General features: G+C 38.3%; 17 protein-coding genes and 3 long non-coding RNA genes across 35 annotated transcripts in view; 13 read left to right on the forward strand and 7 right to left on the reverse strand.

Annotated features, from left to right (window-relative positions):
* The first annotated feature begins 7,986 nt into the window (after positions 1-7,986).
* adamtsl5 (ADAMTS like 5) lies at positions 7,987-44,446 on the forward strand. The gene is made up of 13 exons (XM_077712831.1): positions 7,987-8,480; positions 20,015-20,090; positions 24,844-25,016; positions 25,154-25,214; positions 27,074-27,179; positions 27,925-28,052; positions 31,395-31,518; positions 33,977-34,063; positions 35,495-35,658; positions 41,255-41,453; positions 42,143-42,256; positions 42,374-42,445; positions 42,520-44,446. The coding sequence occupies exons 1-13, from the start codon at positions 8,461-8,463 to the stop codon at positions 42,843-42,845; spliced, it is 1,650 nt and encodes a 549-aa protein (XP_077568957.1). The 5' UTR covers positions 7,987-8,460; the 3' UTR covers positions 42,846-44,446.
* Positions 44,447-48,196: 3,750 nt separating this feature from the next.
* On the reverse strand, positions 48,197-65,208 carry serinc4 (serine incorporator 4). The gene is made up of 12 exons (XM_077712832.1): positions 64,662-65,208; positions 60,716-60,883; positions 58,291-58,469; positions 56,165-56,244; positions 55,264-55,357; positions 53,473-53,684; positions 53,055-53,150; positions 50,934-51,060; positions 50,722-50,834; positions 50,360-50,513; positions 48,894-49,089; positions 48,197-48,834 (listed from the first exon to the last, which is right to left on the reverse strand). Exons 1-12 carry the CDS (start codon positions 64,779-64,781, stop codon positions 48,766-48,768), a joined length of 1,608 nt encoding a protein of 535 aa, XP_077568958.1. The 5' UTR covers positions 64,782-65,208; the 3' UTR covers positions 48,197-48,765.
* A 7,228-nt stretch (positions 65,209-72,436) lies between these two features.
* hypk (huntingtin interacting protein K) lies at positions 72,437-75,809 on the forward strand. Its single transcript, XM_077713622.1, has 4 exons — positions 72,437-72,616; positions 72,982-73,037; positions 74,150-74,201; positions 75,586-75,809. Exons 1-4 carry the CDS (start codon positions 72,455-72,457, stop codon positions 75,679-75,681), a joined length of 366 nt encoding a protein of 121 aa, XP_077569748.1. The 5' UTR covers positions 72,437-72,454; the 3' UTR covers positions 75,682-75,809.
* mfap1 (microfibril associated protein 1) lies at positions 75,535-82,491 on the reverse strand. The gene is made up of 8 exons (XM_077713620.1): positions 82,259-82,491; positions 81,075-81,291; positions 80,859-80,997; positions 79,685-79,872; positions 78,029-78,298; positions 77,764-77,923; positions 76,842-76,931; positions 75,535-76,348 (listed from the first exon to the last, which is right to left on the reverse strand). The coding sequence occupies exons 1-8, from the start codon at positions 82,338-82,340 to the stop codon at positions 76,169-76,171; spliced, it is 1,326 nt and encodes a 441-aa protein (XP_077569746.1). The 5' UTR covers positions 82,341-82,491; the 3' UTR covers positions 75,535-76,168.
* Positions 82,492-82,942: 451 nt separating this feature from the next.
* On the reverse strand, positions 82,943-86,130 carry hddc3 (HD domain containing 3). Its single transcript, XM_077713621.1, has 4 exons — positions 85,873-86,130; positions 84,634-84,689; positions 84,298-84,538; positions 82,943-83,142 (listed from the first exon to the last, which is right to left on the reverse strand). The coding sequence occupies exons 1-4, from the start codon at positions 85,982-85,984 to the stop codon at positions 83,012-83,014; spliced, it is 540 nt and encodes a 179-aa protein (XP_077569747.1). The 5' UTR covers positions 85,985-86,130; the 3' UTR covers positions 82,943-83,011.
* Positions 86,131-87,460: 1,330 nt separating this feature from the next.
* Positions 87,461-97,602, forward strand: vps33b (VPS33B late endosome and lysosome associated). The gene is made up of 24 exons (XM_077713162.1): positions 87,461-87,720; positions 87,811-87,921; positions 89,018-89,098; positions 89,166-89,227; positions 89,314-89,363; positions 91,090-91,157; positions 91,225-91,270; positions 91,360-91,454; positions 91,841-91,945; positions 92,060-92,150; positions 92,225-92,302; positions 92,824-92,897; positions 92,961-93,047; positions 93,117-93,207; positions 93,295-93,369; positions 94,142-94,206; positions 94,290-94,344; positions 94,436-94,482; positions 95,470-95,602; positions 96,174-96,247; positions 96,339-96,440; positions 96,513-96,588; positions 96,727-96,834; positions 97,441-97,602. The coding sequence occupies exons 2-24, from the start codon at positions 87,826-87,828 to the stop codon at positions 97,518-97,520; spliced, it is 1,839 nt and encodes a 612-aa protein (XP_077569288.1). The 5' UTR covers positions 87,461-87,720; positions 87,811-87,825; the 3' UTR covers positions 97,521-97,602.
* A 1,841-nt stretch (positions 97,603-99,443) lies between these two features.
* Positions 99,444-110,549, forward strand: prc1b (protein regulator of cytokinesis 1b). Of its 2 annotated transcripts, none has more exons than XM_077713147.1 (14): positions 99,444-99,588; positions 99,750-99,882; positions 101,543-101,665; positions 102,229-102,462; positions 102,744-102,914; positions 103,529-103,678; positions 103,783-103,930; positions 104,016-104,152; positions 104,443-104,538; positions 104,603-104,749; positions 104,829-104,936; positions 105,038-105,163; positions 106,713-106,874; positions 109,816-110,549. In XM_077713147.1, exons 1-14 carry the CDS (start codon positions 99,578-99,580, stop codon positions 109,885-109,887), a joined length of 1,818 nt encoding a protein of 605 aa, XP_077569273.1. In that variant the 5' UTR covers positions 99,444-99,577; the 3' UTR covers positions 109,888-110,549. The 2 variants fall into 2 exon arrangements, with proteins under 2 accessions (XP_077569273.1, XP_077569274.1); XM_077713148.1 differs by having other exon boundaries at positions 106,713-106,797.
* A 977-nt stretch (positions 110,550-111,526) lies between these two features.
* ptpmt1 (protein tyrosine phosphatase mitochondrial 1) lies at positions 111,527-115,278 on the forward strand. Its single transcript, XM_077713184.1, has 4 exons — positions 111,527-111,771; positions 112,836-112,916; positions 113,234-113,425; positions 114,753-115,278. The coding sequence occupies exons 1-4, from the start codon at positions 111,610-111,612 to the stop codon at positions 114,879-114,881; spliced, it is 564 nt and encodes a 187-aa protein (XP_077569310.1). The 5' UTR covers positions 111,527-111,609; the 3' UTR covers positions 114,882-115,278.
* Positions 115,279-115,547: 269 nt separating this feature from the next.
* On the forward strand, positions 115,548-121,545 carry ndufs3 (NADH:ubiquinone oxidoreductase core subunit S3). The gene is made up of 7 exons (XM_077714151.1): positions 115,548-115,685; positions 116,252-116,317; positions 117,978-118,075; positions 119,211-119,360; positions 119,497-119,622; positions 119,700-119,819; positions 121,262-121,545. The coding sequence occupies exons 1-7, from the start codon at positions 115,631-115,633 to the stop codon at positions 121,430-121,432; spliced, it is 786 nt and encodes a 261-aa protein (XP_077570277.1). The 5' UTR covers positions 115,548-115,630; the 3' UTR covers positions 121,433-121,545.
* Positions 121,546-122,556: 1,011 nt separating this feature from the next.
* slc67a1 (solute carrier family 67 member 1) lies at positions 122,557-131,868 on the reverse strand. Its single transcript, XM_077713958.1, has 10 exons — positions 131,375-131,868; positions 130,269-130,366; positions 130,029-130,174; positions 128,470-128,602; positions 127,454-127,560; positions 126,157-126,267; positions 125,640-125,740; positions 124,411-124,512; positions 124,127-124,247; positions 122,557-123,316 (listed from the first exon to the last, which is right to left on the reverse strand). Exons 1-10 carry the CDS (start codon positions 131,528-131,530, stop codon positions 123,129-123,131), a joined length of 1,263 nt encoding a protein of 420 aa, XP_077570084.1. The 5' UTR covers positions 131,531-131,868; the 3' UTR covers positions 122,557-123,128.
* A 379-nt stretch (positions 131,869-132,247) lies between these two features.
* LOC144194714 (very-long-chain (3R)-3-hydroxyacyl-CoA dehydratase-like) lies at positions 132,248-141,833 on the forward strand. The gene is made up of 11 exons (XM_077713940.1): positions 132,248-132,496; positions 134,465-134,507; positions 135,004-135,077; positions 135,453-135,617; positions 135,745-135,796; positions 135,879-135,989; positions 137,506-137,633; positions 137,724-137,836; positions 137,901-138,007; positions 139,773-139,904; positions 140,648-141,833. Exons 1-11 carry the CDS (start codon positions 132,416-132,418, stop codon positions 140,722-140,724), a joined length of 1,083 nt encoding a protein of 360 aa, XP_077570066.1. The 5' UTR covers positions 132,248-132,415; the 3' UTR covers positions 140,725-141,833.
* A 1,542-nt stretch (positions 141,834-143,375) lies between these two features.
* LOC144194132 (sodium/potassium/calcium exchanger 1-like) lies at positions 143,376-157,041 on the forward strand. The gene is made up of 10 exons (XM_077712983.1): positions 143,376-143,634; positions 145,549-146,569; positions 150,866-150,974; positions 152,134-152,184; positions 152,388-152,426; positions 154,633-154,739; positions 154,836-155,054; positions 156,309-156,398; positions 156,474-156,640; positions 156,725-157,041. The coding sequence occupies exons 2-10, from the start codon at positions 145,598-145,600 to the stop codon at positions 156,972-156,974; spliced, it is 2,004 nt and encodes a 667-aa protein (XP_077569109.1). The 5' UTR covers positions 143,376-143,634; positions 145,549-145,597; the 3' UTR covers positions 156,975-157,041.
* Positions 157,042-159,177: 2,136 nt separating this feature from the next.
* LOC144194004 (C-myc promoter-binding protein-like) lies at positions 159,178-194,757 on the reverse strand. Of its 10 annotated transcripts, XM_077712728.1 has the most exons (37): positions 194,468-194,756; positions 193,710-193,800; positions 193,259-193,306; positions 186,400-186,730; positions 185,558-185,804; positions 185,255-185,324; positions 183,807-183,976; positions 182,400-182,683; positions 181,789-181,855; positions 181,212-181,270; positions 180,922-181,066; positions 180,254-180,429; positions 179,698-179,798; positions 179,270-179,485; positions 178,244-178,389; positions 177,846-177,884; positions 176,406-176,539; positions 175,980-176,112; positions 175,264-175,470; positions 175,023-175,151; positions 174,373-174,514; positions 174,085-174,216; positions 173,772-173,855; positions 172,511-172,630; positions 172,258-172,407; positions 170,330-171,471; positions 169,351-169,588; positions 168,964-169,064; positions 167,454-167,629; positions 166,206-166,364; positions 165,943-166,123; positions 165,118-165,372; positions 164,924-165,041; positions 163,823-163,849; positions 163,203-163,365; positions 162,658-162,722; positions 159,178-162,462 (listed from the first exon to the last, which is right to left on the reverse strand). In XM_077712728.1, exons 4-37 carry the CDS (start codon positions 186,708-186,710, stop codon positions 162,326-162,328), a joined length of 6,024 nt encoding a protein of 2,007 aa, XP_077568854.1. In that variant the 5' UTR covers positions 186,711-186,730; positions 193,259-193,306; positions 193,710-193,800; positions 194,468-194,756; the 3' UTR covers positions 159,178-162,325. The 10 variants fall into 10 exon arrangements, with proteins under 10 accessions (XP_077568854.1, XP_077568855.1, XP_077568858.1 ...); XM_077712729.1 differs by lacking the exon at positions 193,259-193,306 and having other exon boundaries at positions 194,468-194,755; XM_077712732.1 differs by lacking the exon at positions 177,846-177,884 and having other exon boundaries at positions 194,468-194,755.
* On the forward strand, positions 184,472-189,226 carry LOC144194006 (uncharacterized). Its single transcript, XR_013325805.1, has 4 exons — positions 184,472-184,642; positions 185,592-185,686; positions 188,640-188,788; positions 188,850-189,226. It is a non-coding gene; the product is annotated as an uncharacterized LOC144194006 (long non-coding RNA).
* Positions 193,870-199,258, forward strand: LOC144194007 (uncharacterized). Its single transcript, XR_013325806.1, has 3 exons — positions 193,870-193,952; positions 198,847-199,004; positions 199,072-199,258. It is a non-coding gene; the product is annotated as an uncharacterized LOC144194007 (long non-coding RNA).
* A 6,300-nt stretch (positions 199,259-205,558) lies between these two features.
* On the forward strand, positions 205,559-208,692 carry socs4 (suppressor of cytokine signaling 4). The gene is made up of 2 exons (XM_077713553.1): positions 205,559-205,688; positions 207,509-208,692. The coding sequence occupies exon 2, from the start codon at positions 207,529-207,531 to the stop codon at positions 208,690-208,692; it is 1,164 nt and encodes a 387-aa protein (XP_077569679.1). The 5' UTR covers positions 205,559-205,688; positions 207,509-207,528.
* Positions 208,693-213,860: 5,168 nt separating this feature from the next.
* On the forward strand, positions 213,861-232,034 carry wdhd1 (WD repeat and HMG-box DNA binding protein 1). The gene is made up of 26 exons (XM_077713630.1): positions 213,861-214,003; positions 214,198-214,293; positions 215,193-215,301; positions 215,680-215,831; positions 217,768-217,879; positions 218,529-218,579; positions 218,665-218,760; positions 218,845-218,937; positions 219,230-219,336; positions 219,454-219,595; positions 221,089-221,305; positions 222,774-222,958; positions 223,064-223,248; positions 224,457-224,698; positions 224,901-225,038; positions 225,238-225,394; positions 225,822-225,936; positions 226,247-226,378; positions 226,452-226,678; positions 226,829-226,959; positions 227,039-227,095; positions 227,395-227,426; positions 227,515-227,679; positions 227,813-227,952; positions 228,753-228,891; positions 231,749-232,034. The coding sequence occupies exons 2-26, from the start codon at positions 214,217-214,219 to the stop codon at positions 231,935-231,937; spliced, it is 3,390 nt and encodes a 1,129-aa protein (XP_077569756.1). The 5' UTR covers positions 213,861-214,003; positions 214,198-214,216; the 3' UTR covers positions 231,938-232,034.
* LOC144194514 (uncharacterized) lies at positions 223,586-232,039 on the reverse strand. 3 transcript variants are annotated; one of them, XR_013325906.1, is made up of 5 exons: positions 228,316-229,342; positions 228,149-228,176; positions 227,766-227,945; positions 227,508-227,617; positions 223,586-224,704 (listed from the first exon to the last, which is right to left on the reverse strand). It is a non-coding gene; the product is annotated as an uncharacterized LOC144194514 (long non-coding RNA). The 3 variants fall into 3 exon arrangements; XR_013325907.1 differs by lacking the exons at positions 228,149-228,176; positions 228,316-229,342 and adding an exon at positions 229,349-232,039; XR_013325905.1 differs by having other exon boundaries at positions 228,149-229,342.
* Positions 232,040-237,178: 5,139 nt separating this feature from the next.
* Positions 237,179-253,686, forward strand: gch1 (GTP cyclohydrolase 1). The gene is made up of 6 exons (XM_077713846.1): positions 237,179-237,665; positions 246,259-246,368; positions 250,571-250,626; positions 251,602-251,633; positions 251,696-251,780; positions 251,852-253,686. Exons 1-6 carry the CDS (start codon positions 237,302-237,304, stop codon positions 251,976-251,978), a joined length of 774 nt encoding a protein of 257 aa, XP_077569972.1. The 5' UTR covers positions 237,179-237,301; the 3' UTR covers positions 251,979-253,686.
* A 2,222-nt stretch (positions 253,687-255,908) lies between these two features.
* The window catches only part of samd4a (sterile alpha motif domain containing 4A), a 63,776-nt gene continuing 31,326 nt past the window's right edge, over positions 255,909-288,358 (reverse strand). For 3 of the 4 annotated variants that reach the window (XM_077714041.1, XM_077714042.1, XM_077714043.1), the window contains 11 exons: positions 286,194-286,772; positions 282,189-282,473; positions 279,265-279,374; positions 278,598-278,684; positions 276,929-277,172; positions 276,771-276,856; positions 276,425-276,543; positions 276,085-276,292; positions 271,634-271,760; positions 268,613-268,696; positions 255,909-262,849 (listed from right to left, as the gene is read on the reverse strand). In XM_077714041.1, the coding sequence (XP_077570167.1) occupies positions 262,821-262,849; positions 268,613-268,696; positions 271,634-271,760; positions 276,085-276,292; positions 276,425-276,543; positions 276,771-276,856; positions 276,929-277,172; positions 278,598-278,684; positions 279,265-279,374; positions 282,189-282,473; positions 286,194-286,772 (1,958 nt within the window). In that variant the 3' untranslated portion in view covers positions 255,909-262,820. The remainder of the gene's footprint in view (positions 262,850-268,612; positions 268,697-271,633; positions 271,761-276,084; positions 276,293-276,424; positions 276,544-276,770; positions 276,857-276,928; positions 277,173-278,597; positions 278,685-279,264; positions 279,375-282,188; positions 282,474-286,193; positions 286,773-288,358) is intronic. The other variant, XM_077714044.1, reaches the window with a different exon arrangement.

Consider the following 288,358-nt stretch of genomic DNA (forward strand, 5'->3'; position numbering starts at 1 on the left):
TGGAACCTGGGAGGAAACTGGAGTACCTGGAGAAAACCCACGCAGAACAGGCAAACTCCATACAATGAGGACCGACCTGGATTTGAACCCACAACCCCCCATGTGAGACCGACGCGCTAACCAGGCCGCCCTTATATTTGTATATGTACTGTACAAAATGAATGAATGTAAGGTAAATTGCAGTGGTTGGCTTTATTAATTTGTTAAGGAAAAATAGTAAAACGTTAATTGCCAAATGAACTCAAAAATAGGTGCATTTTGAAGCTATTATTTATTATGTTGAATTTGTATATTCATCTGCAGTATATAAGTGACTGAACTGACTGTACTGAATTAATATTATCCGCGTTAAATTCCTAGCAGAACGGCCCGGCTGCATGGGTCACAATACACCACTAGTTGGTGGTGTTGTCTCGCATTTAACATTTAACTCAGCGCAACATTTTAATACAGCGTAAATGTGACATCATTGTTTTTTTGTTCTATATTCCGGGCTATAAACTCCTATTTAATCAATTCTATTAAAGAAATGTCAACTTTAATATGGGTTGTTTTATGTCTAACCTATGCTGATTGAAAATTTAGTTTTAGATCCCTTTTAATTCATGACACACGACTTGTATTATACATTCCAAGTTGAGTAGAGTTGGTCCAAACAAGGAGTCTGGATAAGAAACAGCTGCTGCTTCTGTCCTCAACACATTGACATTTATTTCCTCAGGGTCTTTCCTTTGCGTGTGAAGTCGAGTAAACCTCAAACTGTGCACAGTGTCATGGATGTACTCGCATGCATGTAAATTAAACAAATAGGTGTTTTGGAGTATCTGAAATTTGCGTTTTTTTCCCTCAATGGTGCAGTCGTCTTGATATACAAACAGTTATGCAACAAGCAAATGTGCATGCATGTAAAAATACTAACTTAAGACCGTAACAAAATTGTCCAAGTAGTTATATGAGATGCTCATTGGAGGCAGATGTTGTTGTTGTGGTGTCCTGATGCTGATCTGAATGGCTCAAAACAACACACAACCATGTAAACAAAGAACATGAGTCGATTCAGCACATTGAATCTTTCATTCATGGATCACAAGCTGCCTCCTTGCCTTGTAGTCATTATTTTTGGCTTGAGTGAGTGTTTGGTAATGTCAGGGGTAGGAAACCTATGGCTAGGGAGCCACGTAGCGCTTTGGATGGGTGCTTCTGGCTCTGTGTGAGCTAAAATATGGAGACCGCTGGTGACAGAGCTGAGATACTACGTCTAGAGATGCTGTAATCTTTTTTTTCTTTCTTTATTTTGCATTAGACTCTTCTGGAATGCATAACCATTGATTAGCAACTGCATAAGAATGTTGTCGAAAATATCCACTATAAAGAGTGGTGAAATTACTAAAAAGAAGACACCCATTTACATGTATTGCTCTCAAGGAATAACATTGGAAATTATGAATTGTTTATGACTCACTTTGTCAAAAAGTTCTCTCGACCCTTGGGTTATGTGAACAACAGCAGCAGCAGTGTGACTTATCCTAAAATCCTTCAATTGCAATCATTGAAGGTTTTCCATGATTTTTTACCATAACAAATGATACTTAGATAGTGAACTTTAATCTGAGAGGATACATTGCTTCTTGGATTCAAGGTGCTCCATCAGTACTTTTCTTTCCAAACAATTATAAGGTTTGATAAGAAACAGGGCGGATGAGTAGTAAGCTCGTCGGCCTCACAGTGGGGGATCTAGGTTCAAATCCAGGTCTGTCCACCTTTGTGGAGTTTGCATGTTCTCCCCGGGCCTGCGTGGGTTTTCTCCAGGCATTCTAGTTTCCTCCCCCATTCCAAAGACATGCATGTTCGACTGATTGGACACTCTAAATTGCCCCTAGGTATGAGAGCGAGCATGAATGGCTGTTTGTTTCCGTGTGGCCTGCGATTGGCTGGCCACCAATTCAGGGTGTCCCCCGCCTCTGGCCTGAAGTCAGCTGGAATATGCTCCAGCACCTATGTGATCCTAGTGAGAATAAACCAGTTCAGAAAATGAGCATACGTAACAGTGAATTCCTTGCAAAATTAGCATGTACAGTAAAAACGTGTTTAGTGTGGTTTAATAGCTCACTTGCTCGGTGGGTAACCTACCAAGTTTCCTGATACAACAACCTACAGATGTCAATAAAACACTCATGGGAATGATTATTTTTCCCTCTCAACAAATCTGACTTTTTAGCAGTAGTTGGTTCAACCATTCACACAGGTGGTAGTTTTATTGGTATTTGAAACTTTGACCAAACATCACGAACAACTATGTCGTCACACTGGCAGAGCGCCATCTTGGTACAAGATGAAAAAGGAGAAAAAGGGGAGGTTGGTTGGGGTGGAGAACGCCCCTTTAATGTCCTGTTGATGCACTCAAGTGGCCCCCTGTGCTCTGCAGCCTCTGATTACAGGAGAACACGACTGCCAAATACACCTAATGAAAAAGATAGCATGCTTGTGTATGAATACTATGATTACTCTAAACATGCGTATGTATGACTGTTGCTGAAAAGCTCGGTACTTAAAATGTGAAACAGTTGAACACTTATCTAGCCGAAACTATGAGGAACATCTTTGTACAAGCAAGGACAAGGAGAGAGCTGACGCATCCCATCACGCAGCTCACAAAATCATTACAAACGCTCCCCTACTTACAAACGAGTTAGGTTCCGAGCGCTTGTTCATAAGTTGAAAGGGTTCATAAGTTGAAATTGTTCAAATTGAAGTTGATTTAGTGCTATATTTTGTATCATAATGTATGTTTAAGGCCTATATAAATATATTGAAGGTTTATATAAGTGAATTTGTATGTGTAAGAAACCAGCATTGGTTTGTACTGAAAGAAAAACATTTGATAAAATGGAGAGAATACATATAGTACTGTATACATACATTAGAGAGATGGAGAGAGAGATTTACGAGAAACTGACCGAAAGAAGCTATCTAATGACAGTTGTAAAGTTTTCTTCCTTTTTTCATCATAAATTATGCATGTTGTACATACATAGTATGTTTTTCCATTGTGAAGCACTCACCTGGCAACCCAAAGTGGAGGCTTTCGACTTAAATATTTAATTGCCAGCCAATCTATGGGCAGAAGGAGACCCTATAAACCCTTAAATTGACCCTTGTGACAATTTAAAGTGTTCAATCAACATACAATATATTAAATTATTCATTCATTTTCTGAACTACTTTATCCTCACAAGGGTCACGGAGGATGATGGAGCCTAGCCCAGCTGACTTTTGGCCGTAGGTGAGTGTCCAGAGGGAGGAAAACGGAGTACCCATAGAAAACCCACGCAGGCTTGGGGGGAATATGCAACTTCCACACAGGTGGACTGACCTGGATTCGAACTTGGGGACCCCAAAGGTGGGCAAACCAGTCCTCGAGGGCCGCTGTGGGTGCAGGTTCTTGTTCCGACCGATCCAGCAGAGACAATTTAGCCAACAAGATTCCTGCAGAAAACAAGAAGCACCTGACTGCTGTCCACTGATTGGTATCATCTTTATAGGTTGGAATGAAAACCCGCAACCACTACGCCCTTTTGTTGAATAGTTTGCTCACCCCTGTGCTAACCACTCTCCACCAGGGCTGTCACAGACAATATATGTTTATTTTCTCCTTTAAACACTAAAATGGGTGTATAGCTTTGTAAGACCCTCAAGAATTCCCATAGATAGATAGTAAAGAAAAAAATCCTAACGGTGATGAGGTTGGAAAGGTCTCATTATTATTCGAGTCGCAGGCAAAAGCAACGGTGTAATTGTAAACAAATGGAAAATTGCTCTCAGCTGCCCGCCACAATGATGTCTTGCCAATTATCTCAAGAGCAAGTCTTCTAACCCAAAACCTATTCCCATACTTGATGTTTATTGAGGGTAGCAATGGATAATTGGGGCCTCACTGAAGTATATACATTATGACATTAATCAAAGCCATGAAATCTGCTGTCATATTTCTGACCAAATAAAGGTTTGTCTCCCATCTTACAGTCTGTTTTTGTTCGTCTATCAAGTCTTTCCTTGAGCTTAAGTGAGATGTCTCAGCGAGACAAGAGCTTGGCATAACCAAACGTGTACCCTATTTTCACAACTATAAGGCGCACTGCATTATAAGGGGCACCCTCAATGAATGACATTTTACCCATATATAAGGCGCACTGGATTATAAGGCGCCCTGTCTATTTTGGAGAAAAATATCAGACTTAAGTGCACCTTATAGTTGTGAAAATACAGTATATTTTTTTTAGGATTTTTTTATTTTATTCCGCGTGGAGGCCACTATTGGTTGAAGTACTATTGTTTATTCAATATATTTTTTGCATTTATCAGTGTCAGTACAGATTTTGTTGTTTTCCAGCTTTATTCTATTTCAAATTTGACTGTAGAAGCTAAATACCATATTTTCCATATATAAGGCGCACTACATTATAAGGTGCACCCTCAATGAATGGCACATTTTATTTTTTCCCATATATAAGGCGCACTGGATTATAAGGCGCCCTCCATTTTGGAGAAAATTTAAGACTTAAGTGCACCTTATAGTCGTGAAAATACAGTATGGTTTTTTTTAGGATTTTTTTTATTTTATTCTGCGTGGAGGCCACTATTGGTTGAAGTACTATTGTTTATTCAATATATTTTTTGTATTTATCAGTGTCAGTACAGATTTTGTTGTTTTCCAGCTTTATTCTATTTCAAATTTTACTGTAGAAGCTAAATACCATATTTTCCATATATAAGGCGCACTACATTATAAGGTGCACCCTCAATGAATGGCACATTTTATTTTTTCCCATATATAAGGCGCACTGGATTATAAGGCGCCCTGTCTATTTTGGAGAAAAATATCAGACTTAAGTGCACCTTATAGTCGTGAAAATACAGTATGTTTTTTTTTAGGATTTTTTTTATTTTATTCTGCGTGGAGGCCACTAATGGTTGAAGTACTATTGTTTATTCAATATATTTTTTGCATTTATCAGTGTCAGTAGAGATTTTGTGGTTTTCCAGCCTTATTCTATTTCAAACTTGACTGTAGAAGCTAAATACCGTATTTTCCATATTTAAGGCGCACCACATTATACGGCGCACCCTCAATGAATGGCACATTTTATTTTTTCCCATATATAAGGCGCACTGGATTATAAGGCGCCCTCTATTTTGGAGAAAATTTAAGACTTTTAAGTGCGCCTTATAGTCGTGAAAATACGGTAATAAAGAAAGGTGACAAGAAAATTAGAATACTAACAGTGACTGAAAGGAAGCAGTGTGGAACACATGAACTGCCATTGACAGAGCTAGACGTCCAATCCATTTCAATTAAGAGGGACAAAGTTGCCCATTCGTGCTTCCTAGTTGAAATAGATTGCACGGCTAGCTAAAAAACGAACATTTTCGACAGGTTTTTTCGTGAATTGGGCCCCTACCACACATTTCCAAACCAGGAAAGAGCAACAGGAGCAACATAAGTGGTGTATCTGTAGCTTTAAGCAACTCCCTTCCAGCACTTTATTGTTACGTCTGCGAGGATCGGAAGGAAAGTTCAAGGCCGCGGATTAAAACTGTTGCATGAGACTGATAAGACATCCCAATCGCAGTGCGCTAAAAGGCTTTTGAAGTACTAAGCTGGATTGAATTTTACATGTCATAATTCTACAAAGGTGAGGTCTCTGATTGATTTACCATCACTGAGGTTTTCCACTGGTACGCCAGCTAAATGGGTGTAATTCAGAACCTGCGCTTCTCTCACATAATAAACAAAAGAGACATCATAAATTAAATCATCTTGTCAAGTCAAGGTCGAGCAAAAGTTCACTGTCATTTGTGAAGCAGCTCTTTTGGAGACAAAGATTAGAAGAAAATAACAGTCATGTTGTGACATGAAACTGCCAGAGTCAAATTGCACAGTGATTAGAAAAATTACAATTCTTTTTAAGTCAACTTTTTTGTGCTTAAAATAAAATTGCTTTGCTTTTTTTCGGTCCTATATCGTTTTTTATCTTTTCTTAACTGAGATAATAGTGACTTTAAACCAACACATGATGTGGGTATATATAGCCAATATAATCAAACCTTGAGTGGCCATATTTTAGCAGCTATCGTATAGGTTGGGTAGATTGAAAGAGGTTTTGTCGATCATAGGTGAGACTCAATTCAACAAAAGTCTAAAGCAGTGGTTTCCAAACCAAATCCGAGCAAGTAAATCTATGGCACACTGCAAATTATGAAAATTTTATGTAGTATGGCCCGCACAATAATCTTGAGCTCAGCCTCCACTCTGTTCCACTTCTCAGCTTCCACACTAGAAAGAGTGGCATTGCATTTTGCTGCTAAAACAGCCACACGGTCGGACATCTATCCAATATTTTGAATTGTTTTATGCACAACATTGGTTGAAATATAAATATATACATACAGTTGATGTTTACATACAATTGTGAAGAACATAATGTCATGGCTTTCTTGAGTTTACAGTTATTTGTACAACTCTGATTTTTTTCTGATAGTGATTTGAACAGATACTTCTTTGTCACAAAAATGATGAAGTTTGCTTCTTTTATGACTTTATTATGGGTGGACAGAAAAAAGTGATCAAATCAGCTCGGTCCAAAATATACAGCAGCGTTAATATTTGGTAACATGTCAATTGGCCATTTTCGCTTCAATTAGGTGCTTTTGGTAGCCATCCACAAGCTTCTGGCAAGCTTCTGGTTGAATCTTTGACCCCTCTTGACAGAATTGGTGAAGTCCAGTTAAATTTGATGGCTTTCTGACATAGACTTGTTTCTTCAGCATTGTCCACAAGTTCTCGATGGGCTTTAAGTCAGGACTTTGGGAAGGCCATTTAAAAACCTTAATTCTAGCCTGATTTATCAATTCCATTACCACTTTTGATGTGTGTTTGGAGTCATTGTCCTGTTGGAACACCCAACAGCGCCCTATACCCAATCTTCGCATTTTTTCCATTATTGCGGCCATTTCTGGTCCACATTCACTGCGATATTTATGGGATTACTGTATATTTTTACTGGGTCTATGGAGTTATCAATTTGGCATTCCGGGTTAAAAAACATGATCAGATAAAATGTCTTAAACATTACATTCTTGGTACTTTTGATGCAAATTGTTGTACAAAACCACTAATATGGCTAGGAACATACTATATAGATTCAAAATATAGACTTAAACCATGTCTTATAGGAGTCAAGACATAATGTGCAAGTGTGTCAGAGGACAGACGACTGAGCTATGGTCAGGAATGTAGTACAGGTAGAGTGAGAGAGGGAGTGGGGGAGAGAAAGAGAGAGGAAGAGAAAGTTAGAGAGGGGGAGAGAAAGAGAGAAAGATTGGAAGAGGGAGAGGGGGAGAAAAAAGAGAGATAGAGATAGAGCGAGATAGAGATAGAGCGAGAGAGAGAGAGAGAGAGAGAGAGAGAGAGAGAGAGAGAGAGAGAGAGAGAGAGAGAGAGAGAGAGAGAGAGAGAGAGAGTGGGAGAGAGAGAGGGGGAGAGAGAGAGAGAGAGAGAGAGAGAGAGAGAGAGAGAGAGAGAGAGAGGAGAGAGAGAGAGAGAGAGAGAGAGAGAGAGAGAGAGAGAGAGAGAGAGAGAGAGAGAGAGAGAGAGAGAGAGAGAGAAGGAGAGAGAGAGACAGAGAGAGACAGAGAGAGAGGGAGAGAGAAGGAGAGAGAAAGACAGAGAGAGACAGAGAGAGAGGGAGAGAGAAGGAGAGAGGGAGGAGAGAAGGTGAGGGAGAGAGGGGGTGAGAGAGGGGGTGAGAGAGGCAGGGAGGCAGAGAGGAGAGAGGGAGGAGAGAAGGTGAGGGAGAGAGGGGGTGAGAGAGGCAGGGAGGCAGAGAGAAGGAGAAAGAGACTAGAAGAAAGAGAGAGAGTGGTAAAGAGAGAGGCAGGGAGAGAGAGGGAGAGAGAGAGTGCGAGAGGGAAAGAGAGAGAGAGACGCACACTCCCACAGACTAAATGTCTCCTCCAGGCGAACTTATTGCTGTCGGAGTGTGTGAGCTCGTCGCAAGCTTTTCGTGGAGCGCGACAGACTTGTTTAGACTAATCGTTGTGGAAAAGACAGGAAGATAAGTTCATTCAGAGTACCTTTTTAGTTCAGTCCACTTTTGAGTTGAGTGAGAGAGCCATTTACCTGGTACTACAATTCCAAATGCAAGTTCCCACGTCGGCGCTCACGCTTTTTTTGCTAAACAAGAGTGTTTTAATGGGATTTTGACACCTGAAAGTGGAAGGTGTGGTGAAAAAAAAGTTGGAACGCCTTGCTGGATGAAGATAGATGGCTGCCATGGAAGGCTGTGAAGTTCCTTTGTGGACTCATTCAGTCTGGATGCAAAGTGCACCTGAGCCGCATCGTTTGACACCATGAGAAGACAACCAAACAGCACGTGACTGCTACCTTGAGTGCCCACCATCATGTCTTACTATTCTCCAAGGTAAGACAACATTAGTCATGCTATTTTCCCCCTCTTGTTTGCTAATTTGACTCTAATGGGACATTTTAAAGAACAACATGATGACCAAATGCAAATATTTACCTTCAGCCCCCTTTTTGCAAGGGGCTGCAAAGCAATGAACATCTGATGGACAGGAGGTGATAAATTCCAGGGACTCTTGAAATTTCTCCCCCTCCTTTGGAGACTGTTTGTTTTGAGTTGTCACTTCGACAAAGGATCATATGAAAAGTCTTTTGTCACGCCCTGCGGAATATTGAAAAGGTCTTATGACTTTAGGTACTTGCTTGTAATGATTTGGTGTGAGTTCCCAATCTATAATTATCCAAATTGGAGAAAAATGTCATAGAAAATGCATAAACAGGTTAGTTCCCATCTGCATTTACCATATTTTCTCACATATAAGCCACCACGAGTATAAGCTGTACCCTTAAAATTGCCTTAAAATCATTGACTTTTACAATTTCTCGCATATAAGCCACCCCGAGTATAAGCTGTACCCTTAAAATTTCCTTAAAATCATTGAATTTTACAATTTCTCGCATATAAGCCACTACAAGTATAAGCTGTACCCTTAAAATTGCCTTAAAATCATTGAATTTTACAATTTCTCGCATATAAGCCACCCCCTGATTCACAATTTTCACCTCCATATTCATAGTTTTAATAGAGAGTAATAGGTTGTACTTTGAGTGGAAAATCTTAAGAAAATCATCACATGTGGTATTTCTGAGATACTGTATGAATCAAAAGCACATAATTATGGTCAATATCTTAAGGAATTTAGTAATTCATCCAGTAATAGTTGTTTTCATACTGCAAAACAGAAAATAACCAACAAATAGTAAATGTAATTTGCCAACATCTACTGGTGAAAAAGACTATGGCAACGTTGCACGCATATAAGCTGTACCGTTGATCCAGTCATCACTTTTTTTGTCACAAATACGCCTTATATGAAAGAAAATACGGTTTGGTTTCTAATGAATTCAGAGTGCCATGAGTGAGGTAACTTTTCATTCCCCTTTGTGGTATTGCAACTCCCGCCTCACAACATTGATCTCCTAAATATTACTAGCTAAAAATAGCGTGTTCATTTTTATCTAATCCCTACAACAGTGGACATCCAGCCAAAGTCAAATCCCCTGGTCCAACTGTGCATACGAACGGAATTTATCCTTAATCTGAGTTTAAAAATCATGACCTTAAATCCACCTTGACTGCATTGTGTCCTCTTCCACTTCACCACAAAATGTTATTGGCTTAAATGTTAGTGGAAACTAAACAGGAATATCCCAGTACTTTAAGCTTGTAAGGTGTTATATACAACGTGATGTGTCAAGAGGAGTTATTGGGGGTGTCTGTTGGAGGGACAGCCATATGTCAAAGTGATTGGTCTACAGAGTGAAGTCGATGAGGCGGTAGAGTAGGATTTGGCTCAAGGCAAAGTTTCCATCTGTGATAACTCTAAGCAAGAATGCTTGTTTGAGAAACATCCACCGAACCCTTGAGCACGTATAATCAACTTAGCATGGCACAAATTAATTCATTCTGTATGTAATTTTAAAATAAGGACCCATAGGGACCTTTGGCAGAGTGTCAAACAAAAAGGGGAAATACAATCCAAAATAATATTTCTCCTTTTTGAGTGAGGGGGATTGGTTCTCCGTCTCCTTGTGCCCTGCAATTGGCTGGCCACGGATTCAGAGTGGCTCATACACGTAGTTTTCTAAGGAGGGACCAGCATCCCTGTGACCCCTGTGAGGATAAGTGGGTCAGAAAATGAATGAAATATCAGTGACTGGGTTGGTTGGTATGGATGTTAGGATTAGCACCGTATTTTCTCGCAAATAGGCCGCCTTTGCGTATAACACGTACCTTTAAAATTGCCTTAAAATTGTTGAATTTTACAACTTCTCGCGTATAAGCCGCCCCCTGATTCCCAATTTCACCTCCATATTCATGGTTTTAATAGGGAGTACAAATGTGTTACTTTGAAGGGGAAATATTAAGAAAAATAATCCTACGTGGTATTTCTAAGATACCATATGAATCAAAAGGATCGCCTGCTGGATTTTATATTATTTGTGTCAAGGAAGTTAGTTCGACTGTCTTTGTAAATGCTAAATACCAAATTATTCAATCTAGTCTATCTTGACAAGAACCTGATTTTTAATGACAGAAATGACAATTTTCTTCTTAAAAGTTAAATTGTTGCGGCGGTCAAATAGCTTTTAATGGTGAAACATCTAGATTCTTTCAAATGGTTCATAATACGGCAATAGTTGTCACTTTTCAACAAGAAATAAAAAGAAAAAAATCTAAGTGGAATTTTACATATCGGAAATGTACAATCATTTCCTTTCTGTGATCTGAAAGGGTGTTGCCTGCACGTAGACAAATTCAAAAATAAAGTAACGTGAGCAGTGCAACCAGGAAGTGTGACCGTAGCTGTCTAGTGTTCACCGAGCCTTTGGGTGCAATTATAGCATGAGATACACATTATGCAAGTATCAAGGCTGATATTTTAATAATCGACCGCAAAACCTTCAATCAGCCTTAACAACTGTTGGGATGTGCTCACCTGGTAAACACTATCAAGGCTACTCTTGTCCACTACATTAAGATGGCGACGCCCTGAGCGAGTAGTGGCAGGTAAAAGTGAGTGAGTTTTTTCAACACATTTTTTTCTTCTTAAATTTCATTCATAAATATCAAATATAATTTTGTTTAGCATTTTATCTGTTTCTTTTTTCTCTATTTTGAAATGAATAACCGTATAGGCTGCATTGTCTTGCGTTACGGCATGTTGTCTTTGACACCTTCTAGTTTTATGGAAATCAAGTCTATTTTATGCACATATAAGCCGTACCCCGGATTCAGTCATAATAATTTTTAGGAATAAATGCGGCTTATATGCGAGAAAATAGGGTAGTACATAAAATAAATGTATGATATTTAAAAAGTCAATTACACAAAACATTGAAATGCTGTACTTGTTGACACAGACATGAACTTTTACTCATTGCCTGCCCCAGCCAATGAGTAAAAGTTATCTTTGAGGCAGGAACAAATGAACTAATATTTATTCATTCATTCCTAATCTGAACCACTTATCCTCACAAGAGTCCCAGGTCTCTCCTCACTGTGTGGAGTTTGCATGTTCTCCCCAAACATGCCTGGGTTTTCTCCGGGTGCTTGTGTTTAGTCCCACATCCCAGAAACATGCAGGGTAGGCTGGTCGAACACTAAAACTTTTACCTAGGTATGAGTTTGAGCGTTTATGGTAGTCTGTCTCCTTGTAATTGGCTGGCCACCGATTTAGGGTGTCCATTGTCTAGTGCCCTTAGTTAGCCTGGATAGGCTCCACACCCCGCCACCCTTGGTCTCAGAGTTCTGGGGTCCTGGGTTCAAATCCAGGTTGGTCTTCATTGTGTGGAGTTTAAATGTTGTCCACGGGCTGCGTGGGTCTTCTCTGTGTACCCCAGTTTACTCATACATTCCAAAAACATACATAGTAGGTTTGTTGAACACTCAAAATTCCCTCTAGGTAGCAGTATGAGCGTGAATGGTTGTCCATCTCTTTGTGCCCTGCGATTGGCTGGTTGTCCAGGACTTACTGCTCTTAGTTCACTGGAAAAAGCTCCAGCACCCCCACAACCCTTTTAAGGATGAGCTGTAGGGTGAATTAATGAATATATATATTATGTGTGTATGTGAACATTCAATCATTTTCCTCACAAGGGTCACGGGGTTGCTGGAGCCCATCCCAGCCAATTGCAGGGCACAAGGAGAAGGACATGTATGCACATTCACACCCATACATAGGGGCAATTTAGAGTGTCCAATCAGCCTACCATGCATGTTTTTTAGAAATGTGGGAGGAAACCAGAGTACTCGGAGAGTTCCCACGCAGGTCTGGAGAACATGCAAACTCCACACAGGTGGACCGACATGGATTTGAACCCAGACCTGTGAGGCCGACACGCTAGCCACTCATCCGCAGGGCCAACTGTGTGTGGACAAAAATTCAATTTAGATATTAAATTCATTCATACTTACACATACACACACACACACACATATGGCACATCTGCATTAATTCTGCCTGACAAACCATGTGTTAGGAATATGTGCAAGCAGATCTACTTGTTTTTCGACTTCTTTGGAGGCATTCCAATCTCTGAAGTTTAGTCATATAGTCCAAAGTAAAACAAGAACTCTTTGATTTTACATCCAATCGTTGATGAACATTTTTTTTGAACTAGTGAACGTCTCTTTCGGAACTCATCTTGTCTTCCAGCCAATTTATTATACGTGTTAGTTCGAAAAAGATATGGTACTTGGCTCACTCATTGACGTGTAATCACTCTTTGCTGAAAATGAAAATGACTTGTTTCAAGGGTCAATCTGATAAGTGTTATTGCTTTGTTGGCCTTGTTTTATCAAGGGTAGCCTTCTTAGCCACTTTTTTGTTATGTTTGAGGATGGCTACTATGTTTCGGCCTAATGAAATAAAGTCCATTGTTTTAGATAAAGCCAATTTTCTTTGACTTTTTTTACGTTGGTGTTCAAATGTGTCTGGCGTGATTGTTAACTCTTTAAACTAGTGTTTTCCCTAACAGCAAATGTAGCAACTGTCAAGTCTTCATTCTGATGAGAATTAATTTAAAGCCCAAGCCTTTGTATGTGCTTTTACAGGTTTGTTTATTTTGAAGTTTGATTTCAAGGTTGAAATGTTTAATAACACTTTAGGTGACGCCTTTAGTGCCTGAATCACATTGTTTGTTACGGCCTGCAGATGACTCTTGGCAGTCTTTCTTAGGGGTTGTAAAAAGATAATCTTATAATCCGCCTGGTATGACGGTGTACCAACTTTGTTCTCTCTCTGTCGTGGAAGCAGCCAGGGAAGTGAAATGAAGCCAAAGGGACGAGAACGTCACTGTGCAAGAGTTTGAAGTAAAACGGCGTGATTGTTTGACTTCAATCATCTCTTGGGATTAACCAGTGAATGGTTAGCAGAGATACTGGAAGAACATGGTCAATATTATAGTTGAAAATATTGGAAATTATTTAAATGTAGAAAGAGAAAATAAAGGACAAAGATAAGAAAAAAGACATGTTACAGTTCTATGAAGTGTCCCTGAAGGTGATGTAGACGACGGTGTTGTTTGGTCATCTACAATGTAGATTAAAATACAAGTGTAGGTGTATTTTATATTTTATAATGACAGCTAGTTAAAATGTCCTTCAAAAGGAGCAGCTGCCAAAGCACAAAGCACTTCTATTCCAACTCAAAGAAGCTCATTTCATGAATGCATACAGAGTTGGGCCACAGAATGCTCGATTGTTGTTCCTTCATTCATAGTCAACACACATTCAGGGGTCAGAGTTGACCAAAGGCCATCCGACTGAACATCTGTTAAAGGTTGTGTTAGTCTATTCAGTGGCAAGTTCCTTCTAACGATCAGACCCTCCACCCAGCCTTCTCAAACAATGCTTGTCCTTTGGCTCCATTTTACTGTGAGGAGGTCAAAGGTTAAGATCAGTAATATATACTTGGAAGGTCACCATACTGAAACACCTAAGGAAATGCAGTCTGGTGTTCGGCAAGAGCGTCTACTGTGACTATCTACAATGTGTGGTTTCACTTTCACCTTTGAAGGATGACGTCAAATGTAAATAAGGCATTCACATTTGTGAATGGCAATATCATTAAGGAATCTGTTCTGGATTGTGTTAATAATCTTTTGTCAGTGCGGCCGTTTTTCATTTAAAGGATCAAGAGAGTAGAAAATAAAAGTTATGTTCAAGTTAAACATACCGTATTTTCACGACTATAAGGCGCACCGCATTATAAGGCGCACCCTCAATAAATGACATTTTTTCCATATATAAGGCGCACTGTATTATAAGGCACACTGTATTATAAGGCGCACTGTCTGTTTTGGAGAAAATTTAAGACTTTTAAGTGCGCCTTAGAGTCGTGAAAATACGGTAACAGCTATTGACTTCCAGGTCACCTCTAGACCCAGCCATTGTTGATGTTGATTTTTTTGTATACAATCTTGCAGTAGGGGAGGAGCTATATGATGGAAGATTTTGTAAACTAAGATGGTGTCTGCATATTTAACAGTATTGTTTCAGTTCAGGCGTTTTTGTTTTTTTAATATCCGACAGTGGTGGTTTTTCGTTTTTGGTTTTCTGTTTTTCCATATATAAGGCGCACTGGATTATAAGGCGCACTGTCTATTTTGGAGAAAATTTAAGACTTTTAAGTGTGCCTTATAGTCGTGAAAATACGGTAAGTTGATTTCTCATGCAAGGGGATGTGGAAGCTGATCTCTCAAATTAGCGTTATTGGGATTGCATGTGCCAAATGTGCAGGATTGCGTTTGTGTGTTCCGGTAAATGCAAATGGACATGTAAAGTCATTTATCAAACCCAGTGAAAAAAATAAAATAAAAAAAACAGGTGTGTGTCTTGTGTGGAACGTAGAGTAGGACCCAAATACAGGGAAGCAATCAGGGGAGTGTGTGAAGTACTCTAACAAAAACTTTAATGATTGAAGCAGGATGGGAATTAAGGAAATAACAAGGACTTATATGTAAACAACAAAAAAACAAACCTGACATGGAAGTAAGGGGGCAAACCAGGAACATGAAACATGGCCTGGCAACATAGCATGATGCAAACAAAGCAGATGATCCGACAAGGACTCATAAACACACAGGGTTTAAATAGACAGACAGAGGTTGATTACAAAATACACGCACCTGCTCACAGGTGGGAAGAGAATCCATGAGGGGCACAATAGCAAAACGCATACAATAATCACACGGCCAAAAACCCATTACACATAACAGTGTGTCAGCAAGGTGAGGTAAGAAATGCCGTTAAAACGTTTTGCTCTCTGAAGTACTGCTACACTTGTAGCAGTGCAATCTCTTTAAAGCAGTGGTTTTTGACCTTGTTTGGTACTTAACTCCATGAAGTTCACATGCATTCACCGAACCCTTCAGAGTTAGTTAAGAAAGCCGATAATACAATACATATTCATTTTACGTCTAGGAAGTTGTGCATGCCTGGGATGCGATTCGCCCAAAAATGTGCAAACTAAATAAAATGATCTCATCTGATTTTCTGAACCGCTTTATCTTCACTGGGGTCGCGGGGGGTGCAGGAGGCTAGCTGACTTCGGGACAGAGGCAGGGGACACCCTGAATTGGTAGGCAGCCAATCGCAGGGCACAAGGAGACAAACCACCATTCATGCTCACACTCACACCCAGGGGCAATTTAGTGTCCAATCAGCCTACCATGCATGTCTTTTGAATGTGGGAGGAAACCCACGCAGGCCTGGGGAGAACATGCAAACTCCACACAGGTGGACCGACCTGGATTTGAACCCAGGACCCCCACTGTGAGGCCTTACAGTCATATTATAGGGTAAACTAAAATGTCCAGCTTATAATTTTTAATTAGAAATAACTAAAATGTGTAAAAAAAATAATTTAGTTTCAGTTTGTTATCTGAAAGCAGGGGAAATAACTTTGTCCTTTGCAGTTGGAATTTTCAGACCTTCATTTTGTAGCTACATTATCAATATCCCTTTTTTCTTTATCAGAGTACTCTATTATTTTGGTTGAAAAAAAGCACTAAGGTTAACTTCTTTTTCATCCAACTTCAGCGACGTTTTCAACGGCATATTTTCGTCCATTCACCATCATAACAACAGTGTCATGTCTTAAAAGTATAATCATTTGATCACAGTCAGATGTTGCCTTTTTTTAGCAGAAACTTGATGGTTAAACAACGCTAGATCAGTAGTCAAATAAAAACTGAACTCTACACAGGCTACATGTAGAATAGTTTGGACACTCCTTAGCTAAATGAATTCCCATTCAAATATCTTCTCGTTTTGTTAGCCTGTTTTGAAACAGAATAAAATATAATGTTCTTATCTTCTTTGCGGATATTAGAGAGGCACGAAGCATTTATTTACCAAAAACTGTAACAAGAGCATTTAGGTCAATCTTTTATTGCAAATAATGAAAAAGGAAAATAGCATCATATTTGGGATTTAAAATCATATAGTTCCTGTAATTTACATGTCAGGCACACTCAACACCAAACTTTATCGGCCTCCTTGAAATCAAATGTGTTTTATTGGCTTTAATCTGGTGAATGTCTTGGCTAAAACGTTTGTTTTCCTTATGAACTCTTTTGTATTTTGTCGAAGGAGCTCCATAACATTTTGCTTACAATTTTCATTATGACTTTAAATTCATTCATTCATTCATCTTCCATGCCGCCCATCCTCAGAAGGGTTGCTGGCGCCTAACCCAGCTATCGTCGGGCGAAAGGTAGACTACACCCTAGACTGGTCGCCAGTCAGTCGAAGGGCATCTCTTTAGATTGCATATGTAATTTAGAGGTTTGAAGACCTCCAACCCGTTTCATCTTTTCCACTACCTTCGACTCAAGTTACTCTTTTTCCAGAATTTTAGAATTTTGTCTCTACTTTTTGGAAAATTGCAGTGATTGACTAAATTCAACACAGATTTGTTTGGAGTAATCACCAACTCCAAATGAGGAAAGGAAGTGTTGTAAATAACCAGTAATTCTATTTTTCCGCTGACTATTTTAAAGCATAATTGGGTGTCATTTGGCTGGGTGTTTCCTTATGCCGCTCATGTCACGTGTACGACGCATGTCATTTAAAATAAACAACTGGTCTTGGACTGATTAAAGCCAGTTCCCTCTCTCTCTTGCCTGGAGCTATGCACTAATGTGCTCCTATAGGCTTAATGAGAGCAAAAAGAGGCAGGCTGACCCCTTTCACCTCTTCAAGGGCCCCTGCAGTTAGCAGGGCAATCAGTCAGTGTCCACCACTGTTAGCTTTTAACGTTCAAATGCCACCACAAGAGAAAGTCTAACCCAGAAAATAGATCATCTTTACAATTTATGCATGCCCAGATGTATAAACAATTTAACACTTTATTTGAAAGCCATTTAACTCATTTTTAGATTTGATTAGATAACTTTATCCATCCCATACTCGGAAAATTCACTGTCGCTGTAGCAAGAAGGTGACAACACAGACACAGGAAAATACATTTTAGACATAAATAAATACGTTTTTTTAAAAAGCTTGTTCTATATATATATATATATATATATATATATATATATATATATATATATATATATATATATATATATATATATATATATATATATATATATATATATATATATATATATATATATATATATATATATATATATATATATATATATATATATATATATATATATATATATATATATATATATATATATATATATATATATATATATATATATATATATATATATATGCACATACACATGTACATATATATATGTATATATGTATGTGCACATACATATATACACATAGGGTTGTTTTTAACATTCAGACATTTCTTTTGTTGATTTATTTCCCATTGTTATCCCATTGATGAATGAATTACCTAAACCGATGTTTAGATAGCAGGGAAAACTATGATTAAAATACATTAATACATTTATTGGAACAAGGCAGTGCCTGAATAGTGAGATAAGGAATTACATTCTATCCACGATGATGATTTGTTCTGAATGTTGTTTTGGTTAACATGACCTCCTTCCTCTGATATGAGTTCCCAAGTGAATCTAAGATGGAAGCTGAAGGCTCTGAAGGGAGGGCCCGCTCAGCCATGTGTGAGCGAGATGTTTATCGTTTAATTGGACAGGCCAACTACCGACCTGGGTAAGAGCCAAAAAACATCTTCCCAAGCTTTAGATTCGCACCCTGTTTATGGCGTGAGGCGAGATAAAAGAGTCCGTGATCGACGATTGATGGCACTTCAAAAGGATGTGCTAGACAAAGAGAAGATGAAGTGGGCAGCTTTCCAAACATCTTACAGCAACACTTTGTCCAAAGAGTGTGATCGTGACATGGCAAAGAGGATACACTGTGCCTGACAGCAGAGTATTGCCAGGAAGTGTTTAAAAATGGGGTGAGGGCAGTACTTTCCAGTATCACTTCTCAGAAAATACACTTGTCTTTAGATTAGTCACACGGAGGCGTGTTTGCCCGCTGGTAAAGTGCAGCTAAACTTCAAGCATGCCATTAAAAACAGCATAAGGGGAGGTCTTACTTGTAAAAACCAAAAGAATTCTCTCAATCTCTCATTGTTCCTGGTTCTTGAATGCTTACATAAATCAAAAGAAATTATTAAAGCACACACAACATGTCTTGGATAACTTTTTTTTAAAATTGGGTAATCTCCCTTTATTCTGGATTCATCCCAAATCCCACCCGGGACATTGTTTCTACAAAGATTCTATAGTAGTAACTGACTGTTTATGTGTTTCCTGATGTTGACTCGTTAAAACTTCAGATTGGAACTCAATAAGGACACAGAACACCATCACATTAAAAATTTCTAAACAATGAAATACAATAGAAATCAAATATTAAAAGATTTTAAATGTGCTTGTTGCCTGCCTCTGGAAAATGCAGGCTGTTAATTGACAATGTTGTGTCATGAAATGTTTTTACTTAAACAGACTCATCATTTAAAAAATTAATAAGATCGCCTTTATTTCAAAAGTTTCACTACTGCATTTACATTACCCTGTGTAATTGGCAAAGTTAACTTTCATTAAATTTTTCCTCTGCTAAACTTCACAATGGTCGCGAGGGGTGCTGGAGCCTATGCCAGCAGACTTCGGGCCAGAGGCTGAGGACACCCTGAATTGATGGCCAGCAAATCGCAGGGGACAAAGAGACAAACAACAATTCATTCAACTATCCAAGCATGTTTTTTGGGACGTGTGAGGTAACCGGATTACCCATAGAATTTCCATAAAGGTCCGGGGAGAACATACAAACTCCACACAGCAAGGTCTGAACTCACCGGGGATTGAACCCTCGACCTCGGAACTGTGAAGCCGATGTGTTACCCACTCTACAGCGGGCCACCGATAAATGCCGTAATTTGTAAAATAATTCAAATATACTTATATTTTACAATACTGTCTTTTTGTGTCCTGCAATTGGTCAGCCACCAATTCAGGGTGTCCCCCGGTGGGTGGAGTCAGCTGGGTACCCTTGTGAGGATAAGCAATACAGAAAATGTATGAAACAATATTATAATATATATAAAAAAAAATAAGAGAATGTGCTCATGACCAAGTACATAACACACAATTGAAGGAACAATTCAAAAGAAGTTTAACATTGCATATTTTTTAAAATGATGATAATAGATGGCATTTGTTGGCTGCATCACATTGTGAATTCAAAGCATTTCTTTAATATGAATAAGTGAGGGTTGCTTGCTTTGGCAAGACTTCTGAAGCCAAAACTTATGATAAACTAAAATTTTGTTTTACCGATGCACGTCACCTGTTGTTGCACCTTAACCTACATGTTTACCTAACATTGGTCAACATCCATTGTTGTTGGTGTCTATGTGTCTGCAGGAAGCTGACTCTGTATGACGCCCTGAACTTTGTCCTGCTGCTTGTCACTCCCGCCTGCGTGTCCTCGCTGCACAGTGTAAGTCAAGACAAGTCAGTGCATGGCAACATCTGAAAGAACTGCTCATTTTCGGTGCCTCCCAGGGACTGACTTTAAAATGATGTAATCCTGCAAATACTGGAACAGCGGTAACTCAAAGTTACGGGCAGTACTACACACACATAAAAGAAATAAAAAAATAAATTCCCTTTCATGTTGTACAATAACATACACATAGGAATAGTAACCCTTCGAATATTGCGGTTAATGTAGACTGGACAGCGCCACGATAAAATCATCCTTAGTGTAACTTTATTTTTAAAAAAGTATTCAGTGCTGAGTCCTAGTAGCAAGCGGAAGACAGGGGAGTGGCTTCTATTTACAAGTTTCAGCGTGAATTTGCCCATTTTTATGAGCTTTAAAAATTTTTTTTTTTAAATTGTAATAATTAAGAAAAAATCTCTTTGAAGTGAATTCACAATAAGTGAAGTCACTACTAGTTTCTGGTTACCATCAGCGGTAATCTATATATTCATTGGTTTGGTTCACCTCTAGAAATTATCGGACATTTCATCCGGGCGTTCATCCTGAAATTTCATTCATAAATTAGCTCTGTGATTGGCTGGCCCCGCCTCTGGCCCAGAGTCAGCTGGGATAGGCTCCAGCACCCTGCCCCCATGACCTTAATGAGGATAAAGCGGTTCAGAAAATGACTGAATAATGGCTGCTGCTTCCTTTGCCTTCACGTGTTCTTTCCCCAAAAGTTTGACAGGACAAAATGCTGCAATTTTGGTAATTGGCCTCTCGGTTTCCATGCGAGACAATCCGGTTCAATTTGATAATGACCTATTCACCGTCTATTTTCCCAGATTTAGATGTGGCAGGTCTCAGAGGTCGTTAAGTGTGCTGATTAGATTGTTTTTGTAACGTATTTGTGGGCTAATGGTTTGTTGCTTTTAGTAGCAGGCTTTTGGTTTGGCATCAACTGCTTGTTTTTGCAGTATGTACGTTTCTTTCACTGCTGTTTGCCTTTCTGTTAATCAAGCACAGACAGCCCCTTTACTGATCCCGCCCACCCACTGGGTGTGGTGGCAATGATCAGACACCGAAAATATATACTATAATCTCAGCATTAAAGTTTACAGATTGTACAATACATTATAAGGAATGCAGTAGGGTGGCTCAGTGAATGAGTGGTTCGAGTGTCGGCTTCAAAGTTCTGGGCTCAAGGGTTCAATCCCAGGTCAGTCCTAACTGAGTTGAGTTTGCATTTTCTTACGGAGCTTGCGTGAGGTTTCTCTGGGTAGTCCCAGTTTCTCCAAAAACATGCACGGTATCCTGGTTGACAACTCTAAATTGCCCCTATGTATGACATTTAGTGTGAATGGTTGTCAGTCTCCTTGTGCCCTGCAATTGACTGGCCACCATTTCAGAGTGTCGGTGGGGTCACCAAGCCTTAAATTCAATTCCTAGTTTTTGCCTCATCACTCTTTGACCTTTGGAGCTACTTTTTTTTAGGAAAATATGTGTGAATTCCAAATTGTGCAGACTTCTAGATGTTTACTACAGTCTTCCCTCGATTATCGAAACTTCACTTATTGCAAATTCACTTCTTCGTAATTTTTTCTGCTGTTAATTTGTATTTCTTTTATTAATGTGAAAATCCAGGCTGAAACTCATTAGTGGAAGCCACTCTCTTGTCTTCCGCTTGCTACTAGGAAACAGCAGTGAAGAAGAAAAAAAATAGATAGTTAAAATAGGGGTACCCTTCCTCGCAATTTTTCGATTATGGCGGCCATGTCTGGTCTACATTAACCATGATATTCGATAGATTACTGTATAAACTATTTATTAATATGGATTTATTAAAATAATGTTGTACATAAATGTATTCCTCATGGAAATAAAATCAAAACCTCTCACATCTGCCCAAATGTAAGCTAATACTGGAAAACTATTTGCTTTCAAACAAAAAAGCATGATGTGATCTTGAGTTAAATTGTACTTCACTCATGTTTCCGTTTTATTTGGACCATATTTTCCTTCACAAGCTCATAATGTCATTTCAAATTGGCATCAACCCTCATTTGTCTGTTTGTAACTCTAATGAGGGCAACCATAAGTATCCTCGTCATGGAGAATGATGAAGTTGAAGTCACCATGATTTGTCTGTCTGTTCAGTCAAATTGTGTTGGCAAATTTCATGCTAGATATGTGAAACTTTAACATTGACAAATATTCAGGGGGAGGGTGTGTGTTTATTAAGGTGTGTTACCTCTATGCATACAATATGCAACTTACAAATACTACTGGATCCTGTAGTAAGTTTGTTGCATCTATCAAATTAACGTTGGTTTAAACCAGGGGTGGTAAAACTATTCCAGAAAGGGCCGCAGTGGGTGTGCGTTTTCATTACAACCCAAACAAGTACAATCAGTGGATTGCACTCAGGTGCTTCTTGTTTTCTGCAGAAATCTCATTGGTCAAAGTGTCTGTGCTGGATCGGTTGGAACAAAAAACCTGCACCCACAGCGGCCCTCGAGGACCAGTTTGCCCATTCTTGGTTTAAAAGATGTTCATTCATTTTATGAACCGATTATCCGCTCAAGGGTTGTGGGCTGTGGAAAACAAGATCCAAGTTATTAAATCCCCAAAAACATACATGCAATTCCTGAATCTGTTATTTTATCTGTTTTTTATCCTTTACTTCCACGTGGAGCCTCTCAACTCTCTTTTACCGTCACAGAGTTCTTTATTTAAAATTATTGGTGTGAATGAAATGATTAAGCGGGCCTTGTTATCATCGAAAAACAGAAGATAAGAAATTGGCTTGCAGTTGACTGATATTGCAAGGCAATACGACCAGCCGTAACCCATCTACCTCCTAACAAAAAGAAGAAGGAAACATTAAAAGTGACGACTCTTTGGCCTCTTTGTACTGAACGACAAGATGGAAAGACTGTTCATAATTTGAAGATGTGCGGCCTGGCAGAGTGGTTAGCGCGTCTGCCTCACAGTTCTGGGGTACCAGTTTCAATCCCAGTCAGTGTGTAGTTTGCATGTTGTCCCCGGATTTGCGTGGGTTTTCTCCAGGTACTCCAGTTTCCTCCCACATTCCAAAAACATGCATGGTAGGATGATTGGACACTCTATATTGCCCCTTGGTATGAGTGTGAGCGTGAATGGTTACCTGTCTCCACGTGCCCTGCGATTGGCTGGCTACCAATTCAAGGTGTACCCCGCCTCGTGCAGTCAGCTGAAGTTGTTTAGATGTGTGTTCATGTGCACGTGTTCATGTGCTAACGTTAGCTTTGTCCTTACTGGACTGTACCACTGAACAAATAGAACATGTGTTTGCCTGCTTGTAATTCATTTTAATGAATTAATAAATACTTTTTTTATTATTTTCTTTTATTTTTGTCTGCTTCTCGGATCTTTCATATAAAGGTGGGACACTTTGATCATGTTTATAAGGTCTAATTGGTAGTTTTTTTTAGGACCGTGGAATAAATTAAAGAATTTACAAACAAACCGCTTTGCTTACGAAAAATCAAAGTTGCGAAAAAAAGTTCTGAAACCAGTAAAATTTGTGAGTAGAGGGACTACTATATATTTTTCTTAAGTAATATATAAGTAATATATTTCTTTATATAAATAATTGCCATTCTTTCTCAAACAGTTTCTTTAAGGGAGTACAAGTTATATTAATGCAGCATGGCTTAACTTCAAAATACAAATTCTGGAAAAATGCATTCCTGCTGCTTGGGAAACACCCATATCTTAGTTCTTCGTTGATTATCCAACATTTATAGGCTACATTTTATTATTGGTTTTGAGTTAATTCTGTGTAACTTCCTGATTATTTTAGGTTAATCTCTGTCGGTCTTTGGATGACATCTTGTTGAGTTTAGGGCGTATGACTTTGAATTTGCTTGAAATAGTTTGTGAAAAGGAAAAGATATCCGGTGAGTTATTTACGATTCCTTAGGGTAAGTATTTTGAAGCCAAGAAAACACCCGTTTGCACAAGACTTTTTGCCTGTTGGATAGAGACCATCACAGCCACACAATAAAAGTGATTAAAGAAATCTCAAAGGTGCTACCCAAACACATTCCTAAGTTTGTGCCCTGGAGAAGTAGTGAAACTGGCAAGGTTCCCAGCAGTTTCTCATTGAGGAATTGACTCACACCTACTTAACTCTTCCTTTGCACACACTCAACAGCTGCATGGCAAACAGCGTATACTGCGATGTATAGGATTAAGATGATGTGCAAGCTGAAAATGCGTGAATGAAATGAGCACGTGTCTCGAGATTCTAGTAAATGATTGAGACCAATGTTCCCTCTAATTGAATTGAATTGAATTGAATGCGGGTGCCCCGATGTAGCGAGTGGTTAGCGTGTCAGCCTCACAGCTCTGAGTTCAAATCAATGGTCGGTCCACCTGTGTGGAGTTTGCATGTTCTCCTCGGGCCTGTGTGGGTTTCCTACGGGTATTACGGTTTCCTCCCACATTCCAAAAACATTCATGGTAGGCTGAATGGACACTCTAAATTGCCCCAGGTATGGGTGTGAGCGTGAATGGTTGTTTGTGCCCTGCGATTGGCTGGCCACCGATTCAGGTTCGTAACCTGAAAATTTCGTACATATGGGGTAGGACTTTATATAGTTTCTAGATTACCTAAAGTCACCAAAAAAAGAGTCTAGCCTACTAGTGAATGTCATGGGGTGAGTGGCAGGGAAATGGTTGAATGGATGTTAACAAAGAATCTTCCTTTTTTTCTCCATTTCAGGCTTCCTGGGATTCCGCAAGGGATCCTTACAGTGAAGGCTTGTCGGCCCGTTCAACTCGAACCCGGCGCCAGCTGTACTTTCGAAATGAATGGGCAAGCTGGAGCGGCTGGTCAGTGTGTTCACGAAGTTGTGGTTCCGGTGCCTCCGTCCGCACACGAACCTGCATTACCAGGCTAGTTATGGATATGGGAATAGGCAACAGTAGTATTTCATATTAGGAGAAAAAAATTCACAATCATAATCATTTGACCCCTTATCACACTCTATAATACGATGTAAAATAACTTAACATGTGTTTGTGTGTGGCAGAAACCCAGTTGGCGGGCCATGTGGAGGTGATCCCAGACAATACAGGATCTGCAATACCAAAGTAATTAAGCCAGTTTCCACACTGTACAAAATCGCCACTCAATTTGGACACCTTTGTAGCCGAAAAAATGGCCGATTTTTGCTGTTGAAGTTGAGCACGTAGGCGTGTTCCGGGACTATGTTGCAGTTAAAACCATCCAGGGTGTGAACTGGAATTCCACAGACATATTAGTTAACCTTTGTCTTCACTGTTCCACCTTGAGATTTCATGTAATTGTGCTGGAGTAGCGAGTTCAGGGTGCTACTGGTAAGATGGCCCATACTTGTATGGGGACAATTGTACAGATGAGTTGAAGCTTGTGTTAGGATCAAAGTGAGTGCACGTTGCACTTTGTACTTAGTGATACAGTTCATGCCCCTGTTAACAGCTACAATTCCCAGACATTTTTTTTTCTACACTGATGTGAGCAATGTGTTATGGCATGCATTGACGCTACTCATCAAATAAATTGAGACGGACAGAACTCTGTGGAATAAATTAATAAATGTTGGAGGAAACGGCTTAGGTTACACAAGCACATTGGAACAAGGCTGAAGCACTTTTTTAGACTTGTTAACTCTTGTATATGTAAATCTGACGTCAGTACTGTCAGCCTTTACAACTTCGAGGCATCAACATTCACGGCTTTGGTCCATCGCGGTTTTTTACATTAAGTACAAAAAAAGTTCATAAAAATGTCAAAATTCATGCTGAAACTCGCAAGTGGAAGATACTTCCGACTAAGAAAATGGCGAGACTGTCACTCAACTCAATACTAAAAAAGAAAAATGGTGGGCAGCGTGCGGTGGCCATCACTTTTATTCAAAAACTGGGATTTCTGAGCAGACTTGATGGCCGGGAGCCTCGGTGAGGGTTGGATTTTTTTCTATACGCACCCCGAGCGACCTTACGGCGGATGCTGTCTCACTTATTTGAAAATAGAGTTCGCTCACCAAACTGAATGGCTGGAAGCCTCTGGGTCATAGAGCTGATGGTGGAATTTCCCAGAAATGTTTCAAAATTCAAGCTCCGGGGCGACGTTACTGCAGACGCTGTCGGCCTTGTCTGAAAATTAAGCCCTTTGGGCGGCTAAGATGTCTGGACGCTGCGGAGGAGCAAAGTGGGAGTTAAGTTTCCGATTAAATTTGGGTAGCGGGTTGACGCCATTGCTCTTATCTGGAAATAGAGCTTTCTACACTGGTAATTGACGGTTGGACAATGACGGCAATAAAGATGAATAACTTGGTGTTAGTACTTTGAGAAATCTGAAGAAATGTTCACTATGGGATGCAGTTTGCAACAACGGGTCTTTGACATTGATGACAACATGGTCATAGACATGGAATATGGCATTCGTCTTGACAGTTTTAATGTTCTTGACAAAAGCACATTTGAACCAAAGAAAGAAACAGCGGTCACAACTCCCCATCAACATCTTTGTGCGCCAAAAACCTCCCGCGAAAGCTCCTCCTATTTTCCCTGTTAGTACATTATTTAAAGTATTCATTTTTTTAATATATAGATTATATCTAGATAATAATAGATTACAGTCCGTACATATGCTTATAGCTGTAATATTTAAGAAATACATTTCTTGATAATTGTACTTGCGTACTTCTGTATAGGCACGAAAACATGTAGTATGGTAGTAATAATAGGGGGGTCCTACTTGGTGGTCTACATTAGCCGCAATATTCGAGGGATTACTGTAGTGTCACAGATGCAAAGAAACCGAGGGAACGTTGGGTGGTGCTAACGCAAAATGTTTAATCAAAGTGACCAACATACAAAGTTTCAAACAAATGCAGGTGTTAAAAATACAAAGGTAAGCCAAGTGCTAGAGCATTAATGTTAATGTCAACTTGCACACTTGTGTGCAGGAGTGCCCTCCTGGCTCTGGAGATTTCCGAGAGATGCAGTGTGCGGCTTTCAATGGCAGACAGCTGGTGACAGGAAACACGTTCAAATGGACTACCTTTCATGGAGGTCAGTGAAACACATACCTGTCAACTTGTACGTTTTATACATATTTTATACGTTTTTTTTACCATTTCAAATCATGTACGCCGTACACCGACTTTTGTACGGGGATTTTTTTTTTTTTTAAATCGCCAATATTTATGAAAACCGATCTCAACAAGACCGTTTTGGCTAAAATCCAGATAGTCTCGTAGGCTGGTAGCCAACGACGCTACTGTCATCGATCGTTACTATTGTCATGGTATACCAGCAAAAATTATCCTCCATTTTTTTAGCGGTGCATACGGCAATATCGATAAAGGATGACATGCGCATGCGTAGATATACATAGAGTAAATATCGTGGAAGCAAGTATGGAGGAGCCACCTAGTAAGAAACGAGTTACCGGGTTAGTAAACAGTGCGTCGTACGATGTTTGTACGTTTTTTGGGGGGTTTGTACGGGGAATCATAATCATTTATAAGGGCAGTTATCGGCAGAGGTTGACAGGTATGAAAACAAGTCATGTCCAGGTTTTTACGATAACTTGAAAAAGAATTGAAAGTAAATTCCATTTTTTACAATGGATACCAAAACATTGTACCTAGATACTCTTAAAAAATGAAACAGCTTGGCCTGGCCAGTGTAGTTGTGTTAAAAGAATAATAACAGTGACAATGGGCCTTGATAATCTGTAAAGCATCCTTCAGTTTTTGTCTCTGGTTTTCTAAAACAAACCAGCGATCCACTAACTGAACATCTGCCTTAACAGGTTCCAACCCCTGTGAGCTCAACTGCCTGGCTTCGGATCATAACTTCTACTACAACTTTGGCCGTGTGCTTGATGGCACAGCCTGTGACAAAGTACCAGGCTCTGTCTGCGTCAACGGCCGCTGTCTGGTGAGAGCAAGCTGCATGGTTCTCTGCTGAACAAGGACAAATTACTAAACAGAATACAGTCATACCTCTACTTACGAATGCCTCTAGGTATGAAATTTTCAGGTTACAATTTTTTTTATATGCAAATGGGTGACTCAAGACACAAAAAAAGATCCTAGTTACGAAATGCTCCAAAGAGTAAATCCTTATCCGTTATTTTTTAAAAAAAATATTGTCACAGATGCATTGATTCTCCCTCGCTACCCTCTACTGGGCTCCCATTGGCTGTCTCACAACAACCACTATTCATATTTGAAGATTCTCTCCTGCATACCTGTCCACCCCGACTTAATGTTCTCCTTATGAACGATTGAAATTCGCCTTATTAAGCGATTAAAAAACATACAAATGGAACGCGGCACATATTTTCACACACACACACGCATAGACACACACACAGACCACACGTAAAATTCTAAAATGTACTACAAAGTGGACGGCATTCGGCCCGGGTAGAACGGGATCTTGCCGCCATCTGGCGGATGAATACGAATATTACGTCTTCCACAGAGGGAACTATTTCAACGGCGCAGTGCACATTTTCACCGGGATTTTTGGCCATTATATCCATTTTAAGACAGTAATTATTCATTTTCTTATCATTTTCTCTCATTTTTGTTTCTTACATCTTTCATACAAAACTTGGACACTGGACTAGTTTAAAGGTACTTGTGTGAGGACCGTGGAACGAATTAGAGAATTTACATATAAAGTACTGCTCTACTTATGAAATTTTCAAGTTCCAAAAAAAGTTCTGGAAGTAATTATGTAGGAGTAGAAAGAGGTATGAATTAGATTTTTGCCATGACCATTAAAAGAAAAACCACAAAGTTCCCTGTTATTTCTATCATACGTACATATTTTTGCGTCCATACAATATGAAGTGTAGATTTTAAACATTACACAATTATATGCATACAGTATTGTACCTATATTTATAAATCGAATCTATATATGATAATTGTTTAAATACTTTAATTACTGTAATCTCCTCTGACAGTGGCTCTTCTCTAGTTGATCTTACTTCAAAATATTAACAATGAGAGACCATTCGCTTTAAGGTCGCCCAGAGCTGACACACCCTCACGAGGCACCCTGCCATCCATTCCGCTCAGAAAACTCCACATGCCCGCCATATTTCTTCTTTGGCGCTGAATTGAGTGGCAGTCCCCTTTCTTCTGCTTGCGAGTTCCAGCGTGAATTTGAACATTTTTATGAACATTTTTCATTTGGATATTTATTCAGTCATTCATTTTCTGAACCACTTATCCTCACAAGGGTCACCGAAGCCTATCCCAGCTGACTTTTGGCCAGAGGCGGGTACCACTCGGTGGCCAGCCTATCGAGGGGCAAAAGGAGACGGACAGCCATTCACACTCACACTCATACCCAGGGGTGATTTGGAGTGTTCTATCCGCTTACCATGTATGTTTTTGGAATGTGGGGGGAAACTAGACTACCCAGAAAAAAACCCACACAGGCCCAGGTGGACTGACTTTGATTTGGACCCAGGACCCTAGAACTGTGAGACTGACGTGCTAAATATATAGCCGCTGAGCTGCCTTGATAGATTGAAACCACAAAGTGGTGAAGGAGGAGCGTATTCACTTTTTCACCACTACTGCACATCAGAGAAATTAGAAATTATTTTTTAAAATGTCCTAAACATAGTTCCTTCCACTTGGTGGCCCAATGGAAGTGTGGTTACCGCATTGGCATTATGGTTGTGAGATCGAGGGTTTGATTCAAGACAAGATTATTCACCATACTGTGTGGATTTTCCTTGAGCTCATTTGTGGGTTTTCTCTGGGTACTCCAGTTTCCTCCCACTTCCAAGAAACATACATGGGAGGCTGGTTGAACGCTCAAAATTTCCCCTAAATATGAATGTTTGTCATTCTGAACAACACACTTGTGTGTCTTAGAAAAAAAAAACCTTCGACCAGAGACTGAGCAGGGAAAGTGTTTCTCTCCAGTGTGTGTTCTCGTGTGACCTATTTATTATTATTGCCTTTTGAGAGAGAAATTTGGACCACAAACTGAGCAGGAAAAGTGTTTCACTCCAGCATATGTTATGTGACATGTTAAAGGTCAGTTTTGAAAGAAATTTTAAGATCAAACCTAGCAAGAAAAGATTTTCTTTGTGTGTTCTTGACATTTTAATGTTCCGTTTTCCTTTTCTGAAAAGCTTTCAAAACAAATTGAGCAGCAAAAGGGTTTCTCTACTGTGTGTCTTCCTGCCAGAGGTAAATGACCCTTTCTGAAGAACCTTTGCATCGAATTGGAAGTTTCCCCCTGGCAGGCCGCTACCCTGCATGAGGCATAGGTTGACACTAGCCTATGCTATCAGTTCCAGCATCATGGAGACACAGCTTCCTTCTAGCAAATGGCAGGCCAGCGACGTGTTGGGAGATACCCAATGTGAACCAACATTACCACGACAATTAAAAAACAAAAATAATAACACCTTCATAATTTGGATTGTTTTCCTATCACGTGACAAAACCCAATGAAACTTTTTGTAACCTGAATGTTTGGCATTGAGAAGCATTTGGAAGTAGAGGTATCACTGCAGTCGTTAGATATTGTTTTGTCGTTGTTGTTGTTGTTGTTGTTGCACTACAAGCGCCTGAGGATTGCCCTCAGATAGCGCTAGAGCTGCCACTGGAACGCGGATTATTTCATCCGGGGGGTAGTCGGAGGTGAGGGGCAGTCAAATGTCTCCGGCTGGATGAAAAACGTAGGGTGCCACGGTCCTTGTTGGCAGCTCTGAGTGGTATTTGTTGGAATTCGCAGGCCGCAGCGAGCGGCCTCTCAGGAGACACCACGTGAAGGTTTCCAACTTTGTCTCCCCGTTGTTGTTGTTTTCCGTGCTATGTTACATGGCAATGTTCACTTCTTGTGTACTATTTACCTTTCTACCAGGGATTTAGTTCCTGTTAAGCAATTGCATGCTCAGAGGGTTTTCATGTTTTTAAGACAATATAAGGGGCTGATGATAGGTTTCCTAAATGGTTGTGCTGGGTATGACGCCTATAGTAAAAGGTGTTCACTGTAATCTATGTAGCAACAACGTTATCCATGCAACTATTATCTTTTGGAATTTGCAAAGGCCCTATTATGTTCCTTCACTGGGCCCCTTGCGCCAAGTAAATGTTTCAAAGACAAGAAAATGACAGAGAAAAGCAACAGAGAGTGCTTCTATTATCCTAAGTAGAAATTCTTGCCATATCATATGTACCAACATAAGATTGTCATCTTTAAAGTGCAGTAAACATGTCTATGATTGTCTGCTTTATTCAGAAGCCTGGTTGTGATTCAATCTTGGGTTCAAAGGAGAAAGAGGATGCCTGCATGGTCTGCGGAGGGAAAAACACCACCTGCCTTCACCACAGGAGTGTTTACCAGAGCAACGGCCTGCAGGCAGGTAGGATGCACATGCTCACTCACAGACACACATACACACACAAACACACACGCATACATGCAATAATCACCATGAGGAATCACTTTCCGACCTGCTTTAAGTCAAGGTAATGCAAGCCTTTTGGCTTGTTTAGTCTCAAGGGTTTGGTGATTCGTTTGTTGAAAAAAAGTTTATGCCTAACAATTCCAGTATCTAATTCAACTAACAACCGGAAGTTTAAAGTTGCAATGATTACACATTCTTTGAATGAAGATTTATATGCCAAGTCCAGAATTGAATCCAATAGAGCAGTCGTGATGGCCCAGGGGACGAGTGGTTAGCGCATCAGCCTCACAGTTCTAAAGTCGAAGGGTTTCATCTCAGATAGGTTTTGAGTGAGTGGATTTTGCATGGTGTACCTGGGCTGGTGTGAGTTTTCACTGGGTATTCCGATTTTCTCACCATCACTCATCTTCTCTACCACGGATCCTTGTAAGGGTTGCGGGGTTTGGTGGACCCTACTTCAGACAACTGACTTCTGGCAAAAGGCAGACGACACCCTAGACTGGTCGCCAGTCAGCCGGAGGGCACTCAAAGAAACAGACGACCATTCGCACCCACAATAGTGCTGCCACCAGTGGAAATCGAGCTCACGACTGCCCCTTTTGATAGTTTGATCCCAGTTTTCTCCAGGTACTCCGGTTTCCTCCCACATCTCAAAAACATGGATTCTAGGCTGGTTGAACTCTCTAAATTTCCCCTAGGTATGAACGTGAGAATGTATAGTTGTCCGTCTCCTAGTGCCCTGCAGTTGTTTGGCCACCAAATCATGATGTTCACCCGCCTGGTGCCCATACTTAGCTGGAATAGTCTCCAACACGAGCCTTGGTAGGAAATGCAGTTCGGAAAATTAATGAATGAATTTCCTATAAGAAATAATAACTAAAGTTGTAAAACATTATTTTTGACCTAGTTCAACAAGGTCTTGTGTGTCTGTCTCGCTACTGCAACCAAGGAAATTTCCCGAATACGAGATGAAATAAAGTTCTAATTTAATCTACGTAGTCTATGGATTTGACCCATTTTAATTGACATATCCAGGCGCATTAAGAAGAAACATAAAAAGATGTTGTTGGCACTGGAAGAGGCATATTAGTTAAACATTGACTCAAATTGCGACTGGTTAGCACCACAGTGGTCAATGATGGGGTGCCTGTCCGAGCAGGTCAGCCAGAATGGATCAACGTGAGCTTGGAGAAAACAAGCTGATAGTGTCTGCTTTGTTCGGGGAACTCTGAGTTGTGGGAGGTTTTCTGCCCACACGCAGCTGTGCTTTCTAACGGAGCGAGCATTGACGGAGGGTGGCGACACAAAAAGCTCCCACACAAGATCAGACACTTTGGAGTTTATCAGGGCCTGTCTGACGTTGGAACCTTGCTGAACGTTGTGCATAGTTTCCACTGAAACTGGTAAGCAATAGCAACCAGAGCAAAAGCTTGCTTAAAGCATGTAATAAATGACCCTCATAAGGCAGCAGCTTTTCACTCTGGAACAGCGGGAAAACCATAGAGGTGTCTTTGTCCTTTTTGTTGGCACTCCGGGAGAGAATATTACCATTTATTAAATTGCAACAAGTTCAACTCATTCATAAAATGTGTGAGACGTGGCTTGAATGCAGCCTTTAAAACAGTGTTACTTATCAAATTAAATTTAAACTGCCATGACAATCTAGAGACCATTTCGGTGAGGACTTTGAGGCCGAGGGTGGAGACCCTCATATGAATATTTACTTTGCAATTCGATTTGCTTAAATGTCCCACTTGCCCCCCTAAATTTTTGAGTTTGAGCAAACTGTAAAATAAGAGATTCTGTTACGTCTTTCGGGAGAAGTCGAGGCAACGTTACGAAGAATAGGACCCAATCGCAGGGAATCAGGCGAGGACGAGGGAAATAGTGCTCATACCAAAACTTTGATATTTTAGGCTGGACCTTAGAAAATAACCAAAACTTATAAATCAATTCACAAATCCAAACCTGACTAGGCAAAAAACGGGGAATCGAGGAACCAGGTAACGCAGACACATGGCAAGGGAAGTAAGACAGACGATCTGACCAATGACATAATCATCAGTGGAGTTTAATTAGACAAAACAGGAACTAATTTTGATTGACGCGCATCTCACGAACGCAACGCAAGGCAGGAGGGACAAACAAGAGTAGGGAAACGAACATCAAAACACAGGGAGAAAGCAATGGAAAAACAATAACAAGCTAGTCCTAACAGATCCTGACAATAAAATAAATTTGTATCTCCTGTGCCGTTGTGTTTTCACCAAAACACGGCTCTATTCGTCTGGTCAATGGAATTCCGCCAATCACCTAGGATTAAATAACATTCCACTCAATTGCATATTTTATTCCCATGTTAGTACATGATTAGATTCGAGTCTCTAATGAAGTGTGTTGTTTTGTTGGCTAGGAGGACCTTTTGGATACAACGAAGTGGCCAAGATACCAGCTGGAGCCACTCACATCCGAGTTACGGATAACAGTGGGAATTATCTCGGTAAGATCACGGACACGCAAATGCCACCTGCTTGTTTACGTGTATCTATTTCAACCTCCTGCTATGTCACTGACTCCATGGCAACACTTGTGAAATCAATGTGTCAAATGATTTCCTGTCCTTGCTGTTACTTCCTCTCTCTCAGAGACAGTCAGGGCTAAGCATTCCATGTCTGCTTGGGTTTTCCAGGCAACATAACTACAACTTCTATTTTTATCTTGTGAATGAGGCTAAAATAGAAGCGGCCAAGTAATGGCCACACAGTAGTTTGTAATGGACACCTCTGAGAGCTTTACCTGGCCACTCGGGCAGAGCAGTTAAATGTGCTCGTTTCCATTTAATGTCATGGAAAATCCCTTTGAGCGCTTGGTCGCGTCAACTGCCTTATAAGGACATGTGGTTAATGTCATTCTTGAACGTGCCCCTAAATCCCCTCTTCTCCCAATTTCATTGTGATCCACTGATACAGAACGCTAACTTGGATTGGATTGGATAACTTTATTCATCACATATTTGGGAAATTTCATTGTGACAGTAGCAAGAATGGGGGAATGCAGATACAGACAAAAAAAAACACAGTTACAAGTTAGACAGTATAGTCGCAAAGGTCGCAGAACAACAAAGCAAAAGCACAAAGTACAGAGCAAAGTAAATGGGATCATTAAGAATTACCAAATCATTAAGACAGAAAAGCAGCAAAAACACAAAACGAACAGCAGTGGACGGAGCTACCGCCACCGACTGCCACTTGAACGGCGCCTTCTTGGTTTGCGATAGCAAAAATGGATACAGACTCAAGAAAAAGACGTTGTAAAGTCTGATAAAAGTGGAACCACACACAGGAAGTCTTCCACAAGATGGGGAACTTCTGCAGACAGGGACCGAGGTAGAGAATATGCAGAGTCACCCTTCCAAATTTATCCGCACAGTTCCTCAGTAGACCTGAAGACAACAGTAGCAGAGGAGAAACCCTCGTTTCCGGCCTGGTAAGCGCTGACAGCTCTTCCATCCTATCCCGGGTTGGTCTGAAGCGTTGCTTTATCTCCCGGCACTTTTGTCCAGCTCTGAATTTCCATTGGTATTGAGGTGTTGCACCTTCTGCTTCGGATTGTAACAGCTGGTCCCACGTATATGACAGCGTAGGCATGGCTAAATGGTTCCAAAAAAGAAGTAGCAGAAAGCAGAAAGAGGCCAGGCTAACAGAACAAAGAAAGTTGTAAAAACATTAAAGGATAAGTACAAAGTAAAGTAAAAAGGAATGTATTAAGAAATATTAAAATGTAATTAAAAAAGGATAGAAGGGTTGTAAAACTGGAAAAAGAAATAAGAGTGGACAGAGCTACTGCCACTGGCCTCTTCGTGACGGCGCCATCTTGGCTCACTTGTGTCATATTAAACGAGAAAAATTCTTCTTCTTCTTCCCTCTTAAAGCTCTCCAGAATGGCCACTCACAGTTCGTGATTAATGGTAACTGGAAGATCAGTGTCCCAGGTGAGTACCCTATAGCTGGGACCAAACTTTTATATCGGCGCTCAGCGGACACTTGGGAGAGCTTTGAAGTCCCAGGACCGACGCAGGAAGACTTGCATCTAATGGTGAGATGCCGCAAAGTGCTTCTCTGGTAACACATTTACATCTTAAATCGCATGACTGCCCTACACTTCCACTGCTACAGATACAGTTTGTACATGATTACAAACTGAGAATTACTCACTAAATCAAGGGTGACTGAACCGGTCCTCAAGGGCCCCTGGTTTTTGTTCAAACCGATCCAGCAAAGACAGTTTAACAAGTGAGGTTTCTGCTGAAACAAGCAGCACCCAACCACAATCAACGGATTACACTTGTAATACTCCAGATTGGGAAAAGAAAGGTGCCCTTTGCATTGGTTGGAATTAAAACCTGCACCCTTTTTGTGGGATACCGTATTTTCTCGCCTATACGCCATATTTGTCACTACAAAAAAAGATTACCTAATTAATGGTACGGCTAATATGCACACAAATAAGACTTGATATGCACGAAACAGAAGGCGACAATGACAGAACCCCATAACACAAGACAGTGGGGCCGATACAGTCAATTATTTCAAAATAGAGAAAAGACAAACAGAAAAAACGCTAAACGAAATTTATTTGGATGTCTATGAATGAAATTCAAGAAAAAAAACAGATATAGCATAATATGTGAAAAAAATCACTTGTGGCTGCCATTGCTTGATCAGGGCACACCCATCTTACCACAGTTAAATGTGTTCTGACTGGGCAGACGCGCATAGCCTTGATACTTGTTTGTAGTGTTTACCTTGTCAGCACATTCCAATATTATGTTAAGGCTGATCAAAAGTCTTGCAGTCGATAATTAAAATATCTGCTTTGATAACTGTGCAATGTGTATCTCGGGCTATTATTGCACCCAGAGACTTGGTGAACACTAGACCGCTATAGACACACTTCCTGGTTGTGGGTTTTGAATTTGTCTACATGCAGGCAACACTCTTTCGGAATGTGCAATCCAGCAGACAATCCTTTCGATTCATACCACATGCTTTGATTTTCTTAAGCTTTTCCCTTCAAAGTAACCATAAATATGGAGGTGAAAATTGTGAATCGGGGTGCGTCTTAAATGATAGAAATTGTAAAATTCAACGATTTTAAGGCAATGTTAAGGTTACGGCTTATACGCGGAGGGGGCTACCATGCGAGAAAATACGGTAATTCAGACAACCATACTGTCAGGAGTGGTTGGATTGCCTTTCCTGGCATGACGTCACGATAACTATCAGCTGTCACTAATTACGTGATTAGATTATTTTTGGTATTTAAGCATTATGATTTTCTGTGGACGCTGTTGGATCGTCTGGTTTAGTTCTGGTTTCGTTGCCTGTTAATCCTCGTAGTCATTGCTGTTTCCATTGACGCCACGCCGCATGTACTTTTCGTTTGTAATGAGTGGTCAAGCCAAAGTATTGAAGTTATGTTACCCCGTTTATTAAATCAACCTACAAGAGCTACAGAACTGCCTCACCTTTCCATTTACTTCGGCGACTCTGCATCTGGGTTCAACTTACCCTACGATCGCGTCGCACTACGCGGCGAGATCGTAACAGCACGATCCGATCAACATGGACCCAGCGGAGCGCCACCCACGCTCGCGCCGACGCACTCGGCGACGCAATCCATCCCCCTCGAAGACACCGGACTGCTTGGAATGTATAAGAAACCCCTCAGAATCGTTTAGGAATTTTGTAATGAACACACCGTGGTGCGGGGCTCTCAGGCACATCATTGCTAGAGATGAGCCACAGCTGGTCGGAGAGTTAGAGCCGCAGCGTACTCATACGCCCCACCACTGCTATGCACGTCGCCCTGGGAAGCCTTTACCGTTTCATCATGATGCCCAGGTGCGTACAACCACCAGAGAGCGCCCAAGTTATCTTATGCCTATGCCCAGAGGAATTGATTCACCATGGAGGGAGCCTGAAGATTCTGGTGAGGAGGACATCGTTGAGGAAATTGATTTTTTCGCTGGCGTTTCGGAATCCGATGATGAATTCTTTGACCAATTCGGACCCCGAGACCTTCCACTGGAGGAGGATTATCCCGATTGTTCCCCCGATAATTCCTATTACAAATACCCCGACCAGCAATTACAGAGTGGGCTAACCACCAATTATGGGGCACGACGTGATGGCAGGGGTGCTGTGCAATCCTCCCAGAGGAGGCGCCGAGCGCCACGCCGTAGAGCGAAGCGAAAGCAATGCCTGGACACACTAACCACTGTCCAAGTTACGCGCCCGACCACGTCCGTCCAAGCTCCTTTTCCGACCACGTCCCTCCAAGCTCCTTTTCCGACCACCACCACGCTTTTCCAAGTGCCCGAAGTTACTCGGCCGACCACGCCTTTCCAAGTGCCCGAAGTCACTCGGCCGACCACGCCTTTCCAAGTGCCCGAAGTCACTCGGCCGACCACGCCTTTCCAAGTGCCCGAAGCTACTCGGCCGACCACGCTGTACCAGCAGCTCCTAAGGACTATGCAGCCCTCCCCGTTCCAAGTGGCCGAAGTCACTCGGCCGACCACGCTTGTCCAAGTGGCCGAAGTCACTCGGCCGACCACGCTTGTCCAAGTGGCCGAAGTCACTCGGCCGACCACGCTTGTCCAAGTGGCCGAAGTCACTCGGCCGACGACGCCTGTCCAAGTGGCCGAAGTTACTCGGCCGACCACGCCTGTCCAAGTGGCCGAAGTTACTCGGCCCAGCGCGCCGTTTCAAGTGCCCCAAGCTCCTGTGCCAAGGCCACGCAAATTACTCCCGTTGCCTTTGGGGTCGCCGGTCGCACCCGTACCAAAGCCACGGATCAGGTTTCTGGTGACGGACGGCCATTCTAGCACCGCTTCCCCAAGCACCGCTCTACCAAGCACCGCTCTACCAAGCACCGCTCTACCAAGCACCGCTCTACCAAGCACCGCTCTACCGAACACCGCTCTCCCAAGCACCGCTCTCCCAAGCACCGCTCTCCCAAGCACCGCTCTCCCAAGCGCCTGCCCGTCCAGCGCCTGCCCGCCCAGAAGTGGCGACGATGCTCCGGCGCTCGAGGAAGACGGGGCCGGCGACGTCGAGAGTGGTATTTCGCCGGAGTCCCTGGAAGATGGGACTGGCAATGTCGAGAGAGGCAATTCGCCGGAGTCCCTGGAGGAAGGGGCTGGCGACGTCGAGAGTGCCAATTCGCCGGTGCCCCTGGAGGAAGAAGCCGGTGACGTCGAGAGTGGCAACTCGCCGGAGTCCCTGGATGAAGGGGCTGGCGACGTCGAGAGTGCCAATTTGCCGTTGCCCCTGGAGGATGGGGCCGGTGACGTCAAGAGTGGTAATTCGCCGGTGCCCCTGGAGGAAGAAGCCGGTGACGTCGAGAGTGGCAATGCGCCAGAGTCCCTGGAAGAAGGGGTGGGCGACGTCGAGAGTGCCAATTTGCCGTTGCCCCTAGAGGATGGGGCCGGTGACGTCAAGAGTGGTAATTCGCCGGTGCTCCTGGAGGAAGAAGCCGGTGACGTCGAGAGTGGCAATTCGCCGGAGTCCCTGGAGGAAGGGGCTGGCGACATCGAGAGAGGCAATTCGCCGGAGTCCCTGGAAGAAGGGGCTGGCGACGTCGAGAGTGCCAATTCGCCGGTGCCCCTGGAGGAAGAAGCCGGTGACGTCGAGAGTGGAAATGCGCCGGAGTCCCTGGAGGAAGGGTCTGGCGACGTCGAGAGTGCCAATTCGCCGGTGCCCCTGGAGGAAGAAGCCGGTGACGTCGAGAGTGGCAATTCGCCGGAGTCCCTGGATGAAGGGGCTGGCGACGTCAAGAGTGCCAATTTGCCGTTGCCCCTGGAGGATGGGGCCGGTGACGTCAAGAGTGGTAATTCGCTGGTGCCCCTTGAGGAGGAAGCCGGTGACGTCGAGAGTGGCAATGCGCCAGAGTCCCTGGAAGAAGGGGCGGGCGACGTCGAGAGTGCCAATTTGCCGTTGCCCCTAGAGGATGGGGCCGGCGACGTCAAGAGTGGTAATTCGCCGGAGTCCCTGGAGGAAGGGACTGGCGACGTCAAAAGTGGCAATTCGCCGGAGTCCCTGGAAGAAGGGGCTGGCGACGTCAAGAGTGGTAATTCGCCGGAGTCCCTGGAGGAAGGGACTGGCGACGTCAAGAGTGGTAATTCGCCGGAGTCCCTGGATGAAGAAGCCGGCGACGTCCAGAGTGGCAATTCGCCGGTGCCCCTGGAGGACGGGGCCGGCGACGTCCAGAGAAGCAATGATCCGGGTTCCTGGGAGAAGAGGGTTGTCCACCCCCCGAGCAAACAGGGTAAGGTGCCCGACCGTACTAAACTTCTAATATTTCCTGAAAGCAGGCAGTTTGGCAAAGACTTAAGGGACCAGCTGGGATGCCTGCCGGACCGACCACTGCCTCGTCTCGTTTCTGGCCGGCGCGGACGCCCGCCGGATCGACCTCAGCCTCGTCTCGTTTCTGGCCGACGCGGACGCCCGCCGGACCGACCACTGCCTCGTCTCGTTTCTGGCCGGCGCGGACGCCCGCCGGATCGACCACAGCCTCGTCTCGTTTCTGGCCGGCGCGGAGGCCCGCCGGATCGACCTCAGCCTCGTCTCGTTTCTGGCCGACGCGGACGCCCGCCGGACCGACCACTGCCTCGTCTCGTTTCTGGCCGGCGCGGACGCCCGCCGGATCGACCACTGCCTCGTCTCGTTTCTGGCCGGCGCGGACGCCCGCCGGACCGACCACAACCTCGTCTTGTTTCTGGCCGGCGCGGACGCCCGCCGGATCGACCACAGCCTCGTCTCGTTTCTGGCCGGCGCGGACGCCCGCCGGATCGACCTCAGCCTCGTCTCGTTTCTGGCCGGCGCGGACGGCCGCCAGATCTGCCACTGACTCGTCTCGTTTCTGGCCGGCGCGGACGCCCACCGGATCGACCACAGCCTCGTCTTGTTTCTGGCCGACACGGACGCCCGCCAGACTTGCCTCTGCCCCGTCTTTTTTCTGACCGGCACGGACGCCCGCCAGACCTGCCACTGACTTGTCTCGTTTCTGGCTGGCGCGGACGCCCGCCGGAGCGACCTCTCCGTCTGTTCTTGGGTTGGTGTGGAAGACCACCGGACAATTGTAGATCTCCAACCCACCCTCCCTGCTTGTTCCCGTTTCTCATATTGTAATTGACCTTGGGACGTCTAGAATCCGTCCCTTAGAGGGGATGTACTGTCAGGAGTGGTTGGATTGCCTTTCCTGGCATGACGTCACGATAACTATCAGCTGTCACTAATTACGTGATTAGATTATTTTTGGTATTTAAGCATTATGATTTTCTGTGGACGCTGTTGGATCGTCTGGTTTAGTTCTGGTTTCGTTGCCTGTTAATCCTCGTAGTCATTGCTGTTTCCATTGACGCCACGCCGCATGTACTTTTCGTTTGTAATGAGTGGTCAAGCCAAAGTATTGAAGTTATGTTACCCCGTTTATTAAATCAACCTACAAGAGCTACAGAACTGCCTCACCTTTCCATTTACTTCGGCGACTCTGCATCTGGGTTCAACTTACCCTACGATCGCGTCGCACTACGCGGCGAGATCGTAACACATACACTTGGTGATACCACTTTGTCGTATGCAAGACTGAAGATGCAAACAGATAATATATTTTTTCTTTCTACATACAGGTTCTGGCCACAGGCAGAAACCCAGGAATTGAGTATGAGTACTGGTTACCACCTGACCAGTACGACCTTCATCATGGGAGAAGTCCACTGCGTCAGGCTCACCAAAGCGGCAACTACATTCCCCGGCAACAACCAACCATTCCAACCACCACGGCCACCACAACACGATCTCCAGCAGTGATCACCCATCCCCACCGGTGTAGGTTTTATTCCTTTTGCCTCGTATTTAACAGACTTAAAACTTTTTACTTTCTCCATCGATCTTTGACCACATCTCAAGTCAGAACATTAACTAACTAATTCAATCAATCATTTTTTGAACTACTTACCCTCACAAGGGTTGTAGGGGGTGCTGGAATCCTATCCCAACTAACTACAGACACCACCCGGTGGACGCACTAAATTCATATACAGTTGTGGTCAAAAGTTTAAATACAGTTGTGAATGATTAAAGTTTAAAGTACATCCCAACAGTTGTTTAAGGCGCATTTTTCTGTTTAGAAATCTAGGACAAACATACTTTAAAGTTCAAAGTATGTTCTAGATTTCTGATAAAATAAAAAAAAGGCAATGTATACTCCAGTTTGACTTACATCTACTTTTTCCTCCTCGACATTGTGCATTATTTATCTGGTGCATCTTATATTCCGCTGTGACTTAAAGTCCGAAAAATCTAAATTTAGACTAGCGACAGTCTGCACCAGGAAAAGCTGTGTTTTAGACCAGAATTGTGTAATTTTGTGGACTGCTGGATATTGGAGTGAACATCACCAACTCGTTCAGACCCAATATAAATTAATTTTTTTGCGGATGCAATCCAATCGTAATTTAAAATGTGATGACATTTGTACCGACCGCTTTAAAAAACTTTGTGTATTTTTTCCCAAGCTGTCGTTAGGCCGCAGAAGCCGGCACGGCACCCTCCGAGCAATCCCATTTTGCCTCCTCGTCAAGAACGAGAGGAGAATCACAGAAACCTGCTGCCTCAACCCTCGCCAGGAAGTAAGTTGATGGCATCCACATCACAGCTGAACAAACTTTAAGACCTTAGTTGAGATTACAGATTTGGACTAAAATTACCTTTTTCTTTCAATCATCTCTGGTTTATTTGAACTGCAGGGCATTGTGGGAAATGTCGCCGAGTCAAAGGTCGAAGAGAACGGCACAGGCAGTATTGCCAAAAAGACTTTAGTAAGTTGGAACTTTTTATCTTTGCTATAACAAAGTGATTTTAATACTTAAAAGATGCTTTTTTGACCAATTAGTTTTTCGAGCCAGAGTTTTGGGGAAGCTGTATAGAGGAGAAGAGACACGTTACGATGTCCAAATCCTCCACACTTATCGAAATGGCTTCCGCCTGGAGCACCGCGAGTTCCTTTGGGTCCCAAATGTGTGTGACTGTCCTAACCTGGAAAGAGGCAAGCAGTACATACTAATGGTGCGCCGACACATTAACTACGAGCATACGCTGAACCGCATTCTACTGGAAGAGGACAGCTATGTAGTACCCTACAGACCAAGAGAGGATGAGCTTGTGCAGCAACTCCAAAGTCTGTGTGACAACAGAGGACATAAATATCCTGCGGCATGACCCGTCTGAAAAACGGAATGCGGCTTATCTTTAGCTTTTCTGGACGTTGCAAACATTCATCCATCCAAGGCCTGATGAACATCAGAGCATTGTTACTGAGGAGAAATGTCACCCAAAGTCTCCACACTAAGACACCAAAGAGTTATTTAAAAGCCTGTATGGCTTTCTATTCTACAGAGCACTTTAGGTGGACAGCTCAAGCCACCTGTAAACACAAAGCAAAAATTATTGACTGAAAAAAATGTATCATCTGCTTTGAGGTCTAGTTAACTTTATATATAATCCTTATAAAGCGTGATTTATGGGTGTGTGTGTGTGTGTGTGTGTGTATTTTAAGATTCTCTCGCTACGTTTGTCCAAACCGTGCAACGTAGAGAGTTGAATTTTTTTGTACACAATATAACATACTCTATTTCAATTTTAAGGAAAAATCCACCTCTTAACATTAAGATTGTTCTAATAAATTGATGCATAGGTTAGTAATTATACCATTGTAAGTATGGATATATGAATTAAATAACCTTTTTTTATCAGTCGTTCGAGAAATTACCCTACTCTGTTGTCTAGTATTATGTATTTTTAGCCTTTGCTCGTTATGGGCATCTGCCAGTATTTTAATGTGTAATAAATACAATGTAATCACTATTGTTTTGCAGCTTGGACAAGGACATTAGGCTTTTTTTTAACTGCCAAGATGAAAATATATGCAATGGACAAAATTAGTAATATATTAATTATATGTTTGGTGTTGGCATGGTGGGAGAGATTATTATATCTGCCTCACAGTTCTGAAATCAAAGGTTCTAGCATTGGCTAGCATTGGAGTTTCAATGGCTGCCCTGTGTATGTGTGGGTTTTTTCCGGTTACTCGGGTTTCCTCTCGCAACCCAAAAATCATGCATAGAATTGGCTGACTAAATTATCCAGAGATATGGGTGTCCGCATAAATGGTTGTCTAATCCTGCCCTGCCATTGGCTGGCAACCAATATACCCTGCCTACTGCCCGTATTTGGTTGGGATAGGCTCCAGCACCCCACAACCGTTTTGAGGATGACCAGAATGAAAAACGAATGAATTAATGTTTGGTGTTTCACCTGCCATGTAATTTCAGTAGATGTCATACTAGATTTGACATTTTTATGTATATGTTGTGCAATTACAGAAAATAAGTGAAGTTTGGTGCAAGCAATTTCTTTAGTGTCTTTAGCTGACTACTGCTTAGCCATTCATCTTCTCTACCACTTTTCCATACAACGGGCACAGGGGTGTTGGAGCCTATCCCAGCCAAACGTGGCCAGCGATAATTGCACCACTGTGGCACCTTAACAATAAATTTAATTAGAATTTTGTGAGGTGGATTTTTCTTTAAAAAGTCACATACTATGTTGTACTTTTATTTTTCATTTTCTTTGCTTTACAATGCCTATATTTATGAATGTTAGAAGCATCAACCAAATTTGGCTTTGTGGTCCAGTTGTGTGATCACTTCAGTGTCTTTTTTTGTGCTAAATGAGATTGGTGTTGCTATATTTTGTTATGTGGCATTGACATGCTTAAAAAATCTTGTATGTATCAATGAACTTCACTAATTTGAACTGGATGCTCAATTGTTTCAATTGGCTAGTCTTTTCAGCAGTATTTTATTCATTCAATTTCTGAAACACCTTCTCACAAGGTTCGCGGGGGGCGCCGGAGCCTATCCTAGCTGACTTTGGGCACAAGGAGGGGGACACCCTGAATCGGTGGCCAGCCAATCACAGGGCACGAGGAAATGGACAAAACTGAAATACACAATTACTGCTCTGTACATTATTTGTGATTCGTGATCATGCAATACATTTTTTATACTCTCCTCTTCTCCAACCACACCCTCTTAGCCCCTCAGCCCCCCTCCACTAATTTGCTCTCCTGATTCACTGCTCTTAATTAATTAATTAATTTGGCACAGAGGAACAAACCAGAAAGAACACCATTACTGTAAACAAGACAACATAATATTTATAAAATAATGCCAGACAGAAAGAAGAAAAATATAGCATCAAAATTACAACGGTGAATTATACTGAACTACACAGTTAGACTGAACCATTGCTTTTAATCAACTGTAAGCAAGTCAGCACAGTAGCAAGAAGGGTGACATGCGTAACACCAATCCACCTGAATAGGAATGTTTGTTCAGGTCAATTCTTATTTCACTATATACTTCACTTAAGTACTTAATGTGTGTAAAGCGTTCCCACTAGAATTCAGTTGCAAATGTTTGAAAATGAAGCACATTGCTACATTCAAACTTTACTATGAATGTGTGTAAGTAACCTAGAACAAGTACCGTATTTTCTCACATATAAGTCGCCTCCACGTATGACATGTAACTTTAAAATTGCCTTAAAATCAATGAATGTTACCATTTTTCTCTTAAGAGACAGCCCCGATACACAATTTTAACCTCTATATTCATGATATTCATAGCGAGTACAGATGTGTTTCTTTGAAGGGAAAATCTTCATCATCTCACGTGGTATTTCTGAGATCAATTGACAGGAATGTCTGCTGATAAATGCACAATCCGATAGGGTATTTCCTGCACATAGAAAAACTCAAAAGGAATTCACGTAAGCAGTACAACCAGGAAGTGTGGCCGTAGCGGTCTAGTGTTAACCAATTAGATGGTGTGCACTAATAGCATGAGATACACATTACACAGGTATCAAGGCTGATATTTTAATAATCGACCGCAAGGCCTTCGATCAGCCTTAACAAATATTGGGTTGTGCTGACATGGTAAACACTATGAACACATGTATCAAACTCGCATCTGTCCAGTCAGAGCACATTTAACTACGGTAAGATGGCGGCGCCCTGGGGGGGCAGTTTTTTCAAGTTTTATGCAAGATTTCAAGTTAACAAGTTAACAATAAATTTTGTTTAGCGTTTTATATGTTTATCTTTTCTCTATTTTGAAATAAATGGCCGTATCGCCCACATTATCTTGCGTTATACCGTTTCGTCTTTGTCACGTTGCATTTTCAAGCAAATTTGTGCCAATATAAACCGTACCCTTTATTCAGTCATAATTTCTCTAACGACAAATACTATGTATATGCGAGAAAATCTGGTAACTATTCTTTTTCCAACATATTCAAAATGGAAAAACAAGTTTTTGTTTTTTTAAATAGACATTGTTAATTCAGAGTGCTTTTCATTGAAAGAGGCAGAAAGTTTCAATCCTTTCTGATACAGGTTCATTGGTATTGGTTTGTGAATTGTGAAATGAATGTAGCAAAGTCATGGATAGTATAGTATAGCAGCGGCGGTCCGTGCATTTTCTAGCGACGCCTTCAGCGAATCAATCCAACTCTCAAAAACCATTTTATGGCTCTACTGCACCTACAGCTGCGACACATAAAAAATCATCAATAATAACCTCATACAATTGAAATATTATTTTGGAATATAGCCATCTTTAACTCACTAAAAATCATTTTTAACTATACACAATATCCATTGTCCTTCTTTCTTCCTTCTTTTCTATCGCCATCGAAGCTAATGCTGAGAGTCGAGCCTTTCCTGTCGTTTTTTTGGCATACGTTTTCATTCGATTTAGTGCTGAAAATGTTTGTTCCCGGTTGTGATAGATTTGCTTGCTTTGGAATTGTTCGAACTTTCTTAATGATGTCCAGCTTTTTTTTCTTGAAAAGTCCGTTTTGAAAATGGCTTTAAATCAACACAACAATATATTTGCTTGTGCAGCTTGTTCCAGACACAGTTTGGTAGCTCTGGCTAATCCACTCTATCATATTCTAATCATAGTTGGTGAAAACGATGACGTATCCCTACGCCTGCGACAAGGCATTGTGGTGTTGCCAAATCGAAATCTGATTGGTTAAAGCAACAGTCTTATTGACGCTTGTTTGATGCAGCAGAGCCTGCAGTACTGATTGTGAAGGCCTTGAGGCAGATTTCTGACCCTGGCAACATATAATGGCTGAAATGTGATTGCTTAAATGCTTCAATATGAAAACACACATCTGGAAGCAGTGTAACCAGGGGGGAAAGCAATGAAAGGAAGCTAACAGACAATTTGGAATGATTTAATAAGTATTGATGGGCAAAATATAATATATGATTCAATATTTCTTAGGCCAGCAAAGAAGGCCTTGAAAGCCCTGACGGCCCGCCACTGTAGTGCAGTATAGTATAGCAGAGTGGCCGAAACACACTTAACAAAGCAGCAGTCATTCAAAGTACATGAGAAATATCCTTTTTGCAGGCGATGAAAACAAATTCCTCTTGATTGCATGTAATTATATTTTCCAACATGAATTCTTTTTGATGTCTTGTTATTAAGAAATACTTGGTAAATATGCACAATTTAGATGTCTATTCAGAATTATTCCTTTGGCTTATAGCCAGACAAAATAGAGTTCATTCATTCATTCAATTTATAAACCACTTATCCTCAAAAGGGTCGCGGGGGTGCTGGAGCGCATCCCGGCTAGCTACGAGCACCAGGCAGGGGACAGCCTGAATTGGTGGCCCGCCAATCACAGGACACAAGGGGCTAGGGGCAATTTAGAGTGTCCAATCGGCTTACCTTGCATGTTATGAGGAAGTGGGAGGAAACCGGAGTACCCGGAAAAGACCCACTCAAGCCCGGGAGAACATGCAAACTTCACACATTCAGGACCGACCTGGGATCAAACCCACAACCGGAGAACTTTGAGGCCGACGCCCTAACCACTCGACTGCCAAGCCGCCCATTTATGTTATTTTATTTGTATTTTTTTTTTTTAATGATTCAAATATTGCTTATTTATGTCCCATTTAGTATAGTGTAAATTATGTGTTATAGTCCAAGTTAAGGTTATATTTGGGGGGGGGGGGGTTATATCATTATATAGGCAGTAATGACAATAATAAAAAGTGAGAAAAGCGACAGTTTCCTGTTTTATGAATTGACTAAGCAGGTTTTGCAATCTACACAACTACGCAAAGGGAACCCATTTGGCACACATCGCCTACATTTGCTTTAAAAAGCTTCTGTCTTCATTTTGAACGGAACGTTGTGTCATGGAAAGGCAGATATTTACGCATCAGAACCAATCTGATTACACTAGGTGTTTTTATTAATAGGTTTTCAATAACAATGGCTAAAGTATATATGGTCAGACATGAGCTGCGAAAGAAATAATGTGCGGGTGTGTAACATGACAGTATAAAGTGTATTTTGCTGGTGGTCCCTATAAATTAAAATAAAAATAGCTGGTGAAACATTCATCCATTTTCGTAGGGCATACAAAGACAGAAAACCATTTGTTCTTACAAACGCACCGCCACTAAGCAAGAATCGATCCCAAAATCATGCAAGTGAACCACTAAATTATTAGGTGGCTTGTGTGCAAAATCACATTAATAATGCCAATTAGTATGTTAGTTCAAATTATTAACCCTGTTTTACAATGTAAAAAAAAAGATTGGAATGTGTATATCTTCCTTGATTCAGCAGTGCATATAAGTGAGCAGATTCAGCGTGCCCATTTAACAATGTTAAAAAAAGTGCAATAACCTTTTGACCTCAAATATTATTCCCATTTGTCTTAAAAGATAAAAGCACTCGTAAACAGTTGTACATACTGTACATCGTGTAACAGCAAATTATTGCCAACATCACACCTGAAATGGCAAATTTCTGTCTGGAAATGAAAATGCAATAAAACTATCTACCAAAAAATGACAAAAGAAGACAAGTAATTCCACCGTAGCCAAGCTCGCATGTTTTTTCAGTCAACGGATTTTGAAGTGTCCAAATTCCCTGTCTTCCAAACAAAGACTGTTCTGTTCACTTTGGCAATTCCCAGTCAAGTCTTCACCAATTTCATGACATTAGGTTCACCATGATTTGTATCGGCCCATTGTTTCTCAGCAATGTGTGTCTTTGACCTTTGAACCACGCGACCTCCATCCAAGACACCTCTCAATTGGGTGTCCCTGAAGAAGAAGAATGTCACGTCACCGCCCGGCCTCCACGCTGTACGTCAGACGCTTACAGTGACGTGACGGGAAGACGGCGAGCGTCGTTTGATGCGGGAGCGTCGTGGTCTGGAATCGTTTTGACAGCTGCACAAGGGGGCCAGCAACAGCCAAAGGTAGAGGATCACACAGGCCCAGCACGAAGACATCTTCACCCAGAATGTAGACCAGCTTCCGTGGGTGAAGGTGGTTTCCAGCACTGCAGACTCATAACTGGAGAAGGAAGCACGGGATGAAACTTTGCTACAAAACAAACTGTTTAAAAAATATTTTCTCTCTTATCACAGTAGTAGGAATTTTGTGATTTCCATGTTGACATTCTTTAGGCGACCATTTTTATCAACATAAAGTTTATTTATTTACCAATTTCGTCATACGCAGTTTTTGGGTATGATGACAATTAGCCTTTTGTTGAGTCAATGATGATGACAAAGCCTATGTCCGATTATTATTATTATTTGTGCCCTGGCCTGGTTTGTTTGATTCTCCAGCTTTTGGGTCACCTCTGTATTTTTGGATTTACTGCTCTTCTTTTTGGTGTCTTTAAGCCTTTGCAATTAAGTCCTGGCCTCAGCAATTGGGTCCATCCCCTTTTCCATAATCGTGCTATGTGAGATTGTTTTCCCATTAAATAAAGAAAAGCAAATGTACAGTAGTACTTCCATTTGATCTTTTTTTTTTTGGTCAACAGTGTCAATTTGGGACACTTCTGGACTTTTTAACATACGATGGATGGCATTAGGTATCTTTAAAGAGGGTGCTGAGACAGAGCAAGATGAATAAATGAAATTTTATACAGTCATACCTTTACTTACGAATGCCTCTGGTACGAAAGTTTCAGATTATGAAATGTTTCATATGCAAATGAGTGACTCGAGATACGAATAAAATCCAAGTTACAAAATCCCTCAAAAAGTAAATGCATTTCCTTATCTCTAATTTTATTTTGAATTCCCCTTAATAAGTGATTAAAATTGTACAAAAGCAACATGGCACATATTTACACATAGAGCACACGTAAAAGTTCAAAATGTACCGTATTTTCATGACTATAAAGCCACTAAAAAGCTTTGTTTATTTTAAGACATTAATAACTCATTTCCTAATAATTTTCTCTCATTTTTCCTCACATCTTTCATACAAAATTGGGACACTTTGACCAATTTTAAAGGGTTCAGTTGGTAGTTATGTGAAGAACGTGGAATCAATTATGAATTAATTAGAGAATTTTCATATAAGGTACACCTCTACTTACCTCTAAGTTACGAAAAAATTCTTGGAACCAATTAATTTCGTAAGTAGAGGTACGACTGTATATACAGACATTGGTCTATCTCATTTTGGAAGTTTTAAAGAACAGGAAATTGTCCAAAAAAAGTCCAGTGTGCCAAAATACAGTGTATTTTTGTGGATATAAGAACTGTTGCATCCATATTCTGTTGTCTTTGTACTGTTTTATATTGTATTTGTATTCAATACAAACCTAAACCAGTTGGTGAGGGTCATCATAACATAAAGTGAAGCCAAGAAGAAGACAAAATGGAAGAAAAAGTAGCTGTATGCCACTCGTTGTGTCTCGTTGTGGATGACCTTCTGACAACCCTTGTTGTCATCATCGATCACAAACTCTTCCTCGACTGAAAAACAACCAAGTGAAGCACACAGTTAAACGGGGCAAGTCACAAAGCAGAAAACAACAAAACATAATGTTTTGATCAATACATTTTATCCCAAAACATGTGGATTTCTCCACAACATCACCTTCTTTAAATGTACTTAACCAGATTGTACTGGTAATGATGCGGGAAGGGGAAGCTAACGCATGATTACTGCCCCTGTACAAACCTTCCTCCTCCTCGGGGCAGCAGAAACAGCATGTGGCTTTCTGGAACTCATAGCGGTAAACTTTGATCATCCAAAATGGACCAAATACCTCTGCAAGGTAGGACGCTTCATTGCTGAGGAAACATAGAACACATTTATTCCCACAAAATGCTTTCTTAATAAATTGTTCTCAATGGTAATCAATTTTTTCTGTTAATGAATTGTGAGTTTACCATGCAAAAAGAACGCAGCAGTACATGATTGCGGCTCCAATGATGGCCACAGCATTGCCCTCGTTCTGGATCCCATCTTGCCCCACGCTAGGGTAACATACTGTCATGTTCATGCCCTGATAAACAACTAACAGATGAGAAAACACAAGGTATAAATGTTTTAGATTTGTCTTTCAGTGTTTTTTTTTTATCTTCTCACATTTCATTTAAGGAGTACCCTTGGTAGCTTTATGACATCCATCATTCTTGGTCAAAATTCCCAAACTATATGATGGCATTTTCATACTCTGTGTACTTTTTTTTCTCTCACCTCATCCCATTTTCTGAACCGCTTTATCCTCATTAAGGTTGCAGGGGATGCTGGAGCCTTTGGCCTACATTTTTATATTTCTTAATACATTCGTTGTACTTTACTTTCTAATTTAAACGTTTTACTTTACTGATGAGTGATGATTATGTTAATACTTTATTCCTTTTTTCTGTTTATGTTTCATATGTACTCTTAACAGATGCACTTTTTTATGTATCGTATCTTGTGCTGACCCGGCCCGTCTGTCAAATTTTTAAAGTCAATGTGTTTTTTTTTTTTTCGTTTTCGCTTGTTAGGTCACAGGATACATTCCACCAAATTTTATAATTTCATTTTATGTTAACAAGTCGGCTTAGCCATTGCATTTCATGATTTGTTCATACAAATGTTTATCTTTTTATGTGGCTGGGCCAGGGTGGTCTGTGTGCTTATGTGTATATCTCAATTCTGACTGCATGCGTGCGTCTCACGTATCCGCACGGCAACATAAATATTTGGTACATTGTGGTCACTCCTTTAGGTTAGGGGACAAAAAAATAAGTCCATATAAGGCCATTGCAGACTGCTTAAGGTTGTGTGTGTGTGTGTGTGTGTGTGTGTGTGTGTGTGTGTGTGTGTGTGTGTGTGTGTGTGTGTGTGTGTGTGTGTGTGTGTGTGTGTGTGTGTGTGTGTGTGTGTGTGTGTGTGTGTGTGTGTGTGTGTGTGTGTGTGTGTGTGTGTGTGTGTGTGTGTGTGTCCAAATGCAGACAGGCAATGTATTAAAGACCACTATCGTTCATGTATGTATACAATACAATATAAAACCTCACACATTCTCAAACTTCTATAGACACACAAGTGCACACACAAAATTTAGTAAATATCAAGAAGTTAATGAACACTGACAATGAAGCTAAATGTTGTCTATCTTTAAAAAGTAAAATATGATTTTTCCCCACACAGCTTTCCTCTCCAGTTTAAAGCCAACTAATTACTGTTTTTATATTGCATGTAATGGGTTTTATGCCACTGTTATTATATTGTCAATGGACTCAAGTGGAATGTGAAACAAATATCCGTCAGTCTTGTCTCGCCACATGCCCAGCATGCATGTCAGGGCACATTTCATCTCAGATGATCTGCATGTTTGTGTAGAAGTATTTTGTCGTGTGTGCGTGAACAGTCCAGTAGTGTGCCGTCAGGGCCTTCAAGGCCTTCTCTGCTGACCTAAGAAATGTCTTAATCACAGACTGATGTTAATTATATTTTGTCCATGAATACTTGACATATCCCTACGCCTGCGGGAAGGCCTGGGTTCACCAAATTGAATTCTGAATGGTTAAAGCCACAGTATTATTGACACTTGTTTAATGCAGCAGAGCCCGTAGAACTGATTGTAAAAGCCTTGAGGCAGATTTCTGACCCTCGCAACAAATAATGACTGAAATGTGATTGGTTAAATTCTTCAATATGGAAGCACCCATCTGGAAGCAGTGCAACCAGGGGGAAAGCAATAAAAGGAAGCTAACAGAAAATTTTAAAAAATTAAAAAATAATAATTAAAAAAAAAAATATATATATATATATATATATATATATATATGTATATGTATATGTATATATATATATATATATATATATATATATATATATATATATATATATATATATATATATATATATATATATATATATATATATATATATATATATATATATATATATATATATATATATATATATATATATATATATATATATATATATATATATATATATATATATATATATATATATATATATATATATATATACATAACATTTGAGCTCACTTTTTTCAGGAGGTCGACTTGACAATGCAGAAAAGGTTAGATACATGACATAACAGCTAATGATGGAAGCCTGGAGAAGACCTGATCGAGGTTGCTCTGTAAAACAAAACACAAAACAATAAACTCAGTCAAGATTGAAACATTTCAAAGGAAAATAAATAAATGAATAAAGCTAAAGTAGGAAATGTAATAAGACGATGCCCCAAAATGTCAAAAGTCAGAATATGGTAGCTAGATGTTTAAACCAGGCACAACAGACCTGCTGTGTTTTTCATTGGAGAACACTTCATTTAATTATTATGATCTGCAGCGGTAGTCGTTTCAGTGGGGGGCATGTTCACATAGCTGGAGTTGGCCAAAGTGTTATTTAGCGACTGGAAGTCGCTGACAGGCTTACGAGTGTGTTTGATGAACTCACTCTGCTTGACGCATGGCGTGATAGCAATGAAAGACATGAGGCAGCAGAGTCCCAAGTTGATCCACAGCAGGGCCTTATTGAATTGGCAGGCGATGGGGTGTGTGTAATATTTATACATGAAGGTGAAGGCCATTGTGGCGATGGTGTAAAAGAAAAGCGTGGCACACATCACCGCCAGATACCAACGTTTATTTTCTGCTGCTCCTGTAAGCCTGAAAGTAGGACAGTGAAAGGGCAAATTAGGGCTTTACAATACATGTGCATCCCTTTTTCCCTCAGCTACATGGTCAACATTTTGGGATTTAATCACTGATGTAAGCACATACATTTGCTATTGCTGGGACTGCCTTACTCTTTAGGGACGGCTTTCCCCGTTCAAGCCTCTCCATTCCTTATATGTGTAGTCATTTTAATGTTTTTAAATGTTGTTTTTTTTCCACATCTGTCATTCTCCTTTCTTTGAAGATGAGCAAAAGGCCACATTTTTATTTACCCTTACCCAAACTTTAACCCGAAGACTTAAATTTAACGTAAATGATCTTAGATTCCTATACACATACTTTAAAAAGTTTTAATCTTCCGTTACACTCAATTTAAATCTTCTTGTGCAATAACCAAGGCAAAGAGTTTAATGTATTTCACCATGGCTTTCAAGACGAACTTCCTGCATCTCTATACGTATTGGCGAGCCAGCTCAGTGACGCATACACTACTCATGTTTTTTGACTATTTCGTGGTTAAAATCAATTGTCATCATACGCCTTTTCTTCGCACTACTCTTCATTGCACCGGCTTGCTTTTGACCCATTGTCTTTTCTTTAATTCTACATTGTTTAAGGCAAATAAACACGGACAAAAATGTATATGGAGCGAGCTGCACAAGCAAATATATTGTTGTGTTGATTTAAAGACATTTTCAAGACAGACTTTTCAAGAAAAAAAAAAGCTGGCCATAATTAAGACAGGTCAGACAACTCCAAAGCAAGCAGCCTGTCACAACCTGGAACGAACATTTTCAGGACTAAATCGAATAAAAATGTATGCCAGAATTACAACAGTACAGGCTCGACTTTCAGCATTAGCTTCGATGGCGATAGAAAAGAAGGAAGAAAGAAAGGAGGATGGATATTGTCTATAGTTAAAAAGGATTTTTGGTGAGTAAAAGATGGCTATATTCCTAAATAATATTTCAATTGTATGAGGTTATTATTGATGATGTCGCGGCTGTAGTTGCAGTAGAGCCATAAAGTAGTTTAACCCAGTACCCCAGAGCTGTGACACACTCGCCCCACCGGGCCGCCCTATTTATTTGTTTCAAGAGTAAACTTGTATGGAATTTGAAGGGAACAATTTATGACAACTATGAAGAGGCAGAAGATTTTGTGGAAAACTACTGAGCTACTGTTTTAAACCTTGCTTTTTCATTCATTCATTTTCCAAACCGCTTATCATTAGAAGAGCCACGGCGGGTGATGGAGCCTATCCCAGCCAACTATGGGCACAAGAGGGGGACACCCTGAATCGGTGGCCAGCCAATCGCAGGGCACGATGAGACGGAAAACCATTCAGGCTCACACCCATACCTAGGAGCAATTTAGAGTGTTCAATCAGCCCATTGAATCAAAATACTCCAAAAAAATCATTCAATCAATTGTGTCCACTGCGATTGGCTGACAACCAGTTCAGGGTGAACTCTGCCTCCTCCCCATTGTTAGCAAGCATAGGCTCCAACATAAATGAGACGGAATATAAATTCACAGCCCAGAATTTGACAACGTACTCCACACTCACCAGTTTTTGTTCCAGGTGTGTGCAAAAGCAGTGATGAGGATAAGTTGAATGAGAATGAAGGCAAATCCTCCCACCACACCAACGTAATGCCATGCTGAGGAGCAAGGAATAAAAGAGAGCCATCCATGAGTGACATGTCAGCTGAGACAATAGAAGTCGACACTTCACAGTACAGTAATACCTTGACATACGAGTGTCCCAACACCCGAAATTTTTGAGATGCGAGGAAAATTCCAACTAAATTTTTACCTAAACATACGAGACAAATTTGAGATACGACCATACAAGACGGTTCCCAATGTGGCCGCCAAGTGCCCGAGTATTTTCGTCTTTCTCGCCACCACTCCATCGTGTAAATTTATTTACGAGCACCACCCGTACAGGTTGTATTTTTTTACATTAATCAGTGCAAAATTAAGGGGAAAAACAATGGGTCCAAAGCAAGCCAGTTCAATGAAGGGCTACTCATCATTTCCAAGATGCACAGTGACATTCATAACGAGATGGAGAGCCTTCGTTTAATATCGCTCACCGTGAGTGACCGTCTGACTGTACTGAATGAAGTCACATTTTAGTATTGAAATTCATAACCACTAGAAATCTATTCTTTACTTTTTGAGTAGGTGGTGAATTAGAACATACACAAAAGATTATCCTTTGAATTATCTTGTTGTTGGTGTTTTTTTCAGAGGGTGGGAACAGATAAATTTGGATTTAGCTCATCTGCATGGGAAAAATTGATTTCAGATACTTGTAAATTCATATATGAACTCAGTCCCGGAACGCATTAAGCTTGTATCTCAAAGTATTACTGTACATGCATTTCAATTTAAGGAAACTACTTTGGCTATACATTGCTGCCCTCTAGCAGGTTTAGATACGAGTTACACAAAGTTCTTACCGTGGAGGAATGACTCTGTTGGAATGAAGAAGGCAGCGGCACACATCCCAAGCAAGGTGATCAGCTTCAGGAACCAGAAACTGTTTGGGGCAAATGTTATAAGGAGTGAGTCTGGGTTAGTAAAATTACTAACAAAAAAGTTAACCTATATATATTTTATAAGATGGGCAGTCCAGTGTGTGAGTGGTTAGTGTGTCGGCCTCACATTTATGAGATCCTGGTTCAAATCCAGGCGGGTCTACCTGTGTGGATTTTGCATGTTCTACCTGCGCCTGCGTGGGTTTCCTCCGGGTACACCGGTTTCCTCCCATATTCCGAAAACATGCATGGTAGGCTGATTGGACACTAAATTGCCCCTAGGTATGAGTGTGAGCCTGAATGGTTGTCCGTCTCATCGTGCCCTCTGATTGGCTGGCCCGAAGTCAACTGGGATATGCTCCAGCACTAATTCGGATAAAGTGGTTCAGAAAAATGAATGAATGAATTAATTTTTGACAAGATTTGACAAGATATGCTAAAAACAGCCTTTGGTGCTTTTCTAATTATTAATTAATTCATTTATTTTCTGTACCGCTTAACCAATAAGCAGTGAAGCCCCTCCCCAGTTTGTTTTCCATATCTCCCTCTTCAACCACACCTGAGTCAAATAATACACTCATCAGGAAAATATCCAGAAGCTTGAGAACAATCATGATTATTTGATTATGCTGTGTAGGTAGAGGGATACATGGAAAACAGACTGGATAGGGTGACTCATTGTTTATCCTATCCCAGCTTCTTGTAAATATTGTGATTCTCATTTATTTTTATACTATTGAGTTGTTAACATTACAAAAGTATTGCCAAACTTAATAGTATCAAATTGATAACATACAATGGTGCAACTCTGACTTTTCAAATAAATAAATTGTTATTATTTACTATTCAAACGGTTTATACACTGTAAACTCTTGTAAAAGCTTGATGCGAATTTTGAATACATTAAACCAACACAGTTAATGATAAATAAATTACTCATATCCTAAAACTGGGTCCAATAAATGCAGATTAAACCTGTATTGTATGGAAAACTCTGTGATGAAACCTGTAATCGCTGTTAAAAAGATACCGTCAGGGCACTAGGTCATGAGTCCCTGCAGACCATTAAGACATCCATAACCTTTGCCAAAGAACCTGAAATCTTTCATACGACCCAGATAAAACTACTACTGTGAGCAGATTAACCCCAGAGACAGTCTGCAATCCAGCATGTCAAAACCTAATCCCAAACACGTCACAGCTTTAATCGACCGGGCCTGCGCAGAAAGCGTAGCAACAAAGGGCTTAAAATAGACCAGCTGGAGGTCAGGTAAACAGAAGGGACAAACACTTTCCCCTTAAATTCTGTCGAGGTTGCATATAATGAATAATAACAATAATCATATATTGACATTGCAGTCAAAGTAACTGATTTTATTATTACTGTCAATAAAAATATTTACTTTTTCTTTTTGACACTACCCATTTTTCTGATTTATGAACAAATATTAGCATGCTGTGTATAGCTTTGACTTGAATTTAAAAAAATTAAATAGCTGTTGTATTGTTGATTTGGATATGAGACAACCTGTTATAAACTAGTACCGTACTTATACATTTGTGGATATCCTGCCTTTATTTGAGGTTCTTCCAAACATTATTAATTCATGATTGATTCAAATATTCTGGATAGCTTTTTCAATGTGGAAACAATTTGTCCACTGTGAATTTGCATTTTAATACACGAATAAGATATGAGGTGGTTAGTGCATCGGTGTGGGACCTGGGTTCAAATCCTGGTCGGGCCTGCTGTGTGGAGTTTGCATGTTTTCCTGCGTGGGTTTTCTCCGGGTACTCCGGTTTCCTCCCACTTTCCAAAGACATGCATGGTAGGCTGATTGGACACTCTAAATTGCCCCTAGTTATGAGGGTGAATATTTGTTTGCCTACTTGTGCCCTGCGATTGGCTGGCTACCGATTCAGGGTGTCCCCTACCTCTGGCCCGAAATCAGCTGGAATAGGCTCCAGCACCCTCCCACGACCCTAGTGAGGATAAAGCGAGGATAAAGAAAATGAGAATAAGATATGAAATGAACAGCATCACTAACCCGTTGTGGATGAGTGCTCTAAAGTCCTGACTAGACTTGACGTCCACAAGGAAGATGGCCATCATTAAGTAGAAACAGGACGTGCCAAAGCATACTCTGTAGACTGCTGAGTAACCTACAAGCATCTCACAGTGACCACCACCATGTGCCTGATCACACACTACGTTGAAGAAAGGCACCTGAAACAAACACAAACAATGCCCTCCACATAAGCAACTCGCTACAGTCTTACATGATGTGGTTGCTAATTCAAAAATAAAGTCAGTGCTTTTTTTCTGCTGAAAGACTCAACTGCAATTAACATTCTGTACCACAGCCTGTTTCTTGCCCTCCTTTCTCTTTAGGCTGACGTCAGTCTGACAAAAAAACAAGTAGGGATATCCCCCAAAACGTTCTTTTTTAGACATTCCAAAAACACATATCATTCCAAATGTTAAAAACAACTGTAGTGAGTGGTTATTTCTAATATCAGACTCATTATATGAGTAATTTATTTGATTCTATACACTGTTACAATAATGTCTATTGTTGCTTTATGTGGAGATCTGAATGGTAGAAATTGCAGTATTTTAAACCCTGTCTATGAGTGGCAAAGAGGAATACTAAAAAATACTACAGGATATTTGAAACAGAGCAACTATTCACATGAAAACACCACTAAGAAGCACATTCAATAAAATCTCTCCCCTATTCAATTTGATTAAAAACTGCATGATTTTAGAAAATGAACTACTAATTGTGATTTTTTTTCTAGTCGATCCTCCAATGTCTATTTCATTTATGATTTTCTTCAAATCATTGCAAAATTCGTGATTAAAAGGATATTTAAGTAACTGTGACACAGTGCTTGGGCTTTTCAGAAATTGGTCGCAAAATGTATTCAATCTTGCTGTCATAAATATGTTTTGCGTTGGTTTTAGAACATTTCTGCTTTACAGGTTCTTTTACATTCTAAATAAATAGGGAGTTTTGGTGGAATTGTATAATGTAAAAATGTATCTAACCCTTGTGCACCTTGATATCCTGATTTATTTCCGTTTTTTACGTTGAATACAAGTATGAAAAGCCTTAGAATTTGATCTATTTTGGAGTTTAAAATGTTTTTGCCATTGGAAATGAAATAATTGATTTAATTTAAAAATACACAAATTTTTAACACCACCGTGAATGTTCGGGACAGAAAAATTAGTCTGTCACATGAATTTTAGAATTGTTTGGAAGTTGTAATTGTGCCAATCGGTCAAAGACCAATGGGCTGTAAATCTTGTGTACTCTTACACTCTGTGCCTGAGCATGTTTTTTTCCAAGAAGCCTTTTATAATCTCATTATACTTGTATAATGACAATAAAAGCATTCAATTCAATAACATTTCTTGCATTTCATCTTATACCTGCATATGAAAACTGGACAGAGTATTAAAAAATGCAAACTGCACATTCTATGCCCTCTTTTTGTTAGCTTGAACCAATCTTTTTTTCTAGATTTTTGTGTCTGGCCGAAATATAAAAGCCACTCACTAACTTTCAGTTTTCAGTGATCTGGGCGACACCAATAGACAATAGCGGTAGGTTTTACTAAAGAAAAACCCAATTTCTGATTGCGGGCCTGGCACGGTTCCACCACCATTTATAATTATAGTCATACCTCTACTTACGAAATTAGTTGGTTCCAACACCTTTTTCGTAACTTGAAGTATAGGTGTACTTTATAGGTTAATTATCTAATTCGTTCCACGGTCCTCACACAACTACCAACTAAACCCTTTAAAATTGGTCAAAGTGTCCCAATTTAGTTTGAAAGATGTAAGGAAACACACAAAAACGAGAGAAAATGATTAGGAAATGATTTGATAATGTATTAAAATAAATAAAGCATAATAGTAGTCGGTTCTACAAGGGCCAAAACCCATCCACTTTGTAGTACATTTTAGATTTTTACATTTACGTGTGCCCTTTGTGTCTCTGTGTGAAAATATGTGCCACATTGCATTTGTAGTTTTAAAAGCTTAATAGGGGGAATTCAAAATAATAAAACGGATAAGGAAATGCATTTACTTTTCGGGGGATTTCGTAATATTTTTATTATATTTTTCGTATTCCGATTCAATTTCAGACCTAGAGACATTCGTAAGTAGAGGTATGACTGTAAATATATTGAATACTTTAGCTACCTACCACAAAAATATTTGCTTTTCCAATCCGTTTCTCCACATTTAGTGTAATCGAGCGAATTTTTATATCCGAAGCAGCTATTTTCCCAAATGTTGTAGACCCGTGTTATGAGGTTATTTTTAGTTCTTTTAATCAGTTGAAGTGGTAATATAAACTCATCAGTTTTCTCTGTGGATCACTCATGCGTGGTTGAACTTAATGAGAGGTCACATTGTTGAGAAAGATGCACACACACAAAAAGGACAGTACTCACATTTTCTCTGACAAGCTCAGAGACAGTGCGCGACAACATGAGGCAGGAGACAGCGCAGCTCATAATGTGGAAGAGGGTATACATGACCCGCGTGCTATTGGATGATTTGACTGGAGGACAGAAGGCACAGCAGAACGAGCAGGGAGCAGGCCCACAGCAGCAGCATATCTGCCGAGGAAAGAATAAACAAGAGTAGATTTGATTAAATTAGATTAGATTAGAACTTTATTTCACCCCTCATTCGGGAAATTTTTTGGTTGCAGTAGCAAGACAGACACAAGACGTTGCAGACCTAGGTGAGAAATACCCTTCCATAAAAAAGACTAAAAATAAAATAACAAAAATGTTATTTATGTCCAAATAAGCATACGCCATTTTACATTTTTCCACTTCTGCTCAAATTCCGATTCTGAATCACGATATCAGTCCATATCAAAGAATTGCGAGTTCAGGTGACTTACCCCTTTAATACTGTTCAGGTCTCGCTATTTGAACAAGCCCAAATGTGCTATACAGGCTGAAGGCTTCCTTCTACTCCAAATTTTATTAAATAAGGAAGGCTGACTATTACTGGCTAACTTTAACTAGTTTAATGCGTTCCTGGACCGAGCTCGTATGTCAAATCAAATTTTCCCATAGAAGATAACAAAATACAAATTAATCCGTTGCTACCCTCTGAAAAAAAAACACAAAAAACAGGATATTACAATGGAAAAACCTCTTTTTATCAGTTCTAATTCACCACCTAATCACAAAGTAAAAAATACCTATCTAGTGGTTGCGATCTTCAATACTATGTGACATTACTTCGTAAAAACTTACTGCGGAGTGCACAGACGAGAGAGAGACAGAGAGAAAGAGGACAGGAGAGAATATTGGCGGACGGCAAAACGCTTGTAACAACATACACTTTAAATTTAACTTAAATGAACTTAGATTATACTATACACACTTCAAAATCTGTTTGAATCTTATATTACACTACATGTAAACCTTTTTGTGGAATAACCGAGGTTAATATGATAATGTAGTCCACCGTGGCTTTCAAGTTGGAACTTCCTGCTTCTCCATACCTCAGGACTGAGTTAATCCCAGTTCGTTTATTAAAATTAACGAACAAGCCACGACTCGCTTTTTTCAGTCGCTTACGTTGCTTTCAATTCTATGTAGATTACCCTGTCTTTTTCACAGATTATCCACTCGGTCACGTTATCTCCAGACAAAAATTTGCTCGGAGATTTCCTCGTATCTTAAATATCTTGTATGTTGGGACACTCGTATGTCAAAGTATTACTGTATTGCAATTCCACAATCAATAAATCAATTCTGCTACAATAATCTTATTCTGAGGATCAGTAAATGCAGACTCTCAAGTTTCAAGACAAAATGTTCATGAATGATGGAGGAGTAGGAAGTAAACAAGAACAACAACTACTAAAAGGCCTTTAGCCTGTAAAAATCAGGGGAAAACCATAGTACTGCAAAGCTGCTCCTCAAATCAAAACTTGAACTGCGAACACATTTGTGCATATTAATTGACAAGCCCTCCATTATGGCTCCTAGATCAGAGATCTTCACAGGTTGAGCCAATCGGATTTATGAATTTAAAATGTATCTGATACTGGATCTCTATTTCCAAATGATTCCTTTTCTGGCAAACTTTTAATTGCTTGCCTTTGCTTCTCATATGAGAAATAATGTCACATGCAGGCCTTTTCTTTATCACTGTAATATGTAGTATGTCAGGTGTATTATACGTATATAACATATATATTTTTAGAAGACACCATTTTACTTCAAATGTCCTTTTTGGGTTTTGGCTCTAGCTATCAAATGAGAAAGTATGCAAACAAATATAAGCAATTTCATCAATGATTGTGGGATGCATGCTTCTATTATATTTACTAAGTACAATAACCATATTTTTAATAAGTCCATACAAGTGAGTTTATTTCAGATTACAGTGTGAAAGGTTTGAGAGAAAATTGCACCAATGCCAACCTTGGACAAGGGCATAGCCTGCACAAGAGTTTAGAATCAATAAAGGGCTGTTGGTTGGTACAGTCGATCTGAACACACATATCACGTGTCAGTTATAATCTAATGGATAAGGCAGGGAAGATTATCCATTACCTTATCACGGAAAGGAAGGCTGATTAAGAATAGAATTCTAATTGAGTGTATAATGTATTTTCTATGACTAACAATTATGGTAGGTGTGCACATTTTAGAGGATAAGTTTTACGAAACCACATGCTGATTTCTTTGCATTTGACCAAGCAAAAAAAAAAATCAACCCCAATATTGATTATTGGGTGGCCCGGTGGCGCGAGTAGTTAACGCACAGGCCTCAAAAGCCTGGGGTCCTAGGTTCAAATCCAGGTCACGACCACTTGTGTGGAGTTTGCATGTTCTCCCTGGGCCTGGGTGGGTTTCTTCCAGGAACTCTGATTTCCTCCCACATTCTAAAGACATGCATGGTAGGCTGATTGGACACTCTAAATTGCCCCTAGGTATCACTGTGAGCCTGAATGATTGTCCTTCTCCATGTACCCGGCTGGCCACTGATTAAGGATGTCCCCCGACCTGGTGCCCGTAGTTAGATGGCTCCAGCACCCCCTGCAATCCTTGTGAGGATAAGTAATAAGTAACGACTCCAGTTAACGTGCTAACCATTTCCACTGGGCTGCCAGATTCTTGAAGCAAAATCATTAATGTCAATATATCACTGCTTTGGCCCTAAGATGCCAGGATTTATTGTCGATTCAAGGTTCTTAATCCAATTTTATCTTATAGTATATATACATTTATATATACAATTGGTCACATTTCACCAAACCTAAAAATTAGAAGCAATTTTGATGATTTTAACCATTTGGTGGCTCAGACATTTGAATGAAAACAACTCTTCGCCACACCAAAAACACAATGATATTTGTTTTATGCCTCTTAAAAATTAACCATTGCATAACAATTCATTTCAGGGTGCACCTCACTTCCAACCCATAGCCCCCTGGGGTCGGCTGTAACACCCCCCATGATGAATACTATATGGGTTACCAGTTCAGTCACTATCTTTCCTCAGTATCAAATTATATCTTTGACAGTACTAGCAATGTTGGCGACAGTACTAGCAATGTTGGCTGTGGATTTACCTAATAAATCATAGTATTGCTTTCCAAACAACAGGAGACCATGAAGCTCCATGTGCAGGTGCATCTAACTGCCATATTTCCGCAAAACTGTTTATTGTGAACAAATTCAGAGCTCAGGGGTCAGGGTCCGTTTCCAAAACCCGATCATATCTGACCATCTGTGCATATCTGTTGCCTACGTCTGTCTAGCACAAGAATATTTTGCCACTAAATCAAATGTCCAAGATAAGCCCTCAGTACATCATTTTTTTTCTTCCGCAATCTGCAATAATCGCTCACTGCAGCAGTGTTCTGGTCAACCCATTGCATAAGCAAAAGTAAAAGTTAGGACAGCAATCAAGAACATTAAAAAGCCTGCATTTTGAAAAAATGTTGCAAAAGATTTACAAATCATTCAAACCAAACGTTTTGCTAGTCAAAAACAATACATCACTAGTCAGTGTTTCAAATATCGATTGAACTCAATGATTATCTCTGAATATTGTTAATAATGAGCAAACAAAAGCATGTCTTTTTTTAAATACAAAGAAACATTTTATCATTGACTTATACAATATAAACCTTTAGAGTACTTCAAATGAAATACGGTTACAAACCAGACTACCTCTAGTGGTTTATGTTACGTCACAAAAAAAAATTATATTTTCGTATTACTACTTAGAGTACTAGTTTCATACTTCACTGAAAAGTTTTTCCTGCATATAATTCATTTCAAATTACTATCCAAAATCTGACCTTAATCAAACTTTGAAGAAAAACTACATCAGTTCCTGCTTCTCTCCAGTGCTCACCTGATAGGCCACCATGTTGAGAAAGTAATTGTAGACACCGCGACGGGTTATCCCCTGGTTGGCCGACATCGTGCCTCCTAAATGCTTTTGGTCAGCCACTACGACTCTGCATTTGGCCATCAATTTCCACCAATTTTTCTCAGACTCTCTCCAAAATGTCTTCTTTCACATCCTTAAAGAGGTCCAAAGTTATACCAGGCCTCAAACTATTGATAGAAATACATTAGAAAATTTCTAATTTGATTTAAAAAAATAAAATTAAAAAATTAACATCCAGCTAACTCCTGCAGCAGGTTGTTACGGCACTCGCTTTATGGTAGATTAACCATAAATCTAGTTGGGTTGCAATCTCTGCAATTGAAAAACTCAGCATGAATTCCACTTGAGCTCACGTCAACTCCACCGGGCAATCCTCACTGGGGAAGAAGTCCTCTTTTTTCCCGGCATCCTGCGTGCTTTGGCCCTGCTGCTCTGCTGGGTGCTGCCAGAAAAGAGAGAGAGCTGGTGCCGAATTCCCAGTGCCCTCCCTCATCCTCTCACCCGATTCTACCCGCTCAGATTAGACAGTCTGTGAGGGGAGGGAGGGTGATATGAGCCTGACAGGGACCATGTGTCACTCCCATCTGTCCCTCGCTTCCCATCCCCCAGTGTTCACCACCCTTCGATGCACAAACGCAACAAGAGAAAGCGAAATACAGTAATCCCTCGATTATCGTAGTTAATGTAGACCAGACATGGCCGCGATAAATGAAAAAATGCAAATTAGGGTGTCACTTATTTAAAAAAAAAAGTATTTATTTATTTTTACTTCAGTACTGAGTCCTAACAGAGGAGTGGCTTCCACTTGCAAATTTTAGCGTGGATTTTCACTTTTTAATGAGCTTAAGAAAATAAAATTTTAAAAAATTGTTTCTTTACTGCTGAGTATTAGTAGCAAACGCACAAAAAAAATACTGTATTACCATATTACCTATAAGGTGCACTTAAAAGTCTAACATTTTATCGAAAATGGTTGATGCGCCCAATCGGTCGGTGCGTTTTGTCTGTGCACTAAATTCTATTTATCGACACGCTACTTATTGCGATCAACCCAGCTGACTTTCACCCTAAAAAAAGCCTGCCTGTGCATTCCAAGCGTTACGGTAAATCCTTTCAAAACATCCCACGGTATATAGTGGCAAGGCATTTGATTTCCATGTGCTTGCAGCGCTTTTAACCCTCAAAACACTCTTAATTCTCAAAGAAACAGCATAGTAGAGGTATACAGAGGAAATGCCTGATGTGAATGACAACACAATAAAACACGCTGGTGCCTAGCCTAAAATATGCTAGCAGCTAGCATAACATATGTTAGCGGATTGCATAACATATGCTAGCGGATAGCATAACATACGCTAGCCTAGTGTCACGCTAGCCTAGTGTCATGCTAGCGCCTTATCGGAAGAAGCGTCCAATATATTGACAAAAAACATATACCCGTAAATGAGACTGTGCCATATCACACAATGTGTTTTGTAGGTCTGAAAATGGGGTAATTAACCCCAAAAAAATCTTACTGTACTTCACCTTTTGTCACAATGAACTGACCCTGTCTTCTTTTTAAATGATAAAGAGTAGCAGCCTACAGTCGAAACTAAACCACAACACATAATAGAATGTCACTTAGATAAAGAGGGAATATCCATAATCCTAAAAATGATCAGCTGCTAATAACAAAAACAGCATGGCAGATTCTGCGTAATGGAATGAAGAGTGAAGGACTTGCATTAGTCAAAGTGCTTGCAAAATAGGCCAATGATAATGATGTGGGATTATATTACTTGCTAATATCTGCTTGATTATCATCCTTTTTCTTAGGAGAAGGAATAAGATTGAATTCAACTTTTTCCAAGAGCATTTTTATATACTTCAAATATGGCACAATTACCCATTATGTGCTCTATTTTCGGAAGGCAGCGCAATTGCATTCAAGCATAAAACAGCGCACAAGGAATTTTACCTTGGTGCCAAACTCGCTGCATGTGTTTTTGGAATTTGGTAGCCCACCCGTTGTGTTTCGGAGGACACACATTGCGGATGCTCAATTTGTTCAAGGTGGTAAGCTGTTGATCTCAACTAGGGACTTTAATGGCCAGTGGAAGAAATACTTAGTGGATATCCTCAATCTGATTGTCTGTTGGTTTTATTCAATTCTATGTTCTGCACTTTGGTCTATATCTGAGATGACTGATTTTTATCCATGCAATATGTCATTGGTGTATAGCAAATTTAACAGTAAAGTTGGCTTGCCATATTCCAATGGAGGAAGACATGCATGGGTGATTATTTAGTTTTAAGACGGCTCCCTCAAAACATAAACTACAAATAAGCTTGTTGGTGATAATTAAGCGTTGCTTGTGCTAGTGTGACAAGGCCATAAGCCCTTATGCATTGTTTGGAGCAAACCATGCAACTGCAATATTTACTGTATAAGAATTTGCCGCACCCATTTATTGGATATGTTTCTTTCTAGAAATAGGGATGGCACATTGATTTCTGTGCGGAATATGACCTGGTGTCCATGTGTGGACATCAAATTTTTGGTTGTCACTAGACTGCAATGTTAAATTTTGGACTACAAGGGCCTGGCGTCCACTTATGATGTGTATATAATTACTGCCAGAAACTACATAATGTAAAAATATAATTTGTTTTTATATTCATTAGGTCCCAATTAGCCTAAATACCAAAGAGACGATAAAAATACATGCTTTGCAAGAGTTTGGGTCTTAGGAGGTTAAAATGGTGTGTCTGCTAGATATTATAAAGCACTCAGCGCATAAGGAGAGAGTCAGATTAGATTTAGGTTAGTGTGCAGGGTCGAGTGCCTGGATAATCCTGTTGCTAGTATTCAGTCCAGTCAGGATAACCTTCATCATTGCACACAGGACTATTGGTACACTGTTACACTTTTTGAATCCTCAAATAACCAGGTTATGTTTTATAGCCACATCATTGAGGTGAAAGAGTTCAAGCATGCAAACTCTACACAGTGAAACCCACTATGGATCAAACCCTCGACACCAGAACGGTGAGCCCAACACACTAACCACTACTACTTTTTAATTAGTATTCAAATTATTATTCAATTAACAAATTGAATACTAGTAAAAATTATTACTAGTATGGTGCCTTTTTAAGTAATGTCAGAAAAGGTACAGAACCAGTGTTCATCCTTTGCCAACAATTGCTTTCTAGGAATTGTGTAACATAGAGGTAAAACCCAGCTAACAAGATTAAGATAGCACAACAACAACAACAACGTAGAAACGCCTCCTCTTTTCACAAAATTGGCTGCAGTATCATCTTAAAAATAAATGGACGCCTCCTTCAGCAGATGAAGGAGCTGAATGAACTCAAGAAATATGATTTGTGATGAACTGTTTCTTTAGAAGGAATTAGCCTATCCCAACTAACTTTGGGCGAAAGGCAGACTAGTTGCCACTCACAGACACCCATTGCATCCCATGCTTGCCCATACTGAAGTCGGGCGAGTGAACCCCTACACCAGGGATCGCGAACCTTTTTGATAGAGCGAGCCATAAATAATTTATATTTTCTACTGTTATTTCTTGAGAGCCATTCTCAGAATTCAAAAGTAAAAATACATGAAAATGTGTGATTTTTTTTGTCATTTCACAACTTTTAAAGTATGAAAAACCTTTGAATTCTTTTGACAACACTGTTATGCTGTTGCTTATAAATCATTATAAATGATATCATGCATGCAGAAGAGTCATAAAAAAAACAAGTAGGTAGTGTCAACGCCACTGTGACGCTCTTATTAGTGCGTCCAGGACTCAACTCTCTCACCCTGATTTCCATATTTTACCTCACAGGTTCGTGGACTGGAAAGCAGTGGTGGACTGTCAGGGCCTGCAAGGCCTTCTCTGCTGGCCTAAAAAATATCTGAATCACAGACATTTTAATTATGTTTTGCCCATGAATATTTATTAAGTAATTCCATATTTTCTGTCAGCTTCCTTTTATTACTTTTCCCCTGGTCGCCCCGTCTCCAGATGTCATTTCATATTTAAGCATCCAACCAATCACATTTCAACCATTATTTGTTGGCCTTAAGGCCTCCACAATCAATTCTGCGGGCTCTGCTGCATATCACAAGCGTCGATAAAACTGTTGCTTTCGCCAATCAGATTTCGAGTTGGCGACACCATAGGCGTAGGGATACGTCATCGCTTTCACCAACTATGATTGGCTAGTGATTGAGTGGACTGGCCAGAGCTACCAAACTGTATTTGGATCGAGGTACATGACGGGACAGGCTCGACTTTCGGCATTAGCTTCGATGGCGATAGAAAAGGAGGAAAGAGGAGAAGATGGATTTTGTGTAGAGATAAATAGGATTTTTTTGTGAGTAAAATATGGCTATATTCCTAAATAATATTTCAATTGTATGCTTTTATATGTGTCGCAGTTGTAGCTGCAGTAAAGGTGTTACGACTCCCCCTGGTAGCAAGATGTACCATGGAGTCGCAACTTTCACAGCAGAAAAATTCAGTCAATGAGGAGCCAGACACACACTGCAAATAGCATTCAATGATAATTTATTTACAACAAAACAACAACACAACCTCCTACAGAATGTATACTCAGGCTGACAGTCGTAACAAAAGGTTTTATAGGCATAACATCGTTTTTGAGGTTTGTATTGATTCAGACATAGCACTGAAGGCGTCGTATTGAAATTCACGGCCCGCCGCTTGTTAGTTTAGAATGAGTTAATCCAGGAAAGAAAAGATGGCTTTGGAATTTACTGATGATGTAGTTACTGATTATTTATTATTTGCTTGTGACAAGAATATGTGGTGTTGAAACTGAATGGATATTCATACACTATGTAATACTACAGTCTGCCAATTTTTGTTTTGTCATGTTATAAAAAAACACTTCCATTTCATCAAAGTGCATATAAATAACATACCTTTTAAATAAATTAGACAAAACAATACATCACTTAATTCCTAGCAGGTTCATTGTAAATATGAACTATTTTGTCCCAGTCACAAAAAGAAAGAAAGAAACATCCAATCACTCCACTCGGCCATGGCCCAGCATTCCTGGGGGCCCCGTTCACTGTCAGATAATTACTGCTGCCTTGTGGGAGTGGGGGAGGTGCCAGAATGGACAAAAAAAAAAGCAAATTAGAGGCAGCAAATTGTGGCTCCAATGTTTGATCTATGGTTTCAATACAATTGGGGAAATAACAATCGACTTAAATCCCATCTTTGACCAGGAAAAAACAAACCATTCACTCACCAAGTGTCCACCAGAGTATACATACAACCACAATGTTAATATACATATTATATTATACTGCAGTAGCCCTTTTGTCACAATGTCTTCTCTTCCTCTTTTGTTGAGAAGAGAGCAGAAAAAAGTTTTTGAGTTTGAATCAAAATTAATTAATTCATTTTATTCAGGGGTATGCTGGAGCCTATCACAGCCAACTATGGACAGTAGGCGGGGCATACCCTGTATCGCAGCCCATCGCAGGGCACAAAGAGATGAACAACCCTTCATGCTAATACTCATAACTAGGGGCAATTTAGAGTTTTCTACGAGGCTATATATATATATATATATATATATATATATATATATATATATATATATATATATATATATATATATATATATATATATATATATATATATATATATATATATATATATATATATATATATATATATATATATATATATATATATATATATATATATATATATATATATATATATATATATATATATATATATATATATATATATATATATATATATATATATATATATATATATATATATATATACACATTATATTTTATTATTATCATTATTATTTTTACATTTTGCCAAAGTCTTGGCAGAAGCACCACTAACCACCCCTACCTGTGCCCGTATGATGTGACCTGACATGGCGTCACTCACACCTGATATGAGAGGCGCCAGTGCCATCCCAACAACATCCCCTCAAGGATCAAGCATTGGATCCTGAAAGCAGCGATGTATCTTTGAGTCATCCTCCGAAGCCGTTTATTCTTTCTGAATCTGATTAGGATTAGTGCATTGAAAAGTGTGCACTCGCGAAACAGCGGGAAATGTCTGGAGAAAGCAAATGTGCCACATTGGTTTAAGGGTCATTTCTATTAAAAGTCTACTAAACCTCTTATTATAGACAGAAAAAGAACAGGCGTGAAGTGAATGGGTAATCTGGACTATGGAAAATCTGCATAATCCAATTGTTGTTTTACACGAAACTACTTTTGTTGCATAACAATTGAATTTAATTATTTGCTGTTGCAAACCTGAAGGAAAACAAAATAATTATATGTAACGTTACAAGGCAGTGGTTCTTATCCTGGGATAGATTGAAGGGTTTTATCAATGTATGCAAGGGTTTCAGCAAAGGTGAATAAAATAATGCATGATGTAATGGTGTGCCATGGCAGCAAAAATAGTAGAAAGAGAGAAGGTAGTTATGAAAATGGTGTAAGAAAAAAAATAAATAAATAAATATATAAGTAAATATATATATATATATATATATATATATATATATATATATATATATATATATATATATATATATATATATATATATATATATATATATATATATATATATATATATATATATATATATATATATATATATATATATATATATATATATATATATATATATATATATATATATATATATATATATATATATATATATATATATATATATATATATATATATATATATATATATATATATATATATATATATATATATATATATATATATATATATATATATATATATATATATATATATATATATATATATATATATATATATATATATATATATATATATATATATATATATATATATATATATATATATATATATATATATATATATATATATATATATATATATATATATATATATATATATATATATATATATATATATATATATATATATATATATATATATATATATATATATATATATATATATATATATATATATATATATATATATATATATATATATATATATATATATATATATATATATATATATATATATATATATATATATATATATATATATATATCACTTGGCAATCTCTCCCAGTTAAAATTGTTGTGATGTATGTCGCAATCAATGGAAACATATGAGTTGGATTTTTTAGTTCAGCAGAATTTTTTATGTATAGGGCGTGAGGATACAATAATCCATAACCAGCGCTAGAGGACAATAATGCTCCAAAGAGCAGTTTACTTTGCCACTACTCGGCCGGTGAAGAAGACCTTGCCCAATCGCCGATTCCCCGTCAGTGTTGCCAGATTGGTAGGACTCCTGCGCAATTGAGCCATTTTCAAAGATTCGGGAAGAGAGGAAACTGCACTGGGCGGGCAACTACATCACTATACAGCAGTATATAATTGTCAATGTTGTATTATTAATAATAGATTTTTAGTTTTTCATTAGTTGTTTTATTGAAACATTAAAATGTTTCTCGGCAAAAAAATATTCCGTCAGAATGTATCCACCACTATTGATTAATTAGTTTCTGGTTATAAAATGAAAATAGAAACAGAATTGTAAAAATGATACATGTTGAATGATTGGATCTTTTTGTATTGAACTGGGCGGGGTTTCACTGTGTGAGGTGGCTGGATTCTATTTTTCCATCTGGCAACACTTCCGTCAGCTCTTCATTGTTGCAAACATGGCGACTGAGGGTGATGTCGATTTGGACCTGGAAGCTGACGAAAACTGTACTGGAAAACCGGCAGAAAAGCCTCGTAAACATGACAGCGGTGCTGCCGATTTGGAGAGGGTCACAGACTATGCCGAGGAGAAAGAAATATCCAGTTCGGACTTACAAACGGTAAGAGAATCAGCTTCACTTTAGAAACACATGCGGCCGGCCACTGCTGACATCACAATTGTGGGCGCAAAGCTAAATGTGAAATCTCATAATATTTTATCTAAGTACAAAACTACTACTAACCCTAGGCTAAATTCTTCATGTATATTGAACAAGAAAATATTAATAAATTTAACGAGGTTGCGTCTTTAAACCTGAACTGCACCTTTGATATTGGTCAAAATAAAGTATGTTCTAAAATGTGCCTTTTTAAAGTCGTGTTGATATTTAACCCACATGTGGTCCTTGTTTCTGCGTATAAAAACTGACCTTCATCATGCATATTTTTTTGCTGAATATATACTTTTTTTCCTCCCTCTCCAAAGGCCATGTCAGTAATTGGAGATAGAAGATCTCGAGAACAAAAAGCCAAACAAGAGAGGTAAGCAAATGAATATAATACATTGCTTCAAATTTTATTATATACATTTCAAGGTCACAAAATATTTTTGCAGGTCGATGGATAGTTGTAGTTAAATTCTGGTTCAAAGGAATTGGATATCTATTGCCATTCAGTGAAACATAATCAGAGCTGCCAATTTCTTCGGGAAATTACCAAATTTCCAATTTAAATTTCTCAAAATCCACACCATCGCGATGAATTCGGTAACACAAGTGCATTGTGAATCCTCCAGGTTACAAGTTCTGACTAATGATTTGTCTTGTGCGACTTCAGTGTGGCAATTGCTTCGTAATCGATAGGTAGCGTCTATCACTTATTTTTCATAAGGGAATTAAGTATTATTAAGGCTGACTAAACCCCCAGTCTTTTGTTTTGAAACGAATCCTATCATTTCCGGTGAGGTTTTAAAAGAAGTAGGAGTACACAGCACTGGTAAGTCTTATGAATATATCAGCTCGGATTAAGTGCAAAATGTATGGAAATTTGGATGGAATTTATAATAAGGAACCTAGACACTCGCAGAAGTTGATTGGTTCGTATTCGCCGAAATATCCCATGTTGAAGCCGTCTCCACAGAACCGACATGTGCACATGCAAATGTGACACATTGGAATTAATGACTGTAAAATGCATGTGGAAGGACCTAAACACAAAGACTTTCACAATGCTGTACTTTTTCAATAGTTTGCTTAAACACAATATTTCAATAAATGTAAAAACATGATAATAACAGTTTGATTTAAATTGCTCTACATAATCACATTTACTCCGGAAATGAGACAAGGATACTCCTGAAATGGGTTCGACAGAGGTTGGCAGCTCTGCATAATCATTTGATTTTGTGTTTTTGACCAAAATCCCCCCCCCCCCCCCCAAAAAAAAAAAGATAATCCACATGGAAACCCTCTCATCGTCAGTTGGCGTTAAAGGAAGCAAATAAATTAATCTCCACCATATCCATTGCACAAGCACTTTCATATTATTTTATGTTATGTGATAATAAATAGGATCAGTTTACACCAACACAAATGTTGCTGTATTTTTTAATGAGTAAACTACATCAACACAATTTGCATCTTGTTTCATTTCAGAGAAAAAGAGTTGGCCAAAGTCACTATCAAGAAGGAGGATGTCGAGTTAATTGTAAGTTTGGCACTATTTCTACAATTTTAAATATGGTTTGAATTTACTATGTCTTAATTAATGTACACAAGTGTCATCCATTTCAGCATGTGCCCTGATTTCCTCATGATTTAATGCTCTGGTGTAACATATGGCCCAAAATCAAACCCCCGAAAACATTTTTTCCCCTCTGTACTCGTGTATTTTACCACAGTATAGTATTATCTCATCTCATTTTCTGAACCGCTTTATCCTCACTAGGGTTGCGGGGGTTGCTGGAGCCTATTCCAGCTGGCTTCTGGCCAGGGGCGGGGATACCCCGAATTGGTGGCCAGCCAATCGCAGGGCACAAGGAGACGGACAACCATTCACTCACACTCATACCTAGGCGCAATTTAGTGTCCAATCAGCCTATCGTGCATGTTTTTTGGAATGTGGGGGGAAACCGGAGTACCCAGCAAAAACCCACAGAGGCCTAGGGAGAACATGCAAACTCCACACAGGTGGACCGACCTGGATTTGAACCCAGGCTCTAGAGCTGTGAGGATGACGTGCTAATCACTCAAAGCCGCAAGGCTTATATACCGCAATGTTGGCATAATCATTTACTTTTATTATTTTTAGGAAAGAAACTTTCATTTTCCGTTATGCTTATCCTCACAGGGTCTTTTCCTTTTTTTTATTTATGCACATTTACATATTCTTTGAAACTTGTATTTCAACCTCACAAAACAGACATTTGGCAAGCAAAAATGTAATATGCCCACAATGTCTGATATTTGATTGTAGTTGTTTTGATATACAGTGGTACCTCGAGATACCAGCTTAATTTGTTCCGAGCCTTAGTTCATATGTCGATATTCTCGTAACCCGAACGAACGTTTCCCAGTGAAATAAATTCAATCTAACCTTACACTAAACTTAATTCGAATTTTGATTTACATTTTTATACCTTTCTTCTCCCGGGTTGGCTCTATTTGGCCCGCCTCCACTTTGGCTTTCAGACGCAAGCATCAATGGTTGTCTGCTTTGGTCTTCCCTTCAAAATATTTTGAAATTGATGCACACAAATTTCCTCACAATAGGATAACACAATCACTTGCTAACTCTCCCTATTAGCGTACAAGCGCCGCAATTCGCACTGAATAACGGAAAAACTGAAAAAATGCTCCGCCCAGTGCTCGTTGAGACATTACACGAGGGACAGTTCCCATGATGTTATGAGCAGCCTCTCGCGTTCGCTGTATGCACGTATATCAACATTTTTCTCGTATCCCAAGATAAATATATATTTCAAAATTTTACTCATATCTTAAATTGCTCGTATGTCGAGTAATTACTGTGCTTAGGAAAATAACAGCAACCAAGTGTTTATTGGTGATCAGGTGTTCATTTTGTACTGCAGATGTCAGAGATGGAAATTTCCAGATTTGCAGCAGAGCGAAGTCTAAGAGAACACATGGGCAATGTGGTGGAAGCTCTGGTGGCTCTGACTAACTGAGCAAACAAGATTCTTTGATCAGTTTTCTTCACCTTCAGTAACATTGAACTTTTCAAATTATGCTGTATGATGTCATTTTTTTCCCTTGAAGCAAGGCTTTTCACAATAAATATATTTTAAAAAAAGAATACTATTGTGTGCTTGTTTCCATTAAATCTACACTATAACTGAAAATACAGGTTTTATTTTTTTTTAAAAACTCATGTACAACAATAAAAAATGAACAGATTATTTAATTCAAAATCATACTTTGGTGACCAAATGTACAAATGTATTAGACATCTTAAGCCATTAACCTAGCTCTCAAAGAGCATTGGATCAAAAAATATTGAGCACTGTTGAGGCCTGTCTTTCACTTGGGACAAAACACATGAATATTGGTCAAAATACAGTGAAAACTAAACTCACACCAGTTTTCAGTCTTTTAAGATGGCTCCAAACAGAAACTGTCTTTAAAAAAATCAAGTCCTGGCAATGCAAGTAAATTTTAAGTCTTCTTCCTCTTCACAGTAGGCCTGTCAAAGACGTCTCTTACTCCTGCTGCCTTCTGTTTAAAGAACTTGTTGTTCTGAGCACTTTCTTGAGCCCACGCAGACTCAAACGATGTGGTGTCCTGATCCACCAGATGGGTATACTTGGTACGTCCCGACCGGCCAAAGTTTTTAACCTTAGAGGGAGAAGGAAAATGAGTCAGAATCAGAGAGAGCATTGGACCACATACCATATTTTCTCACATGTAAGCTGCCCCCCGATAGTCAATTTTCACATCCATATTCATGGTGTTAATAGGGAATATAAATGTTACTATTTACTTTTTAAGAAAAAGAATCACACGTGGTATTTCTATGATACTGTATGAATTACATGTACAATATTAGAGTCAATATCATAAGGAAATTCATTCAGTAATGGTTATTTTCTTACTGCAAAACAGAAAATTACTAACAAATGGTAAATGTTAATTTGTCAACATCTACTGGTGAAAATGAGTGAAGCAACAGTGTAAGTCTTGCGCATCTAAGCCGTACCCTTGATTCAGTCATCATTTTTTTTTTAGTTACAAATACGATTTATAGGCGAGAAAATGCGGTATTTAAAAACTGGACATTTGCAATGGATCGAGGAAGTATGTCTTGCCACTGCGACAGACGAGAGCTGACCTGCATGACTTTGGGCAAGATGGTTTTGTTGAAATGATCCTCCAGAGTGGGCGCACTGAAGTCTCTCTTGTAAACATCGTCCTCCTCATCCTGCAACACATAATAGGTTTACTTGTAAAAAGACATGGACAAATCAACACCATATGTTCCCACCTCTACTTCGAAAAAGTAGAATGCATCCCTGGACACCCTGGAAAATAGTGGCTATATAGTATATAGCTTTCCTATATAGTATATACACAGCATCTCCCACAATGCACCTCGGTACCAACGCTTAAAGTAGACTGATAATGGGATTTTCACAAGCCAATACTGTTGAAAAAATGTTTGGCCAATGTCAAATGTTGATCTTGGAAGATCATTTCCTTTTACAATTTATTTTAGCACAATGATTGTGAAAGGAAATTACAGTGATCCCTCGGATATCGAGGTTAATGTAGACCAGACATGGCTACAATAATCGAAAAATTGCAAAGGTCACCCCTCTTATAGACAGGGGAGTGGCTTCCGCTTGCGAGTTTCGGCGTGGATTTTCACATTTTTATGATTATTTTTTCTCAAATTCAACAATTAAAAACAGAAAAAAATAGCAACAAAGTGATTTTGTGATAATCGAGGATAACATTTTTTTTTCCTTCAGCTACTTTCATTTGTGACACATGCCTTTAGGTAGTGCAAAACCATAATAATAATAAAAAAATAAATTAATTAAAAAAAAACAACCCGAAAAAGAAAAACTAAATGATCCTCTTATGCTGAACACCTATCTGCTGATACTGGCCTATTTTGATAAAAGACCATCATGAGAAACAGCATCACACAAAGAGTGACCATAACAGTTATCCTGTTATGTTGGCTATCTGTCGGACTAAAACTGTACATATATTGTGGCGATGTATTGTCTGCCAGAAGACTCACTCACCAAAAAGAAAGCTCCTCTGTGGTAGTACTTCTGAAGGAACTTGTATTTGCCTTTGGACGCTTTGTTTGTGATGACTTTACCGTTGTTGCGGAGCTCGGCCCTGCGCTCCTCATCTTTCATGCCACGGAATCGTTCAATTTCTGTCTTTTCTTTCTCCATCCTGCCAACACACACAAAACATAAACCAAGTCGATTAGGTTTGCATGATTGTTAAATAAAAAATGTTTCCCAGTGGAATCATTTGATAACATCAGCTTCTACTCACACTTCTCTGGCTTCTCGGTCCTTCTTAATTCGTTTCAGTTCGCGAATTTTCCAGGCTTCGTACTCCTCTTCCTCGTTTTCGCCATCTGTGTCCAGAGCTTCCAGAGCGGCCAGACTACGCCTGTTCTCCTCAAACTCTTTCTTGGCTTCCTCTTCGACGATCTTCAGTGTGTATCGTCGCCGCTCTTCCTGCTGCCTCTTGGCCTCGGCTTCCAGCTCTCTCTGCTTTAGCTGCTCAGCTTCCCGCTCTGCCACTGTCACTCTGTCCTTTCTGGAAGGCAAAACCACTGAATTACTCTTGGCAATGTAAAAAAAATACGGCCCACCGGCCGGACAGAAGTGGCCTATCAGGCCCTTAGTAGCTCACTCACACTGTACATGCAGAATCAAATGTTTTTTTCTTCACTTGGGCGCCATAAAATCAGACATTTTTGACTTGTGTGATCAAGTTCGCACATTTTGCTCCATTTCCTCACCTTAGTTTTTTCGCCTTTTGACGAAACTAAAAATTGCTCCGTCAATGGCAGCCAATGAGTTAACAAGAAACCTTATGCCTCAAAACAACAGGAAAAAAAAAACCCCAAAAAAATCAGCATAAAGTGAACGATGAACAGCAAGTGGCCCGGAAATTCCCCCAAAAATCAATAGGAAATGAGCCAAAATTTACAGCAAGTACCCTAAATTGATAGGTGATGTAAAATTAATTCATTCTCTACCATTAACAACAATATATGTCTAATCCACTTAAACTGGCGGTGGTGCTAATTTTTCACTGCCATTGACAATGCCAGACATCCAAACAATTTTGACTGTGAGAACCGACTCAACTACCGGAATGTTCGTTCGCCCTTCTCAGTCAAAATGAATTGGATGTTTTTCCGCGTCAATGGTGGCCAGTAAGTTACCGTATTTTCTGGTATATAAGCCGGACCCTTAAAATTGCCCTAAAATTTCTTGCGTATAAGCCACCCCCAATTCACAAATTTTACCTTCATAATCATGGTTTTAATAGGGAGTACAAATGTGTTACTTTGAAGGGGAAAATCTTAAGAAAAATCAGCGCATGGGGTTTCTCTGAGATACAATATCATAAATTAGTCATTCATTCAGTAATGTTTTTTCTACTGCAAAACAGAAAATAACCAACAAATAGGAAATGTTAATTTGCCTACATCTACTGGTGAAAAAGAGTATAGCAACGCCGTGAGTCTTGTGCGCATATCAGTCATACCCTTGATTCAGTCATGATTTTTTAGTTACAAATACAGCTTATATGCGAGAAAATATGGTAACCTTTTTAGGCAAGAATAAACAAGTCTGGCCCACATTAAATCTTTTTGGCATGAATTTGCCCCACCAAGAACACTGAGTCTGCTTTAAATAATTGCTGTAGCAGTGGTCTCAAACCGGTTCCACATAGGGTCGCAGTGGGTCCTGGTTTTTGTTCCAACCGATCCAGTGCCGACATTTTAACCAATCAGGTGTCTTTAAAATAAGTAGCACCTGACTCTAATTAACTGATTGCACTTGCAAAAGGTATCCTTGTTGAGTTGGAATGAAAACCTGCACCCACTGCGGCCCTTTGAGGACTGGTTTGAGACCACTGCGTGTAAAGAATGTTGCATAGAATTGTTCACATGATGAAAGGAGCACTCACTTTCGGATGAAGACTGGTTTAAGTCTGGGCTCTGCGTCATCTTCACTGTCTGTATATTCTTCATATTCAGACTCAGACTCTGATTCCTCCCCAGATTTGCCTTCCTCCTCCAACTCCATGACTTCCATCTCTTCAGTCTTGCGTTCAATTGCTCGTAGCCGCATTGTCGCTCGACGCCTCTCAATTTCCTGCAAAAAGATTGAGGTGTTTCCGTCTTCAATGTACTTTTTTTTTCTTTCGAGGCCAGTATTGTAATTTTTGTACAAAAAGGTGCACCTGACTATCAGCTAAACCCATATAATTTGACAAGAAAACTATATCATATTCATATAAGACAAACTGGACTGACTATAAACCGCAGGGATAATCAAATCTTTTCAATTCAATATTGGTTCTACATTTTTTTTTTTTAAAAGAACGCTTGATAACATTTTTGATACTACATAAGAGTAACAAAATCTTATTTGTTATTAATGAACTCTTAGTATCATTGACATTTAATCACGTGCCTCTCAAAAACTAAATATAAACTCCGGGATGGATAAAGTTACCCAATCCAATCCAATTACAAAATGTAATCACTAGTCCAATCCATGTGAAGTAGATTGGACCTATAACACTGTCACTTAAATTTGTTCTTCCTCTGGCCAATATGCGATTTATTTTTAGTAGACGTTCAATCCATTTGAAGTGGGATGGCAGCCAACCCTCCCACTTAAAATGAATTGCACAGCCAAGACCGTCAGTCGGAACGAAAAAAATGAATACTTGTGCAAACCAATATCGTATCCGAACAAATCTAGTAATAATACTTAGATACATTCGACAACCCTATTAGACCGCTGGCCTGTAAAAATCCATTTGTGTCACAACGCCTCATAACCCGCAGGATTCAAAGCGGAGGAAAAAAGTGGCAGCCTATAGTCCGGATATCACAGTAGTTTTTGTCATGCTTTTGCTACCAAATTTTCATGGGTGGGTGTTTAAGGTCTCTTAACTCCTATTGTGTTAGACCTGAACAATGTCAAATCAAAGGCTATCTGTATTTTTAAAAATGCGATTGTATCTTAAAAGCTATCAAATGATTGACACATTTTTACTCAGCAGTGAAGCGATATTACCGACCAAACAGTAAACATGCATGAAACACATCAAAGACATTATTGACAACAACCTCATCGTCAACTTCTTCCTCTTCCTCCTCTTCATCCTCACTGCTTTCCTCCCGTTGTGGATGCCAGGTACCTTCATCAGAGTCTTCGCTGCTCTCTGCAACAACTTCTGGCTCCACTATCTGCCGATGTCTCGCCAGCCTGAATGAAGATGCAGACGAGGGGTTAACTATTCATGCATAATCTCATGACTTCAAACTTCAGGAGAGATGCTATACCTCTCCTCTACGTCCTCCGAGACACGGTTGAGCAAACGCTTTAGACGGGGGTCCGATACATCCTCTTCCTCTTGTTCCACCTCAGGTTCAATTTCCTTTCCCTTTTTAACAAACTGGAAATCCTCCTCTTCCTCGTCTGATGACTCCATCGGTGCATAGTCTGGACGTTTGCCTGACACGTATCGTTTCACCTTCACCTTCTCCATTGAGATCTCACCTATGTAAAAAAAAAAAAAAAAAAAAAACAACAACACACGTATTACAAACAATGTTGACATTTTTTCAAAAAATACATCTTGACACTAAGTATTGAGTGATATTAATGGTTATTGAAAATATCGCACCTCAATGATAGTCTTTTAGATATACACTGCAAAATAAAAGTAATTAAAGAAAAATCTTAAGTTTAATTGCCAACTGTGCATGTTGTTTGATAATGTGAACATGTTTTCAACTGTCGTGTAGGTATAGCATGTCTCTCACTTGTAAAAACGTATACTGACATTTTGGATTTACTTGGTCAAATAGACAAGAATGTCAATGGACCATAATTTTGAGTACAACCAGACACTTACAAAGAGAAACAATGATATTAATTAAATTAAATAAATGGTGGTTAGCGAGTTGGCTTCATAGTTCTGAGATCAAGGGTTCCATCCCAAATCCAGTTCTTGTTGCGTGGAATTGGCATTTTACCCCGTGGATTATACTCCGGTTTCCTCCTACATCCACATCTAAATTGCCCCCATGTATCAATGTGAACATGAATGGTTATTTGTCTCCTTGTGCCCAGCGATTGGCTGGCCACCAATTCAGGGTGTACCCTGCCTCTGGCCCGAAGGCAGCTGGGATAGGCTCCAGCACCCCCCGCGACCCTAGTGAGGATAAAGCGGTTCAGAAAATGATACGTACATAATATGGAATACTATATGAATATATTGGGTGGGGAAAATTGATGAATTACAGTAAGGAATAATTATAAAAATACTAAAAACTATTAAAGACCTCGAAAATACATTTTAACTTAATGAACAATAAATTGTCTTATCATTAAGGTCCAAGATGAACATCAGCCTTGTCTTAACTACATTCTAGGTCTAAGACGAGGGGCTGATGTTTAGGGTTAGCATTGGCCTGGTATGCTAGCAGGCTTTTAGCTAAGAGTGTACAGTACAATGTCTCACCTTTCTCATTCCGGACGGGTACGGCTCCAGCCGTGGATTGTATAGCTGGGAGCTTCATGTTGACGGGATCGTGGTTAGACATGGCTGCGTGTTGGTCAAACCAAATTCAGTCGTATTTTCCTGGCAAAGGAACGTGCCAGTGCTCCAAATTTTGAGTGGCTATCCGTGCACCACCACTATGGTGTATACAGTGGGCGGAGCCAAAGTCTTCTTCGGCTGTTCCTTCTTTTTCTTCTCCACCTACTGGTCTGGAGCGAAGGTGGCTCATAGTATATGTACGCACTACATGTAGTAGTAGTACTTCACAAAACTGACAATACAGCACTAAAATAGAATAACTTAAAAATCCATAATTATTAGATTGGATTAAACTTTATTCATCCCGTAATTGGGAAATTCACTTTGTTGCAGTAGGAAGAAGCTGAAATCACAGACACAGGAAAATACACTGTGTAGACCAAAATAAAATATCTAATAAATAAATAAGGTTACACTATATATATGTTGAAGAGACTGAACGCTAATGGCAGGATCTGTCCTTCAAATAATAATCATATATCCAATGTTCTTTACTTTCTGTATCAGTGCATATTATCCATTTGACAACTTGATGGCTGCATGACACAATATATATTTTTGTATAAAAGGTGAGACTTTCAGAAAAATGCAATACGAACGAACATATGCAAAGCAAATTATTTTATTGAATATTTTTTTAATGGAAACCATGAATTTCTTAGTATTGCTGATATGTTAGAGCTGAACTCCTCTCTGTCTGAATAGCTCTTCAAGCTTCTTCTCCAGAGCTGAGTTGGTACCTTTCAGGCCTTTGACAACGTCAGAGGCCCACACAAAATATTGCTGGACCCGCTCAGCGTCCCAGCCTGAAAAAGATGCACAACAGTGGGTCAAGTTGGATATATAATTGTATTTGAATAGCATTTGTTTAATGTTGAGACAAATACATTTTATTTCACTATACATACAATACAAAATTTAGTGAAAGCGATCACAATGGGTGAAGAATGTATTTCATTATTCATTCATTTTCTGAACCGCATACCTGTCAACTGGTACGTTCTCGCCGTAATTGGTACAACTGAAAGCCCATTTTTATATTGGTACGCTGTACACATGAAAATGGTACGCTAAACGGTGATTTTGAGAAAAAAAAATAAATTAAGGCACTTTCTAGCCATTTTTCACCATCCGCCATTGTTTCTTCCCGGAAACGCATGTCTGCCAAGTGATATATGTACCGGCGCCTCTGATTGGCTAAAAAAAAAAGATCATGATAAACATTTCGTTTTGTAACACTTTCACCATGTGATTTCCGTTTCCTGTCAAAAAAGTAAAGTGGTAAGATTTTCCATGTATTTATACATATATGTAAGGGCGAAAACAAAATTTGGTAAGATCACAAATGGTTCGAGGTTGACAGGTATGGAACCGCTTATCTTCAAAAGGCTCACAGTGGTGCTGGAGCTTATTCCAGTTAACTATGAGCAAGTTGGGGACACCCTGAATTGGTTGCCAGGCAATCGCAGGGTGAGTAAAATGAAAACTCCACACAGTGGGAATCCAACCCTTGACCCCAGAAGTTCTGGGTTAGAACTATGAGGCCGAAGTGCTACCCATTCATCTGTTGGGGCCCCTGTATTTCATCTCTCATTTTCTGAACTGCTTTATCCTCACTATGGTTGCGGGGGGTGATGGAGCTGATCCCAGCTGACTTTGTGCCAGAGGCGGGGAGACACTGAATTGGTGACCAGCCAATCCCAGGGTACAACTATCCATGTATTTGGAATTTGGGAGGAACCCGGAGTACCTGGAGAAACCCTATGAAGGCCCGGGGAGAACATTTTTCTCTCTGAATATTACATTGTAGGACTAGCAATTTCCCGTGGGACACCTGACCATTCCTCACATCACATCGGTTGGGAAACACTGACCTAGACTGTTTGCCAGTAAGCCTACATTTTAAAAACTGTTCTGTGTATATTTTCTTTCGGTAAAGAGACAGGCATTAATGTATTTACCGTCAGGTGTGCAGCGGTTCAAATCCCTGAGGTTGTAGAGTTTGTCTGCAAGTTTGACCAATTTGGCCTGGTGGCTACAGTGAGGTGCATGTTCCACCTGTAAGCGTTTCCTCTCCTGTTTGGATAGACTCTTATCATCTGTCACCTCCTGAACAACCCGAGTAACAACCTGTCCAAACTCAGTTTCCAACTCATGGGTCTTGGTGTCTGTATCCTCCAAAGTGTCATGAAGAAGAGCAGCCTTCAAGGAAAAGATCATACAAGCACATACTTTGTTTATTGGATGCAACAAAAGACATATGATAGGAATGTACTATAGACGTATGATAGACATACTTGCAATACCACGACGTCAGTGATACCAGCTTCATGGCTGAGAATCCTTGCTACTCCTTTGCAACAGAGACAGCAAAAAGAATTAGAAGAGCTTCAAGTGCCCAGCAATTTAGTAATCTCTAGCAGGGGTGGGCGAACTATTCCACACAGGGCTGCAGTGTGGATTTTCAGCAAAAATAAATAAAATCTTTAAAAAAATAATAATAATAATAAAAAATATATGTATATGTACATGTATATGTATTTGTATATGTATATGTTGATGTATACGTATACGCATACGCATACACACACACACACACCTATATCTACATCTACATCTACATCTACATCTACATCTACATCTACATCTACATCTACATCTACATCTACATCTACATCTACATCTACATCTACATCTACATCTACATCTACATCTACATCTACATCTACATCTACATCTACATCTACATCTACATCTACATCTACATCTACATCTACATCTACATCTACATCTACATCTACATCTACATCTACATCTACATCTACATCTACATCTACATCTACATCTACATCTACATCTACATCTACATCTACATATACATATACATATACATATACATATACATATACATATACATATACATATACATATACATATACATATACATATACATATATATATATATATATATATATATATATATATATATATATATATATATCAATGTGTGTGTGTGTGTGTGTGTGTGTGCGTGCGCGGGGGTTACGCACGCGCACACACACAAGCGCACGCACGCACGCACAGACACACACACACACACACACACACAGATTTTTTCAAGTTACAAAAACGTATTGTAACCAATTAATTTCGGAAGTAGAGGTACGACTGTATGTATCAGTGATAGAAAGAAAATATCTGTGCAAATGTCACAGGTAACCCTATATTTGATTAAAAATAATAATTTTGAGACCTGTCAGATCATGTAAACCACATTTATGAAAAATTGACCTTATATGACAGGAATGGAGATATAAATACTAATTTCAATATAATCTATCATAGAAAGTTAACTTCTCCTGACTAATTTACATGTATTTCATGTGTTGTTGTTTTTGGCGTGAATCTTTTATTTTACATGCAAAATTTTGAATATAGGGTTCAATTTTTTTTCAGGTTCCAAAATACACAATAGACTTTTTGGCTATTGTATTAGATATTTTACCTGCATCTTATGATTGGATTTAGGAACTCACCGATGGGGTGGTTGATATACGGCGTTTTCTCTGGGTCTTTACGGCGCTGGTTTCGATGCTTTTCAGCGGCGAAATTCACGGTCTCTAACAACAATACGGTTTCTGTGTTCATAATTTAGTCGCAACCATTGAGTTCGTAACCAAAGATAGAGAACGAGTTTTCGATGTGTTATGAATACGTTCAAATAGTTTGAGCATTACGTAGGTGTTCAGATGCAGCGGTATCCGGTAAGAAACATTTCGTTGTTGGCATTTGTTCCAGCACAGGTTGGTACTTGCCATCCTCATAACAACATTACATGATTTACTTTGGGATAGGTAAAAATGCATTTGTACTTTTTACTGTATATAGATGTATATATGTCTATATGTATATATATACATATATATATATATATATATATATATATATATATATATATATATATATATATATATATATATATATATATATATATATATATATATATATATATATATATATATATATATATATATATATATATATATATATATATATATATATATATATATATATATATATATATATATATATATATATATATATATATATATATATATATATATATATATATATATATATATATATATATATATATATATATATATATATATATATATATATATATATATATATATATATATATATATATATATATATATATATATATATATATATATATATATATATATATATATATATATATATATATATATATATATATATATATATATATATATATATATATATATATATATATATATATATATATATATATATATATATATATATATATATATATATATATATATATATATATATATATATATATATATATATATATATATATATATATATATATATATATATATATATATATATATATATATATATATATATATATATATATATATATATATATATATATATATATATATATATATATATATATATATATATATATATATATATATATGTACCATACATGATAATAATTAGTCGATTATGATAATATATACTTTATCTCATGGTCGAAAGCAGTTTTTTTATGGTTGTACCTAGAAAAGAAATGCTATTACTTAATTATTCATTACATATCCCAGGCAGGCCCACATAAAATATTTCTGGAATCCAGTCAGTCTGAAAAAAAATGGAGTATATAAATAAAGTAAATGATTTCAAAAACAAACCCTGAAAATAAATAACCCAGAAAAAAACTAAGTTAAAAAAAATACAAAATTAATTACCCAGAAAAAAAAACAAAGTTGAAAAAAATAAATTAAAAAAAAACTTTAAAATTAATTAATCAGAAACACAGAGTTGTGGAAAGACATAATTCAAAAACAACCCCAGAAAAGGAATTATTTAGAAAGACAGAGTTTTAAAAAATGATTGATTTAAAAAAAAACTGCAAAAATAAATTAATTTGAAAAACCGTCTGTGCATTTTTTATTTTTAAAGTGAATACAGTAGGCTTCCTTACTTCCGTATGTATTCCCCCCTTAATTTAAAAAATGAAAAATAAAATTAGTGTCCAGTAGACGGCAGTATACATACCATTTGCTATCAACAAAACACTGGTGAAGAGGAAGAACCACTTGGCGGCTGTCAACATCCTGCAATTGATCAATTCTGTCATCCCTAACATCATATAGTATTGTATTTTTTTCCCACAAATAATCACTTTACTAAAAATGGTTGAAATCCGCGTTGCTACAACTACACCATGACCCTACTGTCAAGACAGATGTACCAGTTTATTTTATTTTTATATTTTTGCATAAAACAGATTTAGCAGCGGGGGGAAGGAAAATCACTTTCCTGAGGTGAGCCCACTCGAGGTCTTTATTCATATCAAAACACTTTAATGTTTTGAATGCTTATAATACGTTGGTAATCGGTGGATCTGCGTACAGATTTGGTTCGTCAGCATGGCTACTAGTGCCAGGAAAGACTCCCCGGAACTCCCTGACTTCTCTTTGCTCAAGAGACTAGCAAGAGACCAGCTGATCTACCTTCTAGAACAGGTCAGAATGGAGAAACTTTAGCACAGAACTATTGTTTTAAACCATTTATTTGGCTGCCAAGCCCGCCCAGTTAAACTGGATTGGACGTCTGTCGACGTTAATGGCCATTAGTCAAGTGCAGGTTGCTACTGTGCACCCTTTCGTTTTCGATTCATTTAAACTTTTTAATTGCCAAAACGTCGACAATATTCTTTTTATTCTTTCATTCATTTACTGAACTCCTTCATCCTCATTAGGGTCTCAGGGGTGCTGGGGCCTATCCCAGCTGACTTCGGGCACGGGGTGGAGGCCATCCTGAAATGGTGTCCAGCCAATCTTAGGGCACGAGGAGACCAACAACCATTCACGTGCACACTCATAGCTAGGGGCAATTTAGGAAGTCAAATCGCCCTATCATGCATGTCTTTGGAATGTGGGAATACTCGGGGGAAAACCCATGCGTGCCCGGGGTGAACATGCAAACTCCCCTCAAGTGGACCGACCTGGATTTGAACCCACGGCCCCAGAACTGTGAGGTCTAACCACTCATCTGCTGGGCCACTCGTAGACACCATTGTTGATAAATAAATTGAAAGTTTGTTTATTAACCCTTTGCCTATCATTTACAACGTTGACATCCAATTCTTTCAAACTGGTTGGACAAGGTGCCGCCTCGTGGTGTAGAGGTTCACTCGCTGGACTTCGCAGCTTCGCAGTTCACTCACTTGGCAGGCGCGGGCTCAATTTCCGCTGGTGGTCGTATGATTGGGGGTGTTTGTCTCCGTGTGCCCTCTGGCTGAATGGCGACCAGTCTAGGACGTAGTCTGCCTTTCGCCCTAAGACAGCTAGGTTAGGCTCCGGCAACCTTTGCAACCCTTTCGAGGATGGGTGGTATGGAAGATGAATGAAAAAATGGATGGTTGGACAAGCTGTGAACGTTTAGAGCCATTGTCGATGGTTGGCGTCCAATTTATTTTGACTGGGAGGGATTACAGCAACATTCACTGACAGCCTCTCCCAGTCAAAACGGAATTTACGTCTAGCGCCGTCAATAGCAACCAATAAATTAAAAGCCATTTCATTACCAGGTGCTAATTCATCCCATCATTTTATGTAGCTTCCAGGAAGGAAGGACCTTTTTATTGAAGCAGACTTGATGAGCCCTTTGGATCGTATTGCCAACGTTTCCATTCTAAAGGTGACACTTCAGATTTATATTCCCTGCAATGAATCACATTTTAAAACATTCTCTGTTCTTTCAACAGCAACATGATGTTGACAAGTTATACAAAGTAGAATATAGACCCATAATCAGCACATCAGATCAGTGAGTACTCATCATACATATACTTAAAGCCTATGCTAGAATACGTCAACAGTCAGAAGTCAAACAATATGCCTTATTTTTCTTAGGATTTGTTTTCTGATCCGACCAAGAATAAAAACAGTGAAGTGGATATGTGGTAAGTTTGGCCTTATTTTTTTGTTTTGTTTATTGTTTACAGGCATTTCGTGAAGTTTTACAATTAACATCACCAACATACTGTAATACCTTGACATGCGAGGGCCCCAACATACGAGAAATTTGAGATACGAGTAAAATTCCGAGCAAGTATTTGCCTTGAGATACAAGACAATTTTGAAACCCGGGCATAGAAAACAGCCAGGTGGCCGAGAGACGCTGCTTATGATAACAGCGCACTGTCTTTCTCGTCGCATCGCCCTCGTTTAAAGATATCTACGAACACTGGTTGGAGCGTTGTATTTTTTTCATTGTTTTTTTTTGGCGTTAGTCGGTACTGAATTAAGGGAAAAACAATGGGTCCTAAGTAAGCAGGTGCAATGAAGGGTAGTGCGAAAAAAGGCGTATGATTACAATCGATATTGAGCATAAAATTGTCAAAAAATGAGTCGTCTACGCGTGATGGAGCTGGCTCACCAATACGAGATGAGCACCTGGATAATTTGGCAAGTGGTTGTGCGTTATCTTATTGTCAGGACATTTTTGTACGTCATTTTCATTTTTTGAAGGGGAGACTAAAGCAAACAACCCTAGATGAGTTCCTTTGAAAAGCTCTGGCTAAAAGTGAAGGGAGAAGTAAGGCAAAAAGAGCCAAGCCCGAAGAAGTAGAACTAGTAAAAAAAAATTAAAACTAAACTAGAATTAAGTTTAGTATAAAGTAAGATTAAAACTTATTTTTTAAGTGTGTCTGTATCGTAATCTAAGTTCATTTAAATTAAATTTATGTTTATGTTACGAGCGCGTGTAAAAGTTTTCTCTCTTCCTCCCCTCCGAGCACTCCCCATTGTACTGAATAATGTCCCATTTTAGTATTGAATATCATAACCACTAGATATTCATTTGTTACCCTGTTCGTATATGGTGACTTGGAAACAATAAAAATATGATTTTTCATTGTAGTATCCTGTTTTTTTTTTTCAGTGACTTGGAACAAATTAATTTTTATTTAGTTCATTTCTATGAGAATAGTTTATTTGACATAGGAGTAAAGCGACATATGAGCTCTGTCCCAGACCGGAACGCATTAAGCTCGCAAGGCATTACTCTATAACAGTTTTCTAAATTGTTTCATTTTATGTTTATTTATTTAAATCTACTGTGTATATACAGTGTTCCCTCGCTACTTCGCGCTTCAGCTATCGCAGACTCAGCTTTGCGGATTTTTTTCAGGAAAAAAAAATAAATTTAAAGATATTAAGTTAAAATTATAAATGACATCATTTTACAAGAGGTGGAAACAAAATATTCAATAAGAATTAGTAATTGCATAAAAAAAGCCAAAGAAATGGTCAATAACATGGTGAGAGTTCAGGAATCGCATTGATGACGTCATGGCTGTTTACAGGGGCATCTTCACCGCCCAAAAAAACAATGTTCACAACTCCCAATAACGATGTTTCTTACGTGCAAAAAAACTCCGGAAGATCCTCCATACGGACTACAATGATGTTTTTGCTTGGTGGTGCTTTTGTGCACGTGTTAGACGTTTCTTTAAGCACTTTTGAAGGGGCAACCCTACTTCGCGGAAATGCACTTATTGCGGGTGGTCCCGGTCCCCATTAACCGCAATAACCGAGGGAACACTGTACTCGTCATTGCGATGACTCGGTCTTACTATAATGTCAATGATTTCTGCCAAACCTCTGATAGATACATTTTCTGTACAGATGTGGTTAATGCAGACAAATCCGCTGAGAAATGTAGAAGATACAAAATTATATTTACCCCTCAGAAGGTATTTGATATTCTCATGTTTAAACTGAATTAAAGCTATTGCTTATATGCTATCCTTGGTCTTCTAGTTTTATGCATGTGAGACAGTGCTGGAGGAGCAGGGGGTCTTTGGAGGTATATTTTATTGATAACCTATTGTATTTATATTTTATCCTCAAGTCTTTAAAAGTGGTAAAATTCTTATTGGGATTTTTTTTTAACAGATGTGACGATAGATGAATGGTCCTTTTATCTACTTCCTTTGGATGATGACATCATTAGTCTTGAACTCCCAGAGTTTTTTGCAGACAGCTATCTGGTAAACATTACTCACAATGTCAGAGCTAAATAACCAGCTTTCAATTCAAAATGTATATTTTTATAGCAGTCGAGCACAAAGCTAAACAAACATTTTTAAAGTGACAAAATGGTGTTCCAATGCCACTAGCCATAGCTGCATTTCGAATCAATGGCCTGTCAGACAAAGGCAAAACGTCAGATTTAAGTAATAATTTTAACCAATGGTTATTTTATTTTAGACATTCATACAATTTTTTGTCAATTGTATAATGCAATTTAAAAAAAAGAATGTTGCCTGTGTCATAATTACGATTATTTTTCACTGCTTACTCTGATTTTAACATGTTCTGATTTGATTTGATTTTCTGTTTCTGCATTTTCTTTTACTTGATTTTATTCCCCAAGGCTGGAGATTTGCGATGGGTCAGGACAATTGGCAGCGCGCTACATCTTCTTCACTCCATTTATGGACCATTTTCAAATGTTTACGGAATTGGAAGATGTTCAAAGGTATAGTAGGTTCTGTAAGAGATGTTCAGGATTTGAGTTTTATGTTATTGATCATCGCTTGTTTCAAAAAGTATAGGTAGCTGACACTTTTTTTGGTCCTTTTTATTGTATCAGATGGCATGTGAGTCGTGGAGAGAGCAAGCAGAAGAGGGAGATCAAAAGCCTCGGAATTCTGAAATTGGAAATGTTTTTGTAATTGATAGGGGTGAGACAATGTGACTCTTTCTCACTTTGAATTATGCAGACTTTGCTCAATCACGTTGTCTAATGTCGTTACAGACGTGGATTTTGTGACTCCTATGTGTTCACAAGTGGTTTATGAAGGACTTGTGGATGATGTTTTTAAAATCAAATGTGGTGGGTAGAATTTTATTCCATGAAAATATAAGGACAATGTTTGGACATTTACTTTTTGGCTTATCCCCCTCACATTATAGTACACTTTAAAAATAATGGATTGTTGTACATATAATCTTATTTGTTACCATCGTTTGGGGAGCCTATGTTAAAAAAAATCTGAAACAAATATTTCCAAGATGTTTAGAAGGGATGTCTTTTAGTTTACATTTCAGTAAGACTAAAGGTAATTATTTTCACATCAGAAAATGACTTGAACATAGACTCAATATATTTTTCTGGTATGTTCTTTCATTAAAATGTCTCATTGCAACAAGAAGGGAAAATATAATTTTTGTGGCATACTAATTTTCTTCTGATCAGCCAAAGTGTCCCCACAGCTGCAGTCCAAAATCTCTTTGAATCAGCGGTTGTTTCATTTTAGCAAATAATTTTTTAGCAATTGTGATTTGTCAGAGCGTAGGTAGATATTTTCATAGTTTGAAATAACATACGGTAATGACAGAGATCTTTCCCCACAGGTTGTGTTGAATTTGGGCCTGATGTCTCCTCTTCAGACAAAAGTATCAAAGTCATGCTGAACTCTCAAGATAAGGTAAATCTGCCTTTACAGAGTTTCTTAACTCAAACATTATTTTGAAAGTCACTTGTCTTTTAGGTCTTCAATGAAATCAGAAATGAACATTTTTCCAACGTCTTTAGCTTTCTCAGTCAAAAAGCCAGGAACCTCCAGACTGCATATGATGTAAGCCAGTATAATTACAGTCTTCATTTGACTTAACGTAGCTAACAGTTATTTTGAAAATTCCAATAGAAAAGTCAAGGAATGGACATAAAGCAGATGAAAACGTTTGTGTCAGAAGAACTTAAGGGGTTAAAACAAGAACATCGGCTCTTAAGCCTCCGTAGGTGTTGACCCAAAATATTCGGTATCACCTTTTTGTGCTTGATTCGGAGCAAAATGTGTGGCTAACTGACTGTTGTTTCCATAGACATCAGTGCAAGTGAATCCATGATGAAGAAGAAAACCAAACACGATTTCCAGGACCTTTTGAAGACTGAACATTGTGGGTTCATTTTGTTTAATGCTAGTACAGTCATACCTCTACTTTTTTCAGGTTACAACATTTTTTATATGCTAATGAGTGACTCGAGATACGAACAAGATCCAAGTTACAAAATCCCCTAAAAAGTAAATGCATTTCCTTATCCGTTATTTTATTATGAAAATATTGTCACGAATGCATTGATTCTCACTTTAGAGACCCCGCTCCCCTCTACTGGGCTTCTATCTCATAATGACAATAAAAGCATTCTATTCAATTGGCTGTTTCACAACAAACACTATCCGTGTTTCCATGTCCACCTCGGCTAAATTCTCACCTTATTAATGATTGAAATTCCCTTTATAAAGTGATTACAAACTGTACAACTGCAACGCGGCACATGTTTTCACACACACACAGGGCACACGTAAAAATCTATAATGTACTACACACATTTTCATATGCCTTATTCATTTTAATACATTAATCAATATTTTTTCTCATTTTTTTTACACATCCTCACTTCTTTCATACAAAATTCGGACATTTCGACGAATTTTAATGGGTTTAGTTGTGTGAGGACTGTGGAACGAATTAGAGAATTTACATATAAAGTACTGCTCTACTTACAAAATTTTCAAGTTACGAAAAAAGTTCTTGAACCAATTAGTTTTGTAAGCAGTGGTATGACTGTAATGTCTTTATTTTTTGTGTGTTTTCTTTTGTTTTGTTTTCTGGAGGGGGCAATTAAATATTAAGCACGTTGTTCTACTATTTTCTTAATTCCTCACAGCTTTATTGGAAGGTTTTGAAATCCGTGAATGCATATCTTTCATTGAAGAACATATCAACATGCAGGTCGGTTTGTTTAAGTGGTTAGTGTTCCTCAGTGTGTTTCATGTTAATAAAGGCTAACCTAATGAGTTTATTTTCTTCTTTAGGTATCCATGATAGAAAGTCTTCGACTGCTTTGTCTTCTATCCTTAACGGAAAATGGTATGTTTGCTTTTATATGTAGATATGTTTTTTTTTTTTAAAGCTATGCCTGTTTGTGACTCTATTGCACTTTCATTAATGTATACTGCAGGTTTGCTGCCAAAAGACTACCGTTCTTTAAAAACACAGTATTTACAGGTGAGATTTCACATCTGCTGCTGTATCTGGCTTTTGATTATTGTGATAGCAAAGAATAGTACAATGACAAAAATACTATGATAAGTGTTAGGCATTAGACATTCCCAAATAAATCAATAATATTAATCAATAATAATTGTGGAAATACAAGTGAGCAAAGCTTATAATTAAATGCAAGCATGAATGATTATAATAATAATGAACTTAGGGGGCGAGCAAAGCATTTTCTAAGGAAGGCCAGGCTTATTGTTCATCGCAAGCAAATGTATGATAACATGACATAAAAACCCTGACAATAAAAAAAAATGTTTTCTGCTTCATAATTAGCTGAGCTAAACCCGTAGAATCCTCATGGTCTGTAGCTATATTACAGGTGCATCTCAATATGAAGAGTACCTTTGTTGCATTTATTATACACAATTTTATGTCATACGTACTCCATAATATGGCCGGCCCGGCGGATGAGTGGTTATAGCGCATCGGGCTCACGGAGGTTGACCTTGGTTCAAATCCAGGTCGTTCCACCTGTGTGGAGTTTGAATGTTCTCCATGGGCCTGCGTGGGATTTCTCCGGCTACTCCGGTTTCAGCCCACGTTCCAAAGATAGGCTGATTGGACATTCTAAATTTCCCCTAGGTAAAATTAATAATGATCAGTAAAACAGTTATAGCAGTAGTGAGGTTTCCTTGATGCAGAGCTAGTATATGTGATCAATGCGAAAGGAGTTCATATTTTTTGACTGGCTCTGGTTTGTCAATGGTAGCCAGTGATTAATTAAAACTGTTTTTTCAGTGCATTCTGATGACATTGCAGGGGTTTTGTTAGCTTTAAAAAATGTGTCATTACATTTCTTTCCAAAGGTTTGTTTGTTAGATAATTTAAAAATGCTGTTAATCGTTGGTGTTTGGTTACATTCCCAACTGTCTTGTGAATGGTCGAATGTGATATAATGTATTGTTATTTCTTCCCCATTTTTTCCTTCACTAGAGCTATGGGGTGGATCACCTTCTCACATTTGCCAATCTTAAACAGTCTGGCCTGCTTGTGGAGCAACAGCAGGGCGAAACTCTGACTGTAATGGAGAGCAAAATGGGAAAACTGGTCAATGACAAGACGGCAGGTAAAGACAGGTTTTTACATTTAACATGACTTGATGAGACATATGGGTATTCTATTTCTTGCTGGTCACGCCTGCTTGTTTAGAACCAAAAGACAATTATTGTGCTATTAGAAAATATATATCTTTTGCAAAATGGGTGTTAAACAAATACAATATTGAGTTTAAACTCTTAGAAAAGGTTAAGAAATTCAATCACTCGTCTATTGGGATCCAACAATCGTTTTTGGGCACTATAAAAAAATTCTACTCTGTACGTTGTACGGTTTGGACAAACGTAGCCAGAGAATCTTAACATACACACGCACACATCCATCCATAAATCACGCTTTATAAGGATTATAGATGACTGCCGAGGTCAAAGCCTCGCCACCACTTTGGAATGCAGAACATTGTGCTGCCATCTTGGTGCGTTTCAATTGTTTACGCCTTTCCCAACTCGATAAGAAATGAGAACTCTGTTTTTGGCATAATTAGTGAAAAGTGACAGTGCAAATGTATATTAAGTATGCACAAAAGGAATGTGGAATATATACAGAAGCAGGCGTATTTATTTCTAATATTGTTTTATCAGGGAAGCTGACAGATGCCTTTTTCTCTTTGGCGAGAAAAAGCAATTTTAGGGCTCTGAGCAGAAAGCTCAATTTGGTAATATATTAACCTTCTTTCTTTCCTTTCTCATCAAATTTGATTTTAATATTCCAATTCTCATTTGGTCGGATGTTGTTTTTACGATAAGGTACCCAAGTCAGATAACGAGTATGACCTGCGTGTTCCAAAAGACATGGCTTACGTCTTCAGTGGTGCTTATGTTCCATTGAGCTGCAAACTTATTGAACAGGTAATTAGGCAGGATTTCTTTCATCTATTTTCAATCAATGACGAATCAGTCTATTTTGTATACGATTTATAGGTGTTAGAGCGAGGTGGTTGGGCTGGCCTTGAAGAAGTCACCAAATTGCTAAATGGAAATGAGTTTGCTGTCACAGGTGAAATTTTGATTTACTTTGTGCCTTAATGTCCCTTAATAAAACCTTTATCTATTTGGGTGGAGCCACTGTTATGGAAATGTAAATGTGTACTGGCTTTGATTGAAGATGTTCCAAAAGTCTTCTTTTTGGTGCCAGGCAAAAATGGAGCAAAAACTGAGAATCAACGCATTGTCATCGTCATGTTCCTTGGCGGGTGCACCTATTCTGAGATTTCAGCTTTACGCTTTCTTGGTAGAGAAAAAGGTACATTTGTTTGAAATGGCACATCACTCAAATGATATTTACTTTAAAGACAACTTGATGTTTGATTTCCTCTGGAGTTAAACAGTGATTCCGGAATATATTATTCCAAGACCGTGCAATATATTTATACTGAATTTCAAGTATTTTTAATATTAGACAAAAAAATATTTTGACAAAAATGTGCTCATTCTTAGTTATAACTTCAAATTTAATCATAGTTTGTAGTAAACTGAAATAGGGGTTATTCTGGTATTCAACTATTACAATGCATCATACAATTTCTGTAATTACTGTACAATAAAGCGCACCTGACTGTAAACCGTACCGTTGAAATTTTACAAAATGCAGGATAAAACATGTATAAATAGACTCACTTTACTATAACCCAAAGGTGTTCATTTGTTAATTTGGGATATTTACATCAACGGCTGTTACACAGAAATATCTGATCGATCAAAAAATTGTTTATTGACCAAACAAACACATAAACAGGTGGAAAAGTCGTAATATTATAAGATTTAAGTCGTTTTCTAGTTTTTACTTCCCGTTTGGTTTCAATCTTTTGGCAACTTGTATTAATGTTTTGTTGTTGTTTTTTTTAAACAGGATATAAATTTATTGTGGTAACAACTGCAATCACAAGTAGCTCAAGACTCTTGGAAGCTTTGCTGGGCAATCATTTATGACACATCAGCTCACCGTGATGGACATCAGACATTCCTGTTTAATAAAATGTGCAATGACAATAAATATTTTTATTTTACTCGAGGATGAGGTGTGTATGATTGAACTCCCTCTGACAATTGGATTTGCTACATAAGAATTAAATGTACAGTTGCCCCAATATATAGTTTTATTTATCTTTTTAAATGTTTCCATCTTACAAAATGGACTGAATGTTCACAAATCGGCCTATGTCACCTTGTATTGTCATGGAAATAAAAATACAATATTAAAGGGAAATCCAAATATTACAAAAGAAACTAAATGAAACTAGAAACTAATTCTTTTTTAATTATCCTCTGTGATTGGTTGGCCACTGACTCAGGGTCAATGTTCCCTCCAAGCTGTGCGCAATTGCGCACTACTCTCGTCTTCTCTGCGCAGCAGCAATCAAATGGAGCGCACAAAATAAAATCCAAACTTTTTTATTTTTTATTTTTATTTCCCCCTTTTACCCATGATTGTATCTTTGTATATTTTTCAATTTCATTTTATTATTTCTTAATACATTCCTTTTTATCTTACTGTGCAAATAGAAGAACAAGTGGTGAAATCGGGTGAGAACTGTCTAAATCTGCTGTGTGTGTGGTTGTGTGCGTGTGTCAAGTATGTGTGATTGTTTGTCTTCAACCTACACAATGGACTATAAATGGAAATTAGCCCTCGGCTACAATCTTACATATATATGTTCATTAACTTAAATATAAAGATTTTCATTAATATGTCCTATCCCTTATTAAATAAATCAAAGCAATATCATGAAAAAATATCGCATATAAATGGGAACTTGACTATCCCAAGTGACACGTTCAGCAGAAAAGTCATTTGAACGAGAATGAGAAGTGAGAAGGACAATAAGGTAAAATTTAAGTCGGATTTGTGCATATTTTAATGGCATTTGTGAGGATGTTTTATGCATAGATATTTTTCCATTCATTTTCTGAACCACTTTATCCACTTTATCACTCATGGGGCGTGCTGGAGCCTATCCCTGCTGACTTTGGGCCAGGGGCGGGGTACACCCTATATCGGTGGCCAGCCGATCGCAGGGCACAAGAAGACGGACAGCCATGCACTCTCAGACCCATACCTAGGGGCAATTTTAGAGTGTTCAATCAGCCTACAATGCATCTTATTAAGATGTGGGAGGAAACGGAGTACTCAGAGAAAACCCACGCAGGGCAGGGAGAATATGCAAATTCAACACAGGCGGACCGACCTGAATTTGAACCCAGGACCTCAGAGCTGTAAGGCCAACGCGCAAACCACTCATCCACCGGGCCGCCCATTTATAGATATGAATCATTACATTTTATTATTACTAAATATTTTATGTGTAGTAGTCATGCACCTGCTTATGGCAGATGTGATACTGGTGTGTGCCCATAGCGAGCAATGATGATGTCTCTCACACTGGTACTCAGTGTGCTCAGGGAGGTTGTCTTTCTGCCCAGACAAACAGAAAAATTGAGGGAACATTGTTCAGGGTGTACCCGCCACTGGCCCAGAGTCAGCGGGACAAGGCTCCAGCACCCCCTGCGACCCTAATGATGATATAGCGGTTAAGAAAATGAATGAATTAATGATCTCCCTAAACGTATCATCCACCCAGCTCCAGAGACATAAAAAGTACACCCAAAGAGTGTGAATGTCTTCTACTAGCAACAATAAATGCACAATTCCTAATTCGTTCAATTAAGCCTGTGATAAATTACTCCTTAAAAGTTTGTTCGTTTTCCAAGTAATATGTTTGCGGAATAGTCGGGTGTGAGCGGTGCTACGGTTAAAGTGAAAACGGATGTCACCGCCCCGGCGGATGACGTCAAACTGTTCAACAAGCGCTCCTATGCTAAACGAACCAATCAGAATGCAGAATTGTACAGTTTGCGTGTTTTGAACCAAGAAGACAAACGGACAAGCGATTTAGCTGAGTACCAGACGTGAAGACCTCTTGTTTTACGTTTTGATACTTTTAAAATTAATTTTCTTTCAAAACGTGGCAGTCTCAAAAGTGTAAACGATGAGGAGAAGGTACATTTTAATTTTTTAAAATAGTTTTGTATGGGCGTCGATGAAATTAACATGATTAAACAAGTTGGGTGGTTTGCAGGACTGGATATTTTCCCACTGGTTTTGAATAATTGTACTATTTAACTTGTAATGTAGTAAATAATTTGATTTTTTTTTTACAGTGAGGTGCTCGCAGCCGAATCTGTGTCATGCCTCAATAAGGCTCTTTGCCACTTGAAGGACATTTGGGAAGAGATTGGCATTCCAGAGGATCAAAGATTGCAAAGAACCAATGTTGTCAAGAATCATATAAAGGTGAGGCTAATATGTATATTGTCATGCTAAATCGATCGAAACTAGACGCGGTTTTCCTTTAAGATACAAGGTAGAAAATGTAACTCTTGACTGCAACGCAAAATGCCCATGTAAAAACCTAAATACGATGAAAATAGAAGTTCTGATTTTAATTCGTGTTTCAATATAATAGTTTAATTGGATTTTACATTACTGTCTGACTGTTTTGCGACGACTGCGTCAACCAAATGCTTGGAAAATTGCAGGGAGTGTCTCAATGACCCTCACTTGAAAATCTCTTATGCAATGGTGCATTCATTAGGGTGGCTCCTTACCCGGTAACCGGTCAAATAGTCCCAGGGGCTATTTAGCCGGTAACCGGTCAAACAGCCTATATGGCCCAATATGGCTATTTAGCCGGTAAAAATTCTGTGTATGGTAAATAGTAAGAAACTACGGCTATGGAGCCACTGCCTAAATAATAGTTATTAAATCCCTATTCACCTTATGTTAAAATCTATCAATTGGCAATAACACATCAAATTTCAATAAGATTGGTTGAATGGTTTAGAAAATCCCCTATTCACTCAATGTTAAATAATAGGTTACCGGTTAAATAGCCCCTGGGACTATTTGACCGATTACCGGCTAAGGAGCCACTGCTCATTAACAAGGGGTATTTGTTTCCTGATCATGCTCGTAACTCGGATTCTCAAAAACTGGAAAAGGATCACTCATATTATTTCGAATTATACTTTGACAATATCTACCAATTTGTAGTACTTAAAACACAAATGCTTGGTTAATTGTCACTAGAGGTGAGATCTTTAGATCGACCCCGACCTGAAATTCGGGTCGGGTTGGGCCTAAAATGTCAATCATTATGTCGGGACGTGCTTCTCTCTCGCTAAAAATATGTAAACTAAAACTGTCTTGTTTTCGCTGACTTAAAAAAAAAGTTTTTAAAAATGTATACTAAAACATTGTGAGGATACCCAACTAAGGAATAATTTTAATAAAACAAATAATTTGGATAAAACAGAGAAGGCGCTCTAATGTGATTGCACTTGGAAGCACGGAGCCAGAGCATGCTTTGCGTACATCACGTGAACGCCACCCTCTTAATAATTATTCCCTTCGCAAGTCTGCATCTATTTTGACCTGGTATCCCCAATATGGAAGAGCAAGAAATTAAGAATAAACTAAAGACAGGAGAACTAAAAAGACAAACACGCACCGATAAGAAAGAGTAAGGTGTGGAAAAGCTTCAAATTGATTGTTGAATACGCAATAGAAACTGCCTGTGTTAGCCTCGCAGAATGTAGTCAATGTGGCGCTTTACTATCATACGAGAGCAAAAATTTAAACTGTTGAAATTGTCAAACATCTATATTATCATATAAAAGATGTGAACGTCAATACAGTCTTGTTTAACTTAGATTTCGTTACAAAAGACAGCCTTTAATCTGTTATCATAAATCACGCCTCCTCCCGACTCGGGGGTCCTTAGACCTCAAATAAAATATGAAATTTCCGGTTTGCTTCGGGCTCGGTCTTGCAAATCCAGTTATAATTTGCCGGGCTCTGGCTGGATTTTTTCTCGCTCCAATTTGACCTCTAATTGTCTCTAGCGTCGCTACTTGAATTGCACAATAACTATTTTGATTATTCCACCCACCAGGGTTTACTAGATATGATGATCAGAGAAGAGGAATCATTGAGGAATAGAGTTATGACCAGTATCCAAGACAGCAAACAAGAACTGGAAAAGCTCTGTCTTGACCTTCAGATTCCTTTATTTCAGGTAACTGCTCGGAGGTTTTATATTGGGTTTTGTAAAGCTTGTTTCCGTTTATTACTTTGTATCAAATATTGTATACTGTAATGCTTCATTCGAGCAATTTGGTAAACTGCAACAAAATCCATTTCAAGTTGCAGGACTTTTGTTTTGATTTTAAGAATCATAAGTCAGCTAATAAGTACGTAAGGTGAAAGCCAGATGGTGATGATCAGTATAAGCAGTGCATTATATAACTTTTATTTATCTTATGGGCATTGTATTATGTATTTTTTTTTTTCGTTTAAAAAAATTAATTGACAATATTGATCAACAATGAATACAAATTGAATAATCCTCCCTGTATGGAGTTTGCATATCCGGCCGGGTACCTCCCCTACTTTGTCGAAGTATTACTGTAGTTTTCTAGGATTGGCTCCAGCACCCTACACGACCCTTGTGAGGATAAGCTGTATAAAAAATGTTATCTTCACGTTACCTATACAACTTTTGTGACGTGACACACAAAAAAAGGAAAACAAAACTTTGTGGAGTAAATTTGCCGTTTGGATTCATTTTTGTTGATTCAGGAAGAGGTTGGTCTGACCATGCTCCAGCAAGAGAAGAACCTCCGCACGCGAGTTGATAATCTGATAACTGAGAAGACTCAGCGTATGCAGCAGCTGAAGGCTCTGCTAGAGGAGGACCAGGAACTCTGTGACATATTATGCTGTGTTCCATTTGCCATCTCCCCAAATGATGTTCCCTCAGAGGACCAACTGGATAGCTTTAAGCGACATATTGCTAACCAGAATGCTGAGAAGGTTGGTGCGCTTGGCAGTTTGCGAAACGATAAAAATGCATTTCATGTTGAAGCCATATTTGATTTACCTCTTGTTTACATTTTGACATGCACTTTTAGTCCCTGTTTACTCAAACTATAATGATACTACCTGCTAAGTTATGTTACCTCACCCAATACCATTTATTCTGGTTTTAGACCATTGTAACGTAGTCATCTTTAGGATTGATGGGAAGCATTATTGGTATTGATGTGTCCGAATCTAACAGGATATTAATAACATTTTCTTCTTTACCTGGACAGACAAATCGTTACGCTGAGTTCATGGGGCTCAAGAAGCAGATCATCTTGTGCATGAATGACCTGGATCACATTCCAGAGACTACCTTTGAAAAGGATGTTGTCTGTGAGGAGGAAGACACTTTCTGCCTCTCTCAGGACAATATTACTTCACTCAAACAGCTACTTTGTCAGGTGAGATCAATGTTATTCTTATTTGTAAATAACGTCTTCAAATTTAGCCAGTTAGGACAGATTAGACAAGAGATTTGCAACCCTGTTTTGTGGATTATGTTTGTCCATGATTGTTAACATCAAATAAATAATTTAGTAAAACTGTCTTATAAAGCATTTTGTTGTTTTTTCGCTTTTTGAAAAATAAAGGTTAGATTTTGATCATTTTTTGATGGCCAAATGTATTCAATTTTGGGTGTGCCCTAAAAAGATCCCTTTTAGATTGCTCGCTGGCACTAGCAGGCAGAATTAACTAAAGCAAGACATTGCTTTTTCCATAGTGTGTATTTACTTAAACCAAGGGTGGGCTACTAATCCACGAAGGGCTGGAATGGGGACAAGTTTTTAGAGCAACCAAGCAATCAAACAATATGACACTTTTTCACCAACTACAGCTACAGTAATACCTCGCCACTTCGCAGATCCACCAAAAAGTGCCTTGGATCTGCCAAATATACCGTATTTTCACATCTATAGGGCGCACATAAGTCTATAATTTGAACATGAACATGAAAGGGGGTGGGGACAAGTCACAATTGGAGATTTTTTCACTGACTATAATACTTGGGTTTCAGCTGGATCAGCAAAAGGCAGAGAACGAGGCAGAGTGTGAGGCCCTTCGAGAGAAGATCCAGCAGCTGTGGCACAGGCTTCAAGTTCCACAGGAGGAGAGAGAGGCCTTCAATGAACACATGGTCATTTCCAAGAAGAGTAACCTGAAGGCGGTAAGATGACTTGATAATGCTCTCCCCTTTTACACTTCCAACTACATTTTCATTACTGCGCTCATTGGTGGTTTTGTTTTTCCCTCTTGTTTCCCCCTTTTCAGTTGCAAGCAGAGTTGAATCATCTGAAGGAACTTAAACTGCAGAATATTTGCAATGTCATAGATGCCATCCGCACTGAGATTTCTGTGTTTTGGGAAAAGTGCTTCTTCAGCACTGAGCAGCGGCAGGCGTTTTCTCCATATTTTAGTCGTGAGTTTTGCTTTTCCCGATTCAAATGTCGCCATTTGGAGCTCGGTTTTATTCATCTTTTATTGTTGTATGTTTTTATTTTTAGAGGACTTCACAGAGGCGCTACTAAGTTTGCATGATGCTGAGATTCAACGTTTGAAGGAACATTATGAGAATCACAAAGACCTTTTTGTTGGGGTCAACCAGTGGGAACAAAACTGGAGACTCTTTCTTGAGTTAGATGTGAGTACTATTGACAAATAAGACAATTACTGCCGAAACCATACAATTTACAATTAAATGCATTGACTTGAGGATCAAGCTGCTTGCACAACATTTCAACAAGAATCTTAGATCTGGTTATTATTGTTTTTCCAATATGACCCTAAACTTTTGAACATAAGTTTACATGCTATGTTCAGTCCTTTGTTTTAGTTTTAAAACACTTGAACATTTTTGTGACACTGAAAGGTTGCCAGAATATATTAGGCTGTTGCAAGGCTTGAGAAAATACACCTTGTTTTTAATTTCAGAAAAAAGCATCAGATCCATCAAGGTTTGCGAATAGAGGAGGAAATCTTCTCAAAGAGGAGAAGCAGCGGGCTGAACTGCACAAATCTCTGCCAAAAGTAAGACACACGTATTAGATACATGTTAAACACTAATGAATTAATCGTATTTCTTCTATTTAAGCTGGAAAAAAAACTAAAAGGTCAAATAGATGCATGGGAAAATGAGCAGGGACGTGAGTTTTTGGTTAATGGCCAGAAATTCCTTCAGTATGTGGCAGAACAGTGGCAAATTCATCAATCAGAGAAAGAAAGAGAAAAAGTAGAAAGGGTAAGGGTAATCTTGGCTTTCTGCAGAATAGATTTTTTTTACACATTAGTTGACTTTTCTCTATGCAAATGCTTTCTAGCAACTGAAGAAGAGCAAGCAGACAGAAGAAGATATGCTGTATGGAACAGCACAAACCCCCAAACGCAGATTGCTGGGGAACAATACCCCAAACAGATCAAAATGGATGGTAAGCCAGCATAGAGTATGACTTCTTTCCATGTTTATGGTTTAGTATTTACCAGTGGACGTTTGTGTTCATTAATCATTCACTGTGTTTTTGTCTCTCAGAATGCCTCCTCCAGTATTTCTATGGCCACACCCAACAGCTCATTGCGGTCTGGCTACAGTGGGATTGTCTGTCGTTCACCGGTGCCACGCTCACCAATGCGCCGGCCTCCTCTTTCTGCAAACAAGGTTGGTGGCAAAAGTGAGGACAAAATAAAACTAAAAGAAGTGCAGTGTTTAGATGATTCCGTTTTTTTGTCAAGGATAGTTGTCGTATGATCCGTTGTTAAAGGAAAAATAACAAATGTTCTTGAGACACTGCATGCCTGATTTAAAATTTTAAAAAAAATTGTGTCAGTGAGCGAGCAATAAAAATGCTGTTAAAAATAAATAAATAAATAAACAAATGGTAATAAGGGGGCGATTGCCAAATAAGGGCTCTTGCCTAAACAAAGTGTTTGACCAACTCATTGTAATTTGCCCAAATATTACCCACTTTTTAACATCATATTTAAAAACTATCCTGCCAAAACTTATCACCAAGCTTGACAGTACGTATAATTATCATTTCAAGATTACAATAAAAAATTCCAAACACAATCAATAATGTAGTGATGGTGTATGTGTAAATGCTGGGTTAAACAAATAAACTTTTAAAATTAAGAGACTACTAGATTCCAACTTCCTCGTTCATTTTAAAAGTTAGCTCTTTAGAGCTTTATCTTTTTTTGATACTTTATGGGCCAAGTCTGGTCAATTTTTTTAAATAATTTATCAATATTTTTATATCACAGTCTTACCTCCACACACACACACACACACATATGCATATGCAAAAAAAAGAAACAACCTCTCAGTATCGGGGTATGCATAACTATATTTTAACAAGATTTTAGGATTTTGGTTTAATATACCACTAGGCTACAAATGTATAAAAACCCTTAGGTTACACACTTTTTTGAAGTAATTAGCGTGCTCTTCCTGTTGCCTGCAAAATGGAGGCTCTTCTGGAAAGGAGGGCATCTCTGGTAATGTGTCACTTGGCCTACAGCCAACTATTGTAGCTCCAACCTCAATCACGGCCCGTCAATGAGGCGTCGAAAGGAAGCAAGATAATTGGTCAATGATTTTTATGCAGAATTTAGTAGCGTTTGAGCTGACCTATGAGATATTTAGGAATCATGTAATGTATTTTTTTTAAAATGACATTTTCGTTAATCGTTGGCGCTTTATTGTGATGTGTATTATTGTTACTGCTTTGTTATGACATATGGCCAAAGACGCGCCCATTTCCAAACACGCCTGCATCTTGCAGGCAAAAGAGATAAAATTTGATTTTTTAAACTTTTGTTTGTAAGTCATGTTGCAGTGACACAAAAGCATTCTAGCGTACAGCTGTTTGTTGAAATAGACTCAAAATGGCCGACGAGAATGATCCATTCTGAGTGCGTGGAAGGGGCATCCTTTGACTTTTAATACATAGTAGTTATAATTGAAAGGCAAGTTCCGGAATATTAAGTTTGTTATCGCGTATCTGAAGTTTTCGCCTTCGCGAGAGAAAGTCTCGTTGGTGCCGGAAGAATAGTGGCGAAAACAATTCATCTCCCACTTCGTTACGTGAAAAAAAATGTGAGGTTGGGTTGCTGTAACCCGGGGGATTCACACTTGATTTTTAATTAATTAATTATTTTTTACACACCAGTGTTTAGAAGTCTCTCTTTTTCTGCTTCACTTTCAGGGTTCTGCACAAAGGAAACATCAACTAAAACGCAACATATGCAACAAAGAGAATGAGGCCCGGTTAAAAGGAACCCCTCTGAGTGGTGCGTTGTTGACCCCTGCTAGTCCACAGTGTAACGTCAGCCTTAACTCTGTTGCCAGCACGTATTCAGAGTTTGTGGTAATTTAAACTTTTGTCCTATCACTCTCCACCCCTTTCTCTTTCACGTTGAATGAACTTCTATTATTTTTTTTTTTTAAATTAATACCAGGAAAAAAATTGCTAAGTACTATGACAGGGGTGGCCAACCCGCGGCTCGCGAGCCGCATGCGGCTCTTTGCCCGGTTTCATGCGGCTCTTACGTCCATATCAAAGTTTGTATTTGTGTTTTATTTTTTTTTGCGTGTGCGCTTCGCTTGAGTTCAATACGGTATTTTCGTCCAATGCGCATGTGCTTGGGATGAAAATACCTCAAAGTTTCCCAGTAGGAGCAAGGTCATTTGAGTAAACGTTTTTAACAGAGTGGGAGAGCTCCCGTGAACCAGAAGCGACAATGAACGGCGTCGCGCACACAAAAAGTATCCCAAAGATCGAGCGTCGGCTGAAAAAGCCACACCCCCTGCGAGGCAGACCAAGGCGAGAGTGCTCAGCCGGGAGCAGCCAATAGGAGAGCGAGGTGTACACCCACGTGGTGGGCGCGCTAGTTCGCCCACCACGTGGGTGTACACCTCGCTCTCCTATTGGCTGCTCCCGGCTGAGCACTCTCGCCTTGGTCTGCCTCGCATGAACATTGTGTGTGCACTGTCTCACACAGACAAACTCTCAGTTCAACCAAGTCCACAAACAAAAATATAATAATTTACAATAGCGTTTTTCTTTTTCTATGCATGTTACTTAGTGGGACTTCTGTCATAAAATCAGCGCCTATTTTTGCGCAACATTCGCTCCTTGTGAGCTGTCATTTATTATGAATGGCTTTTAACTAGCGAAAAGCCATTCATAATAAATGACAGCTCACAAGGAGCGAATGTTGCGCAAAAATAGGCGCTGATTTTATGACAGAAGTCCCACTAAGTAACATGCATAGAAAAAGAAAAACGCTATTGTAAATTATTATATTTTTGTTTGTGGACTTGGTTGAACTGAGAGTTTGTCTGTGTGAGACAGTGCACACACAATGTTCATTGTTGATAATGACTGGCCTGTGTGCACACACAATGTTCATTGTTGATAATGACTGGCCTGTGCTGTTAGTACTGTAGGAGTCAATTTATGTCATTACTATGCTGGTGTGTGACATTTACAATAAATCTGTGTGATGTGGCTCTTTGCGGTAACACAGTAAAAAATGTGGCTCTTTGCGGTAACACGGTAAAAAATGTGGCTCTTGGTCTCTGACTGGTTGGCCACCCCTGTACTATGAAGAGCCGAATAACAGTAGGCACTGGAATAATAGTAGGGAGTGGAAAATTCCAAATGAATTAATAATAGTAGGCACCGGAATAATAGTACTACTACTACTACTACTACTAATATTCATTATTTTATAAATTTTCCACTGCCTACTATTATTCCGGTGCCTACTATTATTAATTCATTTGGAATTTTCCACTCACTACTATTATTCCAGTGCCTACTATTATTCGGGTCTTCATAGTAGTGAATTCACAATAAGTGAAGACGTGATAATCAAGGGATTACTGTAATCCCTTTGAGTGATTGCATGTCTCTGAGTTAAAGTTTGCTATTTATGCCAAAGGCCCATTCACACCTACCGTATTTATTCGAGTTAGCGCGCAAAATTTTGTAGCAAAAAATCTGAGGCAAAGTTCGGATGCGCGTTATATATGAGATCTTTCATGAGCAAATGGCAAGGCATTCGGAGGATTTGACGTCCGCCATTTTAAATTGTCCTTTCTCGACCCAATTCTCGTCACGCCCGAGTTTTCAGGAAAGAATGAAGGCAAAATGGCAGACTACCGGTCCTAAGTTTGTAAATATTATGAGTTTCTTTCTTGCCGCATCTCCCTCGTGTAAATACATCTGTGAGCACTGGGCAGAGTGTTGCATTATTTTCCCTTTTTAACGCGTTAGTCAGTGCGGAATTGGGGGAAAAACAATGGGTCCAAAGCAAGCCGGTGCAATAAAGAGTAGTGTGAATAAAAGGCGTATGATGACAATCAATATTCAGCGGGACATAATGGAAAAACATGAGTGGTGTACGCGTGATGGAGCTCACTCGCCAATTCGAGAAGAGCACCTGGAGAAATTGGCAAATGGTCGTGCATTATCCTATTGTGTGGGCATGCGTGTTCATTCTTTCGTAATATTTTGTACAGGAGACAAAAGCAAAGAACCCTAGATAGGTTCCTTTTAAATACTCCAGCTGAAAGTGAAGGTGGAAGCGAGGCAAAAAGAGCCAAGCCGGAAGAAGAAAAGTTAAAACGAAATTAGAATTAATTTTAGTGTAATGTAAGATTAAAACATACTATTAGGTGTGCATCATATTTTAAGTTCATTTAAGGTAAATTTGTTTCTTGTTTTACCTTCGCTATCTCCCCTCGCACTCCATGTTGCACTGAATAATGTCTCATTTTAGTATTGAACATCGTAACCACTAGATAGTTATTTGTTGCTATGTTAGTCGATGGTCAATTAGAACCCCCACAAAAAAATTAAATTGTAATATCCTGTTTTTGGGGTGTTTTTTTTTAAAAGGGTTGGAAATAATTCATTTGTATTTAGTTCATTTCTATGGGAAATGTTGATTTTAGCTACGACTAAATTGACTTACAAGCTCGGTCCGGAACCCATTAGGCCGTATTTCAAGGTAATACTGTAATCCTAGCTGTCAAATTTGCCTTCAAAAGCACATTTTTCACTAGTAGGACAATTTGGCAGAACACTGACCCACTCCTCGGTTAGTATCCATTCTCACCCAAGGCGAGAAGAAACAATTCTGCATTTATATTTAAGTTTTAAGCAAAGGGGACATCGCTGTGTGCCCCAAGACATGCATATGAAGTACATTATAGGAGTTGATTTTATGGTTGCACAATATGTTCATAAAAAAAAAAAAATCCTGTCACTAAAATTGTCTTTTTCTTTGCCATTTAAACAGCGAGATCTATCCATGGCCTCTAAACCCAAGATCCAGGAGCAGATCCTGAACTCCACCATCACTAAACATTAACTAGTCACCTTTGAACATAACTGCCTTTTGCTTTCTATATATTTATATTATTTCACATTATAAAACCTGTTAGGGTTATTTGGTTTTAAGCTCAACTATGAAATTGCAAATGTTTTTTTTTCTTTCTGTTTTAAACATAGTTTGCCAATAGATCACACTGTATAATGTGACGATCATGGCAATTAAATTTAAATGAAGGTAAGTACAGTTTGCTATCTCCTGTTTCAGAGTTTTGTATATATAGTCTGCCACATTGAACTAGAAAAACATAAAAATTGAAGTTATACTTTCATTAACTTGGCTTTTATATGTTGCTGTTAGGATTTTTCCATGAGCAAAACTTAAATTTACTGGAATTTTGCAATCTATGGGTTACAGTTCCAATGTAATATTTGCACTTTTTGTAAAATATATTCAATTTTATTGTAGTTTTTCACACTGTATTCCATTTCCCTTGGCTTTCTGAAATGTTCTGTACAAATCTTTTAATTTCTCGACTTAGAATGAGGGTTTTTATTTACATTGGGGAAGGAGTTGATTTAATTTATCTTTCTTGCAACTGTTCTTTTTTAATACCTAAATTGGCAACTGATCTAACGTTATTGTATCCAAACTGTTGCTCTACCAATGTTCAATATATTATGGTTAATGTGTGAGCTTCATTTTTTGTTATTCATTTACTATAAATCATTCATTCTCTCCTTTTCTGAACTGCTTTATCCTCATTAAGGTTGTGGGGGGTGCTGGAGCCTATCTTAGTTGACTTCGGGCCAGAGGCGGGGCATACTCTGCATCGGTGGCCAGCCGATCGCAGGGCACAAGGAGAAGGACACCCATACTTAAGGGCAATTTAGAGTGTCCAATCAGCCAAACGTGCATGTTTTTTTCAATGTGGGTGGAAACTGGAGTACCCGAAGGGAACCCACGAAGGCCTGGGGAGAACATGAAAACTCCACAAAGGGGGATAGTCCTGGATTTGAACCCATGACCCCAGAACTGAGGCCAATGTGCTGATAACTTTTTATTAATGTAATTGAGACTTGGCATGCACATATGTGGCCATCACATTTGGGTCGTGTGAGCCTCCCGTGTGATATCAAATTGTGTTTGAAATGATGCTATTAATACATGTACTAAACGTCACCTGGCCTACAAAGGGTTAATTATGTAACGCTCCGACAGTAATTTAGTTTAATCTTAAATGCAGACTCAATTAAATTAGTTTACAGGTTTTAATCAAACAGTTTCAATTATTAGAAAACGCTTTTTTAGTTTTTAAAAAATAATTATGTTTCAGGTGGCTGATATTCTAAAGAAAAACTCATGTAAAGGCATGTGTTTACATGGATTGAATATTGAAAACTGGGTCGAATTTTAAATTACCGCTTTTAAAGATGCGTCACACTGTCCGAGTCGCTATCAAAATAACGACTACACTGCAACTTTGGACATGTTTACAAGCTATTTTGAAATTTAAAGCCTGTTTAAAAAACTTGAAGAAATTCTAATTCGACGTTCGAGAGGAGTATATACATTTTTGAAATTAAGTAAATACAGTTAAAAGAATCCAGGAAAAGCACGAAAAAAGTTAATTTTGAAGGGTTTACCCGGAAGTTGTTATGACGACCGGAACAAATAAACAGGGGTGGGTCTATTATCCATGCGTATTGAAACGTAGCCGCATTTGTTTTGCCGGCGAGCACCGACAACATCATACTCGTAATGATATCTTCAGCAATGTCCGGAGTTTTAGCGAGGCTGCTTTTCTACCCTACATTAGCCTACAATGTCATCATGGAGAAGGTGTCTTCGCGAAGGTGGTTTGACCGTGTGGACGAAACGGTGCTACTTGGAGCGCTGCCCTTCAGATCCATGACCGAACAGGTCCTGTTTACCTTTTACTCCAGATTAATCAACGTCATTGTAAACTAATTAGTACCTCCCCTGTTGAACAATGGTGATGAATTTGCAGGCCTCCTGATTCAGAAGTTGGTTATTGTTTTCTAATTTTCTTCACATTTGACGATTGGTGAAAATAATCTGTAAAATAAAATCCTAGAAAATCTCTGTGTTTTGGGAAATTGTGGTTATTCACTTTTTTCAACACTTCCCTTCATCTAAATCATTTAGCCGTTAAGAATCATTTGGATTGATCGCTAAATTCTCAGCTGTTGTAATTTTAAGCATAAATGTCAGGCTTATGTTTTATGTGTCAGCGTAAGAAAGTAAATATTGCAGCAAAGAAGACGTTTGTTGTTTTAAACTAAGGTCGTTCAACTCTTGCTGCCATTTAGAGTAATCGGCGATTATTTTTTATGAACTTTTTGGCAACCTTTGATAGAAGCAAAAGCCTGATCCATTTCAACAAGTAAACAAAAGGAATTTGGACTAGTCAATTATGGTCCGTGTCAATTCTCGTATATAAGCCGCAACGTTAAAACTGCCTTAAAATCATTGAATTTTACAATTTCTTGTTTATAAGACGCACCCTGATACACAATTTTCACTTCCATATTCCTAGATTTATTAGGGAGTACAAATGTTACTTTGAAGGTAAAATCATAAGAAAAAAAATCGCACGTGATATTACTGAGGCGGGGGGCACCCTGAATCGTGGCCAAACGATCGCCGTGCACACACAAACCCATACCTTGGGGCAATTTCAGTCATTTTTTAAGCAACAAATACAGGTTATATGCGAGAAAATATGGTAACTTCTTGGTGACCATTAAAATATGAATTGTTTATGACTCTCCGCGAAAAAGGTTCCCGACCCCTGCGATATACGTATAAGGGCAAACAGCGATCATTCACAGCTAGCCTGTTAAAATGAATTTGATGTGGATCGCTGAGTAGTTGGAAGGATTAGGATCAATAATCAGTGCCAATTTAAAAGATTTGAAGAGAAAATACCACCTGAATGAATGTTTTTTCTCTCTTTCTCTCAGCTGGTAGTAGGTGAAAACGTCCGAGGAGTAATCACAATGAATGAGAACTATGAAACCAAGTTCTTCTGCAACTCTGCTGAGGTAAGTTCACGCAACACTTATTTTTATGCACCTTGAAAAACCTGTCTCTCTAAAGGGCTGTTTACTTTAGAACATTTACAAAGTTCACACTAAGGGTTTAATGCCATGTGCATCGATTACTTTGGTGCTTTTGTCACCATCCAGGGATTTTTAAGAAGAATCCCCTTGCAGAGGTTAATGTGAAATTACGTTGATAAGCTTGAATTAATAAATGCAGCCTTTTACATGAAAACATCTCGGTCAACCCTCAAAAACAAGGACGTCACGAAGAGTCAGGATCCTAAAATACTTGTATCGTCATTTCCCTGCAAATTTAGGAGTGGAAGGCTGTTGGAGTGGAGCAACTGAGGCTAAGCACTGTGGACATAACCGGTGTTCCCACTATGGAGAACCTGCACAAAGGAGTTGAATTCGCTATGCATCACCGACAGAATGGGAAGTGTGTTTATGTCCACTGCAAGGCTGGACGATCCCGCAGTGCTACGCTTGCTGCAGCTTACCTCATTCGGGTCAGTTGACATTTTTTTTGTCCCTGCAAGAACATCTTTTCTTAGTTTTTTATTTTTTATTGATTCAGTGAGATATTGCAAAATTAATTTGCACGATTCTTGTATCCATTTGAAATCCATTTGAATCGATCTTTACATTTGTGTTTTTGGTGGAAACAAGTAGAGGGACCCAGCTTTGCCAGTCCCACCTGCTTGGGCGAGGTGTTTTGGTAATCTATTTGCGTATGGAGAAGCACATTGACTAATCCACACATGAGCAAATCAGAATAAGAGATGAAAGTGGAAAATAATGCACATGATGGATGTGGAACAAATGAAGGGAAAAGCAGGTTGGATCAGTGTGGAGTAAACCTAAGCCACGCCAATGTGTGTTAACATCCGAGGAGCAACCAGAAGCCTTTTCGTTTATATAAATAAGGCCTCGCTGGCGGAAATTCTTCCAAAAATGAGGTGGATAGGCGTTCTACTTTACAACTAAATTGGTTCAGTGCGCTCCACACCATTGTGTCTCATCGAGTCTTCCCAACAGAACAGAAAAAGAAAGTGTTTCGGTGGGTACCTGGAAACTCGCCGACCACTCAGCCACGCGGTGCGTTTAGGGACATCATGTAAAAGCAATATTTCATAGATCAACTCTGCTTTCACATTTAACAAATACAAATTAGAGTTTACCCACTTGGGGAAGGTGAAGAAATCACTCGTCTATTAGGATCTGATAGCCGTTTCTGGCCAGCATAAAAAAATGTCAACACTCTACGTTGCTCGGTTTGAACAAATGTAGCGTGAGAAAGTTAACATAAGCACCCACCCACACATCCATCCATAAATCACACTTCATTTGGATTATAGATAGCCAATTGGTGGCTAAACTTTCAATGGATCCTCTAGTCAGCTGTCGAGGTCAGATCTTTAGCCCGAGCCCGACCCGACCTAAAACTCGTGTCCAGTCGTGTCGGGCCAAATATGTCAATCATTACTTTGGGTTGGGCCGAAAGGACTTTCAGAAATAAATTAATCAATTTGATTAGATTTTTTCCAAAGCGGTATACAATAATCACCCATAAGTTTATATTCGTGATTAATCGGGATCAAATTGTGATGCGAATCAAATCGGCAGACATGAGGCTATACACACCCCCTAGTGATTATACATTTGCTTAAATTACTTAACAAAAAGAAAGTCCATGTGATTTACAGAGTAGGAAGGAGTCTTTTTTTCCCTAGAAAAGTAATATTGGGCATGAATTATGTTTTCTGTGATGTTGCAAGTTGGTTGGAGGTGTTTACCGTGGTGTCATTTTGATTCTGAAATTTTACTTTCTGACAGTTGCACTGTTGGACGCCCGAGGAGGCGTGCCAGAAGCTGGCATGTGTCCGGCCTCACATCCTTGTGCATGCTGGCCAGCTAAAGATGCTGAGAAAATTCTATATGCAGGTGTGTGACAAGTCCCAATAGGTCTGCACAGCATGAGATACTCACTGCTAAACCATCGTACCATGTTGTACAGTCTTGTGGAAAGACACAAGGTCTTATTGTGCCTTTTAGGTTTTTAATTAAACATTTTCAAAGTTTTACTGGATTATTCCAATTTTTTTTACATTCAATACATTCTAAACAAGTAATTAAGATTTATTAGAAGAATCTTATAGTGTAGTTATTAGTTTGCCATTTGAATGAATGTATGGTATTTTGTATTGCAATTAATGCAAACCTTTTAAAACAACTGGAGAATTACATTTATATTTGATTTTGGTTTACAAGAATCTCAGTGTGATTATTTTCTTCTCCACACATCTATTGTTTGTCATTTAAGCTTTTTACGGTATAATGTGAATAAACTATTTAAACAGTGCCTGTTTTTTTAAATCAACATTTGCTGCAATATGATGCCAATTATTAGAGGACTACAATTTTACATAAGAATAAAATCATTTTCATTCTTACATATACCATTTACTCTGAGGGGAAAACAGTTGAGTTCAAATGTGGGTATCACTCAGGTAAATACTTAAAAGTATTTACTTAAACTGAGCCAACCGCAGTTATAAACGTACAGATACGAGTAGCCTTGATAGATGTGCTCGTTTACCATTTCAGCACTTTCCAATATACGTAGTACATCTCCAGTCCAGCAGGGGGCGACAGAGTGGATATATCTTAGTTTGCAGTGCAACAATTAAGAAAACGGCACAGACCGAGTCGACATGGCCGCCTCACTTGTACGCTTTGTGCGCGGAGGTCTCGGACGGAGTTACAACAGTAAGATAAATGTTTAAACATTCGTGGGTTGTTAAAGGCAAGTCGCACCTAAATTAATTTTGTTATTGCCTGCCATTTGCCAACAATACGGGAAAAATAATACGGCTGAGTGTCAAAAGGTTTGACCTTCGTGCTAGCTAAATGCTTAGCAACCTACTTTCAGAGGATGTATATGCGGACTTCTTGTTGATAGACTCTTTGGACATGGCTGCAGATTAAGTTGTTTTTTTACTGTTAGAAAATATATACTATAGATGGGTTGACGAATCACCGAGAGAGGGGACCCCGCAGATAAATCGCAATGCATGTCTGTACTGTCACTAGTGACAAATGATTGAGCTTAATGTCTGCAACCAACCTTGTTAAATGACAGTCATAAAGGTAAAATCAGAGTAAAGTAATCAATCAAAATAATCAACATTGGGCATCTTGAATGGAAGGGTTGTCAGCAAATGATCACTGCCCGCATTCCCAGTCAAAACATGCCTTGCTTAAATTTAGATAAAGCAAATCTAGTTGAAAGCGTCATCTAAAAATGTGTTGACTTTGGGCTAAAATGTTTTCAGTTGCAAGAACGGCATGTCTTCTGCAGCAGCAAACCAGATTGCAGAGTTCTACTACTGAGACGAAACGTGAGTACCAGCGGCGTGTATTAGAGTATTTACTCGCCTATGAGCCGCACCATTTAAAATCATTGAATTTTACAATTTCTCGCACATAAGCCATCCCCTGATTCACAATTTTCACCTCCATATTCATGGTTTTAATAGGTAGTACCAATGTGTTACTTTGAAGGGAAAATCTTCAGAAAAGTAATCACGTGGTATTTCTGAGATACTGTATGAATCAAAAGCACATTATTAGGGTCAGCATCACAAGGAACTAATTAATCCAGTAACGGTTGTTTTCTTATTGCAAAACAGAAAATAACCAACTAATAGTAAATGTTACTTTACCGACATCTACTGATGAAAGGGTAAAGCATCTCTTGTGCGCATGTAAGCCCTTGATTCAGTCTTTTTTTTTTTTAGATATCCATACGGCTTCTATGTTAGAAAATACGGTACCTCCTATCTGGTGATATGATTTGTATCATGATTCACGCGTCATGATTTGATTGAAAAATGACATAAAAGTGAATTTAGTTCTGAAACCTTAGAAATTGAGGTAACATGTTTCAACATATGACCTGCATGATAACATTTTCTCAGTTTTTAGTGCAAAACAGCTCTGGTCCAAATTTGCTTAAATGCAGGACTCTAAATATGGGGGCAAAACATCTTGAAGGATGTATAGCATTCAAAAAGGAACAGGTATTCAATTTATTTATTTAAATGGTAAAACATGGGCTTGAGCATTCCAGGCATACCACTCACCACAGGGCCAAAAGGACAAAAATAACTTATTCAGGGAGGGAGAACACTTGTTTTTGTTTATCCAGATATTGGAAAAAATGCAGTACCATATTTGCACACCAATAGGATGCACCGCCTGAATGGGCGCCAGTTGTGGGTGTATTTTCTCATTTTTGTTGATAGAGCAGGCACACCGACTGATTGGACGCCCCGTCCATTTTAGAGAAAATGTTGTACTTTTAAGTGCGCCCTAATGGTGTGAAAATACGGTGCTTAGTAAAATTTGATAAGGAACCATAGCTGGGAAACACCTCCCTTGTGTTTCCAAGTACGATTACTATTTGTCAGCACACTCATGCATGCAGTTCAGCAGATTGCCACAAACTCTGGTGGATGCTGATATCTAGTGGATGGGGGTGGAAGTGCATCAATTCATCTTCTGAACCCGCTTATCCTCACAAGTGTTGCGTGGGGTGCTGGAGCCTATCCCAGCTAACTACGAGCACTAGACAGGGGACACCCTCAATTGGCGGCCTGCAGGACACAAGGAGGGGGACAATCATTCACGCTCACACTCACCTCGGGGCAATTTAGAGTGTCCAATCAACCTACCATTCATGTCTTTGGGACGTGGGAGGAAACATGAGTACCTGATGAAAACCCACGCAAGCCCGGGGAGAACATGCAAACTCCACACAGTGAGGTTTCAGACTAATTTTGAATTCTCCATGAGAACCATGCAACATAAAAGTTTCTTTTTTTAAAACACCATCAGTACCTACACGTTTCAGTGAGAAATGTAGGCTTTAAAATACTTGTTTGGAGACTCTTTCAAAATAGTGCTTTGATGTAACAGTCATCAGATGAATATATTTGTCAAGTGAAGTCAAAAGGTTTAATGTTCAACTAATGCACCGAACAATATCTTTTACTCCAGCCACCGTGCGGCCCAAGGATGCAGTCGCCCACAGCCAGCTGGCAGCGTTTGGGGAGTACGTTGCTGAGATGATGCCCAAGTATATCCAGCAGGTTCAGGTCTGTTCTGTGCACCCTCATCCAAGTGCAAATGCTTTTGAATGAAATAAGACCAATGTGATAGCATAACAACTGTTGTCAGAAGAGTAAATTATTCGTTGTAAAAGAAAACGAAAAGCTCCAAAGGGCAGCCAATGATGTAAACAGAAAAAAGCAAGATAGCCTTTGCTACTGTGACTATTGTGAGTAGCACATACTAAAATTTACCCATAACAATAAAAAAATTAGGGTGGCCCATCGGCTAAGAGGTTAACACAGGGGTTGGGAACCTTTTTGAAAGAGAGAGCCATACAGAATTCCTATTTTCAAATGTTATTCCTTAGCCATACTCGCAATTGAAAAGACCAAATACATGAAATTTTACAATCATTTTATCACTTTTAAAGTACAAAAAATCTCTGAATTCCTTTGACAACATTGTTACGCTTTTGCTAAACAATCAATATCAATGAGTTCAATGTGTATCAATGAAATCAATGACAGTCCCGACATGACGTTCCTATTGGTGCGTTCGGGACTCGGCTCTCTCACCACTGGTTTCCATATTTTAGCTAAGCCATATGCAGCCATCATAAGAGCCACATGTGGCTCCCGAGCCATGGGTTCCTTACCCCTGGGTTAGCGCGTCGGCCTCACAGTGAGGGACCTGGGTTCAAATCCTGGTCGGTCCACCTGTGTGGAGTTTGCATGTTCTCCCCGGACCTGCGTGGGTTTTCCCCAGGTACTCTCACATTCCAAAGACATGCATGGTTGGGTGATTTGACACCCTAAATTGCCCCTAGGTATGAATGTGAGCGTGAATGGTTGTTTGTCTCCTTGTACCTTGTGATTGGCTGGCCACCAATTCTGGGTTTCCCCTGCCTCTGGCCCGAGATCAGCTGGAATAGGCTCCAGCACCTCCCTGCGACCCTAATAATAATAAATAAAGATAATTAGTATATAATATAATTATAATTAGAAAATAAAGCGGTTCAGAAAATGTGATGAGATAAATATCAGGTCAATTGTGTTAATGCAAAAAATAAACAAATAACTGAGTATTGATACTTTTGACAATCCTACTGAGGACTAATGGATTGCTCCACATAGGCGCTCTACATTGTCATTGTACTAATTTACTTGTTTGTCTGTTTAGGTGACATGTTATAATGAGCTAGAGGTGATGATCCATCCCGATGGTGTGGTACCTGTTCTGACATTTCTTAGAGACCACACTAACGCGCAGTTCAGAAACATGATCGACCTAACAGCCGTCGATATTCCCACACGACAGAACCGCTTTGAGGTATGTCACTATTTTTTTTGTGAGCCTTTTTTCCCCACCAATGAAAACAACATTCAGTGGCATATTATGATCAAGAAAAAATTGCAGCACCCGACAAAAGATAATATTTTCAGTGTGCCATGTTTTTTTTCTTAAGATTGTGTACAACTTGCTGTCGTTGCGCTACAACTCGCGTATTCGAATTAAGACATACACGGATGAACTCACACCAGTGGACTCTGTTGTTCCCGTCCACATGGCTGCCAACTGGTATGAGAGGGAGGTAAGTTAAAACCTATATGAATCAATGCAAATTTTTGCCTTGGCAAATAGAAACATTGGTATCGCTTCTTCATAAAGGTTTGGGACATGTATGGTGTGTTTTTTGCCAACCATCCTGATCTCAGGCGCATTCTGACTGACTATGGCTTTGAAGGTCATCCCTTCAGGAAAGACTTTCCTTTATCAGGATATGTTGAGGTAAGATTTAGTTGCTAATTACAGTAATCCCTCGATTATTGCGGTTAAGGTAGACCAGACATGGCCGCGATAAACGAAAAACCGCAAATTCGTCTTTTTTTTACTTCAGTGCTGAGACCTCGTAGCAAGCGGAGGACAGGGGAGTAGCTTCTGCTTGCCAGTTTGAGAGCAGATTTTCAGATTTTTATGTACTTAAAAAAATGGAATTAACAAAAAAAACATTCCTTAGGAAAAGAATGCAGTGTATTGAAGCTGCGATAAATAAGGGATTACTGTAGTCTAATTTGGTCACTCTTTCAATATTTACAGTAATACCTTGACATAAGAGTGCCCTGACATATGAGGAATTTAACATAAGAGTAAAATTCCAAGCAAATAGTTGCCTTGAGATACGAGCATACGAGTCAGCCAGGTGGCCAAGATGGGAGAGGCTGCTTATGGGACCAGCATGGCACATTTCTTTCTTGCCGCAACTCCCTCGTTTAAAGATACCTTCAAACAATGGGCGGAGTGTTGCGGGAGATAAGTAGCAAGGAGGACGTGGAAAAGGGTACTGCCTCACAGCAAAGGAAATCAAATACATGGAGAAGTTTTCTGATTTTATGGAAATGAGGCAACCGAACATGTTGGCAAGTTGTCGTGCGTTATCCTATTGTGACGACATTTGTGTGCGTCATTTTTGCAATATTATGAAGGGAAGACAATAGCAAACAACCCCCGATAGGTTCCTTTTAAAAACTTCGACTGATAGTCAGAGTGTAGCGAGGCAAAAAGAGCCAATGTGGGAGAAGAAATGTAAAAAAAAAAAAAAATAGAATCAAGTTTAGTGTAAGGTTAGATTAAACTAATTTTTGAGTGTGTCTGTATTGTGATCCAAGTTCTTTTAAATTTGTTTGTTACGAGTGTGTTGCCGTGCAAACAGTTTCTCTCCCTACCCGCATTCCGCATTGTACGGAATTATGTCTCTTTTTAGTATTCATCATAACCACTGGCTAGGTAATAGTTACTCTGTTAGTAAATGACAAAATGTTCCCGTGAGCAGCGAAGCGATCACCAATACAAGACTACTTGTCGTTGGCAAGTGGTTGTGCGTTATTTTATTGTGAGGACATTTGTGTACATCATTTTCGGAATATTTTGAAGGGAATACAACTGCCCATAGATAGCAAACGTGAGGGTGGAGGCGTGGCAAATAGCTAACCCTGCCAGAAGGTATAAAAATGTAAAACAGAATTAGAATTTGTGTGAAGTTACATTAAAGGTATGTTTAAGTGTGTCAGTATATATTAATCCAAGTTCATTTAAATTAGTTTGTTCGGTTACGAGGGCATTGTCATTTTGTTAAAAATACATAAAGCACTTTTTTCTTTTTCTCCAGATCAAATTTTCTTTTTGTACACTTCAGGCTAATAAAGTAATAAATGTACTTGTGTTTCTATCAGGTGCGCTACGACGATGAACTGAAGCGCGTAGTAGCTGAGCCCGTGGAGCTATCCCAGGAGTTTAGAAAGTTTGACTTGAACACGCCATGGGAGGTGTTCCCCGCCCACCGAGAGGCTAAGGAGGCTATGCCCACATTGGAAGCTGGAGCTGAGGCTCCTGAGAAGAAGTGAACCTCGTCCAGAAACCATCAGCTTGTGTTTGGGTTAAGCTTAGGTCTTTGGCCCTGCTCAGACCCACTGAAATATTTATGTAAATAAAAGTGGCAATATGTAATGAAAAAGAATGTGTCCTTTTTGAAGGCTATGGTAAACTCTTCTTTTAGGGATAGGGGGACCACAATGGACAGTTATTTAAACGTTGTTAAGACTTTGAACCCTTCCTTTTAAAGCAAGCTTTGATCGCTTAAAAAACTTTGATGAATTTAATTATTATAAATGTATGAGTATTAATACATTACCGAATGTTTAAAAAAAACATGACATTAAAATGAATAAAACACTGATTACTTTTAATGGAATTGATGGTGACAGACTCCCAATTTAAACCTAGTTTTAGACTGTAAATGTGAATTGACGTAAATGAGTGGCTTGCAAGTTAGTATATCTTCTAACCTACATTGCCCTTTCGACCCCGACACTTGTTTTATTTCATTGTCCTTCCGCATCTAGCTTTGATTACGGTGCACATTCGCCGGGACATTTTTTAATAAGATTCTGTTATGTCGCAAATTTTATTTCCAGCGTGCCTTGCATTAAATTTTAACCAAGATCTTGCATTGACGAGAAGGTCATGTGATTTGAGGAGTCCAGTTTTCTCTTGTTATTTGAGTGATGGGTAAGAAGAATGACAGGTGAAATCATGCACCCATTATGCCAAGTTCCTACCTGTCGAGGCAGTGCGATGACATGGAGTTGCTGCAGGAACATTATTTGTTTAAAGAATGAGGCTCAGCAGACAAGCTGGAGAAATTAACAAATTATTTGTTTTAGGGGCTCAAATTCTGAACGACTGTTTGAGTTTCATCAATCTATACATAGGGATTTGCTACCAAAATGTCCAGGCTTAAACCCTACAGAGAATCCAAAGACTCGACATCACAATCTTGGTTAAAAATTAATACAACACGGGATGAAAACAAATCTTGGGACAGGGGAGAGGTTCATCGAAACCAAGTCGACATTATTACTGTCTAGCCAGCACTGCTTATCGGACATACGAAACATTAAAATAAATTGCCATTCTCTACTATTGCCAGTGAATAGCTTTTGGGGGGTGATGCACAAACTAACTTGGATTAATGGACACATAAATCATTTATTTCCTGAACACTCAAGGACACTGCAGTATGTACAAAGCAATTGTAGAGAAATCAGAAAACTTTTCTACAGGAATGGATGCCAACTCCAAATATGATTTAACAAAGTTATTTTAGGTACAATTAAGAGTAAAATAAGCTTATATCAAACATTTCAAACATTTCTTTAGAGTTGACTTAGCCCTTTTTATGTATTATTGGTTAACCATTTGGAAGATTTGATATTATTTACGGTCCTATGAAATGTGACCATGTTAAAAAGAAAATGAAAATGACTACGAATCAAATTTTACATCAAAATTCTTATTTCACTTTCAAATCTCAACTTTCTTTTAACCTTTCATATTTTTTCCATTCCAAGAAATGCACTTTTCTGTCTTTCTGCTGTCCTGCAATCATCCGCAACTCATTCTGGGTGTGACATCATATCTTGCATTTTTTTTTCATTTTTAAGACTTTTCTGTAACTTTGGTAGATTTGTCTAAAAAAAACGTGGTCGGCTATAATTTTAAAGTCACTTATAACATTTCACAACACCTTCAAAAGTATTACTAGTCCTTAAACTCTGCTTTTTTGTTCAATTGACACTGCAGCAAATACAAAAACACAGCACTATTCCCAATGAACTGGAGAAATCCAATCGAAAAAAGACCATAGTTCACATAGAGAACACCGCCAATGGTCGGTCCAACTGTCCGAAGTAGAGATTGAACGGATGCACACAGCCCCAACATTGTGCCTGAAGAAGGAAGCAGAAAAGGTGATTGCTTGATAACCCAAGATGAATTCATAAACAGCATACATCCTTAACATTAACTTTTCTAATCAGTAAGCAAAAATGAGTGTAATGATTGTTCAGTATTGCTTAAAAAAAGACTAACGGTGAAGTGATCATGAGTAAACATTTCAAAGCTATTTTTCATCACCTTTTTTTTCCAAGAACAGCAAGTATTGTTAATTACAACTGTTCCGGCTTTAGAAAACATCATTCACTCGAAACGGCTGTTTGCTTCTTTGTACGAAATAAAACCAAAACTAGATAAAGGCGTAGTCATTAGGGTGGTCTTCATTGATCACAAAAAAGCCATTTGACACCATCAACAACCAGATACTCCTGACTAACCTTTCTAATTTGAATTTCTCACCAAGCATGCTAAAGTTTTTCTTTTCACCCATAATAAAGTCATAAAAGAACCAAACTTCATGAATGTTTTATTGTGTGTCAAAGAAGTATCTGTTCCAATCACTCTATCAGAGAAAAATCTGAGTCGTGGAAATAACTGGAAACTCAAGAGAACCATGACTTTGTGTTCATCACAAGTGTATATAAGTGTTTGACCACAACTGTATATATGTTCATTGACATGAATAGATATGTCCATTGATATGTGTTGTCCCATAGCAAATAATCAATGTATCAATAATTAGCTCAGGTTCAAACATTGAAATTTACTATCAACCATGAAAGGCATTTCTCCATTGTAAAATATGCAGCGCTTTAGTATTTGTACAGTGTGTGTCTCCAATCCATCAGCTTGGGTCTTCTTACCTGTGTCAGAGGAAGGGACACTTTTGGTGAGCAAACTGTCTGTGATAACATTAAACATACTAAGAGAAAACATCATGGGGACCACAGTGAGGCAGAACTGAAACACATTCTGCATGTACGCCTGCAGGAGAGAAAAAAAGACATTTTCAAAAGGCCATTTTGCATCCATTCAGAGTAGTTGAAATGAGCATATAGTTAGTTACCAGTACAAACACAGAAAATTATGAGCACAGTGTGATGTGCATGTTTTTTTTTTTAAATTTTTTTAAAGTGTGATAGTGTACCTGAGCCAGGCCCACTACAGCAGAAATTCCAATTGACACTAGTAGCAAGGAACTCTCCGAGTATCTTGCTGTAAGTCGCCCTAACACTCCTCCCTGGACCACCTGAACAAAGGATAGGATTTAATTACCTTTTTTTCCCCACAGTTGCACTGATTTTGCACTAATTGTCTGCGTTAATTCATGTTCATTCGCCCCTCCATGTCAAAATGTATTGGATGTCTACAACTGTCAATGGTAGCCAATGAGTTACCCTATTTTCTCACATATAAGCCGGCACCGGGTATAAGCCGGACCCTTAAAATTGCCTTAAAATCGTTGAATTTTACAATTTATCCCGTAAAAGCCACCCTTGATTCACAATTGTCACCTCTATATTCATGCTTTTAATCTCTTTGAAGCAAAAATCTCAAGAAAAAGCATTGCATGTGGTATTTCAGAGATACTATATGAAACAAAAGCATATTATTAGGGTCAATGCCATAAGGAAGTTAGTAATTCATCCAGTATGTAATGGTTGTTTTCTTACTGCAAGACAGAAAATAACCAACAAGAGTAAATGTTAAATGCCCGACATTTACTGGTGAAAAAGAGTATAGCACCGGTGTATGTCTTGGGCGCATACAAGCCGTACCCTTGTTTCAGTCATAATTTTTCTTTGTTACAAAAATGGCGTAAATGCGAGAAAATACGGTAATTAGGCCATCGTTTTTTTTTCTTTAATTTTCCCTTTTTCTGCAGAATTTCACAATTTTTGCATTTTTTTATGTTGTAAAACTTTTTCCTAGTTTATGCATTTTTTGAAGTTTGTGTTTTTTGTACCGCTTTCTGTTTTATTTTTCCAATTTTCACAGTTCATGGACAGTTTTTGGTGTGGTAATAAAATTTTAACATTCACAGCCGTTCTTGCAGGCAAAGTGAATTAAACTATCAGTGTCAGCTGCATTCAATGAGCTGAATACTATGAAAATAAAACTAAAAAAATATTTTAAAGTGTAAAACAGTACCGTATTTTCACGACTATATGACGCATCGCATTTAAACCCTCAGTGTCAGTAACTAGTGCTATTTCTGTATTTGACACACACAAAGGACAATCTCATAGTCTTAAGTATAAAAAAAGTGTTTTCTAAGACTCAAATGTCAACTTTTGAATAGCTGTCCCTTAAAGGGTTACCATAACATTCCTAATTTATGTATATGTGATTGCTTGAAAAGAAAAATAGACTCACCATCTGGGATATTCCAAAATATGCCATTATATACCCATTTGTTTCAGGTGTTAACTTAAAAACCTCTAGTGCAATAATAGAGAACATCACTTGGAAAATGCCTGAAAAAAAGACCACAACACATTGCCTAACAAATAGATTTATTCACTTGTATTTATTTGTAAATTAATCTTAAACCCTTCATAGCCAGTATTTATTTTTGTTAACTCATTGGATGCCACTGACAGTGATACACATCCCACCATGTTTTTTATTTAATTAAGTTATTATTAATAGACACATGCATTACTGTAAATAGCAGCCAATTGATTAAGTATAAATTAAGCTAAATACAATTTTGCTTTACATATATACTATGTTGACACACGTCAGATTGGGTTACATTTTTACATGAATTGATTGTTTTCCCATTTTCTATGTGGATTGAGGCATATTTCACATTTCGAAGTCAAGTAAGAAGAAGCATGATATTTGGGAAAAAGTAGCAAACATAACGGAAAAATACATAATTCCTTACCTGATGGTAAACCTGCAACAATCTTCACGACAAATGTTCGTGCCACACCAGGATATTTAATTAGTCTTGCGATGTGGCCCACGCTAAATATGGATTTGCTTTTGGCCTCAGCTGGATTAGATTCAAAACAAAATGTGTGTGTAAGCAGCATCTTTTGAATTGGCAACACTTGATGAATATATCTGATTAGCTCTAATTTAAATCTATTTTTGCAGTACAGACCCAGTTGGAATTGGCGTCAAAAGAGTATGTGACTAGAAATTTAAAAATAAGTTCATCAATGGAAATTAGTAAACAGTTTTTGACTCGTAATGTCAATCTCCAGACTTTGACCCTCTTGACTATGCATTTTATCATACAATGTCAAACCAAAATGTGTACAGTGGTACCTCTAGATACGAGCACCTCTAGATACGAGGAAAATTTTGAGCAAATAATTATCCCTAGATACGAGAAAAAAATTAGAGATGCGAGAAAGCCAGGTGGCCAAGACATGAGAGGCTGTAAATCATTGTAGCGCACTATCTTTTTTGCCTCATCTCTTTCGTGTATAACAGATAGCTACGAGCACTGGGCGGAGCTTGCATTTTCCCCCGTTAGTAAATGCATAATACAAAGTGAACAGCAATGGATCCGAAGCAAACAGGTGGAATGAAGAGTTGTGCAAAGAAAAGGTGAACATTGACAATAAACATTAAGCATGAAATAATTGAAAAATATGAGAGAGGGGTACGTGTCACAATCTAATCGCAAGAGTTTTCTGATTTTGTAGAATAGATGCACCCTGACAAGCTGGAAAGTGGAATAGGGGGAAGAGGAGGGCCAATGGCCACAAAGGATATTAAAGACATGCTAGCGAAGTGGCAAGAATTTTCTGATTTTGTAGAAAAGAGGCACCCTGAAAAGCTGGCAAGTGGTTGGGCGTTATTGTATTGTGAGGACATTTGTGCGTGCCATTTTCAAAATATTTTGAAGGGAAGGCAAAAACAAACCCTTATTGCGTTCATTTTAAAAACTCCCGCTGAACGTCCGGGTTGAGTCAACCAGGAGAACAGAGGTAAAAAAATTAAAACAAAATTAAAATTCAGTTTTGTGTAAAGCTACATTAAGTGTATGTTCGAGTGTGTCTGTATATATCAATTCAAGTTAATAGTAAATTTGTTTGGTCTGTTACGAGTGCGTTCTGGAACCAATTTACTTCGTAAGTAGAGGTATGACTGTATTTTGTAGTACGACAAATTACACTTCTTAAAAAAAATGTTTGTGTGCATGCGTGAGAAACTTAACTGTGTCTTACAATCATTTTTGGCTGTTGGACTTTTGGTGGTTTGAGGAATGAAGCATAATACCAAAAGTAAATTCAATGTACTCCCTGCAGCACCACTGTATGCGGCAAATCTCTCCCTGGGAAATATTAAAGGAAATCAGTGATAGCTGTGAGCAACAAAACAAACTCGCAAACATGCCTTCTAAATTAAAATGACAACATTTACTATTTGTCTACTAAAGCAATGAGATTACACATTCGGGGTGTTAAACTCATTTTTTGTCACCGCATGCCACGGCATGGTTTTGCATTCATCCGGAGGGCCGTTATGTCTTCCAATTAGGCTGCCAAAATTAATCAATTTATGAATTTACAGCTTAAATGATTGTGGAGAGATCATTAAATTTATGTAGTTCAAATCTCTGTGCGCCTCTTAACTGTAACTATTCTGTTGTAATGGATTTTTTAAAAGTGTATTAAAAAAACAAATAATGAGAAAAGAGGGCAAATATTAAATCTATCATATGTTTTAACCTTTTGTTTTTTATTTAAAAAGATAAAAGTGTAAATATTGCATTTTTATAAATCTATTTATTCACAGGGAAAAATAAAAGGGAAAAGAGGAAACATTTTAGATATAATATTTAGATATTTAAAATAAAATCGGATTAAAAGAATTGGATCAAAAGCCCTAAATATTCCGTTTGTTATAGATATAAAACAGATTTTTTTTAAAAATGTTTTTTAAATTAAAAAGAACACCCAAAAATCAAATTTTGCATTAAAAAATTGAATTATTGATTTAAAAATGGGCATAAGCATTAAATATAACTACATCTATAATCTTTTTTTGATCTTTCACATAAAACAGAAAGTTAGCGTTTGTGATTTACTTTCTCAGGCCACAAAAAATGATGCGACGGGCTAGATTTGGCCCCCGGGCCACTACTTTGACACCAGTGAGCTACGTTGATGTTTCTTTGACGAATGCTAATAATCCAGAAAATAGGGGGGGAATCAAATATAAAGGAAAGAATGATACTCACCCATAATTTGTAACAAGATGGCCACCTATAGTGGAGCCAGCTATCATTCCAATGCCGAAACAAAGACCTAATTTGGATAATGCATCGGCCCGCTTTTCTGGTTCAGAAAGGTCCGCTACCACCATCTGAGAAGCTGCACACAAATAATACTTGCTGATTTTTGTCATGAGTTTTATATGCGACTACTGATGATCAACCAGCAGATAGTACTCAAACATTGTACTGCTACATGCTAGAAGAAAATATGTATTTAAAGCTTGTTGTAATTATGACTTAAAAGTATCAAAACCCACATGTTCTGCCTTTTAAGAAATAATGTACGTACAGAATGTATTGGTAGAGTGGGAACATTTACCCCATGTTTGTATTAGATTCAAACAGATGTGAATTTTTGTTCTTGATTTGATACTTAAATTTGAAAACATACTAAGTATTGCTTTTAATCAAAGAAGCAATGTTTAATGAATGGTAGTGCGAAGAAAAGGCGTATGATGACAATCGATATTAAGCACAAAATAATGACTGAGCACAAAATGACTGAGCTGGCTCGCCAAAACGTATGGAGAAGCAGGAAGTTCACCTCAAAAGCCACGTTGGCATTAACCTCTTTGCCTTTGACTGTAACATGAGATTGAAACTTTTTTTTTAAATTTGTGTGTATAGGAATCCAAGTTAATTTAAGTAAATTTTAGATTATGTCTCTCTCCCGTCTGCAAACTCTGCATTGTATTGAATAATGTCTCATTTTATTATTAAACATCATGACCACTAGTTATTTGTTATTAGATAGTGAATTGCAACCAATAAAAATTTTATTTTTCCATTGTAATATCCTGTTTTCGGTGATTTTTCCAGACGGTGGGAACAAATTAATTTGTATTTAATTCATTACTATGGGAAATGTTGATTTGAGATACAGTGGTACCTCGACAGAGGAGCACCCCGACATACGAGCATTTCAAGATAGGAGTATATATATGAGGAGTATATATTACTTCTGGTTGGCAAGTGGTCGTGCGTTATCCTATTTGTGTGTATCATTTTCTGAATATTTGAAGGGAATACAACAGCAAACAGCCCCTTGATAGCGAATGTGGGGTTAGTGCCGGGGCAAACAGACAACCCGGCGGGGAGAAGGTATAAAAATGTAAAACAAAATTGTAAAAGTGTAAAGTTAGATTAAATTTATTTTTGAGTGTATCTGCATCGTAATCCAAGTTAATTTACATTTGTTCATGTTATATTACGATTCACCGGTGCAAACAGTTTCTAAACGTAACCCTTGACATACGAGCTCAGTCCCGGAACGCATTAAACTCGTATATCAAGTTATGACTGTACTTTTAGAAATGTTCCTTATTATCAGATGATTACTTTTGGACACTGTTCTGAGATTTGACAAATTGAAAATGAGCTAAGCCTTCATGCTAATAGTGAATAAAAGTCACTTTAACTTGAAAAACAATGCACTCTCTTAAACAAGTACAAATGGATCATACAGAAGTAACAGCATTTCAATGTGTGACACTGAGATGGATGAGAAGACAAGAAAGTCTCACCTGGCAGGACGTGCATGACAACAGTAGGGATTTTGTGCACAAAAAGCATGGCAGGGGAGTCTGCTACAGCCAGTAGAATGAAGAAAACAATATTTGCCGAACACGCCAATGACAGTGCCGCACGAGCTCCGATCACATCTGCAAAGCTGCCAAACAAAATAGAAAGCACATAAAAATGCATTTAGTTGTTTTCTTTTCAAGATAAAACTCTTCATATAAACTACACTTTCCAGCACTTACCGTCCAAACAAAGGACCGCCAAACAACTGTATGACACCGACCATGGTTTGTAAATAACCAAACCATAACGTGTCAAAGCCCAGTTTTCTTGCCAAAAACTGTCAAAAGCACAAAGCAAACATTTATTCATTCATCCGTTTTTATACCGCTTATGCTCACAAAGGTCATGGGGGTGCTGGGGAGGGGGGTTTGGGATAAATATATATAAGAAATATAAAAAAAAACATTACCGTATTTTCACGACTATAAGGCGCACCGCATTATAAGGCGCACCCTCAACGAATGACATTTTTCCATATATAAGGCGCACTGTATTATAAGGCGCACTGTATTATAAGGCTCACTGTATTATAAGGCGCACTGTATTATGAGGCGCACTGTCTATTTTGGAGAAAATTTAAGACTTTTAAGTGCGCCTTATAATCGTGAAATATGGTAATTGCTATTGACTTCCAGGTATGAAGCACTCACTACACAGTCACCTCTAGAGCCAGCCATTGTTGATGTTTTGGATTTTTTTTGTATAAAATCTTGTAGTGGGGGAGGAGCTATATGATGGAAGATTTTGTAAACTATGAGGGCATTTGCATATTTAACAGTATTGTTTCAGTTCAGGCGTTTTTGTTTTTTTTAATTTCCGACAGTGGTGGTTTTTCGCTTTTGGTTTTCTGATTTCTCCATATATAAGGCGCACTGTCTATTTTGGAGAAAATTTAAGACTTTTAAGTGCGCCTATAGTCGTGAAAATACGGTAATACATATAAATAATATAAATATAAAAAATTTAAAATAATAAAAATAAATACTTGTATATAATATAAATAGAAATAAATAAATGTAAAATATATATAATATATAAAAATATAAGCTATATATATATTTTTATATACGTGTATATATGTGTGTTTGTGTGTTGTATATATTAATTTCTTCTTTTTAAAGGTATCACATATTTAGTTTCAAATGTTAATTTAAACGTGATCTAGTGTAGTGTCTGCAGTGTAGACAAATGCAGCTTTTGGGTCATTACCACTTCCGGAATAGTGTCCGCTTAGGAGGCATCACGGAAATTTTAAGTACTCGTCGAACGAAAACGAGAGACTTACAGGCGTAATGGAGAACTGTAAAAACATCCATGTTATGTCCAAAGCTGCAATTAGATAGACAATGTAAATTGTTGTTTTCCTCTTCATTTGCGTTGCAGGGTTCGATTTTGAGCCAGCCAAAGCCGCTTTGTCGCTGGCTTCAGCTCTCCCGAGCATTTTGCCACGAAAACCAAGTTATATTGGATTATTCAACACAAATGCTTGCTTCAAATTGGAAAGTTAATCTGCGGTGCAAACGACAGCCACTGTTAACTTGTTATGTAGGACATCTTGAACTTTGGAACGGAAACAATGGGGGAACCTTCTACGAAAATAAAAATACTAAAAACATTAAGAAATGATTAAATATTATTGTATTGTTGAGACAAACGAAAAGCAATAGAACTAAAAAAAAATGACTTTTTACCTGACTTAAAAAGTAAACTCATAAACATACATATATCAGGCTAGATGTCTAAGGCGGAGTCGCAATTATGAGTAACGAACGGCCATCTTGCGTGGGGAAACTTCTATCTTCCCCAAGCCAGACTGCCGTTCTCAACTAAATTCTATCAAAGTGGCGCTTTTGAAATGAAGTCATATTAACACAATCACATTGTTTTTTTTATTATACTTTTTTTCTGGAACTAGTATTTTTTTTAAGTTACATAGTAATTACTATGTTTTTAAAAATATAGGAGTCTACCTTAACGTTTTGCACAAACCTGGCTAAACTATCACGTTCTAGAATTCAATAAAATCTAATCACACTGCAAACTACAACATAATGTAGTATACATTCAAAAGTGTCCCTCTAGTATTTTAAAAATTGGCTACATCGCTTGTATACTCCTATTTTATTTTGAAAGTTAATCCACTGGATTGGCCTTTATTTTGTAAATTGAAGATCCGCCTCATCGCGGAACCTTATCCCATCACTGTTTGTTCGGTGCTGATGAATCGTGGTGTTTTGGTTGAGAGTTTTTGCTGTTAAGGGCGTATTTTTGGCCACTTTGTTTTGTCGTAGTGGCATGTGATTTTATTAGAGAGAACCCGGTTCCAATGCAGATCCTCACGCCTCACGTTTACTGGGCTCAGCGGCACGGAGAGATTTATCTCCGCGTGGAGCTAAGCGACGCCAAGGTAAACCAGTCTCTTGCTTCCTGCTATCACTTTACAGGAGACCGAAGCAACAATACGCTATCCTCCAACACCCGTGACACTTAATACTGTCATGTTAATACGCAGCATCTGTTTAACCAATGTGCTGTAAATGATGCATGAGTTCTTTTTAATGAAAGTGCCGGCTTTTGTTCCGGCTTTCCAGTGGAAACCTGGAGTACAGTGACATTAAAAGCCTTTACTTAGTATACTTGAATAATAGGCAATATTTGTTCTCATCTCATTTTCTGAACCTCTTTTCCTCACGAGGGTCGTGGGGGGTGCTGGATCTTATCCCAGCTGACTTCGGACCAGAGGCAGGTGACACCCTGAATCGGTGGCCAGCCAATAGCAGACAACAATTCACGCTCACACTTTTAGCCAGAGGCAATTTAGAGTGTCCAGTCAGCCTACCATGCATGTCTTTGGAGTGTGTGAGGAAACCGGAGCACCCGGAGAAAACCCACGCAGGCCCGGGAAGCACACGCAAACTCCTCACAGGTGGACCGACCTGAACATGAACTTGGGACGCGCAAATCACTCAGACGCCGACCTGCCCCAAAATATGTTACAGTACAAAATTCTATTTTGATTAATACCAAGATAATCTGCATACTGTCATGGCAAAGAAGGCATTGGTTCTAAAGTAGGTGTGCCAAACTCATTTTAGAATGCAGACACCATGAACAATGAATAAAACATTGCTTGGATTGTTTGGATAATATTTAAATCCCTGAATTCATTGCAGTTGGACATTAAGTAACATTGCCCTTAAACTCTCCCACTATTTTCTTAAGCACTTGTGCACAAAGAGGTAGGTCGCATTTGCTTGTGAATACTACATTTAGAGACCAAATAGTGTTCTGTGTGTAAAAATTAACCAAAACATAATTGACGTGCAAAACAACTCCTGTAGGGCAATTTCGATACTCTTGCAGGCCCGTTTTCTAAACAATTAAGAGATGGTCAGTATAGTTGTCAATTAATTTTGAAGGTCCCAGAAGACGTAAATACACAGTGGCATAGGTTTTAAATGATTTAGTATACAGTGGTACCTCGACACACGAGTGGCCCAACATACGAGCAATTTGAGATACAAGTAAAATTTTGGGCGAATATTTATCTTGAGATATGAGACAAAGTTTGTTATACGAGCAGACAGCGGATGTGAGATACTGCTCATAAAAGAACATCATGGGCACTGTCTCTCTCCCTCCACAACTCCTCTTTGTAGTGGCTCTGGTCGCAACTCCCTCTTTGTAATGGCTCTGCGAGCACTGGGCGTTGCATTTTTTCAGTGTTTTTTCCCCCCGTTAGTCAGTCTGAATGGCATATATACAAGTGATAAGTGGTTGTACGTTATCCTATTGTGAGGACATTTGTGTGTGCATTATTTTGGAGAATATATTGATATATTGAACTCAAACAACCCTCGATATTGACTGAAAGTCAGTGTGGAGGGAAAAAAGAGCCAAAGGTATCAAAATGTCAAACATATTAAAATTAAGTTTAGTGTTAGGTTCGATTAATCTTATTTTTGAGTGGCTGCATAGTTATCCAAGTTTAATTTAATTTGTTTATGTTTGGTTACGAGCTTGTTGCCGTGCAAATGCCCCCCCCCCCCCCCCCCCGTCTCTCTCTCTCTCTCTCCCCCTTCGAAATCCTTATAATTTTAGTACTATTATATGTTACTTTGTCAATAGATGGTGAATTAGAACGATTGAAAAAAATTCCAATCAAATAGCCTGTTTTTGTTGTTTTTTCAAAGGGTTGGAACAAATTCATTTGTTTTATTTCATTTCAATGGGAAACGTTTGTTTGAGTTATGAGAAAATCGACTTACGAGCTCAGTCCCGGAACGAATGAAGCTCGTATTTCGAGGTACCACTGTATACAGAGATGGAATTCTTATTGTATTGTGTTCACTTGTGTTTTTATCATGTGTTTCAGAATCTTGAAGTTAATCTGCAAGACAACACAATTCAGTTTAGAGGTTTGTATTCATGTGCACTTAGAGGCTTGTATCTATCTAAAAGGGAACTCAAACCAATGTGGCCTGATAATATTTATATATACAGTAATACCTTGACATGTGAGTGCCTCGGCATACGAGGAATTTGAGATCCGAGTAAAATTTAGAGCAAATATTTACCTTGAGATATGAGACAAATTTTGAGATACGAGCGTACGAGAGGCTGATTATGATTTCAGTGCACTATCTTTTTGTATTTAGTTCATTTCTATGGGAAACGTTGATTTAAGATACGAGTAAATCGACATATGAGCTCGGTCCCAGAAGGCACAAAGCTCGTATTTCAAGGTATTACAATTTGTGAATCAGACAGTGCTGTCTCATTCATCAATTTACCAGCTGTACGCATGTTTTTTTTTTACCTTTATTCTGGCAAAGTAATTGAAAAAAATCGGATTTGCAGTATCCAATATTACTATTTTTTAAAAAGTGTTCATAACATTCTTATATTCCACAGCACAGGGCCATGGAGCTAAAGGAGATAATGAATACAAGTTTAGTTTGGAGTTCTTGGAAACCATCAGACCCGAGGTATTTTTTGAAACATTTTAGTCTGTTATTTACAGTAGTCCTAGGTCGTTGTTCGTGACCATCTTTGTCCTCTGTGTGTCCCTTGACACTCCAGTTCCTCTGGGTTTGTCTCTTTATCGCCTTTATTTCGAAAATTTACATCAGAAATCTGTCTTCGCTTACTGTGTAAACAGATCATTCATAATTTATCCTCATGTCCATATATGTTGACAGAATTCTGACCTTTTCTGCTCTAAGCACAACCACAATGGATTTGAAATAAAAGTTGACCTTGCACACTGCCCTAATTGAAGATTAAAATGCGTCTGTCTGGAGAAAATTTATTGATTCAGACTGATAAATTTGTGTTTTTGTTGATAACTATGTTCCAATCAGATTGAACATAAATCAACACAACGTCAGGTAGACATCAAAATCAAAAAGCAGGAAGAGCGTTGGTGGGACCGTCTGACACTGCAGGAGAAGAAGCCCCTCTTTCTGGCTCCTGACTTTAATCGCTGGCTGGATGAGTCTGATGCTGAGATGGAACTTCAGGCCAAGGTATATTTCCACACTAAGTATTCCCACATGAAATACTGTTTAAAAAAACCCGGACAATAAGACACGTGCATACACTTTTGGAATAATACAACTGTAATGTGTATTGCTTAATTATTTTCCTTTTAAGGAGGAAGCAAAGATAAACAAGATAAACGTGGAGTCAAGAATTCGTAAAGACCGTGAGTTGTGTTAAAAATCAACACACACAAACAAAAACTTAAGTCCTAATCACTTTTCTTTCACTTCTCTCTTTGTGTACAGCCTATCTCGGCCTGAAGAGAGGATACTTATTTATGTACAATTTGGTACAGTTCCTTGGATTTTCCTGGATTTTTGTCAACATGACTGTACGACTCTTCCTTCTTGGTCAAGGTTTGTAGCGCACTGCCGATATGACCCATCTTAACAATGTAAAGCAGGGGTCGGGAACCTTTTTGACGGAGAGAGCCATTAATAATTCATATTTTCAAACATTATTCCTTGAGAGCCATGCTCAGAATTTAAAAGGAAAATATATGAAAATGTGAGAATTTATTATTAATTTCACCACTTTGAAGAAAAAAAAAAGTGAATTCTTTTGAGAACATTATTTCACTGTCTCTAATCAATGAGTATCAATCAGAGTATTCATGCAGAAAAGTCTAATGAAGAAAAATTATAATTTAAAAAGGCGCTAGAGATAGTTTTCAGCACCACAGTGACGCTCTCACCAGCGGTTCCCATATTTTACCACATAGGTTCGCGGAGAGCCATATACACCCATCAAAAGAGCCACATATGGCTCCCGAGCCATAGGTTCCCTACCCCTGATGTATAATCTTGTTTATTCCATGAAGAGAGAAAAAGAAAATTTTAAAAAAAGGACAAAATAATGCATCACACCATTTTATTCATGGCGAGTCGTGTATAAATATCAACCATGTACTCGCTGTAGCCAATAAGAGAATCGTATCTTGGGGTAATATGCATTTCATGTAAATTCCTTTTGGTCAAATGCAAGTCTTATTAATATGGTAATTTTGCATGGCAGTACGATGTTGATATATTTCAGCTATACAGCATGTACCTCTACATAAAAGTAGGGTAATCCCTCGAATATTGCGGATATTGTAAACCAGACATGGCCGTGATAATTGGTCATCCCTATTATCACTACCATACTAAATGAAAAATGGCAAAGTAGGGTCACTCCCACTTTAACTACTTTTTTTTCCCGTGCTGAGTCCTATTAGCAAGCGGAAGACAGGGCAGTGGCTTCTGCTTGCGAGTTACAGCGTGGATTTTCACATTTCTAAGAACTGAATTTTAAAAAAAAATGAATAGAAGAAAAAAATCACAAAGGGAATTCACTATAAGTGAAGTCGCAATAATCAAGGGAAGACTGTATAAGGATATGAAAAGAAAAAAATGTAAATACTTCAAATACTGTACTCACAGTGAAAATAGTTCCTCTCTGCTTGATATAAATAAATAAAAAACAGGTTGAAAGAGAGTCCCTTTTTAGCGAGGTATAGCTTCACATCCAGGAAGAAACAGTTTGTGAAGGTTTTTGTGATCGAGGCTTTCCAGTTGCCCATCTAGTATGCAGGCAGCAATGCTTTGTTCTTACTTGTATTAAGTTCATTTTGTCTTCTTGTGGCCATGTCTGCTCTACATTATCCGCGATATTCGACGGATTACTGAGCGTGCGATCGAACATGTCACAAAACAACCTAAAAAACACCATTGTCTGTTATAAACGAATCAGTCAATACATAGCCTTTATTCTTGGTTTTTGAAGCATCAGGACGATCAAACTTGTTGATTAAAGCTAGCTTTACCTCGAAGCCAGCACAGTGAGGGTTTATTATGATAATGCAAAGTGATCCGGTTCAATGTTTCTCCACAGAATCATTTTATGATACCTTTCAAGCAACTGCTGATGTGATGTACTTCTGTCAAATGATGGCTGTGCTGGAGGTGATCAATCCTTTGTTAGGCTTGGTCAAAACTGGCTTTTTTCCAGCCATGATACAGGTAAAGAACTAATGTGTTTTGACTCACTTTTGTAATCCTCACGTCTCGTTTGTAATTGATTTCCATTCATTGTAAAATGGCTCGCCACAGGTAGCGGGGAGGAATGTCATTTTATTTGTCATCTTTGGCTGCTTAGAAAAGATGCAGAACAAGCCCGTTGTTTTCTTTGTGTTCTACCTGTGGAGCACCATCGAAATCTTCAGGTGAGGTAGCAAGAACTAGATGCCGATAATCCTCTTTTGGATTGATTCTGGTTTTCATTCATAGGTACCCCTTCTACATGTTGGCCTGCATTGGAGCCGAGTGGAAGCTGTTGACGTGGCTCAGATACAGCCTTTGGATCCCACTGTACCCACTTGGGGTGGTCGCTGAAGGTAATTGCGAGTTGTAATAAGCCCATACCTGTCAATCTCTGCCGATAACTGCCCTTATAAATGATTATGATTCCCCGTACAAACCCCCCAAAAAACGTACAAACACCGGACGACGCATGTTTACTCGCGGTAACTTGTTTCTTACTAGGTGGCTCCTCCATGCTTGCTTCCACGATATTTACTCTGTGTATATCTACGCTTGCGCATGTCATCCTTTATCGATATTGCCGTACGCACCGCTAAAAAAATGGAGGATAATTTTTGCTGGTATACCGTGACAATAGTAACGATCGATGACAGTAGCGTCGTTGGCTACCAGCCTACGAGACTATCTGGATTTTTGCCAAAACGGTCTTGTTGGGATCGGTTTTCATAAATATTGGCGATTTTTTTAAATGTATTTTTTCCCCGTACAAAAGTCGGTGTACGGCGTACATGATTTGAAATGGTAAAAAAAACGTATACAATACGTATAAAACGTACAAGTTGACAGGTATTTAAGCCTCAAATTACACTGCTTTTTTTTCACAAGTTTGTTTGCATTCACGACGTCACAGGTATTCTCAAGCATATCAATCAATCTGACAAATTCCAACTCCTGCAAAATGTCTACGAGGGATGTAATCGTAGTTATGATGCACATGTTCACTTTTTCCGAACATTGCGGCTCGACCGCATGAGATTGACACTATTTCTCCGTGCTAGGAAGGAAGTTTAGCTCTGATATGAAATAAATGTTTCGGTTCCTTGTAAAACAATGTAGTGTTATCAACGAGCCTCGCAAAGTCTGTTCATACTTTCATTTTCATGAAGACAAAAGATATTCTGCTTTTATTCATGAACATATAAGATATTCTACTTTTTTTCATGAGCTTGTAATGTCCTCATGCAAAAAAAGGCAAACTGACAACAATATAGATTTTATTTGTTTCATGATATGGGTTGCAATTACAATATTTACTCGCATATAAGCCGCCCCCGCGTATAAACCGCATCCTTAAAATTGCCTTAACATTGTTGAATTTTACAAATTCATGCGCTTATTAGCGAGTACACATGTTACTTTGAAGGGAAATTCTTAAGAAAAATCATCGCACGTGGTATTTTTGAGATTTTGAGAATTTCTGCATGACTCAAAAGCAATTTATTAGGGTCAATATCATAAGGAAGTTAATACCTGTCTTTGTAAATATCAAATTATTCTGTTTTAAAAAAAGAAATAAGTCTATCTTGATGAGAACCTAATGCTTTTTAATGAATTTACAATTTTCTTACCCTAAGTTTAAGGTGTTGTTACGGCCAAATATCTTCTAATATCGAAATATCTCCATTTTTTTCAATGGTTCATATTAATGCAATAGTTGTCACTTTCGAAAAACAGATGCAAAACAAAATGCGGCTAAGATGCGAATAAATACAGTATCCATCATGATAGTCACAAAAGGATTTTGGATTGGATTGGATAACTTTATTCATCCCGTATTCGGGAAGTTTTGTTGTCACAGTAGCAAGAGAGTGCGGATGCAGAAATGGGAAAGGCATTTTAGACATAAATAGATAGGTAATAAGTAAGTTAATAAATAAATACATGAATAAGTATATATATATATATATAAATAAGCGTGTTGCTGAAAAAAAACGAAAAAAACGATGAACTTTGGCCTGAGACACTTTTGTAGTCGTGATGCAGACGCTTCCAGTGTGTTTGCTGGGCAAGAGTGTGTAGCGTGTTGATGACAGCTTGTCTTTCTCCGGATCTGTACAGCTGTGGCTGTGATCCAGTCCCTCCCCATATTTGATGAGACGCGTCTCTTCAGCATCCCTCTGCCGGCGCTCCTGGGACACCATTTGAGCTTTTCATACACTCTGCAGCTCTACTTGGTACTCATGTTCCTCGGTAAGGGGGAAATCACACACTTTCTCACAGAAACTGGTAACCTTAGAGTTCAATCTATTCTCCAAAGGGCTGTAGTGGATGCCGGTTCTAGTTCCAACCCATTAAAAAGACACATTTTCACCAATCAGGTGTCCTACAAGTGCAATCCGTGGATTGCACAGTGGAACAAAATCCTGCACCCACAGCAGCCTTTGAGAACTGCTTCTCAAATAGTGGGGCGCGCCCCCCTGGGGGGGGGGGGGGGGGGGGGGCGTGGTGCGATACCTGGGGGGGCGCGTGTAACCCTGGGGAACAGGATTTTATTTGGCCGTAGTACTAGTATAAAGTGTAATTGCGCATCCACTACAGTAGCTGGCAGTGGCGCTCTCATTTATTTTTTATTTCAGGCATTGATGCACTTAAAATCTTTTCTGTTGCAGACTTAAAACAAGATTTAATAAAGTTATTCTTTGTAAGTTTGACTATATTTCTTTCTTTTTTCCTTTCGTTAATGTTAATAAGGATAAAATGTTGTACTTATAACAATTTTATAAAATGATTTTATTTATAGTCACGGTGGGAAGTAGGGGGGCGCGAATAGTTTTCTTCTTGCTAGGGGGGGCCTAACAGAAAATAATTGAGAAGCACTGCCTTAAATACACGTATGATAGTGATTTGAAGCTACACATTTTTACCATTCATGTCTTTTCTGTGATTATTTTGTGCTTATAGGGTAATTGAGCATTTCTCTTTTTCTTTTCCAGGACTGTTTATCAATTTTCGATATTTATATAAGCAGAGGAGGAGACGTTACCGATCAAGAAAAAGGAAAGTTCACTAATGGAATAGGGTCAAACATACATACTCTGAGTTCCAGCATGGTTGCTTTCTTTTCCTTTCTCTTTTTTAATTTATTTTACTTATTCATTTAGACACCCTTTCCTTGTAATAAATACTAGTGTTGCACTGATACTACTGTTTTACGATTACCAATTCTGATAACTGACTGTCTGGTATCAGGAGATGCCACTGGTGTCCTGATACCATGTTTTTTGACAAAATATCAAAAATAAGATAATTATTGACTTCATACACACATTAATGATAAGTTATTTCAATCATTGCTTGGTCATTGACTACTATTGACGTCCAACCCATCTGAAGTAGGTGAGATTGGCAGCAAATGACGGAAAGCTCTGCTATTGATCAACTTTTTTTTAAGTCATAGCAGAAATTTGATTGAACACCACACAATTGGACACCTGTCATCGTCTTGTATGGGGTGCCGACCGGCTGTTAAAAACTATATCTTTAAGTGTACATGTACATCTGCACAATATATTTTAGTAGTCCCTAATACCGATGACATAATTACAGTGCTGTATCAGTGTAACACTAATACATACTGGTTACTAATGAATGGTTCCTTGGTCTGATTTTAGTTTGCACTTCTATTTAATTTTCTTCTCTACAGATGATTGTTTGACTGGTTCATGTTTTATTGTATTTTATTAGTGTGAACATGTATTTGTAGTGGTGGTCTGCATTAACTTTTGGAAACATTTTCAACTCTGAACCCCTTTACTTTTATTTCAAGATGGCGGTGCGCATGGGTGCAGTGGCTCTATGCTCTCCAGTTTGGTGTCGTTAGGTGTTTATAAAAAAAAAATCCCCAATTTCGTCATACGCAGCTTTGGGTTTGATGACAATTAGGCTTTTGTCGAGTCAATGATGATGACAAAGCCTATGTCTGATTATTATTATTTAGAAAATACACAATACTACTTAGCACCAAGTAGATCATAATTTAGATACAGAAGTCAATGAGGTCCAACTGTTCATCAAGAATTGTTATGTTACTGAAAAAAATATATTTATTGTAACATTTTGGAAAATTCACATAAATGTAGAGAAGTTGTAATCCATTAAACCTGGGTTAAATACAACTGAGCATTACTGGATCTGTGTTTCTTTTTTCTACCATCAATGTGATCCTATGCACTATGTTTGATACCTGTACCAAACTGCTCATTTACAAAATTCAATTAGATACTTTGGGGGTGGGGTGGAGGAATATGGGATTGTGTGAGTGCTGGGAAAAGCCATCTTGTATAAGGAAACGGTTAAGTTGAAGTGCCCTTCACTGGAAAATACTGAGTTTATAATGTTGAGCAAAGTGATAGACTTGCAACCAGAACAGGTTGTGGTTCCTCTTCTGCCCAAGTCATCTTGGATATGCACCACCCTGGTAGAGAAAATCAGACGAATAAATGAGTGGTTAATGCAATTAAACAGTAATCAAATTATTTATTGTGTAACATTTTCATGCTTCTAAAGTTAACTGTGTTCACACCAGCACTATTTCCATGTAACGGCTGCTGTTTGTTAACATGTTTCCTTCGAAATGTTGTATTCCTCATACACACTCATACTTATTTGATCTCTATTCAACCCTCAATCCTTTCTGGCCATTAATTGGTACCACTGATGAAGCTAGTAGAATCAGTATGTAATTAGATCGAATAATTAGATTGAATCTGTTCAACAACATCATAATAAAAAGTGTCAGGGCTCAAAGGAGAAAAAAAAACAATTAAATAGATATGTATATTTTTCCATCTTGGGAAGGGTAACACGTGGTTGTAAACAAAATCTTGAATAGTACATATCAGCATGTTATTTATTAGTACCAGCCAAAAGTGATGCATGCATTTTAATGCCGTATTCCCGTACGAATATCAGCATATGACGGTGAAACTCAACTTTTAAATACAGTCGTACATCTACTTATGAAATCAATTGGTTCCAGAACATTTTTGTAACTTGAAAATTTCGTAAGCAGAGGTGTACTTTATATGTAAATTCTCAATAAGCTCTTTAAAATTGGTCAATGTGTCCCAATTTTGTATGAAAGATGTGAGGAAACACACAAAATGATAGGAAATTATAAAGAAATGATCTTTTAATGTCTTAGAATGAATATAACGGTCAGAATTCTTCTATGAAATGCCCTGCGCTGCTGAAATAGTTCCCTCCGTAGCCGTTATTTTGGAAACCGTACTATTTTTGTTTGTCCCATAGATGGCGGCAAGAACCCGTTCTAACAGGGCCAAGCCATTACTACATACTACTTTGTAATACTACATACATTTTAGACTTTTACGGGTGCCCAATGTGTGTGTGTGAAAATATGTGCCGCATGTTTGATTTTTTTTTTTTTACCGGTTTCCTCCCACATTCCAAAAACATGCATGGTAGGGTGAATGGACACTCTAAATTTCCCCTGGGTATGAGTCTAAGCGTGAATGGTTGTTTGTCTCCTTGTGCCCTCTGATTGGCTGGCCACCAATTCAAGGTGTCCCCTGCGTCTGGCCCGAAGTAAGCTGGGATAGGCTCGAGCAACCACAGCGACCCTAGTGAGGATAAAGCGGTTCAGAAAATGAGATGAGATGAGATCCTTGTCAATGGCAGGAAATTAGCAAATTAGGAGTCCAGGGCACACTTATTAATCTCCACAAGAGTAAATCCAGGGCAGTCAGAAGAAGGTTTGCCTTTTTTATTTTCTATAAATGAATGAAATGAACCCTTAGGTCTGCCTTGAAGTCCTCTTACAGCGCAGAGCCTTGTTCAAGCATTGACACGCCGGAGACAGCAGCATCCTGAAAAGCAGACTGCGTGCGTTTGAGTGGCGACAAGTGAAGCTCACCCAGCGGAGACAAGAGACTAGGGGACCTCTGCTTCTTTTATCAAGGTGGGATATGTTTCATTTTTCCTCCTTCCTTCTTAAATATGAGCCATGCCATTCTATTGTGAGTCGATTTGGGCAAGGTAATGTCTCAATCGGTCTTTTCTTCTTGGCGAGCATCATTAAAACAAGTCCAAACGAGCGTGTTGAAGCAGTGCAAAAAGACGCAGAAACTGTCTTCTTTGTAGTCATAGTAACAGGTGGCTGTTTGCATCTCTCGCTTCTATTAGCTACCTATGCACTTGGAATTGTGGACTGCACTTGTGTTTAGATTAGGGGTACCCCGACCACAATTTTTTGGCCGATTAACGACTGACATATTCATTTAAATTTTTTGAGAATCACATTTTTCATAAATAGCCACCAGGATTAAAAGTATTGAACATTATATAGGTGTGTACTAAAACAGTTTAAAAAAAAGTCAGTCAGTCACTACGGTGGGCAGCTACCATATTTACTCGCATATAAGCCGCCCTGCGTATAAGCCGCATCCTTCAAATTGCTTTAAATAATTTGCATTTTACAATTTCTCGCATATAAGCTTTACTCTGATTCACAAATTTTACCTCCATATTCATGGTTTTAATAGGGAGTACAAAGGTGTTACTTCGAAGGGGAAATCTTAAGAAAAATCATCGCACGTCGTATTTCTGAGATACTGTATGACTCAAAAGCACATTATCAGGGTCAATACCATAAGGAATTAACTCATCCAGTAATGGTTGTTTTCTTACTGCCAAACAGAAAATAACCAACAAAAAGTAAAGGATGCTTTGGCGACTTCTACTGGTGAAAAACAGTACAGCAAGTCTTTTGCGCATGTAAGCCGTAGCCTTGATTCAATCATCATTTTATTTGTTATAAATACGGCTTATAAGCGAGAAAATACAATATAAAAAGTTGACACAAAATCTTTAGCACATCATAGCAAAAGTTACGCGAATAGATTTTTCATAAGTAGAAGTATATTTTACATTTAATTAGCATAATCATTCCACAATCTTTTACACCGCCCACAATAAAAATGATAAAAGTATTCCAATTTTGGATGAAATGTGTAGATATGCACATGTATGTATGTATCCAAAAAGAGCAAAAATATAAAGTTTTTTTTAAATCTATTAAAATGACGCCACAACATAGAACCAAACTGAATCAAAATGACAGCACCTTAGTTCAATAGCGCAATCACTGAAGTGGTTGGTTTCTAGCCCAAATCTCTTGCTCCCACGAGATGCTAATTGTGGTGCATTTGCGGGCACACAGCAACAGCACCCAGATTGTAAAACGTTGGCTATGTAGCATGGGTGTTATTAAAAGGAGTGCAACTTGTGAATATGCCTTGGATGATAGGGGCAGAAAGTGGGATTTATAGTAAGTATTGTAGCTTTCTTTGTTATACTTTGTGCAATATTTTGTAACTTGTTTCTTGAAACAATAATTTACATATCAATGTGTTTCGTAACCTGAAAAATGTGTATCTTGAAACGTTCATAAATAGACGTACTAGTGCAGGGGTCTCAATATGTCGATTGTGTGCTACCAGTTGATCGCTAAGATACTATTTGTAGATCGCATGACAGTAAGATTTGAACCAAGGATTGGATTAGTAGTCAAATTTTATATGGGACTTGAGCTGGGAACCGTGCCATCACAAGTCCAAGCACGATTACTACCTGCCATCACTATTTTGAGTCCTGCACCTGGCGTTAGGTGTATCAGCAGCATACAAAACTGCTGAGCTTTTTCAGGGGCCTAAAAAAGGGTAGATCGTGCAAAGATGGCTCCTTGAAAAGTAGATCTTGGAGCTAAAGGTTTGAGTACCCCTATATGGTTCCATATTCTTTGTGTAGCTTCAAACTGGAAACATTGGTTTGAAATATATATGACTCATACATGTTGTTTTTCCTAACCACACAGAAGTACTGAAACCATGGAGGATTGCATATGACAAGTTTCCTATTTTGACATGAGGACAATAAACGTGGCCCCTCGTCCGAGGAGACTTGGATCCCGGCGTGCACTCTTTTTCATCTCACTTCTACTGTTGTGCATCCTTTATACACTGACACTGAAAGCCAGGCGGCCAGAATTCGGCATTTACACACGGAACATTTTGCAAGAAAAAGCTGGTGACGATGGTATTGGAGAGGCCGGCATTGGAGAAGTTAGTGTAACGCTCGAACAGGCCCAGGTCCCGGTCCAGGTCCAGGCCCAAGTCCAGGTCCAGTCCCTTAGGAGTACCCAACCCACCGTGGCTGTAGTCAACAGGACAGATATTGATCAGTGTATCTATGTAGAGCCCAAACCTCCACCGACCATCGTGGCTCCTTCTCCGGTCCAGCCGCCGCCCAGGAAGGGCGAGTACCCGGAGGACATCTTCTCAGTAGAAGAGCGTCGACAAGGCTGGGTAGTCCTGCACGTCATCGGGATGATTTACATGTTTGTCGCCCTGGCAATCGTTTGCGATGAGTTTTTCGTTCCCGCTCTGGAGGTTATCACCAGCAAGCTGGACATCTCCGACGACGTGGCTGGTGCCACCTTTATGGCCGCTGGAGGCTCTGCCCCGGAGCTTTTTACTTCCCTCATTGGTGTTTTCGTTTCGCACAGCAATGTGGGCATCGGCACCATCGTGGGCTCGGCGGTTTTCAACATCCTTTTCGTCATAGGAATGTGTGCCGTGTTTTCCCGGGAAATGTTGCACTTGACTTGGTGGCCTCTCTTCCGGGATGTGGGTTTCTACATCTTGGACCTCATCATGCTCATCGTCTTCTTTCTGGATAACACAATGTTTTGGTGGGAGAGCGCCATGCTGGTCTTTGGCTACATCAGCTATGTGTCCTTCATGAAGTTCAACAGTCAGATCGAGGGCAGCATCAAAAGGCAGCTCAGCAAACACATGAGTATCGTCCGAGCTCGGACCAATGATGAGCACGACAAGGTCAGTCATGCCATAGCTTATTATTGAGGAAATAAAAGAAAACCCTTGTGTAAAGTGATACCTTGAGATATGTGCTATGTCAATTTACTCATATCTCAAATCATTTTTTTAATAGAAATTAACTATGTACAAATTAATTCATTCCTACCTTCTGAGAAGGCACAAAAAACAGGATATCACAATGGAAAAACATTTTTATTGGTTTTAATTCACCACCTACTGACAAAGTAATAAATATCTATTGGTTATGATCTTCAATACTAAAATTTGACAATACTCAGTAGAGACAGACGGTGCGGACGATAGAGAGAGAGAGAGAGGAAGGACAGGAGAGAGAATTGGCCGACGAGCTCGTACGATAACAACATAACATCAACTTTAAAATTAACTCAAATGAACTTGTGTATATATATATATATATATATATATATATATATATATATATATATATATATATATATATATATATATATATATATATATATATATATATATATATATATATATATATATATATATATATATATATATATATATATATATATATATATATATATATATATATATATATATATATATATATATATATATATATATATATATATATATATATATATATATATATATATATATATATATATATATATATATATATATATATATATATATATATATATATATATATATATACACAAGTTCATTTGAGTTTTATATATACAATTTGAACTTGCGTATAAATGTGAAATTACTTAACAAAAATCCAAATTATGAATGTGAAATTACTTGGTAAAAATCCAAATTATATTAAGTAAAAGAAATGTTAATAAATATAACCTTCCCAGCATACAATTAAAACTATTAAACATTTGCAATCCAAATTATGAATGTGAAATTACTTAGTAAAAATCCAAATTATATTAAGTAAAAGAAATGTTAATAAATATAACCTTCCCAGCATACAATTAAAACTATTAAACATTTGCAATCAAGTAATGTGTTCAATATTCTTTTTTTCTTCTGAAAATGCAGAGCACAAAACAGCAATTAGAAAAACTAGACATCAAGTTTAACACATCACCTCAAAAATATAACAAAAATCTGATTCAAATTATACTTATACATTTCAATTGAAAATATAGCAAATGTAATACCTTAACCTTGTATATACAATGTTTATAATCACAGTTGAATGGTAGTAGCAAAATAAGTACGTAAGCACAAAACTACACGTTCAAAAATAAACTTGTATAAATTAGCATTTTTTTTAATATATATTTCTCATCAGTACATACATATATACACTATAGATATACACATATATACATACATATATATATATATATATATATATATATATATATATATATATATATATATATATATATATATATATATATATATATATATATATATATATATATATATATATATATATATATATATATATATATATATATATATATATATATATATATATATATATATATATATATATATATATATATATATATATATATATATATATATATATATATATATATATATATATATACATACATATATATACACTATATATATATATATATATATATATATATATATATATATATATATATATATATATATATATATATACCTATATACTATAGATACTATAGATATCCATATCTATCTCTCTATCTCTATTTTCATCTTGATATTTTTGTACAGCTTCCAGCATCAACAATAGTTTGCCAACACAGGCATCTAGGTTGGCTTTCTGTCATATAAAGTCCATTTTCCGTGCTTTCATCCGCACCCAAATTGGACAGTGTCCCTTTTCAAATTCAGTGTTAGAAGAAAAGTCATTTGCAAAGGGCCTTTGATGCGGAGCATAAAGGACCGCAGGTGTCCGTCCGCATCCGAAAATACCGGTAGTGGATGCACCAACCTGCGTATGTGAGTTATGGGTTGTTGCTATTTTGGTGTGAGAGAAATTGTTGTTTTGCATACTGCCAAAATAAGAATGACAAGTGGATACATTTATATTCAGAATAGGTTTGAAGTACCACCAGCATATTGTGCTATTAGCATTAAGTACATTCACTGATTGCTTATCCTTCTTCATTCAAGTAAATTTGCTTGCATGTGCACACACGAGTGGGTCATAGTTTCTGAAATGTGTTCCGTTAATGCCTAATTTTCAATTTATTAAATTTCAATAATCCATCTTGAGCTTTCTAAATTAGTTTGATAACATTTGGAAGGGTTCTCAAATTTTTTGCATATATACAACAATATTTAACAAATTCAATATTTAATTCTGAGTAGTAAGTACTAAATCAAAATCATGAATTTAAACGTTAAACCTGGATTTAAAGAGTCGGCCCTGTGGATAGAAGAATTAGCACATTGGCCTCACTTCTCTAGGGTCCTGGGTTCAAATCCAGGTCGGTCCACCTATGAGGGGTGTTCTGTCCGACCTGCATGGGTTTTCTCCGGGTACTCCGGTTTCCTCCCACATTCCAAAAACAAGCATAGCAGGCTGATTAGAATATAAATATAAATGTAAAGTAATACCTTGAGATTGGAGCTTAATGCAGTCCGGGACAAAGCTCTTATGTCAATTTACTCGTATCTCAAATCAATATTTTCCATAGCAATGAACTAAATACAAATTGATCCGTTCCGGTCATCTGAAAAAAGACCAGAAACAGGATATTACGATGTTATTATTTGCTCTAATTCACCACCTACTCACAAAGTAAAAAATACCAATCTAGTGTTTATGATCTTCAATACTAAAATGTGATATTATTCAGTAAAGGCAGTACAGTGGAGTTCAGTTCAGAAAACGAATGAATGATAATAGCAACACGTCAGCCTCAAAGCAAATGTTGTGATACATTTAAAACTGTACGTACATGTCCTTTGACCAATTGGGACAGTCAGCGATCTTGCCCACACCCCTTGTGAGGCTAGAGTGGTTCAGATAGAAATTGCAATTGCATTTTCAAAGATCTTTAAATGATGAAAGGACACTAACAAACTGTCACGGACCTTGCAGGGGAGCGAACCATCTACTCCTTCCCCACCTGCTCCCTATCCTGCTGCATCTATTAAGGGGAATAAATCTAAGCAACAATCAAAACCACCAAGAAATCCTATTCTGAGCAAACCATCAGACCTCCTAGAGGATAAAGCCAAATTAGGGGTACAAAACAACGTAATGTTTTAAACATTTTGGCTTCACTGACGCACTAGAAATAGTGTAATGATTCTCTTGTTAACTTGAGTTCAGTGTTCTTGCTTTGTGGATGGATGCACTTGCTATTTTAGTAGATTAAAAACCAAAACGTGTCCAAGATAATGTTTTTATGTCAAGCCAGATAATAATAAAAAATAGATTGATTTTCTTAAACATGGTCAAATAACATCGCAGATTTAGTCTTTTTGTGGCCTGCAATTGGCTCACAAATACTTTTCTAATGATGCATGTATGCAAATAGTATGAATTCACATACATACACAAATCTAGCTTGAGTTTGATTTAATAAAAAGACAATATATAGACACAGAATAGAAAGCAGCATAGACGATGAGACATTTACAGGCTTTAAATGATTGGCAGAGAGGTTCAGAGACAGAAGTTTGCCTATGGTGATTGGTATTAAGTTCCATATATGTAAGACAGAGATGGGATATTGGCTAAATGCATTCTTTTCTAAAGGGAACTACACAGTCACCTCTAGAACCAGCTCTTGTTGGATTATTTTTTTTACAAATTCTTGTAGTGGAGGAATTCTAGGTAACTTTTGGAGTTTTCCTAGCACATTTAATGCAATTGACACTTTTTTTTGTTTAAATACAAATCGGTTTAACAAGAATTGTCAAGTTTGTAGGCAAATCTTCAATTTCTCGGAACTAAACCGAACGTGAAAGGTTATGTGAACTTGGAATTTTAAGATTTACAACATTGAAATGTTAAGCTGTGTGACCTTAGACCTCGCCTGGCTCCTGATGCTTAAAATAAACTTATACTTGTTCTGTAAAACTTAAAATTGTGACTTTGTGGCATTAAATTGATAGGTTTTTCACCAAAACTTGAGAATTCTTGGTAATAGGTTGACCTGAAATGTTAAGTTCTGCTACATTTAACATTTTTTTACAATGTAAATAATATTTTTCCAAACCTTAACTTAAATAACACTGTCAGGCGGCAGAATTTTCAGAAACTACTAGAATTTCACAATGGAGTATAAGGAATGGTCTGACCTCAACCCCATTGAACATTTAGCTTTGTGTACATGTGGGCAGGTGCGTCCGGCCCAGCTGCGAGGCTATAGGTCAGCATCTCTCCACAACACCTCGCTAAGGAGCACCATCTTTCAGCTAATGATCCACACACTGGACCCTTTGGGGGAAGGTAATGCCAATTAGTTCAATTATTACAAATCTATTGGTGGAATTTCATAGGGTTTTCTTCCAGGGACATTTTGTCAACTCATTTGGCTTCCATGAGCTGTACTAGACGCTCACTTCATTTTGACTTTGCCATCAGTGGATCGCTTCATCCTGAAAAATGGATTGGACGTCTAACACCACATAGTAGGCCTCCCATAATTAACTAACTAACAACTAATCAATTGTTCAATGAATTAACAACAATTTTGGCAGTCAATATATCATTAAACATACTGGCCTCAAAATGATCCAAACAAAAAACATATTGGCCTCAAAATGATCCAAACAACTTATAAATATACACATTTTTCATTTGTATTTATAAAAAAGGACAAACTAAATATTTTTTACAAATTCATTTTTTTTTTAAAATTATAATGGGAAATATTAAATAGCTTTAATATTATTCTCTTTGGGGCAACCCGGCGGGTGAGTGGTTAGCATGTCGGTCTCACAGCTCTGGGGTCCTGGCTTCAAATCCAGGTCGGTCCACCTGTGTGGAGTTTGCATGTTCTCCCCCGACTCCCCCGACCCCCCAATAACCACAATACTCGAGGTATTACTGTAATCCACATGGTCCTTCCTGTGAGTGGGAGGCCCTTGATGAGGCCCGTCGTCAAAATTCTCTTTACTCTCACTCACAGCTGATCCTTAATCAGCTTTCCAACACACACTCATAGAAGTTGCATACAAAGCCAGTGTGCTAGTAAAGCAAGCGCTTTATCTCCACGGCAACCTGCATCATCAGCATCCTGAAGATCATGGCATACTATATGGCTTGTCAATCTTCCCAACTCATCAAATCCCATCAAGCAGGTTAAAAGAAAACAAAAATAGACAAAAAAATGTCTGTATTTCTTGACTGGAAATGTGACTGAGTTTGAATGTAAGTGTGATTTGGTCTTGGTGCCTATGCTGTTATGGGAGGTCTCAACTCAAAATAATTCAGTTTAAAAAACAGAAACAGTTTGTGCTTCTTTGCTACTATTTTCCATCTGCGCTCTCGTTGAGATGTATCAACATCTTAATCCTATGTTTGAAAAATAATCTAAATGTTTTTATATCTATACACAATATTCACATGTGACCGAAGAGTTACATTTTGCTCTTTATTTCTCTAGAAACGTCATTTAATGGCGACGTCAGGGGGGAGGGGTTCATGCAGAAGAAAGGTAACTGGTGCCTTGAGAATTTTTATCTAGTCTTGCTTTAAAATAGTGTCTGTGTGTTGTCTTTACAGTACATCAGCATTTGGCTTGCATGACTTTTAACTTTATTAACAACATTTAATTGCAATGACTGGCTTATTACATTCTTCTTTGTGACAGTTTTCTATGGAGCAATAATTAACAACCTTCATTTTCTTTAACTGCAGCAAGCAACAAAGTAAAGCCACTGAATGTTCCTGAAACAGGTAAGCATAGTGCTTAAAAATATAAAATATTCATATATACATATACCTATAAACACACATCAGTTATGTATATAACTGGACAGTTTTTAATCTCGTTATGATCTTTTTTCGCCTCTTCAATATTACTGTTTGTGTATGTACGCTACATGATTTATATACCCAAAATTTCTGATCTGTATGACAAGTTGTTAAAGAAAAATTATATAAAATTATATAAAATTATATATATATATATATATATATATATATATATATATATATATATATATATATATATATATATATATATATATATATATATATATATATATATATATATATATATATATATATATATATATATATATATATATATATATATATATATATATATATATATATATATATATATATATATATATATATATATATATATATATATATATATATATATATATATATATATATATATATATATATATATATATATATATATATATATATATATATATATATATATATATATATATATATATATATATATATATATATATATATATATATATATATATATATATATATATATATATGTATGTACATATATACACACACATATACATACATACATATACGTACAGTTGTGGTCAAAAGTTTACATACACTTGTGAAGAACATAGTGTCATGGCTTTCTTGAGTTTCCAGTTATTTCTTCAACTCTGATTTTTCTCTGATATAGTGATTGGAACAGATACTTCGTTGTCAAAAAACATTCATGAAGTTTTTTTCTTTTATGACTTTATTATGGGTTAACAGAAAAAGTGATCAAATCTGCTTGGTCAAAAATATACATACAGCAACACGAATTAGTAATTTTGATGATTTAGAAAATTGTGTCAGTGAAATGAGCTTCAGAGCATGGCCTCTTAACTTCTTGTGAGTGATTCTGAGTGACTACAGCTGGTGACTTCTGAGGCCATTTAAATAGGGCTCATTGGATGCAACTGCCCACGAATGCTACAATGGGAAAGTCAAAGGAGCTCAGCATGGATCTGAAAAAGCAAATAATTGACTTGAGCAAGTCAGGAAAGTGACTTGGAGCAATTTCAAAGCAGCTGCAGGTCAAAAGAGCAACAGTGCAAACAATTGTTTGTAACAAAACAGTGCATGGCACTGTTTTGTCACTGCCAAAATCAGGAAGAAAAGGCAAACCATCACCTGCTGCTGAGAGAAAATTGGTCAGGAGGGTGAAGATTCTATCAAGAATCACTAAAAAGCAGATCTGCCAAGAATTAGAAGCTGCTAGAACATAGGTGTCAGTGTCCACGGTCAAGCGTGTTTTGCATCTCCATGGACTGAGAGGCTGCCGTGCAAGAAGGAAGCCCTTGCTCCAAAAGCGGCACCTGAAGGCTCGATTGAAGTTTGCTGCTGATCATATGGACAAAGATAAGACCTTCTGGTGGTCAGACGAAACAAAAATCAAGCAGTTTGGCCACAATGCCCAGCAATGCACCTGCACCAACAGTGGCCCATTGTGGAATAGTTTGCCCACCACTGCATTCTGGTTGTAGATATTTTGGACCATTCTTTGAGATGAAAAAAGACAAAAAACTCCCTTTCTGTCTGTTTTGATGACTTCAAATCACATCACAGGTCTTAAATAATATACATGCCTGATGACTGACATGATTTTTTTTTGCTTTTGGTAGGAACAATTGACAGCAATAAATATTTGAATATAAAACGGCAGTTTAATTTCTGTTCATCTCTATCACAGTTTGGCTTTTGCTGGTGGTCAGCAATCTCTGATTTTATTTTGTTGAAGGCACTCAAGCAGTACTCAGCAATCAGACTTTTGTGTGTCCAGACATAACATATGGACTAATGAGGTGCTTCAGTACCTGAGAGGCAGAGTAAAGTGCTTTTGTGCAGAGGGAGGGAGGGAGGGAGGGAGAGAGAGAGAGAGAGAGAGAGAGAGAGAGAGAGAGAGAGAGAGAGAGAGAGAGAGAGAGAGAGAGAGAGAGAGAGAGCTTGAAGCGAATTCATATCAATCCCACAAAGGATTAACATGATGTCTATGTGCCGAATCTTTTTCATCTTAAGAGGTTTTTCTTTTGTTAAAATAGAAATTCATCAAAAAGTGTTTGAATGTTTAAAACATCACCCGTTTTTTTGTTTGTTGTTAATAGAGGAAATGTTTATTTTTATTTTTTTATTCCATTTTGATTAGATGGACATCACAAGGTCACAGGTGGGACACCCGGTGGTCCAGAGGAGCCCTCAACCTCCCGGCCTCCAGTTGACGCGGACACCGGGGGGAACGTGACAGACAAGCAGGCATGCCGCTCAACGTCATAAATAAAAATGTCCTCCCTGTTAAGATTTTGAAGGTTAATATATTTATTGTCCTATAAAATGGACATTTTCTTGCAGGAAAGCTTAGGTGGACCAAGTAGTGACAAAAGCAGTGAAAGAGATAACAATGGAGCTTGTGAAAATGAGGATGATGATGGAGAAGAGGAGGAAGAGGCGGAGGAGAACGAGCCCTTGTCTCTGGATTGGCCGGCCAGCAGACGCAAGCAACTCACTTACCTTCTGCTGTTGCCCGTAGTGTTCCCCTTGTGGCTCACGCTGCCAGATGTCCGCAACCCGGTGTGTAAAAGACAGAAAAATTAAGCCATAAAATAAATATTATGTAAAAACGGTACACTGAAATAATATCAGGGTGGTCTGGCGGCTGAGTGGTCAGGGTGTCAGCCTCACAGTAGGGGTGTACTTGGGTTCAGATTCACTGTGTGGAGTTTGCATGTTATCCTGCGTGGGTTTTTTCCGGGTACTCTGGTTTTCTCCCAGATTCCAAAAACATGCTTGGTAGGCTGATTGGACACTCCCTAGCTATGAGTGTGAGCACGAATGGATGTTTTGTCTCCGCGTGTCCCCTGCCTCTGGCCAGTTGTCAGCTGGGATGGGCTCCAGCACCCTTCGCGATCCTATTGAGGATAAAGCGGTTCAGAAAATGAGATGAGATTAAATGACCGCATCTCAATTTACTAACAAATATTGAAACACACGTTTTGAGTCTTTTGACCTTTAGCAAAGCTTGGGAAGCTACAGTTTAAGTTAAATAGTAACACTAAATTTTGCAACCTATCATATTGGATAAGTTTCCCAGTGCAGAGTTCATTCACAGCTAAAGCATGAAAAGAGCCCCGATTGAACAATAATTGATTTATTTAATGAAACCTAACAATCTGTATAAGAGCCATTAAAAAGGCATTTTTTAATTATTTGTCACTATTAATTGCGGACACAACAATTTAATCTTTGTGCAAATAGAAATCCTTTTCAACCCACCTAAAATTTAAAAAAAACAACATTAAATTCATGTATACATCACATATTGTGGAACATATTTATTTGATAACAAGCCAAGAAGTTTGTAAAACATTACTTCTCTAAACTGGAGTCGCGGGGGTGCTGGAGCCTATTCCAGCTGACTTTGGGCCAGAGTCTGGGAACACCCTGAATTGGTGGCCAGCCGATCGCAGGGCACAAGGAGCCTGACAACCATGCACACCCACACTCATACCGAGAGGAAATTTAAAGTGTCCAATCAGCGTACCATGCATGGAATGTGGGGGGAAAACTGGAATACCCAGAGGAAACCCACGCAGAACATGCAAACTCCACACAAGGTGGACTGACCTGGATTTGAAACCCAAATTATTATCAAAACTTGAAGTATTCACCTTGAGCACTTCTGAACCTTATCACTTCTGAACAACTGTGTCCACTTTTGTAGTTATGGGCACACTTCTGTCACTCAGTGTGGGGGGAAAAAAGTACTATCTGAATACTATAAGTCACAGGTCCAGTCAAACAAAATGTCCTTTTTATATTTCCCAGACATCCAAGAAATACTTTGCCTTTACCTTCATTGGCACAATTCTATGGATTGCTGTTTTTTCCTACCTGATGGTGTGGTGGGCTCATCAGGTCAGTTTATATTTATCATAGTAGTTCCCACTCTTAGTGTGGAGTGATAAAGTATCGGCATGTTTCTAAGCCCAGGTGGGCGAGACCATAGGCATCACGGAGGAAATTATGGGCCTTACCATCCTGGCCGCTGGTACATCAATCCCCGACCTTATCACCAGTGTTATCGTGGCTCGCAAAGGTCTGGGAGACATGGCTGTGTCCAGCTCAGTGGGTAGTAACATCTTTGACATCACTGTAGGGTAAGTCAGATTTTATTTCATTTTATTTAGTTTGATGCTCTGTCAATACTCCAATTTTGTTTGTTTTTTGTTTCACGCTTGTAGCCTACCGGTTCCATGGCTCTTGTACTCGCTGATGCATAACGGCCAGCCGGTGACCGTCAGCTCCAATGGGCTGTTCTGCGCCATCGTTCTGCTCTTCCTCATGCTCCTCTTTGTCATCATCTCCATTGCAACATGTCACTGGAAAATGAGCCGAATGCTCGGCCTTACTATGTTCACGCTCTATTTTGTGTTTCTCGTGCTAAGTGTCCTGCTAGAGGATCGAATCCTCATCTGCCCTGTCTCCATTTGATGTTTCCGAGCCAAGTTGTGGGGGATGATTTGCTAAAATCATTCTCTTATATTCATCTCAAGTTAATAACAACTCATTTTGACATTAACTTTGGTTACAGTGTACTAGAAAACATGAGATAAAGACACAGTGGAACCTTGACTTATGACATGTTTAAGGTGTGAATTGAGGCACTCCGTCACAAGTTGTAGCAAACCTCAACCTTTCTTTCACCATCAGTTCCTGATTGTTACTTTGCAGTCAAACAACGTGTTCCTACAGTAACACCTTGTTTATCGCGTGTTAATAGGGTCCAAAATCTGCCGCAATAGGTGAATAACCGCAATGTAGGGAATGTGTTTATGGTGTCTATTTACATTACAGTAATACTTCGACATACGAGTGTCTCAACATATGAATAATTTGAGATACAAGTAAAATCCCGAGCAAAAATTTACCTTGAGATACGAAACGAATTTTGATATTCGAGCATACAGCCAGGTGGCCGACACGAGAGGCTGCTTTACGAGTTCACCGCAATCTCTCTCTCGCCACATCTCCCTCGTGCAAAGATCTCTACGAACTGGGCGGTGCGTTGCATTTTTTCAGTTTTATATCTTTTTTGCATTAGTGCAGCGCAGAATTAAGGATAACACAATGGATCCAAAGCAAGCCGGTACAATGAAAGGTACGAGAACAATCAGTATTAAGCACAAAACTATCGAAAAACATTAGTATGCACGTGACTATGCTAGCTCATCAATACGTATGGAGAAATTTGCGGTGGAATACATTAACCTCTTTGCGTTGGTTATTGCACAAGAAGGTTTAAATTTAGTTTAACGTAAGATTAAAACATTTTTAAGTGAGTGTATAGGAATTTAAGTTCATTTAAGTTAAATATGAAGTTTACGAGTACATCCGTCAAGTGACTCTCTCTTTCCCTCTCCCCTATCAATGAATTCCCCATTGTATAAAATAATGCCCCACTGTATATTGTGAATTTTAAAGCTCTATCTGTACTATCATTTAAATCCTGAAGGTAGACACTGCCCCTTAGTGTTCAACAAAATACTCTCCAATTGTGACATGCCTTCTTCTATGTTTGTATTCATATTCCTGCCATTATAAACTTTTCATATTTGGCGGATCCAAGCCGAAATGCGGTGAATCTGCAAAAATCAATTTACGAATTTGCAAGGCATTAGTGTAGTTGGAGCATTGTCCATTTTCTGGTGCAGAAATGTTACCAACTAAAACTAAAATACTCTGCTCTGAGCAGCCTGGGGGACAAATGTTTAGTGTGTCGGCCTCACAGTTCTGGGGTCGAGGGTTCGATTGCAGGTCTCACTGTGTGGAGTTTGAATGTTCTCCTTGTGGGCTTGTGTGGGTTTTCTCCCATATCCCAAAAACATGCACCGTAGGCTGGTTGAACACACTAAAATGCCCCTAAGTATGAGAATGAGCTTGATGCATGGTTGTCAGTTTCGTGCCCTGTGAAAAAGTAAAGGGAAAGCAAAAATTCTTTACATTCTTTGAGGTAAATTTAAAATATGTTGCAAAAGCCTATATTCATCATAACATTGTATTTTGTGCTGTACTCTATTATGACGGGTTAGAAAACTACCAATAGTTTACACAAGCAGAGGGGCCTGGCTTTGCCGGTCCCACATGATTGGGCGACAAAGCAAGTTTCAACATTTTTGATGTGTTGTTATCAATTTTTAGCTCTTGACACTAGGTTTCGCACCCTTTTTTTTAACCGTTTTTTTCATTAGACTGTTCTGCATGCATACTCCCATTGATTAGCCACAACTTTTTTTGCTTTGTGGTGAAATGACAAAAAAATGCTGACATTTTCATGTTTTTTTAGTTTTAAATTGGAATATGGCTCTCAATTGATATTTGAAAATCAACATTTTTTTATGGCTCTCTTTTGTCGCATGTGTGGGAATTCATGTGGTGAATAGAAACAGTTTTGTGTTGTGTGTCAGTTTTGTTTTTTGATGTCTTAAGGTATTGTGTGCCTTGCTGAACTGAAGTGGGTGCAAATGTACATTTAATCACAAGATAAAAGCATTTTCATTTGAAAACGTTCTGTAATAAATTATTTTTTTGTAACAGTGTACTAAAACGAGCCCTCTTATTGTCCTGGCTACCATTTTTTGAAACGATGCTCTAAATTACTTTTCAGCAAAAAAAGACAACAACAACAAAAAAAACCCCAAGGATATTACATTACTTTATTTACATTGAAAGAGCCCTGAATTTTTGGTCCTTGAGAACCATCAGCACACCTGGCATAGGTGTGATAACTCTTATAAAATTGTTTTTTTTCTAAACAAATAATTAAAATGTACAGAAGGTTGTGTTATTCATTTACAAATTTTCCATTTTAAAGATGAAGAATGTCAGCTTTCCCAAGCTGTTCCCATCAAAGTCAGTTCAAGTTAAATCAGCCAGCCCACTATTCTGGGCCAAAGTGCAACAGCCTGATGACCTTCAAATAATTTATTCTTTCATGAAATCACAAATGTTGTTTTTCTTTAACAATCTACCACAAAAATAATCCATGCACAATAACGAAACATATACTAACACATTTTGCAAAACACTGGCGCAACATTTTGAAGTGAATATGATTTCTGTTTTTTTTTTGTAGTTTTATGGTCGATCTCTGGTGGCTCAGTAGAGCAGCTTTTGATAAAACATTCCCTTTTGAGGGATTTGGGGGAGTGATGCAAATGGTTCATAGACCCAGCCTTCACTATATGTGGTATTATTTTGAGTCAATTAAGCAAATTTCATTAAGGCCAAGATTTTTTTGCATTTTTTTTTATTCCAATGATTATAATAATTGAGCCAGTGCCAAATTTACTGTCAACCAATGATTTAATGAGCCTTCCAGAGCTGCCCACTTCGCCTGAATTTCCAGAGTTTACCCAGACAAGACATAGACTTCAGGACGATGGACAACTTCCCTAGACTCCGGAAATTAAAAAAAAATGTCTCTTACATTTTTTTGGAAGCAATCATTTCAGAAAAGTACTAAATTTCCAATTTAAATGCCATGAAATTCACACCATTGCTATGGCTTCTGCCATATTGCAACTGCCAACTGCCCTGTAAACCGTAAGAATTCGTTAACACAAGTGGATTGTGATTCATCTTAGTTACAAGTTCCGACAAATTATTTGTCTTGTGCGACTTCAGCGCGGCAATCGATTCGGAATCGATTGCAAAGGTTGCCTCTGTCGCTTTAACATTTTTGTTTTCATTTTTCAAATAAGGAACGAAGTATTATTAAGGCTGACCGAGCCACCGGTAGTTTTGAAAGAAATCCTATCATTTCTGGGGTTGTTATAAAGGAAGTAGGTGTGCACAGCACTAGTAAGTTTTATCAATACTAATGCCTGCTTGGGTTAAGACCAAAATGAATGGCAATTTGGATGAAACTTCTAATGAGAAACCCGTACACTCGCAGTTTATTAGTTCCTATTCGACAAAATATCCCATGTTGAAGCCGTCTCCAAAAGGACTGACAGTGCACAACATCCATGTGCGACATCAGCATGACACATGTTGGAATTACTGAATGTAAAACGCACATAGACGGACCCAAACATTATTTCAATTAATGTAAAAACATGATAACAGTTTGATTTAAATTGTCCTACGATATTATTATTATTTTTATTATATATCGATTGATGAATCGCATTCAAATGGAACAAGGGTACTCCTGAAATGGGGTCGACAGAGGTTGGCAGCTCTGGCATCCTATGAGTTACTGTGGGGATAATTATTGAAATATTCACATTCGATAGGTAATACAAGTCCTAGAATAGGAGACACGATATGTATTTTTTTCCCACCCAGGGTCACATTTTTAAAATAAAATAAAAAAAGCCATTTCCAAACGTATGAGGCTGTCTTTCATCTGTGTGCATTGTCTTTTTATTATCTTTTGGTAAACGTTTAGCAATATTTCTCATGTATAATCGGACACATTGTGGATCAAATACCAGCCTTACTCCCAAAAAATGATGTAGTAAAGAAATTTGTGCCTAATGACCATGGAAATTAAGTCAGAACTTGATAAATTTCAGCACGATTTCCATTTTCTCACTGCCAATACATGTGTACTACACAATAAACGTTTAAAAAATGCATACTGTTATGGATAACCATATATTATTTGCCACATCCTTTGTTCAGTTTTCTTTCCGTCCACACATACAGTAAACATTCACACCTTTGCTATATTATTATAATCAAACTATAAAATGAATAAATGTGAGTTTATGGTTCCAGTTGTGTTCTCTAGCAACCCTTGTGTCATAAGGTTCATTTGAAAATACACTCTTGAGTGCGTAATGCCACACTTTGGATCATTTAGAACCGCAGAGTTTTGTCGGAATGGAACGGAAAATGTGTTCTCTCATTGCGGAGTTGTAGTGTCTTAATTTCGCATTGACTTATGGATAGAATAGCTTTTAAGCTTTACTTAGTCTTTTTAGCACGCCACAAAATGTGTATATTATACAAGAGAAATATTGACACACTTCTGTCGAGGAGAAAACACTGGGCTTTGTTGAGTTGCCTTAAAAGAAATGTGTAAGCTATTATGGATTTAAAAGGAATTCTGTATGACAAACGGAGTAATACTAAGTTCATTGTTAAAATTTAGAAACACATGCAGTAAGTCAAGTAAAATGATTGTAACAAACAAGTTAAAACAACAATTGATATTAAAATCTCCATCTCTACATTAGATCTCTCATAATTATTGTTATCTGGACAAAAAATTGTGAGACTCATTAAACATTTCATTGCCTCCCCTTGTCAGACATCTACACAAACAAAACCTACTGCCTTCTTGTCCAACAAGAATGCAGAGATGAGTTGTAACAGTTTAAAAAGAAGTAAATATTTCAGATACCATATATAGATTACCCAATGTTGATTTCCCCACCCAAAAAGATCAGAGTTAGATCCCTCGAGTGGTAAATTTTCAGAACAAAGTCATTCCTTTTCAACTCAAACTCTTCAATATGTTGGACGGCGTGCTTTCATCCCGACAGGTAAAAAGTTGCAAAAACCTTCCCACCAATCACATTCGAGCCTCCTGAAATAAACTTGTAAGACACCAGCTACCACAGGACAGTCAACAGATGACATGAAAATAAATAACTAACTTTGTATAGACCTCACATGAAAACCTCAGCGATCGTCTCCATGTAAAATATTGCTTTGAAGAATACTTTTCTGGTGCGAAGTAACAGTCTTTGTTAAGAGGCTGAAACGACGGAGGGCTTCACGATACGCTTTCCAGCCAGACAAACTTGATAGCAGATTACCTGAGCTCATCGTTAGAGGTAGGGCTCCCCGAAGGTCCTGCGGCACTCCATCACGCCTGCGCTAGGGGGACAGTCGCAGTTGTGCGTGAGCTTGGCAAGGCTCGGTGACAGCCGGTTGTAGGCCAGCTTGTACTCGCGATCGAAAGCATCTGCATGAAGAGCATTTATTCAGTCGGACATTAAAGCTATTTTTTTTAAAGGATTGCATAAAAAAGTTAATTTTCATCCATCTGTTCAATAGAGCATAAAAACATCTACTTTAAAGTCACAGGTTCTACTCCAAGTAAGATTATCAACAACAAAACATTTTTTATACCACTTATAAACTCAAGCCAGGGACTCACCAACATCAATGTTATCTTTTCCAAGTGCCACCAGGGAAAGGAAGAGGAGGTCTCTATACAAACTCCTAGTTAGGACAAGTTTAAGGTTAACAACTCATTGAAATGACAAATGGTTGTGCAAATACAATGGCGAAAAATGTTGGATCATTTGAGAATGACAGTGAAAGAAATAAGTGTATAGATGTATATCTATGTATATATGTCAGTGGTGGGCCGTCAGGGCCTTCAAGGCCTTCTCTGCTGACCTAAGAAATATCTGAATCATATATATTTTGTCCATCAACACTTACTAAATAATTCCAAATTGTCTGTTAGTTTCCTTTCATTGCATTTCTTTAAAAAATGAACCATTTTCTTAATTTTGAAACTAAATCAGTAAAGAAAACTTGATAGATAGATACAATTCCATTTGGTTAAGGACATAAACCAATGCAATTCGATGCCTCATGGGGGGAAGCAAGCAATGGAATTTGTATCATAAAGAAGGCAGTTATATAACCCTGGCTAACAAGCTTCATTCAACGTATAACTGACATAAAACTGACCTTTGTCTTCTGAACCCGAGCATCTGATTCTGAAGTTCGAGCAGATGAGCCATCGGTCGTCCCACGTCATTCTTCTGGATGCTCCTCACCACACTATGCAAAAGCTCCTCGGTGAAGGCCTTCTCCTCTTTAGGTACAGTTCGGGTCATAGAGTAGCCCACATCTACCACAACACACACACAAACAGGTAAAACTGGACTGCTCGTTTAGCATCATAGAGTTCATTTGGTGACATTCGCTACAAAATGACGCTTGCTTCTGACCTAGGTCAATTTAAAGGATGGCAATAATGAAACACCTACTGACTACTCAAAATACACAGCTGGTTTTAGAACCTAACTGATGTACACATTCAGAGAATGTGAAGGTGCAGTCAGTGAATGTTCACAAAAGATTATTCCCACATTCAAATACAGAGAAGCGATGTATTAGGGACATAACAACCTTGTACTACTCTCATTAGTGTTTTTTTCTTGCACAAAATGTATTTTCACTAATTGAAAACTAATGACAGGTAAAAAGCTGATATTTCACTGACACAGATGCGAGCACAGAGATCACACAAAAACACCAGTGCATAGACAACCCAAGTAAAAAAGCCGGACTCTGACAACACTCACTTTCTAACAAGAGAGTACAATTAAGCCCTGTAAAAAAAGAGAGCAGACAGAGCCTGTTAGCAAAAGGAGACAACTGGCTAGACAGACAACATAGTCGACGAAATCACTCAGACTAGATAGAACTGACTGTCAAATATCAAGAAAAAAAAATACCAAAAAAACAGGTTACTGTAAAATGCTTATATATTCCATTGTCATTAAAGCTGTTTAATTACATTGTAAAGCTTGAATAAGTTTACTGGCAAAGAAAACATTCATGCAATACTTGGCATATTGAATGTGTCTCATTAAGGGGGAGACTGCAAAAAGTCATTTTTTGGCCAGTTAAATTTCTCTCTAGATTCAAGACTGACTGGGCCATTTCTAAAAGATTGATTAACATGTGACAAGTTTTTTCTCTTGTGGTTTTGGATTGACGCTATGGATTGTTATTGCATAGTTCAGTGATGATTTCTAGCAAATGCTAGACTGATTCATGCCAAATTGAATGGTGTCTTGATAATACCGTTATCCTGGTTACAATGACATCCGCATATTTTTTTTGTACTAGCTGAAGAAAATGTTGGTAACAACGTAGTGTCACTATACTGATGCTGATTTTTAGTTCGGTTTATGACCTCCCACTGCCACAGTATTGCGTATTAAACAGTATGAAGGCACAGAAAAAGAAACAAAAACACCAAGACCTTTAAGGTGCAATTCTAGGTCTTATGATTCTACTTTACACCTAGATTTAGCAGTTTGATAGTCTTCAAAAATGAAAGGATTGAAGCTCATTTAGTTTCATTATATCTCTTGAATCACCTTGAAGTAGTGTAAACGTCACCTACATTTAACCTTGATTCCCCTTTATCATATTCAGAATCTTATTTTTTTTGTAAAAAATATCCCAACATATCATAGCTTTCTTTGAGAATGTATCCAATTTAATCCAGGGAAGCTTGGCAACTTAACCCAAACAAACGGTCTAATAATTAGCTGTGACTCACTGTACGTGTTCCATAAAATTAGCTTTCTTTGAGAATTTATCCAATCTAGTCCGGGGAAGCATGGCAACTTAACCCAAACAAACTGGCTAATAAATAGATAGCTGTGACTCACTGTAAGTGTTCCATAAAATGTAAAACGGCTGCACGGGGTCCTGCTGCAGCTTCAAATTGTCCCACAATATCTGAATCAATACGTGTTTGCTGTCCTCCAACATCCACTCACGAGGGATCTGCAGGAAAAACAAATCCAAGAACTATTCAATTCATGCCTTGCCTTTGATAATGCGTGTGCTCTATGTTTCTCACCTGTGAGTCCCTGTTGCAGTGTTCAGAGGTGAGGATGAGTCCAGGCAGGTTGCTGGGCAGGTCTAGTCGTCTGAAGTACCACACAAGGTTCCAGAAAATAATAGGATGATGGTCCACCATGTCCGCATCAGTAATTACTTGGTCGCCTTCATTCTCCAGGAGGCTCTCCAGCTCCTTCCACAGTACCAGTGGGCTCAGATATGGAACCGTCACTGGCTCAGGATTGTGAAGACTCCAGTCAATATTCAATGGGTCCTGGACAAAATTTTGATGGATAGCTTTTTATGTGAGGTACTTTAATAACCTAAGCAATCATTAATCTTACAAGTTTTTAGTTGTTTGACACTAACAAAACCATTATGTAAAAAAGGGACACGAGGAATTCTGATAAGTTATTTCTGTACATGAAACATGTTTGAACATGAGCGCTCAAATTGTTGATAGACTGAGAACAACTGATGCTGAGCTTTAGTGAGAAACATGTGCCATCTAGGCAGGATTTTTTGGGGCATGCCTTAAAAGATGTGGTGACAAATCATGGCAGCACAGGGAGAACATGTAAACCATACACAGGAAGGTCAGAATTAAACCCTCGATTTCCGAACTGTGCTAACCAAACATAACCGTTGATAGACATCAATTCCCTTAACTGCAATGACTGACTGTGATCACTTTTATTTCAGTGCCATTGACAGCTTTAGAAGTCCAAAGCATTTTTGCCGATACTGGAATTGATAGTTAAAATGAAGGTAAAAATGCCTGTGATAAAAATAACTCCCGTACAATACATAATATTTACTTTGCTATCAGTAGTGTGGAACATACAGTGGTTTCATTTAAGCGGCTGGGTAAACTGCCAGACATTGGCACAAAATGGCCAGATTGGGTCATCTCTCCCACAGGACCAAAGGCACTGATGCTCCGAGCCATGGCCATTCCAGAACAAAGATCCCCATGGGGCCATTCTGAGGGAATGTCGATACCGTGAGATTTGGCAGGACGAGTTCTGTGAAGATATTACCAGCTACTTTAAGCAAAAGAACAGTTGCGAGTCAAGTGTTGTGGTAATATTTTAGGCATTTTCCTACCTTGAGCTCACTGAAGAGTTTTGGATAGAAATCATTGAAGAGAGAGGTGAAATTGGACAGGGGGTGGACAGAGTAGACGTCCCTGTGTCAAAGCCTGTGGAGGCTGAATATGAAGAGCTCATCGCGTCATCCACTGATGTGCTCCCCTTAAGGAACAACCTAAGCACAAAGTAATATAGGTGTAAACTGTGATCATTCTTCACTTCGCGGCTTCAACTTTCACGGCTTCACTACATCATGGATTTTTTTCTGAGGTGCATAAAAAAAATCCCTAAATATGTACTATACTTTACGCTGAAACTCGTAACAGGAAGACAGATGAAAAATGGCATTGAAAAATGGCTTCATCTCTCAGAAGGAATCTACAATTGAGGAGAATGGGTGTGCCAAATATCATATACACAATGACTAAATTAACTTGGGCTATTTCCTGATTTTTGCGAGTGAATTTTGCATCGCGTACATCGCCTGTAGAAAAAGACTTTTTTTTAATGTAGTCGCTTTTCTAACTTAAACTCCTCTGCAAACAAGCAGATTTAAAAACTTTTTATAAAATATTAGCCCACTTTGGTCACCGGGGTTGCCATAGCCTATCCCAGATAACTACGAGGGGCATGCGGAGGACACCCTGAATCGGTGGCCAGCCAATCACAGGGTACAAGGAGACAGGCAACCATGCTTACACTCATACCTAGGGGCAACTTAGAATGTTCAATCAACCTGCCGTGTATGTTTTTGGGATGCGGGAGAAAACCCGAAAACACAGAAAAAACACAGACAAGCTTGGGGAGAACGTGCAAACTCCACACAGTGAGGACCCACGTGGGATCGAACCCTTGGCCCCAGAACTGTGAGGCCGACGCACTAACCCCTCGCCCACAATCATTATTCACATTTGATCTGGTCAATCCAACTGATTGCAGAGGCACGGGAACCTGAACAATTAAAATGGGGAAAAGAAGATTCTGGTCAGTTTCTATGCAAATTATCCTGCAAACCTGATAAATGATATTAAAGGTTATGAACAAAGAGGGAGATCTCAACTTAAATGGACACGGGGAAAGCTTTGCTTCAATAGTGATTCCAAATGTATCACAAAAGAATACACATTTTCACTAAATGTTTGAAAATGGTAAAATCAGATTGTTTGCAGATTTCCTTATTGTACTGAACTGTAAAATAGACCACTATATTCACGTGTTAATGATGGCATCTAGATAAGAATGTGTGAGTGCTTTGTCCCATTACCTGCCGGGTCCTCTTGCGTCCCTAATTTCTACATTGAGGAAAGGCAGGAAGGGGTTTCCACAGAAGGGGCAGGTGGTGTTTAGGTTGGAGTCATCAGCTGTCCAACCAGCCATGATTTCCTCATCGTAAACCAGACAGTCACAGGTCTTACAGCGCGAACAGCTTGATATCAACAGCTGTGGGGGGGTTAGATTCGTAAAGATTTAGCCCCCCAAAAAAAATCACATGACAGATAAAACATGGAAAATGTCGTGAAAAGGTATTTGACCCCATCTTGATTCATATTGTTTGCATATTTACAACACATGAAGGTTTCAGTTCATGAAAACAATTTTAAGATCCTATTGAGACTAAATAAAAGGTTCAATTTACATGGTGTTTCCAAAAGAAGCCTTAGCCATGAATGGTGATAAATCTTTCAAATCACAGGAAACGTATTAGTGCAGCTGTTCTTTCAGAATGATTTGAACTCTGCAATATTGGAGGATGTTCAAGCAAGAAATGCATCTATAAGGTCACGCGATGGGATCTCAATTGGATTTATATCCGCACTTTGTCTTGGCCACTCCAAAACCTTTATTTTGTGTATTTTGAACTATTCCCTCATTAACTTGCTGTGTTTTGGATAGTTGGGTCCAAATATGCTGGACCTTGAGGGCACAAACTGATGACTAGGCAATCTCTCATCTCTTTCACCTTTATAATTTTCTGGTAGACAGCAGAATTAGTAATTCATTTATTCAGAATGACCATTCTTCACTGTTGGTGTGTTATTTCTACCAAATGCTGTGCCCTGTTGACTCACAACGAAATGGGCTGAAAACGCTCAAATAAGTTCTATATTTGTCTGGTAAAGCCACATTGTTTTTTCCAATAGTCTGGAGGATAATTAATCTTCAATTAATTACTTTTTAACATTGAGAATAATAGGTCATTTTCTTCTGCTTTTTGGTAAATAAAATAGTTATTCAGAACTGCATTTCATATTTCTCAGAGTTGTCTCTGTGTTATTAAACTTTATATGAATAACTGAAATCTTTGTGTATGATAAATGTGCAAAAAACACCTAAATTTGTCGTCATTAATTTTCCGAATCGCTTATCCTGAGATGGGTCGCAGATGGTGCTGGAGCATATCTCTGCTGACTTTGGGCACCAGGCGGGGGGAACACTCTGAAACGGTGGCCAGAAAATCCCAAGGCATAAGGAGACAGACAACCATTCACGTTCATACCTAGGGGCAATTTAGAGTGTTCAACCAGGCTAGAATGCATGTTTTTGGGCCGTGGGGGGGAAAACGGAGTGGTGGGAGAAAACCCATCCAAGCTGAGTGAGAACATGCAAATTCCACGCAGTCAGAATCCACCTGTGATCGAACACTTGACCCCAGATCTTTGAAGCCGACATGCTAACCACGTGGGCCGCGATACACGTAAATCATGATGGGGCAAATAATTTCTCACGACAACTTTTCTTTGTGTCCATCTAATTTATGATTTGATTATTTTCACCTCCATTGCATAGTTATTAAAGATGCTGGTGTTGCTAGTGTAGCGTGAAGAGCCCACATCTGACTTGTCTGAAAGGGGGAAGCCAGGAGGTGAGAGGTCACCTGCACGATTATGAAAGATGATCAGGGTATGTGGCAGAATCTACCACACATTCAAAAGAGTATTGATAATGGTGGGGAAAACACTGATACATGTCAGTCAATTTTCAAATGGAATTTTGACTGTGGTTTTGGAAATATTATGAGCATGGAAGCACTGGAGCAAAAGTGAACAGAATAAGTAGGATTAGTCAAGCAAGCTTAGCTGTAAAACCCTATTTGTGAGTGACTCAGTAAAATGGATTTTGTGTATTGTTTAATAATGAAATATTGTTATTATTATTTATACCAGGAATGAGGGATGTTGGTCTTCTGAGGTTTGATGATGCGGTGGGACTATTTAGTCTACTTTGGAAAGGGCTGGGTCTTGGGCTCTTCCGAGATCCCTTTGGGCCAGGAGGAACATTTTTTTGTGGGGAGACAGCATAGCCCCTTGACTCCCTGTAGTGTTCCTCATCTTGCCCAGAAAAGCAATCCGGATGGTCAATATCAAGTGAAGAGACATTGAGACGGTGACTGTGTGTGTCCTGAGTAAGAACAGAAACATTCATGATCAAATTCCAAACAAGGTAAACTACACTAATGGATTACCGTATTTACTCGCATATTAGCCGCACCCTTAAAATTGCCTTAAAATTGTTTAATTTTACAATTTCTCGCATATGAGCCGCCCCTGATTCAGTTTTCACCTCTATATTCAGCGTTCTAATAGGGAGTACAAATGTGTCACTTTGAAGGGAAAATATTAAGAAAAATCATCGCACGTGGTATTTCGGAGACACAGTGGACTGCGACATACGAGTATATCGACGTACGAGTAAAATTTCGAGCAAATAATTATCACCTTTGTCGAAAAGAGGCACCATGACAAACTGGCAAGTGGTCGCGCGTTATCGTATTGTGAGGACACTTGTGCGCGTCCTTTTCAAAATATTTTGAAGGGAAGGCAGAAACAAACAATCCTTCATGCGTTCCTTTTAAAAACTGCTGAGAGTCCGAGTGGACTCCACCCGGAGAACAAAGGTAAAACAAATTAAAGCAATTTCAGAATTACAATTCAGTTTTATGTACATTTAAATTAAACATACGTTTGAGTGTCTCGGGATATATAAATCCAAGTTAATTTGAATCTGTTTGTTCTGTTACGAGTGCGTTGCCATGCAAAGTATTTTGCTTTTGGTCTCTTTAACAAAAAAAATTTGAGTGAACCATTGTCCTGGCTTGCCTCTTTCTGTGCGAGTGTTAAAAAAAAAAATCACAGGATGTACCTTAGTTGGCGTGGTGTATGTGGCCAGACGTGAGTACCAACGGCTGGCCTTTTCTGCCACACCTTTCCCAGCAGAGACCATACTGGTTTTAAAAACATCCAAAGTTGGGGTCAGAAGCGTCTCGAGAGCAAAAGAGGAGGGCGGCGAAGGACTCGCGTCTGTCATCCTGCTTGCATTCTCCCTATGCGGGCTGGGTGTGGTGCTAGCACTGCGACAGGGTGGAGATGACCACAGCCGTTGACGTGACATTGCCTGAGGGGGTGAAGGAGGGTGGAAAGTGCAAGACCGTGGAACCGCTGTAGTTCTAATGGGGGGGTTATGGGGTAAACTAGATCTTCGAGAAGCAGAGCGGGAAGAGGGGTGGAAGATGGAGGAACTAGTTGCATTGTGGAGGTCCGCGCTCGGTGTGCGACTTCTCAGTGGGCTACCCATGTGCTTCATGTACAGCTCGATCTCCTTTGCCAAATGTCTGTTAGCAGTGGACGTGTTGGTGTCCTCTGGGGACGTAGGTTTCTTTTGGTGCTCTGACTTGGACTCCGCAGCGAGCAGGGATAATGGGTCATATCCAGTCTCGATGTCCGTGCGGTTCACAGTTCCGCATGATGTTGCACTGCTCATGCCAGAGTAACTTGGATTACATTCAACAGTGTTTTTAGGAGATCTGCAGGTTTGGGGAGAGGTGATTCCAAGTCCTGGGTTAGCTTTATCTAAATCCTCCAAATTAAAAATCGCCTCCATATTATTTATGTCCTCATCACTGGAATCTTGTCTCCCTGCTTCATCTTCACAGGTTCTACTGACAGCGGTCTCCTCTAAACCACTCTGTGCCAATGATCCAGGCCTCATCTTGTTACCGAGTTCGGTATTACATATAATTTTTGCATCGGCGCCAAGATTTTCTGCAATTTTAACTGGGTCCGTTTCTCCTTGCCTCATACTTAGACCGAGTACGGTAGCACCACGACTGCGGCTGCCTACTTTGTCGACACTCGGATAATGTCGCTTTACTCCCTTCCAGTCAAAAGTCGAGCGACCGCTGACTACTTCTTCCAGAGTGCTCTTATGTCTTTTGATCAAGCTGTTCGATTGGATCTCACCAATTTCTTCCAGAGAGGAGGTGAAGAGAAGACCAGCTACATGACCTAATAAAGGAAGATGACAGAGAATCCCAAAACTGGTTTCATTATATCAATATAGTATATGTTGTCCAGAACATCCTTAACAACAAACAGTTTGTAAATGTGTTTTCCTCTATTGCAACTTTGAGATTTCCATACAGCAATGGTGAAAAGTAATGATGGATTCTTCCCTTGCATCCTTTGAAATGTGGAAGTCACGTGGGACATAATGTTCAGATAAAAGAATTTAAAAATAAATTAATGTAATAATGATAATAGTACCTTAGCTTGCTTGCACATACATATGCAAGCATGGGTTTTAGTCATGCAATTGTAACCAACAGGTTAATTTAAATGCTTTTATCAGACAGAATGCCCATCCTTTTTTTAATTGCTGCACTATGGTTTTACACACTTATCATAATTTTACTTTCTATTTATATTAGTTATTATATTATTATAATACTTCCGTTGTACAAGTCAAACTTTACAGATATGGCGCATTAAATGTACACATTTGAAATAAATAATTTAGATAGGTCTATTTTTTTATTTCATAAAAAAAAAACGGCAATTGTAACAGGGACCCAAAAACTTACCACAGTATTTGACTGGGTATTTTAATGCAAAAACTAGCATATTAGGTAAAATTGAAGAATCTCAAGTGTCAAATGGGACAGCTCCCATCTCAACATCCCTCATATATGATACATAATATACTTTGATTCAAGGAAATGTTGCTCTATTTGAAATAAAAATGTTCAATTGGGAAGAAATTTGAGAACTATTAGCACACAAAGGTCCTCTTACCTGTGCTTGCAGAGGTTTTAGCGGTACTTTTGAAATTATCATATTGACAGCTTCTTCTAACGATGCCCCGTGAGTGCATGGAAGAATTGCCTTCGGTGTCTAGTTGAGGTAGACAATCTTTACTTCCCTTGGTGCTCTCTGTTTCAGATACTACAAATATAGAAAACACTATTTATAATCGTACTACAAATTTCCTTTTCCCCCCCCTGAATTTGACAAAAGATAAAAAGATAAGACCAGAAGGACTACTGACATGAACTGCAGTCACTCTCTTTCTTGTCATCATTGACAGGAACAGAGTCTGGTGTACTGCCGTCTCCTCTACGAACCTCCTCTTTGGACAACGAGTTATAACCCAAATCTGACTGGTCTCCTAGCAAACAGAGAGAAATAACAAAACTAAGTGATGAATTGGAGGGGAATAAAAGATGTTGCCTGATACCAAAGCAAGGAATAGCAAGGAATCATAAGTTTCAAAATACAAAATAAAGTACAAAATGCAAAGGATGACTGTTAGCTACATTTGTTGAACTTACATCCACCAAAGGAGCATTATATAAGGCTGGTGACTAAAAATAATATTGCAAAAAATATTGACACGTACAACATGCCACTGGGACACCGCATTGGAGACTCAGCAGGAAAATAACATTGGTAGCAAGCGGCAAGTCCTTTGCTGAAGGGATATGTTGTTTTAAATTGTCATGCAAGATGTTTTCAATGTAATAATGGTCAATGACAATTAGGCAAATGCAAATGGTAGGTTTTAAAACAGGTTCGTTTTAATATCTGTTAAGATATTAGGACCATTTAATAAATTGAAGTGCAAACGTTAGATAATTCCATTTGAGCAAATCACACGATTAAACTGTGGACACCAATAACCCACACTACTACTTTAACTTTTTAGCTTCATTGACAGCTCCTCTCAACCTTTCAGAGTATTCATTTTTTCATTTTCTGAAGCTGTCCCTGAAGGTACTGGATCACATCCCAGGCAAACTACAGGAACCAGGCGGGGGACACCATGAATCTATGGCCAGCCAATCAGAAGTCACAATGATACGGAGAACAATTCATACTCAATTTAGAGTGTCCAACTGGCCTACCATACATGTTTTTGGGATGTGGGCAGAAACTGGAAGACCCGGAAAAAACATGGAAATTCCACACACTGATCGAAGCCAGAACTGTGAGGCTGATACGCTAACCACTCGAACACTGAGTCGTCCCTTTTTGAGCAGACCAAAAAATAAATAAAAAATACTATTCTTGAAGATAAAAATTCAAAATTAAACAATTAAGCAGTTAGTGAGGGGCTATGAAGAGAATAGCAGTGGAATACAAAACAATACAATGATGCACCACAAGGAAACAATTTAGAAAAGATGAGATTGTGAGAGATTGGGAATGTAAATGTCAAAGATGAGACAATGCAACAAAAAAAAAAAAAATCAATCAACAGTAGTGGGTTAACGTAGAGGAGAGATGGTCAGAAGGAAAGTGAATTTTACCTGGATTGAGGGTGGGTTTTCTGATCTCATAACCCCCACGGCGCGAGTGGGCTCTGGAGCCCACGCTACCACCCACATGGCCGACTGCATGCAAGAAGCCACACAGGCGGGCCAAAGTGAGGGCCAGGGTTAGGGATAGAGCAGAGCAGAAACCACAGCCACAAAACCATGAGGAGACATGAATTGATATGAAGGAAGAAAACAGTGGAGAAAAATGAAGACGTTGCCAGTGCACGAGTTGGACGGGACAAAAGAGGATTGTGTTACATAACGTCTATGTCAAGAAAATATTTAATACTTGGAATATACGTACCTGTGCTGGATCTATCGTCTGTAGGATCTATTTTAATGGTGTCAGTAGTGTAGGAAACTTGCTCGTTCAAATTAGCATCAGTGGCGCTGTCCAAGCTTCCGTGACTAACAGCATCCATCTCACTGCCATCGGCTTTAAATAACAAAAAAAAAAACATTGGCAACCCATTAAATGTTGTGTTTTACAATTCACTGTTTTTTTTTAGTATCATTGATTGCATTTGAACAATATTTATGATTGTCAATGCAACACATCCCAATAAGACTCTTTTTTTCACCATTAATTTACCTGAAAGAGGGCTTTGCGTAAGAGGGACATGTTTCCGCAGTGAACGCTTAAACTGAGCCACACCTAAGACCACGTTTCTCAACTTCATCCATAAGAAGTAGCCTCCTCTGGTGCTGGTTGGCCATGTGCTCTCCAACACTGCCTGCAAATGAAACAGGAGACCTATTTTCACCTCAAAATAGAGCATGATGAGGAGACAAAGGAGATCAACTCCCTTGCCACCAGCGATTTAGTTTTTTGCATTTTCTTTTTGTCTGCTCTTATATAAGGTTATAAAAAACAATAAAAAACGAAAGTACTGACTGATGAAAAAGCATATAAAACTAGCTAAATATATCATCCATTAATTTTCTAAGTTGCATAAACGAACTAGTCATGTCAAATTTTCTTTGTTACAAATTTATTTAACTCTTTCTAGAGGAAGTGACTATTTGGATCATTAGAAAAATCTTAAATTAAACTCATTAAGACTTGGATTCCAAATGCATGGACATCAAATTTTGGGTCAGATAAACAATATGTAAAATACAACCGTGACATTCAAAACCCAAGATTTGATGCCCACATAGGTGGATGCCAGTTTTCAATTGTATATTATTTATTTTAATGAACGTTTTTTAAAATAAAAATACAATTGTATATGTTTCTACCTTATTGTAATAGCCATATGTGATAGCATTGGGTTGGACTCCAGCTTTCTTCATCTCAAAGAGAACCCTGACAGCAAGGACAGGTTGACCATATTGTCCACAAAGCTGCATCAGCACTCTGTAGCACACCTGTAAAAGTGACGAAAACGCTTTCCTACAATGACAACAACTCAAATAAAACCGGTGGAGGTTACATTTTAAAATCTAGAATTCTTATTACTGTTTTCTTCTGGTACATTACCTCATCAGGTGGCTGCAGCTTCTTAGACGGCATCTTCCGGAGGACGTCATAAGCAGTACGAAGTGCCCGTACTTTGGAATGGCAAACCTTCACGTATGCAGGCAGGCAGATGAACCAGAGGCCGTAGCAATGGCGGAGGAGGCACATGGACCACAGCTGAGGGTTCGATGAGTACTTTTTGGCTATTTTCTGAGCTGATTTAATCTCCTGTGGTCAGAATGGGCAGACAATTGGTGTAAAATTGTCAGTTTAATAGATATCGTACATGAAAGCTCTAATATACCGACAGTTTTTTTTTATTAGACCAACTGTTTAAGCTAGGCAAAAAAATATCAAATGTCTTTTGTTCTTATTGCCACCTTACAAACGTAGGGGAGGGGGGGGAAGATAAAATGGCAAAACATTAACCCATTTTTGTGTGAAAAGAAAATCTAAGATGCCATTAAGAGTTGGAAATATAATACATAAACATAGTATCATATCTTGTAATTATCCAATATACAGTGTAATAAATATAATACATGGATGGCATCATCATGATACCATTTTATCATTCATCTTAATTTGAACAATATTTCATGTAAGACAATATTAAGCCACAATAAATCCAGGAGTTTGTTAATGAGATGTTGAAAGAAAGCAATTGAACAACCTTGCATTCTAACAAAGATCAGGAAAGGAAAAAAGACAGTAGGATTGATGGATGTGATGTTCACCTGCTTGCTGCGCCTAAACATTGGTGCAGGGCTGGTTGGACAGCTGTGCCTGGCATTAAGGCGGGAGGCAGGTGTCTGTAGCCCCTCCACTGGGTCAAACAGGTCAAGACTTAACACCGGGAAACCATCGTATCTAATGAACATCATGTGGACAGACATCATTGAAAAATGATTTTTTATTAACAAAGGTTTTTGTAAATGTTGGACACTTACTTATTATTATACCTACACGCTTCCTCAAACATTAATTTTGACACCCTAAACCTGCCCACCCTTGCCCCTTTTCCACCCAATGCCATGAACATGGCTGTTTACACCATCATAGAGTATATACTCAATGAGGAAGGGTTGCAAAACTGTAGGTCTGTTAACAATAAAGCTAAAGCTAAGCAGACCAATTCAATTTAATGCTTATACTAGTTTTACCTGTAGCATAGTGGATGCTCTTCACCCCCAGGCAGAAGAGGCAACTCTGGAGGTGTGATGAACACTGTGTGCTCACTTCGGTGTGATTCATCTGTCTCTATCAGCTTGGTCTCATCTGGCCTGTCACCATCTACCTGCAGAAAACATAATGGTTAAAATAGCACTACTTCACTATAGACAGCCTAGTTCAATTTTTAGGTGGGAACTCAAAATCTAATGGTGCTTTAGTCACTGACTAACAATTTGATTGAGGCTAATACCATGCCACTAATATCTAGTAGTCGGTTAAGTCACCAAGTTGATAACAATACAATACTGATTATTTGGACAACAATACAGTATTTCCCATTATTAAAAAGTTAGTAAAAAGGGGCATCAATTGATTTAAAACAATATCATGACCACATTTCTCACAATCAGTTCCATTTCACCAAAAGCAATTAGAAACTACAATGCGATTTTGAAAATGTTGTTGCTGAAACAATTTGGAGATCGGAATAAAAATTTATTTTAACAAAACTGCATATTAAAATGATAATATTAACATATGTTAACTGTTGCAACCCCAAATATTTAGCTGCTCTTTCTTTTCATAAATTACTATTGATCAATAAAATTCCTTTGGAGCAGAAACTATCTTCTGCTATTGTTCAACTTATACGATTTAACAAGTGTTTTCAAAAGCTAATATTATTAATGTATGTGTATCAATTATGGGGGAGTATGTCTAGTTCAACCTGCAGGAGTCTGATTTTTAAGGCCATGTAATTTTAATCTGGGTCATTTGGTATTATATATTAGTCCACATAAAAATAGCACAGTTGACTCCTCTAGGATGCTTTTATCATACCCCAAAGCCTGTGCTTGGAAATTTGGCTTTTACCACCCTTTTGTATAGTGCAGAGAGCACTGTATGTCATTGAAAAATTCTGCAATTAATCAACGTGTTTGGCTATTCCATTATTGAAAAAATATCATATTTAAAGAGTTTTATTAGGTCTTATACAAACCAAAATCTTGATTTGTTTCACTGGAAATGGCAAACCCAGATCTGTTTCCCTATGGCATTGAATTAAGAGTTTTAGCTTTATAAAGGTACCAACAAATGCAAGCCTCAACGTGGGCCATGTCCAAATCCCAATTTTTTTGCACAAAAGAATCAAATTCAATCCAATGGATCCAAAGTGATTTCTTCCATTTGAAGAAAATAGGCAAAGAAAAGCCGAGTTGATCCGAGGTACAAGGAGAAATAACTTATGTCATGAAAATGAAGGCTAAAACGATGGCTATACCGTTTCAATTCATCAAACTTTTCGTTCCTGTTGGTTCTACAAGTTGCTATCTCAGCGCACAATGTAGTTCAGCACCACAGCCCTGCATTTGATCATTGATGTTATACAAACAATTACTACGAGAAAAAGGACCCAAGATAAATTGTACCTTGACACCCTTCTCAGCACTGCGATCAGAGCTGTAAAGCTGCTCACAGAGGCAAAAAGAATAGATTGGGTAGAAAAACAAGAGAGGGGAAATAACATTCAAGTGTTACACTTTGCATGACATCAAATAACAATATGATCATAGTTGATAAAATATAACGGTGGCTGGGTGACACTGTCACCAACATAGGTAAACGGTACACTACGCCAACAATAATAAAAATGTGAGTAACAGGTTCGTGGTTGATCATTTTAAATAAAGCAATTTGGTTCCAAAACAGCAAAGCAATTTTCTACGAACAATAAAATTGTCACAGACCTGTCTTGGAGATCCTAAATTGCTTTATTTTAAAAACCCATAAAAGCATCATAAAAGTCAGTTGTATTATTGTCACTAACTTTTTCCACACAGTCATCGAAGAAGGCCAGACTAGCATCTTTGTCGCTAACAAAGGAGCACTCCTCAATAAAACGGATGAACATCTGGGTTTTGGTCATCAGCGAGTAGAACTTCTGGTGGGATCGGTCACGGCTTTTCAAAAACCCTGGAGGCAAAAGGTGTTAATATTTTATTGTGAATCGGATACGACTGAGTTCAAATGTGTCAAACAAAACAGATGCTGACCCAGAGTAAACATTTTTTATTCTGCTCTCTAAATATGAAAATATGTTTGTATGAATAATGTGTCTTGATTCTGAAACACCACAAATATGCCCTCAAAGCATGAGAAATTTCTCAGTTGTTCTCTAGCTGTTTTCTTGAATAGTAATGTATTGTAATGTGCATTACATACAATACATTAGAAAACATTCCTACACAGCCTAAACTCAAACCATATTAAATGAGCTAGACTCTCCTGCCTCAATCAATGAATCATCGCACTACAAAACATGTCTGTTACATTTAAAATTGGCAGAAACAATTCTCAAAGGAAGAAAATATGATATCATATCATCCCCAAATGAGTTCAGCTGCAAAATGAACATGTTCTCAGGATAAGCGGCCAAATAGAGGACATCAACAGCTGACGTAAATTGTCAAGCCATTTGATTCACAAAAACATTCTCAATCAAACAAAACATAAAAAAAAAACTATGGCTCATTATGGCTATGGATGCAATGGAGTCTGTCCAATCTAATGTTGGATAAGTCAGTATCCAGTCTTAACTTGTCGGAAGTCAAGTACATGGTACATATGTAGATAAAACTGTTAGGGTGAACAGGCAGAATCTCAGGTGAGTCTGACAGCTATGTTTTTGTCATGTTTTTAGATAAATATAGATTCAGAGGTTCTCTAGTCCTTGGAGAAAAACAACAAATAACCTCAGGATTTTAATTAACTGCTTTGTGAGGTGTACAAGCAGGCTGGTATCTTGGTTGGACCATTAGAAGTTTCTGTGTTTCAATTAAATGATTTCCCATACCTTGCAAGTCAAAAAGTGAGCTGGCATCTGTTGCCTTCTCAGAAGGTGCCTGGGTAATTGGTCGCAGAAAAGAGCGATATCCCTTTAAAATGGCTGCCATGAAGCGCAGAAAGGTTTCCTGAATCTCTAACTCCAAAGTATGGAGACTTTTCCCGCAGCTCAACTCCGATAAATCACTTATGCTCAGCTCGAGCAGGCTATCAGAGCGGTACTGGCCTAAAGACACACAAGAAGTATCATTGATAGTGCTTCAACAACAAATTAATTAGATTTTGTGTGGGAGCCACACATTTAGAACACTTTTAACCCAATAAGTGACATGAGGTTTTCCAGGTCTAATGCAAAACCACTTTCAGGGTGAAGTAAAAAAAAGGCAAACACTATAAAATGAAGCATCCTGATTTGTAATCAGCTCAGTTTGTACTCACCATCATGCAGTTGCTGGTAGAGATTGTTTAGCACATTCATTAGATTTTTACAAGCTTTCTTGGGCAAGCTCTTCCATGTGAGTGTTCGCTTGTCTTCATTACTAGAAAATAAGACAAACTAAGTTCTAGAGAGGCTAAAGGGCCAATAAAAACAGGTGGTGCAATTGAGACAAGGGAGCTCCAAACATACTGTGTCAAGCTAGTAATGAAGTTTAAAAGGAAAAAAAGAAGTGAAACATTGCTGTGTGCCTCAAAAACTAACAGAAAAACCTCTATGAGATAGAAAAAATAATCTGAACTTATGTGGCCAATTATACATTTGTGGAATATTCATGCTTGGGTAGAAATTGCTGGCACTTGTGCTATTCAGTAGTAACTCAAAAAAATATGAAATACATATACAAAGATCAATACAACCATTAAATCAAATGTAAAATGTAAATTAATTTAAGAAGTGGAAATAGTCACAAGATTCCCTGTGTTCAAGATTTTTTTTTTCCAAATTGACTTTTCAAAGGGGATGCACTCATACCTTAATAGTAGAGGTTGCACTTACTGGAATATGGTATTTGTGTCCAGGTCCACACAACTCACATCTGGCGGTGGGTCATAAAGCTCAAAATACCGAGAGTCCACTCCTACAATAAATGGACATGGGGCACTCAACACATCAGCCAAGGCCAGAGGGCAAAGAGGAATATATGGACATTGCCAGTGGAAGGGGAAGATCATCTGAGGACAATGACAATTTCAAATCAAAATTAGTGCAGTTACTTTATTAAAGGTTTGCTATGCATCTAATATTGTTCCAAAGAAAAACAACATTTCATTACATTTCATTTTATCCCCACTAGGGCCGTGGAGGTGGGGTGGTTGGCGGGTTGGGGATGTACTGAAGCCTCTCCCAGCAGCCTTGGGGCACGAGGCGGGGGACACCCTGAAACGGTGGCCAGCCAATCGCAGGGCACGAGGTGACAAACAACCATTTGTGGTCACACTCACACCCAGGGGCAATTTAGGGAGTCCAATCGGCCTTCCATGCATTTCTTTGGAATGTGGGAGGAAACCAGAGTACCTGAAGAAAACCCACGTAGGCAAACTTCACACAGGTGGACCAACCTGGATTTGAACCCAGGACCCCTCACACGCGCTAACCACTAACCCACTGGGTTGCCCATTAAAACGTGACAAAAACAGTATATACATTTAAATGTGGAAACTTACAGACACCAACGCTTCAGTTACACTGGTCAGGACTGCAGGCCGTAACGAGTGAACCAGAATCTTTTGTTCAGTGACAGCAAACACCAGCAGGGTGAGAGCATTCTCTGGGCCCAAGTTATGCAGCAATGTGGAAAATCGACCACCACTAAAGAAAAGGTATAAAAGATTAAGATATTATAATTCATGGCATAATAATACAAGGCCACAGAAAAATATTATTTAGTCAATGTGAAATTAGCTTTTACAAAATGTTAATAGCACAAGAGAATTTGCATTACAGACACTTTTACCTGAGTGGTAATGGAGAAAACACGGGCTGGCTTAACATCAGACTGTCATGGGGAGAAAGCTGCGAAAATGCCCAAATATGTATAGTTATGTAAGGATATAAATGCAATACAGTGTTCCCCCGCTACTTCGCGGTTCAGCTACTGCGGACTCAGAGCTTCGCGGATTTTTTTGGGGAAAAAAAAATACAAATATTACATTGAAAAAACATATTTTAGTTTTTTTGTTATAACATGAATTTCACTCTCTCTACCCGTATTCTATATGGTGTACTGTATACAAGGGGGTAAAAAAAACAATTAAAAAGTGTAAAAAAAAAAATATATATATATATATATTTTTTTGAATTAAATTCAAATTAAGCATTTTTGAAGGGGAATCCCTACTTCGCGGAAATTCACTTATCGCGGGTGGTCCCGGTCCCCATTAACCGCGATAACTGAGGGAACACTAAATTCCAATCTTTCATTAGATGGGTAAAAAAGTGAGAGTATCCCTTTGGTTAATTTCATAACAGTTACAAAAGATATCATAGTTGCACTTTTAGCAACACAGCAGGAAATTCTACTTCAAATTTACCTGCACGAGGATGCGAGGCCTCTGTGAAGAAGGAAAGGGAATCTTGTGCATGAAATGGGAAATGTGCCTGTGGAATAACAATACAATTTAAAAAAAATAAGGAAGCACAATGATTTGGGGCTACTATGTAGTGTTCTGTGCAGTAGTGAGCATGGAATAAATTCCAACAGAATCAAATGTCAAATTATTACAGGAACCCGTCCTGAGGCTGAATTTTAATTACTTTATGATATTTAATATGTAAAATTTTACTTTAATCATCCTTGAACTATTTTGACTAATAAGAATACATTACATTTTTGATTTGGTACATAATGCCAATTCAAATCTGGAAAAGTGGTGAAGACAGCAGCAAAGCAGATCACCCTCGCCAGGGTTAGCACGTGGGTACTTATGTATTGGTGCCATCTCTTCTTAAATCTTAATGTAACACTTGTATAAGCCTATTAGGTATCCTGATATGGCAGTAAACATTTGTTCTGAACCAGTCTGACCATGGCATAATAGGCTGTCTAACTGGGAGAAACTTCTATGTTTCCTAAGACAAAACGGAAGTCACAAATTTAAAAAATAATAAAACAAAAGTCAATTACTAAATATGAATAACTCACTTCTCAATTGGCAGGGCATGAGGCCCAGAGATGGAATATCGATACAGAAAGGTGAGGAACTTGCGAAAAGCATCGAAGAAGGGCCAGTGAGAAAGCAGGCAGATACATTTGTTGGTGTAGACTGAGCAGGTGGAGGAAGTAGTATTGCTGGTGACAACGGTTGGGCTGTTGCATGGCGAGGCTTTGGGTGTATCGGCGATAAGCAGACCCAGCTGACCGCTCTGTTGATCTGTTAGACACTCCTGCGGGTAGGGTTCATAGAATTGTATGGCAGCACCATAGACCTGAAAAAAAGGGGAATAAGCATGTTAGATGACTAGCTCGCCATGTTACAGTCCCAGTGTAATGTTAAACCTACATTATTATATCTATGGTGACGTAATGTACACTTGTCACTGTATATTGTACAGGCTGTGAGCTTTCTAATCCATAATGCATATATAGGCTTTAATTGGCATCTTCATGAGAAAAAAGACATTCAGACCCAAGTATTTTACGACCATTTAAGGAGGAAAATACTAGAAATGCACTGAATATTAAAATTCTTGGCAGAATCTGAACACTGTGAAGGTGAAAAACTTTATTTATCTTCAAAATGCTATTATTCTTAACAATAATAGTATATATACATATAAACATGTATACACATATACACACATACACACGAATATACACATATATACATTTATGTATATATGTATACATATATAGTAAATGTAGTAAAGTAAAATTATTTGATGTAAAATATATCTTTACTTAGGAAAAATCGTGTGACACAAAAACTTCTGGAACCAATTAATTTCCTTAGTAGATGCAATATTGCTTATAAAAATTCATTTATTTTTGGAACCACCTATCCTCACAAGGGTCATGAAGGGCGCTGGAGTCTATCCCAGCTGACTTCAGGCATTAGATGGGTTACACCCTGAATTGGTGGCGTGTCAATCGGAGGGCACGAGGTGACGGAAAACCGTTCACGCTCACACTCATATCCAGGGGCTATTTGGGGTGTTCAACCAGCCTACCATGTATGTTTTTGTAATGTGGGAGGAACTTGGAGTACCAGGAGAAAACCCACCCACTTTCCTGGGATTGAACCCAGGACCCCAGGACTGAAAAATGTAATAAAAAAAACATGAATAAGCATAAAAAAAAACAAATAAGAGCAATGCTTATTAATCAACATCAAAGGGAGAGGTCAACATAACATGGAGTCAGTTATTGTGTTTGGCTACAAAATTCCCATGCTTCCCAGAAATTCCTCATTTTGGCCATGATCAAAGCAAAGGAGCTTTATCAGTGGTACAACTAGGTTGCTTGTTTAGGACACAAATTGGGACAACTAAGTTTTGCCATGCATTGTCTGAGTTTAACAACACATTATATATATAAAAAATAGAAAGAAACCTTCTCTCCAGAAGCTCCAGTTAGGACAAATGTAGAGAAAACAGGCAGAGAGTATTTGGTGCTGACGGGCCAACACTCAATCGTGGCTCCCATGGGAAGGCAGAAGAGAGGAACAGATTCTGGCAGTGGAAATGACTCATAGTCGTCCTCTGGATATCTGCTGAATAACCCTACACGAGAGGAAAAATATTCGCTTGGCTAGTTTTGCTTATACAGTGGTACCTCGACATAAGAGCATTTCGATAGAGTAAAATTTTGAGCAAATAATTATCTCTAGATACGAGACAAATTTCGAGATACGAGACAGCCAGGTGGACAAGGTATGAGAGGCTGTTTATGATTTTAGCGCAGTCTTTTTTTGCCACATCTGTTTCATGTATAACAGATATCTACGAGCACTGGGCGGAGCGTTGCATTTTTTTCAGGATTTTTTTCTGTCACTCAGCGCGAGATATGGAGCGATCGCTAATACGAGGAGCACATATCACTTCTCGTTGGCTTCTCATAAGAACATCAGGGCCACTGGGTCTCTCCCCGCAACTCCCTTGTGTAATGTCTCTGGTCACAACTCCCTCTTTGTAAGGTCTCTGCGAGCACTGGGCGGAGCGTTGCATTTTTTATTTTTTTCCCCCCTTAGCCTTTTAGCTCCCGTTGGTGGAGCGATCGCTAATACAAGACTATTTCTTGTTGGCAAGATGTCGTGCATTATCCTATTGTGAGGACATTTGTGTGCATCATTTTCGGAATATTTTGAAGGGAATTCAAAAACAAACAGCTCATCGATAGGGAAAGTCAGTGTGGAGGCGGGGCAAGCAGCCAAACCGGCCAGGAGAAAGGTACCAAACTTAAAAACAAAATTAGAATTAAGTTTAGTGTAAGGTTAGATTAAACTTAATTTTGAGTATGTCTACATCGTAATCCAAGTTCATTTAAATTTGTTATGAAACAAAATCCAATATCCTGTTGTTGGTGTTTTTCAGAGAGTTGGAATGAATTAATTTGTTTTTAGTTCGTTTCAATGAGAAATGTTCATTCGAGTTACGAGAATATCGACATACACGCTCAGTCCCGGAACGAATTAAGCTTGTATCTCGAGGTCCACTGTACTATATATTAGCACTTCAATACAATCAGCAAAGTCATGAAACTTAAAATTTGGGCTCGTTTTTTTGGTCAGGTTGCAAAATTTCTGTCTTCTTCAAATCAAAACAGATGTATAATTTTAAAAGTATGTTTGCTAGCTCAAGACATGTCCTGGAACACAGAAAATAAAGAGAAAATAAAGAAAACAAAATAATGTAAATAATCTAATCAATGTAAAACTTTTTATCAATCTAACCAACACATATGTTAATGTGTATTATACTCATTTATGTTGACCAATGGACCTACATTTCCTAGATTATTCAATAATTCAATTCAGAAACACAAGGCAATATTCAGTTTACCTGCTTTGTATGATATCGAGTTGGTTTTGGTCACAGACTTCTTATAACATAGGTAAACAGACGAACCCCACTGAAATTAGCACATGAAAGAACAAAGGGAACCTTTAATGTCATATTTTTGGATGTTCATTGATTTTGCTGACATTCAAATATCTGAACTTTTTTTTGGGAGCTAAAAGGCAATCTTAAGGAAAACATCCGCTTATGGGCTACTATGTTCTACTTTGAACTACAGACTTTTTTGGTGCATCGTGTGTGTGTTTACTAGAATGTCTTAGTTCCAAACACATTTTTTTGTCTTACCATACTGCTGTTAAGATTTTTCTCAACCTTGCAGAAGGTGTGAGGAGGAATCTCTCCTTTACTTGGGATAATGATACAGATGTCAGTGACAGCCAGAGAAGCATGCGGTTGGCTCTCAGGTGCCCGTCGGTAAGTGACATAGATGCGCTGGGAGGAGTTTCCACTGATGTTGGCAGGGCGACCAGAAGGTGTGGTCTGAATAAGTTGACAGCCTTGTTTTAACCTTTCCTTCCACTCATAGAGAACACTGTGGGAGTAAGGCCAATGGAGTGACCAATTACACAAAACAAATAGATGTTTATGTGGTCAATTAACATGATTTTGTCAGAGAAAAGCAGCTTATATGCGAGTAAATACGGTAGTATGAAATGTTACCATGACAAAACAGTGAAACGGTTAGTGAATGCCCACAGATACTAACTATTTCTTTTGCATTGTTGTCACCAGAGACCTTTTTAAAACTATGAAAACTTCTAGAAATGTTGTAATCAGCAATGATGTATACGCACTTGTCCACAAAGAAGTGTCCAGTTCTCATTAGTCTCACTCGTGTCCACAAAATTGTAACCCTTCATAACTTTCAGCACACAAAGGCTCTGATACCCTGAACAGAGGCTCTTTGTCAGTCCCTGATAAGCACAACACTCTTTATACTAAGACTCGAGCCCATTGTCATATATTGCCTGTTACAAGAGAACAGGATGACTGAGGAAACATTGAATTTCTCCACTTAAAGACATGTTGCTCGGGGAACACTACTGTACTTTTTCCACAAATTTAGATAATATAATAAATATTTTATATATTTTATTAATGATAATAAAAATTATCTTGATTCTTACCCGAGATCAATAAGTGGTGGCTTGTCACAACCTCGTCTGTAGCAAAGGAAAATCTGGGGTAGCATTAGCCCTCCATTGTTGAGGTCAGCACAATGTCCACCTGGTGTCGTCTCAATACACGTGAATCCTGGTGGAATCTCATCGCCCATGGAACGGATGATTACTGCCACATCAGTGATGGGTGACTTCGGCTTGGCAGTTTTGTGGCAGGCGTCGTCAAAGTGGATTTCTCGGTCCAAAGGCTTGGATGAGTCTGTTAGACCGGCCACCACAAAGTAGTCGGCTACACGAGGGCCTTTGTCTTCCATCATTTCCCATTCCCACCAAGTGCCTGTAAGGATTATGGTGGACAGATTAAAGAAATTTGAACAGCGAAAAAAGTTTCACACAAAACGATAGTTTCCCAAAATGAATTTTTCCATTTAAGAGGTGTTGGTACGCTTCCTTAAAAACTGGTCATTTGGAGAACTGGCGCCAGATTGCTAGGGATGTGACAACATATCACATGGTATGGTAAAATATCTTGGATTGATTTCCTGCCCATCACTATTGTATTTCCATATTGTGCGATAATCCAAATCATGAGTGTTGTATCACAAAATTATATCATATCGTGAGGAACCCAGAGATTCCCATCCATACATGTTATCACTCTCTTCAGAGATATTTTACTTCTGAATTATCGACTCAGACATTGGTATCTATTTGGAAGAACAAAAGGTTAAGTGAATCAGACTCAGGGGCAAATTAAAGGTTTTCAGTACCTCCATTTCAAGATTTCTACGATTAAATACTTGTCAATGAAACATACACCACTCACGTGAATGAACTCTGCATTCAAGTCCTACAATGTAACTTTGCAACTGTATTAAAGTACTGGTGAGTTACTTTAGCTGATTTCATTTTTGGTGAGATATTATTACATTTCAGTTACCAAAATTTCAAAAAGATTTTGTCAAAACAGCCGGATCAAATTAACTGTTTTAAATGTAAAATGACCTGTTGTGTCCACTGCAATGCATTTGCAGAACCCTAAGAATTTTTAATGAAATGTGATTATTGACTCTTTCATGTTAATTTGCAATGTGCGCCCCTATATTTAGGTAGGGGCTACTTTGCTCCTGGTAAAATAAGTTTTTTTCTCAACCACTGTAAATGCAAAGTAGAGGCAGCACTTCACTGAGCAGTTGTCACATGAGATGCCAAACAATGACAGTCCTGCGTGCTATGCTGTCAATCATCTAAAAATACAATGCAAACCAGACAGCTTACACAATATCACAATATCTAAAACTACCCTCAATTGGTTGTTTGCGTTGTTTTCAGTACAATCCTTGTTTTTGTTTATGAAAAGAATTGTGAACTGTTCAGTGTAAATACAAGTGAATAATGATAAACAGTATCTACATGGCACATTCACTTAAAATAAACATCAACTTAATCTTCAGCTATACAAAATGATTTTGTTAACAATAAATTGAATTGCAAATGATAAATGATGGAAAATTGTTGCAAGCAATTATTAAAAACAGCCATTGGTCAATACGGAATGTGTAAAAGTGCTTGTAATTCGAAAAAATGTGCAAACCCCCCAAAAAAACACATTAACAAGAAGCATTAAGTAGACCATATTTGCTCAAGTAGGCAACAAAAAGTGGTTGTTTGTCATGAATGTAGCGGTGTGGGGAATTGAATCACCCAGCTAATTTCCCTAAAAATTATCTTAGTTTTTCTCTGCCTAGTGTTACAGTTCTCCATTGCTGTGTAATAAACTGCTTCAAAACCATTAACCTTGGACACTGCTTGAGGGACTGTTCAAAATCTTTCAAACTAGTCAGTTTTCACCAGCACAATGTTCGATCAAAACGGCTAATAACCTGAGGGAAAAAAATGGCTCCCTGTTCTCAATCTCAAAATCCCCCACCCTTATGTTGCAACCAATAAAACAGCAGGTGAGCGTAACACCTGTCGCTACCTGATATTCTGTAAGGAAACCAGGTGGCTCCGAGGAAAAAGTATCCCAGGACAGGTTGGAAGTCTTCGCAGGCAATTGAAAACCATTTCCTCAAACCAGGAGCCTTGTTGGAGTATTTTTTTTCCTATTCCATTTTTTAAAGTGCTGATGCTTTCCAACTTGAACTTGTAAGATTACTGCTGGGGTTCAAACATGAGCTCACTTAAATGTCTAAACCTGCTTCCACAAGGGGTTTGTCAGAAACAATGTGAAATGTCATTCACAGCTGTCTTGACTAAAATAACAGTGAGACTGGTGTGAAGGATCGGCAAATGGGCTCTCTGGCGAGTTTGGAACAACCAAATCACTGGTCTGGGCTCCAGCTGTGTAGTCAACCAACTGAGACAGCCACAGCAGGACAGACACATGGAGGAGGTAAAAAGGAATGTGCTCATGAACATAAACACAAGCTAACCCCACATCTGTTTTAAGTTAGAATGGAAGAGATGGCGTTTGGATTCCACGACCTAAAGTCCTATATGATCTAAATGGGCAGATGACCAACTTATGGAGGTTCACAATACAACATCAATATTTCCACATGTGCACAAGCAATTTTTATTGGTATTAATTCCTTCATCTTCCATACCGTGCATCCTTGTAAGTGTTGCTGGAGCCTACCCCAGCTGAATTTGGGACCAAAGGAAGACTACGCCCTAGAATGGTCACCAGTTAGTCATAGGGCACAGAGAGACAGACGACCATTTACAATCATAATCATACTGGCACCAGCAAGAATCGAGCCCGTGCCTGCCAGCACAGAAGTCAGACGAGAAAACCATTGCACCATCCTGTGGCATTTTTAAAGTTGTCAATGTTATTCAACTTTATAGAACACATTTTTTAAAAATTCACAATAAAATAATGGATGTAGAAAATGTATTGACGTTATCATAAGTTGGATCTTTTTTTGTATCTTGAGTCACTCATTTGCATCTTAAAAGGTTTTGTAACCTGAATATTTCATACTTAGAGGCATTCGTAAGGAGAGGTATGACTGTATAAATGAATGGAGCCAAGCACTGATCTAGCACCCAAATACCAACGTTGTTAAAAGGTCTTATTTTTGTCTTATTTAAGTTTGAAATTTAAAATTACATAACATTTTGATCCCTTTGTGATGGGTGGTCTTTCATGTCTGACCAAGAGTTAGACTTCATAGATCTAGAACACCACACAAACACAATACAAACGATGTGTATTTCATAGAAACTATCAATCTGTGTGAGAAACGAAAAGGCAATTAAATATTTTCTTCACATAACCTCATTGTAAATAGTAAAAACAATAGACCCTAATTACAAAAATACCAAGTCTATCAAAATAATAGTTTAAACAAAGTTTTCAAATATATAATGTTTGAATAATCTGTTTTACATTAAAGGCATGTTAAAAAGACTATATTGGCAAAACATTGGACTATTTTATAGACCCCCACCCCCAAAAAAGTAAAAGAAAATATCAATACATTAATCCTTTTGACTCGATTCCAATCCTCTACATATCATGTAACAGGGCCCAATTTCCAATTATGTGACGGGATTAGGGAGTAATCTTGCAAACCCACTAACTAACTAACAGTGATTAAAAATACCTCTTGCCTTAAGATGTGGTTGTGCTCAAAACTAACCTGTCACATTCAAAGCCATGTTAAATGAGAATCACCAAATTTGCAGGGTGGGTTAATGACAAATTAAGTCCAACATCTCTAATGGGATTTCCTTTTGTATTCAATTTTCCAGAACACAAAGTTGCACGGCACTTGTATTGAATCAGAGGGATAATCAAAGTTAAATTAGTAGATGCCACATGCAGTAAAGGAATCTATTTACTGCTTCAAGACCATAGTGCAAAATAAGACAAGTTTTTGCCAAATTAATCAAACAATTAATTAACAATTCTCATTTAGGACTCCAAACTAACCCCTGAATTGGATTGGATAACTTTATTGATCCCGTAACCGGGAAATTTCATTGTGACAATAACAATTTCGATACGGGAAAGGCCTAGTTACACATAGTTACAAATTAGACAGGCCACATTTTGCCTCCAAGATTTCAGAAAATGCACGCTTAAATATTTTAGTTAACTGTTATGATCCATGGGTCATGTTTAAAAAATAATAATTACCATTACATATTTGTTGTTGCTGATATGCCTCCAATATAATTGTAGGTTTCAGTTCATTTACCGCTGCTAAAACTGACAACCAAGCACTCAACATTTGCTGAAACAGACTGTGACCTACAAACGCTGCATAATATGTTTAAATATTGTTAAAATAAAATTGACACACATGATCTAATTGTTTCATAATTTTAAAAAGACAAGAGTGCAGGCTGCAATATTAATCTCAGGCCCGGAATAATATTAAAACAAAGATTGCAAATTAAGCAAAGAACAATTATTTTAGATATTTTCCAATGCACAAGGAAAATTGGGATCATGAATCCTGTGCAACATTTACCTACACAATACAAAAAATTAAAAATACTTCTAAACCGAAAGTATTTCAATCACTTATGTCTTTAAAAAAATACTAAACAGTTGAGGAAAACTTGTTTGTTTACATAACCTATATCCAAATGGATATATTTTAGCACCATGAAGTATTGAGGATTGAAGAAAAAAAATATTCCAAATTAAACAATTAACAATTACTGTTTTAGATATTTTCCAATGCACAAGGAAAATTGAGATCATGAATTCTGTGCAACATTAACTACACAACACACAAAAAAACTTCTAAACCAACAGCATTTCAATAACTAAGTCATTAATTTTCTTTGATAAACAATTTGGTAAAATAAGGACAAGAACACTTGTTTTTTTTTATAGAACCATATCCAAATGGAAATATTATAGCACTATAAAGCCATGACGATTGAAGCGCCACACCATCAAAGGAATATATATTGAATTGGTGCTATGGTGGGTGTAATGGATACCCTCCAGCCCTATGCAGGACTATGTGAGAAAACCTCACTTTATGTAAACTTCAAAGAAAGTTGAAGATATCACAGACATTTTCCCTTCCAGGCTAAGGGAAAATTGATTGTTACCAGTTACTCCAGGCAAATAAAAAAAGACATGAAAAATGCCACGTGGAGGCTCGCAGTGTTACCCATACATTAGTGGTAGGCTGCCACACTTTCTCACAGTCCTACGAGTGTGTCTCTGCTAATTAATACTTATTCTGATATAACACTGCAAATTTACTGTACTTCAATTCACTTTCATATTAAAAGTATTGAAAATTAAGTTTGACAGCTGATATTACTTATAATAATATAAGATCTGTTTTCAGAGTGATGATGTTGTCACACTCCTCCAGCAAGTTGAATGGTGTTTATGTTTGTTCTATTTGTCTGCATTTTTGTTTTATTTGCCAAAACCCATGTACAGTTGTTAAAGATCATCTGCCTTCAGGCTTACAGTGTGTGTTTTATAGCCATTTATCTCACTTGTTTATAAAACAAAGCTTCCTGTTTATATTCTTGTGCCGGACACTAACTAACCCTAACAAATTAAGAGACCATACGATTTGTTGTGGCACAGTTTAGTTAATTTTAATGTTTATTTAACAGTAAGAATGCAATACAAAATGGTAGTTTCCAGCGGTTCCAAATAATATTTGTTATCAATTTTAGACATCCATCACACAGCTTTAGTATGCTTCCAAGTTTTTGTCACAGACTACCACGCTATTTTCGGGCTCAGAGAGTTTATTTCCACAGTAGTAGAGTCGGATCCAAATTTAGTGAATATTGTAATGAAGGTGTTAATGATAACATATCACAGGGAGTGTGCTACTAGTACTGCAAATGAGAAATCAGGACAAGCCAAATATCATTACCATCCATTTAATAACATGTAACTCCAACTTTTTGATTACCCTTAAATATACTAGGTGGCACGGTGAAGTGGTTTAAACGTCTGCCTCACAGGTCTAAAAATCAAGGGTTCACTCGCCGGTGGGTTCCAATTTTCCTGCCTGGATTTTCCATGTTCTCGTGCGCGGGTTTTCAAAATCGCCTATTCTTGATTTCAGGCGATTTAGTGTATCAAAACATAATTGAACCAAGTCTTTGACTGCTTTATTTGGAGTAATAACTACATTCATAGCAATATTCCTAATGGAATAATCTATCTACATCTTTTAATTTAAAAAATTGGATTTTAACAATGCTGTCGTTAGTATGTTATTAATGTCGAGTGCGATTGAGGATCCTGTGCTAAATTCCTTTTCCAACTGTACGTTAGCCAATTAATTATATAAAAAATATTTAAAACCAAAAATACTCCCTTACAGTTTTCTCCGGGTACTCTGTATTGGACAAAAAAAAATATGCCTCGAGCTACAAAAAATTATATGTATATAATACAATGAAGGCAACACAAGCTGTATGTATATCAATATTCATATACTATCAAAATGCATTGAATTGAATGCTTTTATTGTGATTATACAAGTACAATGAGATATAAAGCTTCACCATAAATTGCACACATAAATAAGCGGTCATAAAAAATTACCGTATTCGCATATTAGCTGCCACCGCATATAAGCCGCCACCGCAAATAAGCCGCACTCTTAAAATTGCCTTAAAATTTTTGAATTTTACAATTTCTCCATTTAAGACACCCCTGTATTCACAACATTTACCTCCATATTGATGGTTTTAATAGGGAGTACCAATCTGTTACTTTGAAGGGAAAAATCTTTAAAAAATCATGACACGCGGTATTTCTGAGATACCATTGTTACTCGCATATAAGCCGCCCCCGCGTATAAGCTGCACCGTTAAAATTCCCTTAAAATTGTTGAATTTTAAAATTTCTTACGTATAAGCCGTCTTCCGATTCACAATGGTGAGTGGTATTTCTGGGATACTGTATAAATCAAAAGCACACTATTAGGGTCGATATCATGAGGAATTAATTCATCCAGTAATGGTTGTTTTCTTACTGCAAAACAGGAAATAACCCGACAATAGTAAATATTACATTGCCGACATCTACTGGTGAAATGAGTATAGCAAGTCTTGTGCGCATATATGCGTACCTTTGATCCAGTCATAATTTTTTTTTGTTCCAAAATGGCTTATATGCGAGATATTATGGTACTGTATGAATTGAAAAGGATCATCTTCTGGATTGCACATGATTTGGGTCAATATCATAAGGAAGTTCATATTCCTGCTTTCGTAAAGGCAAAATATCAAATTATTAAATTTGAAAAAAAGAAGTCTCTTGATGAGAACCTTTTTAATGACAAAAATGAAAATGTTCTTACCAGAAGTTTAAGATGTTGTGGCGCCCATATTGCTTCTAATGTCGAAATATCTCGATTCTTTCGATGGTTCATATTACAGCAATAGTTGTCACTTTCGAACAAGAAATAAAAAGAAAAAAATCAAAGTGGAAAAACGAAGTCACGTGAGCAGTGCTGACAAGGTAAACATGACTAGCACATGTAACAAGGCTACTCGTGTCTGCGGCTACTCCGGTTTCCTCCCACATTCCAAAGATATGCATGGTAGGATGATTGAACACTCTAAATTGCCCCTAGGTATGAGTGTGAGCTTGAATGATTGTTTGTCTCCTTGTGCCCTGCGATTGGCTGGCCACCAATTCAGGATGTCCCCCGCCTCTGGCCAAAAGTCAGCTGGGATAGGCTCCAGCACCTCCTAACCTTAGTGAGAATAAAGCGGTTCAGAAAAAGAGATGAGGTGTATTTTCTCATGGTATTTATAGCGCCACAAAAAGCAGAGGGAGTGAACGTGTCAGAGACGGCGCCAACTATAACGTGACATTAATTCAGTAACCAGCAGAGGTGAATTATGCATTTGCCGGACTGCAACAACCTGTGGCACATCCAATTCTAAGCTGCAAGCTAGCGAAGAAAGCAGACACATGTTCGATACCACAATTCAGTATTGAGCGGTGACATACAGAAGGAAGAAAGCAAAGATGGTGAACTGGCTTCGTAGCCATTCTGTTCAAGAAAACAAGCGGCAGCTGCATTCGAAAGAGTCACCATTCCCTACTTACCCCAGTTGCAAGCGATATTTTTAGTCCTCCGGGCGCAGTTTTGTCGGGTGTCATCTACCGGCGCCACTGCATGTTCACGGAAGCCATCTTTGTGTGAATACGTATCTTCAAAGGTCCCGGAATGTGACTGTTGAGTCCGGCCAAGCGAAACGTGTCCGCTGTCCTGTCAGTCAACGCGCGGAGCCGGGCCGGCTGTCCGCTCAGCCGCCATTTTGGTTGTGATGCGAAGAATCCGCTGTCCGGGGCGTGCGCGCGCACGTACATACGCGCCCGCGGGCCGCCGTGCACACATGAACACGGACACCTGACGCTGACCTTATTGTTTTCCTATATTGAGAGGTTCTCATCATTTTCAACCTGGACAAATTGGACCCTAACTAGGGCGTACAAAGCACTTAACCTTCTTGTCGTGTGATTATACCTAAGTAGGTTGGTCCTCTCTACTTCACCATTTTGTTGTTATGACCTTTTTAAGTTTTTCGAACCTTGTTGTATGTAGCCCCGTGACTATTTTCATTCATTCATTTTCTGAAACACTTTAATATATATATATATATATATATATATATATATATATATATATATATATATATATATATATATATATATATATATATATATATATATATATATATATATATATATATATATATATATATATATATATATATATATATATATATATATATATATATATATATATATATATATATATATATATATATATATATATATATATATATATATATATATATATATATATATATATATATATATATATATATATATATATATATATATATATATATATATATATATATATATATATATATATATATATATATATATATATATATATATATATATATATATATATATATATATATATATATATATATATATATATATATATATATATATATATATATATATATATATATATATATATATATATATATATATATATATATATATATATATATATATATATATATATATATATATATATATATATATATATATATATATATATATATATATATATATATATATATATATATATATATATATATATATATATATATATATATATATATATATATATATATATATATATATATATATACATACATACATACATACATACATACATACATACATACATACATACATACATACATACATACATACATACATACATACATATATATATATATATATATATATATATATATATATATATATATATATATATATATATATATATATATATATATATATATATATATATATATATATATATATATATATATATATATATATATATATATATATATATATATATATATATATATATATATATATATATACATATATTTATATGTACATATATTTATATGTACATATATTTATATGTACATATATTTATATGTACATATATACATATATACATATATACATATATACATATATACATATACACATATATACATATACACATATACACATATACACATATACACATATACTCATATACACATACACATATACACATATACACATATACACATACACACATATACATATAAATATATATATATATATATATATATATATATATATATATATATATATATATATATATATATATATATATATATATATATATATATATATATATATATATATATATATATATATATATATATATATATATATATATATATATATATATATATATATATATATATATATATATATATATATATATATATATATATATATATATATATATATATATATATATATATATATAAATATGCCATCATTTACGTTGATGAAATAATAATTACAAAAAATAACACTCAAATACACAATTTTCTCCCGTTCAATTTCTTAGTGATTAAATTATTTCCTCACATTGCGTTGCGATATTAATTCCAGAAACTGAATTTCACATAAATGTTATTTGTACTAGTTTTTTGTTGAATTTGTAATCTTTTTTGGTTGTTGTTATCTGATATAGCAGTTCTTTCTACAAGCTAAAATATGTTGAAAATTTGTTTCTTCTCTTAATCGCGCTCAACAAAATATGACTGAGTAGTGATCATTGAGTACGTCCCTCACAATTTTGTGTTCTATCCTTGGCTTCAGTCTTTCTATGTGGCTTTTGGCTGAGTTTAACACTCCAAATTGTCCCTGTTTGTTTCCTTTTCCCCTGCGATTGACTGGTAACCGATTCAGGGTGTCCCCCGGGTCTGGCCCGGAGTCACCTGGCATAGGCTCCAGCACCCCCCACGACCCAAATGAGACTGAAGGGGTTCTGTCCGCCGGCTCTGGCCCGGAGTCAGCTGGGATAGGCTCCAGCACCCCCCATGACCCAAATGAGACTGAAGGCATTCTGTCCGCCGGCTCTGGCCCGGAGTCAGCTGGGATAGGCTCCAGCACCCCCCACGACCCAAATGAGACTGAAGGGGTTCTGTCCGCCGGCTCTGGCCCGGAGTCAGATGGGATAGGCTCCAGACCCCCCACGACCCAAATGAGACTGAAGGGGTTCTGAGAATGAGATGAGATGAGATTTTCCGCGCATACGAGTTGAAGCATCTACGACTATACGTTGACGAGGACATGGAGGATAGATGGATGGAATGATGTACTATAATATATTACCGCCATCTACCGGTGACAGTGGTTAGACACAAATCGGCTTCCTTTATTGAATTATCAACTTCAGTAGCGGGGGAACACTGTATTCCAGAGGCGTGTCTCGTTGAGAAAGAGCAGTGGATAATCTGGACAATTGTCTTCCTTAATCCTGAGAAAACTGATTTACTCATTTTTGGCCTTACCAACATCGTTTAAACACTTGCCTGTGTCGAGCATGCTTGTGTTTAACCACCCAACTCTAAGCTTTGATAATAACACTATTATCCAAAACGACATGAAAAAAAACCTTGGTGTTACTTTTTACTCATTTATTTATTCTCTGTTGCACATAAAGCAAGAAACTAAAACAGGTTCCTTCCCTCTCCACTAATTTGTAAAAAAAATGGCCACTTTTATCCAACAAATAATGCAGAAACCATTGTTTATGCATTTGCTCTGTCTTGCCTTGACTCGTACAATGTAATGCTTCAGCGTCCAGAATTAAGAGCGAAAAATTAGTACAGAATTCCAGTGTGTCTTTTGACGAGGATCATCATTAGGGTTGCGGGAGGTGCTTAAACCTATCCCAGCTGACTTCGGGCCAGAATCGCTCGCCATCCAATCGCAGATCTAGTCATTTTATTTGATTAAAATAGTAGAATAAGATTACATACAAAATTAAATGTTTACCCAAAATATTTTAATTTTATTATCTCAAAAGCCAAACTTACTTTTTGAGGTAATTTGGTATGTTTTTCCCCCAATGTAAAGTAGTTTTTGTCTCACTGACATCTAATTTAATGTAGAAAAATGTTGCCACTCGTACTGTTACTGGAATTTTTTCCTCTTCATTATTGATTTTTTAAGAAGCTTCACGTGTTTACATGGTCAGGGTGGAGACATACAAACACTATGTGTGCTTGTGCATGTGTGTGAGTGGGTGGCTGTGTGTGTACTATGTATGGTATGGTTACTACAACAATAATTACTAAAAACTATTTCAAGTACTCGAGGGACAAACAACATTTTGATATTTGAAAAAAAATGATGATTAGTAAGTCAAAAAAACACAAAATCCATTTTATTTGATGGTTTATAGTGGAGAAGAACATAAACAAAAGCCTGTTTTCAGCCTAGTGACCAACCATCTGACATGGGAGCAGATGTTTTATCAATGCCGCACTCGAGTTTATGGGTGCATGTCCAATGGTATAAATAATGGCACAAAATGGCTGCTCACGTGAGCGGTGTCACTTGTTCGTGTTCAGCCAAAAGTTTCTCTATAATGAGACATCAAGAAATTAATCATTTGTATCCTTCAGGTCGAGGAGAACACCTATTAAATTGAATTGAATGCTTTTATTGTCATTATACAAATATAATGAGATTTAAAGATTTCACCACATGGAGCACAAATAACAGCAGACGGACAAATAAATCAATAAATAAGTAGTCTATGTGAGGTCAGCAGAGTGAAGCGCACTTGTTCCGTCTGAAGTCCAGGATGAGTTCCATGGTTTGTTTTGGAGACGTTCAGCGCCAAGTCGCACCAATCGAGTCCATTGACCGTCAGGGCCTTTAAGGCCTTCTCTGCTGGTCTAAGAAATATCTGAATCATATATCTTGTCAATACTTAGAAAATAATTCCAAATTGTTTGTTGCACTGCTTCCAGATGTGTGTTTTCATATTGAAGCATTTAACCAATCACATTTCAGCCATTATTTGTTGCCAGGGTCAGAAATCTGCCTCAAGGCCTTCACAATCCGTTCTGCAGGCTCTGTTACATTAAACAAGCGTCGATAAGACTGTTGCTTTAACCAATCAGTGGGAGTATTTAAAGCCACCAGGAACATGACCACGCTGCTGGACGCTTTAGCAGTTCACAGTTAGGTACCCTCTCGTGTTTTCTCCTTGCCTGCCTTATTTATCTATGACCAATAAATTGTTTTGCTCCCAGTATTCCAACCACGCTCAGCCCCACGACCACGAATCACGGACCACGGACAATGACTTCGCCTTTGCCCTTGTCCTCTCCACTCTGGACTTCACGACGGACATCACGGCTACCGACCTTTTACGACTAACGACTCGCCTACGCTATTCCTTCTTGTGCTTTCCCATCTCTTGGACGATTCTAATGAAGATTCGAAAAGACCAGACTCGCAGCCCTCGCCTGCAAGGAGTCAAATTCTACATATTCATATTTGACTGACTAAAATAGCATTGGAATTTATAAAATCTCCGCAGCCATTTTCGGTGGCCACTTATACTAGAAATATGAAAGAAATATGTTTTTCTACACTATAAAACATTATAAAAAAATAATTTTCTGTTTTTCTTCAATTTATTGAACAAGATAGGTGCCTTGGTGGAAGTTTGGTTAGCAATTCCACTTAACAATTCTGAGATATCCCCTTGTCCACGTGGCTTTTCTCCTGAAATTTCAGTTTCCTCCCACATCCCAAACACGTGTTATAGGGTGGTTGAACACACTAAATTTTCCCTAATTTTGTATGTGTGCATAAACTGTTTTTGACAGCCAATATTGTTTTAGTTTTCTTAACAATAATAGGGCGGTCCGGTGGATGAGTAGTTAGCAAGGGTTCAATACCAGGTGAGTTCCGACTTTCCTGTGTGGAGCTTACATTTTCTTTCCGGGCTTTTGTGAGTACACCGGTTTCCTCCTACATCCCAAAAACATGCATGTTGGGCTGGTTGTACAGCCTAATTTCCCCTTAAGTATGAGTGTGGGTGTTATCTATCTCCTTGTATCCTGCGATTGGCTGGCCATCAATTCAGGGTTTTCCCCTGCTTAATGCCCATAGTTGGCTGGGATTGGCTCCAGCACCCCTCCAACCTTTGTGAGGATCTGGTACAGAAAAATGAATATTGCAAATAATGCTGGCGAATACAAGTAACTGTACATGATCAGCAATTTTGAGGGCAAAAAGGTCACATAAAATAGATTGGAATGTAAAACATGATCTCAATATCTAAGGGAGTATAGAGTAAATGGGTGGCCAGTTGAGTGACTAGTATGTCTTGGGTTACAGTCTTTAATGTGACAGAGGGGAAAAAGTGCTCCGGATACTTACGGGCAGCGGAGATGACGGAGACATAAATAAATACCCCATGAATCAATACAGCAGCTCACATGTTCATGAGCAGATGATGAGCCTAGTCTTTATATATTTTAAACAATTCATTGAATAGTGTCGTACTAAACTGCTTTAGAGCTCAAAATATAAATATAGTACTGATATGAGCTGAATGCGTTCCTGGACAGAGCTTGTGTGTCAATTTACTCGTATTTCAAATCAATTTTTCCCAAACAAATTAACTAAATACAAATTTATTCGTTCCCACCCTCTGAAAAAAAAAAACACCTAAAACAGAACCCAGGACCCCAGAGCTGTGAGGCCGACGCGCTAACCACTCACTCCACCAAGCCGCTAATATTATTATTATTGTAATTATTATTATAGCATTTTTGCTATCATATCGCTGTATGTATTTAGATCTATTAAATGCATATTAATGGATGCCATTGACGACGATAGATGGTGAATAATTTCAATACACAGTAGAAGTATAAAACGAGCCATATATTTGAACCTCTGTAATTTTAAATGGCACTGAAAGAGTTCATGACAAGTGTCAAACAGTAAAAATATGAGATGCAATGAGTTGACAATATAACCATCCATTTTGGACTATACTGGAAAAAACTTAACCAAATGGAAAACTGCCCAAAAGCCACATGGTATATGATCAACCACAATGGCAAGTGTAACAAACACAAACTGCAAATATAATTGTATCTTTGTGCTTTGCAGACAAAGGTATTATTACTGAGAAAATACATACAGAGTTTATTTTTTGATAATCATTCAGAATTCCTACTTATTGACAGACATCTTAGGTTTCTACATTGACAAATATGGGTGTATGTGTGGAATAGTTTTCTTGGTACATGAAATGTGACACGTTTCTGTACTGTGAGAGGTGCAGCATTTCTTTTTTTCGTCAGAGGAGCCTTCTGATAAAGATCAATGGAAACAAATGAGACACATGGAGCCAGACGCCATACTGATTCAATTTACCATCTCTGCTATTCACATTATAACTCTGCTTCTCAGCGGATAGACAAACCCCGACATATGCAAGCACACACATGCACACACATAAATACTACACCATGGGTCCCAAACTTGCAGCTTAGGGGCTAATTAAGGGCAGTAAGATGATATTTTGAGGCCTGTTTTGCAACATCAACATTACGTGTTGGAACAGAGCACATGTTTTTAAAGATTTACTGCACTAGGTTTATTAATTTTTAACATCAGACACATGTTAGCTTGCTTGATTGAGTTATTTGTTGATGAGTAAAAATGAATGAACCATATTATTCAAGTTGTCTCAATCACATTTTCTTGTTCAGGTCTGGTACAACTAATTTTGAGGACACTGGAAAAAATGCAACGGTCCGCCCAGTGCTCGCAGAGACGTTAAAAAAAGGTGGTTGTGACCAGAGATATTACACAAGGAGTTGCGGGGGGAGAACCAGTGCCCCTGAGGTTCTTATGAGCAGCCAATGAGAAGTAATATACTATACTGCTCGTATTAGCGATCGCTCCAGTATTCCACGCGCTGAGTGACGGGGAAAAAAAACAAGAAAATGCAATGCTGCGCCCAGTGCTCGTAGGTATCTGTTATACACAAAAGAGATGGGGCAAAAAAGACAGTGCGCTACAATGATGAACAGCCTCTCATGTTTTGGCCACCTGGCTTTCTCGCATCTCGAAATCTTTCTTGTATCTAGAAATGCTCATATGTAGATGTGAGCATATGTAGAGGTACCACTGTACGTGATTGGATCAGGGAGATCCCTAATTGTTCTAGTTGAGTCTGCATGTCTTGGCTGTTACGGCTCTGTAGCACTTTCCAGAGGGCAGCAGGTTGATGTGGTGGAAACCGGAATACGTATTGTCTTTTATGATGCTCTCTGCCCTTCTAAGGCACCAGGATTTATAGATGCTGTATGGAGGGGGCAGTTGATGATCTTTTGGGCTGTGTTGACCACCCTCTGCCGTCTTTTCCTGTTGGCTTCTGTGCATCTTGAGTGCCAAACTGACACAGCGCATGTCAGCATGTCCTCAATGGCAGACCGGTAGGTCACCAGCTGGTTGGTGTTTAGTTGCTCTTTTCTGAGTACTCTCAGGAATTGTAGCCTCTGCTGCGCCTTCTTGACGAGTGCTGTGGTGTTTGCCGCCCAAGTGAGATCAGCAGAGATGTGGATCCCCATTTGCCGTTGATATACTAGGGGGACGGAGTAGCCGTATTCTGTCGGAAGTTTACTGGTTTTGGCAACATTCAGCGCCAAGTCTTTGAGGTTGCTGGAGCCTATCCCAGCTGACATCAGACGAAAGGAGGACTACATTCTAGAATGGTCGTTAATCAGACGTTGAGTACACTGTGACAGACTGACCATTGCACACACAATCATACCGTTACCAGCAGGAATTGAGGGCATGCCTGCCCGCACCGAAGCCAGGCGAGTGAACCGCTACACCATCAGGTGGCCGCAATGAGCAACTTCTAACGTGGGATTTCTGGAGTATGTTACTCCAGAAATACCAAATTAGATGTCAGTACTCCACTCCTAGACATGCTGATCAGTAAGCAAAGTAGTAGTTTTATCAGAGAGGACCCTTTTATCAATCTTGTTCAGGAAAAAAAACGCTTATGCTTTGATCTGTTTTCTTTCAAGATTGAGAAGATTGGATCTATATTACTTCTTTAATTACTTCAAACCCATTTATGGGGATACAGACGCCCAAACTCAAACAGACTGTTTTCGGTTTGCCACAATAAATTGAATTTTAGACCCATGGTGCACACAGTAACAGGCCAAATAGTGTCTTTTTTATGGGAAAACATGAGAAAAACTTTAACATGGAGAGCCATTTAGTTATTGACTGCGATAAATGTCATTCGCCCCTCCTAGTCAAAATGCATTGGACGTCTAGTGCTGTAAATAGTACTAAAACAGGAATATACACGTTTTAAATTAATTAGAGGTCTATTGTTCTCATCTGGAATGGTATGAGTTAAAAACCATCGAATAAAAGATCAACTTCTGATTAATTTGGGACTGCACTCTGTAGGAAAATAATATCTTAAACCGATTATTAATATTGAAAAAGGAAACATTGAAGAATTCATTCATTTATTCATTTTCTGGACCGCTTATCTTGAATAAAATCCCCGTAAGCCCAGCAAAACATACAAACTCCACACTCTGCGAACCGACCTAGGATCAAACACTCGACCTTAGAACTGTGAGAGCAACGCGCTAACACCTCGACCACCACTTAATAAATATGTTCATTCATTCTATTTCTGAATTGCTTATCTTCACAAGGGTTGCGGTGGGTGCTGGAGCCTATCCCAGGTGTCTCCAGGCCAGAGGCAGGGAACACCCTGAATTGGTGGCCAGCTGATCGCAGGGCACAAGGAAAGGGATGACCATTCATGCTCACACTCATACCCGAGGCTATTTTAAAATTTTCAACCAGCCTACTCTGCACGTTTGTGGGATGTGGGAGGAAACCAGAGTACCCGGAGAAAACCCACGCAAATCCGGGGAGAACTGAGGCCGACACGCAAACCACTATTTTTCTTTAAAATCAATGTATCCTGGCTTTATTTCATCAAGCAAACCCACGCGGACGCTCAAATTCACTTGTCCACAAACATGTTTATGCTTGGGCTGCGATTGTACGGTAGATGATGAACCAAACAATACGACAGTACATTTTTGCATAGGGTAATGAATAAAAACAAGTTCCCATTACGTATTCTCTACTTTCATTCAACCCAATTAATATAAATCTGTAAGAGAGTCATGTAAGAATCATAGCAACATAGAGTCCATTCTGTCGGAATTGCATCAATTATTCATGCATGCTCCTGCTGGCCATGCTGCACATGGGATCAATGCGTCTGTGATGTAGGTTACAACTAGCCCCCTGGTTGAGTCCTGCCTGCTGCAGGTTAATGGACAGACTGAATTTCAGACACTGCTAAAGGTACTTCCTAAAGCCAAATTATGCAATACATCCCTTGGTTGATTCATTGAGACTTGAGAGTGGATATCTCGGTTGTCATTTGTCCCTTGACTGTGCAGCAGCAGTGTGGTCTTATTCTCTGACTGTTGGCACAAAAATGGCAAACCCCAAACACTTATGAGATGAGAGGTCTCATGAACGAGCCAAACTTAACTCCTTATGTGTTAACTGACTTGATGTTTTCCATTTCCTTAAAGTGTCATGGATTATGACATCAATCAGGTTGGTTGCGAGATCATACACAGACAGCTGTCAAATGTTTGGTCACTGTGATAATGCAGACGGCATTAATTATTTAACAAAGAGGAAGTTAAGTGTCATTGCATTATCAAATATATCAGACTTCATATAGATTTATTGATGATGAGCTGTCATCTCAAGGTAAAAGGAAACACACACACACCGTGATGAAAAAACATTAAGAATTTTATTTTCATGTGACAAGTTTCAATTATTTCATTGAACTACAATATTTAACAAAAAAAGACTCCTCAAACTGTGTGAATGTATGACAGGTCCCGCACGTGCAATACTTTTGGGAAGTTTTTACTGAGAAAAATGGAGGATTCAATCAATAAGTGAAACCTTTTAGATGCTCTGTTGTTTCCTCTATCGAACTAAATAATTGATTGAACTCCTAAGCCGGTAATAAGTCCAAACAGGCTACTGGTAAATCTGATTAATAACCTCATCTCATCTTCTTTTTGAACCGCTTTATCCACAATAAGGTTGCAGGGGGTGCTGGACTTAGCTGACTTTGGGCCAGAGGCGAGAGACACCCTGAATTGGTGGCCAGCCAATCACAGGGCACAAGGAGACAAACAACATTCATGCTCACATTTATACGTAAGGGCAATTTAGAGTGTCCAATCAGCCTACCATGCACGTTTTTGGAATGTGGGAGTACCAGAGTACACGGAAAAAACCCACGCAGGGCCGGGGAGATAATGCAAACTCCACACAGGTGGGACATGACCTGGATTTGAACCCAGGACCCCAGAGCTGTGAGGCCAATGTCCTAACCACTCATCCACCGGTCTGCCAATATTGCGTGTGCTCCTGGACATTCAGTTGAACTACAAGCCAATCATTGGTATATACAGTGGACAGAAATTAAAGAATGGCTTAATAAAAGTGTTGTATAGTTGTTACATGATTTTTGTGGGGAATTGTCAAGTAGAAGACATTGATAGCAACCCGAGATCACCTTCTTCTTATCCCATCTGCTCTCCAGCTCGACACCACTCCCTCTCTTTCCTTTAGGCAGCGCTATGGACAGGAAGAAACCGCTGCCCCCTGTGGGATTTGGATATGCGATGTTATAGGACGTGGAACAACCCGGCATGTGTCAGATGCAGAGCGGTTGCAATCTCCTCATTCATGATGGTCCGGTCACGTTTAGACAAAGTGGAAGAAGAGCTGTGTCTGTGATCTTGTTCGCACGGTAGGTTCATCTTCTGAATTCATTTTCATGATTTAAATCAAGACTTAAACTGCAATTCAATCACTGATTCAATTTTCTGTCCAAATAAATTGTGAACGTTTAGATAGCAAAAGTCTATGTTAAGCTATTGTACCTTTTTTTCATTATCAAAACACTGAATGGCTTATGCACTGCAAGATTTTTTTACTTATTGATTTTCCAAGGAAATACACTGTCCTATACGGCAAGCTTTCCCAGATTGAGGGTAGAGCTCTTCCCTGTGAAATATATATCCACCCACGTCTCTTTTCTGACTTTGAAAAGTGATAAGCAGTAGGCATGGATGTTATGTTAACTAATTATTGTATTCATAAAAAATAGTTTTTTCATTAATTTATTTTCTGAACCGCTTATCCTCACAAGGGTCGAAGGAGGTGGACAAATTAGTATAGAAAGAAAATACATGGACTGGAAATGAAAATTTATGAATCCCCAATTTAGGGAACTACAACAGGAATTCCTAACAAAATCACATAGTTCTTTGAAAAATGTGAATTCTTTTCAACTCGGATATATATATATATATATATATATATATATATATATATATATATATATATATATATATATATATATATATATATATATATATATATATATATATATATATATATATATATATATATATATATATATATATATATATATATATATATATATATATATATATATATATATATATATATATATATATATATATATATATATATATATATATATATATATATATATATATATATATATATATATATATATATATATATATATATATATATATATATATATATATATATATATATATATATATATATATATATATATATATATATATATATAGTATAATTATATATATTTGATTGTTTTTATGAAGTCACTATGTTCAAAGATAATTTTGTTCTCTTAAATCAGGGGTGTCCAACTCAACTCATGATTTGTAGCGGGCCACGTCGTAGTTTTGATTTCATCCGTAGGGCCATTATGTCTTCAAATTAGGCTGCCAAAATTAATTGACAGGTTTTCTGATTGTGCTGATCCGTAGATCATTTTTGCACATTAAAATTAGTACAAATCTTCTCCATGAGCCTCCTAATAGCATACATGACCTTGTAGTGGATTTTTTACATCTAGTATTTACAATTTTTTAATCAGAAAAGAGGGGAAAATATTCAAATAAATATTATGTTTTAACCTTTTGATATTTATTTAAAAAGGAAAACGAGTAAATATTGCATTTGTATTTACATTGAAAAATAAAACGGGAAAGAGGAAACATTTTAGATTTATTCATTCATTTTCTGAACCGCTTTATCCTCACTAGGGTCATGAGGGGTGCTGGAGCCTATCCCAGCTGACTTCGGGCCAGAGGTGGGGGACACCCTGAATCGGTGGCCACCCGATCGCAGGGCATGAGGAGAGAAACGACCATTCACTCCCACACTAGGGGCAATTTAGAGTGTCCTATCAGCTTACCAAACATTGGTTTGGAATGTGGTATCAAACCGAAGTACCCGCAAAAAAACCCACATAGACCCGGGGAGAAGATGCATACTCCACACAGCTGGACCAACCTGGATTTGAACCCAGGACAGCTGTGAGGATGACGTGCTAACCACTCAAAATTGTATACATCAAAAATAATTAAAAAATATTATATGCAAAATTATGTGCCAAATATGATATCTGGCAATATAAGAATAAAACAACGGTGACGAATCCATCAATTATTTCACCATGTGATTCTTGCTTAAATTCCTTTGTGTGTTTTTGTAATTGTACTACAGTGAACGAAAAGGGAGAAACCATGTCTGAAACGAAGCCCCGATGCTCAGACACTCGTCCTAAATGTGGCATTCGCAGTTGGAGTGCCGACAGTTATGTTTGGCGAGGAAAGAAACGCTCAAGGAACTCTCGCAAAGGTTCCAGTCCTGGAGGGTTCGAGGCGGACGTTTCAGAGGAACTCGGGGTACGCTCCACGTCCTGCCCAAGAAGGCGTCGAGAGAGAAAGTGTAGCTGCAGCAGTCTCGGGGAAGACATCGATGTCGTGTGCCGAAAGGCCCTATCCAGGCGCTCTCTGCGACAGAAATTCCAGGATGCTGTGGGACAGTGTTTACCCTTGCGCTCGCATAATCATCACCATCATCATCACCCCCATTTACCGGGATCCTCACGTCCCATCTCTGTGTTATTCTGGTCCAAACGCAAGATTCACGTCTCAGAGCTAATGCAAGACAAGTGCCCTTTCTCCCCCCAATCTGAACTGGCCCGCAATTGGCACCTTTTTAAACGTCATGCCACCCATCCGAGTGAGCCCATGGACCTGGAGGCTAACTTCAAACCCGACAGTCGGTCGTCATGCAACTCCCCTCCACACACACCCCTCTCCTGGGAGGACATTTGCTGTTCCCCAGAGCTTGAAAGTGTCACCAAAGAGGAGTGGGACACTATTTGTCCACATGAACCAACAGAAGACCGCATTAACCACATATTGGTTCCTGATCTCTTGCAGATCAACAATAGCCCTTGCTACTGGGGAGTACTGAACCGCTTCGAAGCAGAGGAACTTCTGGAAGGGCAGCCTGAAGGGACCTTCCTGCTGAGAGACTCGGCACAGGATGAGTTCCTTTTCTCAGTCAGTTTTCGACGTTATAGCCGCTCTCTGCACGCGCGTATTGAGCAGAACGGGAAGCGTTTTAGCTTTGATGTGCGTGACCCGTGCATGTACCGTGATGCCAGTGTAACAGGGCTGCTTAGACACTACAGTGACCCCGCCACGTGTCTCTTCTTTGAACCCCTCCTTTCCCAGCCACTGGCCAGAACGTTTCCTTTCTCGCTGCAGCACCTGTGTAGAGCTCTAATCTGCAGCCGCACCACCTACCAGGGTATAGAGAATCTTCCACTGCCCCCTCAGCTCAGGAACTACCTCCGCCAGTATCACATCAAGTGTCAAAGGTCATGCCCTGAGTGACTCTGAAGCATAATGAATGCCAAAAGTTACACCGACCAAGAGAATCTTACACGAGAATGATAACCCTAACAGATTGGTCATTTATGACTTTAGCTTTTCAGATTTTCTGCTACATTTTCAGCAGTAAGGTGGCATAACAGAAGGGTTAGCACATCTGCCTCCTAGTTCTGAGATTGAGGGTTCAATCCCCAACCATCCTGTGTGGATTTTGCATGTTCACCATGTTCATTCGTACTCCGATTCTCTTCCATAACCGCAATACATCCGTGGTAGGCTGATTTATCACTCGAAATTGTCCCTAGGAATGACCGCTGGCAGCCAGTTATGGGTGTCCCCCACTTACTTCCGTAATTGGCTGGGAAACATTCCAGCACCCCCGCACTCCCTGATACTTAATCAGTATTTAAATTATAAATGTATTGATTGTAATAAGTCTGTTTAGCTTATTTTCAGCGTAACAAACTTCAATTTTTGTATTTCAAGGAAATCCAAGTCAAGAAAATTTACCTGAGGTACTGGCAGATAATTTAACTTATGTCTAATAGATATATTTACACCAAAAACAAGGCAATTTAACAAGTTTTAAGTATTTTTGTTTTTGCAGACTTCACGATAATCAGCCCTTGTTTGTCTATTTAAACCCTGTGTGTTTGTGAGTTATGGTCAGATCATCTGCTTTGTTTGTATCATGCCAAGTTGCCATGTTCCCTGTTCCTCGTTCCTCATTTCCCCATGTCTTCCCGTCAGGTTTGGGTTTGTTAGTTCATATATAGTCCTTGTTATTTTCTCAAGTTAGAGTGATAAGCACTGTTGAAGATGGAAGGATGGCTGAAATATTGAATGGTGATAATTTTGGATTGATTATAAAGTTTATTGTAACAGGGTTGCATATATGTTGTAGGACATAAATTCCAAAAGTATTTTGGAATATGTTTTTTAAAAGAACCATAACAAGAGAGAAATTCATTCATTTATTCATTTTCCATACCACCGATCCTCGAAAGGGTTACTGGAGCCAAACCCAGCTGTCTTCGGGTGAAAGGCAGACTACACCCTAGGCTGGTAGCCATTCACTTGTAGGGCACAGAGACAAACGACCATCCACACTCCCAATCATACCGCCGCCAGCGGGAAATTAGCCCGCAGCCGTCCTGCACTGAAGAGAGAGACAGAAATTAAATAAATAAAACCCAATGAAATCAAATTGAATTTCGACAGATTCTTCTTTTTTAAATTCAATGGAGATCATGGTGGTCGAGACTGAAGTAATCCAGACTTTTATTCCTTTCAATAAATATTTTTATGCTCTTCTTCTATATAAATTTGGCTTTAGGACAAGTCCTTTTACTTGTTTTAATATCTTGTAGGTGAATTATTTAATATTTGAAGGGTGCAGTGGGGTGTCCTAATTTTTTCCAACTATCTGACTGTATAGCATATGTGGACTTAATTTAGTGCACTCATTTTTTTTAAATAACAATTGCTCAGTATATGATTAATGGCATTCAAGTCACAAGTTCTGTATGTCTACGCGAAAGACAAAAATAACCATTCTGCACAGGAAGTCACAGATGCAATGATGAGCGCAAATAACTGGCTTAAAAAATCCCAACTACAACTGAGATTGTCTGTATGTACATCTGAAAAAAGGGCGACAAATAACGTTTTTATCCAAGAAAAAATGATCAATGTAGTCCAAGACTTTTAATACTTACCTAAGAATGATATGATATGGAATAATATGTGCTGCTGCCTCTTGTTAAAAAAAATCAAACTCAAGTGACATGCAGCAAAGTACTTTGTGTATGAAGAGTAAACATGTTATTATGTAGCACAGATGAGTAACTGTAAAAGTTGCCAGAATATATCGTACTTATAACGTCAAAATACTACAGTAAAAATCTTAATTATCTAACCTGTAAAAACACAACTCCAAACCATTCGAATTCATTGTTCAATGGATACAAAAGAACGTTTATTTAACATTTTACATTTATTACTATGGCTATAGCTCCAATAAAGTAAGGTCTTGTATACGAGATTGTTGCAGTTGAGGGTCAGATGATAAAGGTGCACAAAAGACTTGAGAAAATATTCTGATGTTATTTACCATTAATTATCATTACTCTACACTGCAGCACTCATGACAAGTGCGGTTGCAGCTTAATTATCATCAAACCCAAACCAGATCTCTCTCTTGGGGCTCAGAGTAAAAACTGCGGTTATTAACTGTGTGTGCAAGAATTTCTGGGCGGATTTTATGAGCATGAAAAAATCGACAGCCAAAGTGGTGTGCTTCATTAAATCTATATATGCCTTAAGAGTTTCAGACTGCTTTTTATTAATTGATTTTCATAGTGGAAAGACAATAAATCAGTGAATAACTACTACTCTGTATCCACTAGATGGCAATATAAATATAATTTATCACATTTCTCTCTATGGGTCGGCCGGTTGGTGAGTGGTTAGCACGTCGGGCTCACAGCTCTGGGTTCCTAGGTTCAAATCATGATCAGTTCACCTGTGTGGAGTTTGTATATTCTCCATGGGCTTGTGTGTGTTTTTTCCGGGTACTCCGGTTTCCTCCCACATTCCAAAGACTTTCATGGTAGGCTGATTGGATACTCTAAATTGCCCCCAGGTATGAGTGTGAGCGTGAATGGTTGTTTGTCTCTTTGTGCCCTGCGATTGGCTGGCCCCCAATTCAGGGTGTCCCCCGCCTCTGGTCCGAAGTCATCTGGGATAGGCTCCAGCACACCCTGCGACCGTAGTGAGGATAAAGCGGTTCAGAAAAAGAGTTGAGACATTTCTCTCTAGTGGTTAGCTTTCTTCGATCGTAACCTTTCACAGCCAATTAGGTTGAGTTTAAAATATTTGTTGTATTTGGTTTGTGTTTTGATTCGCCTTTTTTAGTTTGACTGTTTTTTAAAATATCTTTTTAAATATTTCATTTTTTATTTGATTGTTTTCTTTTAAATTATGTGTCCATGATGGATTAGATAGGAATCCATCTTTAAATACTCAAGCTTAGACACTGGAAAAACTAAGATTTAACTGTTCATCTTTCCTTGTGTATGCCCTTTTAAAACATAAAACAATAAATGGAGTACATCCTGCTTCTGTTGGTGTTTCTGAGCGTTGTTATATCCGGACAGATTATTTTTTGCAAAATGAACCATGCATAACTAGACAGGCTAATGATATGGAAAATTCTACTTTAGCTCTAATACAGACAACCTTTTTTCTCTGCAAAGGACATTTCGAAATGTCACATGTTCAGGAAATAGAAACACAAGGACATGAAAATTACAATTTCCTACATAAGTGGTTCTGAATTCCAATTGCTAAGTAATTTGGCTGCTCTCTTTTCCAAAGTCTTTTTAAAAAGAAATCATGAATGACAAATAGATTATTTTCCACTAAACATGCACTTTAATTTGATATTTTTGATATGAAATTTAGATAGTAAATCACTCTAAGACAAACATCCTTGAAGATTTAATTCTGAATAATGAGTCAAATTATCATTTAATGCTTGAACCAATGCAGAAACTAATTGTCCAAACCGACTTTCTTACAATGCAATTGAATCTGTATGTAGTATACAATATATTATCCATTTTATATTTATATATAGTACAGTATAAACACCAACAATATGTCTTATTTTAGTTCTAGTTGAGGACTGGTTATAGCATCTTGAACACTCACCATCAGATATGTCTTTGGCATTAATGTCCTTTGTTAGTTCCTGAATATAAGATTTCACTCCTGTATTTTTTAGGCACATAGCTTTTTGCAAATTAAGGACTTCCTGTTCAACAGATCAAATTCTCCCCAGAGGTGCAGCTTAAAGTGGTGACTGAGTGGAAAGTCAACACATCATGTGCGCATCATCATGTTGTCTTTCGCAGATACACAAGAAAAAGTCAATATTGTAGCATGTATGCATACATACAGTAAGTAAAATACTGTGTGAACATTTTGGGCACAGTTATACACCCCTGGCAAAAATTATGGAATCACCAGCCCCAGGGGATGTTCCGTTATTTTATTTTGTAGAAGAAACGCAAATCACAGACAAAACACAAAGATTTGGTCTTTAGAATTAGCAACATTATGGCTATTGAAGAACACAAAAGGAAATAAAAAGCAAAATTGTTGCAGTCAGTAACAATTACAGGCAGCCTGGTAGAGCGGGTAGGTAGGGTTGGCCTGACAGCTCTGGGGTCTTGGGTTCAAATCCAACCATTCACACTCACACCCATACATAGGGGCAATTTAGTGTGTCCAATCAGCCTATCATGCTGTTTTTTGGAATGTGGGAGGAAACCAGAGTACCCAGAAAAATCTCACGCAGGGCCAGTGAGAACATGCAAACTCAACACAGGTAGACGGACCTGGATTTGAACCAAGGACACCAGAGCTGTTGGTCTCATAGTTCTGGAGTCTAAGGTCGGGTCACTATTTGGAGTTTACATGCTCTTTTCGAGCTTGTGTGGGTTTTCTCCGGGTACTTTCCTCCTACATCCCAAAAACATGGCTGGTTGAACACTCTAAAATTTCATACCTAGGGGCAATTAATTTAGAGTCTAATTTAATTGCCTCTAGGTATGAGTGTCAGTGTGCATGGTTGTCCATCTCCTTGCCCCCCGCCTCATGCCCATAGTAAACTGGAATAGGCTACTCACCCCCCACCACCCTTGTGGGGATACGCCTTTCCGAAAATGAATGAATGTGCCTATGAATTTCACACTCGTCATATTTTCTGAACTGCTTTTCATGATTGTATATTAAATTAACTGAAAAATATACAAGTGAGGACAGAAAAAAACCCACTACTGGACAACGTGCATCATGTAAAACACAAAATTATTAAATGGACAGTTGTAATATACCATTTCTTTTTCAATTCAAGACCCTAATGACATATATCTTGTTTCTTCTCATCTAATTTTCTGAACCGCTTTATTCTCATTAGGGTCTTTGAACCCAGGGATCGAGAGCTCTGAGGCCAACGCGCTAAGCCCTCAATCGCCGTGCCGTTGAATATTATATGTATTTTCAAATGAAAAACCATGGTCCAGTGGCTGTAGATGTAGCACACCGTTTACGACATTTGGGGAGTTTTTACGTCGCACCGCACGTCGCACGTCACACGTGTCGTCATGACGTTGTTGGCGGGACGTGTTACGCCTGCTTTCTCTTTTCAACGCAGCGCGGGAGTTCTGGAGAACAAGCATCAACATTGAGTAGCCTCCGAGAACACTTGTAAATTGCCGTAACGCATTCTTCGCCTAAATATAATCACGTAAGCACTAATATCTTAAAAATGGCTTCACATGGGTTAACTTTCATGTATATTCACTTGCTTTGTTTTAGCATGGGTCCTCAGCTAGCTTAATTCCCTAAGCAACAACACGGTGTTTTGCAAATGTCATTGACAGAAATGAACTCTAAAACTCATGAAATAACTTTGTTTTTGATTGTTTACTTGTATGATAGGTAGTTGGTCTTTGTCAGCATGCCCTGTGAAAGGAAGCCTATGCGTTATGGACATTCAGAAGGACACACTGAAGTCTGCTTCGATGACACTGGGAAGTAAGTCACTTAAATTCTTACGAATTACATTCATGGTCATTTCATAATAAATTTAGTCATCGTTTCAATCGAGTAACACTACAACACAATCATATCCCAGTGCAATTGACAACGATAGACGCCCAAATCATTTGGACTGTTTGGATCTTGGATTACTATTCTTCTCATTGCCTATTTGTTTTAATACATAGTGAAAATATACTATATTTTTTACGAGGGCGATAAATCTATTTAGGAATTAGTAATTTAGTCTTCACTATGAACGAGGCCCCGGCAAATGAGTGGTTAGTGTGTCGGCCTCACAGCTCTGGGGTCCTGGGTTAAAACCCAGGTCACGTCCACCTGTGCGCCGTTTGCTTGTGCTCCCCGGGCCTATGTGGGTTACCTCTGGGTATTCCGGTTTCCTCCCACTTCCCAAAACATGCATGGTAGGCTGATTGGACACTCTAAATTGCCCCTTGTGATGGGCGTGAGTGGAGTCAGCTGGGATAGGCTCCAGCACCCCCTGATCCTAGTGAGGATAAAGTGATTCAGAAAATGAGAGATGAGATGTCACTCACAATGATTAAAAAGTAATTTCACATTATTATTTTTTGCTTTGTCTTGCTTTGTTGTAATGGCGACTCATTCAAAATATTATTCCACAAGAAATAATTAGTTAATTGCTTTGTCATTACTTTTTAGTTAATACTTTGTATTATATATGCACACATAAAAATGGTTCAAAAGTGCACTTTTAATAATATTGCAATAGAACATTACACTGTCAGTTTAATGGGTCTATATTTATACATGTTTAGTTGTTTTGCCTAGCTGGGTGATGACATGTTTCAAAATAAAGTTTTGACCATTTAACTCAGTAACATGTTATCTTCACTTCCAATTTTCTCTCTCATCAGGTTCATGGTCACATGTGGAAATGATGGTGATGTACGCATATGGGAGAATTTGGATGATGATCCGAGGTTCATCAATGTCGGAGAAAAAACATATTCTTTGGCAGTAAAGGTGATTCATTTTCCACATTAGAATTTTGAATATGTTGTAATATCGCCACCTCCTTAAAATAATAGCCTTAGTCTTTTTATGATTTTTTTTTTACAAAAATCTTTTTGAAAATGTATTTTGGTTATAATGCTGGCCAACTTTGGTAAAATTGCAGACATCCTGAGTCAGACAGATTGTGCCATTCTACTGTTTTGATGAATATTATTTATAAATACCATATATTCAAGAAATTGTTCCATATTTTGTGTTTCCTGGAAAATCTGAAAAAAATGACTAGGGCAGTTATTTTAAAGAGGGTCACGATATGTAGTAAATATGCATTATGAATAAGTTGAGTAGAAAATGTTTGTTTTAACCAAATACTTTTTTGATATTCAGAATAGCAAGCTTGTGACGGCAACCTCCAACAACACAGTGCAGATTCACACATTTCCTGATGGTGATCCGGATGGGATCCTTACCCGGTTCACTACTAACGCCACACATGTTACATTCAATAGCAGTGGATCTAAAGTTGCTGCTGGCTCCAGGTACTGAAACACGCTCGTTTTATTGACTTGAGCTTCTTTCTATTTTCTTAGAGCACTTTGAGCCAACTCAATTCCTAGTTTGATTTCTCATATTCTCGGTGGACATTTAGTATATCATTTGTTTTGTGTAGCTATACTACAGTACATTTCAGTCCATATCGCTTATCCGAACTAGGTGGCGGGTGGCTGAAGCAGGGCAAATTTTGACAACTCACAATCGAGCCTATTGACAGTTTAGTCTTCACATATCCGACTAAGAATGTTTTCAGAATGAAGGCAAAAAACATTAGCTGGAGAAAACCTGTGAAAGCTTGGGTAGAATAAGCATATTGCAGAGCTGCCAACTTCTCCACAATTTCCGGAGTTTTCCCAGACAAGTAACGCAAACTCCGGGACTTCAGGCAAACTCCCTAAACTCCTCAAATCCCCAAATAATTCTCACTTAATTTTTTTTTGAAGCAACCATTTCGGAAAAGTACTAAATATCCAATTTAAATGCCTCGGAATTCACACCATCTTACTTCCGCATTTGATTCAACTGTACTAAGATTGCTTTATGAATCATTAGCATTGCTTGTTCTGACAAATGATTCCTCTTGTGCAACTTCAGCATGGCAATTGATTCAGAATCGATTGCCTAGGTATCTTCTGTCGCTTTAACATTTTTGTTTGTTTTTTTCCATAAGGGAAGTCCATATTTTCTCGCATATAAACCGTATTTGTCGCAAAAAAAAAAGATTACTGAATCAAGCGTGCGGCTTACATGCATGAGACTTGACATGCATGAAACTGCAAGGTAACAGACGAAACACCATCATAACTTAAGGTAATCCGTCCGATACGGTCATTTATTTCAAAATAGAGAAACGATAAAAAGATAAAACACTAATCAAAATAAATTTTGACGATTTCTGGATGAAATAAAAAAAAAAAAAAAAACGTATCTTGCCATAAAACGTGAAAAAACTCACTCACTTGTGCCTGCCACTGCTCGCTCAGGGCGTCGATTTTGCGTGAATCGCATTCACTCTGGAAATGGGACAAGGGTACTCCTGAAATGGGGTCGGCGGAGGTTGGCATCTTTGATATCAGTGCAAACAGCAGGAAGACTAGAGCCCAGAATTCAACCTATGTAAAGCTTTTGAACTGAATGATCAAATTCTACCACCATTCAGCTGTTTGTCCATACAGCTGTGCCTCGAGATACGAGCTTAATGTGTTCCGGGACTGAGCTCGTATGTTGATTTACCCGTAACTCAAATGAACGTTTCCCATTGCATTGAACTAAAAACTAATTAATTTGTTCCAACACTGAAAAAACCCCACCAAAAACAGGATATTGGATTGGAAAAACATTTTCATTTGTTCTAATTCACCATCTATTAACAAAGTAACAAATAACTAGTAATTTAATTGTACCAAAATGTGTTTAATAGTACCTCATCATGTACGACTGCTTTGCTCAGGCATAAACTTCGGCAGCTAGCGAGGAATTCTTGCATAGCACATTAGTTGTTTTCCTGAGCGTATAATGACATTGTACGATGTTGTCTTGAAGATGATTCTTCTGGCTCAGACCCGTCACACATTGACGTGCTTAAATCATATTTCCGGCCTTCACAGACAGAACAGCACATAGATCGGTTTGTGATTAGCTGTGATTGGCGATGCCTGCTTGCTATCACAATTGATTTGTTTGTGCAGTGCATATAAAAGGTTATTGATTCTGGCATTTTCACAGAGGTCTTTTTTATGTTGATTATTTATTTCATTTTTAGACAAAATTTAATAAAATACAAAAAAATTAGATGTAAATGTATAGACTACTTTTTTTTTAAACGCACAACCTACATTTTTCTTGTTCGTGCCAAACAGTTTGCCTTCAGGTACCACATACTGTGCACATACTGATTTGTCATTTCTTTCCTTGCCTCAGTGACTTCTTGATTAAAGTGGTTGATGTGTCAGACAGCAGCCAACAGAAAACCCTGCGGGGCCACGAAGGCCCTGTACTCAGTGTTACCTTTGACCCCAAAGATGACTTTTTGGTGGGTACATTTACATCACTGGTGTACTTTCTATGATTATGAAAAGAAATGTGAATTCTTGGTCTTTCTACAGAGAGCAATTTTTGATACTGTATCTTGATTTTGTTTTTTGGCCAATAATAGGTAGTTTTAAAGCAAAATATGCAAAAAAATACTAAAATTCCAGTATCACAGACTGTAGTATACTGTGGTCAAGCAGAATTTAAAGGGCTATTCCCACCAAAATGTACCTTCCTTTTTTAGGCTACGTTTCTACCTCAAACTAAAACTTTAGCAAGCATTAATCTAAATTTGTTCTGTAGATTTGACACAATGTGACCAATATTTACGAATGATAGTGCAACGTCACATCAGGTGTTTACACTCTTACAAGGCCACCCATCATTACTATTACAATAACAAATGTAGCCATACAGCCATCCCATTTGCCTTTTTTTCCCCCAGGAAAAAACCTGTATGATCACCCCTACCACACCTGCATGTTTTCACGTCTATACAATATCAAGAATTGTATATATCAAACGTTTCAGTTATATTTGTAGCCGCCACGTGGCAAGGGATGACAGTAGTGAATGCCATCCATGGCGGACATGTATTTGTGTGGATTGAGAAGTCCTTGTTCATTCATTTATAACACTTCTTTCAACAGGCATCTGCCAGCTGTGATGGCTCAGTCATTGTGTGGAACATTGAGGAGCAGGTACATTAAAGATAAAAACTTGACTTTCTAATTTTGTTTCATCATGTGTCTGGGTTGTCTGATTGGATTTTGTGCGTCTATTCAGACTCAGGTGGTCAGCTGGCCTTTATTGCAGAAGGCCAACGATGTCAGCAATGCGAAATCAATATGTCGCTTGGCTTGGCAACCCCGCACAGCAAAGGTTTCGATTTGACTAAAGTGTTGTGGTTTTAACTTTTTTATTATACAGTGTGTGATGTATGTTAGGGACAATTTCTGTCATTAGGTTTTGGCAGTCCCTGTGGATACTAAGGTTCACCTTTACGAGAGAGGGTCTTGGGACCATGTGAGCACCCTGTCTGATGATTTACTGACTCAGGTGAGTAACAAAACTGTTCTTTTAAATATGAATGGGCTTATCTGTAATGTACTTTTAATTTGAGCTTTTGTACAATTTTATTGCTTCTATTGACTAAAGTTATACAAAGAGATTCGGAGAATGCTTCAAAAGATTTTTTTTTCTTTAAAAAAACAGCTTTTTTTGTTGAAGCCATTAACATTGCACCATTGAGGAGAGTAAACCATTATCAAATGTCTTTATTGCTTTTTTCCTTTCACTGGAAAAAAAAAGTACATAAATATCCATGCTATGTTGACTTTTTTTGCTTCAGCCCATCAATGTGACTGCATGGTCCCCATGTGGACAATTTCTGGCAGCTGCCAGCGTGGGGGGATTCATAACATTTTGGGACGTTGAAAGCAAGCTGTGCGTAGAGCGGTATGTAACACATTTTATGTGGTCTACTTTTTCATTTTGTGGAAAATCTGAAATGTATCACTATATTAATTGTAGTTTCAAAGTTCTTTTTTAAAGTATGCATTTTCATCTTTATAGGCAGAAGCATGAGAAGGGTTTCACAGTATGCAGTTTAGCCTGGCACCCATCTGGCAGTCAGATTGCTTACACTGACAATGAAGGCCACCTAGGCCTTCTGGAGGCTTTCAGTGCAACCATTTCCAAAACAACCATTCCCAAGGTATTTCTCTGTTGTGTGTAAATTTGCACCTCTAATTTTGACCATAATTACACTTTGTGCTGTATTCAAATGCCAAATATATATTACTGTACAGTAATACCTTGAGATACGGGCTTAATGCGTTCCAGGACCCAGCTTGTATGCCAATTTTCTCACATCTCAAATCAATTTCCCCAAAGAAATAAACTAAATACAAATTAATATGTTACGACCCTTTGGAAAAAAAACACAAAAAAACTGGATATTGAAATGGAAAACATCTTTTTATTTGTTGAAATTCACCACCTACTCACAAAGTAACAAATACCTATCTAGTGGTTATGATCTTCAATACTAAAATGTGACAATACTCAGTAGAGAATGAGGGTAACAGAGGGCTCAGACAAGAGAAAGAGAGGACGGAAAAGACACGGCGGAAACGCTCGTAAGCTAACAAACTTTAAATTTAACTTAAATGAACTTAGATTGCTATACACCCACTTAAAAATAAGTTTTAATCTTATGTTAAACTAAGTTTACCTTCGTGTGCAATAACCGAGGCAAAGATGTTAGTGTATTCCATCACAGCTTTCGAGGTGGAACTTCTCCATGCCTCAGAACCGATTGTATCCTAGTTAGTTTTTTAAAATTATCGAACCAGCTGGTTTCGAATAGTCCCCTTTTTGCGATGGTTGCTTTGCTTTCAAGTCATATTATCGACTCGGTCACGCTATCATGTTAAAAGAAGGCTCTCCATCTCGTTATGAATGTCACTGCGCAGCTTGGAAATTATGGTTAGTCATTTTGGAAGGCTTAATATCCTTTTTGCTTAAGGGTGGTACATATAATTGAAGTACTCCTCTCGTATTGGCGAGCCAGCTCAGGTTTTTAATTTTTTTGTGTTTAGTATCGATTGTCATCATACGCTTTTATTTTTCACTACCCTTCATTGCACCAGCTTGCCTTAAATACATTTTCCCCCTTAATTCTGCACTGATTAACGCAGAAAAACACGTAAAAAATGCAACCTGTACGCCCAGTGCTCGTAGATATCTATACACGAGGGAGATGCAGCGAGAAAGTTGGTGCCATTTAATCAGCCTCTCGCATACTCGCATTTGCTCGTATCTCAAATTTGTTTCGTATCTCAAGGCAAATATTGGCTCGGAACTTTCCTTGTATGTCAAATTTCTCGCATGTTGGGGCACCCGTATGTCAAGTTATTACTGTATCTTCTTTAAAAGAATTGAAGTTAGGTACTCAGCCCTAGTTGTTGGTTAGTTGATGATGTTTGTACGTAGCATAGACTATAAATGGCTGCAAAAGTTTTATGATAGGATTTTTTTTTAACATTTTCAGCAGAGGTATAGATTAAGATTTCTCTGTATGTGCAGTAGGGCTCAACCTTCTCATTTATTGTGAGAGCTTATTGTCAACACAATTTTAAAGGGACTTGTTAGATTTGTTTTAATACATTCAAGCCCTGCAATTAAGATGTTCTGGATTGTTATCAGGTGACTGCAGTGAAAGGAGAGAGAGGCTATGAAGCTCTATTTGATGATGATGATGATGACCAGGTCTTGGATGAAGGATGGGATTATGATAAATCCCCTCCAAAGAAAGCAGTTATTGGTAACAATAAAGATGAAGAGGATGACGATGATTTCATCATACCTGCAACCGGGCGGGTGAGGAACAGAGGAGCTATTCTGGATGATGAAAATTCACTCGGTCAGTATTTGGAGTATAGTAATTGTCTAATTCAGTGTTTCCCAACCCCTTTAGAGCTGAGGCACACTTTTTACAATGAAAAAGTCTCAATGCACACCTGTTAGTGCATCTAATTTAAATTTGCTTGCTGACTGGAATCGAATGCGCGTGCGCATATCATGCTTAAATCATGACAGTATTAGCATTCGACGATGATGTTTTCGTCTTCTTCCAGTGACCAAGACGATCTGAATTAGAGCCGAAATCGGTATAACGAGATCGTTTTTACACAAAAAACTACAAAAGTGTACACAATTTGAAATGATCAGAAAAGTATAAAATCCGGGAAAAACGGGTAAATTGACAGGTATGTAATCTTGTAATATTGCAACTGTAGTCAAGAAAATTTGATGGTCCATTTCATGTGATGATGGAATGTTGCTTTTTTATTATCCTCAGGTTTTCGAGGTGTGGCCTTTTGTAGTTGAAAAAAAAAATCACGCTCATATATACCATATTTTGTATTTGATATTTTTAATGATAATGGATTAAAAGACAATGATAGACTACAGCGTGTTCAAACTTGCAAATAAATTTGGTAAATGTCAGCACCCTGGGAAGGAAATTGCATCATAGGCAGGATCCTAATACTGTACATTGTGTAAACCGATTGGTAATGCAAAGCCACATACTTTCATTGAAAATGGACATTAAGGACCTTGGACAGCTAATGTTGTTTAATTGTAAACTTTGAATTGTCTACAGTGCTAATACCAACCTCTTGTCTTTATGAAGAACATAAGGGGCACATAAAAAAATACAATACAGTACAAATTTTCTATAGATTTCTTAGATAGATGTTTAGTTTGTTTGTTGATTTGTGTGACGATGGCAACGGCAGGTGGTGGGAACAACTAATTGTGACTGATTCATATCATATCTCATCACATTCTCTGAACCGCTTTATCCTCTTTAGGGTCGCGGGGAGTGCTGGAGCCTATCCCAGCTGACCCCGGGTCAGAGCCAGGCAATACCCTGAATCGGTGGCCAGCCAAACGCACCAGTAGACATACAACCATGCACTCTCACACCCATCACTAGGGGCAATTTAGAGTGTCCAATCAGCGTACCATACATGTTTTTGGAATGTGGGAGGAAACCGGAGTACCCAGAGGAAACCCACGCAGCCCCGAGAGAACATGTAAACTCCACACAGGTTGACGCGAGCTGGATTTGAACCCAGGACCCCGGAAGTGTGAGGTCGACGCGCTAACCACTGGCTCCACCGGGCCTTCATTTCATATATATATTTTATTTTGAGGATATTTCAGGACAACTCACTTAAAAAATCTAAATTCTGCCCAAGATTTGCCTTCTCAACAAGTTTGACCACTGTAGGATTTAAAGTGTCTAAATAAAGCTAGACAGACCGATGGTGTTTCCATTGAATTGTGATATTATTCACTGTAATGATGATATGACTCCACAGATTCAGGCTCGCTACAGCTTCGTCAAACTAAATTTGACGGCGATGACGATGATGCTGACAGTGCCGTGATGACTGCAGCTGTGCCTGCGACCTTGCGGCCCATCTATGATGGGCCAAAACCGACTCCACCCCAGAAAGCTTTTCAACCAGGCTCCACTCCTCTCCATCTCACTCACCGCTTTATGGTAGTTAGCAATAATGGATTATTTAAACTTTTTGTGACTCACATTCTGTGAAAAGTCTTAGTTATGGCTGCCAAAATTAGTGTCTGATTCCTAAGTCTTCTTTAGATGTGGAACTCTGTGGGGATGGTGAGAGGCTACAATGATGAGCAAGACAATGCCATTGATGTGGAGTTTCATGACACAGCTGTTCACCACGCTATGCACCTCACCAACACACTGGGCCACACCATGACTGACATCTCCCAGGAGGCTGTGCTACTGGCCTGCCCGAGCACGTATGAGCTGGCAAGGTATGCCTACTAAGGACCAGAGCAGGGGTGGGCAAACTTGTCCTCAGGTGCTGATTTGGGTGCAGGTTTTTGTTCCAACTGATCCAGCACAGACAGTGTGCTGGCCCCCTGGTTGAGAGTCATTGGAGATTGTGACACAAATCTCACTTATCCATTCATAGAACGTCTGTCGTCTTGTATTCATACAATGAATGGATAATAGTGTTGTCAAGCGATTAAAATTCTTAATTGTGATTTATCACATTCGGTCCATAGTTAACTCACTTATAATCACTTTTTTTAAATGTCAAAATGATTGTGTTCTAAGTTTTGAATATACCTATCAATACAGAAGAAATGTTGACCATAACTGGTTTATTCGTGTTCTGACATTGTTAAGGTAAAAGAGTGCACATTAATACACTATTCCCCCCCTTAATCTTCTTGCCCACCGGATACCTTTAACTAGATCTCACTCACTAAACTATAAACACGCATGAGTTGTCACCATTGCCAGTATAACCCAGCTTTTCTTGAGTCACTTAGCAAACGGAACCACACACCTCTACCGTGTACCACAATATATACTGTGAACAAATATACATATAGTACATTTATTGAGTGCAAGATCCCTAAGCCTTCAGCATATGTGCAATCATTGCTATTCTTTCCCCTTCCAACCCGTGTGAACTGGAGCCGGTCACAAATAGGGGTGGGTGCAATTCCAAAAAGAATTGAATGCAAAATGTTCAAATGTCTACCATATTACTATGTTAAAAAAAAAGAAATAAAACAAAGTGTCAAATTGAATGAGAAAAAAAAAGGTAAGAATAATTTTAGAAAGTTAAATTGCAGAAAAATTAGGCCTTGCTCCGATTAGAGCTGCAACAACAGAAAAAGGCTTTTTCCGTGTGGGACAGCCCTGAGCTATTTTTATTCAAGGGAGCAAATTGCCAGTGTATGGAATCGCTCACCATGGAAAAGCCATCCGGTGGTGAGAAGTAAACAATAAATTCCTACCTTATTGTTAGTAAGATAGCTACAGGAAAGTACAATTTGTTTAAAATTGGGGATAACCATTGCTGTGCATAAGCTTCCAAGATGATAATAGAACACCAATTACCATTTAATGGAGATACATTGTAAAGTTGTGTAAATACAATGTTTTTTCTACAATTCTTTTGAATATGAATTGCAACAACTACATCCTTTTTTATTTTTTTTTAAAGCAAATTACACTGCCTTCACTTTTCATCCTGGGACACCAACAAGGAGTGGATGGTTGACCTGCCTAAGGGTGAGGATGCAAGGGCATTGTGTCTTGGTCAAGGCTGGGCGGCAATAGCCACGAGCGCCCTCATGGTCAGGCTTTTTTCCATCGGAGGAGTACAAAAGGAAATCTTCAGTCTGCCTGGATCTGTCGTTTGCATGGCAGGGCATGGAGAACAGTTGTTGATCGTCTACCACAGAGGTATGCCTGGACAAAAAAGGCGTTTTTATTTTTTGCATGCTTTTTTTTTCAACATTATTTCATTTTTTAAATGTACACTAGATTAACAGTGCAAGAAAAATGTTTGATTCAAAATGATGTAGCCAAACCTTTGGTTGATATGTGGAAAATATCTAAATACCTTGCATGAATTAATATTTCTGTCTCACTTTAAAATCACTAGGCACAGGTTTTGATGGTGAGCAAGCACTGGGTGTGCAGCTATTACAATTTGGTCGCAAACGGAAGCAAATCATCAATGGTGAACCTCTTCCACTCTCGCCCAAATCCTACCTAGCCTGGCTAGGATTCACTGCTGAGGGTATACCTATGTTTTTCTTCAACATGTATTTATTTATTTTTTAATTTGGACTCAAAATTGAAATATTGGGAATGGTGTTTGCAAAACTTCCCATCGTTATTGTGGAATGAGTTGACTAATAATTATGATCACGTAAGTGTATTTTCTTTGTTTTTCATTTCATTATTTTTAAGAGTTCTGCCTGGTATTGGGTTTCTAGGTACCCCATGTTATGTTGATTCTGAGGGGGTGGTACGAATGCTGAACCGCTCATTAGGCTTCACATGGACACCAGTTTGTAACACGAGAGACACGTGCAAAAGCAAATCTGACCACTACTGGGTAGTTGGGGTTCATGAGAACCCTCAGCAACTCAGGTAAGTCCATCATTGCTAAAATTGTGTCCCGTATTCGGCATTTAAAAACAAAATGTATGCCTATAACACAAGAGTTTTAGTACAATGCAATATACAGTGTTCCCTCGCTTATCGCGGTTAATGGGGACCGGGACCACCCTCTAAGTGCATTTCCGCGAAGTAAGGATTCCCCTTCAAAAATGCTTAATTCCAAAACATGTTTGTTTGTTTTTTACCCCCCTGTATACAGTACACCATATAGAATACGGGTAGAGAGAGTGAAATTCATGTTATAACAAAAAAAAACTGATGAAAAAATATGTTGTTTCAATGTAATATTTGTATTTTTTTTTTCCCCAAAAAAATCTGCGAAGCTCTGAGTCCGCGATAGCTGAACTGCGAAGTAGCAGGGGAACACTGTATAATCAAAATCTGGTCTGTTTTTAAGGTGTATACCATGTAAAGGCTCGAGATATCCCCCAACCCTGCCCAGACCCGCTGTGGCTATCCTGCCCTTCAAGTTGCCACTTTGTCAAACTACCACTGAGAAAGGACAGATGGAGGTAAACATGATCATCGCATCACATGATGTCTAGCAAAGACAGTCACCTACAAATTTGAAACTAGAGGAATTGATAAACCACCCTTCTAGAAGAGTGGAATAGTACCGTTTTATTCTACAATGTTTCTTCAGCTGTGCAAGATGGAGTTTTTTTTGTCATTATAGTATCTCTGTGTCTGCGTTTTTGTTGTTGCTTACACATATTGAAATGGGAGCAGCTCCCTTGTCCTGGCTAACCAGCATTTCTGATTTACAGGAATTACAGTTACGTGATGCAATTTGATGTTGATTTGGGAATGTGCTCATTTCAGGAACAGTTTTGGCGCTCAGTGCTCTTCCATGACCATTACAGCTTTCTGTCCTCACATGGCTATGAAGTCGATGAAGTTGGACAGAACGAAGCCCAAAAAGAGCAACAAGCGCTGCTGATGAAGATGTTTGCAGTCAGTACATACTCATTATTTGTTGCTGTGGTGTCTTCCGTAATGACTAATCTTTTTAATTTTGATTCTTCAGTTGTCGTGTAAACTGGAGAGAGAATTTCGCTGCATTGAGTTGGCAGAACTAATGACTCAAAATGTTGTGACACTGGCCATTCGCTACGCTTCCAAATCCAGACGCATGGTCCTTGCACAACGGCTCAGTGAAATTGCGCTGAAAGCCAGTCGAATTCAGGATAGCGAACAGGAGGAAGATGAGGAAGAGGAGAGCGAATACTCTGAAATCAGGCGAACTTCTTTGAGGTAATGCATAACTGTGGAACTGCTTTGAATCAAATCTCAAAGCATCCCACATTCCATATCAATTTAAAGTGATGCCCACTTTTATTGAGACATGTACAAAGAGTTTTGCTTTAAATTTAATTGACCTCGTTTACCTTCATATATGGACAGCTCTGACCAGGTTGTGGCCAAAGAAAATCATTACCGCAGACACACACAGGAAAGCAAACCGGACAATGAGCTTGAGGAGCAAGAGGATGAACAACAATTGGAATATGAAGACGGCGCAGAATCTGCAAAGCGTCAGTTTTCCCTGTGAACAAATGTTATCCTTGGGTTTTCTTTACGCAATCAATAACATACGTGATATATAACCTATAGGTGTCAACCCGTTTGCCAAAGTTCCAGGATCACCTATGAAGCAAGCTGCCCAACTTAGTAAGTACGAGATATTTAGCGTATTTTCTCGCATATATGCCATAATTGTCGCTCAAAAAATGATGACTGAATCAAAGGAACTGATTATTTATGCACAAATTAGACTTGACATGCACAATGCGGCCTCATGCGGTCTGTTATTTAAAAATACACAAAAGATAGAGATAAAACGCTTTACAACATTTATATTGACGTCTGTGAATGAAATTCAAGAAAAGGCAATTTTAAAGATACGACTTTACGCGGACGTAAACTTAGATTTGAATGTCTCACCTTGGTCCTTGATTTTTATTTTGTAGCCAGCAAACTTGGCCGTTCAAACCCTTTCAAGGTTAGTTTTGTCCATATTTGTAAATATCTAATTATTATGCTTTTTATCTTCAAAGTTGTAACTAAAAGTTTGGGGTTATACCATGCAGGTTTTCGGTTCAGAGAAGTCCTCAGCTGTTTCTTCTCAGCCTCGAGTTGCAAACATCCTGGACAACATGACGTCCAGCAGGAAGTCAGCTCCACTGAGTGCATCTGCGGGGAAGTCAAACAAAAGCACCATCCTCAAACCACTCCCCCTTCGAACAAAGACAAAGGTATTACTATGTCAAATGTTTAGCTACCAAAAATGCTACTGCTTTTACACTATTAATTATATTTAATTTTCAAATTATTATCTTACAGAATTGTTGAAAAACTGTGTCTTTTTTACTCAAATGTTCCATCCAGGCTCAGAGCACTCTCCTACAGATGGCTGGGGGGAAAGCGGTCGTTAAGACTCAGGAGAACATGGAGGTTCAGAATGATGAGCAAAAGCAAGCAAATCTCTTGACTGCTCCCTCACCAACTGATAACTCTGAAACTAAAAGGTAAGAGATTCATATATGAATGTGTTTTGCAGAATAGTTCACATTGGAAAAGGAAAATTATACTTGCTCAGTGTCCTTAAAATGTTGCTCATACTCAACCGTAATTGAGCTTAATTCATGGCAAGAATAACCGAAGCGAAAGAAATTACACTAAATTGTGTAGTCAAACGGTGGGTATGACCACTCTAACACTTACCTACAGATGGGCCTTTTGGAGAAGCTTCCTAAAATGTGACAATAACATTTTTTATAGAAAAGAATTAGCTTTCGCTGAGGTTAATTGCAAATGGAGTTCTATAAGATTGAATGAAATCCAAGAAAGAAAAAAAACGTATGTTGTAAAAAAGGTGAAAAAAAACTCACTTGTGCCTGCCATTGCTGGCTTAGAGCGCCGCTATTTTATCTATGGATGACAAACTAGAACGCTACGCTACGGACACACTTCCTGGTTGTACTGCTCACGTAACTTCCTTTTTGAATTTGTATACATGCAGGCAACACCCTTTAGGAATGTACAGTCAAGCAGACGATCCTTTCGATTCATGCAGTAGCCCAGAAATAACATGTGCGATAATTTTTCTTAAGATTTTCCCTTCAAAGTTACACATTTGTACTCCCTTTTAAAACCATGAATATGGAAGTGAAAATTTTGAATCAGGGGGCGTCTTATACGAGAGAAATTGTAAAATTCAATTATTTTTAAGGCAATTTAAAGGGTACTGCTTACACACGAAGGTGGCTAATAAGTGAGAAAATACAGTATATACAACTCAATGTGTGTGTGTGTGTTTGTTGAAAAGCCGACCAAAAACAGGGTTCCAGTTATGGTTAGAAGAGAACAGGAAGAATATCATAGCGGATCACCCTGGCCTGGAGGAGACGGACATTATCAAGGAGGCAATGGGGCTCTTCAGGAATCTTCCAGCAGAGGACCGTTTGGTATGAAAAACTAAATATATTCCGATGCATGTCATGATAATTTTGACTTCGTTTAACAAATTAGTATAACCAGGGATCTTTGAATTTATCCAATATTGCACATTTGAGGCTGTTTCAGTCCTTCCTAGCAGCATCCCCCATTTCTTTGCATAGAGCGGGCTTCAGCAACCCACATCTCGAGAGCTGAATGTACGTTTTTTAGCACTACCGTTGTGGCACCCTGGAGCTTTTTTTTTTTTTTTTTTTTTTTAAAGAAATTGACAATGAGAAGGGAGGGAACTCTATATTAGCGGCGGTCCGTGCATTTTCTAGCGACGCCTTCAGCAAATCAATCCAACCCTCAAAAACTTTATGGGTATAAAACCTCTACTGCAGTTACAGCTGCGACACAAAAATAATCAATAATAATCTCATACAATTGAAATATAAATTAGCAATATAGCCATATTTTCCTCACCAAAAATCCTTTTTAACTGTACACAATATCCATCCTCCTTTCTTTCTTCCTTCTTTTCTATCGCCATCGAAACTAACGCTGAAAGTTGAGCCTGTCCTGTCATATTTCTGGCATATGTTTTTATTCGATTTTGTGCAGAAAATGTGTGTTCCCAGTTGTGACAGATTTGCTTGCTTTGGAGTTGTCTGACCTTTCTGAATAATGTCCAGCTTTTTTCTTGAAAAGTCTGTCTTGAAAATGGCTTTAAGGGTTATGGTGAAGATTCAATCAAGAATCACCAGAAAGCAGATCTGCCAAAAATTCAAAGCTGCTGGAAAACAGGCGTCAGTGTCCACAGTCAAGCGTGTTTTGCATCTGGACAAACCTATCATCCACATATATTTATTTTCTAAATGAGGGCTGAAGTACCACCTTAACCGATTGATCTGTTTCAAGAGGTGGCAAACATTACGAGTGTATAGAGCAATGATGTGGTCGTGACCCTGCATTCATCAAGCTTCTCAGAAGGCAGCTGGTTGATGTCCACATGCGTGGGGAGGACGTGGTGCTTGTTGCCTGGGAACCTTGTTGCGTGCGTGATGCCACTGAGGGCATAAATCACAGATCTCAGGATAATACTGAGAGACAGTCAAGCAGTTAGCCTCCACTGAATCTCCATTTTTGCATCACGTTTGTTGCTCCTTTATGTGTACTCTGTACTCTACTACTCTGTCATGGCACCGCTGCCATGAAAGACATTTGTATTTTCTATTTTCTCTTATTGTTGGTCGGCGCCCCGGCGGATGAGTGGTTAGCACGCCGGCTTCACAGCTCTGGGGTCCTGAGTTCAAATTCAGGTTGATCCACCTGTGTGGAGTTTTCATGTTCTCCACGGGCCAGCGTTGGTTTCCTCCGGGTACTCCGGTTTCCTCCCACATTCCAAAAACATGCATGGTAGGGGGATTGGACACTCTAAATTGCCCCTAGAAATTGGTGTGACAGTGCTTGGTTGTCCATCTTCTTGTGCCCTGCGATTGGTTGGCCACTGATTCAGCTGGCCCGGAGTCAGTTGGGATAGGCTCCAGCATCCCCCTTGACCCTAATGAGGATAGAGCGGTTCAGAAAATGAAAAAATAAGATTCTTATTGGTTGGATGTTTGCCATTTCCTTGATCCATGTGCAGTCAGCATGGAATTCCTATTCTTCTGCATTTGTTTACCTACACAGTTTTTTAAGTCCAATTTGCTCAACCATTTGTTAGGTTAGAACTTCATTTCATCCCGTATTTAGGAAATTTCTTGCAGTAGCAAGACAAACACAACACATTGTAGACTTGGGTAAAAAAAACTGGAGCCACACACAGGAAGTCCACACCCTTGAGAAATTCACAAATGAGAATAATTCTAGTGGTAATATAAAGCTCAAGCGGAAAGTGAATGCAGGGTATTTGCTGCAATTAAAATTGAAAGAATTAATTGTTTTAGGTTAATTATGTTGAAATACATTAATATTAATTGAGCTTGGTCCAAAAAATATAATTTATGATTGCCTATTTTTCTGTGATGGATACCAGTTCCCAATTATTCATTTAATTAGCAAAAATTATTTTAAATAAAGAACAACGTGGTCAATAGAGAGTTGTTGTGAGGCTCCAATAAGAAGTCACCGTTGTGTCAAGCAGGCTGCAGGAAGAATACGGACGCAACAAATGTATATATACGTTTTGGAGGATTTCATATAGGGTCATTTGCACATCAAAGTATTTCGTAACCTAAATATTTCATATTTAGAGACATTCGTAAATTGAGTTACCACTCTAAATGGAAGAATAAATCTGCCGTGCCAGGTTACCTCAACTGTCTTTAAATACCTACATTCCATCTATCATTTTATGGTCAAAAATAAAAGAAAAACTACTCTTCCAGCAGGACACAAACACCCCTAGTGACGACTTGAACAGTCAAATGGAGTAGTAATTACTCACTCATGGACGCAAATATCTCATATTTATATATAGTGTAATTCTTTAAAATTCAACAGTGAGGCATCGCTGATTCAAGCAGTATGTAGTAATACATGCTTATTTCAATTTCTTTATCAGCAAGTGTGGTCTCTTTGGTCCTGTCTCATGTCTGATGATTCATCCTGGGCTGTACTACTTTCAGGAAAGTGTTTCCTTTTGTTTCTGCTCAATGAGAAAGGAGGCACAAGGCGAGCAAGAGGATGAGAGCCAGTGGGCTTAAAGAGAGAGACACACAACCTGTCAATTGTGATTATACATGACAGGATGCAATTTCCAACCGCATGCTTAAGTGTTGCTGCATGTATTCGCTCATTGTCATGGAGCCTGCGTCCACACAGATGCTCACGACTCTCTTTTGTATCCCCTCATAATTAACATGTGCATACCCTTTCATCCAGGGATGGACTGAGCGAGCAAAAAGCCCGCCTGATGATGTGCTGGATCTGAAGAAAAGAAAACGAACTGAAGCAGACGAAGGCGTAGAAAAGGAAATTGAGGAGAGAGAAACAAATGAAAACAATGCCAGGAAGAAGAAAGCCTTGGATCCTTCGTCTAAGCTTTCTGCATTTGCATTTCACAACAACTGAAGTTTGACAAATTGTTTTTATTTTTTGTAATATTTTATTTTATTAAAGTCCACTTCGTCAATATTTAAGATTGATTAAAGTTAAGTTCGTTCATTAATTTGCTTCTCCCTAACTGTTTATATATTCACGTTTATATTCCATTAAAGTTATTGATTTCATAAAAGAAGTGTGGTCTTTTTTTTAATTAAAATAAATATTCAATCATATTTAGCCAAAAGTGCACCTTTAAAGTTTGGCTGATAAATTAATGCATAAAAAATATTTTAATTGGAGCTTAGATCAGGAATTTTGATTATTCATGGTAACATTGTAAAGCAATTTGGGGTCACAGTGATGCAGAAGGGTCACACCCTCATACCTTAACTGCATACCAGTAGGGCAACACCCTCATACCTTAACTGCATACCAGTAGGGCAACACCCTACACCACATGTCGATAAACCGATTCCGCCGAGGGCCGCAGTGGGTCCTTTGAGGACCGGTTTGACACCCCTACCCAACACAGAGTGCTCTAAACACACGTGCCATTCCTGAATTGTAAGACATTTTACATGCCACCCTTAAAATTTAAAGTAATCCAAATACAAAATAATGAAACATGGCTTCTGACTGTATTTACTTTTTTTGAAACAAAATCGTTAAAAGATGAAGAGTTACAATTTTTCAAAGTATACTGCCTAAAATGTATTTTTCCTCATCTCCCACCCCATGACCAAATAAAAGTTCAATTAAAACTATTGAAAGGAAGATTAATTAATTTCATTTTGTCCCTATTTGTTTCATTGCTGTCTTACTGTGAGAACATTTGAGTTGATTACCTAATAATATAATATGCAAGGAACATGTGTTCCACAACATGCATGTGACCCTGTTAAGATAGTATTTTTAGCATAGTAAGAGAATATTATTGCTATAACAATGCCCTAGATTGGACATCAGGTTGTCCCAAAAAATCAAGTGCAGGAATTTGGTGCTTTCACTTCTATTTTTCATATTATTAAATGATTTGCCTTGATTGAATCTCTCATCACGCTACTGCATGCGACTTTTTATCCAAATGACCAAGATGAAAATCTACATTACTACCAAATTTGCATCTCTGTAACTGTGATTGACAAATATTCTAAGCCTAAGTATTCTAAATACTCCAATTTCAGAATAATCCACCTACTAACTTGAATTGGTAACTTCTATTACAAAGGAATAGCCCAGAAAAGCCAAATCTGTCAATAGTAAGGCATATTGTCTATAAATGGTGAATATTCAGCACAGTTGCAATTCTCTCTATGAATAGCATTTTTGACTTTTTCATGACTGTTCTTTTAAGACACTACAGTAAAATTAGTGCAAAAAAATACCCAACATTGATTGATAACTGTTGTGATGTGCTGTGTTTTGCATTTACACCATTAAAGAAATTCCAGAAAACAGATGTGCTTTGTGATATGTGGCCAGAAAACATTCACAAAAGACTAGAAAGAATTTTCTGGCGTCTGAATGAAAAACTTGGAATACGTTTTTCGTTTACTGCTTAGACAAATGTAATTGTGAGCTTGTATTCACCTATACAAGTAATACATGCCAGGAATACTTGAAAATTAAATATTACTTTGCGGCGATGACAGTAGTAATCAAACCAGCTAGGTAGCTCATAGGTTCAGTATGGAGTTCTCTAACTTTCAACTTACTGTTAGGGTTGTTTGGTTCGTTCATCGCTTTCCCGTGCCTCCCCTTGTAAGGTTTGGTTGTGTGATTTGATTTCTAAGTCTTTGTTATTTTCTAAGATCCTGCTAAGTTATTAAAGTTTTGGTTTGAGCACCACCTCCCTCGTCCTCGCCTGCTTCCCTCTGATTGGGTCCCAATTCCTCGTTACCTCGCCCCATTGCCAAAGACGTAACACTTCCAATTTATGATGATCATTAAATGCCTGCTTTGGTAATTTTCAATACCTCATCATATAAATGCTATTTTGTGAATTACTGTATTCAAGTGGGTTCTTTTATGACGTTTCTGCATCATTTTCATGTTATACGGACCTCAAAGCAAACAACTCAAACCAAGGAGGTGTGCTTCAATATTTATTGAACTCAAAAACAGGAAATGAAAAGGAAGTAACAAAACATGTCAGTGGCATAATGTTGACAGGAGAGGGCGTTTACAAAAAATTCATTTTTTTTTGCATAATTATAACACACGTTTCAGAACCTCAAATACATTTTCCTATGACACAGAGACAACCCAAGAAGAGAGAAAATGTAGTTTCTAAATGATGACTTTTATCTACCAAGTACTCCAAGTATAACAACGACTCATCCAGGAGGTAAAAAAGAAATAAAATAAAAAATCTAGAGAACTGAAGGTCTCCTGGCCTCAGTTAAGTTCAGTTTTCATGATTCTACTATAAGAAAAGCACTGGCCAAAGCAGGCATCCATGGCAAAGTTCCAAGGCGAAAACCATTGCTGTCCAAAAAGAAAATAATGTCTTACATTTGCCAAAAAAATAATAATAATATCTTGATGATCCAACACATTTTTGAAATATCATTCTATGGACTGATGAGTCAAAAGTTGAACTTATTGGAAGTTGTCCGGCCCATTACATTTGGGGGGGAAATGCCACAGCATTCCGTGAAGAGAACACCACCAACGGTGAAGCATGGTTGTGGCAGGGTGATGGTCTGGGGCTGCTTTGCTTCCGCAGGATCTGGACGACTTGCTGTAATTGATGGAAGAATGAATTTAAGAGAGAGCCCTGCCCTCAGTTCATGCACTACAACTTTGGTGCTCTTAGAGCATGTAGCTTGACTGATCCAAAGCACACCAAATCTACTCTGAATGGCTAATAAAAACAAAGTTAAGATTTGAAGTGACTGCTCATGCTAGAAAACCCTCTAATATTGCAGAATTTAACATGAATCAGTCAGCATGAATAAGTACAGGTACCAATAGTGACCAAAGCCTGCTATTGCTTGAGTCTTCATAAAATATACAATGTAACTGGACAATATTCCAACAGTCATGAAATCACTAAATTTTTGCTTCCTGTGTGTTAAAAGATTGAAAATCTCATAAAGCACTAAATAATTGCACTAAAATGCATGCTTGCTTTCTTACATTTTCACCAAGCATTTAATGACAGCTGGAACTGGTTTGCCGGGTGTTCCAGGAACTAAATAGTATAAGAAAAAAATCAGTTTTCTGTACGCCTCAACTGAAGAAAAAGATCGGAGGTGTTCTCAAACTGTCAGTTCATTTATATATCAGGGTAAATTTAAAAAAAAATCTACTGAAGCGACCACCTAACTTTAACACAAATGTTGTGGTCCCAGCTGTTCTTTTAATACACATTTGATATTTGCGTTTATATTTGTAATCCTCATTGAAATTGCCTTTTAAGATGTAAAAAAAAAAGTTTTCATTTGTATTGTGGTGATTTTAATGTAATGTACGGAGTATGAATGTAATTTTATGGTCATTTATAGGGCTGCCAACCACTCCGGAATTTCAGGAGTTTTTTTTTCCGGAAATGCAATGCAAACTCGGGGACTCTGGACAACACCCCTAAACCTCTGGAATTCCAAAAAATGTTCACTTATTTTTTTTATTTTTTTTTTTTTTGCAACCATTTTAGAAAAGTACTGAATTTCCAATTTCAATGCTTCGAAATTCACACCATTGCGACGGATTCAGCTATCTTGATACAACAGCACTGTAAACCGTAAGTATTCGGTAATTCGAGTGCATTGTGACCCGTCTAAGTTACAAGTTCTGACAAATGATTTGTCTTGTGCGACTTCAGCGTGGCAGCTGATACAGAATCGATTGCATAGGTAACCTTTTCGTCTGCTTATTTTTCTTCATAAGGCAAGTAAGTATTATTAAGGCTGACTAAACCCCCAGTCTTTTGTTTGGAAACAAATCCTATCATTTCCAGTGTTGTTCTAAAGTAAGTAGGAGTACAAAGCACTGGTAAGTCTTATCAATATGCCTGCTTGGGTTAAGTGCAAAATGGATGGCAATTTGGATGGAACTTCTAATAAGAAACCCAAACACTCAGAAGTTTATTGGTTCATATTTGTCAAAATGTCCGATGTAGAAACTGTCTCCAAAAGCACTGACATTTGCACTTTGCACAACAAGTGCGACGTCAACGTAACACATTAAAGTCTGTAAAACACACGGTGAAGGACCCAAACACATTGATAAACTTATTATACTGTACTTTTTCAATAATTTGCAAAAACACAACTTCAATTAATGTAAAAACTGATAATTACAGTTTGATTTAAATGGTCCTTCGCTTATCTTTTTTTCCAATTTGTATCAATTTTGCGTGAATTGTATTCACTCTAGAAATACCCCTGAAATTGGATCAGGGTACTTAACTCAATAACTGAAATGTCAACCAGTTGTGTTAAATAGCTAGTAACTAGTTAATATCTCAAAATGTGATTAATTGAATTTAAGGTACAACTTGTTTTTGTCAATCCCACACAAGCAATATGTCCTTTGAAGTTTAACAAAACTATGCTAATATTTATTTTATACCTTTATAATAAAACTATGTTAAAAAGTCGCTGTTATTCATTCTTTTCTGTGCCACTTGTGCATTGCATTTACCTTTAAAAAAAAATATATATTTTGCCAAAACGAAAAGGAATAAAATTAATTTAAAAAAAAACAACAAAAAGTTTATTGTAAAAACCAAGAAAAATAATTAAAAAAAAAACAAATTCAATAATTTAATAACTTAAAAAAACGAAGAAAAAAAATTCAAAAAGGCAACTCCCCAAAAAGTTTAAAAATTAATTAATTGGAAAAAACCGTGCCAAAAATATTTCATTTGAAATACAAAGATAAAATAATTATTAAAAAAAAACAACCCGAGGGAAAAACAAGTAAAACTTAGAAGAAAACATGAATTCAAAACAATCCCTGAAAAATAATTAATTTGAAAAACAAATGTTTAAAAAAATAAAGAATGAAAAAAAAAACCCTCCCCCAAAAAGTTAGGGCTTTTTTAATTTCTATTTTTAAGGTGAATGCAATAAGCTTCCGTAGTAAGATGTGCTGTAGTAGAGGAAGTATAGTTATTAGGTTAGTCTGTCAGTTGTTCTGACGTAATTTGTGAACAATGTTGTAGCACCGCCCACCGGAGTCTGTCAACCAATAAGAAGTCCCTTATGGATAATCTACATGTATAAAAGGCGAAGATGCCTAGTTGTCACTTAAGGGGGAAAAAGGCAAGAGAGTAGTAGTAAAAAAAAAAAAAAAACAAATAAATAAACAAATAAAAAACCTTTTGACTCGACAAGTGTTTAGCTGACAGAGAGGGAGCGAGAGAGGCGTGAGACGGTCACAGAAATGACGGAGCGCTCAAAGCCGACGGAAATCACGTCAAAAGACAAAAAAGACACGGGAGACACCAATTTGGTTCTTAATGGACACTTTGACGGAGTGCTCAAAAGGCCACCTGTTGCTTCTCAGGGTCCGGCCGCAGAGCCTGGGTTGCGCCGTTCGGTGCCCTCGGTGGCAGAGAGCTGGAAAGAGGATCACACCAGGAGCGTGGAGGACAACGAAATCAGCCTCCCGTCCCTGGCAGAAGCTTACACCACTATCCTACGCGGGCTCGGGGAAGACCCGCAGCGGCAGGGGCTCCTTAAAACTCCATGGAGAGCTGCCACGGCCATGCAGTTCTTCACCAAGGGCTACCAGGAGACTATCATAGGTGAGTCTCAAAGTAACGCTTCTCACGGGGGACATTCGGGTAAGCGCTGCTGTGCTCCAACCAACAGGTGGGACCAATCTGTCCTTTTTCTTCCACTGAATTTTCCACTAAAACGGGGCTTTTTTTAAAACAGGATTTAACTCGCGCTATGTTTCACTTTGGTTGAGAGCATATCTCATTGGAGATCGGTAAATAAATACAGTCTTAACTCTACTTACGAAATAAATTGGTTCCAGAACTTTTTTTCGTCCTAAAAAACAAACAAAAACTACCAATTAAACCCTTTTAAAAAGATCAAATTATCCCATTATTTGTATGAAATATGTGAGAAACAGATATAAATGCCTACATTACCATTTGCATATCAACCCAACCTGAAAATTGAATGTCTAGTCATTTGTAAGAAGAGATGTGACTAAATAAGTACATTACCTCTACTTACGAAATTAATTGGTTCCAGAACTTTTTTTCGTAAGTCCTAACCCCCTCCCCAAAAAACAACGTGAACTAAACCCTTTAAAAAGGATCTAAGTGTCCCACTTTTGTATGAAAGATGTGAGAAACCGACATAAATGACTACCATTACCATTTGTATACCAACTCAAACTGATAATATCATATCTAGAGGCATTTGTTAGAAGAGGTATGGCTGTAAATGATCATTCTTTTCAAATGAAAAATCTACTTGAACTTTGCATTGCAATGTGTACTTCTAGTACTATTCTATTCTTTAAAATTTAGCTACTAATGTTTGTTTGGGGAATGATCTAGCTTGGAATATCCGTCTCTCTCATTCCCGATGAAACCATTTTTAAAATTTGACAAATTGAAAGGATGTTCCATTATTTGATGTTCATTCAAAGTGGTCGTCTGGGAGATATTCCTTTTCATTCCTACCTTGGACTTGTTCAATACCAGTGGCAGCGATATTTGTCAAAGAACGCTCTGGAAAATGAATGAAATTCATTCATTGCAGTCATCCAATTGAAAATAAATCACTATCAATGGCAGTAATTGAGTGAATGTGGATTTGTTTCAGCCTGTATGCAGGAGGGTAGGTTAAAGGCAAAGAGAAAAGGCATAAGTAAGAAGTGAACATGCACAGTCATTAGCACCTGCAATTTTCATAATAGCACTCTGGAATGTGAACTTGTGTTTGACAGAAGTCCATTTGCTGGATCGTATTCCTGTATAGGCACAATCCGCCCAGTTCGCCTCACCATGGTATATTCAGTGAAGTCAGAAATATGCTCTATTTGCCCAACTCTTTTGGAACTCATCTGGAGGTGGTTTGACTAAGCACTTTTGTTTTATGAGCTCAAGGACCAAATTTGAAAGAAAAAATGCGTAAACTAAGGGAGAATCTGAGACATTTGAGACAAAACACGACGGTGGCCTGAACCAAGTTGTTTTTGATTGCCATTACTAGAAGTTTAACTCTGAAAATAATAACAATGGTATGCATACAGCATGTGTTGCACCCCAAGCACTGCCTTCTTCTCATTGGTTGTTTGAAATGCCTCCCCCTTGAATTTTGGGAAAGCAGAGAACACACAGAAAACAGTTGAGTACAGAAAGCAGTGTTTTTTTAAAGAGTTAAATCAAACAGTTTGATCAGTGTACATGGTATTGTGTGTTTGTGCATGTGCATGCTCAGGTCATGTGGCAGAAATCCTCTTGTTGACAAGCACATGACCAAAAGCTTTGCAGAGATTTAACAGAACTTATGAGCTTATTTATATGGATTGATCAAAATTTTTACTCAACTTGTGACCACAGTTTGATCCGGGAATATGGTCCTGGCTGTACTAAATTCTCAAACAATGATGACCTTACGTGCCAATATCCACTTTAGAGACTATAATTTAGCAACATTATGTTCACATGCTAACAGGATACCAACTAGGGCTACAAATTAAAGTCCACCAATCATGACGGCAAAGCCAATCAAATTTGTATTTCCATAAGCCTTAAGGTGAAAAAAATAAAATAAAAAATAAAACACCCACTGTTCTACCGACCACTGCTTGGCTGAGAATCCTTGATACACATGCATGGTGGTGGTAATATTTGTCATCCGTACATGCACAGTAGTGTTCCTCCATACTGTAAGCAGATGCCCTAATGGTTAACAATATCATTACTAACCGGGCGTGTCAGTCTATACGTACTGTTCAGTTTGCTGCTAGCCCCACGGTCAAATTGGATTAGATGTCCATTACCATCAATGAATGTGTAACATGTTCACTCAGTGACGACCTTTTCCAATTCAAATGGATTTGATTTCTATAACCGTCCATTGCAGTGGATGAGTTTACCAACAAAATAAACCAGGGGTATAAAGATATTGCTTTTTAATAGTTATTTTTTTTTACTATAGACCCACACACACGCACAAGGGAGCCTGGTGGAGCGTGTGGTTAGCGCGTCGAACTCACAGGTCCTGGGTTCAAATACAGGTCATGTCCATCTGTGTGGAGTTTGCATGGTCTCCCCGGGCCTGCGTGGGTTTCCTCCGGGGACTCTGGTTTCCTTACATATTCCAAAAACATGGTAGGCGGATTGGAAAAAATCTAAAATTATTCTAAAATTGTATGGATGTGAGTGTGTAAGGTTGTCCGTCTCCTTATGCCCTATGATCGTCTGGCCACCGATTCAGGGTGTCATCCGCCCCTGGCCCGGAGACCACTGGGATTGGCCCCAGCACCCACCTCGACCCCAATGAGGATAAAGCGGTTTAGAAAATGACATGAGACATACACACACACACACACAAATCAGTGCATGTTGCTGAAACTTCTGAAAACGTGAGCCTGATTTTTTGCTTTTCTTTGGGGGTATTGGGGCTGACCATTAATTTGACTTCGCTTGTAGGTCTGAGTAGAGGGCAATGCAGACTTATTGTTCCCTGTAGGTCACAAGTTAGCCAATAGTAAACACCCTTCAAATGTTTAATAATATCACACTACTAATGCTTGTGCAGCATGCAGCCTTTGGAAGGAAAAGTGTGGGCACCCCAGCTTTAGACCACCCCTTTTATTTTGTTGCTTTGCCTAAGTGGACAAGTATTGCAGATTCACCACATTGTGGTTTGAATTTAATTTTATTTGACCGGAGGTCGTTGATGGGCAGGATTCTGTAAGTGTCTGCGCCCCGTCTGTGTCGCTAAATTCATGCTTGGCTGGTTGACGTCACTAAGTGACGTCACTAGATGACTAATGTCGCGATATTTTCCGCAACCACAGCTGCGTCACTACGGTATAAAATCAAAAAAACAGATTGACCGCCTCCGGTCGATTATGCTTACTATGTTACCTTTATTTAGCGTATTTTTTATATGTCGTTTTAAGACAAGTTGAGGGTCAAATGTGAATCCTTGGTATTCAAATTCTTGGACTACATTGATTGTTTTTCATTGAACAAAACGTTGAGGCCTTTGTTATCCGTCACTTATTTTGAGAAGTACAGACAGACAGTCTTTGATGTGTTTAAGTGTACTTGGTATTTTTCAAGCCTGTTATTTATGCTCTTAATTGCATCGGAGAGTCACTGCGTAGCATGTTTTTGACTTTTGCGTAAACATAGAGAACGGTATAGTAATCGTCATACATTTGGCAGGTGACAGTTGAAGGACAACAGCTTGGCAGATCATTTATGTAAAGACTGAAGAGCAGCGAGTGGTCCTAACACTGACCCTTGCAGTACTCCCAGACTGTTATTCTGCGAAATAGATTGTGTTTTGTATCCCGACGCACTGTGATCTTAAAGATAAGTGTGATTCAACCCAATTTGGTGGGTTTGGTAAGAAATTAAAATGAGACAATTCAGTCAGCATTGGTTGATGGTGTCAAATGCCTTAGATAATGGATATAGTATATCTATCGCCTGTGTCCGATTTCGGATCTCCTTTTTTGGTACTGTCATATGCTCTGTCTGATATGTTTTTTGAGCACATGAGTATCTATTTTGAGGGAGCTTTCTTGAGAAATGGATGAGTTTTTGGTCTGATAGATCTGCAATCATATTGAATATGGGTCCTCTCATACTCATAAGGAAAAGAGCAGATCTATGCATGTTTCGGAAGAAGCACTTAGTCTAGTAGGACTTGTGATTAGTTGCGTAAAGTTACATTTAGTTAGGTGATTTCAACTGTCTCTGATTTAATTTATTGAGCCAGTTAATATTTAAATCTCTAAGCAAGTTAACTTCCTTCTCGTGTAATGATTCCATTCAAGATGGCACATATGGATGCAATAACTTCAATGCTGATGAAGATAATGCTTTTTTTTGTGTAGCATTCCCCAAGTATGGCCCAAAGCTCCGTTCCGTAAAGAATGTATTAGAGGGGGATGGAGGTCTACATATGCCAATCTAAGTAATTGACATCTGTGGGATAGTGACCCTCTTAGCCTAACCCTTTTTCTACTTGCAGTTTCATGCATGTCAAGTCTAATTTGTGCGCAATAAGCCATACCCTTGATTCAGTCATAATTTTTTTAGCGACAAATCCAGCGTTTATGCAAAAAAATATGGTTAATTTAAAGTTTGTTACGTAGTGTCATAAAAGTGTAGCTAACTGAACTTTTTGCCGTCAAGTCTCTCTACCGTCCGCCTCGAAGGTAAGAACTCCATAACAATATTCTATAGAATAATGTCACATTTTATTGCAGATCATAACCACTAGATAGATAATTTGTACTTTGTGAACATAGTTGGTGAATTATCTCTCTCATCTCATTTTCTGAACTGCATCATCCGCATTAGGGTCTCGGGGGTGCTGGAACCTATCCTAGCTGATTTCGGGCCAGAGGCCGGGGACACCCTGAATCGGTGGCCAGCCGATCGCAGGGCACAAGGAGACGGACAACCATTCATCCTCACACTAGTACCTCGGGGAAATGTAGTGTCTTGTCAGCCTACCATGTATGTGTTTGTAATGTGGGAGGAAAACCATGCAGGCCCGGGGAGAATATGCAAACTCCACACAGGTGGAATGACCTGGATTCGAACCCAGGTCCTCAACAATTTTTAAGTGTTTTTTCCAGTTGCTGGGAATGTATTAATTGGTATTATGTTATTTTATATGGGAAAACGATTTGAGAAAAGAGTAAATTGACATACGAGCATGGGCTCAGATCGTATGAAGATTGTATCTTAAGGTGTTACTGTATTGAATTATGTAAATCCTTTGCCTGATCACATCATAGATTGAAAGGTTCTGAACTCATGTTTTTTTTTATATATTAATACATATATGAAGACAAATCTATTTTTTATTTCTAAAACAAGCTATGCCATTTGTGGTACTAAGGTTATAAGATTGCTGTAATTCTTAAACTGATTCGGTGGAAGAGAAGCTGACCAGTTGGGCAAGCTGTGCCATCGGTAGTGTATTACAATATTGTTCTAAGTAAGAAGATATCATTTGTATGATGCCATGAAACTAAAAGGATCTTTGGAAAATGAATTGTGTGTCCATCGATGTATAAAAATAAAAACAGCTTGTTCAGGAGGGATGCTGTTAAATATATGAAGAGAGAATGGATAAAAATGTCATTACCTGTTGTCCAATCTTCCCCTGCCTATCTTTCATCTAAGATGATAAGATGACATCCCTCACAGCTTCTCACCAGCTTTGGTTCTCACCAGTCTGGTGTGGGATAAGTGTGTGCGTGTTTGCTTATTAATTGCCAAATGATCTTGATTCTAACAGAGCAAGTGTTGCCTCCAAAAGTCTTTTGTGTTTAGTACTCATGCCTCGAAAACATGCAACATATACAGGTTTTAGTTGAATTGTGATTAACTTGGTACCAACTAGGTTTTATTAGTGGTAACTTGCTCTGTTTCTCCACAAGAAAACCCTAAACACAATTACCACTTTAATACTGTGTGAACCCGTTGGCAGCCCTTGCCTTCAAGATTGGTTTTCTGCAAAGGTGCTGGAACCTGAACTAAAAACCTCCAACAAATGTATAGCTGTGGCTATGCTAATGCCATGCTTGTCAAAAAAGCAGATCTGTGTAGAAAAAAATAATATTTTATTGTTACTTTGACATCAAAGTGAGATGAATCATTACAGCAATTGAATTGAATGCTTTTATTATCATTAGACACGTGATTTAAAGCTTCAGCACAAAGTACATAAATAACAACCACAAACATACAAATAAATAAAAAAATAAATGAACAAATATGTAGCCAACAACATAAACAAATAGGGAAGTGCACAAATAACAACATCTAAATAATCAAACAGATAAATTATCAATAAATAATGCTACAAATATATAATCAATAAATAGGTAAAAAATAAATAAGTAGTCAACATAATAAATAAGTAGTAGTCTGATTCCTCCATACAGAAAGACACACCTTTTTTTGTCAAGAAAATTCAGTCATTCATTTTTCATACTATTTATCCTAACAAGCGTCACACCCTGAATTGGTTGCCAGCCAATCACATGACATAAATAGACCAGGAATCTTTCACGCACACAATCAAACAATCTGCATGCTTTTTTAGATGTGGGAGTAACCTGGATCAATCAGAGATAACCCACACAGGCAATGGGATAACATGCATACTCCATAAGAGAAGCGGGGTTGCTGGAGCCAATCCCAGCTGTCTTTGGGTCAGAGTGCGGAGGACACCCTGAACTGGTGGCCAGCCAGCCGATCCAGCACGGACACTTTAACCAATGAGATTTCTACAGAAAACAAGAAGCACCTGACTGCAATCCACTGATTTCACTTAGGACAACAGATTGGTGAAATGGTGTCGTCTTTAAGGGTTGGAATGAAAACCTGCACCCCCTTTATGGAATAGTTTGCCCTGCCCTGTTCTACAAGAAGCTTTCCATTTGTTTGTATGTTTTGCTTTTACCTAGGTGCATGTTTACCTCATCATCTTGCAATAAGCAGCAGCAACAAGTCGGTGACCCTCTCTCCTGCAGCTCTTTCACTGCCTCTAACTGATTGCCAGTCAGGAAATTAAAACATGGCCCGGTACGCCTCAGCAGCATCTGTGTCGTCACAAAACGATAAAAGCGCTTTATTGAAGACTGGTGACTAAATAAAAAAAGCAATAAAGCAATAGGATTGTAGAGAAGCAGCACCTTGATTACATACTCGAAAAAGTCGATGATAAAAAGAGTGGAAATCACTTACTTGAATAAAATCAATGGGTTCCAACAATGACTCACTGCCTAACAAGTTGGTCATTGGCCCGCAAGAAAACTCTAAAACCAATTGAAACCGTTCATATGCAAGCTCTCAAAGTATTGGACAGAAAACCAAAAACGTACCATCTCTGTCAGATATTAAAAAAAGATAAAAGACTGAACTAGGACAATACGGGTAAATATGCTGATGCCATCTTAGTTGACAAAATCTTCCATCACAGAGCTCCTCTTCCACTGCAAGAATTTGTAGAAAAAAATTACAACAGATCAGCAAGAGCTGGTTCTAGAGGTGACTGTTGTTCTCTACAGAAAGAATCCATTTAGCCAAGGCACCTTACCTGTTCGTGTCTCACATACCTGGAATTCAATACCAATCACAATACGTGAACTCCTGTCTCTGAACCTCTTTGCCAATCATCTTAAAGCCTGGCTGCTGGATGTGATCACAACACTGCCTAGACCTGTGCTATTTGTGTGTCTCATTGTTTCTATGCAGATTTATAGTCTTTTGTCCCGTATTGCGTTATTGATTTAATATTGTGTTTTAAATTTCAAGTCTTTTTCTTGAATCTGTATCCGTTTTTGCTACCACAACAAAGATGGTGCCGTTCCAGTTTTGTCCGTTTTGTGTTTTTGCTGTTTCTCTGTCTTAATGATTTTATTTGGTGATTCTTAATGATCACATTTAATTTGCTTTGTGCTTTTGGTTTGTTGTTCTGCGGCCTTTGCGACTGTACTGTCTAACTTGTAACTATGTGGGTTTTTTTTCTGTATCTGCAATCCCCACTTCTTGGTACTGTCACAATGAAATTTCCCGAATACGGAATGAATGAAGTTATCCAATCCAAATGTCTTTAACATCAAGCTGCTCAAGGGACTAAAGATGGGACTCAGCCTTTGGCTTATAATCTCACATATTTATACATGTATGTGTTCATTAAGATGAACATTGATATGTTCATTAAGATGTATTATCTCTCTCTCATTTTCTAAATCGCTTCATTCTCACTCGGGAGGCAGAGGGTGCTGAAGACCAGTGGCAGGGGGACACCCTGAATCAGTTGCCAACCAATCGCTGCGTACAAGGAGACAAACAACCATTCACACTCACACACATACCTAGGGGCAATTTAGAGTGACCAATCAGCCTACCAGGCATATCTTTGGAATGGGGGAGGAAACCAGAGTACCTGGTAAAAACCCACGCAGGCCCGGGGAGAACATGCAACTCCATACAGGTGGACCAAACTGTATTTGAACCCAGGTGTCCCACTGTGAGGCCGACGCGCCAACCGCTCATGCGCCTGGCCACCCTAATATGTATTGTCCCTTTTATTAAATAAATCAAACTCAATATGAAGTGTAAACTTGAAACTGCAGTAATGTAATGGTTACTACGTTTTTGTGTGCAGACGTTCTGAACGATGCTATCTTTGATGAGGACCACGACGAGATGGTGATTGTCAAAGACATAGATGTGTTCTCCATGTGCGAACATCACCTGGTGCCCATCATCGGCAGGGTGAGAGACGTCATCACTGTGCACACAAACACACATGACGTCAGGGAAAACCAGCATTGTGTCGCTGAAAGTGATCGTTTCCTGGCAGGAGCGCACTAATTTGACAACTGTCCCGATGGCTACTTTGATATTCACAAATCCTCACAAATCATTATGTACTTGAAAACAGATATGATCTTTTAAAAAATAGTATTAGATTAAATTTATTTATATTCTGTTTTTATCTGGCTTCAGCCTCTGGCCAACCTCTTTGACATCATTACTCTTACACTAAAACGGGATTGGTCATTGCTCTCATTTTAATGGGTACTCATTCATTCATGACCTCTTTTATCCCACCATCTTGCCTGCAGGTGCATGTCGATTACAACAACAAAAGGGGCCATTTCAAACCCCCCTCCCAACAGTGTAAACCTTTAGCGACACCGGAAAATAACACACTTAGAGCAAGTCTTTTCTGACTCTGTATGTTTGTGCCATCAGGTGGTTGTGTCTATAAAGCTTTTCACTGTCAGAAGTGTTGCCTCTAATCCTTTCTGTTCTGTGAGTGTGTTAGTGGCACATGAAAGGGAGTGATATGTAGCTGCCTTGCTTCTTCTTACCCTCCGCAACTACCGTATTTACTCACATATAAGCCGCATTTGTCGCTCAAAAAATGATGACTGAATCAAGGGTACGGCTTACATGCGCAAAAACTGCAAGGTGACAAAGACGCAAGACAAATTCAGCCAATACGGTGATTTATTTCAAAGCAGAGTAAATATAAACAGACAATACTTTTAGCGGATTAATTCATCAGCTCCCTTAACATGTATTCCAGGGAAATGACACTGCTTGGCATTCTCCTCGGCGCTACAGTCAACTTTTAGACAAACATTGAAAACTCAGCTGAAAAAACGTTTGCGGTACTCCATGCAAAAGAACTACAACTCTAACTACAACGATAGGACCCCAAGCTGTCTGCCTAAGTGCCTAAAAATCATAACCTGAAAACTTAAGTACCCTGAGCTGCCCACTTTGGAGCATGAACAAAAACAAATATTTTAACCTGGCTTTTGATGAAAACAACGGAAAACATTGGAAATATATACTATTGTGAAATTGGAATTTCTGTCATTAAAAATCAAGATAGGCTTGTTTCTTTTTTCAAATTAAATAATTTGATATTGTGCTTTTACAAAGACAGGCATATTAACTTCTTTATGATACTGACGCTAATAATGTGCTTTTGATTCATACAGTATCTCAGAAATACCATGTGCGATCATTTTTCTTAAGATTTTCCCTTGAAAGTAACACATTTGTACTCCCTATTCAAACCACGAATAGGGAGGTGAAAATTGTAAATCAGAAGGCGACTTATATGCGAGAAATTGTTGTTTCTGAGAAAAATGATTTCCACATCCTAAGTGAATGCCAGGCCTTTGTTGTCCAACATTTGAAATTGTAGTCTTTTGACAACCAAAAATGTGATGTCCACACGTGGATGCCAGGTGCTGGGAGGTTAAGACAAAGTAATGGATTTGGTCATGAGTTGGAGTAATAGCAAGACTATGGTAAGTTTTGTTGTTGAGGATAACGTTTTCTAAATATATGTTACGGTAAACAATGCCTGTTTGTCTGGTTGTTCATTTTATTGTTTAAATTGACTACTAAATTGTATCATTTATCATTTATCATACCCCCTCCCTCCCCAGTAAACACACACAGATGCACACAGGTGTAACAGAGATGCAGAAAATAGAAATTGTAGCTTTCCACATGCTTGATGTCACTATCAGGCTTCTGCAGGAGGGACGGCTAGAAAAAGAGGAAAGACAAGGAAAAGAGATCTTTGCACGCTTGCCCTTTCTCTCATCTCGTCAACAAATTGCGTCTGACATTTGGGTGGAGCATGTGTGTGTGTGTGTGTGTGTGTGTGTGTGTGTGTGTGTGTGTGTTTTAGAACTAAAGCCTGCAGCGCTTTAATGCAGTGGTTCTCCAGCTGATGACGTTCAGACTCATTCTTCCTTGCTTGGCCGACTTCTCTGACATCACCATCTTTTTATTCCATATGTGGACATTTTTCTCAAACTACTACTTTTCAAGAAAACAAAGAATGGCATGATTGCTGTCATTACCCAACAATACAAGATGATTAATTATTCAGTGGATATACGGCAGAAAACTCAAAGACAGTCATTTGTTTACATAGAGAAAAAGCAAAAGTGCACCGGGAGCAAAGACCATACCTATCTACCTCGGCCAATTTCTCCACTTATTAATGATTACAGTGCCCCTTATTACCATGTTTACTCGCATATAAGCCAGCACCGTGTATAAGCCGCACCCTTAAAATTGCCTTAAAATTGTTGAATTTTATAATTTATCCCGTAATAAGACACCCCTGATTCACAATTGTCACCTCCATTCATGGGTTTAATCTCTTTGAACCAAAAACCTTAAGAAAAAAAATCATTGCACATGGTATTTCTGAGATACTGTATGAATCAAAAGCACATTATTAATGTCACTATCATAAGTAAGTTAGTAATTCATCCAGTATGTAATGGTTGTTTTCTTACTGCAAAACAGAAAATAACCAACAAAGGATAAATGTTACTTTGGCAACATCTCCTGGTGAAGAAGAGCAAGTCTTGTGCGTATGTAAGGCGTACTCTTGATTCAGTCATCCATTTTTTAGTTCCAAATACGGCTTATATGCGAGAAAATACGTTAAGCGATAAAAAGCCGTACAAATGCAACGCGGCACATAATTACTCACATAGGGTGCATGTAAAAGTATAACTTTTCTCCAGAATGGAGGGCTTTCTGACGTGTGAAAGGTGAATAAGCGTGCGCATTTCATGCTTAAAGCAAGACAATGCTATTGGCAGTCGGCAATGACGTTTTCGTCTGGTACAAGTGACCGACATGATCTGGATTAGAGAAGAAATTAGTAAAACGAAATCAGTTTTACAAAAACCCCTACTTCAAAAAAATCCCATACAAAAGTTGTTATATGGCGTACACAATTTGAAATGATCAAAGAATTTATAAAATACGGGAAGTATACGTTGACAGATTTGAAAGACCGCTTTCAAGGGTTAATCAAATAAATAAAAATAAATGTCTGTTTGCAATGTCAGGTGCCAATAGTCCATTTTTTTATTTATAGGATAAATAACATGACAAACTCAAACCACAGTTTCAATATGTGTAAGACAAATTTGTTATTCATTAGAGGTACGCCTCAGCAAAAATCAAAGTGGATGCTTTTTATATGTCAAAAGTTGCACCAAAACCATTGTGGAAGGATTCGATTTTGGACGTCAGGGAGCAAGAAACAAACCTAACTCAGAATGCATTGGATGTCTGGGGCTTTCATTGGCACTGAAAGATGACCATTAACCGCCAGCCCTCCCAATCTAAATGTATTAGCATCTATTGCCTTTTATGGCATGCATTAAGTTCAATACTAAAAAAATAATAATCTTAAGACTGTATTTGTTTTTATTCATTTAATTTGCATTAATCTATGCTTTTCATTTAATTTAACACATTTATGAATAGAAGATATTAAAAAGAACCCAATAAGGTGTAGCCCGGCAGATGAGTTGTTAGTGTGTTGGCCTCACAGTTGTGGGTTCAAGGGTTCGATACTCACTGTGTGGAGTTTGCATGTTCTCGTGAGTTTTTCTTCAGATGCTCCAATTTCCTCCCAAATCCCCAAAACATTCAGGCTAGGCTGGTTGAACACTCTAAATTGTCCCTATGTGTGAATGTTACTGTGAATGGTTGTCAGTCTGCCTTGCGATTGGCTGGCCATCAATTCAGGGCGTCCCCCACCTGGTGCCCAAATTCGGCTGGCATAGGCTCCAGAAACTACTGTGAACCCTTGTGAACCCTTGTAAGCGTTACAGAAAATGAATGAATGGAGTTCAATAAAGATTAATAATAATGACAAAATAATACTTATTATAATAATTCCTTTTTCTTTTCAAAATAACAAAAAACAGTTTTTAAAATCTTTTTTTTTTACTTTAAGAAAATTTCAAACTTGCCCTACAAAGGGTTAAAGGTCTTATATGTCAACTTTTGCATAGCACTGTCCTTGAAAGGGTTATCCAAGAATGTAATCATGAATAGTTAAGTGCTGTCGTTTTTTTGTTTGTTGCTTCAATCATCTCTTTCTTTCTAAATGCATTTGTTCTCATCCACAGGTCCACATCGGCTACCTCCCTAACAAGCGAGTTTTGGGCCTCAGTAAGCTGGCCAGGTGAGGACAGTGATATTGTTGTAATGTGTGTACGCGCCCGTGTGTGTGTTCAAGAGTATTAGTAAGTGGTTTTAGTGTTCTAAGCCTAAAGGTATTGGGGTCAGTGGGATCAGATCCTGCGCTTGTCCACACATATGGAATCTAATAATCCTCTTAAATACACAACCGTTGGACGTGATCAATTAAAATCTGTTCATTGCAAAATGACAGTAGTTTTTCAATCTAAAGATAATTAAGCATTTTTTTTTACAAACCGCATGAAATTTCATGTGGTGGGCAATTATTTCATTTTAAAACAATTTCCATTGCCATTTCACAATTGAAAATGAATGATACGTTTTGAACCTATTCTCAAGTTGCAATTCTCACACTACTGATAGGCTCATTAATGCAATTAATGCAATGCTAGCTGCTTCCTCCTCGTCTGCCTTCTCATTTTAATCCCCCTAATTGTCGAGTGTTCCATTAACTCTAGAGAGTTAGTTTTTATGCCCTTCAAGCAACTCGTCATTTTCTTCCACACTGACCACTACTCTTCATTTGCACTGGTGATTTTATTAGGAGGCATGATGATAAAAACAGAAGCAGCTGCTTTATCTACACTTTGAAAAACCCAACAAAAAAACACCATCACAACTCTGTGACGACGAATGCCGGTCAAAAGTACATAAGAGAGGAATTTGAAACAGTGGTTGTTGTGAGACAGCCAATGGAAGCCCAGTATAAAGTAGAGAGCTTCTAAAGTGATAATCAATGTATCTGCGACAATATTTTCAAGATAAAATAATAGATAAGTAGATGCATTTAATTTTGGTGGATATTATAACTTCAATCTTAGGGGTATGACTGTATATTAAATGGATTTAGTAACTGATTGAGGGTGAAAAACGTCCAATCCAGTTTCACAGGGTTAAGTTTGTTGTCAAAATAAATCCAAAACAATTAACCCCGCTCTTTATACTCTCCTCTTGATAGGATTGTGGAGATCTACAGTCGAAGACTACAAGGTAAGAAAAGTATTGTTACGCAAAAATGACATTCAGAGTTCACGTGTGAATTTTGTTTCCAGTTCAGGAGAGGTTGACCAAACAAATTGCTGTGGCTGTCACCGAGGCCCTGAAGCCCACCGGTGTCGGTGTCGTCATCGAAGCTACGTACGAACGCGCTTAATACCTTGTTGTGTTGTCATGCGCCATGTGCTAAACAAATTGCTGGTTTTCTGCAGTCACATGTGTATGGTGATGCGAGGTGTCCAAAAGATGAACAGCAAAACCATCACCAGCACCATGTTGGGAGTCTTCAGGGAAGACCCTAAAACTCGTGATGAGTTTCTCACTCTGGTGAGGAGTTGAAGTTCTTCCTTCGCCCGTTGCCAGCTTTTACCGCCATTTGCATTGGAAACAGTTCGTCAACACTTGTGTGCGTGTGCTGTGTGTTCATTTTACCAAAAGAAGACAAATCATAAGATTACAATTACAATCATTTCCAGACTATAACACACACCCGACAAGAAGCCGCACCGCCCAAATTTTATAAAATTAAAGAAAAAAAATCAATGTGACCATAAGATAATGTTGATGTAAAACAACGGGATATGATGAAATGTGTGAATTATCATAAAAATCTCTCAACCAAAGAAGTGTGCATCAAAAAACAGGGACTTATCTTCTCATTCATTTACACGTGTTCACTTAAACCTGTAAAAACAATAAAAATACAAACTTAAAAAAAAGGATAAAATTAAATAAAAGTTGTGGCCCAAAAAATACAGTAACCAAAGTAAGCAATTTACAAGAAACCTACATTTTACCATATTGGCCTGAATATAAGATGGTGTATTTTTTTTGCTTTGCAATAAGACTTAAAAGGGTCAGTCCTCTTAAATTCGAGGTCTATACATTATACCCATTCACAACGCTAGATGGCGCCAGATATCTTTAAAGGGAATGCAGACCACTTTGATTTTTAACGCAGTTATTACAATTTTGTTGTTTTATCACAGTAGGTCTGTTGATTTAAATTTAAAAAGCCAAAAGTAAATGCACTTTACATATTTAATTGTTCAGATATGGACATGATACAGTTTTGCATGATGTGTATGAGGCAAAAAAAACATACTTTATCTCGTGAATATGCGTTTGAGTTTGACTTATTTAAAAGAAAGAGAATATAAATTTTAATGAACATATGTAAATATGTAAGATTATAGCCAAAAACTAATTTCCATCTGAAGTCCCTTGTGCAGGTTGAAGATAAAATAATTTTCAATACAGGACAAAAGACTAAAAAGCAACATAGAAATTATGAGACATACATAAGTCACGTCCATTATAATAGATTGTTATAATAATTTTCTGTGTAAAAATTTAATTTGTTGCTCAAAAAGGTTTTTTTTTAATCGAGTCGTCTTATATTCGGGTCAATACGGAATAATACTTTTTACAGATAAACAGTTGATAACTACTTCACGATTCATCATTGACATCTAATCCATTTTAAGTGCGATAATTCACTGCCAGCCCTCCCATTCAAAATGGAACGTATACCCTTTTCCATCAATGACAGAAGCGGAGTTAAAGTACACTGGTCTGTGTCATCAAGAAGGTTCTGGTTTCGATTCCCTTGCCCAGAACTTTCTTCATGAAATTTGCATGTACTTTTCACCAGCTTGATCCACACCTTGAAATGTACTGAATGCTAGAAATACACGATATATACATCTATATGTAGTCTACAAATTGTTTTTCCTCTTATGGAAAATATTGTCTGTATGTGCCAACTTGAATGTGTCGCTGATTGTGACTTCAACTCAAAATCAAATTAATGTGTGTGTTTTCTTGTGCCAGCAAGTATCTGCTACGTGTTGAACTCTGTGTAGTATGTGAGTTTATACGTGTGTGGAGTTGTAAGTGTGACTCCTTTTGCGTGGCCTTGTGGAGAAGGAAGGCCAGTTGTATGGCTCCAACACTATTAATGTCACTTTATGTACTGTTTATTGGAACGTCTTCATCCGTAAGAGTACATACATGTAATAAGAGTAAACAATACATTTTCTTTCTATCAGACTCCTGTCATGTTTACCTAGTTTGGAATCCAATGCAGTCCGGACAAATGAACTGCGATAAACGTTCAATTGTGCTTTTATGTAATTGTCTGATTTTACAAAAAAATTGTTGACCAGACTTTTCACAAGATATTGGTAAATAAACATTCACGTGCAATGTCCAAGCAAATATTATGTAGCCAAAAGAGCTTCAAGGCTTATACAGTTACAGTAACAAATAGGTCTTAGAAGTCAGAAAAACCAGTGGACTGGTAGACCGAGTGGTTAGTGCGCCGGCCTCTCAGTGGGAGTTCTGGGTTCAAGTCCAGTTGTCGGCCACCTGTGTGGTGTTTGCATGTTCTCCCCGGGCCAGCGTGGGTTTCTTCCAGATACTCCACTTTCCTCCTTTATTCCAAAAACATGCATGGTTGGACACTAAATTGCCCCTGAGTGTGAAAGTGAGTGTGTCTGTCTCTTCGTGCTCTGCGATAGGCTGGCCACTGATTCTGAGTGTCCCTAGCCCCGTGCCCAAAAGTCAGCTGGGAGAGGCTCCGGCACCACCCGCGACCCTTGTGAGGATAAAGCGGTTAGGAAACTGATATGAGAGAAAATGTGTGTTCGTATGCATACCCGAAGATTTTGTTTTGCAATTGAACTATCTTCCACTAGATGGCTGAAAACACCCAGTTTATATTAGTACGCAAAAGTAAAAGAAATGTGCACTACTATACTGTAACTTTAATCCCAATGTACCCGTGCAGGAGACATACTACTTTTAACAAAGTTATTTTGTGTGCTGGTTATTCTTTTATACTCCATGTTGGCATCACTGAACAGTAGCTATCTTTAATAATGTAAAATAACTTAACGTTAATGGGAAGCCTTTAAGGCACAATGTATGTATAATTAAATTACATTAGTTACAGAGGCTCTAAAACTTGCATCCCAGGGCCCAATTGTAAAAGAACCCCATTTCACATGCAATTGTAGGATTAGTTTACCTGCGTGTATTTTGCGTTGGGCAGGAAAAAAATATAGCATTAAATTAAAATACAATAAATTAATTAAGCAGCCTGGTGGAGGCGTGGTTAGCGCATCGGCCTCACCGTTTAGACTTCAGTGGTTTGATCCAAAGTCGGTCCTCTCGTATGGAGTTTGCATGTTCTTGGGCTTTGTGGGTTTTCTCCGGGTACTCTGACATCTCAAGAACATGCAGGGTGGACTTGTTGAACACTCTAAATTACACTGGTCACTCGCTACTGCGCGGTTCAGCCACCGCGGATTCAGAGCTTTGTGTTTTTTTTGGGAAAAAAATAAAAATAAATAAAAATATTACATTGAGACAACATATTTTAGTTTTTTTTTGTTATAACATGAATTTCACTCTCCCTCTCTACCTGATTCTATATGGTGTACTGTATGCAGGGAGGTAAAAAATAAAAATAAAAAAATTAATTAAATTAAAATTAAGCATTTTTGAAGGGGCATCCCTACTTCGTGGAAATTTACTTATTGCGGGTGATCCCGGTCCCCATTAACCGCGATAACCGAGGGATCACTGTACCTCTTAGTGTGAGTGTGTGACCGTGTATGGTTATCCATCTCCTTGAGCTGTGATTGGCTGGCGACCGATTCAGGGCGTCCTCCACCTGGTGCCTGAAGTCAACTGTGATTGGCTCCAGCACATTACGTGAGGAGAAGCGGTTTGGAAAAAGAGTGAATTAATTAATCATAACCGCAGGAAATATTTTGGGGAAGATTAGAAAGATAAAATAATATTTTTAGATACAAAAAAATCGAATAAAAGATTCCAGAGATATAATAAAAGTTCTAAATAAAATTTATAGATTTTTTTTAAAAAAATATGAAAACTAATTTTAACAATATTGAAAAACTACAACGAAGAAAAATTCAATTTAGTGTATTTTGCCATGGGTATTTAGTGATTTTTTTGTTTATCGTTATAAATTCCGCCCATTTTAACTGGACATCGCTGGAAGAGATGGAATGATCGCTTAAAAAAATCTCTTATCATCAGATAACTTTCAAATTGATGTTCACTGTACTGACTGACTAGTCCCTAAAAGGTCTAATAATTATATTTGCTAATTATAACTATTGCTTTTTGAGATATTTAAATTTTGAATGAAAAAATACAATATGTAAAAAAAATGAATAAAAACTGAAATTAAGTCTTTATTCTTCCAATTATTTAAAAAAAAGATTTATAAATATAAGTATTGAAATAAGCACTTTTTTCCTGTAACAAAATGACACACTAACTCCAGGTCTTAATACATTTGTTTTTTTTTTTTATGGATAACGGGGCATGCCAAGTCACAGCATTCTGGTAAGTCTCAACAAATAAAAGCAAGACAATGAGAAACCACTTAAACACATTCAAATTTTACACATACAGAGTCGTCATTACGCTCTCCTTCTCGCACAGGAAACAAACAACAAGAAAATAACAACACAAAACAGAAAACGGACAGGCGGTCATAACATGGCGACACCAAGTGAAGTTGGCTGAGTGGTTTTCGTTCACACGGCGGGGCGGTCTAATTTTTAATTTGAAGAAGTAGCATAGTAGCTAATCAAAAGTCTTCCAAAATGCCTTTTGGTAATATCTTTTTAAGTTTCCACTAATCCATTTCGCCAAGTCAACTCGGCATGCCTCATAAAAGGACTTAAATAAATGAGTGTGCAGTGTGAATGAGCCCCAGCACAGCTGCCATTGGTTCGCTCCTGGTAAAATTTTGAAAGATCATTAAAAAAATAAACAACAAAACAAACAAACAAAACCCCCACTTATATTAGGGGTAAATATCTCGAGTACAAAAAAAGGCACTGCCATTTGTTATTCTAAATATGACTCTTAGCCTTCTGCATGCAGGTTTAAAAAGATAAATTACTCATTTTCTACAATTTGCACATTTTTTTTACCTTTTTTTTGCACACATCTTTTCTGTTTTTTGATACGAAACAACACTTTTCTTTAGTCAAAACGTATACGCGAGCCTGCAGTCAATACAGGACATCGGCTCTTTGATCAAAATGACACTAAAAATGCAAAAAAAGGAGCAGTCAAGCGGTAAAATTTGACGACGCAATAGATGCCGAATTTACAAAAAACAACAACAATTACCTAAAACGCAAACGTTAAATGTTATCTCATCTCAACTGCAGAAAGTAAGACAAGTCCAAAAATACAAAACAGCATACTGCATGTGTATATATAAAATCATGTCTTGAGTTAAAAGTCCAATAATACTTTTGAAATAACACTATGGCTGCAGCCCACACATAACTTGAAAGTCAGTATTTGGTATGAAGATGTGAAAAGTCCATTGGCCAATCATAGCCATGTTCAAGTCCCAAGTTTTTTTCAAATGTAATGCACAAAACGGTGTCTGAAAGTTTTTGTTGTGCTGAAATAAAGAAGTACGCTAGTGAAAAGGCAAAATGTTGTCCCTTTAAACCCCGACTCAGACCGGCTGTGCTGTTTGGCGCGACAATTTGTCGCTTGCCCTTTGCCAAATACAACAACTTCCTGTAACTGAAACGTACAAATAAGTCATGTAACAACTTTAATCTCAGATTTTTTGACTCTTTTGTTTGCGAACATGACTTCAGTCTCCCAATATTAAACCAAAAGTATTTTTGTGTTGACATTTGCGCAAATATTTTTCACATGAAAGTCATTTAGACAATGGTGGTCTTCCCCTTTTAACATTTATTTTACACTTCATCAATTTTACTGAAGAAGAAATGTTGAAAAGAGACATCCTGGAAAATATGTCATATTTGTTTTTTTACGCAAGGTACAACATATTTTCGGTGTCTCGTTTGGGGCATTAAATCCAGATAAACGTCTACAGCAGAGCTGCCAACCTCCGTCAACCCGTTATGTTTTTACATTAATTGAAATATTGTGTTTTTGCAAACTATTGAAAAAGTACAGCATAATGAAAATAAGCTTTTTTGTGTGTTTCGGTCCTTCTATGTGCGTTCTACAGTCAGTAATTCTACCATGTGTAACACTGAAGTTGCAAATGCATGTTGTGCAAAGTGCAAATGTCAGTTCTGTGGAGATGACTTCAACATGGGATATTTCGTCGAATACGAACCAAGAAACATCTGGGAGAGTCTGGGTTTCTTATTATAAGTTTCATCCAAATTGCCATCCATTTTGTGCTTATCCTGAGCAGGTATATTGATAAGTACACAGATACCATTGCTGTGTACTCCTACTTCCTTTAGAACAACACTGATGATGATTTGTTCTAAAACAAAAGACTGTTGTTTAGTCAGCCTTAATCATATTTATTTCCCCAAAAGGAAAACGAAAATGTTAAAGCAATAGAGGCTACCTATGTAATCGATTCCGAATCCAATGTCGCGCTGAAGTCGGAACAAGACGAATCATTTGTCAGAACTAACTCAAATGAGTGACAATGCACTGGTGTAACCGAATTTATCCGGTTTACAGTGCAACTGAATGAAATGCGGAAGTCGCAGCGATGGTGTGAATTTCGAGGAATTTAAATTGGACATTTGTTACTATTCTGAAATAGTTGACAAAAATGGTTGAAAAAGTGACAATTTGTCTTGATTTTCAGAGTTCAGGGAGGTTGTCCGGACTCTCAAAGTTTGCGTTGCTTGGTTGCGTAAAGTCGGCTATGCTACAATAATCGTTAACTTGGAAAAGTTGAAAAAATACATACTAGGGAATATGCCTGGCCAATAAAATGATAAGGTTAATCATCGTCACTTATTTTTTGTCGACAGAAATAATAAAAACGTTTTATAAAAGACGATACATTTACGCTGTAATTACAACACCCGGACATCAAAAAGAACGGGGGCGCTGATTCGACGTGAACGCTAGTTCCAGACCAATGTTCAGTAGAAGAAGAGGATGGTAAGGAAAGCTGTTTCAGCTTGGTTAACAATAGAGCGACTAACATGGCGCATGAAAAGGACAATAACAGCCAATAGGAGCGATTATGAGATGCAGAACTATACTGAATTACCCACTAAAAGATAATAGTGAAGTCTCCCTGTCATGTACTTTATCTGTACTTCTGAATGAACGTGAGGCACACAGAGTAAAAAAAAAAAAAACTTCCTTAACCTATTTGAACCCATCTGTCCTCATTTGAATTATTTTCTTACTCGATATAAAGGAGATTTCTAATTTATGCAATTGTTCTGAAAATGTTACTTATTGTTTTACTGCGCAGCAACTTTTGTTTTGAAGGATAATTTGTAAAAGTAAAGATACCCGTCAACATTTCTGCAGGTTTTATTATGCATTACTTTTCATAGTTTTAGGCAAAGGAGTCGTCTAATCTATTATTGCACGACAGCAAAAACAAAATTGCTTTTTATAATCATATTTTAACTTTTTTTTAAAGTAACTTAGGTAATTTCATGATTAAACGAGTAAAAAATGTATTTGCTTATTCACAGAAGTTTGGAGTTTAAAATTTGAAAGACAAGATGTGATCGAATGAGTTTTTTAAAAATCATAATAGCTTTTGTCATAACGCCCAGGCTTACGTAGGAACCAATGATAAATAATGTCGCGACTTGATTTTTCTACATCTTACTCAAAAAAATTCCTTATTCTTAAAAAAATACATATTATAATTTTACACACACATTACTAATGAAAAGGGTCACAAAAGCAACACTGGTGCATCTTGTGTTTAGTCATTATTCTAAATATGCTTCTATAGCTCCATTGGAATACGCTTGTTGTAAATTGAGCTAATTGGACATGGGTGTTGTGCACACATTTATCAAGGGGGGGCTTTTCACGCTCGTCAGCGTGAAAAGACTTTGCTTACATACTTGTATGATGAAATAAAAATAAAATCACTTTTTACAGCTACCCCAGTCTTTGTTTGCTTTAGTCTGAAACATGACAAAATGTGAAAAAAGTGAAGCGAGCCGAATATTTTTCTGATGCCAAGCACATACCGACATCGTCTTACAGCTTGCGTGTGCCTGGACATGTACTGTACATTGATTTTCATGCCGTGCACCAACTACCACCCTCAGCTGCACTAAAGCTTCACATAAAACATTCCAAAAAATCTTTACCTTAAACTAAAGTATACCAACATGATTATAGAGCAGGGGTCGGAAACCCGGGTCCTCGAGGGGCCGCCGTGGGTGCAAGTTTTTGTTCCAACCGATCCAGCACAGAGAGTTTAACCAATGAGATTTCTGCAGAAAGCAAGAAGCACCTGACTGCAATCCACTGATTGCACTTGTAGGACACAAGATTGGTGAAAAGGTGACCTCTCTATGGGTTGGAATGAAAATCCACACCTACTGCGGCCCTTTGTGGAATAGTTTGCTCACCCCTAGTTATAGAGCAACATCAAAACGACAATAAAAGAAACAAACTGTTAATATCTGAGATGTCAGTATGGTTACCAGCCATAACTTGTTAATACATATGGTATTTTAAATAATATTACGTCTAACGGAATAAAAGTATGAGACAGCTGCGACAAAATTGAAGAATGGGGATGGTAGGGGAATGAATAAGTGTATTTTCTTGATGTACTGAATCGAATGGTAAAGGAAACTGGGATCAAGATACTGCCTGTTCATATATGAAAAAAAGCGCTTTTGGAAGCCCACAAGGAAGCCGCTAATACTGAAACGTAGTCTGCGGTGCAACATTACCATACTAAAGACCACATACGTAATGTGTGGCAGTGTGCCCTCACGATGGCAATGTCAAAGGCACAATAAGGCACCATTTGAGAATTTTTGCATGATCAACTCCATGAAGAAAATCCCCCACAATGCACCTTTGACAGCACGAAAAAAAAAAAAAAAAAAAAAAACGGGCTTCAAATTCATTTCGTGTCAATACAGACGCGCCACTATTTTACAGCGTACTGCATTGAGACGATGATGACCCAAAAAAAGATAGTCTGAAGTGAGCTTGTACACCGACAGGCAAAATATATAGAAAGGTTCGGTAGTCCAAAAGAGACAAAAGAACCGAGTAGCAAAGCTTACTTTCGCCAGACACCAAAAAGGTGCTCAATTTGGATGTTAGTGGATCACATTATATATATTAAGTGCAGCAAACAAAGGCAGAATTGTACTATTACACAAATAATTGCAATAAACAACAAATAAAGGCAAATATTTCCAATCATTCTTGTTAGTGTTTCTTAGCCACCGCATATCAATAGAAAACTACTAATTGAATATAGTCTGCATTCCAGACACAATAACCTGCTTTTTAAAACTAAATATGAAATTCTAGAGTTATAGCTAAAGATAGAATGCACCGCTTAAAAGTTGACCAGGACCGATCAATCTTTGGCCTATTTGAGGGCGGTCTTCCAGCAACTAGGTGGCACTATCTCCAGTCAGACAGTCTCCGGGTGAGAACCCTTCATGGACTGATTACTGTAAAGTATTTCCCTTTTCCTGACACCTCATGCTTTCCTCCAAGGAAGAGATACATATAGTTGCAATATGCAGCTTAAATCACCCCTGTTTAACAAAGGTTTAACAAAACAAGAAAACTCAAAATATGAAGATGAATAAAAATCCCACTGCTAAAGCGGTACCCGGACATTTCGTCGACGGACACTTGGTCGCCAGACAGTTTGCCTAACCTTAACCACTACCCCCCTAACCCTAATCACTAATCTTAACCACTATCCCCAAACCCTAATCCTAACCACTAACCTTACCACTATCCCCTAACCACTATCCTCTAACCCTAATTCTAATCACTAACCTTAACCAGTATCTCCTAGCGCGCGACAATTTCAAGAAAAATAAAGTTTATAATTAAAGTAAAGAAAAATCCACCTGTGAATTTCCCTTTTCTTCTTTTTAAATAAAATTATTTTATTTATTGCATTTTATTTTAGAAACAATCATTTGTTTTATATATTGCCTTAAAGCAATTGTTCGCGAGTCCGTCGGCGAATTGTCCGTTGACGATATGTCTGTACAACGAAGCGTCTGGCGACAAATTGTCCTCCGACGAAATCTCCGCCGACGAAATGTCCGGCAACGATATGTCTGTTCGACGAACCGTACAGGGACGAGGCGTCCGGTGACAAAGTGTCCGTCGACGAAATGTCCGGTCACGGCTAAAGCGGCTCTAGTTAGCCTCCATTCACATGATGAAAGCACGCATCTTAAAAGCCTCTGTGAAAACGCACTGAATCGTTTGAGAAACGACTGACTTGTCACTTCCTCTTCCTCTTGCTAGACAAACTGAACACGTTTGGACACAACATACACTCCCTCCTTCGTTTGAAGGTGTCAAAGGTCCTGCCTCTGATATCTGGCTCCTTCAAACATCCACATTCTCATCCCAAGAACCTTCTTCACATTCCTCCCAGTTCCTTCGACCTTCTTCTTCTCTATTTCGCTTTCTTCCCCTTTCACCATTTCTCTCTCTTGATTGGCACACTTTCAAGCCAATGGCTTATCAAATAAAGAATTAGCTTGTAAACTAGAATGATGGCTACTCCAGGGATGTAAAGCTGCTAGGAAGCCAAAGCTTTACAGAATATCTCAACATTCACACCCTTTTTGTACCCTTTGAAAGTAGCATCGTTATGTAAACAATAAAGACACGTAATACATCAACAGTTTTGTTTGCTGCTGAGAACTGGGCAACAGTTCTTTCCCAAATGCTTACCATCTCGTTTTGGGGGTCTGAGGTACTGATACATGTGAAAAATGCCACAAGCTCTCAAGTTTTAGACGCCAGGACCCTAAGGGAAGGGGCCTGCGGGTTCGAAAAGCTTCTGTGCCCCGATCCCGAACCCAGCATGCATGCCCGCCTTTGTTGATGAAGTGCTTCTGACCAGATAATCTGAAGGGGAGCGCTTCATACAATGTCCAGACCACCATATTTCTCTCTCCCGGGCCTGCCTTTTTGACAGAGATGTTGATGGGCACAGCGGGAAGTGTTTTTTTTCCAACCCCATCAATTTTGGCCTGTGTTTCTTGGATGACTCCCACTCCCTTGGTTGAGCTCTACCTTTGGCTACAGGAAGAGGGCACTGGAGGCCTGACTTGCTGTGAGAGGACTATGTGAACCTACGGTCAACATGGTTCAGCTGCTGCTCTCACCTGGGTTGTCCTTTCATATAGTTGATGTGCGATCAGCTCCATCTGAGGATAGAAAACAGAACAGAGTAGGCAGTCGTTAGAACTTTGTTTCATCCTGTTTTCGGAAAATTTCTTGGTTGCAGTAGCAAGACAGACACAAGACACACAAGACATTGTAGACCTAGGTAAAAAAGTGGAGCCACACACAGGAAGTCCCCAAGGTGGGGACCTTCTGCAGACTGAGACTGAGGTTACCGCTTAGTCCCTCAGTAGTCTGGGTGTTATAAAGATCATGTTCCTTGCCTAGATCCAGTGCAAAAGCATAAATGATTTTGTTTTGTCTAGCACCCAATTCCAAACTAATCCCATAGCAACAATAGATTGTGGAGAAAAAAGCAAAAATAAAAATAAAAAATAAATCACAGAAACATTCCACAGGTTAACTGGAAACAAATCTCTTGGAGGGGCAAGGTTCCATACTTTCTGATCAACTATGCATGTAAAAAATGTCAAATGGTTTCATAATCCAGATAATCAACAATATAACCAAGAATCAGCTTCTCTAGCCAAAACATTCTGATGTTGAATAACTCCAATACATTTTTTTCTCCCAACGAATCATGGACTGTGTTCTGAGGCCCAAAGAAGAAAAAGAGCATCCAGATTTTTATCAGTCCCACAACAGAGACACGAGCACTCCAACAAATTATTTTTGCTAACGATTAGCAATTCCTTGTATTGTATAAAAAGTTTGCGAACATCATTGGAATTGGGATTTGTGGCATATTTAGAATGAATTGTCTAGGCTTTTAAATTGGACACTCAGTGACTTCCTGTTATACTGTAATGAAAAACAGTAAAGTGAAGTTCATGGTGTGACTGTCAACAACTCATCAAGTTTATGATGATGAACTAGGAACTGTTGCAAAGCATCCACAAATACATTCCAGCAAGATGTAGGGAGACAAACGGTTAAGGCACAAATTGCAAAAACATGCCAGAAAACCAAATAATAAAGGCAGAAAATACATGGCTAATTTCAGTATATTTAAAAAGGGATTTTAGTATAATTTTATGGAATAAAGTGTGTTGTTTGCTCTCAATTTCCAATCTAGCGCTCGATGCAACAGCTGTCAAACTGTTGTTTTTCCTCTGAGAGTTTTCATCAGTATTTTGACAGATGTATTCCCCGGCCATGACAGTGAAAGCCCGAGCCCCTTTGCTGTCTGCCAAGTCCAGACCCAAGTTTGTAACACCACATGGCCCTGTGAGATTGTTTCACTTAAATCAGTGCAATACAGCAGTCTGATACAACAACGACTCCCAAGAGTGATTTGTTTGTTATATTGACATCAGCAACAAATGACAACGCATATATTTAAATTCAAAATCTGTTAAATATGGGAAATACAAGGTAACAGGTAACGGTTTCAAAAATGCAAATCTCATGAGCAGAAACACTTGAATTTAAAAAAAAATAGTTTTCAAGTTACCCCCAACAGCAGGATGCAATGTCTCGAAAATTAAGGATCTCTGTCAAACACCCTTCAAGATTTTAGCATTTAGGCTCAAGGTGGGTGAGTGGTCAAGTTTAATTTTTGGGGGCTTGTTTAAATTAGGGACATGTTTGTGAGTTTATTTATAAATCTTTGACACCTCTTCAATTCAAAGTCAGTCATTTCAGTCTGATTTGACCATGAAGTTGGTGCTTTGAGACAGCAAGGGAAGACATTGGACCACCTGTTGCACCACAATACATTGGATTGGGGAAAACCTAAAAAAAATGGTGGTGCTGTGACAAATAGGAACCTATTGAAAATTAGTAATCAGATTCACTCTAACACAAATACAGACTTCTAACAAATGATTTGTAAAACTGGCGGAGTGCCAAGCTTTTTCACTTCAATGTAAACACCAGGTAAAAAAAAAAATTTGATTTAAGTTATGTGACTAGATTGTTTCAACTCGCGCCATGAGCAGAAAAAAGTTGAAGAGGTCACATACTACAACAGAGTTAACTATTTTACCCTTTGGCTGTTTTAGATTTTTTTTTTAAATTGAATTTATTAATAAATAAAAAAAAATAGCCGGAACTGATATTTTTTCAAATTTAAGTAAATTGAACCAAAAGTATGTTTTAAAATGATATACTTGTATTTGTTTGTTGGTTTGTTAAATTCTTTTTTCAATACTTTAGGAGTTTAGGTACTAGCCAATGGCAAAAAAAATCATGGTTAGAATTTAAAAATCTCTATCAATGTGATTTTCAACCACTGTGCCGTGGCACACTAGTGTGCCGTGAGAGATCGTCAGGTGTGCCTTGAGAAATTATCCAATATCCTTTTTTTTTAAATTAACATTTATTAATAGTTTTCTGCAAATATGATGTCATTGTCCAGTGTCCGTGCTGTAGTAAATATACTATACAGAGTGTCATTTAGCAAAATTTTTGGTTAGTGGTGTGCCACAAATTTTTCCAATGTAAAAAATGTGCCGTGGCTCAAAAAAGGTTGAAAAACACTGGACTAGACTATTTTAAAAATGTGGTCTTCTCGAACACCAATGTTTTCTGAAGAAAAAAAAACGTGAAATACATTGTACAACTGTATAGTTGAAAATGAACAACAAATTCCAGGAATGTTAAAAAAAACACAATACAACGTAGGAAAAAATTCTACACTAATATTTGAGGAGTCGACCGTTGACCTTTTTACTTTTTATTTTTAATGAATGAAGGTGTCTCCTTTTTAAGCAAGCATTCGACGGCTTTCTGACTGCCGAGCCAAACACAGACACAAAGCACCACTTGTCCAAAGTTCAATGCGGAGCACTGAGGCTCTACTGTCCTCATCGCAGTTGAGGTACAGGTGAGTGGGGGTGGCAATGACTGTAAACTTGGGCAAAATTTGTTGGACACTTTGTACACACGTGTCTACGAGTTCGCATGCACACGCACACACACAAACACCTTCAAATCCCACATTAGACACATTCAATTATTTAATAGAATCTTTAAGGTAATTTGGTACTATATGCATGGATTTAGTATAGTTAGTATAGTTCCATATAGAGTAATTTAGTTAAATAGCTTTTAGGTTTTTTTTCAGAGATGTCAGAAGTACTGTATTTTCTCACATTTATACCATATTTGTTACAAAAAAAAGATGACTGAATCAAGCGTACGACTTGTATGCGCACAAATTAGACTTTACATGCAAGCCTACAAAGATGAAACGCCATAACGCAAGACAATGCTGATATGGTCATTAATTTCAAAGTAGAGAAAACGGTAAACAGATAAAACGCTAAACGAAATTTATTTTGACGTCTATGCATGAAATTCAAGCAATCAATAAACCATACCTTACATAAAACGCAACGTTGCTCGCTCAGGGCACCGACATCTTACCGTAGTTAAACGTGCTCTGACTGCCTATATGAGAGTAGCCTTGATACATATTACAGTAGTGTTTACCATGTCAGCACATCCCAATATTGTTTAAGGCTGATCGAAGGACTTGCGGTCGATTATTAAAATATCAGCATTGATACCTGCGTAATGTGTATCTCATGCTATTAGTGCACACCATCTAATTGGTTAACACTAGACCGCTACGGCCACACTTCCTGGTTGTACTGCTTAGGTGACTTTCTCTTTTAATTTGTCCACATACAGGCAACACCCTTTTGGAATGTGAAATCCAGCACATGATACTTTTGATTCATACAGCATCTCAGAAATACCCCATGCGATGATTTTTCTTAAGATTTTCCCTCCAAAGTAACACGCCTTATTAAAACCCTGAATATATAGGTGAAAATTGTGAATCAGGCGGTGGGCGTCTTATACGAGAGAAATCCTAAACTTCAACGATTTTAAGAAGATTTTAAGGATACGGTTTATACGCGGAGGCAGTCAATATTCAAGAAAATACGGTAATATTCCACTAAATCAATTGGCAAAACTTCACAAAAAAGCTGCTATACTACTTTTTCACTCCCCCTTACACTCTTTTGCACTAATTTGACTATGTTACAAAATTACACAGCAACAGGCGTGTGACAATGTGAAATGTTTTATACGATACACCAATAACGTGTGGTATAACACTATGTATATGTAACTGAAGATATTAAGTATCTAATATATTTTTATCCTTCTCTTATTAGAGTACCTATTTTACACACACTACTGAAGTGGTGATGTGTGTACAGTTCATTGTATTACGTAAGCTCCCACGTAAATATATGGAAGAAAATGGTAACAGAGGTGATTAACGCGGCAGGCGAAGGTATATCTGCAAATTTACCAGATCACAAATGATAATTTAGCAGAGTGACATATTTAAGATAATGAACTCTAGTGAAAATATGTTGCACATTCACTCTTTGAATAGCCATGCATCATTGGCAGCGTTTTTTTTTCATTTAAATTGCGTACTGTATTTAAATACATCTAAATAAGGATCCATGACACAAATGGATATGTAGCACAGGGGTTCAGTCAGATGAACTGACACTGTAATGGAAACTTATACTATAAGATAGCAGTCTCTCAGCCTGTGTATTTCTGGTGGTAAAATGCAGATGAGATTAAGTAGGTTTAAACTGACTTTCAAAGTTGTCAGTCAAAGCTAATTGGCATGACACAGTGGCTCTAAATCGCAAAAAAAAGATTATTAATCACCTTGAGGACAAAAATGACTGTAACCAAACCCTGGGAGATTGGTTCAAAGAGAATGTTGAATAATTAACAAGACAACATGGAGCCTCAGCTGAGAAGAAAACATCAGGAGTGATGTGCATAGGTCAAAATCCAGCAGTGTTCCAGTGTTATATTTCTAAGTATAGTATTACGTTGACATACGAGTGCCCCAACATAGGAGGAATTAGAGATACGAGTAAAATTCCGACAAATATTCACCTTGAGATACGAGACACATTTCCCTCGTGTAAACATATCTACGAGCACTGGGCGGTGCATTGCATTTTTCCGTGCTTTTGCTTTAGTCATTGCAGAATTACGGGGAAAAACAATGGGCCCAAAACAAGCAGCTGCAATGAAGGGTAGTGCGGAGAAAAGGCGTATGATAACAATCGATATTAAGCACGAAATAATCGAAAAACATGGTGTACGTGTGACCAAGCTGGCTCGCCAATATGAGGAGGACCTGGTTATCCCATTATGAGGACATTTGTGTCAGTCATTCTCGTAATATTTCGAAGGTTGCTACAAAAAGGAAACAACACCATATGAGTTCCTTTTAAAAACTCCGGCTAAAAAGTGAAGGTGCAAGCAAGGCAAAGAGAGAAAAAAACTCAAACTAAATAAGTAGAAGTAAGTAATTAGCAGTAAGTTTAGTGCAAAATAAGATTAAAACATATTTTTAAGCGTGTCTATATCGTAATCTAAGTTCATCGAAGTAAATTTTAGATTTGTGTTATGTCATGAGCGCGCTGTCGTCCAAAAAAGTGTCTCTCTCTCTCTCTCCCCTCCGCGCACTTCATGTTGTACTGAATAATATCTCCTTTTAGTTTAAGCACTGGGTAGTTATTTGTTACTCCGTTAGTAGCTGGTGAATTAGAACCAATAAAAATATATTTTTCCATTGTAATATTCTATTTTTGGTGTTTTTTTCCAAAAAGTGGGAACAAATTAATTTGTATTTAATTCATTTCAATGGGAAACGTTGATTTAGGATACAAGTAAAATCGACATACAAGTGTTGTCCCGGAATGCATTAAGCCTGTATCTCAAAGTTTTACTGTATATTCAAATCCAAAACATTTATAGTCATGCAGAAAGGTCATCTAAAGAAATATTACCTCCCAAGGCGTGCTCTGTCATACTTAGACATAAAGATTCAAGACGATTGTTGATGTCTGGCTCTGTAACCGGCAACTGAAGATCTGTAGAAAAGAAAAAGAACAAAGAATACAAAAACTATGATTAAACTGAATAGTTTAAAACTGCATCTAAAACACCCCTATGTCAGATTCATGCTGATCTCATGTATAAAAACAATCAACTTGAATAACAATTGAAAAGTAGTCAGGGTCATATATAATTACGAGTATGATTAAATATCTCGAGCTCTCACCAAAATACGCCAATCATGTGCAAGGGAAGGCACCATATAGTCCGTTTGAATTTTATTACACATTTTGTCACAATTTGTCATGGTTTTTACTGTAAGAAGGGGAGTCAGTCGCACATCCTGTTGTGTGACTTTTAAATAACGGGTTTAGTTGAGGATGTCTCTTGGACTCAGAAGCCCCTTGGGCTTTAATGGATACCATGGTACACTGAGAAACCCTACTAGAAAGACTTGGCATACAGAGGAAAAATGGCTAAAATTCTTACTTGAATCGTCTTATTTTTCATGAGGAATTAAACCAAACACTGTTCAGTAGTCCTTTATGTGCAGTACCAATCTAGTAGGAACCAGACTGAGAAGGAAATTGTAAGATACTGCAGTTATCCCCCACTGTGGGGTTAAAAAGGGTCATTCAAGATCAACTCAATCAAAATTGTCAAAGCTTTGCAGGTGACCGACTCCGATTTGACTCAAATTTAATCTGAAGATACCACGTAATGACCAAAGGCAAAATCATAAACTGGAAACTTTTGTAAGTCAATATTTAGGAAATTATTTAAAAGCTGCCATTTGGTAACCAAGATGATTCTGCCCCAGGCTTTCAGAATATGGAGCCAGTCAAACAAAGTGTATAAAAATTTTGTAGAAAAGGGTTCATTTAACCATAGGCCCCACCACCTGGAAATTGCAAACATGTAAATCCAGACCACTTTTTAGAGCCTATTACCCTCATTACAACTTTTATATACACAATCTTTCTTATCAAAAGTACTCTTCTCCTCACAATCGAGCCTGAAAAAGTAAAACATTTAGAAATTAAAAATAAAAATTCTGACAGTATAATCTAACCTTAAAAAAACACAGCCAGAATGATCCTGGTTGCCAAACTCCAGCCTTTAATTAATTTCCCAGCCATTGATGTCCAAAATCCCCCAAAAATTGAGTTTGTAACCTATGCTTGAGTTCATATGAAATAGCCCTTCTGCATTTAAACTAAACTATATTCCATATTCAAGACAATACTACCAGACCTTCTATACTCTATAGGATAACCTCACACTGAGCAAAAATGAACTGACATTTTAAACTGTTCACAGTCACTTAAATAAAAAAAAAAAAAGTTCATCAGACAGAAAGACACTTTGTTCAGTTTACCCAAAAATAAATGCGGCTGTGTTTGAGTTAGGACAATAACATGTCTTTGCTTTGCAAAAGCTCAAAATTTTGCAATTAGAATCAAGAAATAATAGTTGCTCCTCAATAAAATAAATGCATAGTTTATTCTTCAAATGACAAGACAGGAGGTGCCACTCAAGCCTCAGCGACTCCTGGATGAAGGATTTTACATACTATGTTTTATAAAAACAGTATACACATGACTATATTATTATCATCTTGCAGAGAGCGTGTTCCTTTTTAGATCTCCCAGGTAACAGTTTCTGTTGACTGCCACAGCTTCGGCTCTTGAACTGAGTGAAGTATGTTTAGGAGAGGGTTGGGTTGAGGTTAAAGAGTTAGGGCGTGTTAGGCATATATTTGGGTAGTGCAACCAAGCAACCCTGTCTAGCTATTCAGTCTTTAGCTGAGTCTTCAATACAGACGAGGCAGTGAAAATCCCTTGTGGTCAGAGAGAAAAGCTGAGTTAGGCGGTCATCCACAGCAGGCTATTTATAGGCTTCAATGACCAGCCTCCCTCCAAAACACATCCACATACTCTCTCACTTCCCTTATCCTGGGAACAAAGACCAAGAACAACAAACTGGGACACAGACATTCCATCTTTTTACTATATTGTACCTCAATTAATGTGTTTCCTGGCAAACACTTAAGCCATACTGTACATATATGTGCAGGAGGAGGGCGACTGTGAATATGGTTTGGTTGGGAGTGCTACGTGAGGATGACTGCGGAGTCAGGAGGGAAGAAGGGAGGGACGAGATAGTCAAGAAAAAGAATTGGTCAGAGAGAGACAGAGAGAGAGAGAGAGCGAGACAGAGAGAGACAGAGAGAGAGAGAGACAGAGACAGAGAGCAGGCAGGAAAGTGGGCCAGAGAGTCGTCGTCACTGCACAGAGCCCCATTGTGGGACGCTCAAGCTTTCCCTACCCTGCCCCATTCTCTTCCTCTTTCACACACATTCTCCACTCACAACCTATGAGAACCTGGTATGAAAGAAAGTGGAAGAAGTCCCAGTTTTCCGTCAAGTGTTCCTATGGTACATGTGAGACAGCTGAAGCTAACTCAAGTCACATAGGACAAACTGTGTTGTTAGATCCAAGTTCCACTCTAGGTCACTACAAGTCAAATAGTCTGACGTAAGGTGCTTTTCAGGTCAACTATAGTTTCAGGTTTCAACAAGGGTGATTGTTGGAGTTACCACATTTAATTTTTTCATTCATTCATTTTCTGTACTGCCTTATCCTCACGGCGGACACGGCAGGGGTGCTGGAGCCTATCCTAGCTGATTTTGGGCAAGAGGCGGGGGGACACCCTGAATCAGTGGCCAGCTGAGCACAGAGCACAAGGGGGACGGACAATTATTCACTCTCACACTCATTCATAGGGGCAATTTAGGCAAGATCTTAAACGGGCCGCTCATGCTGGAAAACCATTTCATATTGCAGAATTTAAACACTTATGCACTGAAGAGTGGGCCAAAATTGTTCAATTTGCAAATTCGATTGGGATAAAGCTGAAAATGCAAGTTTGAGTTATTCTGTAAGAAGAAGAAAAAATGAAAACGTTCTTACCAGCTTGTTGGAACATGACCATAGTTTGTGGTGTTGTGTGAACTGGCAGGGAGCGTGTCCGTTGCACAGAGCTGTGCGTTCGACTCGGCATACTGTTGCTGCCTCCAGGATTAGCAAACCACAGACCCTGAAGAAAATATAGAAACAATTTACCGTACTTATGGAAGAAAAAAAGAATGGGGTTAGATAACATTACCAAAATACAAATTGTTGGCTTTCTGGAGTAAGCCTAAAGTGGACTGCAGTTGCTTCAACAAAACACCACTCATTTAAAAACCTACGGGAAGGTGGTGTATCAAGAATTTAACAAATTATATTGGGGGCGGCGTCAGCCTGATCTGGAATTGGAGCTCTCTGGGCGGAAAACACAGTTGGACGACACAGGGCGGTAGCTGGTTTATAAATTGGATTTCCCCCGAAAAAATTACGGCTACGAGGATGAAGAATGTGGTCCAAGTACTTTGAGAAAATCGGCAAGAGATCTTCAATATGGCAACAAAGAGTTTCCGGAGATTGGTGACATGGTCAGAGCCATTGAATTTGGGGATCGTTTTAACGATGTTATGTCCATATTTGTACAAAATGTGTTCCTTGTGTGCCTAAAGCCTAGAACCTCCTCTTGCTGACCAGATGCCACTTCTCAAAAAGGATTTACCTGATTTGGAATAAATCTCTCAATAACCTGTGCACTAAATCATCATCTTCGCTTAACCCTAATACACTGCTCAGGTGTCTTCATTATTTTGAGTTAATATTAAGCAGAGAAAAACTATTGTCAGCGCTCTAGTTAAAGTATTTACACATCAATCATATAAACAATATTACGAAATATTATGAATTTACATGTGCATGTAAGTTATTGTTTAATATTAACACTCTGGGATATTGTACGGACGTGAAAACAAGTATCTATTGTACATACAATAGGGATGATGCTACCTCGCAGATTTTTCATTATAGCGGCCAAATCTGGTCTATATTATCTGTGAAATTTGAGGGAACATTGTAATAACAGTGTCCAAAAATGAATTCTGGGGTCAAAATCACTAATTTGGTGACAGAAAAATGTCAGAATGTTCATCGCATTCGCTCTCCATGAGGTTGTGGAGCCTATTCCAGCTGACTCAGGGCAAGAGGCCGGGGACACCCTGAATCGGTGGCGAGGCGATCGCAGGGCACAAGGACACGGACAACCATGCACATTAACACTCATAACTAGGGGCCATTTTTAGTGTCAAATCTCCCTGCCATGCATGTTTTTGGAATGTGGGAGGAAATCAGAGTACCCGCAGGAAACCCATACAGGCCCGGAAAGAACGTGCACACTCCACACAGGTGGACTGACCTGGATTTGAACCCAGGCCTCAATAAAAATCAATTGTTTCAAAATCATTCCAAAAAGATTGATTGGAGGTCAATCAGACAAACACTTGACAGACGCTAACAATACAAATTCCACACAGTAATCTGCCTATTATACCTCCGACACAAAAACGGTCTCCTTCGCTCGCTCCCTTTCCGATCCCCCTCATGGCCCTCCAGTGCCGCTGGCCAAGGGAAAAACAGGAAATGCCTATGCACTGTTCTCACTGCTTCTCTCACTCTGTCTCTCTGTACGTCTTTGACCCACCCTCCCTCACAAACATCTTTGCCAAAATATGACACACATGTCGATCTCTAGTATACTTAGTCCACAACTACAATGTAGACACACAAGAATTTACAGGGAAAAGGAACTGAGGTATTTCCTCCAATTGTATGGGATGAGTACGTGTGAGAGAACGAAAAAGACGTCAGTTTCCGACGAAATGGGTCAGCCCAGACGAAAGCATGCCAGGATGTGCTTGAATCAGGTTCGTAGCTCCTCCTATTTCAGTGTTGAGCACTGATGCAAGGTCTATGGTATGTGTGGTGACTTCCCTACAAGTTCCATATACCTCACTTCATTTGTCAGATGCCAACACCACACCCTTTTCTCTGCCTGTATTCTTGCAATATGAAGAAAAGAACCAATTTCTATTGTCATTTAGCAATCTAATTCATTGTAAACATCCATGGAAATATTTTTTCCATATTGTATTTATTTTTAACCACACACAAAGCTTTCTTCCCCTGTGTGTATGGATTTCTCCACCTTTGTGACAATTGCTAAATAGCAAGCCATGGTTAGACATGCACATGAACTAAAATAAAAAAACAGTCGGGAACCTAACTTGGAAAATGCCAACCATAGTAGGCTGTAATTGTAGTTATTATTACTGTATAGAATACCTATTATTGGAGAGGGGTGTTCAGGCAGCTTTCTATACGTTTCAAGAACTGGTACTGAATTGTATATTTTTTTAATTTATTGTATATTCATAGTTGAGTTGCCTTTGTTCATTTTCGAAAAGTCGATGCAATTTAGTGGAAAGAAAACGTTTAAAAGGGAAAAAAATGCATTATCAAAGTTAATTTTCACTTATCACACCCAAGCCTGACTACATCATGTTCTGTTAAATCAAAAAATAAATTCAACATAACCTATGTGACAAATTTAATTGGCCAGAGATGTTTAATGGTGTGATGTACATATAAGAACAGAGGGCAATTAAAGTGGGTGACGGCAATAAGACTGGATCAAAACACCCCCCCCCCCCCCCCCCCAGATAATAAAATCACTTGAAAAAAAATATTGTATTCACTTCTGTGTCAAAAAGTGGTGCAAATTAAAGTACTTGTTACGAGATAATTGTTAGTCACAAGAACTAACAAATACAAATGTTTCCTTGCTTTTAAACTACCTGCTTGTTTAATTGTAAACATGCTATTCCTAGTTAGGCTGTTAGTGCCCCTGTTCATCTGATAGTAGATGTGAGATAATCAAGTGAGGCAAAGCTGTTAGTTTACAGATAAAGATAATGGCAGCAGCTTTGGCACATATAAGTGACTGAGGATGGCAAACATGACAATTCAACAGGATGTGATGAAGGATTTGTACTAATTCCATTCGGTGTCTGCTGCAATCACTTTCGGAACTTTAACTTTAGGAACTCATGAAGTTCATTATGTAAGTGAAATGCTTTAATGAGAGATTAAGAACGTGCCCTTTTACTATTGCACAGGGGTGCAACAGCGAGGTTAATAAAAAAATTGGCTTGCTATCAGAAGACATGTAGTCTACTTCATGTTATATATTTTTGCTTAATGTCAGGTATTTCTGTGCCTAAAATAAAAGTCCCGATAAGTGAATAAAAAAATAGTGGAAAGGAGAAGCTATTAGTACAAGTAACCCGATGAATTTGGGGTATGTCCTAAACAATTTAATCTTATTTTATGTTTGGCTTTCAATATGCCACAGTAACGCCATTCACAAAATCCATATGGCAGCAACGCGGTTGTGGAACTTCAACCTTGGGAATTTGTCTGTTCATCGTCTTTGTACAGGTAAAATATTTCACCATACCTGGGTTTGCGATTAAGTTATAAATTAGTGCAGGTGGATTGCCACCTCGTGTAAATAAGATAAATGGGTTATTTGCCCAATTAAAAAGTTAATGTCAAGAAGGCAAAAGCGCCGTCCGTGGCTATTCCAGCATTTTAATTCGGCGTTGAAAATGCCTCTTAAGGATTCTGCGCATTCTAAGGAAGTGTTTCCCAACCACTGTGCCACAGCATACTGGTGTGCCGGGAGTGGTGCTCCGGTGTGCCACAGAAAATTATTTACCAAGAACACGTACATTGTAATACAGTGTTCCCTCGCTACTTTGCGCTTCAGCTATCGCGGACTCAGAGCTTCGCAGATTTTTTTCAGGAACAAAATAAATAAAAAATGTAGAGATACTAAATTAAAATTATAAATTACATCATCTTACAAGAAGTGGAAACAAAATATTCAATAAGAATTAGTAATTGCATCAAAGAAATGGTCAATAACATGGTGAAAGTTCAGGAATCGCATTGATGACGTCATGGCTGTTTCCAGGCGCATCTTCACCGCCCAAAAAAATCAATGTTCACAACTCCCAATTACGATGTTTCTTTTGTGCAAAAAAACTGCAGAAGATCCCCCCTACGGAGTACTATGATGTTTTTGCTTGGTGGTGCTTTTGTGTACGTGTTACACGTTTCTTTAAGCATTTTTGAAGAGGCACCCCTACTTCGCGGAAATGCACTTATTGCGGGGGGTCTCGGTCCCCATTAACCGCGATAAGCGAGGGAACACTGTATTCCAAAAGAAAAATCTTAATAATTCGAGATTGAAATTGAAATATGATGAACATTGTACTATATAATAAGATTCAAATCTGAAATGCTATGAGGTTAAAGTCATTTTGTATCTTATTTAAATTTTATTTTTATTTTTTTAATGAAAGACTACAGCGTTTCTTGCTTCATTTACTTATTGATTGCATTTCAATAATGATGTTAACTTGTGTACAGTTGTCTTAATACCCGTTGATGTGACTCACCTGTCTCCCCTGTTTAGGTCCGGTGGGTGTGCTGCTGCTGCTGCGAGGTGTGGGTCCCAGCAGACCACTGCTGCCCAGCAGGCCGAGCCTTGCCCCTGGTAAGCTCCTTGAGGGCATTTGGAACTGCCGAAGGCTTCTACGTGCCATTACACTGCTCCCGACACAGCTTGTGGTGGGGAGTGAGTTAGACTGACCAAATCCACGAATGCTACAAGACAAAACGTGAAATTTAGTTTTTTTTCCCCTTATCCCTTGTATGGGGTTAATTGAAAAAAAATGCCATAAACACATTGAATATTGTAAATAGTGAGTCAAGTGTACTGAATAAAAAAATACATACCTTCTCTGTTGTCGGTAACCGGCAATGTCAAGGAGCGTTTTTCTCGGAATGGATCTGAACAGCCTCTGGACCTGTTGTTTCCATGACAGCAGCCTCTTCTTCTGAGTTTCATTAAAGGACTGATGGGTAAGACAACAGAAGAAAGTTCAGTAGGGTGTGTGAGTCTAATTGATTGTCCAATTCAATGTTGCCAATGTCCAAAAATAGTTTATGTTTAAATTTTAAGGCATATAAATAAATGCCTGCTGTATGTCTATTATTCAGTATCCTTTCAGGCACCACAAAAAATGTAGCAAACCTAACCTAGTAAAATGTCAGACAAAGATGTTTATCAACAAATGTTTACCTCATGTATAAGACACTTGTCAATGAGTTGTAGGTAGGAGCTGATGTTGTCCTCATCTGACCTTGACACCAATAGCTGAGTGCAAACTGAGATACATTTTGGAAATTATTAACTTGTATTGAGTGACAATTTCTACATTGAACAGGTCATTAACTCACCTTTTCCCATAACACGGGTAAACTGACTTGGTAGATCGCCCTCAGCAATGACAGTTGAGCTCGCCTCAGCTTCTCCACCTCCTCCAGTGAGGTGGGACCCAGGGGTAGAGTTTTTGGAATCTGGATTCATGGGAGGGCGCTGCAAGGATTTCTCCTCACCACCACTGAAAGCCTTGATAGGTGTCATGATCATCTGATGAAGTTCTTGCAGTGGTACACGCAGATTACTGCCCTCTAATACGTCCTGGCAGTGGGAAGTAGTACAGATCAAAATAGATGCACGGAAAAGGATTCATTTAAAAAGAGAAAAAACGTGTATAATGAGGTAATCATTTGTTACTTTATATCCATAAAAATATAATTGTTAAAAGCTCAATTTGATTTCTAGCTCTGAGTAAGTGGTTTTCAAAGCAAAACCAAAAATATTAAGCAACAAGTGTCTTTTTAATGATTTTGCTGTGGAATTGTATTAGCAAATTACATGTTTCTGAAAAATGAACTTGGATTACAATGCAGACACACTAAAAAATACATTTAATCTGACTTTACACTAAATTTAATTCTACTTTTGTTTAACATTTTTATACCTTTTGTTCTCCTGGGCGGGTTGGCTGTTCGCCCCACCTCTGCCCTGACGTTCACTATTGATGGGATGTTTGCTTTTGTATTCCCTTCAAAATATTCCAAAAGTGATCCACACAAATTTCCTCACAATAGGATGACGCATGACCATTTGCCAACGAAAAGTAATATATACTCCTCGTAATAGCGAATGCTCCACTATTCGCGCTGAGTGACGGGAAAAAAAAAACAGAAAAAATGCAACGCTCTGTCCGCCCAGTGCTCGTAGATAACTGTTATACACGAAAGAGATGGGGCAAAAAAGACGATAAAATCATAAACAGCCTCTCATGTCTTGGCCACCTGGCTTTCTTGCATCTCAAAATTTGTCTCATATCTAGATATAATGATCTGCTTGAAAATGTACTTGTATCTCGAACTGCTCATATGTCAAGGTACCATTGTACATCTTTCTGGATTAGGTTTTCCGAAAGTTTTGCACTGACACTCAATGAACAGGCTTTGAACACTCAAACATTGCTTACACAAACAATTCCACAAATTTCATGTCTTGCTAACCTGAATGTTACATATCTTAATTGGCGTAAGACAAAAGACAGATCGTGCTCCACTCAGGAAGGGTTACTAGTTTATCAGAGGGGAGCAATGAATTGGCCGTTGAGAGCAGGTATAAAACAACGGCAGAGCTGCCAACTACTCCGAAATTTCATGAGTTGACCCGGAAATGAAAGGCAAACTCTGGGACTACGGACAAGCTCTCTAAAATCCGGAAATCCCCAAAAATTGTCACTATTTTTTTTGGAAAGCAACTATTTCGGAAAAGTACAGTATATTCACGACTATTATGCGCATCATATTTTTAGCCGCAGTTATTGTGATAATTTTTTTTAGTAGTGGTCCATATATAAAGTGCAGTGGATAGTAAGGCGCCCTGTCTATTTTGGAGAAAATTTAAGACTTTTATGTGCGCCTTAGTCATGAGAATACGATATATTAAAAATGTCAATCATTCATTTGGTCACATTCCTTCCAATTTATCCTCACAAGTGTTGCAGGGGCATGAGGCGGAGTACATGCTAATACTAACCTTTTCTAGGCTGCGCAGTAGGCTTTGTCTCTCTTTCAGCTTCTGAATACTAATAACAATCTTGTGCCGCGCTCCTTTGGTGACTTTCTGTCAAAAAAAAAAAATACAACCATCCATGGCAAAATTACTAATTCATCTCTTGAGTAGGTGTCGAGAAAGAAACAGTTCGGATGTTGCTCTCTGATTGCTTTTGTGGAGATGACAGGGTATAGTGTGTGGTGTGTATCATGTTTAGCGTTTCTTGTATCTTCATCTTTTTTTCCTCTCCCAAAAGTTTCTATATCATCACACGTTTAACAAGATGTGCTAGAGATGCTAGCCTGCAACAGAAAGCAATGTAACTGGTCCTATTAGTTCAGTTTCAGGACCTTGGTTTTGTCTGTTTAATTTCATCCCAACGTGCTTGTAGGAGCGATTGTGTGGGACCTATTCTCTTAAGAGCAATCAACAGTACGGGCCGCTATGGAATAGTTATCACAAAATTGTAGCTACTGAGCTGTAATGATGAATGTTAGACACTGAGTGGAAGTAAGGAAGGCTTAAAAACACTATCATAAATTTATTGACCTGGGTTCTCCGTGGAAATTAAATTTAGTAAGGCAGGCATAAATTGAGCCCCAAAGGTATTGGCACTAGCAATGCAACGGTTAACAATAATTAGAAATACCTGTGCCTCGAGTTGATCTTCGGTAAGTGACATCATTTCATCATATGTCATGGTGGAAAATAGTGCTGCATACTTGTGAAGACGGAGACTCTTTAACCATCCAGGAACATCTGCAACAAACACATAAATACTGTCAATTGGCACAGCATTTCATGGTCATGGACAATGGTTATGTAATACAAGAGTAAACACAATTTGAATATTTTTCAAAACATCTTTTAAGAGGTTGGAATTTACATATGCCACCTCAAGGTGAAGTGGTTCTTTTGCCTGACTTAGGTACGCAAAGTCTGGGTTCGATTCCCACTCGGTGGATGTGTGATTTTGAGTGTGAGGGGTTGTCAGTTTCGGTGGGCAGTACAATTGGCTGCCAACCAATTCAGGGTCTCCCCGCTGATGCCCGTGGTTGGCAAGGGTAGGCTCCAGTATCTCCCGTGGCTTTTGTGAGGGTAAGCGGTATGGAGGATGAATAAATGAATGTGTCTATATAGGGGGTAACAATTACAATAAGACAAATATATGCCAATTTGAATAGTATCTTAGAGTTCATTCATTTTTTTGTATCGCTTACTCTCACAAGGGTCGGGGGGACGGAAGCTTATCCCAGCCAACAGACAGCCTGAATTAGTGGCCAACCAATCGCTGGGAACAATGCGTCGGTCAACCAATCACGCTAATTCCAAAGGGCAATAGTGTTTAACCAGAACCCAAAGAAAACCCACGCAAGCCTGGTGAACAGGCATCGGCAATAAATAATTGGTTGAGAATTATTGGAATATTATATATATATATATATATATATATATATATATATATATATATATATATATATATATATATATATATATATATATATATATATATATATATATATATATATATATATATATATATATATATATATATATATATATATATATATATATATGGATATATATATATATGGATATATATATATATGGATATATATATATATATATATATATGGATATATATATATATATGGATATATATATATATATATATATATATATATATATATATATATATATATATATATATATATATATATTTCCATAGCTATATTTTCAGTTGAGCTTTTACAATACAAATATTTATTTTCATGTACTATATGTTGAAAAATGATCAATCATTGGTTGCCGAACCAGAATTACTGGCAGTAATTTTCCTCAGCTACTCTCTGTAGAGCTCAAGAAATTTGCAAATGCATGCGCACAGAAAAACAGGCACCTGCACGCTTACACCCACATTGCGAGCATTTCTCCATGCGTTCAAAGTCAAATACTGTGAGTCTGTGCAGTGCACGCACACACAAACACTCCAGTATGCATAAACCACGTGATCGCAAAGCAGCTAATTATTGGTCGTACCTAGCTCATGCATTTCCCCATTTGACCCCATACGTTGACCGCACGCATTGCACACCACTAGTTGCAAATGCAAAAAAATGCAATTTTCTTCTTGATTTGGGATGGGAACTTAGGGACTACAACCCTGACCCCTTGGATGAGGTATGGGATTCATTAACAGGGTAACATGCAGACTATAGCTATCAGAATCTGATGTTGATTTTTTCGAAACTTTTATGGATTGTAAACGATGCAAAAGTGCTAAAAAACAGTTTATGACAAAAATATTCCCTTTTTATTCTTAGTGAGTTAAACACCAATGTGGTATTTAAATTTCTCCATCCATATATCCAGACAGCTATCCATTCATCATTCACATTTCAATCAAGGTTTTTGGGGTCCTCCTCGATTTTAATGCATCATATATTAAACTGTATGTAGTGGTTGGGGCCGTGGGAGGGCATCATCTAGTCAAGTGCTTGCGTCGCCCGTCCAGCCTCGGTCACACTATTTTTTTTTTAATGAACTACATGTATCATACTCTTTTGAGGGTGCTATGATGAGGGATCGGATTGCTAACCCACTGCTCCCTGACTAAGCTCCCCTATTTTACCGCATACCCCGCAATGTCCTCTGGTGACGATCCTTTCATGGAGCCGGGTTAATAGTTGCCAATCAGGCACTCTGCAATCATAATAGTAGGGTGGTAGGTCCCACTTTTCCTAGTGTGTAGGTCATGGGTTAGGGTCTTCTTCATCTGTGTGGATAGCTACGGTGAGTTATTGGTGGAGGTCACGCCCTCTCTGCCCCGCAGTGGATTGGTGAAACGTGTCACCAGACTCTTAATGGTACACAACACTCATGATGCCAGGAATAATGATAAAATAGCTAAAAGTAGGATGTTGCCTCATAAAAAGTCATTGGTGATTTGTCCCAATAATTGTTTCCTCACTACACATTACTAACATTGCTTCTGTACCTAACTTACTCCATCATATGCCTAACTGACCTCAAATACATTATCTTATACTTCATTATTCCTTCCTTGTAGGATGTCCCCTCAGGAAGAGTAGTCATATAGATAACTACAGTTCTTAGATAAGATAGCATCGTGAGTATTCAATCATTTTGTATCACTATTTTCGCCATTCTTTATTTGACTCTCAAAACATTTTCCTGTTCAACTGCATGGTCTGAATAAACAACAATATAAACAGCCACAGTGACAGTACAGCTAACTCCCATGCGTACAGCTAACTCCCATGCAAGACATTAAAACTGTCATTAAACATTTAACCATTAATTTTTTTCCTGGTGACTCGGTGGAGTAGTAGTTGGCATATGGGCCTCGCCTTTCGTAGATCGAGGGTTTGATGCCATCTGCGTCCTCCGCTTATGATAACTTCCATCAATTTGATCACCGAAATAATCATTTACATTATAATATGCCATTTCATTTATACATGTTTGGGTCAAGCATGAATTAAAAACTACTCCTTTGATAAAGACTATGCTTAGTTTAAATGGGCATGAAATAAATCCCATCCGACTCACCCCTCATGCCGCTACCCTCTTCATGGAAGGAACTGCGATGAAGACTTAAACCTCCTAGACTGGCCTCTTCCAGATGTTCACTTCCTCCACTGCCGGAGGAAGCAATGCTGCTTTGGGGGGAAAGCGGAGCGTGATCGGGGGGTGGGCCTCTACTACTACGTAGATCTTCCTGGGACAACCAGACAGGACCCATAGGATGGTTGCTTGGACCACTCATTGGTGGAGTAAGTGACACTGATCGCTTCAGTGGACTGTGTGGCTGGTTGCCACTTCCACTCGTTAGGACTGTGAGACAAGAAATGTAACGTTTACTCCGATGTTCAAAGTAATGGTAGCTCAAACAAAACAATTCTAAGTTGCATTTGAATTGTTTTGAGCAATTCATTCAACATAGGTTTTACGCAATGAACTTCGAAAGAGAACATCCCCATCTATTTATTAGTGAGTGACAATACAGTAATACCTCAACATACAGATGCCCCGACAAACGAGCAATTTGAGATAACAGTAAAATTTTGGGTAAATATTTATCTTGAAATAGGAGACAAATTTTTGATATACGAGCATAAAGCGGACGCGAGAGGCTGCTCTTTCTGGTCACAACTCCTTCGTGGAATGTCTCTCTGATCGCAACTCCCTCGTGCAATGTCTCAACAAGCACCGGGCGGAGCTTTGCATTTTTTCAGTGTTTTTTTTCCCCGTTCGTCATTGCGAATGGCGAGGCGATCGCTAATACGAGAGTCATATATACTACTCATTGGCAAGTGGCCGTGCGTTATCCTATTGTGAGGACACTTGTGTGCAACATTTTGGGAATATTTTGAAGGGAAGACAAAAGCAAACAACCCTCGATAGGTTGCATTTGAAAATCAGGGTGGAGGTGGGTCAAAGAGAGCCAACATAGGAGAAGAAAGGTATCAAAAGTTAATACAAAATTAGAATTAAGTTTAGTGTAAAGTGAGATTAAATTTATTCTTGAGTGTCTGCATCATAATCCAAGTTCATTTGATTTTGTTTGTTATGTTACGAGCGCGTTGCCATGCAAAAAGTCTCTCTCTCCCCTCACAATGTCCCACTCTCTCTCTCTTGCCCAACCGCAAAATCTGTCTAATTTCAGTACTCTTAGACACATTTTAGTACCATTAAAGCACTAGTTATTTGTTACTTTGTTAATAGATGGTGAATTAGAACAAATAAAAATGTCTTTCCAATCCAATATCCTGTTTTTTTCAGATAGTTGGTACATTCCTATGGGAAACATTTATTTGAGTTACGAGTAAATCGACATATAAGCTCTGTCCCGGAACTAATTAAGCTGGAATCTCGAGATACCACTGTATTTCAACAAAGTTAAAGTCAATCCAATAATACCTAGCAATCCGGATTCCATACTACTATGCTCGTAGGAAAATTAAACTTGGATGGGAATCGGGAGACACCCTGGATTGGCTGACAATCACTTAAAAATGTCAAACAACTACCACTACAGTCAAGCTAATGTATGAGACACTTTCTGGTGTCAAGACAAAAGATTGATATCTGTGGCCAATTTGACGGAGTAAAATGCATCAACTCCTGCCTCTTTTCCTATCCTACATGTGGTCTTAGTGTTGGCGCTATGTATAGTACTTCATGAGGTCTGTTTAAAATAGCTGCCCATCGAACATTTCATGTTCCAGTCCCTAAATATTAGCCATTTACCCTAAATACAGTCTCCCACGTAGGCTGCCTTACAAGGGAAATGATGTATGGCATGCTTTGCTGTGGCTTGGGCTTATGCTCAAACTATGGGCCGTGGTCAAGCCGATTGTCCCGTCAATAGTACATATGGCAGTGAGAGAGAAAATAATATTAGCCTAAAAATTTGTGTAAGCGCTCCGGTTTGTAACGTGTTTACCGTTTCGACTAAAATAGAATAGAATGGTTGCTACACAGATGACTCACACGATCATCATTTAAAAGCCGTATCTGAGGAAAAATTACACACAATTCTTTGTTCTTCAATGCTATACCAATATTTTCCTTTAATTTTGTGCTGTTAATACCTGTGGTTCCTTCATTCTGAAACCTTGAGATGTGCAGCTCCATGGCTCCAAGGAGTATAAAATATAAGATGATATTTCTTAGGCCTGCCAGCAGGGTTTTAAATATGTATTTATTTATAAGCCCTCAGCTGTTTCTTTCATGTCCCAGCAAGAAAAAAAAAACACAGAGCCCTTGCATTCTTTTCTGAAAATATCCTGCTCTGACCATAGTTATGCTTAGTTTGAAAAGGCCAGCCTTCTCACTGTATTCGCTTTCATGTCACACACACACACACACACGCAAACACTGTAGTTACCTGGAGTTGAAGGCTTTTCTCAAAATGCAACTGGTCGACAGACTAACTGCGCTCAGAACATGGTTTTGTGGTTATTTTTCTCCACAGCTTACCAAGAATAATTTATCATCATTGTAATACTAAGTGCAAAACTAGCCATAGTCTTGGCAAAAAAAAACATTGGACGAATGGCTGTTTCTTTCAAAATTATTTTTCAAAATATATCTATATACACATGCATACATACATAAACCGTATTTTCACAACTATAAGGCGCACATTAGTCTAAAATTATCTCCAAAATAGACAGGGCGCCTTATAATCCAGTGCGCTTTATATGGGGACCAATACTAAAACTGTTATCACTATAAAATAAAATTAATCATTCGATAGGGTACACCATCCTCTACAACTCTCACAACTACGGCAAGCAGCCCTAACTCCACTATTTTGCGGTAGAAAAAGTACTGGGCAGTGCCTGGTGGGAAATGTAGTTATTTTGTCAATACACCCAATGGATTGTGGCTTGTAAACATCGACATCAACACAGCTTGACGAAGCATGGAAAAGTTACGCTAGCTACCAGCTAGACACTATTTGCGAATGGATTGTGGCCTGTATACATCGACACAGCTTTACGAAAGGTGGCAGGGCAGAAAGCCCTCTTTTTTCCCTGCGCATGCGCGTTGTGCGTTTTCTGGTCCATGTGTAGGCGAATCACGTGTGAAGAAACCGTTCAGTGCTCTCAGATATCTGTTATAGACGAGAGATGCGCCAAAAAGACCTGGCTATCTTGCATCTCAAAATTTTTCTCGTAACTAGAGATACCTATTTGCTCGAAATGTTCCTTGTATCTCGAGCTGCACGTATGTAGAAGTGTTCGTATGTAGAGGTACCACTGTACATATATTCACACACATACACATTGATACACACCTACACACATACACATTGATACACACCTACACACATACACATTGATACACACCTACACACACACACATTGATACACACCTACACACACACATTGATACACACCTACCCACATACACATTGATACACACCTACACACATACACATTGATACACACCTACACACATACACATTGATACACACCTACACACATACACATTGATACACACCTACACACATACACATTGATACACACCTACACACATACACATTGATACACACCTACACACATACCCATTGATACACACCTACACACATACCCATTGATACACACACACACACACACACACACACACATTGATACACACACACATACATTGATACACATACACTGATACACATACACTGATACACACACATAAATGGGGTAGACATCTTACGAGCTTTCCGACTTTGTGCGAAAAACATCCAGAAAATTTGTTCTAGAGTGTGGGCTTAGTGGCTCAACATTCACATTGGCATGGTTTGGCACTGCTTAAAGAATGGGTGCCCAATACGTCAATAGCGCTCTAACAGCAGATTACAAACCGCCAATTGATAGATTGCCCGACAATCAAATTTCACACAAAGGGGACAAATAATCAAGTTGAAAGTGTCATGAATTCTGTGCTAAACTTACTGAAGTTCATGGACAAAATGAAAGCTAACCATCCACTTCCCAAAAATAACAATAGAAATTGAACATGATATATAACAAAGGAAAGTACACTTACTGGCATTGCCACTTCCACCAGTTCCTAATGTGTTGATGGTTGCTGGCACAGAGGATGATGGGTAGAGAGGCAGGTGTCCATTCTCACAGCCCTGCTGCTGCCAGCTTCCCCCCAGCCCTGAATCTCTGCTGCTTTGCCACCCATTGAGGCGATCATCTGAGCCATAGCGTTGGTGGTGATGCAACCCATATGGGTTACTTGAAGAGGAACTGTTTGTGGAGGATCCCGATGATGTGAGGGTAGATGGTGGAGTGGACTGACGGTGATGTGGGCCAGCGGGCGATGGCCTTTCGAGTGAGTCTCCTGTGGCAGCAGCCCTTTCCTCCAGGTGGTTGAGCCACAAAGCCAATGCAGCACGGTCTTCGATGGAGGTGGCAGGGTGGATGAGGGCATAGGACAAGAGCTGGCGAGACTCTTCTAGGTGACGGCCACGTTCAATTGTGTGCGCAAGTATGCGTGGTAGCAAGCGCATATATTCGCCCTTGGCTTCTACATTGCCTGGTTTAAGCAGTGGCAAATGGTTGAGGACAAGTGAGATGACAAGTTCTTTTGCCTCGCCTTGCCACTGGCTGATTACCTCTGTAGGAAGACAAAGAGAAGAGAACAGAACATGGTCACACTCTTCAAAATTTTTATACAATGTCAATAAACTCCAACATTTTTTAGAGGTTAATTTTAGGGCAATAGATAAAATAATTTAATTTGTATGTATTATCTTAAGTTTTATTTTCTAAAACTCCAAAAGGGATAGCCATTAGGTACATTTGATTAAATAATTATTTAATGATGAGAAAAACTTTGCATTGTACAGTAATTCCTCGATAACCGTGGTTAAATGTACACCAGACATGGCCGCGATAAACGAAAAACCGCTAAGTAGGGTCCCCTCTATTTAAAAAATATATATAATTTTTATTTTTATATATATATATATATATATATATATATATATATATATATATATATATATATATATATATATATATATATATATATATATATATATATATATATATATATATATATATATATATATATATATATATATATATATATATATATATATATATATATATATATATATATATATATATATATATATATATATATATATATATATATATATATATATATATATATATATATATATATATTTACTCAAATGCTGAGTCCTAGTAGCAAGCAGAGGACAGGGGAGTGGCTTCCACTTGCAAGTTTTAGTGTGTATTTTCACATTTTTATGAACTTAGAAAAACATAATTTTATTTTTTTTTAAATCCCCCCAGAAAAATCTGCAATGTAGTGAAGCCGCGATATTCAAAAGATTACTGTATACAGTGGTACCTCAACCTGTTCAATTGTAAAAATGTATGTTTCAGTACAGCACATTAGCCTACTGAAAGTCAGCATCACAGCTAAAAATAAACAAAAATATGACTAATGAGACGACGTCACGTCATGCAATGTCCTTTTTTTTGCCATCCAAAGATTTCCTTTATGTAAACTGGACAGCAAGGTGGTGGACTTCTAAACATAATATTGAGGTCATGGCTATTGTTGTTAGAGGGCTGTAGTTAGCCATGATCTTAGACAAGCACTAGAAAAGGTCAGGGGAACAGTTTTGGAAAGCTCTCTAAAAAGTAGAAAGGACCAAACAGGACACAGCATAACTTCCATTTTGGGAGACTTATGATTGCATGAATATGAACATGACCTTAATGATCTCATCTCCTTTTGATATATGAAGTCAATCTAAAACATATTTGTCTCTATGCCAAATATATTTAAGCCATGGTGAGGCAAAACTTTTTGCAACAATGTTCACTTGCTATGACTGAATACATCACTAGAATACTGATGTAGCAGATGGAAAGACTCAAACACTTAAGTCGACAAGGTTTACTTTCATTTTTCAAGAAATAGACAAGGTTTAGGAGGGGCCCCCCAAAAAACAAATATATGGTTGGAACTCTTATTCTTGGTTCGCTATTTACTCCCTCGCATCCAAAGGTTTTCAGAAAAGATATGATAGAAAATCAATAACATTCTCAAGACATACACAGGTTCAAATATGATCCTATTCAGTCCAAATTCAGGCCTTTTAAATTGCATTGGCCTTTTCAACGTGACAGGAAATACCACTTTAAGAGTCACAGAAACTATTA

Source organism: Stigmatopora nigra, chromosome 3 (assembly GCF_051989575.1).
Source record: "Stigmatopora nigra isolate UIUO_SnigA chromosome 3, RoL_Snig_1.1, whole genome shotgun sequence".
Taxonomy (NCBI): Eukaryota; Metazoa; Chordata; class Actinopteri; order Syngnathiformes; family Syngnathidae; genus Stigmatopora; species Stigmatopora nigra.

Bases quoted from the DNA above. Each gene is read 5' to 3' on its own strand.
- prc1b (XM_077713147.1), top strand. The intron at 101,666-102,228 runs GTAACTGCTCGG...TTGTTGATTCAG, and splicing joins TTCAGATTCCTTTATTTCAG to GAAGAGGTTGGTCTGACCAT. The intron at 102,463-102,743 runs GTTGGTGCGCTT...TTACCTGGACAG, and splicing joins CTAACCAGAATGCTGAGAAG to ACAAATCGTTACGCTGAGTT.
- ptpmt1 (XM_077713184.1), top strand. From the start codon at position 111,610: ATGATATCTTCAGCAATGTCCGGAGTTTTAGCGAGGCTGCTTTTCTAC. The intron at 111,772-112,835 runs GTCCTGTTTACC...TCTTTCTCTCAG, and splicing joins TCAGATCCATGACCGAACAG to CTGGTAGTAGGTGAAAACGT. The intron at 113,426-114,752 runs GTCAGTTGACAT...ACTTTCTGACAG, and splicing joins CTGCAGCTTACCTCATTCGG to TTGCACTGTTGGACGCCCGA.
- serinc4 (XM_077712832.1), bottom strand. From the start codon at position 64,781: ATGGCCAAATGCAGAGTCGTAGTGGCTGACCAAAAGCATTTAGGAGGC. The intron at 50,835-50,933 runs GTAAACTCACAA...ATGTTTCCTCAG, and splicing joins TGCTGCGTTCTTTTTGCATG to CAATGAAGCGTCCTACCTTG. The intron at 49,090-50,359 runs GTTTGTATTGAA...TTCCTTCTCCAG, and splicing joins ACCCTCACCAACTGGTTTAG to TTATGAGTCTGCAGTGCTGG.
- LOC144194132 (XM_077712983.1), top strand. From the start codon at position 145,598: ATGAGGACAATAAACGTGGCCCCTCGTCCGAGGAGACTTGGATCCCGG. The intron at 152,427-154,632 runs GTAAGCATAGTG...CATTTTGATTAG, and splicing joins ACTGAATGTTCCTGAAACAG to ATGGACATCACAAGGTCACA. The intron at 156,399-156,473 runs GTCAGTTTATAT...TTCTAAGCCCAG, and splicing joins TGGTGTGGTGGGCTCATCAG to GTGGGCGAGACCATAGGCAT.
- hddc3 (XM_077713621.1), bottom strand. From the start codon at position 85,984: ATGAACACAGAAACCGTATTGTTGTTAGAGACCGTGAATTTCGCCGCT. The intron at 84,539-84,633 runs GTATGTCTATCA...TTTTCCTTGAAG, and splicing joins CTGACGTCGTGGTATTGCAA to GCTGCTCTTCTTCATGACAC. The intron at 83,143-84,297 runs GTAAATACATTA...CATCTTTTTCAG, and splicing joins GAACCGCTGCACACCTGACG to GCTGGGACGCTGAGCGGGTC.
- ndufs3 (XM_077714151.1), top strand. From the start codon at position 115,631: ATGGCCGCCTCACTTGTACGCTTTGTGCGCGGAGGTCTCGGACGGAGT. The intron at 119,623-119,699 runs GTAAGTTAAAAC...TTCTTCATAAAG, and splicing joins CCAACTGGTATGAGAGGGAG to GTTTGGGACATGTATGGTGT. The intron at 119,820-121,261 runs GTAAGATTTAGT...TGTTTCTATCAG, and splicing joins CTTTATCAGGATATGTTGAG to GTGCGCTACGACGATGAACT.
- mfap1 (XM_077713620.1), bottom strand. From the start codon at position 82,340: ATGTCTAACCACGATCCCGTCAACATGAAGCTCCCAGCTATACAATCC. The intron at 81,292-82,258 runs GTGAGACATTGT...TTTTTTACATAG, and splicing joins ACCCGTCCGGAATGAGAAAG to GTGAGATCTCAATGGAGAAG. The intron at 80,998-81,074 runs GTATAGCATCTC...ATCTTCATTCAG, and splicing joins TCGGAGGACGTAGAGGAGAG to GCTGGCGAGACATCGGCAGA.
- socs4 (XM_077713553.1), top strand. From the start codon at position 207,529: ATGTCTGAAACGAAGCCCCGATGCTCAGACACTCGTCCTAAATGTGGC.
- wdhd1 (XM_077713630.1), top strand. From the start codon at position 214,217: ATGCCCTGTGAAAGGAAGCCTATGCGTTATGGACATTCAGAAGGACAC. The intron at 222,959-223,063 runs GTAGTTAGCAAT...AGTCTTCTTTAG, and splicing joins ATCTCACTCACCGCTTTATG to ATGTGGAACTCTGTGGGGAT. The intron at 223,249-224,456 runs GTATGCCTACTA...TTTTTTTTAAAG, and splicing joins AGCACGTATGAGCTGGCAAG to CAAATTACACTGCCTTCACT.
- LOC144194004 (XM_077712728.1), bottom strand. From the start codon at position 186,710: ATGATGGAAGACAAAGGCCCTCGTGTAGCCGACTACTTTGTGGTGGCC. The intron at 179,486-179,697 runs GTGAGTACAAAC...GTGTGTCTTTAG, and splicing joins CTACCAGCAACTGCATGATG to GCCAGTACCGCTCTGATAGC. The intron at 172,631-173,771 runs GTAAAATTCACT...TCTGTTTGCTAG, and splicing joins AAAACCCACCCTCAATCCAG to GAGACCAGTCAGATTTGGGT.
- hypk (XM_077713622.1), top strand. From the start codon at position 72,455: ATGGCGACTGAGGGTGATGTCGATTTGGACCTGGAAGCTGACGAAAAC. The intron at 72,617-72,981 runs GTAAGAGAATCA...CCCTCTCCAAAG, and splicing joins CCAGTTCGGACTTACAAACG to GCCATGTCAGTAATTGGAGA. The intron at 74,202-75,585 runs GTAAGTTTGGCA...TTTGTACTGCAG, and splicing joins AGGAGGATGTCGAGTTAATT to ATGTCAGAGATGGAAATTTC.
- vps33b (XM_077713162.1), top strand. From the start codon at position 87,826: ATGGCTACTAGTGCCAGGAAAGACTCCCCGGAACTCCCTGACTTCTCT. The intron at 92,303-92,823 runs GTGGGTAGAATT...CTTTCCCCACAG, and splicing joins TGTTTTTAAAATCAAATGTG to GTTGTGTTGAATTTGGGCCT. The intron at 95,603-96,173 runs GTAAAGACAGGT...TTGTTTTATCAG, and splicing joins GGTCAATGACAAGACGGCAG to GGAAGCTGACAGATGCCTTT.
- gch1 (XM_077713846.1), top strand. From the start codon at position 237,302: ATGACGGAGCGCTCAAAGCCGACGGAAATCACGTCAAAAGACAAAAAA. The intron at 246,369-250,570 runs GTGAGAGACGTC...TCTCATCCACAG, and splicing joins TGGTGCCCATCATCGGCAGG to GTCCACATCGGCTACCTCCC. The intron at 251,634-251,695 runs GTAAGAAAAGTA...TTTTGTTTCCAG, and splicing joins CTACAGTCGAAGACTACAAG to TTCAGGAGAGGTTGACCAAA.
- LOC144194714 (XM_077713940.1), top strand. From the start codon at position 132,416: ATGCAGATCCTCACGCCTCACGTTTACTGGGCTCAGCGGCACGGAGAG. The intron at 134,508-135,003 runs GTTTGTATTCAT...TATATTCCACAG, and splicing joins CAACACAATTCAGTTTAGAG to CACAGGGCCATGGAGCTAAA. The intron at 135,078-135,452 runs GTATTTTTTGAA...TGTTCCAATCAG, and splicing joins TGGAAACCATCAGACCCGAG to ATTGAACATAAATCAACACA.
- slc67a1 (XM_077713958.1), bottom strand. From the start codon at position 131,530: ATGCTCGGGAGAGCTGAAGCCAGCGACAAAGCGGCTTTGGCTGGCTCA. The intron at 127,561-128,469 runs GTGAGTATCATT...AATATTTCCCAG, and splicing joins CATCTTGTTACAAATTATGG to GGAGAGATTTGCCGCATACA. The intron at 126,268-127,453 runs GTAAGACACAGT...AATCTAATCCAG, and splicing joins TCCAACAGCCAAAAATGATT to CTGAGGCCAAAAGCAAATCC.
- adamtsl5 (XM_077712831.1), top strand. From the start codon at position 8,461: ATGTCTTACTATTCTCCAAG. The intron at 41,454-42,142 runs GTAGGTTTTATT...TTTTTTCCCAAG, and splicing joins GATCACCCATCCCCACCGGT to CTGTCGTTAGGCCGCAGAAG. The intron at 42,446-42,519 runs GTAAGTTGGAAC...TTGACCAATTAG, and splicing joins GTATTGCCAAAAAGACTTTA to TTTTTCGAGCCAGAGTTTTG.